Source organism: Pongo pygmaeus, chromosome 2 (genome assembly GCF_028885625.2).
Source record: "Pongo pygmaeus isolate AG05252 chromosome 2, NHGRI_mPonPyg2-v2.0_pri, whole genome shotgun sequence".
Classification (NCBI taxonomy): domain Eukaryota; kingdom Metazoa; phylum Chordata; class Mammalia; order Primates; family Hominidae; genus Pongo; species Pongo pygmaeus.
In genome coordinates this window covers 190,785,006-191,073,363 of record NC_085930.1, presented here as the reverse complement: position 1 = coordinate 191,073,363, position 288,358 = coordinate 190,785,006, and the positions used below count along the sequence as shown (strand labels likewise).

At 39.8% G+C, this 288,358-nt stretch overlaps 1 protein-coding gene, 1 long non-coding RNA gene and 1 other non-coding gene across 4 annotated transcripts; 1 reads left to right on the top strand and 2 right to left on the bottom strand.

Moving 5' to 3' along the window:
* The first annotated feature begins 29,713 nt into the window (after positions 1 to 29,713).
* On the top strand, positions 29,714 to 29,832 carry LOC129034287 (5S ribosomal RNA). The gene has a single exon (XR_008501795.1). It is a non-coding gene; the product is annotated as a 5S ribosomal RNA (ribosomal RNA).
* An 83,830-nt stretch (positions 29,833 to 113,662) lies between these two features.
* On the bottom strand, positions 113,663 to 243,432 carry LOC134739205 (uncharacterized). Of its 2 annotated transcripts, XR_010125793.1 has the most exons (5): positions 243,180 to 243,432; positions 242,997 to 243,065; positions 154,565 to 154,850; positions 139,138 to 139,245; positions 113,663 to 114,899 (listed from the first exon to the last, which is right to left on the bottom strand). It is a non-coding gene; the product is annotated as an uncharacterized LOC134739205 (long non-coding RNA). The 2 variants fall into 2 exon arrangements; XR_010125794.1 differs by lacking the exon at positions 139,138 to 139,245.
* On the bottom strand, positions 139,994 to 142,568 carry SOX2 (SRY-box transcription factor 2). Its single transcript, XM_054481213.2, has one exon. It carries the CDS (start codon positions 142,069 to 142,071, stop codon positions 141,112 to 141,114), a length of 960 nt encoding a protein of 319 aa, XP_054337188.1. The 5' UTR covers positions 142,072 to 142,568; the 3' UTR covers positions 139,994 to 141,111.
* Positions 243,433 to 288,358: the final 44,926 nt, after the last annotated feature.

Genomic DNA, 288,358 nt, shown 5'->3' with positions numbered 1-288,358 from the left:
CCTCGGCCTCCCAAAGTGCTGGGATTACAGGCGTGAGCTACCATGTCCAGCCAATCATTTGATGTTTTAAGCATGTATACACATTTCTTTGGTTGAAAAGAACAGATTTGAAAACACGTATGTTTTTTGAAAGGTAAGTGAAAAAGCAGCTTAGAATTAAGTAAAATAAAATACATGCATTTAGGCCGGGCGTGGTAGCTCACGCCTGTAGTCCAGCAGAATGGGAGGCCGAGACGGGTGGATCACGAGGTCAGGAGTTCAAGACCAGTCTGGCCAAGATGGTGAAGCCCCGTCTCTACTAAAACTACAAAAATTAGCCAGGCATGGTGGTCAGAGGCTGTAATCCCCACTACTCGGGAGGCTGAGGCAGGAGAATCGCTTGAACCCAGGCGGCAGAGGTTGCAGTGAGCTGAGATCGCACTGCTGCACTCCAGCCTGGGAGGCAAAGTGAAACTCCATCTCAAAACACAACAACAAAAATACATGTATTTTAAAAAGACTGGGAAGGTTCATTATGTCTGGATAAATAAGGTTTTTATTTAAAAAAGTGAAGTTATTAATTTAAATACAGACAGGGTTTCACCGTGTTGCCCAGGCTGGTTTTGAACTGCTGAGCTCAAGCAATCTGCCCACCTCAGCCCCCCAGAGTGCTGGGATTACAGACATGAGCCACTTTGTCCATCCAATAAATTAGTTAATGGCCGATTTTTATGTTCTTTTCTTATCCACACTTTCTGAATTTTCTTTTTTTCTCTTTTTTTTTTTTTTTTTTTTTGAGACGGAGTCTCGCTCTGTCGCCCAGGCTGGAGTGCAGTGGTGTGATCTTGGCTCACTGCAAGCTCTGCCTCCTGTGTTCACGCCATTCTCCTGCCTCAGCCTCCCGCGTAGCTGGGACTACAGGCACCCACCACCACGCCCGGCTAATTTTTGTATTTTTAGTAGAGACGGGGTTTCACCGTGTTAACCAGGATGGTCTTGAGCTCCTGACCTCGTGATCTGCCCGTCTTGGCCTCCCAAAGTGCTGGGATTACAGGCGTGAGCCACCGCGCCCGGCCCCTGAATTTTCTATACTACACATTCATGGCTTTTAGAATAAGGAGAAAAGAGTGAATACAAAAGAAAAATATATAGAAGGAAATATATTAAATACATAGAAGGAAATACATTAAAATTCAAACAATAATTTAATGGAGTGGTGAGGACATGGATTATAATTTTAAAAAGTATTGTCTATTTTTAAATGTTCTTGAATTATTTGCATTACTTATTATATGAAAAATTTAACATTGGAAACTTGCAAGAATCTAATTTGCTGTGCAGTCTGAGTTACACTCTACAAAGTCAAATATTTGTGAGTAACTTGAAGCACACACCAAGTGTCAAGTTTTGAAAAGGGAAATTTTCACAGGTTATCAGCCAAAAACGTAAGTTGTGACTTCCCAGAAAATCTCAGGAACTTTTACCTATAGGCACCAAAATATGCCCCAGAGGCCTCCTAAAGGAGTAGGGAGTGGGGGTGGAGGCCCAGTGGGGGAGCTGCTGTGGATTCCTTAATATACACCTAGAACTTCTTTGGCAGCAATGATTGATGGATGATATATAATTAATTTCACTTGACAAGCATAAAGGAAAAATTTCCCTGAGCCACTGTAACCTGAGCTAATGAAACCCTATTTAACCAAGGGTGTGTATTTAGACTGGATCTTACCTTAGTGACTTAGCCATTAGTAGGAATTCATTGTTTACTTTTAGGATTCTTATCAGTACTTAGACTCTGTTTGCATGTGATTTTCACCTGATTGCTCAACATACTCAGCGTTATACGATTTGGAAATAAGTGAAAACATTGCAAGATCACAAAAAGCTAATCTCAACTATCTAATCTCCTTAAAACTTTATGATTTTCTCTTCTCTTTCAGGATGTATTATGGTATTCTCTGGAAAGATTCCGTGAACAAGCAAGACACCTGTTTCAGGTCTTGTAAAATACCAGGTCTTTCCATTTCCTTTAAGCCTTTCAGAGATTCAGACCATGTCATCATACCTGATCACTTCATACCTGAACCCCACAAGGGCAGCAGCATCCTCTGGTGTCTACTACCCATGAGACCCCCTCTAGAGAAAGTTCCAGAAAACAAGATGAGTTCGAAGAGTTCATAAGGAAATTTTGGGGAACCTACAACTATTATTAGTTAACACTGGACAGGGAGCCAGGAGGTTTAGATTCGGGTTGTACTTTGCCCTGTTCATATGACTTTGGACAAACCACTCATCTTTTAGGAACCTTCATTTCCTCATTTATATTGAAGACAATTGAAGTAAAGGACCTCTAAAGTCTGTTTCAGTTTGAAAATTCTCTGGCTCAGAAGAAATCCCTCACGAAGATCAGCAGCAGGAGGGCCTGGGGTGGATGGGTGGGACCTTCCTTCACAGTAAGAGAAATAGGAACTCAGGCAGGGTCTAAGTCTCTCTGGAATTTTGAGTTATTCTCATCCAGTTCTGCACTTGAAAAACTGAGAAGTGAGACTGTGGATTCAACACTCCTGATACCCTTTTGAAATCAAAGGCCTGGCTGCATCAGGTGAGTTGGCATTTGTCTCTCTCCTGGATGATTGGAGCTATGTTTTTATTTCCATGGGAAAAAAAAAAAACAAAAAAACAAAAAAACAAAACTCACAGCCATAGCCTTGCCATGCAGAAGTGTTCATGAATAACTAGGGGACAGTGATAGCTGAACAACAAGAGTTGGTTCTGTGAGCCCTCAAATTTTGGCAGCCTTGGGAACACTCCAAATGGAGGCCTAGTCTAGGACTGCTGTAATGTCATCCAGGGCCTGGGGTGTGCTACACCCCATCACCGCCTTCATTTACCCCCACCCAGATGACCCTGCCATCTGCCAGGTGTGCTCACGAGAGGTGGTGCAGATCTGTGGATGGGGAGGAGGGAGCACTCTGGCATCAGCCTCCTCCTGCCTCCCTGCCTGGGAGCCACGTGACAGTTTGCTTCTCTTTGACTTCCAGGCTGAAGAAGGTTTTAGCCTTCATTTCTACACATCTACCATTGACGGACAGCTTACCTCCCTCCCTCAGCCTTTCTTGGGACCCCTGGCTCCCTGCCTTCTGCACTCTGCCACTATTTTGGGTACCTCAGAGGCACATGCTGGAGTCAGGCCCTGTTTCCCTTTTCTGCCTCCTCCAAAAGGATAGTGCTATGTTATTTTTCAGCTCAAAATTCCACACTCACTCTATTTTCTAGTAAACAAAAATTTGAAATTTTTAGCCCAATTGTCAATGTTCCTTGTTACGAACATTGCCTTTTGCCCACTCTACACACACACACACACACACACACACACTAACATTCACACATAAACACATTGTCTACCTTTGCAGAGCTCATTTATGTTGCAAAGTTCAGCTTTAATGACTCTTTCCCTGGGAAATCTACCCAATATCTTTCAGCCTAAAATATTCTCTCCTCTGAACTCTTATAGCTTTCTGGTTCCTCCATTGGAGATATTCAGCACTTTCTTTCTGTTTTGTTGTTGTTGTTGTTGTTGTTTGTTTGTTTTTTTGAGACAGAGTCTTGCTCTGTCGCCCAGGCTAGAGTGCAGTGGCCTGATCTCAGTTCACTGCACCTCCACCTCCTGGGTTCAAGCGATTCTCCTGCCTCAGCCTCCTGAGTAGCTGGGATTACAGGCGCCCACCACCAAGTCCAGCTAATTTTTGTATTTTTAGTAGAGACAAGGTTTCACCATGTTGGCCAGGCTGGTCTTGAACTCCTGACCTCAAGTGGTCCACCTGACTTGGCCTCCCAAAGGATTTATAGGTGTGAGCCACCACACCTGGCCTGATATTCAGCACTATCTAACTAAAATCACAGTTTTTTTTCCATAGGTTTCTTCTCTACTAGGTTGTAGGTTTCTCAAAAGACAAATTACACAAAGATAAAACCATTACCTATGTTTTATCTTTGTGTATCTGTAGCAGAGTATACACTACTGGCTGGGTGCGGTGGCTCACACCTCTAATCCCAGCACTTGGGGAGGCTGAGATAGGAGGATCACTTGAGGCCAGGAGTTCAAAACCAGCCTGATCAACATAGCAAAGCCATGTCTCTACAAAAAAATAAAAATATAAAATAAAAAAAGCTAGGTATAGTAGCATGTGCCTGTAGTCCCAGCTACTGGGGAGGCTGAGGCAGGAGGATCCCTTGAGCCCAAGAGGTTGAGGCTGCAGTATGCCATGATTGTGCACTGTACTTCAGCTTTGGTGACAGAGGGAGACCGTGTCTCTAAAATACATGTGTGTGTGTGTGTGTGTGTGTGTGTGTCTGTGTATGTGTGTGTGTGTGCTACATAGTAGGTTCTTAAAGACTGCTCAATGAATGAAGAACAGAGGTCAACCAGATACTACAGACTAGTTTTTACATACCTCTGGGTTGCTAAGGTGAAATGCAGATTTGAGTACCAGAAATTGGAATCCACAACTTAAAAATAATATAGTTCTCCTTTTTAAAGTGCAAATTTCTTTCCAATAAAGGATAAACCGTTCTTTTTTTTTTTTTTTTTATGACAGAGTTTTACTCTTGTAGCCCAGGCTGGAGTGCAGTGGCACCATCTGGACTCCCTGCAACCTCTGCCTCCCAGGCTGTAGCGATTCTCATGCCTCAGCCTCTGGAGTAGCTGGGACTACAGGCTATTCCTGACCTCAGGTGTTTAGCCCACCTTGGCCTCCCAAAGTGCTGAGATTACAGGCATGAGCCACCGTGCCTAGCCAGATAAACTGTTCTTCACAAATCAAGATGCCACATCTGAGTCACTTACTTCTGTTATACTCTCATGGTAACCTAAGAACACCCATGGACCGACCCTCTCCCCAGAAAAATGCACATGTACACATCCAGACAAATGCGTACAATTTTGTATTTTTATTGAGTAACAATTTCAAACTTACAAAAAGTTGCAAAAATAAAAATAGCACTAGGAACATCCACAGACTGGTATGGTATGGGTGCAGTTGCCATTAAAGAGACTCAGCCATGGAAGGCAAACCATTGGTGAAACAGGTAAAGTAGTGGGTGGGGTCCCACCAATGTGCTGTGCACAGCCTTCAGCAGTCACATCCTGGAGATGGTGACCCAGTTCAGGAAGGTGGGTACCCTGATCTCCCTGGAGCCCAGAAATGCAGCCTCAGTGACATCAACAAACCAGTACTCACCACAAAAGTCCCTTCTCAGCCAGGATAAGCCTCTCATCCATGTCTTTGCAAAGAAACTGGTAGCATTTGTGTCTCAAGAAGCCAGAAACAAAGTGATCCTCCCAGCTATGGCCATGAATAACAAAAACATGGAGTGAGTGAAGGTCTTGAAGGAGGTGATCCGGGTGTGCCAGATGTGGTGACCTGGAGGGAGTAGTCACACGCTGTCAGCAGGCTGCGTGGAGACTCAGACATCCACTCAGTGACTCAAAGACCCTGCTTCCCACACAGTCAGAGGGAGGCACTTTCTCTGGCTCTAGCCTTTGAAGGCAGAAAATATATTCATGTCTCAGGCAGACTCTTGTTCTCTTTAGTTGCTAATATAATCTACGAATAGAGGAAGAAGTGGAACATGTCTCAGGGGAATGAATAGTAACTGGTTCTCACTGGGATTCAAATAGCTGCTTATATTTAAGAATTGGGCCAGGCGCAGTGGCTCACACATGTAATCCCTGAACTTTGGGGTGCCAAGGCAGGCGGATCACCTGAGGTCAGGAGTTCAAGACCAGCCTGGCCAACATGATGAAACCCCGTCTCTACTAAAAATACAACAATTAGCTGGGCATGGTGGTGGGAGCCTGTAATCCCAGCTACTCCGGAGGCCGAGGCAGGAGAATCACTTGAACCAGGGAGGCAAAGTTTCCTGTGAGCCAAGATCACACCATCGCACTTCAGCCTGGGTGAAAAGAGTGAAACTCCATCTCAATAAAAAAGAATTGAAACAATGAACCAGCAGGCATGACGCATGACCCTCAATGTCAATTGTAGGAGGACTTTTTTTTTTTATTAAACATAAATATGTGTTCCCCTTCCCCAAAAAATAAAGAAACATCTGCTGGGCATGGTAGCTTGTGCCTGTAGTCCTAGCTACTTGAGAGGCTGAGGCAGGAGGATCTCTAGAGCCCAGGAGCCCGAGGCTGGAGTGACTACAAAGCCAGACCCTGTCTCTTAAAAAAAAAAAAAAAAGAAAAGAAAAGAAAGAAACTTTCATATATCCTTTACCAGATTCACCTACTAACATCATTTGTTTTATGATTTTATTCCTCTGGCTTGCCCATTCTCACCCTGTGTGTGTGTGCGTGTATGTGTAGATGAGTGTGTATCTGTGTATATAAAATTTTTTCCTGGAAGAATTTGAGGGTAGTTGCATGTATTAGCTATTTACTCCTAAATATTTTGATGACTATTTCCCAAGAATAGGATATTCTCTTATGTCATCATAGTACAGTTATCACTTCATAAATTTATATGCTTTTTTTTTTTTTTTTTTTTTTTGAGACAGAGTTTCACTCTTGTTGCCCAGGCTGGAGTGCAATGGCGTGATCTTGGCTCACTGCAACCTCCACTTCCCAGGTTCAAGCGATTCTTCTGCTTCAGCCTCCCAAGTAGCTGGGATTACAGGTGCGCACTACCAAACCTGGCTAATTTTTTTGTATTTTTAGTAGAAACGCGGTTTCACCATTTTAGCCAGGCTGGTCTTGAACTCCTGACCTCAGGTGATCTGCCTGCCTTGGCCTCCCAAAGTGCTGGGATTACAGGCGTGAGCCACCACACATGGCCTATATGCTTTTATCTAATTTGCCATCTCTATTCCAATTTTGTCAGTTGGTCTAATGACATCTTTCATAGCACTGATTTTTCCTCCCGTACAGGATCCAGTTATAAGGACGGAGTCCCCATGATGGGATTAGTGTCTTTATAAGAAGAGGAAGAGAGCCAGCCTCCTTTCCTTCCACCAAGTCAGAATCCAATGAGAAGATGGCTACCTATAACCCAGGAGGAGGGCTTTCACCACAACCTGGTTATCCTGGCACCCCGATCTTGGTCTTCTATGCCCCAGATTGTGAGAAATCAGTGTTTATTGTTTATTGTTAGAGTCGCTTCAGTCTGGTATTTCATTACAGCAGCCTAAGTGACTAAGACAGTCCTCTTCCCCCCTTATGAATAATGTAATAAAACCAGTCACAGTGGCTCTCTACCTATAAATCAGCACTTCAGGGGCCAAGGCAGGAGGATCACTTGAGCCCAGGAGTTCATGACCAGCCTGAGCAACAAAGTGAGACCCCCATCTTCACTAAAAAAAAAAAAAATAGCCTGACGTGGTGGTGGCTACCTGTAGTCCCAGGTACTTGGGAGGCTGAGGTGGGAGGATTGCTTGAGCCCTGGAGATCAAGGCTGCAGTGAGCCATGATTATGCCACTGCACTCTAGCCTAGATGACAGTGTGGCACCCTGTCTCAATAATAATAATAATAATAATAATAATAATAATAATAATGTAATACTGATGAGGTAGGGCAATTTTTGCCCCAGGATCTAAAAGGAAGTAATGCCCTGTGGGAGTGCTCAACCATAGTTTTTGGTTTAGATTGGGTTGCATGCGACCTTAGGCAAACATCTTAATCTCTCTGTACATCAGTATCAGCATCTTTAAATAAGGATAATAATGCCACCTAACTTATAATGTTGTGAAGATTAAAGAATCAATACAAGTAAAGTGCTTAGAAAAGTGCCAGCACATAGTAAGCACTATATATAGATAGAATATAAGCTCCATGAGGCCAAGGATTTTACTTCCTGATATATTCGCACTGCCTGGAAGAGCGTCCTGCACAGAGTAAGCATAATATCCCACAAAATGACTGAAAAATGCAAAGACCTCTTATGCCTGTAGTCCCAGCTCCTCAGGAGACTGAGACAGGCAGATGGCTTAAGGCCAGGAGTTTGAGACTGCACTGGACTATGATCGCACCTGGAAACAGCCACTGCGTTCCAGTCTGGGCAACATGGAGGGACCCCCATCTCTAAAACAAAGTAAAATTTAAAAAGGAAAGAACCAGCTTGGGAAACATGGTGAAGCCCTGTCCCTACGAAGAATACAAAAAATTTAAAAATTAGCAGGGCGTGGTGGCGCATACTTGCAGTCCCAACTACATGGGAGGCTGAGATGTGAGGATTGCCTGAGCCCAGGAAGTCAAGGCTGCAGTGGGCCACGATTGCACTACTGCACTCTAGCCTGGGTGACAGAGTGAGAGCCTGTCTCTGGAAAAAAAAAAAAAAAAAAAGAAAGAAAAGAAAAACAAAAAAATTCAAGAAAGACCCTGGAATTCTCCAGCTGATGTACACTTTCCTGCTTGGCTTGACGTTGACCGCAGCTGGCTGAGAACTCCTCAGCCCCTGATTAGGGCTGAAGTCTTCGAGGAATACTTTGCTCCTACTGGCTCAGGCAACCAGTTCCTCAGCTGGTGCTTTGTTCTCTTATCACAGAACAGAAAAGCAAAGGCCAGAAGGCAGGTGCAGCTAACCAAGACACGCTGAACAGTCTGGTTGATGGAAAAGTTTTCCCAGGCCTCACTTCCAGCAGGTAGAGGGGAATAATCATACTGTGGCTCTGCCTAGCCTGCTGCCTTTTTTCAAAACAGTTTCACCTCTGTGTTTAATGACTTTAATTGCAAAGTAGGGGTTCCTGAGCAGCAGGTTGCTTCAGGAGGTTGTGGGTTAGCAAATGGATATTCAAAGCAAGCTGTCTGTGGACTGAATAAACAGTGTGTCTGCTTCATATATGAGCTATGTCCTCAGCAGGCTGGAGGGTAGAGACCAAGATTTCTGAAAATGTTGTCTTCTACCCCTCATCAGAATTGTTAGCATCCTTGCTAAAAATGCAGATTTCAGGGCCTCACTTCAGTACAGCTAAATCAGCATTGGCATTGGTAGGGGGTGGAGGTGGGATGAGGATGACATGTGAGGTGAAGCAGAGCAGGAATCTTTTTTTTTTTAATTAATAAAATTTGGTCGGGCGCGGTGGCCGACACCTGTAATCCCAGCACTTTGGGAGGCCGAGGCGGGCAGATCACGAGGTCAGGGGTTCAAGACCAGCCTGATTAACATGATGAAACTCCATCTCTACTAAAAATACAAAAATTAGCCGGGCATGGTGGTGCATGCCTGAAATCCCAGCTACTTGGGAGGCTGAGGCAGGAGAATTGCTTGAACCTCGGAGGTGGAGGTTGCAGTGAACCAAGATCGGGCCTCTGCACTCCAGCCTGGGTGACAGAGCAAGACTTTGTCTCAAAATAAATAAATAAATTAATTAATTAATTAAATTTATTTTTTAGGGCTGTTCTGCATTCATAGCAAAATTGAGCAGAAAGTGTAGAGACTTCCCATATACCCTTTGTTGCCACAACACATGACCTCCTCCACTATCAATATCTGTGCCACTACGTTTGTTTTATTATTATTATTTTTTTTTTTTTGAGACGGAGTCTCACTCTGTCACGGAGTCTCACGTGTCACATTGCTAGAGTGCAATGGCACGATCTCAGCTCACTCTGCCTCCTGAGTTCAAGTCAGTCTCCTACCCCAGCCTCCCGAGTAACTGGGACTACAGGCATGCACTACCAGGCCTGGCTAATTTTTATATTTTTAGTAGAGATGGGGTTTCACTATGTTGGCCAGCCTGGTCTTGAACTCCTGACCTCAGGTGATCTGCCCACCTCGGACTCCCAAAGTGCTGGGATTACAGGCCTGAGCCACTGCACCCGGCCTACACTTGTTATAATTGACAAACCTATATCAACACATCATTGTCATCCAAAGACCATAGCTTATATTAGGGTTCACTCTTGGTGTTGTACATTCCATGGGCTTTGACAGATGTATAATGACATGATTAATAATCATAGTGTCATACAGAATACTTTCACTGTTCTGAAAATCCTTTGTTCTGTGCCTATTTATCCCTCCCTTCCCCTTTCAACCCCTGGCAACCACTGATCTTACTGTCTCCATAGTTTTGCCTTTTCCAGAACATACAGTATATAACCTTTTCGGACTGGCTTCTCCCATTTCATAATATGTGTTTGAGGTTTCTCCATGTCTTTTCATGGCTTGATAGCTCATTTCTTTTTAGAACTGAATAATATTTCATTGCCTGCCTGTACCATTGTTTATCCATTCACCTACTGAAGAACATCTTAGTTGCTTCCAAGTTTTGGCAATTATAAATAAAGATGGCATGAACACAGGTGTAGTGGCTCACGCCTGTAATCCCAGCACTCTGGGAGGCCGAGGTAGGCCGATCACGAGGTCAGGAGTTCAAGACCAGCCTGACCAAGTTGGTGAAACCCTGTCTCTATTAAAAATACAAAAATTAGCTAGGTATGGTGGCACATGCCTGTAATCCCAGCTACTCAGGAAGCTGAGGCAGGAGAATGGCTTGAACCCAGGAGACGGAGGTTGCAGTGAGCCAAGATCGCACCACTGCATTCCAGCCTGGGTGCCAGAGCGAGACTCCATCTCAAAAAAAAAAAAAAAAAAAGGATGAGATAAACATCCATGGGCAACTTTTTGTATGGACATAAATTTTTGTGGAGTTTGTTTTGTTTTGTATTTTGAGACAGGGTCTTGCTTTGTCGCCCGAGCTGGAGTGCAGTGGCACTACCATGGCCCACTGCAGCCTCATCTTCCCAGACTCAAGCAGTCCTCCCACCTCAGCCTGAATAGCTGGGACTACAGGCATGGACTTTCATGCCTAGGTAATTTTTTAAATACTTCTTTGTAGAGACGGAGTCATGCTATGTTGCCAGGGCTGGTCTCAAACTCGTAGGTTCAAAATCCCACTTCAGCCTCAGCTGGGGTTAGAAGTGTGAGCTACCACACCCAGCTCTTATTAAAATCTTTCTTTTTGTTTTTTTTTTTTTTGAGACAGAGTTTTGCTCTGTTGCCCAGGCTGGAGTGCAGTGGCACAATCTCGGCTCACTGCAAGCTCCACCTCCCGGGTTCACACCATTCTCCTGCCTCAGCCTCCCGAGTAGCTGGGACTACAGGCACCCGCCACAATGGCCAGCTAATTTTTTTTGTATTTTTAGTAGAGACAGGGTTTCACCATGGTAACCAGGATGGTCTCAATCTCCTCACCTCATGATCCGCCCACCTCGGCCTCCCGAAGTGCTGGGATTACAGGTGTGAGCCACCGCGCCTGGCCACCTGGGGACTTTTAAAAAACAATTCTGATGGCTGGGTCTCACCTGCAGAGGTTCTGTCACTAGCCTGGGATATGGCTTGGGTCTCAGTATTTTTAAAAATCAGCAAAGCTTGAGGATCATTGTTTTAAAGCATGCACCCGTGCCACCTCGCCCAGCTAATTTTTTGTATTTTTAGTAGAGACGGGGTTTCACCGTGTTAGCCAGGTTGGTCTTGATCTCCTGACCTCGTGATCTGCCTGCCTCAGCCTCCCAAAGTGCTGGGATTACAGGCGTGAGCCAGCGCCCCCGGCCTTTGCAATTATTTTCTCCCAGTCTGTGGCTTGTCTTTCCATTCTCTTGAGGAATCTGCCTTTTTAACCAGCTTATTCATGCATGCAATAAAGTTTGAGGGTCACTGACACCTGAGAGGTGAGGAAATACTATTTTCAACCATCAAAACATAACAATGCACTTCAGTTTTGCTTGTAAACACAATCCTATAAATAACACAGGTTATAAACATATGATTAATGTAATTAAAGTATACATTGGTGAACTTCACAAAAAAATCCTTATTAGCTCTTATGTAGTTTATGAAAATGGATAGAGCATTAGAAAAAGTCAGGAGACCTGTATACTAAAGGGAATTTTACTACTAATTAGCCATGTGACCTTAAACTGATCTTTCTCTACATCTCTAGACCCTAGTTTCCTCGGGTGTAAAATGATGGCGATTCATGAGATGAGCTTTAAAGTTCCCTGTGGTCTTGTGGCTTCATCAAAGCCAAGACAAGGAGCCTATTTCTGTTAATGAAAATCCTGAGTAAACATGGGTGGTATATATTAATAAGAAATGCCTTTGATTTGGCATCTTTTAGACTTTAGGTAATAATCCTCAGAGTTAGGATTTAATGCAGACTTGACTAATGCATAAATTAAGCAAGGTTAGCGTCCCCACCAAAGTGCCACTGTGGTCGGTAAAACAAACCCAGATTGATAATGGCTAAATTTAAATGAGAAAGTGTGTGTGTGTATACACAATTACATATAGGGCAGAACATAGAGAATTTCAGACTCAACAGACTTTGTGAATGCAAAAAGAAACAAAAATAGAAACCATCCAATAGCCAGATGGCTGAGCCTTCTATTTTTAAATATATCATGAGTTCTGTGGGAGTATGTCAATGAGTAGAACTAAGAAAAATGTGGTAACCTTTAGCGTTTCTGTGTTTTAAACAAAACAATATCACACAAGGTGTCAAATAGCAAGGAAACTACATAATGAAATGAAAGAAGTGAGTGCTTTTCAAGTCCATCAAGCCCAGCCTCTAATATTACACCATGATTCAAAGCACTAATCAAACGTTCTTCATGCTTGAAGCTGCAAGTTGTTTACAATGACTGTAATATTTCCAAGAAATACCGAAATTAGTAGGTGAAGTTTCCTTTTTCCCCCTTCTCATATTTCTACACTTAACTTCTTTTCAAATGCCCTAATATAGTCATGGCGTAGCCACAAAACGTGACAGAATAAACACATCCGTGGGTCATCGATGAGCCAAACTTTGCGAAACATCTAAGAAAATGTGTTTGAAAAAGAACTGCACGGTTTAGAATTTTAGAGTAACTCACGAATCAGCTAACCCAGTCAGAAGATTACTCACTTAAGAATGATATAATTACTTTCAGTTTGCTTAAAGCCAGGGAAAAGTTGACACAGCAATTAAAGGAAAATGGGTGAAAAAAATAGAGTTACATTATACCGACTAAATTCAGGCTGTTCCAAGGAATAGGCCCAAAGCTTATTTGAGGAAAGATTATCTTGACAAATTGGATAAACATTTTCTGCATGACAGGACGCTGATGGAGAGTCTGTTCTGCAAGCACACCTGGTGGTGGTTTGCTTCGTGTTTGACCAAGGTGTTCAGCTTGCCCGAGTTCTCCCAGGGGCTTTGTTTAACGTTTGGCAGGTAGGGGCAGAGCCAGGGTAGGCCTTGGTAACGGTTGTTGGGCTCTGCAGATGTCTTACCCCACCCTAGCCCCACCCCCATCTCCCCATTTGGGTTAAAACAACTCTTGGCTAGACCAGTCCACAAAAGGCAACACCAGACTTTAACAAACAGTTCATGCTTAAGGAGGCCTGCGGTCTAAAGTTCCTAAGGCAAATAAAAATGGCAAATGCAAATAAATGCATCAACACCCCCCTCTTTTTTGGCTTCCTTCCATAGTCAACTGGGATGGAGAGGTCATGTCCAACACAGGGAATTACTATGGATGCGAACTTTCCAGCACACAAAGCATCCTGGTGCCAGAGTAGAGAAAGTACAAATTTGGTGCATTTCTGCTCAAGGCCATGCTTACCTGAGCCCAAATGACTATAGATATGGAGAATCAGTGGCCTCCTGTAAAGTTTTTGTAGCAACTCTGGTGTTCTCAAATTGTCTAGAAGTCTTGGGCATCCTGAAAGTGTGTCTTTGCTATAACTTGGCATCCTTGAAATGCAATCACCCTAGAGGCAGTAATATGAGAATGGCTTCTTAGTGTTGGCCATTTGATATTTTCTAGTGCTGCCTTATCATTCAGGAAAGCACTAATTTGGGGAGCAGTATACCTAGAAATGTCATTAGACAGTGTGGGGATTTCCACTGCATTCAGGACCCACAGAGTGAAATGAACAATCCCGCTGTTAGAAGAATTTTGCATTTTGTTAGGTCAATTTGGTTCAACCAAAATTGCTTTGTGTCAACTAGTTTTAAGCCTGAGTTAACTTTTAGCCTATCCAGTGGTTCCAAACATAAACACCTCACATTACTGTGTTGGATACACTGGTTAGAAATTGAGTTAGGAATAACAGTGGTTTTAATCTGTTAATTTTTTAAGTTCTTGGGAAGTTATTCCCAGGTGCCAGGATGTGAAGCACCATGGAGCTCCACCCTCTACAAAGTCCACTTTGCAATTTTCAAAGGAAAACTTCAGTTTTATAGATTATAAATCCATACTCTCATCTTCAATGTGAACACACCTCCTTTCTCTCTCCAACCATTGCTTCATTTCTCTGCCCTCCCCCCTTAATTTTTCTCAACAAGTAAACAAAACGAATACTGTAAAAATCAAATCCTAGGAAAAACCAGAACAATGACACTGCTTGATTCAAAGTCAGCTGACATTGAATGTATGTCTCCTGCATCCCTAGACATATCTTGTATAATCCTCACCCAGGGAAATAAGTATTATTTATCTTCACCTTAAGTATGTGAAATCTGAAGTTTAGAGTACATTAAATTACAAGTCCATGTTCACACAGCTAGTATGTCAAGAAGCCAGGAGTTATTTTCAGTGACTTTGTCCTTGATTCAGTCCCAGGGCTCATTTTCCAAGACTACATTTCTATGTCTTTTAAATATTGATAGAGTCAGCAAGGCATGGTAGCTCACGCCTGTAATCCCAGCACTTTGGGAGGCCAAGGTGGGCAGATCATTTGAGATCAGGAGTTCAAGACCAGCCTGGCCAATATGGTGAAACCCCATCTCTACTAAAAATACAAAAAAATTAGCCAGGCATGGTGGCATACACCTGTAGTCCCAGCTACTTGGGAGGCTGAGGCAGGAGAATCGCTTGAACCGGGAAGCAGAGGTTGCAGTGAGCCAAGATCATGCAATTGCACTCCAGCCTGGGCAACAGAGCAAGACTCTGTCTCAAAAAAAAAAAAAATAGTGAGGCATGGTGGTGCATGCCTGTAATCCCAGCTACTCGGGAGGCTGAGGCAGGAGAATTGCTTGAACCCAGGAGGTGGAGGTTGCAGTAAGCCGAGATTGTGCCATTGCATGCCAGCCTGGGCAACAGAGTGAGACTCCATCTCAAAAAAAAAAAAGATAGAATCAAAGTTGATGACTTTTCTTGGTAATATTTCAGAGCATTAAAAAAAGTTTTAGTGATATATGTTAATTATATCTTATCTTTTAAGCTTGATATTCAAAATAAAATTTTAAATGTAGTTTACTGGCAGTTTTTTTTTCCCAATGGGAGGTGTTCTGGCGTTATTTGAATCTTAGTTGAAATCCTGTGTCTGGCTTTGTGGTCGTGAATTCGTCACTTAACCTTTAGTGGCCTGTTTCTGAATCTGTAAAATAAGAATAAAAATAGTTATCTCCCAGGGTTGAATTTATTTATGCTGCAATTTATCCTTAGACATTATCTGTCTCTCTCTCTCAGTAGACTAGGAGCTTCTTTTAAGCATGAACTTTGTCCTCATCATCTATGTATCCTTCATTTATTTCATTGGGCTGTGCATATACTATTTGTTGAATGAATAAATTATTTATATGATTGCATTTGTCACATGTTAGGATCTCAATAAAAGTTTTATTTTCCTTTTTTCTTTTCTTTTTAAGGACTAATAAGGTGTTTATCAGAGAAGAGGTGAAAAACTGCTCAAATAATTTTAGGCACTGTAAACAAAAATGAAAGAGATACACAACTGTATCCTTTTTGATGGAGGCAAAGGAGTCTCTTCAAGTGATCCATATTGGTACAGGGAGATGTCTGAACAGGTACATTACGACATGATGCCCACAAGCCCAGGTCATATAATGGAAAGGTCAATGTCCAGATTATCAAAGAATTAAGAGAGCACTATGGGCCATCTTCCAACTGTTTCAGAAATGCTGAAGAAGTAGTTGAAGAATTGGTCTTGCCATTCTCTAGGAATCATGTTGCTGTCTAAGTCATTTGGTTGCTAGTTCTTCACATCTGTGAAGGTATTGAGACTGCATAGGAGACAAAAGAAGCCAAAGAAAAATGATTAAATACAAAAGAAGGCAAAATATTTGCTCATATTTTATACATAAGTAATATTGGAGGTCACACCTTTCCTGAGATCAGTCTGGATTCCAGGTGTGATTTTAGAAAGTACTAAAACATTTGCCTATAGGTATTAAATTATTCAAATAGAGGGTGCAAGAGGAGGCTGACAAATGAAGGAAAGGGTACTAATTTGAGGGAACGAAACACTGAAGGACCTGGTTATGCCAGGTAGTAGTCACCTTGGGCCAGTAACTTCAGTTATGTATTTTCATGGCCATCTGTTTCCTCCCTGGAAAACTAGAGAAGAATGGGGATTGGTTCAACTCTGGTGTCAAAATGTATATGTGGCGAGGGGGAGGGTTTTGTTTTGTTTTGTTTTGTTTTTTTTGAGATAGTCTCACTCTGTCACCCAGGCTGCAGTGCAGTGGCTGATCTCAACTTACTGCAACCTCTGCCTCTGAGGCTCAAGCGATCCTCCCACCTTAGCTTCCTAAGAAGCTGGGACTAGAAGTGCGCATGCAGCTAATTTTTGTATTTTTTGTAGAGACAGGGTCTCGAACTCCTGGGCTCAAGCAATCTACCTGCCTCAGCCTCCCAAAGTGCTGGGATGACAGGCATGAACCACCACACCCAGCCAATGTTTTTATAATATGATTTTTCTGCAACTGTATTTGCTGGAGAAAATCACACCTCTGTGTTGACCAGTCATGATCACACATCAAGAGGACTGTCTTACATCTTTTCATCTCTTCTGTAACTTCCAACTTATCCCTACATTCTCACCTCTCAGCTTCACTTTCAACCAATGAATCTACCTCATCTTTCACCTAGAGCTATACTGTCCAATGGTAGCTACTAGCCACATGTAGCTATTTAAATTTAAATTAATTTAAATTAAAAACTCAGTGCCTGAGTTGCACTAACCGCATTGCAAATGTTAAACAGCCACGTCTCCCCTTACTATCATACTGGACTGTGTAGATATGGAACATTTTCACCATCTCAGAAATTTCTATTGAAAAGCACTGGTCTAATGTAGAGGAATCCCCTCATCTACTCAACCCTGACTCTCTAGACCTGTCTGCAATATATGTCCATCTACCTTCCCTTTTGTGTCAGTGAAAGAGGTGTCCCTGATTCTGTCAGAGAACCAGCCCCTCCATGTGTCATCTCACCAACTCAAGGACCTTGCTTTCTGTCTCACCATTCTGTATTGTAATGTTTCCCCTTTATACTGAATTATTTTTATTGATAAAATGTCAAATCTTTTAAAAAATAATATTTCCCACTTCTGAGAAATGAAATAGACTTACTTTTTCTTATTACTCCTGCTAAGTACAATGAAAAACTTTGGACATTTTATATATAAATATATCTGTATATAATTTATAGATATATTTAATGTATAGATATATGTAGGTATTACATATATCTAATATATAGAGATATAGATATATGTAGATATTACATATATATTTACATTGATATATATAAAATATATTGATAAGAAATATATATATATACACACACACACACACACACATACACACACATATCAAGGCTCAGCTCAGAAAGATGAAGAGAAAAGCCATGCTGGCTAGAAAACTTGGGGCCCGCTGGGTGCGGTGGCTCACGCCTGTAATCCCAGCACTTTGGGAGGCCAAGGCGGGTGGATCACGAAGTCAGGAGATGGAGACCATCCTGGTTAACATGGTGAAACCCTGTCTCTACTAAAAATACAAAAAATTAGCCAGGCATGGTGGCGGGCGCCTGCGGTCCCAGCTACTCGGGAGGCGGAGGCAGGAGAATGGCTTGACCCCAGGAGGAGCAGCTTTGCAGTGAGTCAAGATCTCGCCACTGCACTCCAGCCTGGGCGACAGACCCAGACTCCGTCTCAAAAAAAAGAAAAGAAAACTTGGGGCCCAAAGGAAAACACAGTAGTGAATTTCCTGGGTTTTCTTTTTGCCTCGTATATCTCAGACTCAGAGCTGAACGAGCTGGCAACCCAGAAATGCTAATAAGTGCAGACAAAACCACCCCAACAAAAACCTGCTCTCTCACCGAAGAACCAGGAAAGGGGCAGCCTAGGAAAACAGAGAAGTTTTAGATAATAACTGCTTCACTGCAGCCAAACACCACAGAAAAACTATGGCACCACCTCCACACAGGCCAGCAAAGGCCAAGTAGGGACCGAGAATTTCACCCTTGTGAGACTGTGGGAAGTGACACAGCACCCACACTGGGATGGTGTCAGAGAAGGCCAAACAGAGAGTTAGGATTGTCATCCCTCCTGGCCAGTAACGTGACTCTACTCCCACCCCAGTTTTCACTAGAGATATCTAAGGATTCTAGACTTTTACCCCCTCTTGGCAGTAATATGCATTCCTTCCCATCGCCACTGAATAGGGTCAAGGGGAGCCTAGTGGACAGTCACGATGCTCACCAGCAACAGTGGTAACAAGGCCACTGCAGTGTCAGTGGAGACCATGCTGGGAGCTGGAACTTCCTGTGTATTAGTAACAAGGAGCACCCCCATCTCAGGCACAAACAGAAGCTTAATAATTAAGCTGGATTTCTGTGACAAGATGGCAATGATGAGGTGGCGCTCTTCCTTCCCTAGCAAGAGAGATGTCAGAGAAAGCCAACTACAACAGAATTTTTAAATAAGATGCAGAGTTTCAAAACATAATATGAAAATATCTGATTTTCAATGAAAAATCACTCATCTCCTCAGGAACCAGGAAGATTTCAAAAGAAAAAAGACAATCCGTAGATTCCAATTCCAAGATAACAGAGGCATTAGAATTATCTCACAAAGATTTTAAAGCAGCCACGGTAAAAATGCTTCAGTAAGGCCGGGCACAGTGGCTCACCCCTGTAATCCCAGCACTTTGGGACGCCTAGGTGGGCAGATCACCTGAGCTCAGGAATTTGAGACCAGCCTGGCCAACATGCCGAAACCCAGTCTCTACTAAAAATACAAAAATTAGCTGGGCGTGGTGGTGCACACCTGTAATCCCAGCTACTCAGGAAGCTGAGGCAGGAGAATCGCTTGAACCCAAGAGGCGGAGGTTGTAGTGAACCGAGATCGCACCATTGCATTCCAGCCTGGGCAACAGAGTGAGACTCAATCTCAAACTAAATAAATAAATAAATAAATAAATAAATAAATAAATAATAAATAAAAGCTTCAGTGAGCAACAACTACAAACATGCTTCAAACAAAAACAAATAAAAGAAAGCAAGCCTGAGCAAAAAAAAAAAAACAAACAAAAAACAAACAAAAAAACAGAAGACACGATAAAAGAGTGAAAGGAACATTTTAGTACTTTAAAATACAAAAACCAAAGTAAAAAACTTAGAGAATGGACATAACAGCAGAATGAGAGGGACAGGTGAAATCATCACTAAGCTGAAAGATAGACCAACAGGAATTACCCAGTCTGAACAGTAAAGAGAAAAAAAAAAATAGACCAAAAAAAAGAGACAGACCCTCAGGGATCTTTGGTACTACACCAAAATGTCTACTATTTGTGTCACTGAAATCTCAGAAGGCGGGGAGAAACAGGGCAGGGCTAAAAAGTCCCAAATTTGAAAGCAGACATAAACGTAAGGGCTCAACAAGCTGAGCAAACCGTAAGCATCAATCTCCCGGCTCAAGTGATCCTCCCACCTCAGCCTCTTGAGTAGCTGGGATTACAGGCATGCACCACCATGTCCAGCTACTTTTTAAATTTTTTGTAGAGACAGGGTCTCACTATGTTGCCCAGGCTAGTGTCAAACTACTGAATTCAAGTGACCCTTTTGCCTCAGCCTCCCAAAATACTGGGGTTATAGGTGTAAGCCCAGCTGAAAAACACCTTTATAGCATCTAGGGAAAAAATAATACCTTACTTATAAATAAAAAGCATCAGAATGACAGCAGATTTCTCATTAGAAACCATGCAGACTAGAAAAAAGTGACTCAATATTTTTTAGGTACCAAGAGAAAATAATTGTCAATATAGAACCCTATACTATTTAATTTTATCATTTAAAATAGTAAATAAAGCTGACTGTCTTTGAGCAAGGAAGGATTTTTTCCTGCCTTGAGACTGGAAAAAAAAAAAAAGAACCCTATACCTGGTGAAAAATATTCTTCAGAAATGAAGAAGAAATCAAAATATTCTCAGAAGAAGGTAAACTATGAGAATTTGTTGTTAGCAGATCTACTTTAAAGAAGATCTGGCTAGTTTTGGTGGCTCCTGCCTGTAATCCCAACACTTTGAGAGGTTGAGATGGGAGGATCACTTGAGCTCAGGAATTCAAGACCAGCCTGGGTGACATAGCGAGACTCCATCTCTACAAAAAATAAATGAATACATATATGGACACATAAATATATACATATGTATTTATATATACATATTTTTGAGACAGATACTCTGTCACCCAGGCTGGAGTACAGTGGTGTGACCTTGGCTCACTGCAACCTCCATCTCCTGGCTTCAAGTGATCCTCCTGCCTCAGCCTCCCGAGGAGCTGGGATTACAGGCATCTGCCACCACACCCAGCTAATTTTTGTGTATTTTTAGTAGAAACGGGGTTTCGCCATGTTTGCCAGGCTGGTCTCAATCTCCTGACCTCAAGTGATCCACCTGCCTCAGCCTCCCAAAGTGCTGGGATTACAGGCGTGAGCCACCATGCCCAGCCTTACAAAAAAAATTTAAAAATTATCTGGGCATGGCAGGGTGCTGTAGCTCACGCCTATAATCCCAGGACTTTGGGAGGCTGAGGAGGACGGATCACCAGATCAGGAGATCAAGACCATCCTGGCTAACACGGTGAAATCCCGTCTCTACTAAAAATACAAAAAATTAGCTGGGCGTGGTGGTGGGCGCCTGTAGTCCCAGCTACTCGGGAGGCTGAGGCAGGAGAATGGCATGAACGTGGGAGGCAGAGCTTGCAGTGAACTGAGATTGCGCCACTGCACTCTGGCCTGGGTGACAAAGCAAGACTCTGTCACCAAAAAAAAAAAAAAAAAAAAAAATTATCTGGACGTGGTGTTGTGCACCTGTAGTTCCAGCTACTTTGGAGGCTGTGACAGGAAAATCACTTGAGCCCAGGAGGCTGAGGCTATGGGGAGCCATGATTGTGCCACTGTACTCCAGCCTGGGCAGCAGAGCAAGACCCTGTCTCCAAAAAAATATAAAGGTATCTAATGAAAGTTCTCCAAACAGAAAGGAAGGTTGGGCATGGTGGCTCACACTTGTAATCCCAGTGCTTTGGAAGGCCAAGGTGAAAGATTGCTTGAAGCTAGGAGTTTGAGACTAGCCTTTATCTACAATAAATAAGTAAACAGAAAAAGCATCAAAAAAGAAGAAATCTTGGGATATCAAGAAGGAAGAAAGACCATAATAACCAAAAATATGGGTAAAATAAATAGGCTTTTATTTTCCTCTTGAATTTTCTAAATTATGTTATATATGGCCAGCATTTTAAAAAGCTATAGAAACAGATACACTCAGAAACACTATAGCGAAATCAAAATGGAATTCTAAAAATATTCAAATAATCCACAGGAAGGCAGAAAACAGAAAGCAGAGTAATGAAAAACAGGAAAAAAAACATAGTGGAAGATTTAAGTCACATTATATATTAACAAATACATTAAATGTAAATGCTTTAAATACACCTATTAGAAAACAGAGATTGGGGCCAGGCATAGTGGCTCATGCCTGTAATCCGAGCACTTTGGGAGGCCAAAGTGGGAGGACTGCTTGAGGCCAGGAGTTCAAGACCACCCTGGCCAACATAGAGAGATTCAGCATCTATTTTCTGTTGTTGTTTAAAAAAAAATGTTTTTAAGGAAAATAAAATGGGGATTGGCAGGGTGGATTGAAAGCAAAATCTAACTATATGCTGTCTACAAGAAACTCACTTCAAGTCTAATGATACAGTCAGATTGAAAGTAAAAGGGTGGAAAAGATATACCATGCAAACGTCAAGCAAAGGAAAGCCAGAATAGTTATATTAATATCAGATAAAGTAGACTTCAGAGCAAAGAGGATACTAGAGACAGAGAAGTACAATATAATAATAAAAGGGTCAAACAATCAAGAAGAGATAGCAATTCTAACTATTAATATTATGCACCAAACAACAAAGCTGCAAAATATGTAAAGCAAAACTGATAGAACTGAAAAGAGCAATAGACAAATTCACAATTATAATAGGAGATTTCAACACCACTCTCTCAATGAATGAGAGAACAATAGACTGAAAATCAGCATGCATATAGAAGACCTCACCAATACCATTAGCCAGCAAGATCTAATTGACATAGACCACTTCACCCAACAATAGCAGAATACATTTTCTTCTTTTTTCTTTTATTTATTTATATTTTTTATTTTTATTTATTACTTTTTTGAGAGGGAATCTCACTCTGTCACCAGGCTGGAATGCAGTGGCGCAATCTTGGCTCACTGCAACCTCCACCTCCTGGATTCAAGCGATTCTCCTGCCTCAGCCTCCCGAGTAGCTGGGATTACAGGTGTGCACCACCACGGCCAGCTAACTTTTTGTATTTTTAGTAGAGACGGGGCTTCATCATGTTGGCCAAGATGGTCTTGATCTCCTGACCTCGTGATCTGCCCACTTCAGCCTCCCAAAGTGCTGGGATTACAGGTGTGAGCAACCACACCAGACCTCTCTCTCTGTGTATATATATATGTATATAAAATATATATATTTACATATTATATGTATTTATATATATCTATATATAAATATTTATATATGTCTATATATAAATATTTATATATGTCTATATATAAATATATATTTTTATATATCTATATATAAATATTTTTATATATCTATATATAAATACTTATATATATTTATTTATATCTATACTTGTATATAAATATATTATATACATATTTATATACAGCTATATATGTAAATAAATATATTATATACATATTTATATACATCTATATATGTAAATAAATATATATATTATATATATATATATTTTTAATAGAAGTAGAGACATAGTCCCCACTATGTTGCCCAGGCTAACCTCAAACTCCTAGACTCAAGCAATCCTCCCACCTTGGTCTCCCAAAGTGCTGGGATAAAAGGTGTGAGCCATCATGCCTGGCAAGAATACAAATTATTTTTACATGCCCATAAAACATATACCAAGGTAAACCATATCCTGGGCCTTGAAACAAACCCCAACACATTTAAGAGAATTGAAATCATACAAAGTATGTTCTCCAACCAAAACATAATCAAATTACAAATCAATAACAAAAGGATCACAAGAAAATCTTCAAACACTTGGAAACTACACAATACACTTCTAAGAAATCCATGAGTCAAAGATAAAGTCTCAAAGGAAACCAAAAAATAAATTGAACTGGATGAAAATGAAAAATATACTAAGATCTGTGGGACCTACCTAAAGCAATACTAAAAGGGAAATTTATAGCATTAAATGCATACATTAGAAAAGAGGGAGTCTCAAATACAGATCTAAGCTCCCCACTAAAAATAAAAAACAACCTAAGCTACCACTTTAAAACCTAGGAAAAGAAGAGCATAATAAACACAAAGCAATCAGAAAGAGCAAAATAATGAGGTAAGAGGAGAAATCAGTAAAATTGAAAAGAAAAAATGATAGAGAAAATCAATGAAACAAAAAGATGGTTCTTTGAAGAGATCAACAAAATTGACAAACCTCTGCCAAGACTGACAAAGAAGCCTGGGCAATATACCCAGACCCCATTTCTAAAAAAATTTTTAAATTTTAAATAACTTATCTGGGCATAGTGGAACATGCCTGTATTCCCAGCTACTCAGGAGGCTTAGGTGGGAGGATTGCTTGAGCCCAGGAGTTCAAGGCTGCCGTGAGCTATAATTGTGCCACTGCCCTCCAGCCTCAGTGACAAAGCAAGATTCAAATTACCAATATTAGAAATGAAACACTATCACTCTAGACCCCACAGACAACAAAAGGATAATAGAATACTAAAACAACTACACATGCATAAATTTAACAACTTAAACGTAATGTGCCAGGCCCTCAAATAACACAAAGTACTCACCAAAAATGAATAGATAATTTAAATGGTCCCAAAGCTATTAACAAATTGAATTTATAATTTTAAAACTTCTCAAAAAGAAATCACCATGCCCAGAAGTTTTCACTGGAGAATTCTCCCAAATGCTTAAAGGAGAATTAACATAAATTTTGCACAATTTCTTCCAAAATATAGAAGGGGTGTGTCAGGGTGGGGGAGAAATTTCCAATTCATTTCATGACGTAAAATAATACCAAAACCAGACAAAACTGTACAAAAAATCCCCACTACAGATCCAGATTCTTTTTTTTCTTTTTTTTTTTTTGAGACAGAGTTTTGCTCTTGTTGCCCAGGCTGAAGTGCAATGGAGCGATCTTGGCTCACCACAACCTCTGCCTCCTGAGTTCAAGCGATTCTCCTGCCTCAGCCTCCTGAGTAGCTGGGATTACAGACATGCATAACCACGACTGGCTAATTTTCTATTTTAATTAGAGATGGGGTTTTTCCATGTTGGTCAGGCTGGTTTCAAACTCCCGACCTCAGGTGATCCACCTGCCTTGGCCTCCCAAAGTGCTAGGATTACAGGCATGAGCCACCGTGCCAGGCCAGATCCAGATTCTTTATGAAGGTAGACATAGAAATTTTAAAACAAGTAAATTATTTAATTAATTATATTAGCAAATAGAATTGACAAATTTTGTTAACAAACAGAATTCAGTAATATATAAAAGTAATATAGGCCTGGCACAGTGGCTCATGCCTGTAATCCGAGAACTTTGAGAAGCCGAGGCAGGTGGGTCACCTGAGGTCAGGAGTTCGAGCCCAGCCTGGCCAACACGGTGAAACCCTGTCTCTACTAAAAATATAAAAATTAGCTGAGTGTGGTGATATGTGCCTGTAATCCCAGCTACTTGGGATCCTGAGGTAGGAGAATGCTTGAACCAAGGAGCGGAGGTTGCAGTGAGCCAAGATTGCACCACTGCACTCCAGCCTGAGAGACAGAGCAAGACTCCATCTCAAAAAAAAAAAAAAGTAACATAATGTAAATGTAATATATAAAAAGAATTACACAAATGACCCATGACCAAGTGAGATTTATTTCAGATATGCAAGGCTGATACAGAATTTAAAAATTGCCTGGGCACAGAGGCTCACACCTGTAATCCCAACATTTTGCGAGGCTGAGGCATAAGGATCACTTGAGCTCAAGAGTTCAACACCAGCCTAAGCAACATAGTGAGACTCTGTCTTTACTAGAAATCGAAAAAATTGGCTGGGCATGATGGCATGTGCCTGTAGTCCTAGCTAATCAAGAGACTGAGGTGGGAGGATAACTTTAGCCCTGGAGATCAAGCTGGCAGTGACTTATGATTGTGTCACTGCACTGCAGCCTGGACAACAGAGAGAGACCCTATCTCAAAAAAATTTAAAAATATAAAAATTTGGAAACTAATTAATATAACCCACTGTATTAATAGGCTAAAAAATTACATGATTATATCAATGGATACAGAAAAATCTTATGACAAAATTCAACACCAATTTATTATTTCAAAAACTTTTGGAGGCCAGGCACAGTGGCTCACGCCTGTAATTCCAGCACTTTGGGAGGCCGAGGTGGGTGGATCACTTGAGTTCAGAAGTTCGAGATTACCTTGGCCAACATGGTGAAACCCCGTCTACTAAAAATACAAAAAAATTAGCCAGGTATGGTGACTCATGCCTGTAATCCCAGCTACTCAGGAGGCTGAGGAGGAGAATCGCTTGAACCTGAGAGCTGGAGGTTGCAGTGAGCCAAGATTGCGCCATTGCACTCCAGCCTGGGCGACAGAAAAAAAAAAAAAATCTTGGAAAAATAGGTATAGAAAAGAACTGTGAGATGGATGGGGACAGGAAGTGTCCCTGCAAGAGATAATGAGGGAAAGAAATCAGGCAGTGACAGTAGAAAATATTTAAAGGCTAAAATTGATAAGACTATGATTGATTGAACATGGGGATGGAGGCAGAAATGAAAAAAAAAGCAAGGTCGGGTGCAGTGGCTCACGCCTGTAATCCCAACACTTTGGCAGGCCGAGGCGAGCAGATCACGAGGTCAGGAGATCAAGACCATCCTGGCTAACATGGTGAAACCCCATCTCTACTAAAAATACAAAAAAATTAGCCGGGCATGGTGGCAGGCGCCTGTAGTCCCATCTGCTCGGGAGGCTGAGGCAGGAGAACGGCGAGAACCCAGGAGGCGGAGGTTGCAGTGAGCCGAGATCGTGCCACTGTGCTCCAGCCTGGGTGACAGAGCAAGATTCCATCTCATTAAAAAAAAAAAAAAAGAAAGAAAAAAAGGAAGTAGTCCACACTGTCTTTTACGTTTCTGTCTTCAATAACCAGGGAGGTGGTGTGGGGGAAAGGAGCGTGTTTACGAGAGAGATCTTGCATTAGAAGGAGTAGATTGTGGAGGATCAAGAAACTTAAGGTGATTCATTCCAGTATGCCTGGGAGTGGTGAAGGCAAAGACAAGCAAACGAGAAGAGCCCCTTTGAGAGCAAACGAGAAGAGCCCCTTTGAGAGTTCTTCCAGTCAAAATAGTTGGTGAATCACCGCTACCTTGGGTTTAAACAAGAAGCACTCAAATACTGGAACTCAAATGAACACGGATGGTGATACCAAGCAAAAAGCCCCACTGGGCACAGTGGTTCAGGCCTGTAATCCTAGCACTTTGGGAGGCCACGGTGGGTGGATCACTTGAAGTCAGGAGTTCAAGACCAGCCTGGCTAACATGGTGAAACTTTGTCTCTACTAAAATACAAAAATTAGCCGGGTGTGGTGGCAGGTGCCTGTAATTTCAGGTACTCAGGAGGCTGAGGCAGGAGAACCACTTGAACCTGGGAAGTGGCAGTTGCAGTGAGCCAAGATCGCGCCACTGCACTCCAACCTGGGCGACAGAGTGAGACTCAGTCTCAAAAAAAAAAAAAAAAAAAAGCCCCAATATTAATCCTTGCCCCCAGAATGTTATCAATCTATCATTAAAACATACTGGTTTTTGGCCAGGAGCAGTGACTCATGCCTGTAATCCCAGCATTATGGGAGGCCGAGGCAGGTGGATCACTTGAAGTCAGGAGTTCAAGACCAGCCTGGCCAACATGGTGAAACCCCATCTCCACTAAAGACACAAAAATTAACTGGGTGTGGTGGTGGGTGCCTGTAATCCCAGCTACTCAGGAGGCTGAGGCAGGAGAATCACTTGAACCCTGGAGGCAGAGCTTGCAGTGAGCCAAGATTGTGCCACTGCACTCCAGCCTGGGCGACAGAGCAAGACTCCATCTCAAAAAAAAAAAAAAAAAACTGGTTTTCAAGAGATCAGCAAAGAGAAGACAGCAGCAGTTCAGACTTGAAGTGGCCAAAGGCAGAGTAGGGACACCACTCCGGTGAGTTGCTGCGCTTACGTCTGCTTTTCAAAAAGCCACTGTCCTCCCCCTTTTACATCTGAATAAGGAACAAGGAAATACCATATATGTGATGTGACAGGATGCCAGCAGAGAAGCCTCGGTCACTTGTGTAAAATAAGCACAACCCTATTCTGCCATGTCCACTTGGTCTCAGCCTGTGTAACTTTCTGCCCCCCAACTCTCTTCTCTTTTGCCTCTCATTATCCTACATCTCCCTTAGAGCATGTGGCTCTATTCCTCACATCCCAGCTTTGTCATTAATTAGGTTGTTCATTGCGTTTCCATTTGAGGATTACAGAGCTCAAAGGTCCTTAAAAAAAAAAAAAAAAAAAAAGCAGGCCAGGCACGGTGGCTCATGCCTGTAATCCCAGCACTTTGGGAGGCCCAGGCAGGTGGATCACCTGAGGTCAAGAGGTCCAGACCAGCCTGACCAAACTGGTGAAACCCCGTCTCTACTAAAAAATACAAAAATTAGCTGGGCATGGTGGCGGGCACCTGTAAGCCCAGCCACTCGGGAAGCTAAGGCAGGAGAATCACTTAAACCTGGGAAGCGGAGGTTGCAGTGAGCTGAGATCGTGCCACTGCACTCCAGCCTGGGCGACAGAGCGAGGCTCCATCTCAAAAAAAAAAAAAAAAAAAAAAAAAAAATACTAAAACATATTCCTCCTCCTATTACAGGTACCCCTTTTCTGATCAAGAAACTTTCATTTGCCTCCACGTACCAGGCAACTGTGTGCTTTCCTTCTGCTGTTTGCAGTCTTAGTCACAACCCCATGGAAGGATTAGGCGCAAATGTCACTCTGCTGTTTCCTTCAGTAGATTATGTGAGTATAAATTGGATTGTGTAAGTGCATATTAGCTCTTTCCCTTCAATGCTAATACAGCAAGCTGTATTTGAGATCTTTTTTACTTCCTTGCAGAAGGATAGAATGAGAAAGCAAGGGGTCACAACTTTCTTTCTCTTGGCAAGCAGCAATATTGAACTGAGAAGGCTGCCAAACTGCCAGTTTCTGTATGAAATGTATCCAATAACCTAGGGATTAAAATTCAGGATGGCCACTAACTGTTCTCGTGGAGCTTATTGGAAATGATTTCTTTATGAAGATTTCTAAGGAGCCCCTTCCAGCACAGTCACAACAGTAAGGCCTCCCATGCGATAGAGAGAGCAGAGCAAATAACACCTTTATGAGAGATTAAAATAGTAACAGGTAAACTGCACAGGCTGCACCATTCTCTGTGGTAGTCCAACAAAGCTAATCTCAACATTGTTTACTCTCAACACTCCTGTAAACTCAGGTCCCACTTGTCTTTCACAGTTGTGTGTATCAGAGCACCTCAAAGTGAGATCTGGGAGCAGTGTTGCTTTGTGAACTGATTGTTTCTGGTTAGCCATAGGTGTAGAAATTGAGAGTAAGTCTTTAGAGTCATTTATAGCAACCCAACAGAATATTTTTGTATATCATAATTTAAAAGTTAGATGTCTTTTCAAAATATCACATTTCTAATAATGTACTTCTTTCTTTGTTTTTACAAAAGTATAGATCAGTTGAGGATTAGGAAATTTTTTACTTTTATTCTTATTTATTTATTTTATTTTATTTTTTTAAGAGACAGGGTTCTCACTCTGTTGCTCAGACTAGAGTGTAGTGATGTGATCATAGTTCACCATGACTTCCCCAGCTTTGGGGCTCAAGCAATCTTCCTGCCTCAGCCTCTGAGTAGCTGGCACTACAGGCAGAAGCTACCACACCTGGCTAGAAAGTTTTTTTAAAGATCTGGATGGCTGGGGATGGTGGCTTACACCTGTAATCCCAGCACTTTTGGAGGCCAAAGCAGGAGGGTCACTTTAGCCCAGGTTTAGGCCAGCTTAGGCAACATAGTAAGACACCCCCTGTCCCCAACCTATACAGAAAAATTTTTAAATTAGCAGGGTGTGGTGGTACACACCTATAGTCCCAGCTACTCTAAAGGCTGAGGCAGGAGGATTGCTTGAGCCCAGGAACTAGAGGTTACAGTGATCTATGATTACACCATTGCACTCCAGTCTGGGCAACAGAGTGAGACCTTGTTTCAAAATCGTCATCAACATCATCATCATCATCATCATTTATTGCATCTTTCAAAATAGCTAGAAGAGAAAATTTGCAATGTTCCCAACACATAGAAAAGATAGTCTATGGCCATACCACCCTGAACGTGCCCGATCTCGTCTGATCTCAGAAGCTAAGCAGGGTCGGGCCTGGTTAGTACTTGGATGGGAGACCGCCTGGGAGTATCGGGTGCTGTAGGCTTGGCCAGGCGCGGTGGCTCACGCCTGTAATCCCAGCACTTTGGGAGGCCGAGGCGGGTGGATCACAAGGTCAGGAGATCGAGACCATCCTGACTAACATGGTAAAACCCCGCCTCTACTAAAAACAGAAAAATTAGCCAGGCATGGTGGTGGGCGCCTGTAATCCCAACTACTCAGGAGGCTGAGGCAGGAGAATGGCATGAACCTGGGAGGTGGAGCTTGCAGTGAGCCGAGATCCTGCCACTGTACTCCAGCCTGGGCAACGGAGTGAGACTCCGTCTCAAAAAAAAAAAAAGAAAAAATAAATGTTTGAGTTGGTGGATATCCCAAGTGTTCTGATTTGTATACAGGTATCAAAGTATCATAGGTACCCCCAAAATATGTACAACTGTATCAGTTAAAAAACACACAAAAAAAACTTAAAAACGCTACAGACATACCCTTTTTTAATTTTTCTTTTTCCCTCACTAAATATATCCAATAGGACAAGGTCCTGTGGATTCTATCCCTGAAATTTACCTCATATCTCCTCACCCTGCGTTTTGTCATATTTCCTAACTGAACTTCTCCTAATTGAAATTCCTGTCTCCAGGCACGGCCATCACTTTAACCCTAATCCCATCCCTAACCCTAACTCTGCTGTTAGGCCATCACTGTGCTGTTAGAGAGATCTTTCTTTTTTTTATCTTTTTTTTGAGATGGAGTCTCATTCTGTCACCCAGGCTAGAGTGCAGTGGCATGACCTTGGCTCACTGCAACCTCCGCCTCCTACGATTCTCCTGCCTCAGCCTCCCGAGTAGCCGGGATTACAGGCACACACCACCACGCCGGGCTAATTTTTTGTGTATTTTTAGTAGAGATGGGGTTTCACTATGTTGGCCAGATTGGTCTCGGACTCCTGACCTCTTGATCCGCCTGCCTCGGCCTCCCAAAGTGCTGAGATTACAGGAGTGAGCCACCGCGCCTGGCAGAGAGATCTTTCTAAAATGAAGATGTCCCTCTTCTGCCTAAAAACTCTCACCTTATACAACAAATTCCAAACTCTTTGCTGAACTTTTAAAGCCCTTTGTAACTGAGTCCAGCCTACACTCCTGGCCTCATCTTCAGCCCCACTCTCCAAGTCACCCTAAGCCCCAGCCACACTCAACTGCTTGCTACTCTTCAGACACATTATGAAACTTGTTACTCCATGAATAATACTCCATGGTGTGGTTCACTCTGTCACCTCTGCCCTGGAATGCTTCTTCCTCCGTGTGTAACTGGCACTTTCATCCTTCAAAGCTCAGCTCAGGTCATTTCGTTTTTGTATTTTCTCTGACATTCCTCCTTTTTTTTTTTTTTCCAGATATAATTACTCTCTTATCTATATATCTCTCTTACTTTATATCTATACTTATATACATATTTCACAGGGTTTCACCATCTTGGCCAGGCTGGTCTCGAACTCCTGACCTCGTGATTCACCCGCCTCAGCCTCCCAAAGTGCTAGGATTACAGGCGTGAGCCACCGCGCCTGGCTATGTCAGTATTATGAGTTAAGACATTCTTTTGTTTATTCATTTATTTATTCATTCATTTCTTGGGAACCACATGCTCCAAGCTCTCATTATCTAGTTAGTGGTGACTAAGATAAAGAAGATCACAGCCATCATAGAACTTACATTACAATGTAGGAGACATAAAACAGAGTAATAAACCAAAGCAAGCGAGTAAACAAACAAGAAAATTACATGTGTAGATTATTGCTAGGAAAAAAATCTGAACAGACCGATGAGGAAGAGTCTGTCTGCAGAGACCAGCCTAGACAGGGGTGTCAGGAAGATTCCCTGAGAAGCTGACACTTGAGCTGAGATTTGAAAGATGAGAAGTGCAGAATGGGACTGACTTGTTCAAGGAAAAGAAAAAAAGACCAATATGGCTGGAGCAGAGTGAGCAGGGCTGAGCAGTATAAATCAAGTTGGGAAAATGGGCCCCAGGCTATAGGACCTCACTAGGATACAGTAAGGAGTTTAGCTTTTACTCTGAGCAGTATCAGCCCTTCAAGAGTTTTAAATAAGGGAGTGGATTGGATCCAATTACAATGTTAAGAAATGTGCATTTGTCCTTGTAGAGAGTGGATTAAAGAAGAGCAAGAGAGAAGATCAGCGAACAGATGAAGGGATTATTCTAGAATTGTAAGCCAGAGGTAATGATTGCTTGCAGGTAGGAGGGCAAAGGTGAGGACAGAGAGAAGTAGATAGATCAGAGATGTCATCTGAAGGTCAAATTAAAAGGCCTGGCTGATGGATTAAATGTGTGTGGAGCTAGGGGGAGATAAGGGAAATGAAGTAGTAAGAACTACCCTGAGCCAGGCGTGGTGGCTCACTCCTGTAATCCCAGCATTTTGGGAGGCCAAGGCAGGAGGATCACTTGAGCCCAGAAGTTTGAGACCAGACTGAGCAACATGGCAAGACCTTGTCTCTACAAAAATTAAAACCCATGCACCTGCAGTCCCAGCTACTTAGGAGGCTGAGGTGGGAGGTTTGCTTGAGCCCAGGAGTTTGACACTGCAGTGAGCTATGACTGTACGACTGTACTCCAGCCTGGGTGACAGAGCAGGACCCTGTCTCAAAAAAAAAAAAAAAAAAGAAAAAGAAAGAAAGAATAACCCCTGATGTTTTGGGTTGAGGGTGGACATTGGTGGTATGAATTAAATTGGTGAGGGACCCTTTGGGACCAGGTTTTGTGTAGTGGGCTGGAGGAGAGGTAGCAACTAGAATTAAGAGCTCTGGGCCGGGCGTGGTGGCTCATGCCTGTAATCCCAGCACTTTGGGAGGCTAAGGAGGTGGATCACCTGAGGTCAGGAGTTTGAGGCCAGACTGGTCAACATGGTGAAATCCCATGTCTACTAAAAATACAAAAATTAGCTGGGTGTGGTGGTGGGTGCCTATAATCCCAGCTACTGGGGAGGCTGAGGCAGGAGAATTGCTTGAACCCAGGAGGCAGAGGTTGCAGTGAGCTGAGATGGCGCCACTGTACTCCAGCCTGGGCAAAGAGCAACACTCTGTCTCAAAAAAAAAAAAAAACAAAAAACTCTGTTTTGGATGGAGATGCATATTAGACATCCAAGAGAAGCTGTCGAGAATTAGTAAATAACTAAAAAGTAGAAAAAGAAACTGAGGCTAGAAACAGTTATACAGGTACCAAGTTTTAGGATCACCCAAGTCTGCCCGACTCATAAACACTAAGCTAAGCATATGCAAATTGGCAATTTTTTCTTTCAGGTATAATTAGAAAATAAGTACAAAACATTTGGGAATAGAAAGGTAAAATACATGGTTAAAAAAAAACTTTTTTTTTTTTTTTTTTTTTTTTTTTTTTTACTGTTTTGAGCTTTTTTTCCCCCGGCACAATCTTAAATGAAAGAAATGAAAATAAAACAAAATAACCTCTGTCCTGGGATGGAGTTAAGAATACGCAACTCTGGAGTAGGCTGGGTTCAGTTGATGTCTCTACCACTTACCCTTGTGTGACCTTGAATAGGTTCTCTCAAAGCTTTGTACCTCAGATTCTGATCAATAAAACATTTTAAAATACCAGCCGGGCGCAGCAGCTCACGCCTGTAATCCCAGCACTTTGGGAGGCTGAGGCAGGTGGATCACAAGGTCAGGGATTGAGGTCAGGAGATCGTGTGACTAACATGGAGAAACCCCGTCTCTACTAAAAATACAAAAAAAATTAGCCGGGCATGGTGGCACGCGTCTGTAATCTCAGCTACTCGGGAGGTTGAGGCAGGAGATTCGCTTGAATCCGGGAGGCAGAGGTTGCAGTGAGCCAAGATCGCACCACTGCACTCCAGCCTGGGTGACAGAGTGAGACTCCGTCACAAAAAAATATGTAAAATGATGCAACCAATGTGAGAAATAGTTTGATGGTTCCTCAATAAGTTAAACATAGATTTACTATATGATCCAGAAATTCTACTCCTAAGTATATATCCAAAATAATTGAAAACAAAAACTTGTATACCAATGTTCATAGCAACTCTATTTTGAAAATAGCGACATGGTGGAAACAACCCAAATGTCCATCAGTTGATGAATATGTAAACAAAATGTGATATATCCATATCGTAGAATATTATTCAACCATAAAAGGGGATGAAGTACTGATACATGCTATAACATGGATGAACCTGGAAAACATTATGCTAAGTGAAACAAGTCAGATACAGAAGGCCATGTATTGTATAATTCCATTTATAGCAAATATCCAGAATAATCAATAGAAGAAGAAAAGCTAAATATTGAGCTCTTGCCACATGCCGGGTACTGTCAGAAATTTTTTAGATATATAAACTCATTTAACCTTTGTAAAAACTGTTATTACTCCCTCCCATTTCATAGACTTCAAAATTGAAGTACAAACCTGGGACTTTAAATAGTCTGGTTATACAGCTTATGTTTATAATGACTATATAACCCTGAGTAAAGACATTCAGATTTCAACTTCTTCTTCTTTTTCTTTTTTTTTTTTTCGAGAGGGTCTCACTCTGTTGCCCAGGCTGGAGTGCAGTGGGGTGATCTCAACTCACTGCAACCTCTGCCTCCAGGATTCAAGCGATTCTCCTGCCTCAGCCTCCCAAGTAGCTGGGACTACAGGCATGAGCCACCATGCTGGCTAATTTTCATATTTTCAGTAGAGACAGGGTTTCACCATGTTGGCCAGGCTGGTCTCAAACTCCTGGCCTCAAGTGATCCGCCCACCTCGGCCTCCCAAAGTGCTGGGATTACAGGCATGAGCCACAGCACCCGGCCTGAAGCTGCAGTGAACCGAGATTGTGCCACTGCACTCCAGCCTGGGAGACAGGGCAAGACCCTGTGAAAGAAACAAAGGAAGGGGAGAGGAGGGGAGGGGAGGAAAGAGAAAAATATAGGACTTTGGGAAATGAGCCATACAAAAATTAGAGTGACCATATTTTGAATCTTTTCATAGGAATACAACTTGGAATCCAGCAGGCAACTTAGTTTCCCCAAGACTAATAAAATAACATTTTGCTCCTTACTTTACCTCACAAATTGAATTTATAAGGAGATAATATTTCCTGTGAGATCACATATAACACTCACAAGGCAAGACATGTATGCATTGGAATTTAATATAACTAAATTTCAGAGATATTTGTAAATGTGGGCTCAACATGTAAAAATTGATTCACTTGCAAATGGGCCAGTCTATCTGTAAGGAAAGACTGGAAGAATTTTGTAAATCTGTGGGATGTGGTTGGGGACCATAGAGAAAAAATCAGAACTACAAAATGGCAAAGTTGATTTCTAACATTCATTTTTAGTTGGAAATGTATGATTTCAGAAGCAAAATAATAAAATAACTTCACTGCTGCATTAAATCAGTGAAAGCATCATTTCATTAATTTGTTTCTTTGTTTACTATTTTGTCAACTTATAGGTGTCAGATGTATTTAATTTTAATTCAAAAAGTATTCTTAAAATAATTTTATTCTTCTTCAGATTCCGAGTCACCATTTTTCTATACTGCAATATCTGTGTTAATCCATAGAGCCCTTACTCTTTGTGAAGTACTATTTCCATGCCTACATACTATACATATAACACAATTTAATGAAGAAATCAGGATTTGTAATCATAATAATAATAGTTTTTCTTATGTCACGACCAGGACTTGATATAGGTCATAACCAGGAGATATTTCCACTACTTTAAACATATTAACTCAATTAATTGTTGAGACACTCTATTGAGGTAGATACTATTGTCATCTCTATTTCATGGATGAGGAAACTGAGGCAGACAAGGTCACCTAGCTCAAGTAAAGGATGAAGCTGAAGTTGGAATGAAGGCAGGTGGCTCTGAGGACCATGCTCATACCCAAGGTCTAGAAAGACCTGACTTAGATTCTGGCTCTCAATATACAGCTGAATGGCTTGAAGAAGTCCCTTAACTTCCTGGAGCATTGTTTCTCCATTTCTGAAAAGGTAATTCTAATAAACACCTCACAACTTTTTTGTAAGAGTAAAATTAAATTGTGTGTGAGAGCACTTTTACAAACAGTAATGGGATACCCAATTATGGCATCTATTGTTTTGTTAACATGTAAAGCTAAAAACTGGATGAGCTGTTTACAAGAGGAAAAAATTGAAAATAAAGAACAAAGGCAACCCTGATAATATCTAGACTCTCTATTTGATTAAAACATACGTATTCCTTGTTAGATACTTTGTCTGCATCAGACATTAAACAAGTAATTAGATCATATTTTCACTCTTCGCTCCTGTATTACAAGAGGAGAAAACTTAAAATAACACTTTCAGAGACCTATTTTAGCTGAAACAATAATTGATTTTAAAGTCTAGGAGAAAAGGCTCTGGCCAGGTCAAGGAGGGTTTAGAACATGCCATTTGTCAACTGCTGTTGACAGAGTGCCCCATGGGAGAATGCAGCCAGAGACTCAGCCCAAGCAAGTACCCCAGAAAAGTCTCCTAGAAATTTAAGCAAGAGACTCTGAGCTAGAAACTTACCATTGTTTTGTTACATCTTTCCAAATCAAGAATTCTTGAGCACTTTCCATTATTGTCCTTCGTCTTAAGGGAGACAATATATTGTTATTGTTGTTTTTCGTTTTGCTTTTTTTTTTTTTTTTTTTGAGATGGAGTCTCACCCTTGTCACCCAGGCTGGAGTGCAATGGCACAATCTCGGCTCACTGCAACCTCCACTTCCCCGGTTCAAGCAATTCTCCTGCCTCAGCCTCCTGAGTAGCTGTGATTACAGGTGCCTGCCACCACGCCCGGCTAATTTTTTTATTTTTAGTAGAGACAGGGTTTCACCATGTTGGCCAGGCTGGTCCCAAACTTCTGACATAAGGGGATCCCCCTACCTCTGCCTCCCAAAGTGCTGAGATTACAAGCGTGAGCCACAGCGCCCAGCCAATATATTGTTGTTTACAAAAAAATAACAACTTTGAAATCAGATACTAATTTAAATTCTAGCAGCTTGGCTTTATTAGCTGGTGGTTCTGGGTCATTATCTCCTTTCCAGAGTCTCTATTTTTTCCTACTTAAAAGGAAGTAATATACTGTTTACCTCAAGAGGTGGTTAGTATAGGGATTAAGTAGGAATAATAATAATAGCAATAGCTAAGAAGTGTTGAATACTTCTAATGTGCTGAGCGCTATGCAAAGTTTTTGTTTTTTGGTTTTTTTTTTGAGATGGAATTTTGCTCTTGTTGCCCAGGCTGGAGTGCGATGGCACAATCTCGGCTCACTGCAACCTCCGTCTCCCGTGTTCAAGCCATTCTCCCGCCTCAGCCTCCGGAGTAGATGGGATTACAGGCATACGCCACCACACCTGGCTAATTTTGTATTTTTAGTAGAGACGGGGTTTCTCCATGTTGGTCAGGCTGGTCTCGAACTCCCAACCTCAGGAGATCTGCCCGCCTTGGCTTCCCAGAGTGCTGGGATTACAGGTGTGAGCCACCACGCCCGGCCACAAAGTTCTTTACATATGCTTCACCTAGTTAATCCTCACACTACCCTATGAGAAAGGTGGCATTGACTCTATTTTATAGGTGAATACACGGATGCTTCATGATGATAAGCAGCTAACAAGTAGTGGATCCAAGATCAATGAAACAACCACAATGACACATAATAGCTATTTGTAAAATTTAGCTCCTTTTCCTTAGTAGCCTTAAAGGAAGATTTCAGGAAGAGGGGACAGTCTTTACTCATTCTTTGGCACAGAACTCAGGGGTCCAACCTCCTTTGGGAACCTGCAATGGCTCCACAGAGAACTTTCTGCCTCTGACTTATTGCCAAGATAAACCTATTTATACCTTGAGATTTCAGACAGAAAAGGTGAAGCAAGATGCGAATATTGAAAAACTTTAAGATAGCAATCCTCCAAGCATGTTCATCAAGTGAAGTAAAACATCCTTGTCTGTTTTCATCTCTGAATCACTGAAGAAATTTAGTGCTAGAAGCCAGCTGTGACTTGCCTGGCAAAGTCCTGATCAATTTAGTTTATGTCCCTAGTCTGCCACTGAACCTATTCTCATTTCTACAAAGGGTGAGAGGCAGGCTGGTGAGGTAGGATGATGGACTTGAGGATTCCTGACTCCAATTACTTTCTAGCTGGATGTCTTTGAACCAGTTGCTTAATTTCTCTGAGGTCCATTTTCTTATCAGTAAAATAAAGATAGGAAAACTACCTACCTCATCAAGTTGTTAAAAGGAGTAAGAAGCCAGGTGCAGTGGCTCACGCCTGTGATCTCAGCACTTTGGGAGCCCGAGGCGGGCAGATCACTTGAGGTCAGGAGTTCAAGACCAGTCTGGCCAATATGGTGAAACCCTGTCTCTGCTAAAAATACAAAAATTAGCCGGGTGTGGTGACGCGTGCTTGTAGTCCCAGCTACTTGGAGGCTGAGGCAGGAGAATCTCTTGAACCTGGGAATCAAAGGTTGCAGTGAGCAGAGATCACACCATTGCACTCCAGCAGCCTGGGCGTCGCAGCAAGACTCCAACAGAAAAAAAAAAAAAAAAAAAAAAAAAAAAAAGAAGAGTAAGTGAGGTCTTTCTGAATGTTGAATCCAACAGAAAGCTGACTTTTTCTTTTTTAGGCAAGGATTTGTTCTGTCACCCAGGTGCAGTGGCCCAATCACAGCTCATTGCAGCCTCAACCTCCTGGGCTTAGATAATCCTCCTGCCTCATTTTTTTGATACTTTTTTGTAGAGATGAGGTCTCACTATGTTGCCCAGGCTGGCCTTGAACTCCTGGAGTGAAGTGATCCTGCGGCCTCGGCCTCCCAAAGTGCTGGGATTACAGGCATGAACCACGACACTCAGCCGAAAGTTGACTTTTTCTACAGTCTAAAGTTTCCCAAGGACTATTCTGGGCTTTCACCATAAAATCTAATGCCCCTGGGAAGTCTATGCATGCACACGTCTCAAATGCCCCCTCACTGTCTAGGCTCCAATACTTCCCAGAATACAGTTGTCTTTTCTTGTGTATCATCAATCATTCATTCATCCAGCAATTTTTTTTTTTTTTCAGGGATGGGGTCTCATTATGTTGTCCAGGCTGGAAAGCAGTGGCTATTCACAGGCACAATCACGCTACTGATCAGCACAGAAGTTTTGACCTACTTCATTTCCAAACTGGGCTGGTTCACCCCTCCTTAGGCAACCTAGTGGTCCTTTACTCTCAGAAGGTCACCATACTGATGTCAAACTTAGTGCAGACACCCAACAGGTATAGTGCACTACAGCTCAGAACTTGTAGGCTCAAGTGATCCTCCTGCCTTAGCCTCCCAAGTAGCTTGGATTACAAGCATCCATCACTACACGATCCAGCAAACATGTTATGAGCCCTTGTTATGAGTGGGGACCTGGAATGAATGCTGGGAGTACAACTATAGAACTAGACTGACACCGTCCTTGCTGCCAAAGACCCAGAGGTCTAGTGAGGGAAAGGACATGATAATTCTTGGTGTCCATGTGAGAGGGAAGGGCAAGGTGTAGAAATGCATATAATGGGGACTTTACCTAGACTTGGATGGTCACAGAAACCTGTTTGAAGAAGTTAAATTGTATTTAGAGAGTAGCTCTAAAGGGATGTGGTATGTAACATTGTGCAAATGACATCTCTCTATCTCTCCTTTTTTTTTTTTTTTAAATAGATGTGGCAGAAGGCTATAAGGGTCATATTATTTGCCACAAAAAAAAAAAAAATAGTCCCACTGGAGATACTCTCAAAAGATTTAGAAAATCTCACTCCAACAGATTCTCTTTTCCCTACAACCTTCTGAAGAAAGAGCCTTTTTGTTTTCCAGGGCCCAAGGAGTGAAATATCCCAGCAATCGGTTTGTAGAACAGGGAGGTGCCCATGAAACAATTCCCTGAGAGTAATATAGAAATTTAAAGAAAGGGTAAAGAGGCTGGGCATGGTGGCTCACGCCTGTAATCTCAGCACTTTGAGAAGCCAAGACCGGCCGGTCATTCGAGGCCAGAAGCTCCAGACCAGTCTCGCCAACATAGTGAAACCCCGTTTCTACTAAAAAATACAAAAATTAGCTGGTGTGGTGGCACACGCCTATAATCCTAGCTACTCAGGAGGCTAAGGCACGAGAATCGCTTGAACCCAGGAGGTGGAGGTTGCAGTGAGCCAAGATCAAACCACTGCACTCCAGCCTGGGCGACAGATCAAGAATCCATCTCCAATAAATAAATAAATAGGTCAGGCACAGTGGCTCACACCTATAATCCCAGCTCTTTGGGAGGCTGAGGAGGGTGGATCACCTGAGGTCAGGAGTTCGAGACCAGCCTGGTGAATATAGTGAAACCCCATCTTTACTAAAAACACAAAAATGAGCTGGGGTTGGTGGCAGGTGCCTGTAATCCCAGCTACTTGGGAGGCTGAGGCAGGAAAATCGCTTGACCTGGGAAGCAAACGTTACAGTGAGCCAAGATCATACCACTGCACTCCAGCCTGGGTGACAGAGTGAGACTCAGTCTCTAAATAAATGAATAAAATAAAAATAAATAAATTAATGATGGAGAAATTCTTCCTAAAGAAAGGGTGGAATTTAAAAATTACCAGTCTGGCTGGGTGCGATGGCTCACACCTGTAATCCCATCACTTTGGGAGGCCAAGGCAGGCATATCACCAGGTCAGGAGTTCGAGACCAGCCTGACCAACATGGTGAAATCCCGTCTCTACTAAAAATACAAAAATTAGCTGGGTGTGGTGGCGCGTGCCTGTAATCTCAGCTACTCAGAAGGCTGAGGCAGGAGAATCGCTTGAACCCGGGAGGCGGAGTTTACAGGGAGCTGAGATTGTACCACTGCACTCTAGTCTGGGCAACAGAGCAAGACTCCGTCTCAAAAAATATTTTTTTTAATTAAAAAATTAAAAAATAGTGGCGCGGTGGCTCACGCCTGTAATCCCAGCACTTTGGGAGGCCGAGGCGGGCAGATCACGAGGTCAGGAGATCGAGACCTTCCTGGCTAACACGGTGAAATCCCATTTCTACTAAAAATACAGAAAAATTAGCCGGGCATTGTGGCAGGTGCCTGTAGTCCCAGCTACTCTGGAGGCTGAGGCAGGAGAATGGCATGAACCCAGGAGGTGGAGTTTGCAGTGAGCCGAGATCGCGCCACTGCACTCCAGCCTGGGTGATAGAGCAAGACTCCGTCTCAAAAAAAAAAAAAAAAAATTAAAAAATACCATTCAGTGGACGGGCACAGTGGCTCACACCTGTAATCCCAGCATTTTGGGAGGCCGAGGCTGGCAGATTACCTGAGGTCAGGAGTTCCAGACCAGCCTGGCCAACATAGTGAAACCCCATCTCCACTAAAAATACAAAAATTAGCTGGGCATGGTGGCATGCACCTGTAGTCTCAGATACTTGGAAGGCTGAGGCAGGAGAATCACTTGAACCCAGGAGGCGGAGATTGCAGTGAGCCGAGACCATGCCATTGCACTCCAGCCTGGGTGACAGGGTAAGACTCTGTCTAAAAAAAAATAACCATTCAGTAATCCCCAGTAAAATAGCTGATTCAGCCAATGATCACCAATAGATGCTAAAACCATTAGGTGAAAAGTTGTTGTTCAAAAACAGGTACAAAAGTTTCTTAGAATGGAAAGGTCTGATAATTATAAACTTGTCCAAATGATCAAACTTGAAGTTGCTGAGGCAAAATCTTATTTATATTTTAAAATCTTGTGTTCTAAAAAAAATTTTAAAAATTAAAATAACAACAAACTCTGTGTTCTTCCTGTAGACATTTAGTAAGAACTCCATATCACCTATGAAGCATTTTTTTCAAAAAATTTTAAGCTGGCCGGGCGCGGTGGCTCATGCCTGTAATCCCAGCAGTTTGGGAGGCCAAGGCAGGCAGATCACCTGAGGTCCGGAGTTGGAAACCAGCCTGACCAACATGGAGAAATCCAGTCTCTACTAAAAATACAAAATTAGCTGGGCGTGGTGGTGCATGCCTGTAATCCCATCTACTCTGGAGGCTGAGGCAGGAGAATGGCTTGAACCCGGAAGGCAGAGGTTGCTGTGAGCCGAGATCGCTCCATTGCACTCCAGCCTGAGCAACAAGAGCGAAACTCTGTCTCAAAAAAAAAAAAAAAATTAAGCCAACATAATCAAACTTTAGAGCTAACAGTTTATAAGAAATACAGGTGATAAGGAAGCAAAGTACAATTATCATAAGAAAACAGACAAATCCTGAATATGAGGGATTCAGCAAGGCTGAGTCTCTTCAAAAAGCCAAGTGTCATTAAGACGAATAAGCACAACAAAAAGGAAAAGGCAGGGGACAGTTTTAGACTAAAGGGACATAAGCAAATGCAGTAAGTGAAATTTCATTGAATTCTCCTTCAACTTTTTTTTTTTGAGATGGAGTCTCATGTTGTCAATGAAGATTTATTTATCACCTATTAAATGCTTAGGTAAATGTGTTCATTCTTAAGTATGCAATAGGGACAAAACCAGTTTCAACACTTATTTACATGGCGAAATAGGCATTGATTAAATGATCATATAAACGCACATATTAAACTGAGATACATGTTTTGAGAGAAAGACATATGGGGCTAAGAAAGAATGAAAGGCCGGGCGCGGTGGCTCACACCTGTAATCCCAGGACTTTGGGAGGCCGAAGCAGGTGGATCACCTGAGGTCAGGAGTTTGAGACCAGCCTGGCCAACGTGATGAAACCCCGTCTTTACTAAAAATTAAAAAATCAGCCAGGTGTCATGTAATCCCAGCTACTCAGGAGGCTGAGGCAGGAGAATTGATAGAACACTGGAGGCGGAGGTTGCAGTGAGCTGGAATCACACCACTGCACTCCAGCCTGGGCAACAAGAGTGAAACTCTGTCTAAAAAAGAAAAAAGAAAGAATGAAAGAGGAACCTAACCTAGGTGGGGGTTGGGAGTTGAGGGGGAAGCAGGAAATGCTTTCAGAAAAGACTTCTCTGAGAAAATGTTTGAATTCAGATAGGAAGGATACATTAGAATTAACCAAGTTTGGCAGGGGAGTGATGGCATCTAGGAAGAGGGAAGAACACATGCAAAGACGTTGAAAAAATGAGAGAATGAGAGAAGAAATGAGAGAATGATGGTATGAATGGAACAGAGAACAGGGGGTAAAATAATATAAGACTAGACTGGGGCAGTCATTGGAGCTAAAACTTGCAGTGGACTGTAGAGTTTGGAACATTAGCTTGTTTATTTATTTATTTATTTATTTGAGATGGAGTCTTGCTCTGTCACCCAAGCTGGAGTGCAGTGGCACCACCTCAGTTCACTGCAACCTCCGTCTCCCAGGTTCAGGTGATTCTCCTGCCTCAGCCACCCGAGTAGCTGGAATTATAGTCACCCGCCACCACACTCAGCTAATTTTTGTATTTTTAGTAGAGACAGGGTTTCACATGTTGGCCAGGCTGGTCTTGAACCCTTGAGCTCAAGTGATCTGCCTTCCTCGGCCTCTCAAAGTGCTGGGATTACAGGCATGAGCCACCGCACCCAGCCTGGAACATTAGTTTAAAAACAATGGGAAGGCATTGGAAGATTGGAAATGTGGGGAAGGGGCTGCCATATCATATCTTATAAAAATATCGCTCAGGCTGATACATGGAAGTTTATTGAAAGGAGTGAGTGGGGATATGGGGATGCCAGTCAGGAGGCTGTTGCAGATATTGAGATAAAAGATGACAGCAGCTCATCCTAAGGCAATGGCAATGGAGATGGAGAAAAGTGGATACATTCAAGTACATGAAATAGATAGTATATACTATAGGTCAGTAAAGAAAGGGGGTTGGAATGGCTCCTAGAATTCTATAATTCTGCACTTGGGATTCAGCAATCTGTGTTTCCTAAGGAAAAAAAAATGGAAGGCCAAGGTAGGTGGATCATGAAGTCAGGAGTTCAAGATCAGCCTGGCCAACATGGTGAAACCCCGTCTCTACTAAAAATACAAAAATTAGCCAGGCATTGTGGCACACACCTGTAATCCCAGCTACTCAGGAAGCTGAGGCAGGATAATTGCTTGAACCCGGGAGGCGGAGGTTGCAGTGAGCCGAGGTCCTGCCACTGCATTCCAGCCTGGGTGACAGAGAGACTCTGTCTCAAAAAGAAAAGAAAAGAAAAGAAAAAACATGGAAAGAGGATCAGATTGAAGGGGGAAGAATGAGTTTAGGTTGGACATAGAAAGACTAAGATATGCAACTAAACATATCAAGTAGACATTTGGATATGTAGGTCTGAATTCAGAAGAGATCTAAACTGGAGATTTGGCAGCCATTGACACAGACATGGTAACCGTGGCCACGGAAAGGGATATGGTCACCTAGGTAAGCTTTCAGAATGAGAAGAGAAAAGAGAGATTACTGAATGAGAAGAGAAAGGAGAACCATGCATGGTGGCACACACCTGTAGTCCCAGCGGGAGGACCGCTTGAGCCCAGGAGTTTAAGGTTGTAGTGTGCAATGATCACACCTGTGAATAGCCACTGTAGAGTGATACTCTGCCTTTTCAGAAGAGAGAGAGAAGAGTCTATTACAAAGACTTGAAGAATGCCAACATTTAATGGCCAGATATAGGAGAAGGGGCTCACGAAGGACATTGAGAAGGAACTCTTAAGTAAGAAGGAAGAATACTAGAAGTATGTAGCATCATGAAAGTCAAGGTAAGAACATGTTTCAAGTGTGAAGGAATGACTAGTAGACTCAAATGTTGCTGTAAGATCAGCTTAGAAAGTGACTAGATACATACCCAAGATAAATAAAAACATACATCTGGGCCAGGCGCGGTAGTTCATGCTTGTAATCCAGCACTTTGGGAGGCCGAGGCAGGTGGATCACTTGAGTCCAGAAGTTCGAGACAAGCCTGGGCAACATGATGAGACCCTCTCTCTACAAAAATTAGCTGGGCGTGGTGGCATATCCCTGTAGTCCCAGCTACTCAGGAGGCTGAGGTAGGAAGATTATTTGAGCCCGGGAGGTGGAGGTTGCAGTGTGCCAAGATTGCGCCACTGCGCTCAAAAAAAACAAAAAAGAAAAAGAGAGAAAAGAAAACATACATCCATTAAAAACATGTACATGAATGTTCATAGCAGTATTATTCATTATAGTATTATTTGTAATAGCCAAAAACACTACTGCATGAATGAACTTTGAAAACATTATGCTCAGTGAAAGAAATGAGTCACAAAAAATATATATACTGTAAATTTTCATTTACATGAGATATCCAGAATAGACAAATCTATACAGACAGAGAGTAGATTACTGTTTCCCTGGGCCTGGGGAGGCTAGAGGGGGATAGAGTGACAACTAATGGGCACAGAGTTTCTTTTGGAGATGAGGAAAAGTTCTAAAATTAGATTGTGATAATTGTCCAACTCTGTCATTATACTGAAGACCATTGAAATGTATAATTAAAATGGGTGAATTGTATGGTATGTAAATTTTATTTCAATGAAACTGCTTTTTAAAAAAATAAATCTAGGCTGGGTGCAATGGCTTACACCTATGATCACAGCACTTTGGGAGGCCAAGGCGGGTGGATCACCTGAGGTCAGGAGTTCGAAACCAGCCTGGCCAACATGGCAAAACTCCATCTCTACTAAAAATACAAAAATTAGCCGGGCATGGTGGCAGGCACCTGTAATCCCAACTACTCAAGAGGCTAAGGCAGGGGAATCACTTGAACCCAGGAGGCGGAAGTTGCAGTGAGCCGAGATCGTGCCACTGGGCAATAGGGCAAGACTCCATCTCAAAAAAAAATCTAATATTTAAGCCAGATGACAGCAAACTATTTTAAAATGGATATTATTCATTTTCCCTGCTTCCAGCACCCTCTTATTCTAAAAGCAAGAAAACTAGGAAATTGAATTTGTCATTATAAATTCGTTTAGTGCTGATGGAACGAAACAAAAGGAATTTAGAAATGTTGATGGATATCTCAAACCAACTAAATACTAACCCAATCAACTAATAATGAAGTGTTTACATATCTTGGATCCTTAGAAAACTATAGACAATCTGATAAAATTCTGAGTATTCAACGTGATTCAATTCATTTATTTATTCAGCATCTTTTTATTGAGTACCAATATATGGCACTTTATAATAGATGCTTTAAACAGTGGTCATCTTTTTAATTTTAATTTTGCTTATTTATTTATTTATTTATTTATTTTGAGGCAGGGGTTCACGTTGTCACCCAGGCTGAAGTGCAGTGGTGTGATCTCGGCTCACCGAAGCCTCGATCTCACAGGCTCAGGCAATCCTCCCACCCCAGCCCCACAAGTAGCTGGGACTACCAGCATGAGCCACCACACCCAGCTAACTTTTCTTTTTTTTAATTTTTCATAGAGATGGGGTTTTGCCATGTTGCCCAGGCTGGTCTCAAACTCCTGAGCTCCAGTGATTCTCCTGCCTCAGCCTCCCAAAGTGCTGGGATTACAGGCATAAGTCACCATGCCTGGCCTTAGTAGTCATCTTTTAAAAATAATGAATTTAAAACCATGGTCTGACTGTAGGACTGAATATTAGAAATGAAGGCTATCTCTTACAATCTGGACATAAACTCTCCTAATGCATATTTTAATACTGGATAGTGGGAAGGAGGCAATGAGAAACTCACCTTTGTTGAATGTCTATAATTTGTCAGGTAATGTGCTAAGCAATTCAAAAGTATGATCTCATTTAGTTCTCAAAATAACACATTAAGGTGAGTATTATCATCATATGAGTAAATTATTCAAAGAGGTTATGTAACTTATTCAGTCACATGTCTGTAAGCTGGAGGGAAAAGTTTTGAAACAAGGTCCTCTGATTCTAAAATCAGATTCTGGTTTCTGGTTTCTTCTTTTTTTTTTTTTTTTGTCGATGCTACCTCCTGAGAGAACACTTATTAATTAATTCACTTCACTTATTCAGCAGAGATGTATTTAGCATTATCATATGCCAGCCATTTTGCTGGCCCCTAGGGATATAAAGATGATCTTGATGGAGAACAACCCCTGACCTCACAGGGCTCACAGTATAGCTAGGAAGACAATAAACAGAGGTATTGTCAACATGGCCAGGCAGAGTGACTTGCACCTGTAATCCCAGTACTCTGGGAGGCTGAGGCAGGAGGATCACTTGAGGCCAGGAGTTAAAGAACAACCTGGGCAACACAGCAAGACCTCTTGTCTTAAACAAACAAATAAATAAATAAACCTTCAACATGTTATAAGATTAACTCCCTTTATTGAATTTCACTGTATTCCAAGTGCTCTTCTATGTACTTCTGCATTCATTAAGACTACAGTCCCAACCTTCCTTCCCTATGGCATCTCCTACCACTTTATCTGGGACCCTCTATGCCAGAAACACTGAACCCTTCCCAGCAATCCCCTAAATTATATTCTTTCTTCTTTCTCACTTTTCCATTTTCCCTCCACCTTTGCACATTCTTCCTGTTTTGCCTTTCCCTCTCTTTTAGGAAAAATAGATTTAAACCGAAGTGGGGGTGAGTGATTTCTAATAAGAAAGACCTCATTTTTGGATTTTCTTGTTGTTATTGTTTTGTTTTGTTTTGTTTGTTTGTTTTTGAGAGAGTCTTGCTCTATCGCCCAGGTTGGAGTGCAGTGGCATGATCTCAGCTCACTGCAACCTCCGCCTCCTGGGTTCAAGGGATTCTCGTGCCCCAGCCTCCCAAGTTGCTGGGATTACAGGCACCTACCATCATGCGTGGCTAATTTTTGTATTTTTAGTAGAGACGGGGTTTCACCACGTTGGCCAGGCTGGTCTCGAACTCCTGACCTCAAATGATCTGCCTGCCTTGGCCTCCCAAAGTGCTGGGATTATAGGCATGAGTCACCGTGCCCGGTCGAAAGACCTCATTTTTTTATGTAGGTTAGCCTCTTCCTTGTACCACAGTGGCAAGTTATTTAATCTACACCAACTCTGGTACCCCATCTGTAAAATGAGAATGATAATAACCACCTCACTATTTGTGAAGATTCATGCAATAAAAATGCATAGTGCCCGGCACATAGTATTTTCGAAAATGATTGCTGTGTGTATGTAATAGCAAGGAGAAATAGACCAATCAAAAGTGATTATTGAATGTGGAAATGAAGGCAAGAACTGCTATGCATAAAGAGAAAGAAGACCCCCCAAATCCTTGAGGGCCAAATAATATTTTATGAAGAAGCTAAGGTTTAAATTACTGCTTGAAAGATGAGTAGATTCCAAACAGTCACAACTGCAGGAGAAAAGCTGAAAGAAAACTTGCTCTTTTTCTGGTTTTAAATATTCTTTTACATGATACACTGTAGAGCAGAACCAGGAGCTGGCTGTAATAAGAAGGTTAGCTCTCCTTTCTTTGCAAGTCAGGGCACTGTATTCATAAGAGTGTGAAGATTCTTCCACCCTCTTTACTCTCCCGACCCAAAAATGTCTTAGGAACTTCCCTAGTTATCCCATCCAGCAACTCAACTACTGAGCCTGAACTGCAGATGCCTCCTCCCCAGAGGTTTCCTCTTTACTAGAAGCTTGTGATCATTTATTGATTCTTTTCAACAATTATTGAAATATATCAAAATCCTAAATTATTGTTTGCACTTTGACTCAGCATTTACACCTTTAGGAATTTATCCCAAGGATATAGTCACAGTGATGAGCAAATATCCAGCTGTAAGGATCTTTACCACAATGTGTTTGTTTGTTTGTTTGGAGACAGAGTTTTGCTCTTTTTGTCCAGGCTGGAGTGCAATGGCGCAATCTAGGCTCATTGCAACCTCCACCTCCTGGGTTCAAGTGATTCTCCTACCTCAGCCTCCCGAGTAGCTGGGATTACAGGAATGCATCGCCACACCCAGCTAATTTTTTGTATTTTTAGTAGAGATGGGGTTTCACCATGTTGGTCAGCTGGTTTCGAACTCCAGACCTCAGGTGATCCACCCGCTTTGGCCTCCAAAAGTCCTGGAATTACAGGCATGAGCCACCACACCTGGCCCACAATGTGTTTATTATAACAAAAAGTTGGAAACAATCTACATGTTTAGCAATAAGAGATTTGTTATGTAAATCCTAGTCAGTTTATAAAATGTAAAACTATACAAAAAGAAGACGCGTAAAGGAATATAGTATACATATAAAAATACTGATGTGATTTCACACCGATACATTAACAGTGATTTTCAATGGGATGGCATTATAGATGTTTTCTTTTTTTTTTTTAGACGGAGTTTCGCTCTCGTTGCCCAGGCTAGAGTGCAATGGCACGATCTCGGCTCACCGCAACCTCCGCCTCCTGGGTTCAAGCAATTCTCCTGCCTCAGCCTCCCGAGTAGCTGGGATTACAGGCATGTGCCACCATACCAGGCTAATTTTGTATTTTTAGCAGAGACGGCATTTCTCCATGTTGGTCAGGCTGGTCTCAAACTCCTGACCTCAGGTGATCCTCCTGCCTTGGCCTCCCAAAGTGCTGGGATTACAGGCATGAGCCACTGCGCCCAGCCTCTTTTTTCTGTTTTCTTTTTTATAATGAGCAACATATCACTCCTGTATTAAGGAAAAATAGTGTTTTAAAGTTCTTTGAGTTTGTATAAAATGTTACATTGAGGAAAAAAGTAGACAATTATGACAAGAGGCCAAAGAGACATGAGTGGAGTGCCATATTTATTTTTCTGTAGTGCTGTTCAATATAATAAAATGGTGAAAGATTAACTCTTTTCTAATAAAATTATTCTTACTCATCTTTCTTGCTTTTATCTTAATAAATGTTCAATAAATATTGATAGTATTTTAGTTGAGAAAATAAGAAATTACATACAGTGGCAGAATTGTCACAGTCTTCAACTGAATTAGAAAGTCGCCAATATTGAAATTTCAGAATCCTCCTTATGCCTTTGAAAATGATATTTCTTCAGATTGGGCAAAGGTAGAAGTAAGTGAAAGGCAATTTATTTTTCTTTCTCTTTCCAGGTCTTACAGGACTTATTTAATAATAAAAATTTTTTTTTAATATGAGAAAATCACAGAAAAACTTAGTATCAAAAAGCATGAACGAAAAAAGCTTTTTTTTTTTTTGCTGCCCCTTGCTAGATCATCCAGAGTTACTTCTCAAAGATAACTTTATATTTCTTTACCAAAAAAAGATAGTTGAACACAAATAGGATGACATTAACTATACTGCTCTGCAATGTAGTATCTTGGCATATTTCTACATTAGTACGTACAGGGTTTGCTCACTTTTTTAGTTTTATATTCACATAACTTTTTTGGATTTTTTTTCATATTTAAGAAGTCATTGATCCATTTAATTAAATAATAACACAAATTCAACCATGATTTTACAACCCAGAGACAATCGCTTTCAACAGATTGGTAAATATCATTCTTCTTTCCATGCCCATTCATACTCGTCTTAGAAAAACAACCACCAGTAATTAAACACTACATATGCACCAATTGTTTTACATACATTACTTCAACATCAACCCCCAGATGTAAATTTATCATCTAATTTTAGCAATGAGGAAACCAAAATTCAGAAAGGTTAGCGATATATCCAAAATCACGTAGATGTTACGTGGCAGGGCCTAGATTCGAACCCAGATCAGTCTGACTCAAAAGTTTATGTTCTCAACCAGGTATACTGACTCACCACTAAACAAAAATTTATATATGCACATATATGTTTATGAAAAAAGATCCATATTATGCATATTATTTAGTAACTTTTTTCATCTTTTTAACTTCTATTTTTGGTTTGGGGGTACATATGGAGGTTTGTTACATTGGTAAACACATGTCCCGGGTTTGCTGTACATATTATTTCATCACCCAGGTATTAAATCCAGTATCCAATAGTTATCCTTTCTGCTCCTCTCCTTCCTCCCTCCCTCCCCACTCAAATAGACCCTAGGGTCTTAAGTTCTCTTTTTTTGAGACCGAGTCTCGCTCTGTTGCCCAGGCTGGCATGCAATGGCACAATCTCGGCTCACTGCAACATCCACCTCCCAGGTTCAAGTGGTTCTCCTCCCTCAGCCTCCCGGGTAGCTGGGATTACAGGTGCCTGTTACCTCGCCCAGCTAGTTTTTGCATTTTTAATAGAGATGGGTTTCACCATGTTGGCCAGGAGGGTCTTGAACTTCTGACCTCAAGTGATCCACCCGCCTCTGTGTTCATAAGTTCTTTCATTTAGCTCCCACTTATAAGTGAGAACGTGAGGTGTTTGGTTTTCTGTTCCTGTGTTAGTTTCCTGAGGCTAATAGCCTCCAGCTCCATCCACATTCCCACAAAAGATATGATCTCATTTTTTTAATGGCTGCATAGTTTTTCATGGTGTATATATACCACATTTTCTTTTTCCAATCTGCCATTGATGGGCATTTAGGTAGATTCCATGTCTTTGCCTTTGTGAATAGTGCTATAATGAACACTTGTGTGCATGTATCTTCATGCTAGAATGATTTTTTTTTTTTTTAAACAGTCTTGCTCTGTCACTCAGGCTGGAGTGCAGTGGCGCAATCTCGGCTCACTGCGACCTCCACCTCCCAAGATTAAGTGATTCTCCTGCCTCAGCCTCTCAAGTAGTTAGGATTACAGGCATGCGCCACCACGCCCGCCTAATTTTATATTTTTAGTAGAAATGGGGTTTCACCATGTTGGCCAGCCTGGTCTCGAACTCTTGACCTCAGATGATCCACCCACCTCAGCCTTCCAAAGTGCTGGGATTATAGGTGTGAGCCACCGCGCCCAGCCTGATTTCAGTTGTTTTAATTTGCTGAGGGTTGTTTATGTCCAATTATATGGTCGATATTAAAGCATGTGCCACGTGGTGAAGAGAAGAATGTATATTCTGTTGTTTTTAGGTGGAGAGTTCTGTAAAAGTCTATCAGATCCACTTGGCCAAATGTTGAGTTTAGGTCCTCAATGTCTGTTAATTTTCTGCCTCAATGATTTGTCTAATACTGTCAGTGAAGTGTTGAAGTCTCCTACTATTATTATGTGAGAATCTGTGTCTCTTTGTAGGTCTTTAAGAATTTGCTTTATGAATCTGGGTGCTCCTGTATTGGGTGCATATATATTTAGGACAGTTAGGTCTTCTTGTTGAATTGAACCCTTTACCATTATGGGATGCCCTTCTTTGCCTTTTTTGATCTTTTTGGCTTGAAATCTGTTTTGTATTTTGCTTTGTTTTGTTTTTTTGAGACAGAATCTTGCTCTGTCACCCAGGCTGTGCAGTGGTACAATCTCAGATCACTGCAACCTCCGCCTCCCAGGTTCAAGCCATTCTCCTGCCTCAGCCTCCCACCTAGCTGGGACTACAGGCACACCACCATGCCTGACTGATTTTTATACTTTTAGTAGAGATGGGCTTTCACCTTGTTGCCCAGGCTGGTCCCGAACTCCTGACCTCAAGTGATCCACCTGCCTCAGCCTCCTAAAGTGCTCGGATTACAGGCATGAGCCACCACACCCAGCCTGTTTTGCATTTTTTTTCACTTGAAAATATATCATAGACTTGTTTTCATGTTAATAAATTACAATCATTGTCATTTCCAATGACAATATTGCCCTCCATTGTGTGAAGGATCATGAAATATTGGACCAGCCTGCACAATATGAGAAAACCTTGTCTTTACAAAATGTACAAAAAAAATAGCCAAGTGTGGTGGTGTCTGCCTGTGATCCCAGATACTTGAGAGGCTGAGGTGGGAGGATCACCTGAGCCTGGGGAGGTCGAGGCTGCAGTGTGTTGTCATTGCACCATTGCACTCCAGCCTGGGGAACAGAGTGAGACCCTGTCTCAAAAAAATTATATAATAAAATATTGGAACCAACTCTCCATGGTTAGATATTCCATTGATTCCAATATTTTACTGCTGTAATCAATGCTGGCATTAGATATTTTTTCCTGTAATCCCAACACTTTGGGAGGCCCGAGGTGGGCAGATCACTTGAGGCCAGGAGTTAGAGACCAGCCTGGCCAACATGGCAAAACTTCAGCTCTACTAAAAATACAAAAATTAGCCAGGTGTGATTGTGCACATTTGTAATCCCAGCTACTCAGGAGGTGAGGCAGAAGAATCACTTGAACTGCTTGAGGTGGAGGTTGCAGTGAGCTGAGATCATGCCACTGTACTCCAGCCTTGGTGATAGAGTGAGACTCTGTCTCAAAAAAAAATTATTGCATCTTTTCCTTTTTTGAAAAATATTTTTATTTGCTGCACATTTTAAATCATTCTTTCATATAGGAAATACCTTTACTATAAGTGTCCTTTTACCTACCTGATTCAGTAAGTTCATGTAGAACTTCAAAGGGGGCAGCATTAGAATGAATACAGGCTTCTAGAGAGTTAATATATACAAGAAGGGATAAAGAATTCCTTTTTGTTCTTATGGTTTACTTTACTAGGTAACACTTAGTTTGCTTGTACTGAGTGTAGAGCGGGAGAGGGGATTGGAAACAATCTAAATGACTATCAGTGGATTAAAGTATAAATCTGCTGTACCACATGGTAACCACAAGCCATGCCACATTTGACTATTTAAATTTAAATTCAATAAAATCAAAAATTTAGTTCTTCGTTTGTACTATCCACATTTCAAGTGCCACCTGAGGCTGGTGATGGCCATAGTGGAAAGTACAGATATGGAACATTTCCATTATCACAGAAAGCTCTACTGAACAGTGTGGGTATACAACACTCATAGTGTGAAATGCTATTCATATATGGTATTTTAAAGTGATCTGGAAGATCTGTATATGCTGACATATTTGACATTCATGTTTGTTTTTAACTTTTTATTTTGGAGTGATTATTGACTCACAAGCCTAAGAGATTATTATAGTAATTTTATAAGAATATGCTATGTTGGGCTGTTGGGCTGGGCGCAGTGGTTCACATTTGTAATCCCAGCACTTTGGGAGACCGAAGCAGGTGGATCACGAGGTCAGGAGTTCGAGACCAGCCTGGCCAATGTGGTGAAACTTCATCTCTACTAAAAGTACAAAAATTAGCTGGGTGTGGTGGTGGGTATCTGTAGTCCTGGGCATCTGTAGTCCCAGCTGCTCGGGAGGTTGAGGCAGGAGAATCGCTTGAACCCGGGAGGCAGAGGTTGCAGTCAGCCGAGATCACACCACTGCACTCCAGCCTGGGTCACACAGCAAGACTCAGCCTCAAAAATAAATAAATAAATAAATAAATAGATAAATAAATAAATAAATAGATAGAATATGCTATGTGAATTTTAAAAATAACTAGATTTTTAAAAACCTTTCCTTAAAAGCATTATCTATAGAGTAGTGAAGGGATACAGTGAGAGAGGAGGTCACTTATTTTATTGGGGAAAGGCTTCATAGAGGAGGTGACCATGAGCTAAGTCTCTAAAGATAAGCAAGTAAAGGATATACACCAGAGGGAAGAGGAAACTTACGGGGCTGGATAGAAGCATAACACCACAGACAAGGATTTAAAGCCCAAAGTACTTTGACTAGTTTTACATTGGGGGAGTATTATGAGAATTAAGTAGCATAATGTATACGAAACCACTTTCTAAACTGTAAAGTACTGTCTTGAACAACTAAAGGAAATGCAGGAATCAGGCAGCACAATGTGTGTGCCTAGAAAATTTGTGTGGTTTGAAAACAAAATGTATGTAAGACAGCATTCTTCTTTACATAAAAATAAATAATATTATTGATTATTGATAAAGGCAATTATATGAAAAACAAATACATATATAGCATTACATATACATTAAGATTGAATTAACAGAATATTTACTTGTTTCATATCTCTAAAGAGCCACAATTTTAAATTGTGTTCTCATATTGTGTTAAAAAAGAAAAAGAAAAAAAAGCAAGTCAGAAATATCATTCTACCTCACGATGATTTCGTTTTTCTTTTGCATAAGCCTGTGTCTTTCAAATAATCCACAAGCAAATAGCTTCATTCTGTAGATGAGAAATTATAAAAGACCATGTAATCAGCTGACAAAGGAACTGAAAACAAGCCCAGAGGAAATGCATGGCTGTTCTTACAAAGTCACAATGTACTGTTCTGTTTGCCTCCCACTCTCAAAGTGTATATTCCTGACATTTCTTGTCTTATAATTGGACTTTATGAATGAGAGCTGTAGGATGCTGTCTGGTGAATAATCTGAAAAGGATATGCTGAAACAGTGGAGGTGCTGCAAAAACTGGATGTGAGGCTTTGTGTGGGAACTTAAATAAAAGACAAGAATTAGAAATTTAGAACCCCAAATTTTATTGTACATAAAATAAGGGCTATTTTCTCAGTCCTTAATAGAGAATTTGAGTAGGTTTAGGTGACATATAATGTGGAAACCAAATGCATAAGCTTGGTTTTCAGAATAGTTTGGGGTCCCATGGCCTTCCAGAGCTGATCCTTTACAACTGTACTGGCAAGAAAGAGAGGTGAGTTCAGTAACTTTCATCTCCTTTACATTAGCTTCTTCATCCTTAGCGCTGAGTAACTGTTAAAGCCATATTTACCAACATTTTCATAATGTGGTGGACTTTCTAAAGTGCATTTAATTTCATATCTCATGTGATTTAGCTGATGAATAGGGCCAGTTAGGCAAGAATGAATTCACTAGGTCCCTGGAAATAATCAGTCATATTTAATAAACAAACTTTTCCTGTGCACCTACTATAGAGTCACCTGTAGTTCCAAGCACTCGAGAGGCTGAGGCTGGAGAATTGCTTGAGTCTGGGAAGCAGGGGTTGTAGAGATGTGGTTTCACTATGTTCATGTTCTTGAACTCAGGGCCTCAAGTGATCATCCAGCCTCTGCCTCCCAGGGTGCTGGGATTACATGACAGCCAGCAGCTGGGAGGTTTTATTCACATTCAGAAGGGTCACAACAAGGATTCTCTTTTGTTAGCAAAAATACTGAAGGAAAAAACAAAAAGCGTCTAAGCAGGGCAGGCAGAAATAAAAAAGTAGTCTTGAAAAATTTCTCCAGGCTGGGCACAGTGGCTCATGCCTGTAATCCCAGCATTTTGGGAAGCCAAGGCGGGTGGATTGCTTTGAACTCAGGAGTTTGAGACCAGCCTGGCCAATGTGGTGAAACCTTGTCTCTCCAAAAATACAAAAATTAGGTGGGTGTTGGTGGCTCCCACCTGTAGTCCCAACCACTCGAGAGGCTGAGAGTGGAGAATCGTTTGAGTCTGGGAAGCAGAGGTTGTAGTGAGCCAAAATCATGCCACTGCACTCCAACCTGGGCGACAGAGTGAAATTCTGTCTTAAAAAAAATAAAAAATAAAAAAATTATCCGAGGAAACAGGCCATTGTGTTAATGGTCTCTGTATGTCTCTGGGTAGTAACACTGTGGAGTTTTTGTCTTTGTTATGTTTTTCATATTTCTCACTTTTTGTTACAGTAGGTATATATAACTTGTATAAACAAAATAATAAAGAAACAAAATTGTAAGAGATGAAGTCTCACTCTGTCACCCAGGCTGGAGTGCGGTGGCATGACCTTGGTTCACTGCAGCCTCAACCTCCTCAACTCAAATGATCCTCCTACCTCGGCCTCCGGAGTAGCTGGAACTACACGTGCAAACCACTAAAATTAGCCACCTGGCTAATTTTTGTACTTTCTGTAGAGACAGGGTCTTACTTTGTTCCCAGGCTGGTCTCAAACTCCTGGGCTCAAGCAATCCTCCTGCCTCAGCCTCCCAAAGTGCTGGGATTACAGGCATGAGCCACTGTGTCGAGCAGAGAAAAATCTTAAAGGAAAAAGTCCCCAAAAGACTATATAAAATAAGGAAGAGAGGCCAGGTGCAGTGACTCACATCTGTAATCCCAGCCCTTTGGGAGGCAGAGGCGGGCAGATCACCTGAGGTCAGGAGTTTGAGACCAGCCTCACCAAGATGGTGAAACCCCGTCTCTACTAAAAATACAAAAATTAGCCAGGCGTGGTGGCAGGCACCTGTAATCCCAGCTACTCGGGAGGCTGAGGCAGGAGAATCGCTTGAACCTGGGAGGTGGAGGTTGCAGTGAGCCGAGATCACGCCATTGCACTCTAGCCTGGGAGACAAGAGCGAGACTTCGTCTAAAAAAAAAAAAAAAAGGGAAAAAAAGGAAGAGAAATTCAAATGTAAATAAGCCCATTGATTAGTATAGCGGACTGCCAATCATATTGATGGATAACATGGTTCTAACTATTTTTTTTCTTCTTTTTTTTCTTTTTGTAAGAAGCCTCTTCCCAGAACCACCTATTTAATTGTTTTTATTTTTGTTTGTTTGTTTCTGTTTTTGTTTTTGATACAGGGTCTCTCTCTGTCACCCAGGCTGGAGTGCAGGGGCCCAATTATGTCTCACTACAACCTCAAACTCCTGGGCTGATCCTTTTGCCTCAGCCTCCCAAGTAGCTAGGACTATGCATGCATGCCACTACACCAGGCTAATTTTGTAATTTTTTGGTAGAGATGTGGTTTCACTATGTTGCCCAGGATGTTCTTGAACTCAGAGCCTCAAGTGATCATCCAGCCTCTGCCTCCCAAGGTGTTGGGATTTCAGGCATGAGCCACCATGCCCAGCCTAGGTTTTGTTTTTGTTTTTTGTTTTTTCAAATCAAACATTTGGCCTTAGCCTTTGAAAAGAGGGAGATATACCATTCACTTTACTAATTCTTCCTAGACTCTAGGACTTCACAACCACTGAAAGAATTAATCCAATCCCTTCTCCTCAATCCCAAAAATCCTAAAACAGTTTGAATGTTTACTCTTCCTTTGTCAAAGGTAATCATGAGATCCTGAAGACAACAGTATTGTGTTTTGGATTAATATATGCCATTTTAGGGTTAAGAAACAACCCCCACTACCACAACAACAAGAAAATCGCCCATTGCTTTTTGTTTTTACATTTGTGTGAACCTTTTTGCTGTTACAGATTTCTACACCCCACTAAGGTCTGGTTTAGTCAGAAAATCAGAGGGAGCGCACAGTGTATGAAAGGGTTATTCATCTCGAGGGCTGAGCATGAAGGTCCTCAGTCCTCAGTGAGTGATCCTGTGCACATACCCTCAAAGTACAGATGGCTCCTCAGGGCAGGAATTAAAGATGAAGAGAGAAATGATTCTCAAATGGAACACAGTACATTAATTCACTTAGAGGGCACAGGGTGTGTCTGCTTCACTGACTTTTCCAAAGACAGAATTTGGCCCTATGTCCAGTTATAGTACATGAGTTTACTCCTTCAAATGTGCCTCTAAATTTCCCCAAATGAGGGCCATGGCTTATCCCCAAATTCTAAATGAGCTGCTTGCTGGTTTGAAAGCACTTGAGGCAATTTGAGTCTCAGAGACACTGGAGGCTGAGACTTCACCTTTGTCTTCACCCTCCCGCAGAATGTCCGAAGAGCAGGCAACCCCTTTCACTCAGGAGTAGTGGCAGTTGGCTGAGGCCTCCCTGAGGAGAAAAGAAAGGGGGGAAACTGTGCTGGGTGAGGTTGGCCTCTCCCAACTCTTATTAATAGAGAACATGTGGGCTGAGGCAAAAGCAGGGGCTGGGCTTGCTGAGTAAACAGGATGGGATGAGAAAGAGAATGATGCTTTTATATTCTTGTCTATTATGGATCCAGGGAGTCTCTTTAATGGAGATGAAAGGGAGAGATAGATTTAAAGGAAATCGTTTCCAAAGCTAAATGTGCAGGCCGCTGATGTGTCTTCATTCCCTTTCCCATGGATGGGGGCTAGACCGTCAATTGGCATCGCTGGCCAGATTTCACACATGCTTTTTTTGTTTGTTTGTTTTGAGACAGAGTTTCGCTCTTGTCGCCCAGGCTGGAGTGCAATGGCGCGATCTCAGCTCACTGCAACCTCTGCCTCCTGGGTTCAGGCGATTCTCCTGCCTCAGCCTCCTGAAGTAGCTGAGATTATAGGCACCTGCCACCATGCCGAGTTAATTTTTTTTGTATTTTTAGTTGACACGGGGTTTTACTGTGTTGGCCAGGCTGGTCTTGAAATGCTGACCTCAGGTGATCCACCTGCCTCAGCCTCCCAAAGTGTTGGGATTACTGGCGTGAGCCACCACGCCCAGCTTCACTCTTGTTTTTAAACGGATGGCTCTGGTATACCTCTATCATCTAAGAATTTGTTTTTTAGGCTCTTCATTTATTTATTCATTTTACTAATATTAATTGAGTGTTACTAATGCCAGGCACTTTTTGGGGCACTGTGAATATGACCGTGAACAAGACAGCCTTTATCAAAATAAAGCGAATTACAATAGGCAAGTGCAGAACATGCACAAAGTAGACCCAGGTGCTATGAAAATACCAGAGAGGGAGTACTCATCCAGGCGTCTCTCAGGGAGGGGTGGTCAGGGAGGGCTCCCCTGAAAAGCAGTTTATGACACCTAAATTGAGCCTGGAGTTAGCCAGATGGAGAAAAGAGAAAGAGGGTTTTCTAGTGAAGTGATTCCACGTAGGCAAAAAAAAGCGTAGAGTCTTGACATGACAAGAACATTGCATAATAGGGGCAACAGTATCATTCCTTAAAAAGTGCATAGTGCTCTCAGGGAGAAGAGAGAAGACAAAGGTATCCCCAGGACATTTAAGGAAGGCTGCCATAGAAATGACACAAAAATTATCCAGGTGTTTCAGAGAACATCCAGATGAGATTCCACACCTAGAGTAGGAATAAAAAAGTGCTGTTTGCATTTGAAACTTTCTTTCACGTACGAAATCATTTTTGACTTGAGCCCATGAATACCTTTTTTAAAAAAGAGCAATTTAAGACTATAAGGCAGGCAAGATTTGCGAAGGAGTTTTCCCTTACCTTATCAAAAATGCTAACATATTTACATATGTAAATGTCTTAAGTGACTTCTTAAGTAGTTTGCCTCTGTAGTCTTAGAAGCAGCATTGCTAAAATAAACTATGGTGCTTATTACATTTCAGATTTTGTATTGACACCTGAATATCAGAAAATTTTATCATTGAAATTTAATATTAATACCATATATGCATACATCAGTGAGTATTTAGAAGATTGCTATAAAACCTTGCACCTTCCTATATATATAAAATACATATAAACATGTTTATGACAAAGTTTTTTGTATTTTTTTGTTTTTTGTTTTTTGAGACAGAGTCTTGCTCTGTCACCCAGGCTGGAGTGCAGTGGTGCGATCTTGGCTCACTGCAACCTCCACCTCCCGAGTTCAAGTGATTTTCCTGCCTCAGCCTCCTGAGTAGCTGGGATTACAGGTGTGCACCACCACACCTGGCTAATTTTTGTATTTTTAGTAGAGACAGACTTTCACCATGTTGGTCAGGCTGGTCTCGAACTCCTGACCTGGTGATCCGCCCACCTCGGCCTCCCAAAGTGCTGGGATTACAAGCGTGAGCCACTGTGCCTGGCCTTATGACAAAGTTTTAACCAAAAAAAATGGCTAGTATTGGAGAACCAAACTGTTACAGATTTTTTTCATTTATCAATTTTATTCCAGACAATAAAAAAGAAATAAGAACTCTGTCAGCATTAAAAAAAAAAAAAAAAACTTTATTTCATGCCATTATTTCCTTTCAATCTGCTAGCTAAAAACATGTCCATATCAAGCTTTGTTTCCTGATCCTTATTATAGTCTCCATAAAAATCATTAGAAATATACTGCCTCAAAAAGAGAAGCTGATTCCTCTTCTGCCCAAATTGTTAGTTTTCTGATTGACTTTGAAAACCAAAACTTTACTGTCTTTGAGGGAAAATAATCTATTTTTCTAGAAAATTTCAATCTGTCAGTCACTCTGATAGACGCATAGCTCCTACTGTATTATTTTTTGCTTCAGCTAACATATGTTAAAACAAAATCATTTTTAAAGCTAAAGGCAAGCCAACATTCTGATTAGCTTCAAAAGTTCTTTAGTTAACCAATGACTGCCAAGTTTCCCCAATGTAAAACATGTTCTTGACTCATTTTCTTCAAGTATCAAAGTGTGTGATCTGCCCCAGAATAAGAGCTGCATCCAAATATTATGTCTTAGCAAAAAAGTTACAGTTGCTAAATTTGTAACTCATATATTTTTAGTTTTAAATCTCACAGAAAGAAACTTTAGCTCTAAGACATGAAATGACTAAGAAAGGGAAAAAAAAGTTCAGGAAGTCTTCACTGTTCCTTATTTTTAGTCAATGATCCATTTGTGTGATGGCCAAAAGTATTGTTACAATGAATTACTATAAGCAGACAGAGGCTACAATTTTCACTGATATTTCCTCTTAGGGACTAGAGAATTCAGCGTTCTTGGTTAAAAGTACAGATTGAGTTTAGGTAGTCGGGATATTTTTCAGCAATTCTTTTTCAAAGAAATACTTGTATGAAAAATTGTTTTGGTCTATGCTGAAACAACACATTATTGTGCACAGTAACTGAAAGTTTTATGTAAGTCAGTCAGCCAAAAGAACCCAGACATCTGAAAACGTGCCATATTCACTAAATTGCTACTCCAAAGGAAGAAACTTGATTAAAATGTTAAATAAGTCAGTGGAATAAAATCAGAGAGCTAGTTGCTCGCCTGCCTGCTTTCCCCTCTTTTCCTCTTCCTTCCCTCCCTCCCTCCTTTCCTTCCTTCCTTCCTTCCTTTCTTTTTCTTCCTTTCTCCCTCCCTCTCTCTCTCTTCTCCCACCTCTTCTTTTTTCTTTTTCTTTTTTAATCCAGATATTTTTAGCCTGGAGCATGTTTGTCACATGTTTTTACAACTCATCTACATTAAACCACATTTCTGTCAGCCAGAATAGTTATAGCATACCAATTATTTAAATAATCAGAACCCTCAGGTAAAAATGTTTCAGGTGCCAAAAAACAGCAAGTCTCTTCAGCATGCCGAGAAATTGTTTCTTCCAAGAGTTTAGAACTGGAATTTCCTCTGAAACACAGACAAATGCACGTGGACGTCAAGCTAGAATTTCTTCCCTGTACTCTAGAAATGGACATTCTGAGACAGCATTGCCACGACCTTCCAAGTAGCTAGAGCTGAGCCAACGCTGTAGGGAGGCCTAGAGGAAAAGGCAGACGTATTAGACTTCTGGTTCTCAGAAATTAGCTGCTCATTAGAGTCACCTGGGGACTTTTTGTTTTTGAGATGGAGTCTCGCTCTGTTCCCCAGGCTGGAGTGCAGTGGCACGATCTTGGCTCACTGCAACCTCTGCCTCCTGGGTTCACGCCATTCTCCTGCCTCAGCCTCTCGAGTAGCTGGGACTACAGGCGCCAGCCACCACGCCCGGCTAACATTTTGTATTTTCAGTAGAGACGGGGTTTCACCATGTTAGCCAGGATGGTCTCGATCTCCTGACCTCGTGATCCGCCCACCTCACCCTCCCAAAGTGCTGGGATTACAGGTGTGAGCCACCACGCCTGGCCACCTGGGGACTTTTAAAAAACAATTCTGATGGCTGGGTCTCACCTGCAGAGGTTCTATCGCTAGCCTGGGATATGGCTTGGGTCTCAGTATTTTTAAAAATCAGCAAAGCTTGAGGATCATTGTTTTAAAGCATGCAAATTTCAAATTTAGGCCTTAGACAGATTATGATAAAAGAAATTGCCCTTTGGCCTGGCACAGTGGCTCACACCTTTAATCCCAACACTTTGGGAGGCTGAAGCAGGAGGATCACTTAAGGTCAGGAGTTTGATACCAGCCTGGCCAACATAGTGAGACCCCTGTTTCTACAAAAATAAAATTTTATTGTTTTTTTTTTTGGAGACAGAGTCTCGCTCTGTAGCCCAGGCTGGAGTGCAGTGGCGCGATCTTGGCTCACTGCAAGCTCTGCCTCCTGGGTTCACACCATTCTCCTGCCTCAGCCTCCCGAGTAGCTGGGACTGCAGGCGCCCACCACCATGCCTGCCTAATTTTTGTATTTTCAGTAGAGACGGGGTTTCACTGTGTTAGCCAGGATGGTCTTGAGCTCCTGACCTCATGATCCACCCACCTTGGCCTCCCAAAAAAAATTTTTTTTAAATTGCTAGTCATGGTAGTTGTTCACCTGTAGTCTTAGCTCCTCAGAAGGCTGAGGCTGGAGAATTGCCTAAGACCAGTAATTTAAGGCTGCAATGAGCTATGATTGTGCCACCACACTCCAGCCTGGTTGATAGTGTAAGGTCCTGTCTAGAAAAACAACAACAACAACACCTCATCTGAGCTGAAAAATTAATTGAAAAAAGGGAAGAGTTCTTCCTGATGATCCTGATTATTCTGCTGTCATTTAAAACAATTAATTAGCCATTTATTTATTTCATGATTTATTTTTTCGTGTGTGTGATGGAGTTTCACTCTTCTTGCCCAGGCTGGAGTGCAATGGCACAATCTCAGCTCACTGTAACCTCTGCCTCCTGGGTTCAAGTGATTCTCCACCCTCAGTGTCACAAGTAGCTGGGATCACAGGTGTGTGCCACCACGCCCAGCTAATTTTGTATTTTTAGTAGAGACGGAGTTTCTCCATGTTGGTCAGGCTGGTCTCTAATGCCTGACCTCAGGTGATCCACCTGCCTCGGCCTCCCAAAGTGCTGGGATTACAGGTGTGAGTCACCGCATCCCATGTGCTTCATGATGATTTTTAATCACTTTTTTTTCTGCCTTTCAGATGGTAGACATCAGAAACTTTACATCCGAGCAACACCAAACAGGTGTGGGAATAAATGTCATGCTGTTTCTTTGCCTCTTAGGCCTGCTACCGAAGAGGAGTGGAAAACTCAGTTTTCTGGTTTGACTCTAGTGAGATGGCCCATTCAAAGACAATAACCCATACACAGTACCAGCGATTGTGGCCAGGCAGGAATGTGGGCCCAGAGTCTTCAGATCTTCCCATTTTTTCAAGAGAAACCAGAAATCATCATCTTTATGCAAAATTTCCAGTTTCTTAATGTTGGCAAGTAATTAAATTGTGGGTAATCAAAACACATCTGCCAACCAAATGGAGGCTAACACTCTGCAACTTCTGGCCTAGAAGGCACTTCATCTTATCTTCATTCAGCCAATGACTACTCAGCTTTCAACACTCAGTTCTGGAGACAGTTCCTTTGAAAAAACTTCCCTAGCCACCCCTCCTCGACCCTACCCCTTTACCCCCAGCCTGCTGCTCCAACTCTGAGCACTCAAGTATATCTCCTAAGCTTACTTCCCTCCAATGTGATGCGTGTCTGTCTCCCCTAAGAGACTGCCTGATAGTGGAGGGCTGAGATGGTGTCTTAGCACATTTATTTTTGGAATGTATGTCAGTTCCAAACCGGATTCTAACTCAGCAAACAAATGTTCATTAAATACTTACTATGGGCTGGGCACGGTGGCTCACACCTGTAATCCCAGCACTTAGGGAGGCCAAGGCGGGCGGATCACCTGAGGTCAAGAGTTCAAGACCAGCCTGACCAACATAGAGAAATCCTGTCTCTACTAAAAATACAAAATTAGCCAAGCGTGGTGGCACACACCTGTGATCTCAGCTACTCGGGAGGCTGAGGTAGGCGAATTGCTTGAACCCGGGAGGCAGAGGTTATGGTGAGCCGAGATGGCAGCATTGCACTCCAGCCTGGGCAACAAGAGCAAGACTCTGTCTCAATAAATAAATAAATAAATACTTACTATGTGTATATATAAAAATTCAACAGCACTTTGGGAGGCTAAGGTGGATCACCTGAGGTCAGGAGTTCGAGACCAGCCTAGTTAATGTGATGAAACCCCATCTCTACTAAAAATATAAAAAGCCTGGTGTGGTGGCTCATGCCTGTAATCTCAGCACTTTGGGAGGCCGAGGCGGGTGGATCACCTGAGGTCAGGAGTTTGAGACCAGCCTGGCCAATATGGTGAAACCCCGTCTTTACTAAAAATACAAAAAATTAGCCAGGCGTCATGGCGGGCACTTGTAATCCCAGCTAATCGGGAAGCTGAAGCAGGAGAATCACTTGAACCTGGGAGGCAGAGGTTGCAATGAGCCAGGATCACGCCATTGCACTCCAGCCTGGGCGACAAGAGTGAGACTCCGTCTCAAAAAAAAAAAAAAAAAAAAAATTAGCTGGGTGTGGTGGTGGGCATCTGTAATCCCAGCTACTTGGGAGGCTGCGGCAAGAGAATTGCTTGAACCCGGGAGGCAGAGGTTGCAGTGAGCCAAGACTGCACCATTGCACTCCAGCCTGGGCAACAAGAGCAAAACTCTGTCTCAAAAAAAAGAAAAAACAATTCAACAAATTCAAATTGTGGCCTGTTAGGAACACAAATTAAGAATGTAAACACTAGGAAAAAGTTTTCCATCTCCAAATAGATGCCATTATCTTTGCACATTGTATCTCCTCCAAGATCTAATTCACTTATGAGCATCATCAGAATGTCTCCTTAAGAGGTCCAGGCCAGGCGTGGTGGCTCACTCCTGTAATCCCAGCATTTTGGGAGGCCGAGGTGGGTGGATCACGAGGTCCACCTGGGAGGCCGAGGTTGCAGTGAGCCAAGATCGGGCCACTGCACTACAGCCTGGCGACAGAGCAAGACTCCATCTCAAAAAAAAAAAAAAAAAAGAATGTCTCCATAAGAGGATCGTTATCCCTCAAAGAGAGTCAAGTAGCTTCAAAGGCCACTCTCTCAACTAAGCTTATCTTTGATCATTTTATATTTAACTGGGAATAATAATATTAATAGAACCTGCCTTAAAGGGTTGTTGTAAGGATTAATTATGCCAACAACTCTACACTGTGCTGGGTCATTACTGTTACTCATGACTTAACATAGTACCTCTAAAGAACCCTGTGTATCTTTCAAATGAGGGTCCAAAGTCAACTGTCAAGGTCACTATGCTAGGAGGTTGCAGAGCTGAGATTTAAACATGAATCTGCCACCAAGTCCATCACTTTGCCAGTTACACTAGAGAAAAATCAACCCAGTCCCCCTAAATGTTTGCCAAATTGCCAATGCCTAAAACTCACTCCCACACATTAGGCTTTTACTACTCACCTTAACTGGTACCCAAATACAAATAAATTCCTTTTATCTTTATATTAATAAAAATAAAAGCTAATGTTATTGAATTCTGTGTTCTTAACCTTCTACTAAGCATGTGCCTTTCATTATCTTCTTTAATCTCTATGAGGCATGCATTATTATTTTCAGATGAGGAAATTAAGGCCCAGAAGTTTAAGTAACTTGCCCAAAGACACAAAGTAGTGTTTAAGCCTAGACTCTGACTCCAAAGCCAATAAGGGTTCTTAACCTCTCAGGCAGCCATTGAGATTTCCCAGACCACTACAATGTCATTAAAACTGATGATAATAACATTACAAACCAACTTACTAACTCTTTATTGTATTACCATCAACTCATAAAAGAAAGAACATGCTAACACAAAAACTGTTGAGAGGCCATAATCTCAGAGTAAAATAATTAAATACATTTTATGAAAAGTTTCAGACTCTTTAACTTTTCCATATGTACTGGTAGAAGCTTTGTCTTCACCACTGCCTCTCTGCTACTGTCTTTTTCTTGTCCTTTCCTGCTTAGTCACTGCCAGTGCCACCACTCCACCATTTCTTCTCCTTAACATTCTTTCTATTTATTCTTTCATTTAGAACTGGGATAATTGTCCCACAATTAGCACTGGAATCATCTGGCCTGGGAGAAGAAAGCCCTGGGAGAGAAAGTGGGGGTGGTCCAAACTAGGCAATGGGGAAAAGGCTCGGTAGCCAAGGACAGGGGTGGCTGTCCATGCTGCATACACAGTCAGAAAGGGAGGTGCCGGCTGGGCGCAGTGGCTCGCGCCTGTAATCCCAGCACTTTGGGAGGCCGAGGCAGGCAGATCACCTGAGGTCAGGAGTTCGAAATCAGCCTGGCCAACATGGTGAAACCCTGTCTCTACTAAAAATGTAAAAATCAGCTGAGCATAGTAGCAGATGCCTGTAATCCCAGCTACAGCTACTTGGGAGGCTGAGGCGGGAGAATCGCTTGAACTCAGGAGACAGATGTTGCAGTGAGCTGAGATCGCACCGTTGCACTCCAGCCTGGGCAACAAGAGCGAGACTCCATTTAAAAAAAAAAAAAAAGAAAAGGGAGATGCCATGGAGCACTGTGGTATGTGATGCAGAGTTTAGGAAAAAGAAGGATGAAAAAGGACAGGCAAAAGGACAAAGTGCTTCTCTAACTCTACCTTCTTAACACTCAGACAGAGAGAAAAAGTAGGCCGATGGCAAGAAGAAGGCATGTTGACCAAGCAAAGGATGTTTTCATTGTACTGACAACTCTCCACAGGTACCACTCAGGTAGAAAGTATGGCCTAGGATCCAAATTCAGTCTATCTGACTGCAAAATCTGGACATGTTTCCCCATGCCACAAGAGACATGCCCAAATTGAAAAGGATAAGAAATGTTAAGGCCAGAATTAGAACCCAGGGCCTTTGACTTCTTATCACTCTGTTTCCATGATACAAACTTTAATTCCCACAGCTGAGTCAGGTCACACTTCAAAACAATGCTAGATTTAGTATCAGCAATTGTCGTATCCCTGATGACTTCTCATTTTGCCTGATCAAGAGCATAGGTAATCAAGAAGGAAAAGGCAAGAGAAAGAAAAATGTGGAAAAGAAGAAAGTTGGAGGCCCAAAGAATGTTCTAAGATGAGGAGACTGACAAATTCCCTCGCCAGTTGTCTCCAGAAAATAACACGCTGTGGTATTCACGCCATACATGACACTGTGCTAACCACCATCACAGTAGTTTTAAACAGTTTGCATTTTGAACAGTGTGCTTTTGAGACTCTTAGTAAATGCAACCATTGCCTTATTCCTTGAGATTAATAAACCTATTTATGGCTGGGCGCCGTGGCTCACGCCTGTAATCCCAGCACTTTGGGAGGCCAAGGCGGGCGGATCACGAGGTCAGGAGACGAAGACCATCCTGGCTAACATGGTGAAACCCCGTCTCTACTAAAAAATACAAAAAAAATTAGCCAGGCATGGTGGTGGGCGCCTGTAGTCCCAGCTACTCCGGAGGCTGAGGCAGGAGAATGGCGTGAACCCGGGAGGCAGAGCTTGCAGTGAGCTGAGATCGCGCCACTGCACTCCAGCCTGGGGGACAGAGCAAGCCTCCATCTCAAAAAAAAATAAAAATAAAAAATAAAAAATAAGCTTATTTATGATGAACCTCATTCTCAATGGGGGACATACCTGACAAATCTAATTATCTATAAAAAGAAGGCAGTACACAATTGCTTAAAGAATAAATAACTCTTGGCCGGGCACAGTGGCTCATGCCTGTAGTCCCAGCACTTTGGGAGGCTGAGGCGGGCGGATCACGAGGTCAGGAGATCGAGACCATCCTGGATAACACGGTGAAACCCCGTCTCTACTAAAAATACAAAAAATTAGCTGGGCGTGGTGGCACGCACCTGTAGTCCCAGCTACTCGGGAGGCTGAGGCAGAATGGCGTGAACCCGGGAGGCGGAGTTTGCAGTGAGCCGAGATTGTGCAACTGCACTCCAGCCTGGGCGACAGAGCGACACTCCATCTCAAATAAATAAATAAATAAATAAATAATAACTCTTTAGTGAAGAGCAGAAGCAAAGCATGAGGAGGAACAGGTCCCAGTAGCCCTGGTTGAAACACATAATTTGCCAAAATCTCCAAAATGGGTAGTCATGCTTCGTGCAACTAATACATAGAAGGATATTTAACCTGGAGTATCTGTTTTAGTGAGTTTTTCTACTAGCACATTAGCAAGACAGGTGTTTGGTGGGTCTTTTTGGAGGGGAGTGGACAAATGTAGAGAAAAAGAAAAGCTAAAAAAGGAAGTCGAAACCTGCATTCTCTTGTATCAGGAAATGTTCATGTATTTTACGCCCAATCTGTGTTGATCCTATGTGGTTTGTAGTGAATGCAAGCAGCATCTGACCTGCGGAAGTTAATTCTACAGAGCAATGGAATTGAGTTAGCAAGGTTTCATCCTATTACCTTCTGATAAAAAATTAATTCTTTTTTTTCTCTCTCTCACAGTGAGTCCCTGACACTTTTAACTATTCGTGTTGCTAGTGAAAATAAGTGGATTTAAAATTCAACTAACTACTTTTCCTGAAACTCTTTAGTGGGTTTAAGGGTATTTTACTTCTTTTCACTGAACATTTTATTTTCCCTGCTAACTAAAATAATAAAATGTATACATGGGGACATGGGCAGGAGTTGACGTGTTTTTTTTTTTTTTTTTTTTTTGAGATGGAGTCTCGTTCTGTTGCCCAGGCTGGAGTGCGGTGGTGCGGTGTTTTCTCACTGCAACCTCCGCCTCCCGGGTTCAAGCGATTCTCCTGCCTCAGCCTCCCAAGTAGCTGGTATTACATGTGCCCACCACCACACCAGCTAGAAGTCTTAAAAGTCATTTCTGAAAAGTCTCCTACGATATATTGGTAAGTAGAAAACAACTAAAAAATAGTATTAATTATATCATCACAGTTTTGAAGAAATAAAACACACACATGTAAATACAAACACATGTGAAAAGATGAATAGGAAGTACACTAAAAGATTAGCAGTAGTTTCTTTGGATATTGAGAATAGGGGTGGTCTTTTATTTCCTTCATTTTTCCTTGGTCTACTTTACAATTTCTCTCTCTCTTTTTAAATTATTATTATTATTTACTATTTTTTTTTTTTTTGAGATCGTCTCAGTCACCCAGGCTGGAGTGCAGTGGCACGAGCTTGGCTCACTGTAACCTCCGCCTCTCGGGTTCAAGAGTTTCTTGTGCCTCAACCTCCCGTGTAGCTGGAATTACAGGTATGTGCTCCCATGCCTGGCTAACTACAACCTCTGCCTCCCAGGTTCAAGAAATTCTCCTGCCTCAGCTTCCCGAGTAGCTGGGACTACAGGCATGCGCCACCATGCCCGGCTAATTTTGTATTTTTAGTAGAGATGAGGTTTCACCATGTTGGTCAGGCTGTTCTTGAACTCCTGACCTCAGGTGATCCACCCGCCTCTGCCTCCCAAAGTGCTAGGATTACAGGCGTGAGCCATGGCACCCTGCCTACTTTATAGTTTTTCTACTTTTAACAAATATTTACCTTTTAATAAAAAACAAATCTACCAAGTGTTATTTTTAGCACTTTTACTATTTAAACTATTTATTTTAACATTTAAACAAATGCTTAAACCTACTTTGTTTCTCCTAGGGAACTCCCATATCCCTTTCCCCACTCTGTACAGCTGGGTACTCCCCTCCGCATCCCTGCAAGAGGCTGAAGATTTATTCTCTGGAGTCAGTGAAACAGTCTCTGGACTAGGAAAACCAGGCACAGCTGAAGACAAAAGTACTGTATTAAGTCAAAGGGTAACTGAGTGAAGACTCTGAGACTGAGACTACCCTGACACACACACACTCACATGCCAGTTTACACATCACCAGCCCTCTTTCTTTCTTTCTTTTTTTTTTTTTTTTTTTTTTTTGAGATGGAATCTCTCTCTGTTGCCCAGACTGGAGTACAATGGTGTGGTTTCAGCTCACCACAACCTTCGTCTCCCGGGTTCAAGGGATTCTCCTGCCTCAGCCTCCCGTGTAGCTGGGACTACAGACGTGTGCCACCACACCCGGCTAATTTTTGTATTTTTCATAGAGAAGCGGTTTCACTATGTTGACCACGCTGGTCTTGAATTCCTGACCTTGTGATCCGCCCGCCTTGGCCTCCCAAAGTGCTGGGATTACAGGCATGAGCCACCGCGCCTGGCCACCAGCCCTCTTTCTACACTCAGTTCCCATCATACCTTTACCCTCTGGCTGAAAAATAGAAATGCCTTCTGTGATAACACAAGAGAAAAAAAACCGAAGATACTGACTCTAGAGTTTCCCCAACTAAAAGTTCTAGGTCTATGGCCCCACAATGAGCTTCAATATATAAGCCCTAGTCTCTTAGATTAAGCTTGTCCAACCTGTGGTCCAGGACACCGTTGAATGCGGCCCAACACAAATTCATAAACTTTCTTAAAACATTATAAGATTTGTTCTGAGCCTGTAAACTTCTTGGAAGTAATAAACATTATGAGTTTTTTTTGCAATTTTTAAACTTTTATTTTTATTTATTATTATTATTATTATTATTATCATTATTATTTGAGACGTAGTCTCGCTCTGTTGCCCAGGCTGGAGTGCAGTGGCACGATCTTGGCTCACTGCAAGCTCCGCCTCCCAGATTCATGCCATTCTCCTGCCTCAGCCTCCTGAGTAGCTGGGACTACAGGTACCTGCCACCACGCCCAGCTAATTTTATTTATTAATTTATTTTGTATTTTTAGTAGAGACGGGGTTTCACCGTGTTAGCCAGGATGGTCTCGATCTCCTGACCTTGTGATCCACCCGCCTTGGCCTCCCAAAGTGCTGGGATTACAGGTGTGAGCCACCGTGCCTGGCATATTTTTATTTTTATTTTTTAGCTCATCAGCTATTGTTAGCATTAGTGTATTTTATGTGTGGCCCAAGACTATTCTTCTTCCATTGTGGCCCAGGGAAGCCAAAATATTGGACACCTCTGTCTTAGATACAAGTAAACAACCAAGGCTGAACAAAAAAAAAAAGGCCTTTAACATTAAAACAGTAAGTGAAGCAAATGAATAGAAGAAAGTAACTTGAGTGAAACAAAGACTATACAATAAAAATAAAAACCCAAAAGATTTGAATACCATCAGGTAAAATATTGCAGTTGTGAAACAAGGACAAAATATTATTTTTAATGAACATTTAGAAAACAAAAAGGAATTATTGGAAATTAAAAAATATGGAAAAGGCAATAGAAGATTGGACAATAAAACTAGTCCTGAAAGTAAAGCAAAAAGACAAAGAGTTAGAAAATAGAAAAGCAAAGGTAAAATTAAAAGACAGCCCTGAAGATATGATATCCAAAGAACAGGAGTTCCAAAAACTCAATAAATATAAATAAAATAGAAACTTACAATGAAATAATTTTAAAATTGTACCTAGTCCAGAGGATATGAGTTTTCAGATTCAAAAGGATTTACTGGGCATCCAACAAAAAGGATGAAAACAAACCCAGACTAAGGCGTATCATAGAAAAATATAATATCATGGAGATGAAAAGGTCTTAAAGCTTCCGGAGAAAGAAAAAAAAAAAAGTCACAACAAAAGATATCCAGACTTTTTAATAACAACACTGAAAGTTAGAAAGCAAAAGAATAATGTCCTCAAAATTCTAAAGGAAAATGATTACTAACATGGAAGTTTATACCTAACTAAACTTTTATCATGTATGATGGTAGGGAAAAAAAAAAAAAAGACATTTTGGGAATTACAAGTTTTCAAAACATTTACTTGTCTTCTTCACTTTCTCAGAAAGCTATTAGAATGTTGTCAGTAAACCAGAAAGAGGAAGCAATGGATACAGGAAGCAGAATTCACACAGGGACTGTTAAAGGGAAATTCCAGAGTGATAGTGAAGGGAATCTCTGAGAGCAGCTAGTCCAAGGTGGGACACATCATAAAGCTCCAGGAAAGAATCTTCAGGGAGATAAAATTGGGAGACTATGTGATGCGTCTGAACATCCTAAGAGAATGCAAATACCAAAGAGCACACATTGAACTAATGATTAAAATAAAACCCAGAAAAGAAGAAAGAAGCAAAAGGAAAAAATAAAATAATTGTCAGGGAAACAAAAGTTGTATAAGAAAGAAAAAGCAATGTCATGGTTTACAGTATGCCTCAGCTGTGAAGAATCACTGTGATGTAAACCTTAATGCTGACCAGGCAAAAATTATGACATAAGAACGTTGGAAGGAGAGGGGGACAGGGAGTGTGGTATGGACAGGGGTGTGGTAGAGGCAGGGAGAAAGAGAATTAACCTCCTCCTCTGTAATGGGAAGTTATTTTTTGGCACCTAAAACTGAAAAATGAAGAAGTTAGCAATATAAACATGTTATACAGAAACATAAAAGCAAACATGAAAAGCACACACAGATACATGACAGCAATTGCCTCTGGAGATGGGGATGTGGGAGACAGGGAGGTAGAGAATCACTGCTTTTCCTCATCAACCTTGTGGAACCTTATTTTATTTTTTATTTTTTGAGACCACCGCTCTGTCGCCCAGGCTGGAGTGCAGTGGCGCCATCTCAGCTCACTGCAACCCCCGCCTCCCGGATTCAAGCAATTCTCTGCCTCAGCCTCTGGGATTATAGGTGCCCGCCACCATGCGCAGCTAATTTTTATATTTTTGGTAGTGACAGGGTTTCACCATCTTGGCTAGGCTGGTCTCCAACTCCTGACCTCGTGATCCACCCGCCTCAGCCTCCCAAAGTGCTGGGATTACAGGCATGAGCCACCGCACCTGACCCCTTTTTGTACTTTAAACTGCAGCCATATATTACTTTGATGCAAGCATAAAACAAAAAAATCTAAAAATTTTAAAAAGGAGTGAGTGGCTGGCTTTTGGAGCTCTACATACTTAGGTTAGAATCTCACTGCAGCAGTAACCTAGATCTGACCTTTTGTAACTTCCTTAACCTCTCTGAGCCTGTTTGTTTCCATCTGTTAAATTGGGACAATGGCAGTTGTGAGGATTAAATGAGGTTTAATGTGTAAGGCCTTTTGCCAATATTGGACAATTAATGTCAGTTTCCATTTCAAATGGCCAAGGCTTACCTGGCCATTGTGGGATCCTAGAAGCCAAAGTGTTTCTGCTGTTGCAGCAGAGTTCTAATTACACCAACTGCCCAATTGTTTGAGGAGGGAGGCTTTAGATCAATGCTTCTCAATCTTGAACAAGGTATAGACTCCTTTTAAAGGAGAAATAACAACAAAAAACCCCACCAGACTCTTAGAGGTCTAATGTTGACTTAGATAATTTTTATTATAATGTTATTTAATTATTTATTCATTTCTTATATACATAGAATTTGGAAAAACCTAAATTAATAAATACAGTCAAAATAAATATAAATGCAAAACAAATAACAAGACCAGTAAAATTCAAATGAACACTAATTTAATGTGACAGTTGGTAACATTTCACTGAAACCAAATTACAGCTCTTCAAGAGCGCATGCTCCAGCACGTTCTTATGGGTCTCTGTGCCCAGGTTACTTGGTGCTGGTTGATGACCCAATTTCTCACTGATTTTCTGTAAAGCCTTCTTTCACAGATAGCTGCATATCTCCCTGGCCTTTGCATGGTTCTAGCGTGTCTCTTATATGTCAGATCTACCAATAATCTTTTCTTGTTAGTCCAATAAAATGAAATAACACAACTTGGCACTAACTCTATCAGAAACAGAAACTCAGGCTCAAAAATTGAGAAGAATCCCAAATTAAAAATCTTTATATAGAAAACAAGAGAATCCCCTTTTTAAATATTGTAAATAAATTATATTTAATGAAAGAGCTGCATTTTCTAAAACAAAATATATAGTGAGAAGAATGGCATTGTTTTGCATTTTTTTCAAATATCTCTAATGTCTGGTATAATAGCTGGATTCTCATATTTGCTTTTGTATTTAATTTGTTGTTCTGTGTTGTGGCTAGGTATATGGAGAAAATCCATTCTTACACAGATGCATATTTGGAAAGAAAACAAGGAACAGGTTATTCACACTTAAGTATTAAGCATATCTGTTGCCAGTGATATAATCCACGCTTTTTTTTTTTTTTGAGACGGAGTCTTGCTCTGTCACCCAGGCTGGAGTGCAGTGGCGTAATCTCGGCTCACTCCAAGTTCCACCTCCCAGGTTCACGCCATTCTCCTGCCTCAGCCTCCCAAGTAGCTGGGACTACAGGTGCCTGCCACCACGCCCGGCTAATTTTTTGTATTTTTAGTAGAGACGGGGTTTCACCGTGTTAGCCAGGATGGTCTTGATCTCCTGACCTTGTGATCCACCCGCCTCGGTGGATCACAATCCCAAAGTGCTGGGATTACAGGCATGAGCCACCGCGCCCGGCCTAATCTAAGCTTTTAAGTAAAAAGTAGAATGCTAGAGATTTTTGTCTGCTGTGGTGAGACTGATAGATTCACAATACTTAATGATTTTTTTCAAGAGATCAGTGGTGATACTGATGTACGTGATTTTTTTATATTAGGTCAATGATGACAAGATCATCAGAAATCATTGAACCCACATTTTCTTTTTTTTATTATTATTATACTTTAAGTTTTAGGGTGCATGTGCACAACGTGCAGGTTTCTTACATATGTATACATGCGCCATGTTGGTGTGCTGCACCCATTAACTCGTCATTTAGCATTAGGTATATCTCCTAATGCTATCCCTCCCCCCTCCCCCTACCCCACAACAGTCCCCAGTGTGTGATGTTCCCCTTCCTGTGTCCATGTGTTTTCTTTGTTCAATTCTCATCTATGAGTGAGAACATGTGAACCCACATTTTCTAAACTAAATATATAATGTACAAAATCATGTATGGGCAGACTCATTCAACATGCAAGACAGGCCATCGAATTTTGATATTACAGTATGTGAAAAGTTCATTAAAATGATTTGCAATGCTGTTTTGCAACTAACCTTTAAGAAACAATTACATATTTGTATTGTATTGTATATGTACAGTTTTGGCATATGTACTTATATTTCAAGAAAGAAATCCACAGTTGTCTTAAAAGAGAATCCCATAATGAAACTTTTTGGAGGTTAACTAAGCCCTCCTGAGGAGCCATAACCAAGAGTCAAGAGTGAGGCCTGGGACCGGGTGTGGTGGCTCACGCCTGTAATCCCAACACTTTGGGAGGCCAAGGTGGAGGTTGGTTGCAGTGAGCGGAGATCGCGCCATTGCACTCCAGCCTGGGTGACAGAGCAAGACACTGTCTTCAAAAAAAAAAAAAAAAAAAAAGAGTGAGGCCTTTCCAGTCAGCAGATGCCATTCTTGCTTTCCTTTTCTCTCCTCATCCCTTCCAAATGTGAAGATACATGTCCAGTCAAAATTGCTAGTTTCATTCTGCTTTTGACCATACCCATGGGACATCTAATGATGATTTCCTTCTTTCTACACACAATCATTCCTCTTTTTATTGTATTGGTTGTGATGGGTCCTTGTTTGCTTTATTTGTTTTTTAAAATTTTGTCTTCTTTTTCAAAATATATATTAAGATATTTTGGCTGGGCACAGTAATCCCAGCAGTTTTGGGAGGTTTTTTAGTATATATGCTGCCGAAGCGAGAACTATTCAAGGTTTTTTAAGCCTCTCCTAGGAAGAGGTAGTGTCATGAAAAGAATAAAAGGAGCCAGGCTCAATGGCTCATGCCTATAATCCTAGCTCTTTGGGAAGCCAAGGCAAGCAGCTTCTCAAGCTCAGTAGTTTGAGACCAGCCCGGGCAACATGGCAAAATCCTGTCTCTACAAAAAATAAAAATAAATAAATAGATAAATATCAGCCAAAAGTAAAAAAATAAAAAAAAAGTATAGTATATTAAACTTCCCCAACCCAGCTTCAGCTCTTCCCCTGTAACCCAGGCTGCTAGTCCAGGAGCATAGCCTCAGACATGGCAGGCTGTTTTCTGGCAACACACATGCAACCACACATGTACCATGTACCAAAGGTCAGGGAGTAAAATGTCCCTCACAGTCCAGGTTTTCTCTTTTCTGCAACCACAGAAGTTATGAAAGTTCAGGCAATCATGGTCATTTCCGCGACTCCAGGTGACTGCAATGACTAAAAGGAAAGTAAAAGAAGTTGCATCTGCTCATACCCAAAATACCTCCAGCTATATATACATGTTTTCAACAAATATTTATTAAACAACTACTATGTGAGGTTCCACGTTTTCTATTAGGTGATACGAGGGATACAAATTTGAAGAACGCGTATGTCCTACTTAGAAAAGTACGCAATCTAGAGGAGGGGGTGGACACATAAACAAATAACTGCAAAGATTGATATGCAGTGTGCTATGGGAACATAGAGGAAGGAGCAACTCCAGCTTGCCTGGACTGACTCTGAGTTGGTCTTCTGGCTGAGTAGAGTTTCTCAGCTTAATAAAAGGTGAATAGGAGAAGGAGTCCAGGCAGGAGATAGAGCACAGAAATATTAAAAAAAAAAAAAAAAAAACTTAGTGCATGCAAGGAAAAGTAAGTAGGTCTGGGGTTACATAATGTGTAGTAGATAAAAATAAACCAGAAAAAACATGGTACAGATGTTTAAGTTTGAATTTTTCCCCATAGTTTCAATTTGATGTATGTGTATGTAGCTGTATATACAAATATATGACAATATTTATGTAAACAAAGCACTGTTCCAGATATTGCAAATCTAGAAATACTTTTTTGCAGTGTTTCTCAGAAGGAAAACTTGGACATGACATATAAAGCAAGTAATAACTCATGGAAAGCAAGTCTACAGAGAACCACAATAACATTGACCAAGTATTTGGTATGATTTTTCAATGAGTAAAAACCTAGAATAGTTAGGCAAATGGACAACCTGCATGTCCTTCAAACAATTCTTCATAAATAACAATTCTTCATAAATAACATTTCTTTTTTTTTGAGACAGAGTCTTGCTCTGTCACCCAGGCTGGAGTGCAGTGGTGCAATCTCGGCTCACTGCAAGCTCCGCCTCCCGGGTTCACGCCATTCTCCTGCCTCAGCCTCCCGAGTAGCTGGGACAACAGGCGCCCGCCACCACACCTGGCTAATATTTTGTATTTTTAGTAGAGACGGGGTTTCACCGTGTTAGCCAATCTCCTGACCTCGTGATCCGCCTGCCTCGGCCTCCCAAAGTGCTGGGATTACAGGCGTGAGCCACTGCACCCAGCCTCATAAATAACATTTCTATCAAACAAGAGTTTGATAAGAATTAGGCAATAGGTAGTTGAGTTTATAATCTTTGCAGATACTTTAAAGTTGATTCTAATGGCAGTTGGTATTCATTGGAGAGTTGTAATCAATGAGCTGATATAATTATATATAATTCATATGTGCGAATTTTAGGAAGGAGTGGGAGGAAGAGCAGGGAGACCCATGCAGGGGGTTATTACATTGTCTGAAACGAAGAAAAAAAATAGGCCGGACGCAGTGGCTCACGCCTGTAATCCCAACGCTTTGGGAGGCCAAGGCAGGCAGATCACGAGGCCAGGAGTTCGAGACCAGCCTGGCCAACATAGTGAAACCCCATCTCTACTAAAAATACCAAAATTAGCTGGGTGTGGTGGCGTGTGCCTATAGTCCCAGCTACTCGGGAGGCTGAGGCAGGAGAATCACTTGAACCCGGGAGGCAGAGGTTGCAGTGAGCCAAGACCATGCCATTGCACTCCAGCCTGGGTGACAGAGTGAGACTCCATCTAAAAAAAAAAAAAAAAAAAAAATTAAAAATTTAAAAAAGAAAAAAGAATTGAGTTAGGTAGTAACGATACATGCAGGAGTCATTAAGTAGTATAATTGCTCAAGTTTGCCATCAATTAGTGCTGGGGAGTGAGAAGTAAGAAGAGTCTTGGAAGCCTCTTAGATTTCTGGCATGAATTTCTGGGTGAGTTTTAATTCCCTTAACTAGAATAATAAAGACTAGCTTGGGAAAGGCAGGGTGTAATTATGAGTTCTGGTAAAACTTGATGTTAGGAAGTGATGAAAGAGTGGACATGATTTATCTTTTTAATATAAGAAGAACAAATGTTGGTGAGACAGTGATGGTCCCACACATTGGCACATCCACATCAGGAGGCAATTTTTCAGTATTAATATAATATTAAATGCACACACCAATCAATTCTATTTGTTGGCATCGACCTCGATGTGCACTAGGAAGAATCTACAAGGATACGTATTTTAGCAATGTTTGTAATATAAAAAATTTAAACTACTTAAATTATCTTTAATATGGAAATAATTCATAAACCATGATAATGTTTCCAGACTTGCTGAATAATAAAAATCACCCAGGATATTGATAGAAAGTAATTTCTTGGCCAGGCTCTGTGGCTCACACCTGTAATCCCAGCACTTTGGGAGGCCGAGGTGGGCGGATCACCTGAGATCAGGAGTTCGAGACCAGCCTGGCCAACATGGTGAAACCCCGTCTCTACTAAAAATACAAAAAAAAAAAAAAAGTAGCCAAGCATGGTGGCGGGTGCCTGTAATCCCAGCTACTCGGGGGGCTGAGACAGGAGAATCACTTGAACCTGGGAGACGGAGGTTGCAGTGAGCTGAGATCATGCCACTGCACTCCAGCCTGGGCAACAGAGTAAGACTCCATCTCAAAAACAAACAAACAAACAAACACAAAACAAAAAAAAAAAGAAAAAGAAAAAGAAAAAGAAAAGAATTTCTCCAACCCTCTTCCCAGTCCCATGGAACAAGGCTCTCTTAGGGGTGAGAGCTGAATATTTCTAGGTGACTCTTGCCATTAGGAAACTTTCAGAAACAGTTAAGGAAAGTGTTTCCAAAACTATCTCCACAAATACTAGACAAGAATTTAAGACAATGCGGGTACATTTGTGTGAAGCAACTCAAAATGAGCCCCAAAATATATTGAGTGATCAACAGAGACTGCAGATGAACCCACAATATGATACCATTATGTAGCCACAGGCTCACACACAGAACAATGTATTTTGAGAGGCAAATATGGGCTTGGGGATGGTGATTTCAAAGGGAACTTCTGTTACGCCTATAAAATTTGATTTTTCAGCCAGGTGCAGTGGCTCAAGCTTGTAATCCCAGCACTATGGGAGGCCTAGACAGGCAGATCACGAGGTCAGGAGACTGAGACCATCTTGGCCAACATGGTGAAACTCCGTCTCTACCAAAAAAAAAAAAAAAAAAAAAAAAAATTAGCTGGGTGTGGTGGCGCCTGTAATCCTAGCTATTCAGGAGGCTGAGGCACGAGAATAGCTTGAACCCAAGAGGCGGAGGTTGCAGTGAGCCGAGATCATGCCACTGCACTCCAGCCTTGCGACAGAGCGAGACTCCATCTCAAAAAATAAAAATAAAAATAAAGTTTTGATTTTTCTTTTTACAACCAAAATGTAGTCATGTATTAATTCTTTAATTAAAAGTAAATATTTATGTACTGCTGGTGTGGTTGAGGTGATGAAGGTAGCCTTTGCAAAATTTATGATTTGTCTCAGATCCCACATACACTCTGAGAAATGCCCTTGTTATATTGTATCTACTTATTTATCAAATATTTGACATTGTTCTCTACACACAATGAAGCAGGTTCATTGCTTTGGAAAGGCAGGGCAAGAGAGGCAGTAAAGATGGGGAATAGGACCAAGAAATCCCCTGCCATTTCCATGTCTACCCATCTTTCAAGACCCAATTCAAATTCTGTCTCAAAGGGTCAGTTCCCACAACATGATCTCATCTCTTTGTCTTCTACACTCCCATGCCACTTCCTTCATCTACTCACATATTTGTCTACGGGTCTCACCCCTCTTCCCACACTATCCCCCCTCCATTTCACTTTATATTTACCCAAATCCCAGCAGTGCCCTGCATATACAGCTCTCAATACTAAATGATTATTGAATGAAATGCTTCCAGCTATGCCTCTGAGGTCTGAGAATGGTCTTCTACTGTCCACTGTAATTACTGCTCAGTGGAAGTCACTTAGTCCTCTCTCCCCTTACATCCTCATCCCATCTCTCCCTCCTCTACACTGCTGTCTGAAACTCCTGCAATAAGAAACATGTGTTTTCATTATATAATTAAAGCTAAGGCTCAATAGCCAAGCCCCCTGAGGACAACCATAAAAAATAAATGGTTACATCTCATTCTTTTAGAGCCCACGATGGACAGGAGTGAAAGAAGAGAGAGTAACCAGTTCCCACATACCTCCGGTAAGGTGAAGAGCAGAGTTGGAGAACAGAAACTCTGTTGGCTCTTTGGGGAGGAAAAACAAGCATGGAAAAAGAGGCTTTTCTTCATAAGTGTGCCACATCAGTCACCCATCGCCACTTCTGCCTTTCATCTATTCCCTGGCAGCCATCCTAAGAAGAATAACTGTCTTGACATGAGACAGATTATTTCAAGGCCTTCTCCTTGAGGCCAATCTACCCATGAAGATGGGGAACAGCATTTCACAGTGTTGCCCTTCAATCCTCTCATGAGTGACTCATTCTGAGACCAAACTGAGGACACTCTCCAAGAAGCCATGCCAGGTCTCCAGCTGGTTTCAGACTAACAGCCACAAAGCAATCAACAGACCATTGTTTTTTATATAAACTGTATGCCCTGGAACTTCGTGTCTTATGCCACTTGTGCTAAGGTCTCTTTGCCTTAGCCCTCCCCACAGTCACATTTACTTTATTATTTATTTAAGTTATGCGTCAATCAGGGGGCTGGCACGTAACATTTGGCACCTCAAATTGGGTAGTTTGGAGAAAGTTCATAAAAGGAATATATGTAAACAGCAAGAAGACGGTTCTATCCCTTGGTGCTGGTATTGGTGAGGCACATTTGCCACCTCTCTGTCAGAAGCTGCAAGGAGCAAGAGTGAGTCCCAATCCCAGGGAGTCAGAGCTACATGGGAAGGGCTGCCTGACAGGTGCTGTCAAGAGAATATATATCCTAATTTCAGTCTCCCTCCTTTTGATTTCTTCCCTGTGTCTTCATTGGCCAAACCCTGCTGGAAGCCAAAGGCCAAAGAAGCTCATTGATGTTGTCTACAACAGTTCGTCCCTCTAGGTCACAAGCAGGTAAAGGTGAATGAATAGTGACTCTGAGAGGACAATGGAAGATGTACAGGACAACTGCACTGTCTGTCTTTGGCTCAAAAACCACCACCAGTGGCATTTGTGTGTACAAGGCCATTTATAATCTGAAGCGCACTACCTTTCCACCCCGTCTCCCACCATCCTCACCATGTGACAGTGCTATGCTCAAGACATAAGGCAGTGTCCCTGCCCAAGCCTCACACTCCCACACCTGTGTGCCTGCCCTGTGCTTCCTCCTCTGCCTGAACCATTCCTCTCCCTTTCCCTCTTGGAGAATTTCTACCCATCTTTCAAGATGAGACTCAACCATTTCTCTTTGAAGACTTCCCTGATCTTATTCTCTTCATATTGGCTTCATCAATTTTGCCTTTTTAATACTGAAACACAGCAAAAGTATGTGAGCACAAACTTTATTCCTGTACATTTTTTCATGCTGCTATACTGAGCACTCCTCAAAGACGAAGACTTCATATCGTTATTATTAGTAATGACCACAACTGTCATTTTCTAAGTACTATTATGTGCCGGACCTGGCTCCATTAATTTATTTTCTCAATTAATTCTATGAAGCACTTTGTTTTTATCCAAAGTACATGCATGAAAACTGATTTTCAGAAAGACTGGTCAGTTTGCACAAGGTCACTCAGCTAGTTAGCAGTGGAGCTACGATTCAAACCTATGTCCATCCAACTCCCAAGTCCCTGAAGGTAACTGCAGTGGACACTGCCTCTCAGCTCCATGTCCCAAGAGATGGCCCCACTCTGGGTAATGCATAACTGGTGCCTGAGACATGTTTCTGAATAAACAACCAGAAGAATGATGTGCTGACAAAAATCTGTTGACTATGCATACGTTGTTCTGGTATGGGTTGGCACGTGGCCTTGATTTTCTGTAGCCTTATCTTCAGGCTGATAGTTTACGGCCACATTCCATGATGCTGGTAAAACTAAACTTTGTCTTGACTGTGTTTGTTAAGTGGCTTCTCAGAAAAGACTCATCAGCAAACAGAATCCCTTAGAAGACTATGGTATTGTCCTTGATCCTAGAGCAGGATTAGAAAATTTTCCCAAGGAATGGAAGAACAGTGTGTCAGGAGTGGCTAAGCAGTATGTCCTTGTGGGTTTACATACACAAACTGGGAGCTGAGAAAAAAGGGGAAGTAGATTTTTTAAATGAATCCTTTTATAACAATAACAGCCACCATAGATTGAAAGCTTATTGTGTGGCTAACTCTGTGCTTGGTGCTTTACATGCATTATTTCTAATTTTTTAGCAGCCCTGAAAAGTAGATCTTACTTATCTTTCTTATTCCCATTTTATAGAACAGGAAACTGAGGCTCAGAGAGCCTAAGTAACTTGTCCCAGGCCTCCCAAACACACGTAATACCTGATAAAGGCCATGCTTAAATTTCCCTGGCTCTCCCTGACTCCCTGAAAGATGCAAGTTAAACACTATAAGCTATAACAGAACCAACATTATCATAAGGGAAATCCCTTTTGAACCTTTGGAAATTCTATGGCAAGTCAAGGTAATTCTGATTATCAAATGCAATTGTAAAACTCAGTTTTAGAATTCTAAAACAACATTTGTTTTTACATAATTACCTCATTTAAACCTTCCTTTTACATCTTTGTAAAACAAGTAAAAGCAGTGTTATGATTCCATTTATGATGAGGAGATTGAAGTTCAGGGAAACTAAGCAGCTGATAACCATAGCATTGGAACCCAGGACGCTCATAAACTTATATGCAAAAGCATTTGTGTTGTGAGTATTTTGAATCTATAAAGCTGAAAGTCTGCTTGTTTCTAAAGAGTTGGCTCCTGCCACTTCCTCTTCCTCATCTACCTTTCTCCACTGACACATTTTTTTCTTATTATGTTCATTCATTGCACAAATATTGTTAACAACACATTTTTAAATTAGAAGTCATTTCATTCATAATTCCAGTACCCTGACTCATCAATTATTTTTAGGTTTCTATTATTTTCTTCCAGTCCTTATCCATATACCACCAAAAAGCACATACACACAGACATTTACACATATAAACACACACCAATAAATATTAAAACTTCCCTGGGAAGTTATTTGAAACTCAGTGCTGATCAAAAGGTGGTGGTCACAGGCACCTGATTCACAGAATCCAAACAGATTCTTATACATATGTTGTTTCCCCTGGAACAACACAGATCTTTTTGTTGTTGTTGTTGTTGCTGTTTTTGAGATGGAGTCTCACTCTGCCACTCAGGTTGGAGTGCAGTGGTGCGATCTCAGCTCACTACAACCTCTGCCTCCTGGGTTCAAGCGATTCTCCTGCCTCAGCCTCCAGAAGTAGCTGGGATTACAAGTGTACACCACCACACCCGGCTAATTGTTGTGTTTTTAGTAGAGATGGGGTTTCACCATGTTGGCCAGGCTGGTCTCGAACTCCTGACCTCAGGTGATCCACCTGCCTCGGCCTCCCAAAGTGCTGGGATTATAGGCGTGAGACACTGCAACTGGCCTGGTTTTTGTTTTTGTACCCATCACCCAGCTTTAACAGTTATCAACATGTATCAAATCTTGTATCACTTGTACCACTGTTTATTCTCTCCCAGCTAGATTATTCAGAAGCAAATCCCAGGCATCATAATATCGTTGCATCTATAAATAACCTTTTATTTCTTTTCATCTTCTTCTTTTTTATTACTATTAATTTATTTATTATTTATTTATTTTGAGATGGAGTTTCTCTCTTGTTGCTCACACTGGAGTGCAATGGCACGATCTCGGCTCCCTACAACCTCCGCCTCCCGGGTTCAAGGGATTCTCCTGCCTCAGCCCCCTGAGTAGCTGGGATTACAGGCATATGCCACAAAACCCGGCTAATTTTGTATTTTTTTAGTAGAGACAAGGTTTCTCCATGTTGGTCAGGCTGGTCTCAAACTCCCAACCTCAGGTGATCTGCCCACCTCGGCCTCCCAAGGTGCTGAGATTACAGGCGTGAGCCACTGCACCCAGCCCTTTTCTTATTGTTTATATTTAATTATGGATGCATAATATGCATATATTTATGGAGTACATGTGATGTTCAGATACAGGTATACAATTTGTAATGATCAAATCAGGGTAATTAGGGTATCCATAACATTTAGCATTGATCATTTCCTCATTTTAAAATAAATGATCAATTTCTTAAAATATGCAATAAATTATTGTGAGTTATAATCACCTTATTGTGCTACCGAATACTAGATCTTATTCCTTGTATCTTTTTTTTTTTTTTTTTTCAGAGACAGGGTCTTGATCTTTCCCCCAGGCTGGAGTGCAGTGGCATGATCAAAGCTCACTAGAATCTCAAAACCTCAAACCTCAAACTCCTGGGCTCAAGTGATCCTCCCGCCTCAACCTCCCGAGTAGCTGTGACTACAGACGTGCCCATCATGCCCAGCTAATTTTTAAAGTTTTTCGTAGAGATGGAATTTCACTATGTTGTCCATGCTGGTCTTGAACTTCTGGCCTCAAGCAATCCTCCCACCTTATGCTCCCGAAGTGCTGACATTACAGGTGTAAGCCACCATGCCTGACCCTATTCCTTCTTTCTACCTGAATTTTTGTACCCACTAACCATCTCCGCTTTATTCCTGCCTCCCTGCTATCCTTCCCAGCCTCTGGTAACCACCATTCTCTCTCCATGAGTTCAATTATTTTTAGGCTCCCACATATGAGTAAGAACATGCAATAATGAAACAGCATGATCCTGATACCATGAACTAGGCAAATAGAAAGAAGAGAGAGCAACAAGGGAAAGACTTACTCAAAGTTAGTGATCATTTCTGTAAAGATTTGTTTTTAAGGCGTCACCGCTGCTATATCCAAATTCTGAATATGGCAATTATTCCTCAATAGGATGCAATGCCTGCTTTTCTGAGGCAAACTTTCCTGGTCTTTCAAATGTTATCTTAATAAGAGTGACATTGACCAAAATGTTAACTTTAGTTATAACTCTGGGTGGTGAGATTTACAGGTGATGTTCATATTCTTGTTGATTCTTTTTTGCCTTTTCTGAATTTTCTACAATGAACATATGTTTGTAATAAGATTAGAATTAATAATAATGGTATTGAATACGATATGAAAATGATCTAAAGAAAAGATCCTGTAAACATTGGAGTCACACGGACAGATCATGTAGTCCATACCACTGGAAGGACAGCCAGCCCCTTTCTTAGGTCAGGAAGCCTAGAACCTAGGAGGTACAAGTTCTAGCCCAATTCTCTTTCTTGTGTAACACCTGCTAAGAAGCTGCTGCTCCTTTTTTTTTTTTTTTAACTTGGAAATATTGTTCCAAAACCATTTGTCAACAGAGAAGATTTAATTCTGAGAACATGTTAAGGATTTTCTGTAGCAATGGTCAAATATAATCTAGTAGAGAGTAACACCCATAGAAATGTGTGGGAGCTTTGCTGTCAAGTCCTGTAGCACTTTAATAAAGGAACATGTCATTTTTCTTCAGCTAAATTTTAGCTAGAAATAATATTAGATGAGTTTTTATTGCCGTTCATTCCATAGCATTTCTGCAATTTGGAAACCTTAATGATTTCATGCAAAATTCACTGTCTGAAGAGTCTTGGTGGCTTCTGTCTGATCTTGGTTTTTCCTTTTGATGCGGATTACTTATGTGCATCTATCATGGTAAAAACAGCAGAGTTTGGGCAAACACTGCTCTCTCAGACCCCCGCTCCCTTTCAGACCTAGAGATCCTTCATCTAACCCAGTTCCATTCTTGTGTCTCTTCCCGCTGGCTTCCCCGGTGCCATTTTTATTAAAGCCCCAGCTCATCCCACATTCAGCTGCATGACTTCTTACAGGCTTCAGAATAAATCACCACATTGCTCCGATCTTGGCTTCTCTGCCCTCGGCTTTCAATTAAATTTAGAATTGACTTTAAAGATACAACCTCAATGTACATGGTTGAAAATGACCTTGTTTCCCCTTTCCCACCACCTGCGACTTCCTGCGCGGGGCTCTTATACTCCAGCTCCTGGTTCAAAAAGTAGAAACAGGAATTTGCTACATGCTCCTGTGGCAAACTATAAGTCTCAAGCTGTTTAAAGTCTTTAAAGTCCCTTCCAAAAGGTAAAGTACACTCTGCAGAGAAAAATCTGGGGGCCTGAATCTCTGGCTGCCTGTGTTCAGGAAGAGACATAGAAGGAGAGGAGGAAGGAGAAGAAGAGGAGAAGAAGTGAAAAAAAAAAAAAAAAACACAGAACCTTTGAGCTAAACACTTTTAATTTGTTTAATTTCTACAGTTTGCATTCAGAATGATTAGCCTATTTATAATATGCATCCACTATTAAAATAAGTATATTAAGTTAATATAAATGATCTATGACAAGATTAAGAGAACACCAAAGCAGATTTTAACATCAAAACTGACTTTCATCTTTTGTCTTGTCATTTGGCTTTTTACTCTTAGCAAGGAACATGGCATAGTAAGCAGCAGGTTTGGGCTATTTAGAATTGGGCCTGCTCCTGCCAGTCTCTCCCTCCTACCCTTGGAAGGCTTTACCCACCAGGATGACTGAACCAGAAAACACTTCTTCCTCCCTTCAAAAGCCATGACTATTTTAAGGCACATAGTTCTATCTAACTAAAGGCAATGAGGTCCCTTTCAATTTGGAAGAGAAGAAGGAAAGAATGATGTGCTCACCTAAAGAAAGGATCAAACAAGATTTAATATGTGAAAAGGATGTGTAAGTTGAACATGATTTACAAATGTAACAGACCAATTTATTCATTAATTCATCAATCAGTTATTGAGAATTTACTATGTATCAGGTTCCAAGGAGGTTGTACAATACTTAGGAGCTTGAGCCTTAATTTTCTCCCCTCTAGAATGGGACTAGAGACCCTTCTTTTTACAGTATGTGAGAATTATGTAAAAGAATAAATGTAAATTACTTAAAACCAGTTATTGGCACATAATAAATACTGAATGAATAGCTTTCTCTATATATGTGAAAAAAAGTATCTTCAACTATAAAGGGTCTACAGCCTGATGAATTATTATTTTGAAACTTCTACCCTTTGTACTGAAAACACCCTGAAATTTGGGAAGCTTCAAATATTTGAGATGGAAATCTCAAATCAAAATACTTTCCTAGTGATTGTCTCTTAGAAATAGTTACTAGGAACGGCCAGGCACGGTGGCTCACACCTGTAATCCCAGCACTTTGAGAGGCTGAGGCGGGCAGATCACGAGGTCAGGAGATCGAGACCATCCTGGCTAACACGGTGAAACCCCATCTCTACTAAAAATACAAAAAATTAGCCGGGCATGGTGGCTGGCACCTGTAGTCCCAGCTACTCAGGAGGCTGAGGCAGGAGAACGGTGTGAACCCGGGAGGTGGAGCTTGCAGTGAGCCGAGATCGAGCCACTGCACTCCAGCGTGGGCAACAGAGCGAGACTCCATGTCAAAACAAAACAAAACAAAACAAAAAACAAAGAAAAATAGTTACTAGGAACATGGGGGTGCTTTGCCAAATAAGGAAGAAATGAAGAGAGGGAAAAGAAATTTATACTTAGTAACTCCCTAAACATAAAATCTCAATGATTTTACATCATTTTTTCTAATTGGAATCTCATCAAATTCTAATTAATAGAAAGGCATTAATAGTCTCATATCCCAGATGGACATGCTGAGGCTCCTCCCTATGGCCACAGGGCTAGGAAGTGGAGACGATGGAATTTAAACCAGGTAATATTATTTCAGAGCCCATACTCTCTTCCTGGTCACCAACTTGCCCCATCCATCCTGTGAGGTCCCATGGGGAGAGATCCTAAAACCTCATTGGAAAATACAAAAGATGTTTGAGATCTTCTAAATGTAAAGGGAAAGTTTTTAAGATAAAAACTTTCTTCAATAATTAATTTCTCACTCAATTTTGTGAATAGCAGTAGTATATAGTAGTGAGATTTTTTTTTCCTTTCCATTTAAACTCTTCCACGAAAAACCTTTCTTTTTCAGTTCTAAAAGATTACTATTGATGGGGATGTTTTTGATGACTTTGAATTTCTTTTCCTTTCTTTCCATAACACTTATACTTTTTTGGGAAGGAAGTCATACAAGAGTTTAAAACTGTGCATTGAAAAGTTAGGAAAGAAGGTTACACCATACTGACCCTGTTTTGAAAGGCTACAGCCACCCCCTAGGTTAACTGATTTTTTTTCCGCACCAGTTCTACATGTTATAGCCTTCCTGGAACGACAGTCTTCCTAAGTGGACTCTTCCTGCTCTCGGTTCAGCCTCCCTCCCTGGACTGCAGGAACAATGATGATCACACGTGAAGGTTCAACCCAGGAGCCCAAATGCCTACAGAGAGGAAAGACTTCTTTGCTGGAGAGGCCTAAAAAGACAGCTCCTTAGCATTTTTAGGGTGTTAAGGAGAATTCTACTGCGCTAACAGTTTCCTGCCAAGGACTCTCATTGCCACGTGGAGCCCAGTTGAGTTCTATGCAGTGCCTAGCCCCTGTCTATAGCATAGCTAGGTCACAGCTGGCCCAAACTAGCTGATTAAAATTAAGTCACTCCACAGAAGACCAAATGGTCATATATAAGTAGAAAATTTTCTCTTACCTTCCCTCTATCTTTCTTCCTTTCCTTCTCTCTGGCCCTTTAATATCCAGAAATAATTGTCTTTTTTTCTGGTGACTAAAAAGAAGATCCCCCACAGTTCATCTCACTTGACAGTAGTCTTAACAGCTCTTTAGGCTAACTTCTCTCAGGATTGTCTTTAAAGTTCAAGGACGAAAAGTTCTCAGGGATAAAAAGATCCCATTTAGCTAACAGAGAGAAGTTTACAGTTACTTATCACTCCAATAGTTGTGTGTATTGTAAGACTTTGAACCTCAAAAATGGAGCCCATCATTCACCAGGGCATTTTGTTACTGGCCAAATATATTTGCAAGAAGTTCTGGGAACTTAATCTTTTCCTTTGTGTGTATATAATTTTACTTATAAAGCACTTTCACTTGTACATTTTTAGGCCTGAGTGATAACACCCATTTTGCGGATAGGGAAACTTGCCTCAGAGATTATGGGGCATGCTAAGAGCATGAGACTGATTAATTGCAGCATCAAAATTAGAATACTGCCTTTTTTACTCATCATAGGCTTTTTTTTTTTTTTTTTTTTTTTTGGTACTATACTATATATAAGGTTTATATCCTAGTCTTTGAGATATCTCCATGGAAAAAAAAATGGGCTATTTTACAAATTGTGCCTTGAAGCTGCTGTCACAGGAGCTGACGTTTAGGTAGAATGTACTATTTGCATACCCTGTTTAATGTGACTTATGGCTATAGGCATTGAAAGATATTTTGTGATGAAAAGACCTGAAACGAGGCTGGGCATGGTGACTCACATCTGTAATCCCAGCACTTTGGGAGGCCGAGGTGGGAGCATCACCTGAGCCCAGGAGTTTGAGGCCAGCCTGGGCAGCATAGTAAGACCCCATCTCTACAAAAAAAAATTAAAATTATCCGGGCATGGTGGCACATGTCTGTAGTCCCAGCCATGTTCATGCCACTACACTCCAGCCTGGGCAACAGAGTAAGACCATCTCAAAAAAATTTAAAAAACCAGCCAGGCTTGGTGGCTCACGCCTGTAATCCCAGCACTTTAGGAGGCTGAGGCGGCTGGATCACCTGAGGTTGGGAGTTCGACACCAGCCTGACCAACATGGAGAAATCCCGTCTCTACTAAAAATACAGAAATTAGCCAGGCATGGTGGTGCATGCCTGTAATCCCAGCTACTCGGGAGGGGAGGCTGAGGCAGGAGAATCCCTTGAACCCGGGAGGCGGAGGTTGCAGTGAGCTGATATCGTGCCATTGCACTCAAGCCTGGGCGACAATAGCAAAACTCCATCTAAAAAATAAATAAATAAATAAATAAATAAATAAACCTGAAATAACTTTTTAATAGAATATAATCATTGAAAAATTATTTAACCCCTTTGAGTCTGTTTCCTCACTTGCAAAATGGTAATGATATGGCCAATCTCATAGAACTGGTATAAGAATTAAATAAATATTTGTAAAGCACTCTGCCAGTATTTTGTAGATGCTCAAAGTGTTGAGTTCTTTCTTCTTGAAAAAATTGCTGTTAGAATCACAGAGTTAGGAGACAAAGGTGAAGAAAAGCTGAGGTACTAGGATTCCCTCATCCCCCACAAGGATACCCTACTTGCGGACCATAGCTCCCTCCCAAAGTGTAGGATTCAGACAGGAAGTAGGATAGATGAGTACTGGCCAGATCATGTGGAGTTAAGAGCAGCCTGCTCAGTAAAGGAATTCCATTTTTTTTTTTCTGTTTCTCCAACTCATCAGGCTTGTACCTACTACAGAGCCTTTGCACTTTCTGTTTACTTTGCTTGGAACACTTGACCTTCAGATGGTTACTTGGCTCACTTTCTCCCTTTTTTCAGGTCTCTGAAGGCTATCTCTATCTTAATTAATTAAAATACAATTTCTTTAACTACTAGTCACCTCCTACTCCTCAAATCCTCAACCCTTTATCTTGATTAGACGTTTTTCTTTCTGCTTTTTTTTGTTTTTGTTTTTGTCTTGTTGTTGTTGTTTTGTTTTGTTTTTTTTTGGTTTTTTGAGATGAGGTCTTGTTCTGTTGCCCAGGCTGGAGTGCAGTGGTGCAATCACAGCTCACTGCAGCCTACCTCCAGGGTTCAAGTGATTCTCCCTCCTCAGACTCCCAAGTAGTTGGAAATACAGGCGCCTGCCACAACACCCAACTAATTTTTTTTTCTTTTTTTTTTTTTGTAGAGACAAGATCTTCCTGTGTTGTCCAGGCTGGTCTCAAACTCCTGGGCTCAAGCAATCCTCTTGCTTAAGCCTCCCAAAACACTCAGATTACAGGCATGAGCCACTATGTCCGTCTTGATTTTTTTTCTTTTTTTAATATTTAAAAAACTTTGTGGGTACATAGTAGGTGTATACATCTATGGGGTTCATGAAATGTTTCAATACAGGCACGCAATATGAAATAAGTACATCATGGAGAATGGGGTATCCATCCCTTCAAGCATTTATCCTTTGAGTTAGAAACAATCCAATTACACTCTGTAAGTTAACACTTATCAATACCTGAATTTATATTACATATGATTGTCTATCTCTTCCGCTAGAACATAAGCTCCATAAAGACAGGGATCTGGCCAGGTGCAGTAGCTCCGCCTGTAATCCCAACACTTTGGGAGGCCAAGACAAGCAGATCACTTGAGTTCAGGGGTTCAAGGCCAGCCTGGGCTACATAGCAAGACTGTCTCAATAATTTTTTAAAAGAACAAAAATGGAAGAAAAAAAAAGAGAGACAAGGGTCTCATCTACTTTGTTCACTGTTTCACCAATACCTAGAGGAGTGAATACCAAATATTAGGTATTTAATAAATAATGAATAAATGAATTAATGTGGATATTGTTATGTAAATGAATGATGCTATTCTAAGATCAGTTGTTAGCACTGTGGATTCCTCAGACTGCTCTCTTTATGTATTTTTTTTTTTTTTTTTAGACAGAGTTTCGCTTTTGTTACCCAGGCTAGAGTGCAATGGTGCCATCTTGGCTCACTGCAACCTCCGCCTCCCGAGTTCAAGCGATTCTCCTGCCTCAGCCTCCCGAGTAACTGGGATTATAAGCATGCGCCATCATGCCTGACTAATTTTGTATTTTTAGTAGAGATAGGGTTTCTCCACGTTGGTCAGGCTGGTTGCGAACTCCCAACCTCAGGTGATCCACCCGCCTCAGCCTCCCAAAGTGCTGGGATTACAGGCGTGAGCCACCACACCCGGCCTTTACGTCTTATTTTAATTGCTAAGTGTACTTTTGGCATTGCATTAGGATGCTTATAAAGCATGAAACTAAATGACATATTCAAACAAACTGCAGAAATATGAACTATTCTCTAAAATTGTCACATTTCACTTACAAAGACGAATGTTCACGTCAGGACAGCAGGGAGAACTTTAAAACACAAATCTGATTTTGTCATGGGTCTGTCCCTTTCTTTAGTGGCTGCCATTGCCTTGGGCAATTCTCAAAGAGCTCCACCCTGAAAGTTCCTTGCAGGCTCCTATCATCATCTCCTACAGAGAGTGCCTGTTTCTCCACATAATTTTTTTTTTTTTTTTTTCCGAGACAGTCTTGCTCTGTTGCCCAGGCTGGAGTGCAGTGGTGCGATCTTGACTCACTGCAACCTCCACCTCCTGGGTTCAAGTGATTCTCCTGCCTCAGCCTCCTGAGTATCTGGGGTCACAGGCATGCACCACCACACCCAACTAATGATTTTTTTGTTTTGTTTTTTGTTTTTTTTTTTGTATTTTTGTGTTTTTAGTATTTTCACCACGTTGACCAGGCTGGTCTCGAACTCCTGACCGCAGATGATCTGTCCACCTCGGTCTTCCACAGAGCTGGGATTACAGGCATAAGCCACCACGCCCGGCCTCCACATAATTATGAATAGCCTTCCCTTTTACTCTCAAAAGTGTCCTGGTTTGAGAAATGGTGTATATGGTCGCCCCACCTGTATGTCCCTTTTCCAGAAAACCTTCATTCTAGGCAAACCCATGCCTTGGCAGCTCTCCAGAATGAAGAGGCTCTCTTACACCTTTCTTTGAGCAATTTTCCCTCAACCTAGGATAACCTTCCTTCTTCCAGATTCCAACTCTAACATCAACTCCTCTAGAAAGGCTTTCCCAGAACTTTCACCATGTAATTCAGATTAGGCAAACACCCCAGGGCTACTTTGGAATTGCCTGAGGAGCTTTTTAAAAATACAGGTTCCTGGGTGAGGTGGCTCAGGACTCTAATCCCAGCACTTTGGGAGGCTGAGGCAGGAGGATTGCTTGGGGCCAGGAGTTTAAGACCACCCTGGGCAACATAGCAAAACCCCATCTCTACAAAAATAAATAAATAATTAAACAAACAAAATTTTAAAATAAAAAAGAAAGGCTGGCATGGTAGCTCATGCCTGTAATCCTTGCACTTTGGGAGGTTGAAGAGGAAGGCTCAGTTGAGGCTAGGAGTTCTAGACCAACCTGGTCAACATAGTAAGATCCCATCTCTATAGAAAAAAAGAAAAAGAAAAAAAAATACAGATTCCTGGCTGGGTGCAGTGGCTCACACCTGTATTCCCAGCACTTTGGGAGGCCAAGGTGGGTGAATTGCTTGAGCTCAGAAGTTTGAGACCAGCCTGGGCAACATAGCAAAACCCTACAAAAAACAAAAATTAGCTGAGCGTGGTGGTATGTGCCTTGTAGTCCCAGCTACTCGAGAGGGTGAGGTAGGAGGATGGCTTGAGCCTGGGAGGCAGAAGTTGCTGTGAGCCAAGATCCCATCACTGCACTCTAGCCTGGGTGACAGAGCCAGACCCTGCCTGTCTTGGAAACAAAACAAAACAAAACAAAACAAAACAAAACAACAACAAAAACAAAACAGATTCCTGGGCCCTATCACCCAACCTTTGGGACGTAGAAAATCTAGGGTGTGTCCCAGGAAATCTGTTTGCCCCTCCTAATTGTTCTCACAACATCTTCTGCATATTTTGACAAGTAACTATCTCTCTATTATGCCCAATTTGCCCATCTGTTTCCTTCAGGTGACTTTAAATTCCTTGGGAGCAGGACCCATGACCCTCATCTTTAGCCTGTGTCCAGTACCTACAATGGTGCTCAACAAAAGATTCATGATCAAATAAATAAAAATGGCAAACATTTACAGAGCACTTACTATGTTCCCAGAACTTTACATATGTTTTTTGTGTATTCAGCTCCTTATTTCAGAAAACTTTTTTTTTTTTTTTTTTTTGAGACGGATTCTCACTCTGTCACCTAGGCTGGAGTGTAGTGGTGCAATCTTGGCTCACTGTAACCTCCACCTCCCAGGTTCAAGTGATTCTCCTGTCTCAGCCTGCCAAGTGGCTGGGACTACAGGCACCCGCCACCATGTCTGGCTTATTTTTGTATTTTTAGTAGAGACGGGGTTTCCCCATGTTAGCCAGGCTGGTCTCGAACTCCTGACCTTGTGATCCGCCCACCTCGGCCTCCCAAAATGCTGGAATTACGGGTGTGAGCTACCGTACCTGGCCTATTTCAGAAAAGTTTTTAACCCTCAGGAGCACAGCAGCCCAAAAGAAAAATGATATTAGGGATATTATATCTTGAAAGTCTTTCACAGTTTCATGAATTATTGAATCATTTCTTGGATGGGCACCCAGTGTGCCTTACAGGGGAACTTTGTAAGCATAACTGGCAACACAAATGGTATCATTCCTACTTGCAACTCTTTCTGAGTGTTTTGTGCTTGGCCATCACATTGCACCTTCCAGTGCTTTATTTCCAACTCAGACCTCTTTAACAAGACAGCTTCTATAATGCCTGGGGATGAGAACAAGAGTGGAACTGCTTCATTCTTTTAACCCATACCTTCCAACTCCAAAATGTAGTGCTCTCTGTGAACTTCCTATAAAATTAAAGAAAGCTTATGAAAGGGCTCATGACCTACAAAGAGCTTAATGCATTTTTAATGTACAATTCTGGTAACAGTGTCAGCTTATAGTTGTCCAAATGACAGTCACAATTGTGATTTAGAACAGATGGTCAAACCACAGAACAGAGTCAACAATATTTTCTCCCATCCCAAGAGGCCAACAGAATCCAAGGGAAGTATCTGACATCACCTAAATTGGTAAACAGCTCAAAACAATCTTAATTAACAGTTTGCTGGAACACTTAATGACAGAAAGCATGCCTCAGTAGAAACTGGTATTCATAGGCTGCTCTCAAATTATTAACCAGTTAAGAAGACGGTTTAATGCCCTGGAAAACAAAGTAGTCAGAATTAGTAATTAGAAAATCTTGCTTTTGTTCAAACTCTGACACTGGGTGAACTTGGGTAGTAATTTGAAATCTCTGAATCTATTTCCTGCTCTCCAAAATGATGTCTAAGTTACCTTTTTTTTTTTTTTTTTTTTTTTTGAGACTTGAGTTTTGCTCTTGTTGCCCAGGGTAGAGTGCAATGGCGCCATCTCGGCTTACCGCAACCTCCACCTCCCGGGTTTAAGCGATTCTCCTGCCTCAGCCTCCCAAGTAGCTGGGGTTATAGCATGTGCCACTACGGCCAGCTACTTTTGTATTTTTAGTAGAGACTGGGCTTCTTCATGTTAGTCAGGCTGGTCTCGAACTCCCGACCTCAGATGATCTGTCCGCCTCGGCCTCCCAAAGTGCTGGGATTACAGGCATGAGCCACCACGCCCAGCCAGTTACCTTCTTTTAGCTTAAGTGTATACTGAATGCAATGGGATGGGGGTCGGGGGTCTTAATTATAAATGACCAAACATTTTGGATTATGATGAAATAAAAATCATCTTTCAATATATATCAAGAGATTCAGCTGGTGAAAGTTAACAACTATCATGTATTTTGTTACCAGAGTTAATATGGCAGGTGATTTTTTTTTTTTTCTACTAGAAATATTAGTGCTTACAACACAGCAAATCATAGTGCCGCTGGGTAGGAAGGCTTTCTTAAATCAACAGAAACATGCAACATTGTGAGTTCAAAAATGTTGAACTATTTTTTACGTGGCCATCTTTTGTCCTTAGTGTTGTCAGTCTTCTGGAATAGACTTCGAAAAGAATGGGCAATGTTTTAACCATTGCATATCATCTAGTATAAGCAACTCCAGTAAGGAAAGGCTCCATAACTGAGCCTCATAAAGCAAGCTAAAATGAGATCACCAAAGTTTCAGCCTGAACTAACCCAGGTTAGGTCTAGATGCCAACAGGTACATTTATTCTGTATTTTTTTTTTTTTTTTGGATCTTCTATGTGTTTCTTTGATAGAATTTATTTAAGGACTATGTTCATTTTTTCGAGAAAAGTTTTATAGTATGTGTGTATTTTTTGGAGGTGCTGGAAGAAGACAGGGGAGAGTTTGAAGAGGAGGAGACAGTATTAAGCTTCTGGGAAGGAAGCCCACTGCTTCTCAAGTTACCATTTGTAAACCCTTTACCCAGTTCTGTTTGGGCTATTGTCCTGAGTAAATCATCCATTGAAAATCAAGCTCTTCAGCTCATTATATATTCTTCATTTGAGGTGACCAGAACTATTTCCTGAAACCTGGTTTGGGTGCTAATTACCTGCTCAAACACCTAGTAAATACCTCTGTGGATTTGTCATAGGAAAATTTCACTTTTTTATTTTCCTTAAATTGAGCACATTTATCACAAGTTCCCTTTCAACTTCCTAATCGTGACAATAAACGCCTTCTAAGTAGAGGAGCCCTTGCTCCTCTGGTCACTGGGAAGTGCTTCTCATTCTTCCTCAGCTACCCTAAGTCATAGCTTACAGGCTCAGCTGTAGAGAAAAGTTTACCAAAGTGAGCCACATATTTCTATAGAGAAGTAAGTTGCTTTTTCTTCCTCCAGGTCTCTTTCTCTCTCTCTCTATCTTTTCCTCTTTCCCCAATGGGGCAGGAACTTATTTTTACAAATATCCTAAGAAACTTATACAAAATAGACCTTACACTTACAGATATTCTGTCCCTTCAGATTTTAAAATAAATATTTCTGTTAGCCATCCTTCTATCCTAACTTCCCAAAGGAAAATCTCAAAGTTATAGCATATGATTTGTCACAGTGATAAGATGATATTTCTATCAATTTTGAAAAGAATTATTTTACTGGGGAAAAATGCTTATGCGTGTGTGTGTGTGTGTGTGTGTGTGTTTGTATAGTTGGTTCAAACACAAGTTACGTTGCCTTTTCTTTCCTTCCCACATCTAAATAAATTTAAGTTCAAAGGAATTAATGTAGGTGTCATCTTTAAGAAAAATAATCATATAAAACCAAAACAAAACCAAGACAAAAATGTAAAACAAAACCACTAATAGAAGCCATATTTCAATCTTGTATCCCTGGGAAATAACTGTAAGACTAGAAATTCATCTATTTCATTCTATGTCTATTGCAACCTGACTAGGCAAGATTTTTTCCCCCTTTCCTTAAGAAAGCTGAAGGTGAAGACTGTCTCTATGTGGCACTGTGGTATAAGTGACCGCTGTTGTGGAGGAGAAAAGCCCATGAAGCTTAAAAATTTTGCAAAGAGAAAACAATCCTCCTGCAGACCACAGTAAATAAAATAACAGCAGTGGGGTGATTTGCAACCATGTAACGGGGCTTTTGTCTGGGTCTATTTCTCTGTGCCTTGAGGGTTTCTGTGTTCCTTCTCTGCAGGATCTCAGTGTTTCGCCCCTCCATTACAAAGGCCCAGGGCTTGAGCCCCTCCTCCAGCTGTTCACCCCCAATCTTGCCCATGCTGAGGCTTACTTACAGCAGACTGAAGAGTTTCAGTGGGGTGCAGGGCACTGCAATTTAGGATTTCTGCAGTACAGGGTGAATTTTCAAGAGTGTATCAGAGAGGGGAGCCAGACTTAAAAATAGCCTTTACTCATCCTATTAACCATTTCATTGCTGAACTGGCTTGTAAGGCAGGACCAGCAGGTTTTTTTCCTCTAGCAAACTCCAAAATTGCTACAGCTGCCTCTGACAGTATATATAAGGCAACACTTCACTGTGTCTTGGATAACAGCTGAATAAATGTTATGATTCACTACAGAAAGAACTACGGTATTTAAAAAATTATTGTATTCTTCTTTACGTGGGGTTTGAGGGTGGAAATGAGGGAAGGGATTAGAGAAGCAGGGGGAGAGGGAGAGTGAAAGAGAGAAGGAAGAGAGAAAACTTGGTGAATAGAGAAGTAAGGAAGCCTCTTGTTCTGGTTCGTATTGATCTTATTTAAGCATGGGGAGAACTGATGAGTCTGTGATTATTTTAATGACCATGAAACCTATGCATTCAGAGAAATAAATGAAGCTATGTAATCACCTTCTAAGTAATATCAAAGAACTATGGAAAGGACTTGGGGGAGGGCCATCATTGTATAATAACATTTACATCATACAGGGCTCTGCAGGCAAAGGTAAACTAGGGCTGAAGTACTGTATTTCCAGGGAGACAAGAGCCTACAATTCAATACTCTGTGGCTGTGACCTATCTAACGCAAGGAATGGTAAGGCATTGAGCAGTAATTGTTTCTATTTTGGTATTTCGGCAAGGGAAACACTGATGTTGGAGGTTTCTGAGTGGTTTATAAAGCAAGCAAAACTTTGGAAGTGCAACAACACAGACTATATAAACAGTGGGCAAATAGAGTCAGATGCTGTCTTTCAATAGGCTTTAATTTTTAAATGATAATGAAAACATACTTGTTTCAGTCAAAAGACAAACTTCTGATTATCTTAAATAATGTGGCATTATTTTAAAGTGACATTGTAAAATAATGTGATTGCTTGCCTAAAGGGAGGTATTAAGAAATATGAGACACTGACACTGCCCTCAAGACTAGCAAGAAAGACAGGACAGGTGCACATAAAAAGATGACTAGTGCTATGATGTTGTTTAATTGATGTTGTTTAATATGAATTCTAATCAGTTGATTACAAACATTTGTGATTTTAGTGAACTTTCATGTTTAACAGGCTATGCAGCTAAGAGGAAAGATCCTCAACTCTGGAATCTGACAGAGGTCGTTTCCAATTCTAGTTCTTCCACTTGTTAGTTATGTAATGCAATAAAAATTGCTTTAAAATTGCTTAATGTTTCTGGGTCTCAGTTTTCTTCTCTGTAAAATGGGATACCATCACCTGCCTCCTCAGGTAGCTGTGAGGATTAGAGAAAATAATAAATGGAAACCACCTGGGTGTATTTGGGCATGTAATCATAATAGCTGTTATCACTAATCCCGTTACTCTAAATAGGCAACAGAAATTCTTAAAATATGAACCACAGAAAAATAAAGCCTAATTTAAAACTTTAAGCCCTTCAAACCTTAAGGCTCCTGATCATGAGTTTGTTATTATTAAAACGCTGCTACAAATAGGTTTGCCGGAAAAAGAACAGGACATTCAGTTAAATTTGAATTTCAGATGAAAAACAAGTACTTTTTAGTATATGGCCCATGCACTATTATATGAAAAAAATTGTTTGCTCTTTATCTGAAATTGCATAACCAGACATTTTGCTTTTTATTTGTTAAATCTGGCAACTTAAGTATAAACAGTAAAGACCTGAGTGTATTTAATTCCTGTCTTCTTTAGCCCAAGCCCCTACAGAGTGAGGTAACAGGAAAGGAATCCTTATTTCAGAAAGTGAAAAAAAAAATGAAATTAATATCATTGAAACTTTTTACATATCCAGAACATAATTTGTCAATATAAGAGATAAAAACAACTGCCATTTTCCATGTGACAGTTTAAAAAGCGACTTTTGGTTGTTTTATCATCTCTCACCCAAACCCCAGCCATGTGCTGTTTGTAGGTTCATTTGGCCGGTTCTGAATCTGACTACTACCAGGTCTTGAAATGAGTTTTGTTTTGTTTTGCCTTTCCTTCCTCCAGTGCAGAGCTCCACAGAAAACATTATTACACAGAGAGACCTGTGGAGCTGATTGTATACTGACAAATAAGACACCCAAATTGAGATACTTTATCAAAAAGAAAGGTTCTTTCCAGCGAAGTAGTTTTATGTAGGTAAGGGAACATGTCTGCTCAGAAAATGTTTAGGTCAATGGAGTAAATGTAAAATGATATTACAAATATGTGTATGACATTTGCATTTGTTTAACACTTGATATTCCTTTGTTATTTTGTGTTTTCCAGATAGGGTGACAGAGTGAAGGCCTTATCACTTCAATATTGAATGTAGAAATTTCAGTATAATAAAATTCAGAAAATTTCATCAACATAAAGTTAATACTTTGTACCATGAGCTTTGAGCTTTTAATCCATGAGTTGCTACTTATGTACAGAGGATGTTAATAAGTATTTCTGACTTAACTTTATCAACAAAAGACAGCATACTAAAGTTTGCTTTCACACATATTTACTTGGCTTTGTAGTAACATGGTTCATAATTGACATGCTTACATATAAATTCATAAATGCTATTAACTGATAAGAAATAAAAAGGCTTCAGAATAAAATGAAAATTTTATTTTAGTCTTTAAAAATGGCAAAAGTTTAAAAGTTGACATTTTTGCCTCTATTCTATTAAGTTCCTTTATTCATCACTGACACAGATGTATTCTCTTCATTTTTAAATTTTTCTGATACCCCAATATTTATTTAAATGCTACAAGTATCTTTATTTCTAAGTAAATTGTAAATACTGGTTTTGAAAATTTTTTTATATGTTATCCTACCAAAGTTCTTATTTCATCTTAACTTAGAGCTTAAAACAATGTAATCCCACCAAAATCATGAAAGCAAACAAAAATCAGAACATTAGAACAACACATTTTCCTTTTTGAAGGGCAGAGAAAAATCATGGGTAATTCAGGCCAGTTGATTTCTAGAGAACTCCAGCTATCAGAATGACTTTGTTGGGAGCGGCCACCCAACAGTCCTGGCCATTACATGTCAATCTGTCAAACCAACAAACAAAAACACCACAGGCTTTAGCACAAATGGCATATGACAGATGCAGATGTGGCTCTGAAAAGAATCCTTTGCTTTTGAAACACCTGCAAGAATTCCAAAACAATGGGCATACCTTCCACTCTGCCATAGCCACTTTCCTGACCCTGAGTTCGGAGTGGTAAAGGAAAAATGCCTAGCATGTACAGTATTCCACTCCAATTGGGAGAGCAGTGGGGGGCTGATGAGGAGCAAGTACAGTGTTGATATCACAATGCCATGCACCTGCTTTGGATGTAAAAAGAAGGAGTTTATTACAGAAACTGCAGCATTTTTCAGCTTCTCATTAAGCAGTCGTGGGCAAATTCAAGTGTATTTTCTTTTTATTAGGTTAACCCATCCTGAATTAAAAGGGCCTATTGAGAGGTGTTTTTTCTTTTCTTTTTTTTTTTTTTGTCCCTCCCTTTCCCAACAGGTATATTGTCTTCCTTTCAAAATTGAATTGCTTCCCACATTTTGGTTTAGGGAGATGAGCAATTTGCAGTACTGTTGCAAAGCAGTGTTTCCTAGATAATAGCCAAAAAGTAAAATTTATTTTACACTTTAACAGACATTTTTTAATTTTAAAAAGGCAAGCATCCCCCAAATACCTTTCTGTTCTATGACTATTTTTATGTTTGAAAAATATATTACCAAAGAGACCTAATTCATCCCTAGGGAATATTCCCACTGTATGCATTTTAGCTGATACCTTTTGAAGGATCATCCTCATACGACCAGTACTATTAAACAATAACTAACATAATTTTTTAAGGTTATCAGTTGGTAGAGGAAAGTGCCCCTGTAACCCAGCAATTTTGGTTGTCAGGGTCAGTTGTTTGATAGTATTTTTCACCTCTTCCTTAATAACATTGTTATACTATACATACATGCTTACAAAATAGCATTTCTTGGGTTAGCAGTCAAACTCTGAATATAGATAGGACACTACTATGTTATCAGAAAGAATGTTAGAGAGAGCAGGCTGCCCAGTAGCAAATTACAAAGTTTTGGCTCCCAAGAATGAGATGCGTTGTTTGTTCTTGCACACTGCAGCTGCCTCCCCACCCCGCCCCCCCTTTTTTGGTGGTTTATTACACACAAGCTACTAATGAATGGGAGCCGCTGTTTTACAGTACACCACACTTACAGGACTTATCTCTAGGCCTACCACAGATTTGACTGATCAACAGCAGGGCACCGCCATCATAATTCTTCCTAGAAACAGGAGTATAAAAAGGGGTTTGTTGGAGGTTGGCTGGGTCTGCAGAGAATCCTGCCCGCAGGGCTTGCTGATGCCATCACTAGCTGTTATGGTCTTTGGCCTAATAAGGTACAGAAACAAAGATTGTTCACTTATTCAAGAAGACTAAAGCACCAGAATGATGGAAAGTAGAGGCAGTAGGGCACATATCCAAGTGGGATTAAGGCCACAGTGCAACTTTATAGGGCTGTCTGGGTGGCAGAATAAGGATCTGCAGCTGAGAATCCAGTTCAAACATAATTTATTATATGTCATTCATAGTTAGAGGTAGCTGACATTAGGAGTTAAATTGTTGCATTGTGTGCAACTGATTTTGATAAGTATTTTTGTAAGCTTCTGACATATTATTATAATTCAGAAACAGAAGCAGAAGGTAAACAACAGACTGATTAAAAAAGCGGTGATATCTAAGGAATATCTCTAGAAAAAGCCATGGTGGTTCTTTTTTTTTTTTTTTTTTTTGTCCTCTGCCTTCAAGTTGTAATATGTCCTTCACATTTCTAATTGTTAGCATTTTTCTCATTGCAGTAAAATAGAACAACTTGCATCTTCTAGGCTTTTTCAAACTTTCAGATAAACATCAACAAGATAAATTCACCTTTTTTCCCAACAAAGCAAACACACAATCCTGTTTTATACAAGAAGAAATGTTAACTTGGAGAAGTCATTTGCCTCAGTCCTAAAGTCATTGAATAATCTAGAAGAAAACAAATTTCTGAATTTCAGCCTTCTAGTCTTTTCATTATACTTTCCCAGTCAATAATGGGAGTGTAGCAAGACCAGCAATAAAAATAATAATAATAATAATAAGGGATTTAAGAAAAATGATTTCCTCTGTTTTTGGATTCCAAATACTGCTAGAATTAGAAATATAAATTATTAAAAGGGTATTCTCACAATGAGCCCTGTGCATTTTGAAGTAGTAATACAGTAGTCATACAGTAGTCATTGTCCAGAGAAAAGACTACACTTGGCTGAAACCACATCATATTGTAAATTGACTGTATGTTCTTAGAGCACAACATTTTATTTATCCTGATTTCAAACCATTTAAGCATTTAAAATTGGTGTCTTAATTTAATTTTTAAATTTTTTTTTAACTTTTACTTTAGGTTTGGGGGACCATATGAAGGTTTGTTACATAGGTTACGTAGGTAAACTCATGTCATGGGAGTTTGTTGTACAGATTATTTCATCACCCAGGAATTAAGTAAGCCCAGTATCTTTTCTGCTCCTCTCCCTCCTCTCACCCTCCCCATCAAGTAGCCACCAGTGTCTGTTGTTTCTTTCTTTGTGTTCATAAGTTCTCATCATTTAGCTCCCACTTATAAGTGAGAACATGCAGTGTTTGGTTTTCTGTTCCTGTGTTAGTTTGCTGAAAATAGTGGCCTCCAGCTCCATCCATGTTCCTGCAAAAGACATGATCTCATTCTTTTTTGTGGCTGCATGGTGTCTTAATTTTATGATTATCTTTAGCACTTAAGACATTGCCAGGCTTACTGTTTTATTCCATCTTTTATTATGTTCCTTTATATCTCTTCACTCATGCCCGCTTTGGCAGCACATTAACTTGTAGTTGCCTGGTGCTTATTTCAGAAAGCAGAAGAATGTCTTGTTGTGACATAAGGACCACAGTATTTGTGAAGCTATTCTACATCAAATGGGAAAATTTGAGGTGAGATAGCATGGAACTGTGTTAAACTGGTTCTTTTCTGAAACTCTAGGAGTTAAAAAAATTTTTTTTCTTCCCTTAGCCTGAAGATGTATTTTCATATCCTTGGCCTGTAAGGCGGGGGGTGGGGAAATACATTTTAAGATGCAGTGCTTATTTGTAACTCTTTAAGGGGAGTCTGGGAGCATATGGCACATAAGCATCTCTTACTTACTGGCTATATGAACTTAGGCAATTTAGTAAACCTCTCTGAGCCTCATTTTGATCATTTATAAAATGTGAATATATTATACCCCTTTCTGCATCCCTTATTTTATATTCCAAGACAAAATAAGATATTAGCAATTGCTTTAAAGTGGAAGCACCTGGAAACGACCTACATGACCACCAACAGGAGAAAAAGGTTAAATAAATTCTCATCCAACCCCACTGCGGGATGTTACATAGCTGTTACGAAAACGAAAATAGATCTATTGATGTATTCCCTCTGACGTATTGTGAAATGATAAAACACATACAGTAAAATCTCATTGCCTAAAAGAAAACCCTGAGTATACATGAATATTCACAATAATAAGAGTAGTTGGCTGGGTGTGGTGTCTCACACCTGTAATACCAGCACTTTGGGAGGCCGAGGTGGGCGGATCACCTGAGGTCAGGAGTTGGAGACCAGCCTGACCAACATGGAGAAACCCCATTTCTACCAAAAGTACAGAATTTGCTGGGCATAGTGGCGCATGCCTGTAATCCCAGCTACTCGGGAGGCTGAGACAGGAGAATTGCTTGAACCTGGGAGGCATTGCAGTGAGCTGAGATCCCGCCATTGTACTCCATCGTGGGCAACAAGAGCGAAACTCTGTCTCAAAAAAAAAGAAAAAAAAAGTCGTTAACCCCTATAAAATGCTTACTGTGTGACAAGCACTGCTCTAAGTAGCTCACATATAAACTTAGCTAATCCTTACAATAACCTAATGAGATACTATAGGTTGAGGATACCTTACCTGAAATGCCTGAGAGCAGAAGTGTTCTGAATTTCAGACCTTTTCGGATTTTGAAATATTTGCATATATATAATGAGATATCTTGTGGATGGGGCCCATGTTCTGAAACATGAAATTTATTTACTTATACACGTAGCCTGAAGGTAACTTTTTACAATATTTTAAATAAGTTTGTGAATGAAACAAAGTTTTGACTGTGACACATCACAAGATCAGGTATGAAACGTTTCACTTGTGGTGTCATGTTGGTGCTCAAAAAGTTTCAAATTTTGGATCATTTTGGATTTTGGAGTTTCGGATTAGGGATATGTCCTGCATGCTGTTGTCATTCTCACTTTTATAGATGAGAAAACTGAGGTCGTACATGTAGAAGTATTAATGGTAGAGCTGGGACTCAAACCTTGAGAGTCTAGATTAAAATCTATGCTCTTAACTACTATCTGTCTATCATCTTTCTATCTTTCAATTCATAATATTCATATTTCTATCTTAAATCTGGAAGGATACACACTTCTGGGAAGGGCACTTTCACTTTTTATTCTACATATCATTTTCACTTCTGTTTGTATACACTTTTGTATTGTTTGAAGTGCTATAGTCAAGTCTAGAGTTATGGTACTGCAGATATCTGATATACAGCTGTAGTAATTATAAAGAAAAAGCTTTAGAAACAAGTGGTCCTTAAGTGGGTACTGAAGGCAATGTCAATAACTTATTTTGGGTAGAGTCTTTTTTTTTTTTTTTTTTTGAGATGGAGTCTCGCTCTGTCGCCCAGGCTGGAGTGCAGTGGTGCGATCTCTGCTCACTGCAAGGTCCGCCTCCTGGGTTCACACCATTCTCCTGCCTCAGCCTCCCAAGTAGCTGGAACTACAGGTGCCCGCCACCATGCCCAGGTAATTTTTTGTATTTTTTAGTAGAGACGGGGTTTCACTGTGTTAGCCAGGATGGTCTCGATCTCCTGACCTCGTGATCTGCCCGCCTCAGCCTCCCAAAGTGCTGGGATTACAGGCATGAGCCGCCGCGCCCGGCCAGGTAGAGTCTTAAATATGCATATTGTTGTATCTTTGAGGGCAAGAGATGTGACACCTTTGACACCTTTTTCTTTTAATTGCAACACCTATTTCTTTCAATAGAAGCCACCCCATGTGAGTGTTCAAAAGTTTTGTTTACCGACTGAAAGAAGCCTATAAGTAAAAGACTTCTGTTAGGGCAGAGCTATAGTTTGAGGATACATAGCAGAGCAAAGTTAAATTGAAATTGAATATACGATTCCAAACAACTAGCCAGTGCTTTTCCCAACTTGATTAACCAGCCACAGATAAAAACAAGTGTTTCTAGATGGGAACAGTGGCTTATAGCTGTAATCCCAGCACTTTGGGAGGCTGAGGTGGGAGGATTGCTTGAGCCTGGAAGTTCAAGACCAGCCTAGGTGATAGAGTGAGACTCCGTCTCTATTAAAAAAAAAAAAAAAAAGCTATGCAGGGTGGCACACGCCTGTGGTCCCAGCTACTGAGGAGGCTGATGTGGAGGATCTTTTGAGCCCTGGAGTATGAGGCTGCAGTGAGCTGTGATCGTGCCACTACAATTCAGCCTGAGTGGCAGAGTGAGACCTCATCTCAAAAAAATAAAATAAAATAAAAATGAGTTTATTTTACTCTCCTAAACCTTTGGGTTCATCCCCATTATTCGCCTCAAATTTTATTCTAATTTGATGTTCAGTATATTTCAACCTATTTCCCCTATAAAATATTACTTAGGCCTGGTTTTCCAAGCTTTAGGCCTAGGATTTAGTTTCCACTTGATTTAAGATTTCATATTAAGAAGAGTGGCATTTATAACAATCATCCTTTTTCTGGGCTCTTGTGCTTTACATCACCAGAAACTTTTGTATTAGTTTACTATTTTGATTATTACAGGATGACTCTGATGTCGCTAGAATGTATTTAGTGTGTCTTTATTTCCTGCTTCTCTGCTTCTTTGCCTTTTACTATCTTTTTATCAAAGATTCTGAGGTTCTTTGTATAATTGGCTGATACTTCCGGATTGCAAGATATCTCTGTGGGCTTTAAACATATTTAAATGTATTTCTAAACTTTTCATTCACTTGCATAAGTATTAATGTAGGGCTTCTGAAGGAATGGCAGAGTTAAAATATTTTTTTCTTCACTTAGACTGAAGATTTATTTCCATATCCTTGGCCTGTAAGGGGGGAAGTAAGGAAGTACATGTTTAAGATGCAGTGCTTATTTGTAACTCTTTAAGGGGGCTCTGGCAACATATGGCACATAAGAAGTGACTCATGCAATATCTTTGAAAAAGAGTGATTGCTTTTTCATAAGAGTCTTCATTTTAATATGTTTAAAATGTTAAACATATTGCAAATGTTATTTCACAAATAAGAGAATATATATCCAGAGGAGGATATGGAGGCACACAGAGGCAGCCAGATCTAGGAACAAAATACTAGATTTCTAAAACTTGCTTCTCTTCACTGAATTTTAACTCTTTAAATGTTTTTATCACTAGTAAAACGTTTTCATGGCACTTATGATGATAGTATTTCCTTAGTGAATAAAGCTATAGGATAACCTATTAAAGTAGATAATATTCAGACTCGTATTGCCCTAGAAACTTTATTTTGAATCCATTAAATAATTCTTTTTTTTTTTTTTTTTTTTTGAGACAGAGTCTCACTCTGTCACCTAGGCTGGAGTGCAGTGGCGCCATCTTGGTTCACTGCAAGCTCCACCTCCCGGGTTCACACCATTCCCCTGCCTCAGGCTCCTGAGTAGCTGGGACTACAGGCGTGTGCCACCACGCCTGGCTAATTTTTGTATTTTTAGTAGAGATGGGGTTTCACCATATTGGCCAGGCTGGTCTTGAACTCCTGACCTCAGGTAATCCACCTTGGCCTCCCAAAGTGCTGGGATTACAGGTGTGACCCACCACGCCCAGCCTCATTAAATAATTTTCTAAGAAATATTCTGCATAATCTCACATTTCTGCCTTTCTCTTCCACCTGGAATAAGGTCCCGTAACTGTCTATCACAGCCCTACCAATTCTTCAAGCCCCACTTTCTCCAACTCTCTTTAGACCTCTCCATATTTTTACAGCTGCTTGTTCACACCTTTACCATAGCTCATTCTGAAGAGAAACTTGTATACATGCCAATTTCTCTTTCTTGGAGAGCTGGTACCAAATCTTGAGCTTTTTCTTTTCTGTTTTGTTTTGATTTTAAAATTCCAATCCACACTTCCTCCCAGAACCTAGCACATCATTCCATGATGGCAGGGAGTTGGTTTTATTCATCTGTGAACAACTTAGAGAAATGCATCATGCCTATTATAGAGGGCTGTCAATTATGCTTATTCTATGAATGGCAGACACCTGACAATACTCACCAGAAACAGAACAGCTCTAGGTTTTGCTGATAAATTAAGTCCTATAACCACAAATTGTATTTGTCAGCACTCAGATATACTATAGTCACAATAGCAAAAGACAGAGAAAAATCTGGTATAATAAAAACCAATACCCAAGTAGTTGACCAAATGTTTTACTATCCATTGCTATTTTCTTTCTTTCTTTTCTTTTCTTTTTTTTTTTTTGAGATGGAGTTTCGCTCTTGTTGCCCAGGCTGGAGTGCAATGGCACCATCTCAACTCACCGCAACCTCCGCCTCCCGGGTACAAGTGATTCTCCTGCCTCAGCCTCCCAAGTAGCTGGGATTACAGGCATGTGCCACCACGCCCGGCTAGTTTTTATATTTTTAGTAGAGAGGGAGTTTCTCCATGTTGGTCAGGCTGGTCTTGAACTCCTGACCTCAGGTGATCCACCTGCCTCGGCCTCCCAAAGTGCTGGGATTACAGGCGTGAGCCACCACGCCCGGCCCTGCATTATGATTTTCTAAATAGACATGGATACATACTTTTACTTTTAGAAGAATACAGAACATTTTTATGCCTTATTGACTTGCTTAGAAACTTTATTAGGAAGAATTCTTACCATTCTAAACAAATCTTATTTTGCCAAAATTTATTCATCTGTACAGATTGATAACAGCTTTGTGGGGGTTGGGGGGAGAAAGAGAAAGAATGAACATATATTAAATATTTAATACCACAGTATGTTGGACAGGAGTGGGAAAAAAGTGAATCTTTATTCAAATTTTTCAATGCTAGCTATTATTGTGCTTTTATGTACTTATACACAAATTATGTGTAGCAATTTGACAAAATTTCTTGTCAGATTTCTAAAAATGCTCTTTTTCTTTGCAACACAAGAAGCTAACGTAACTAACCAATAGTTTAGATGACTTAGAAAGACTACAAAGATAGCAAGAGGGAAACTGCCAGAATCTGTAACATTTTAAAAGTTGATCATTCAGTATTGGATTTTTGTTGTCAGAAAAGTCTTGATCCTATACTTGAGGGTTTTCTGACTTGATGCAAGTTTAAACTGAAATGTTTCATTGTTCAGCACCTCAGTTTGGCAAAATATATTGCATTAGATAACCCCTTAACCCAAGCTGCCCTGCATTTTAAAACAAAAACACCTACAAACTAATGAGTAACATAGGAAAGAAGAAGGGAAGAAAAGAGAGGAGAAAGAAAAAAAGGAAAGATAGGGAAGAGGGACAAGAAAGAAAGAAGGAGAAAGAGAAGGGGAAGAGAGAGAAGGAAGGGAAGGAAGGGAAGGAAGGACAGAAGGAAGGAAGGAGGAAGGGAAGAAAACCTGTTTTGAACAGCTGTTAAAGACACACATGAACAAAATGAGTGAGATTGGCAATATAAGAAATTATAAAATTTTGAAGAATATCTAAACAAACAAAGCTGTCAATTTAAGAGACCTTATTTTTGCATTTCCTAATTTGCACACAAGTGGAGGAGACACTAGGAGTTTGTATTTGGAGACTTGAACATTAACCTGCACATCAAAATGAACAATCCTCAGTCTAATGTCATGTTTTTGTAGAAAAACTTTAGTACAAAAAAAGGTTATAATATGTCATTATTGATACCAGAACAGTTGCTTTTCTTTTTCTCTACACTTTTTCATTGTGTCTAATGCTAACAAGCTTAACTAGATTTTTCTGGCTGCTAGAATATTTCAAGGGCAAAAGCATTAATTTAAGTAGATATAAAATGACTAATTTAATTTTATATAATTTAAGAAATAAAAAATAAGAATTTCCATATTAACATCTACACTGCCCACATTACATGTTTAAAGCAATATAATTAAAAACCTAAGAAGAATAAAATAATGTCATCTATTTGTATTTCTTGATTTCTATAATGTGTTAGATAGGTTACATTAATGTCAAGTTAATAATCCTTTTATTATTATTCCTAGAGTATTTTGCAAACCTTTTTTTTAAACACAAAAAGTAAAAGCCTAAGAGAATAAAAGTAGTTCTATATGACTTTGTTTATCCAGACTTGCTAAGATGTTAAAAGATTTAAAAAGTTTTTTAAAATTGAAGGGAAACCTCACCTCTGACACTCAAGAGCTTTATCAATGGCATATTCTCAAATAATTACTTAATATGCAGAACCTGCTTCTAAAGTCTTATGCTATATTTTATTTTGAAATATAGAATCTATGTTTCTTATATACGTGGTTTAAATTCCAGGTAGTTATTTAATTTATATAGAGATTCCCATGTTTAACTTTTGGAAATTAAAACCATCAGTTCCGAAAGACCATTTAAGCATATATATAGAAAGAAAAATAATAACTGGTAAAATTCACTTTGAAGTAAACAGAATTCTTTTCAGTCATATCTTTTAAGTTTTTAATTTGTGAAATATAAAATCTTGGCTCTTTAATACAAAATCTTGATCTTCAGGGATATAGAACACAAAAATAATTCAAAAGCCTGTTGCTACAGGTTAATCACTTGAAACAGAAGCTACAAAATCTGAGTTGGTATCTCAATTCTTCCATTTATTAGCTCAATCACAGTGTGCAATCACAGGTAAAATGGGATTGATGAGTTTTGTTTATCTTATAACATTATTCTAGGATTAAACAAAATTATGATTTAAAAAGTGCTTTGTAAGCTATAGGGCATTAAGCAAATTAAAAATTTTTAAATAAGAATTTTATCTAAGTGAGAAGCTATGATTTATGCAAGATATTCTTATCATTGACTTTTGTATCTAAGCCTAGTACCACTTTGGAATCATCAATTTAACCAACAGGAAGTAGAGTGTCTTTCTGGTCACCTCTCTGACAAATTAACAACCTGGAAAAAAAATGATCTACAGTTTGAGCTGTATTAGGGGGAGAGTGTAATCACTAGGACAATTCTTAATACAAAGAGAGTGGAAACGTGATTCTGAAGAGGGGAAATATCAAAGGTACTCTTTATCAAGAGTGAAACTTTGAAATCCATCTATTTAAGATTAATCACTATTCTTTTAGTTAAGCTGTTGTCATCTCTAACTTGCCCTGAGTAGAAAATAATCTACACTTCCAACTAAGTTATTCATGGTCCAATTTGTTCTCAGAATACTATAATAGGCTTTGTGAAGATAAGTTTTATAATAGGGATTTAACATAGTGAGAAGCCAAGACACAGAGGCCTTCAAACCCAAAGAGTATATATATGTATATATAAACTGCTCTGTCATTTCCCCCTTTCTTCTACCTTCCCATTCCCTCTCCCAAAAGGATATTCACCCCTACTTAAAAATCTAATTTTTACAAAGGATTCAGATGAAATGGCATCTCAACAACTTCACAGTACAATTGGTTTAGCCACTGCAGTGTTGCTTTTGAAGCCATTTTCAACAGAGGTGGGAAAAGGGGAGAACTCTGAGTAAAGCACTGGAAGAAGAAATGCTGTGAATGGTTTTAAGGAAGAAAAACATTCATAATCTTTCCTCTTGGCAGTTCTGTCTTCTTGATAGCCACATTTACATACTGAGTTTACAGGCTAGAACTCTCAAAGAGAACTCTACTTTCCTAGAGAAAATAAAACATTCACCATGGCATCCTGGGGGCGGGGGGGGGATGAAAAGGAAATAACCACTGATGATTTATATACATCATATTTATTTTCCAAGTTTCTGATATCTTAAACTGTTGAAAATACATAAAGTTATTCAGAGACACTATTTTTTTGTTTTATTCCTCTTTGGCTCTCTATAAGATGTAACTCTCTATATTTACAATTTTTCTCTCATTTTTATCCAGCTGAGTGTATTGGCTTCTTGCTTTACAAAGTAGAAATGTACCTTGAGTGCAACAAGTTTAGCTTCATTCCACACTGTTGGGTTTTTTAAAGGTTCTTTATTTTTCCATTTTAAACACTTCAAAATATACACGTAAAATTTTAGTATTTAAAATATTAGAAACTCCTTACCTGTTAATGTGTTTTAATAACCAGTTTGCCTTTTCTGAACATATTACATTCCTGCTGCACCTATTTTGTAGCAAGTATGCCTATCTTATTTGCATATTTGTAACAAAGTATGCCAAAAGATAAAGATATGTGACCTATTTATATTCAAAACTGACTGGAAAACTCTACAAATCACAGGAATTCTGTAACAGATATGCATTTAAAACTTTTTCTAATAAAGATTTTTAAAAATTGTTTTTTAATGTGCTTTTAATGACTGCTAGCACTCACACCTCCTTACTTGCTTTCCAAACTGTTTATACTGTCCCCAATAACACTCAGTGGAAAGCTGTCATTCCTGGCTAAATCCTTACTTAGGGTGGATGCTATGCCTCCGTGAGACAGGGTCAGGGGGTCAAAATCGATTTTGGAGGCCACCTGGAGAGTCCAGGCCATGAACTGACTCGAAAAATTTATATCAGAGCCAGAATGGTCCACCTCCCAGGGTCAGATCTGGCCTGACACTCCAACCGCAGGCTGGGGCATGCTAGACCGAGCTCAGAGAGAGGCCAGGGTTGTTGACCCTGCTAGCTGACCTCTTCAAACTTCAGGAGAATTTTTTTGGCAGTTACCACGGTGACTGGGTACTCTAAAAGCTTATCCTTCTTACTGAATGGAGGGAAAAAAATTAGGAAAAAAATATGTTAAAACCTACCTTGCAGAGATGCCTATCATGGTTAAAGTTAAAAAAAAAAAAAAAAAGGTGGTGGGGGGGAAGGGAGGTTATGGCCCTAAATTGTCTGTGCCTTTGGTATTAATTACTACTGCTTTCCAAACAAGAAAAAAACAATTATAATGTACAAGTCTTTCAAACTGCAAAACTTGATGTTTGGAGCAGATACTGCTTTTTTTGTTTCTTTTTTCTTCTTCTCTTTTTTGGTCAATAGCTGGCAACAATGTCAACAATGCATTAAAGTACTTTTTAAAACAATGCAATTTACTTGGAAATCCTAATATCTCCACTTTTCTTTGAGAATAATCAACTTTGAAATAAGATCCATCATAAACGTTAGTCTATTAGAGAAAAGATGCTGTAAATAATCAGTTTTGCCTCAAAATCATGCTCAATATTTTTTTTTTCCTGAAAGAGAAGTGCCCAATTTTGCTTGACTTGAAATAATTAAATTAGGAGAAAAGTAAGGGTCTATTAGTATATATCTTATCTTTTACCAAATGACTTAATAAAAATAATGTATACATTAAAAATAACAACCGAAAATACTCTACATATAATAAGAGAACACTAGGAAGAAAAAAATACCACGTGTACTTTATTTTAGAGTAATGAACTTTAAAGCTAAAAAAGCCATAGAATATTCTATGTTAATACCAAATGTTGTCTTGTCCTAAAGTCTCACAACAATAGAAATACTTGCAGATAAAAATTTTAATACCCCATGGGGTAAACCTTTTCACATTATAAAACTATTAGTTGATTTTTGTTGATAGGTTGTAATACAAAATGCTTTCAAATGGCTCCTATGTGTGGCTTGAAATTAGATGAGAATCATAATAATTTAGAAGTATAATATACTTTAGTCATAATAATACTTGCTTTTAAAAATATCTGAGTACTACACAATAACTTTTTCTGTAAAATGAAATCATTGACTTTTATTGTTATTGCTCTATACCTCTTACTTCATTTTCTCATCTACTGCTTACATGATCCACGTCCTAGAAGTCTCAAAAGGACCTCCTCTACCATTTGGGTGCTGGTTCTGTGTATGTCTGTGTGTGTGTGTGTGTGTGCACAAATAATAAAGCATTGGTGAGGGGAGGGTGGGTTTGCATTTTAGAAAGGAGTGGCTATATAACAAAACAATGTCTTTGATTCAAATATCATTTTTCATCTTGACTCTAAGCCAAGAAAAAAAGATACAGAAATATAGTAATTGACACTTCAAAAGTGAATACTAAAATTTCAGAGGAATGTTTTAACCTAATCTTAAACGTTCATTTTGCTATGACCTATTTTGACTGTTTTGTAATAATCATGAAGTTCCTACAATGGAATGAACATAAAACCAAGTATTAATTAATCTTAATTTTTAAAAACAAGATATAATTCAGGAATCATTTCCTTTCTCCTCTTGTGCTCAAAACAGCCACTGAAAGGCAAGGTCAGAGACACAGTTTGAGATGATCTTGCCAGGTGATCCAATTACACTTTGCTAAAACACAGTTCTTTCAATTAGATAGTGTGGTTCTTGACATTTTGAAGTGGGCAACCAGGTTGGTGAGTCACTTAAAATGTGGTGCCAGCTCATTGTCTATGATGAACTCGAACTGTCCTTCCCAGCCAGGAACTCTTGGCAAGCTTCCTTAAAGACACAGTGGCTGGCAAAGCATGAGGAACTATCACACAGAAAATGAGGTCCTCCTTGGGTTTTGAAAACAGATGATAGAAGTCTTAGAATGATGCAAGCCAGGTCACAATCTCCTAAATCACGAGCCTTATCTTGAATGAAACATTATTTCTAAGTTGGATCTGAAAAGGAAAAAAAGTTAAAGTATAAGGCAATGGTTCATTTGTACAAAAGAAAACAATGCCAAGTCTCTTAGCTTGGTTTCCTCCAGTCCAGTTCAGAATCTCTCCCAGAGAAGACCAAAAATCATTTTTTCAGTCTTTTGCATAAATTTTTACTAAAAGGACTATGAAATAAATAGGTATTTTATTCAGAAATTTATGAATCTGGATCTTCTCTTAGGTTGAAAATTCACAAATATGTTACAAAAGTACAGAATGAAGTATCTAAGAGATTATCTATTCTCATGTTTTTGCTTCACATATGCAAAATCTGAAGGCCAGAAGCATGAACTGCCTTACATACAAAATACTAGTTAGACGCCTGAACTAGAACCTAGATCCTGGTTGGCATTTCTAACCTAGTATCTTCTCTACTATAATATGTAGCCTTTTCACTAGGGTAGAGAATATTAAAAGCCCATACTAGTAGACATATTCAAAGCCTTAGAGACAGAGTCATTCTGCGGCAAGGATATAAAATGATTGCAAATGACTCAAATTTCACTTCCAGGAAACAACTTTAGGTACCACATAAGCAGAAATGTGCTATTGGAAGATTCAAATTTCTCAGGAACTTATGTCTTATGGTAACAAGGGTGTGTTGTTAATATTATTTCTCCAGCTAATTGTTTTTATTGATCTGTTGTGGTTAACAAGCACTGACTAGTTTTTGTAGGTATGGAGTCACCATTCTGCCAGGTTTGTGATTAAGTAACAAGAAGTGGGGCTTTGGTGTTGGTCTGTCTCTGCTACCAGTATTATGAAAGAGTCTATCCAAATAACCATGAGCTACGCAAGATAGGAGGGCTGCCAGTCCAGGAGGGGCTTGATCTAGTTTTTCTTTAACGTTGTTCCAATTTACTTCAGGTTTAACTTGTATCTATTAGGATCAACGGATCTTAAAAATGAAGTTAAAAAAAAAAAGACTGTATAAAAATGTGCAATTAATTGCTGATACCTCAAACCGTGACTTGTCTACTGCATTCAGTTGTAATGGTACTTTTTTTTTTTTTTTAGTCAGAGTCTAGCTCTGTTGCCCAGGCTGGAGTGTAGTGGCATGATCTTGGCTCACTGCAGCCTCTGCTTCCTGGGTTCAAGCAATTCTCCTCCCTCAGCCTCCCAAGTAGCTAGGATTACAGGTACGTGCCACCATGCCCAACTAGTTTTTGTATTTGTAGTAGAGACGAGGTTTCTCCATGTTGGCCAGGCTGGTCTTAAACTCTTGTCCTCGGGTGATCCACCTGCCTCGGCCTCCCAAAGTGCTGGGATTATAGGCGTGAGCCACCACATTCAGCCTTGTAATAGTACTCTCTATTAGTGTATTTCTAGTGCTGTCTCAAAGTTCCCTTTCTAACTTGTCATGGCATTTCGAAAAAAATCATGATTTAATTCTGAAAATTTGCTGGGGGCCTCCAAAGGAGAAAAGGGTAAGGGGTGAGAATTTGAGAAGAGAAGGAAAAGTACTAGGTATGCTGAGGGGCCAAACAGTGGCTCTCTAGGGAAGGAGGGGGGTGTTTAATGAGATAGTTACATGTGATTATGAGGTGAAGGCAAGAGTAGTCAGGCAGTCCTTAACTCCCATCTAGAATTTCAAAGAAATGCTGTTTCCTTTCCATAGATTCAAGAGGGTATTAGTTAAGGGAGGCATGTTTTGGTACTAATCATATGTTAAATTTTGGGAGCAGGGAATGAGAAACTCCTCTGAGGGTGAGTCTGAATAGCATTTGCTGGGCAACCTTCACTCAAAATGTGCGAATGAGGCTCAGCTACCTAGGCTGTACATTTACATGTATTGTTCCATTTCTCAAAATATTTTAGTTGTCTTGCCTTGGCCCAATAGAAGACTTCCCCAACCAAAGGAAAAAGAGGTGTTAAGGAAAGCTTCTTGATAGAAGGGAACTTTCAGATAGACAAATCGTTTTTTATTTTTCTTTTTGTTTAGACCAAGTCTCATTCTGCAGCTCAGGCTGGAGTGCAGTGGCGCAATCTCGGCTCACTGCAACTCCGCCTCCTGAGTTCAAGCGATTCTCCTGCCTCAGCCTCCTGAGTAGCTCAGACTACAGGCATGCACCACCACACCCGGCTAATTTTTGTATTTTTAGTACAGACGGGGTTTCGCCATGTTGGCCAGGCTGGTCTCGAACTCCTGACCTCAAGTGATCCGCCCGCCTCAGCCTCCCAAAGTGCTGGGATTACAGGCGTGAGCCACTGCGCCTGGTCTATTTTTCTTTTTAGAATCAAGGTTTGAGAAGTTGGTGAGCTGAGCAGAAAAGAAAATGAGGAATTATGAGATTAAAGTATGAGAACTTTCCCCTAGGTTTGTACTTGAGCTCCACCCTAGGACCAGGAAGGCTGTAGTTTAGGAGCAATGCTGATTAAGGGAAGAGGTGCTGGTCTTGTCCACTTCTTGGCCCATCTTAAAACTTTCCCAGAGCTGTTCCTGCAGTGTTCTATTCTAGGCACTCTCCACAAGACTATTGTGAGAAGGTCACAGCCTCGGGCAACCTGACCAGAGTCTACTTGCTACCAAAGCACTGCCACTGGAAAGGAGGCCCACCCTTTTGGCAACCTTCATAGGCCCCTTAGGAAATTGTTAAAGACAGAAACTTTGAAATTGAATTTTAATGATTGTCAGGAAATAAGGGTGAGGTACAGCAGCTGCTCCGGAGCAGCTGTCCCAGCTGCCCTATCCAAGGGATGGCCTGCTTTTTGGCCACCATCTTCCCCCGCCCCCGATGAGAGGAAGGGAAGAGGTTGGACAAAAAGGTAAAGGTTTCAACTTTGAGGGCGCTGATTCAGGACCCACATCCACAAACAGAAAACTAAAAGCAAACAAAACAAAAGACGTACAACTTCAGAGTCTCAGTTCCAGGCTGCCCAAGTGAATTGTAGGCCCGAGACATTAACTTTTGTGAAGGATGAGGGGGTGGTTGGGCAGAATACGGAGGATCCCCTACTTCTTATACATAATTGCTCACCAGGGAAAGCACAGCCACAACGTAGACAAGGGGGCTGTGAAGGGCCCCAGGGAGAACGGGAGAGCTTGTAGAAAGAACCAGTTTCTCTTCTGGATCCAAATGGCCTGTACTTTGGGGTGACTGCTGTTGGATTAATGCTCCGTTTCCTTCTGTCTGCCTGGGCTGTGTCTAAATGAAAAGCAGACCGCAGGATAATGCTCTCCCATCACCAGTTTTCTAATCCCAAAACTCAAGTGCCTGAGAGTGAAACTTCACAGAAAAGTTATTGCCAGCAACAAATTCAGACTGACAAATTGTCGATAATCGCACCTTCAACATGCTGAATGACTTTCAGGCAATAAATAAGCAGATGCAAGAAGAGCTGCTGGCTGGGTGGGCAAGGTGCAGGCCACAGCCTAGGCTGCAGTTTTCCCATTGTGTCCCTCTACAACAAGGGAATGCGTTCAGTGTGAGGACTGCAGGGTGCCTGCTTGCCTGCTCTAGCTCTTGCTCCCTTTCTTCCTGTCACTCACATAAACTGCGCAGAGGAGCTTCTCTCTTCCCTCTCCTCCAGTTAACCCTTCTGGGTGTGTGTGTCTATGGTCTCAAGCACCCTTGATTTACAGTCACATTACCCAGGTTTGCTTTTGATTGAAATCCTGGGCCCCTGGAATGTATTGGACATCTAGTTACTTCTGTATACCTGTACATATTCTGTGACGGATGAAGAATTAACAATATAAAAAATAATGTTTTTACCTGTGAATGCATTTGAAAAATGCGTGCATATTATATCATTTAAGAACTTAAGACACATCTGAAAGATATCTTTCAAGGTGTTTGCAGGTTAGTGCTTCTATAATCACGTGCCTCTGTCTGTCCTCCAACACACACACAGTCACAAGAGTGCTTTTTGATTTGTCTTTCCTGTTTTAGACTCACTCCATGCTTTAAATTTAGGAGCAATTTTAAACACATATATGGATCTAAATATGCGTTTATTATATAAGATATGATTTCTTGCCTAGTTTACAAATCCAGTTACCCAATCGTAATGCTTCAAATTAAATTATTAGTCACAGCCCTCCTAGGAGGTTGATTTAGCTACAGAAGTTTGGGTTCAAAATTTAATTCACTATTCCATTTTCTCTAAGTTGAATTTTGATTTCTGCATTTAAATACAACACAGCACTTGAATTAAGGGTCTTCTTGTTAAACTGGAGGCTTTTCTAATTTCTCTGAACTCTATAGATGAACTACATTGTCACATAATCGATAGGAAAATCTCAGCTGTCACAGATCCTAAGCAACCCTCTGCCACAGAAATAACACGATCTGGCATTTCTGAGTTTGAAAATGTGCTGTTTGGATGACATGAGACCAGAACTACCCAGATGGGATATTGTGGTCTCTAAGAACTGCTGAGGACTGACCTGCTGAGAATGACTGAAATACCTCGAATAGGTTTTTCTCCTGGTTAGAGACCAGGTGTTGCCTCTTTTTTCTTCCATAAATAAGTAATGCAAGAGCCAGTGTATTGGTATCTGAGATTCAAAGCTGTTTCTAAGCTCAACTAAGTTTGCTGCCATACAGTTCGTATCAGAATTTCAAATTGTTTTCTTCCCCAAACCAATAAGAAATTCAGGCTTGGATTTTAGAGTCCAAATCTGAAACTAAATGCCCAACAATCTCAAAACCTGTCCTTTGAAGCTGTAGATCATTCCCATCAACATGAGCAGAGTTTCTGCAGTAGATAAATCCTTCAGCTCAGAAGAAACTGAATGGCATCTGATCATAAATAACATGAACCCATAAAATGACAGCAAGCCATTTCTCTGCCTCAATGCCACTGTTGCTTGCTGAACTCTCAGCATTGTCTCTACAATCTGCCACACACAAATGCTGCCATATCACATGAGAGCATGAGGAAGATGTATCCATATCTGTATCCTCTCCACTTTTATCTATAATACACTACTCTGCTACTCTTAAACTAATGACTCGTTTCACCGAGGGCATTTTTTAAGGTGTCACTGAATGGCCCTACCCTAAAATCTACCCCACTTGGTAGATTAGATTATGTAGTAACTACCTTAATTTATTTCAGAAGAGCCTTGCTAAAAATGCTTATGACCTTGTCATACTATGAATCATGTACACACCAAATGTAAAAATATTCTGATTTATCAATTTGCTCTGTCAGAGAGTTTGTGTGTTAAATATTACAGTTAGTTACACTTTGCCTTCATGGGCTCATCTATACAAAGAAATGCACTAGAGGGGAATCAGACGATAGCAACCTAAGTGACACAGATTCAGTTTATAACTTCAAAGCATGGATGTGTAAAACTTTTTTTTTTTTTTTTGAGGCGGAGTTTTGCTTTTTCACCCAGGCTACAGTGCAGTGGCACGATCTCGGCTCACTGCAACCTCCGCCTTCTGGTTTCAAGTGATTCTTCTGCCTCAGCCTCCAGAGTAGCTGGGATTATGGGCATCCACCAACACGCCCGGCTAATTTTTTTATTTTTTAGTAGAGACGGGGTTTCACCACATTGGCCAGGCTGATCTTGAACTCCTGACCTCGTGATCCACCCGCCTAGGCCTCCCAAAGTGCTGGAATTACAGGCGTGAGCCACCGCGCTTGGCCTGTGTAAAACTTGTCTAAAACTAAAGCTGTTGGAGGCTGCATCTCCTACTTCTACCATCAGTAGGTTCTTTGGGCTGAACCAAGAAACACCACCTCTAATTAGTTCAACTGTCATCAGGGAACCACTGCATCAGGCCAGGTATTTTGCTTTTATTCAACTCTAGAAGAAAATGGGCCAACTTGGACTAATATAAAAAGCCAACATTTCAAATTGGCTTCATTTCTCAAGATCTTAGAAGCTCCCAACCCACTGAGGCTATTTTTTGGCAATCTTGTTCTAGCTCCAAACTCTCCTGTTAACACAGGAGAGTTTATCCATTATCGTAGTCCACAGGCTTCTCCATAGCTGTAAGTTGACATTTGGAAATTATGTCATGCCAAAGAGCCCCAAACCTATCCAGGAACCAAGTTATTTATTTCTGAAGCAGCTGTCATTTGTGGAGGTGGAACAGAGAAGGTAAGAACTAGGCACATAATATCCAGGCTGGGAGTGGCTGACCTCTCATTATCCATCAAGGAGAGGTGACTGACGAAAACACGTTCACTGCTTGGATGCTTGATCAGTGTGTGAATTTGCCTTGTTTACAATTAAGGGAAATGATTAAACCCCAGCCCAGTCTTATACACTGAAGAGTTGTATTTAATTTTTGTAAATGTGCTATATTAAGCTATCTTGTCCTCGATTTCCAACATATAAATCACATAAGGTCAATACTGCAAGTTTGATGATTTGCCTGCATTCTTAATCACATAGCACAGAGACATGAAGCACTGAATATAAGGGATGTACTGACAACCCCAGCATATATGGCTCTAATATTTTAGGGTCAGGCCGGGCGTGGTGGCTCACGCCTGTAATCCCAGCACTTTGGGAGGCCAAGGTGGGTGGATCACGAAGTCAGGAGTTCGAGACCAGCCTAGCCAACATAGTGAAACCCCGTTTCTACTAAAAATACAAAAAAAATTAGGCCAGGTGCAGTGGCTCACGCCTGTAATCCCAGCACTTTGGGAGGCCGAGGCAGGTGGATTACCTGAAGTCAGGAGTTCGAGACCAGCCTGGCCATCATGGTGAAACCCCGTCTCTACTAAAAATACAAAAATTAGCTGGGTGTGGTGTCACATGCCTGTAATCCCAGCTACTCAGGAGGCTGAGGCAGGAGAATTGCGTGAGCCCGGGAAACGGAGGTTGCAGTGAGCCGAGATCATGCCACTGTACTCTAGCCTGGCCGGCAGAACGAGACTCTGTCTCAAAAAATAATAATAATAATAAAAATAAAAATACAAAATACAAACAGATTAGCTGAGCATGGTGGTGGGAGCCTGTAATCTCAGCTACTCAGGAGCCTGAGGCAGGAGAATCCCTTGAACTCAGGAGGTGGAGGTTGTGGTGAGCCAAGATTGTGCTACTGCACTCCAGCCTGGGCAGCAGAGCAAGACTCCGCCTCAAAAAAAAAAAAAAAAAAAAAGATTTATTTCTTTACATACTTCATACTTGCACACACTTTCTCTCTCCTCTACCCCCAACAGGAAATATTGCTTTCTCTGACCCTCTGCAATCTAACCTTAACACTACAGAAACCATGAGCTGGAGATAACTGCTTGCTTGCAGTACTATTTATGAAACAGTCTCTTTTTCTTTCCCTAGGAATCTATCCCAAAGGATTGAGCAATGTGCTATACTGCTACTCCACTAAATCTGAGCGAAAAGGTGGGCGCTGCAAGACCATCTTAACCCTTGCAATGGTCTGGCCAGCAGCATCTGCTTTGTTACCTAGTTCTGTGAGCTCATTCTTAGCTTAATTTTAGAAACATATCTAGGTCTACATTTATCTATTTAAATGTCCTCCAGTGTTTGTCAGTACTGTGCCACTGGCCAGGTGCGGTGGCTCATGCCTGTAATCCCAGCATTTTGGGAGGCCGAGGCTGGCGAATCACCTGAGGTCAGGAGTCCAAGACCAGCCTGGCCAACATGGTGAAACCCCGTCTCTACTAAAAATACAAAAAAATTAGCCAGGTATGGTGGCAGGTGCCTGTAATCCCAGCTACTTGGGAGGATTAGGCAGGAGAATCACTTGTACCCAGGAGGCAGAGGTTGCAGTGAGCCGAGACCACACCATTGCACTCCAGTCTGGGCAACAAGAGCAAAACTCCATCTCAAAAAAAAAAAAAAGTACTATGCCACCAATCCTGGCACATGTGTCTCTTCTATGTAACGTCTGTCATTACACAAAGCATTATAAAAACGTAATTTCCAACCTTACAATATACCCTTACTACAGAAATCATTACATTGGCATAACAAGTACAAAGTTCCAAGGTAGTAATTTGGTTATAGGTCTAAAATCCTTCCAGTTCCATCAGATCTCTGTGGACGTATGGTGTTGCCCTTCTGCAACTAAGGGCTGGGTCAGTGGATCTCTTGCATGAAGGAAGTTCTGCTGGGTGAACAGTTTGTCCTCAGGGACTCAAAGTCAGAGTTGGAACATTTCTTAAAGAATCAAGATACCTTCATCTCTTTTTTTTTCTTCCTCTTTCTATTTCTTCTTAACCACCAAGGAAACAAGTCTTGCAAGGTATTCTTCCACAGGTGTTTCATTAGACATGTGCAAATATCAGGATTTATCTCATAGGCAATACAAGCACTTTTTGGTCTTCCTGCTGGGGGATGGAGTTTGGGAAATTTGACTTCTATCTACTCTGCCATTTGTGGAGGTACAGATTAGCCACAACTCTGCTGAGGCAGGATTGGTGGTGGTGGTAGGGGTCAGTAAGGTTGAGATGTATTCAGATGTTAATTTACACCTGAAAAGACAAAATGTAGCCACCCACTTAGGGGGGACTTGAGTTTCTGTTGAATACCAGCCATGAGTGCTTCCTTGTGAAAGATGAAAGTTGAAATTGAGGGGGCAAGTAGTCTAAAAGTTATGGGAACAGGAAGAGAAGGAGCAGGGACAGCCTTGATGAGTAAAACAAAATGAATTTAGCCATCAGTTGTAAATCTATTTTCAACTCTTCCTTCTCAGTGAAGTTTTAAGATATAACGGAAGATGGTAATTTCCACTTTACTAAATATTTGGAGATTGTCTATGGAATCCAAAAGTGTTGGTGTGAAATAAGAACGAAGAATTAGCCTCACTTTTCTGCCATTTGGATGGGTTTTCTTGTTTCACATAGTCTGTTTAACAACTGCTATCCACCTTGCTTAATGGAATCCCTAAGTACCCTGGGAGTAACTAAGGAAAAAAAAAAATCCTTCTACATTCCAACACTGCCTTTAACCTCAAACGATAGTAAAGGGTTCATTCAGACCCCAGGACCACACTGAGGCATTAATTAGGCTGATGAAATCCATCGAAATGTATGGATTCAGCATAATCAAGTTTCTACCACAGACTATCGTTAAGGAATACGTGAGCAGCTGGGAGAATAGAAAGTACTGTTAGAGTTAAGTCATGCATGTAATTGAGTATATTTAACATAACCATTTTAATGATCAGTGATTAAAAGTGCATCTTACTTAAATGGTATATCCTCTGTAATTTGTTCATATCAACTTGATAATGTTCTCAAGAGGAAAAAGTAGGGATACAAATTTCTAAACAAGATCTTGTTTGAGTTTGGGGGAAAAAAGCAGGAAAGTGAACTAGAAAGAAAAATGTGACTTTTGCATGCAGACAGCTACATGAGTGTGATATAAATTAATCACTGTTGTGGACACTTTCTGTGCTCAGTTCATACAAAGTATTAGGAATATATAATAAGTGATTTTGTTATTCCTCAAAAAGAATATATTTTTCCTTAAAGATGCTTTCTCTGTTTGACTTTTTTTTTTAAGGGGGCAGGGGTATGCTGCTCAAATCCTGTTAATTTTAAGAGCTTCCCTTAAGATCCTGGGAAGTTCATATTTCCAATTCTTCTTCCAACCTGTTGGGTTGGCTTGTCTTAGTGGAACTTGCCTCTGTGAAGATAACAGTGGGAAGAAGAGCAGGCGTCACACGGAGAAAGATGCACCCACATATGACGGACCAAGAGCACAAACAGTTCAGAAACCTGCAAAGGGGAAATTAGCTGTTCAAATCAGTGAGGGGCCTGAACCAAAAGCCCACGCGTTTAGAGGCAGACTCTGCTCTCCTCTATTCACTCAGATCTGGCCAGTTAAATGGAGTCATTGTGGAGCCATGCACAAGCCAGCCCCACTCCTTTCATCGTATTTTCTCAGCTTTTGTGCTCAAAACACGCAAATCACCAATTACTTTGCCCAGGAAAGAATCGAAGGAGAGAGGTGGATCTAGATCTACAACCAGAAGTGTGTAAATCATACAACACCTACACATCTATGCAGGCACTACTAAAAGTGAGGGTTTAGAAGGGATGCCCAGCTCCCAAAAGTTGCTTCACAGGGCTCTTTTTATCTCCCTTCACCCCTGCCCCCACTCCTATAGAGAAACAAATCTATTCTCCCACTCAAAATAGGGTTGAAGAGTGGCACATCTTGAATGTCTGGGAGTTGCACCGAAACTTTTACAAACCTGTGAGAGAAAGGAAGCCACAAGCACGTAAAAGTATGTTGGCACATACTATTCTGCTTGCTGCAAACAAAACAAAAATGTTTTCAGGGAAAATTCATTTGATGCCTTTCTTTTCACCCAAAAGCATGTCTTCTTTGGCTTGGAGGGACAGCTCTTGGGAAATCAGGTCTCTCAAGGAGCACTCCCACCCCCAACGTATAGTCTATAAATATAGTGGAACAGCCATGCCAGGGTTAGTAAGTGCAAGAGAATCTGGAGTCTTGAAAGCATCTTTTTCTTCTGGCTATGGTGGCACTTAAATGATAATGCGGGCAATGGAGCTGGGAGATTTATATCTTTTGGAAAGTAGGGCGAGCCAGATGGTAATAGCGTCATTAACACACAAACTTGGGATGTGCAAGTGAAGCTTGAAATTGGGAAAGAGATCAGAAGAACAAAGGGGGCTGCTGTTGAAAGGCTACCCCTCTTCTGCCGGCCAAAGCTAAGAGCCCCTTGGTACTGGGGTCTGCTCCTGCCCAGAACTGGATAATAAACGACAGCTTTCCCCCTCCCCTGTTGTGACTTAGAAAGCACCAAGAAAACTTTTGCAATAGGCAAATTCGGCACTTATTATGTGTAACCCTTTGTCGTCTGAAGTGGCAGGAATGGGCCTTTAATCCAACTGCACTTCTACCCCCACTCCCTACCCCAGTTTGATAAGTCCTGGCAATTGTTGACATTTATTTTATAAAATCAAAGTGCCGCTTGTTGTATGTTTCAGACAAAAGTTCATTTTCCTCCCCTTATGTAAATACTCTAAGTAAATATTAAAGGTTGAACAGCACTACATTTTCGTTTTGGTGACGGGGGTTGGTGTGAAGGTGCTGAGAGGGGTTAAACTCTAGTTTTACTTTGTAAAGCTTTAACCTTTACATTAACTCCCACTGAATAGGTATAACTCAGAGAGAACAGAGAAGGCATTAAGACAAGATTAACAACGGCATTAATAATAATAATGCATGTATAATAAACACCCACACACACCTCTATAAACAGGCAAGGAGGTATGAAACTAAAGAAAATGAAATTAATAACATTGTTCTCCTTTTTATAAACACAAAGTATGTATGTAGGTACATATACACACACACATGCATATATACACACATATGTATATGGTTTCTAGGAAGACAGCAAGGGTAACTAACGGTCATTAAGTATTGACTGGCTTGAGTGATGCCTGTTAGCGACTAAAAGTTGACGAGGTCTAAACTAAAATCGAACGTTTTTCTTTTTATTAAAAAAAAAAAAAATACTAGAGCTCTTTAAAAGCCCGGAGGACTTACCCTCAGGGATTATTCAGAGAAAAATTGAGACTGGCCGTTCGTCACAGGCAATTGTAAAGGGTTTCAAAGGGCCGATCAAACGATCGCCAGAGTAATCTACATTCAAGTCCGGATGATGGTGTTACGGCACACACCTGCGGGGTGTTTGCTGTCCATGCCCCTCGCCGAGCTACAAATCTTCATTAAAGCGAGCTGCTTAAGCTTCTTCCCAGCTTCTAGACCAGAGTTACTTGGGACAGTTCACTTTGATATTGCTACAGCTCGCAATTGACAAGCAAGCTATTTTGGAGCTCAAACCAGAGCCCACATCCTAATGCGCTTCGCGAAGTAAGCAGGGTGGTGGGGGCAGGGAGCGGTGAGCAATTGTAAAGGTCTGTCTCTTTTGCCAATTTCCAGAGCAGAATCACCGCAAAAATGTGTAGGAAACCAGGTTAAATCAGCTGAAACCCGCCTTGAGTTTCTAGTGAGGGCCCTCCCAAAACTTCTTTACTACAACTTTTAACCGACCCATACTGTGGACATAATCTCACCACGTCAGTTTCCCTCCTTCCTTCTCTTAAGGACCCACACTCGGGTCAGCACCCTCTTCTTCATCAGGGTTGGTATCTAGTTTGAAACTTTCACTTTTGGTTCGTTCGTTTGCGATTATTTTCCCCCTTTTTGTGCGGACTGTGCCCTCGCTGCTCTCACTGCCCTCACCTTGAGGGGGAAAATAATCCGGAGTTGGGTAAAAAAGAAAAAGAAAGAGACTTGAGGGTCGGACAGCTGGAGGCGGGGAAAGGCGGGGGTCGATGTGGGTTTCTGTCTGCGTCTGCCTGAGTGCCTGCAAGCCCTCGGCAATCCGCGTGCGACCCACTGGCGGGGGCGGGGTGGGGGAATTAACCGGCTACCGGTGATGCCAAGATCAACACTCGGAGCGAATGTATCAATAGACCAATTTTCTGCTCTTACCGCGAGCTTTTTCGTTTCAATCCAGAGTGGAGGTGTCTGCGCTGCGCAAGACGCAACAGCACAGTGGCGTCAGGAAAGAAAAAAAAAAAAAAAAAAAAAAAAAGAGGGCGCTAGATGCGGGAGGCGCAAATATGGAAATTAACTCATTAGGAAGGGGTGTGGTTACCGCGAAGCCCCCTCCTCCATCCCGTCCTTTCTCCCTTGCTGCCACCGTCCCGGCTTGCTAAATATGAGATTACAAACAAACAAATAAAGCAGAAGCTGACTACGCAGTCCCAGATCAAACACGCTCCAGATAATTCGCTTCACTCAGCGCTGCGGCCAGATCTGCAGCTCAGCGCTGGCCCCTGAAGCCCGCCGGTGGTTTCAGCGCCCCCTCCACGCCAGCCCCGGCTGCCGCAGCTCTGAAAGGCAGGGCCCGCGGCGGCTTTTCGAAGGCACAGCACGTGGCCCTGACGCCCCGTTTGGTATACGTTTTAAAACATCAGACAAACGCTTCCACCAATATGGTAACCCTCTGAGGTCTTCTGCTGATCTCAGAGGTCCTCTCCTAAATGCTGCCTGAAGAGGATGAGGGTGGTGGTGGTCTCTGGGAGAAAAACAAAAAACAAACAAAACAAACTAGAAAGTAATGTCCCAGAGTCCCTGGCCAAGAGGCTTTTCCTGGAGCGCCGCACTCTGTGAGAGGTATCAGTAGTGGAGGGCTCCGAGAATACGGAGGCTGGGGCCTGGAGGGGGTCTGAGCGTTAAAGTCTCGAGTTGTGATATTATTAACCAAAGACCAGGTTACCAAGATTGAGGGCGAGGAGGTTGGAGAATCTAGAGTGCATAATTATGTGCCGAAAGAAAATGTTTCAGTGGGGGGAAAGGGGATAAAAGAACACGCAAAACCTCTCAACACCCCCACCCCACCCCGCCCCAGCTGCCCTGCCCCCAGGTCCTCAAAGCCTGCCTCTGTGCAGGGCTGAGGGAAAAAAATGGCACTTTCATGGTTTTCCTTCCTGCGTGGCTCGCCTCCCTGTCCCTGCTCCCTGCCTGGCGCTCCCCCAGCTGCGGGCCCCTTGGAGGAAGGCTGCCCAGTCCCCTCGTCTCCCGCTGCCTGCAGGCCACCGAGTCTCAAAGCACGCATTGTCCAGCGGGGGCGGGGAGGCCAGCAGACCCATGGAGAAGAATAACACTGCGCCCAGCTCCTGTTAGGGAAAGTTTCCCAAATGCACTCCTTGTGGTAACATACTACTTTAAAAGATGGGGGGGCAGGGGGGATACGTTTTGAAAATCCGCTGCTTTCTCCAATTCTTCACCCTCTCCCCGTCACTTTTTAGGTCCTGAGAAAGAGAAAGAGTGGACCGGGAAGAAAGTGGAAGGTGGCATGGAGGGCCGAAAATGTGAACCTGACCCTAGAGCAGGCAGTGTGATGGTTTTTAAATGCAGGTGGGAAGAGTGAAGGGGGGATGTCTTCTCCCACGTCTGGTTGGGAGACAGCTGCATGGCCGGTGCGCTGGGGGTTGCAGGAAGACTGGGCCACGAGGGCGCGTGTGCAGGCAAAGCATTTTGCACCTCCTGTTTATCTTAGAAACGGGGCGGAGGGGGGTGGGTGGGGAGCGATTGTTCTGCTTCCCGACAGGCAGAAGAAGTTGAATAAAATGGAGAGGCGGGCACACGCAAAAACAAAAACTGCTGCAGGCTCAGAGTCTTTCTCCTTGACCCGAATTCCAAATGGTGGGGGCTCTTCATTTGCAAAGGACTCCGATGTCTGAAGACCCCAGAGACAGCGGTCCTCCAGTGACGGCAAAAGCCGCGATAGAGACCGTTAGAATTGGGGCTTTTGGGGCAAATGTAATTAATCTTTCATTCGAGCAGCGGGGACCCATTCCTTCTAGGCGTTGTCGTCTGCATTGTAGTTCTCTGAGTTTCATGTGCTCTTCCAGGCGTTTGCAAAATAATGGCTCGGGTCCCTTGCAAAACTCTGCCTGAAACAAGTATATTCTAAGACAGTGCGATAGCGAATAGGTTTTAAAAATCAAATCAAAACAAAGTAAAACCAAAAAAAAAAAAAAAAAGTCCCAGGCCCATGCTCTTGGTGTCCAACCACCAAAATGAGGGAAGGGGAGAATAAGTGGTTGTGGCTATTTGGGAGTCGCGCTAATTTGGTGTGTGGACTTAATGCCTTAACGCTAAATCGGCAATATAAAGGGCTGAAGAGCAAGCCCGATAAAAGCTCTAATTACTACTGGAAACTTTAGGTGGTTGCTAGGATCTGAGGACCACCACCACCACCACCACCACCACAAAAAAAAAAAAAAAAAAAAAAAAAAAAAACCCTCCAATAGAGTGTTTGGACTGCGTATATGGGGGTAGGGGGTAGAGCTTGTAGAGGCGAATAGTACCCACATCTGCTGGAACTTCCATATCTAAGCTGTTCATTTACGGGAGCCAACTTATGAAATCTCCACAATTAGATCTTCATTGTTCTTCCTCCACAACACTGTCTAGAAAGAAAAGGTCTTCTCGGTCGGGGCCAATCCAACGAAGCGTTTGACGTTATTAAATAATAAAGCGATTGTGATTTACATTGTTGTTCAGAAAAAAAGGCCAATTATCCACTGTTATGTTGCCATAAAGATCATATTAACTCGAATTAGTAATCAAACAATATGCGAGCGTTTAAAAAAGTACAGCCGAACTGGGTGACAGCTACCGCGACGTCTTCACTTTTACCAGTATACCCGCGCCGGCAGCGGGAGCGAAAAAGGCAGACGTCGCAGACCCGAAAGGAGGGAGAGAGCAGCAAAGTGGTGATTAACGGTCTCCAGTGTTAATTATTCTCAATTAATCCCAAACAGTGCAAACCTTCCCTGGTTCCCTGCAAGTTCCCTGGTTCCGATGCTCTGAGAATTCTGCCTGTCTGGGAGGAGTTTATAAGAACTCCGGAAGAGGCAATTTCCACACAAGTGTACCTGTGAGCAAAGGGGGTAGGGGTGCAAGTGTGTGTAAGCATGTTGTGTGTGGTGAGTGTGAGTGTGAGATTCACTACCTTTCTCAGAGACTGGCATGCACCCCGAGGTAGATGCCGCGGTGGGCAAGGCCCGCAGCATCTTCACGACCCTAGTGAATCTTGCGTCTTCTCTACTCAAATCACCCTCTCTCGTCCTCTGTTATTAGGTTTATAACTCGTTGCCCACTTAAATTTGTGCAGCCAACCAAGGAAATCTAAATAGGTTTGAGTCGCCCCATGGGTACAGAATGGAAGCTTCAATAAGAAAGATTAATTGTGGGTGTGTACCGGCCGGGAGACGCGTTAGCTATCAAGTGGCGGCTGGCTGTGGGTCGAGGGGCGGGAGACGCCTCTCCTAGGTCTAGACGTTAGTAGGCGCCGTAGGCATACCCTAACGCGGGCCACCTAGCGACTCGCAGTCACAAGCAAGCAAAGGGCTCCACAGCACTCTTACCATCTTTTCCTGTGTTGAGGTTTTAAATAACTTGTCCTTTACTTACCCTGCACATCAAATCTCGCCCTGCGCCCCGCACCGCCAGACCCCGCATTCCTGGTGTCCATGCGGAGGAGAGGGGACTTGTGACCGCTGTCCTAGGAGGTCTACCTATTCCCGCCCCCATCTACTGAACAATATTTAGGCGAATGATTGATACGTTTTGCTCCTGGGGCTAGAATGTTGACATTTTTTATTGCCGTGATGAAACATGTGTATGGCTACATGTGTTTTTTAATACACACATGTAAGCAAGTAAGGAGTAATTTTCCCCAGCGAGATGTTTCAGCAAGTCAAGGCACAGGGGAGAATCAGCCAGCAGCAGGGCCGCGGGTATCTCTCCAGGCGCAGTGGTGGCACTGAGGGAACTGTCCTCGACCGCAGTGGTGGCACTGAAGGAACTGTCCTGGCCCTTTCCTCACCCCTCCCTCTTTCAGCTAAAATGTTCAGATCCGGGACTAAGAAGGGGCAAAGTGGGCGGGGGCCGAGAGGAGTAGGGACTGGGTCGGGGATGAAGGAATTGACTAGAATAGTTTGTCTAGTAGTGTGCCCTCCTTGAGTAATTCCATTTAAAACTTGAGGCACCAAGGCCTGGGCTTCAACAAATGTAAAACGAACTCTTGGAAGGTCCAGTCCTTGCAGCAGCAGGACAGCCAAACGGTGGTCGCATCTTTGTTCAGAGTTTTAAAACAGTTGCTGCCTTTCCTAACCCTGTTTTTCTCCACACCGCTCTTCCCAGTAAAACCAATTAAAAAGAGGGCAGAACTCCACTCCACAAGATTAATGTTCGTTAATTTGTAGGATTAACCCTCTTATGAAGCATAATAAAATACTAGAGGTGCTCTTACATTTAAATAAATACATAAAATTTGTGCCTTCTCTCCTCTCCTGTTTGATCTCTCTCAGGACATGGAAAACAGTGTCTTGGAACCTAAGAAGTCTTAGAAGAACTTTTAACTCAGAGTTTTCAGATCATCTGGGGTTGCTGTGGGCATTGGCATTGGGAGAGGATGTATAGACCAGCTTACTTTTAATATCTATAGCTATACATTCTGGTTTGGAACTCACGATTAAAAATCTATTTGTTCCTCCCAGGGCTCCGCGGATTTCAATGTTGGTCATAGGAGCCACAAAATGTTCATTAAAGGAACCTAACCAAGGCTACTGTATGGCCACTTTGTGAACTCAGAACTATGGATGGGGGGAAAAGTATGAAAGTGTGAGTTGATGTCACGCTGGCTGTCAGTGTGTGGTCTATTGTGGAGAATGGTGCTTTTTGACTGAACAGAGGGAGCCCCCCTCCCCCCTTCCCCAGCTCTACTGCACCTGCACTGGATGAGGGAGTCCCTGCCATTCAGCCCATCGCAGATTGTTCAAACAGAAGACATCTCTGACAGCACTCAATTCATTACATTTCTTCCTGCTTTTCAAACCAACACACACACACACACACAAAATGAGTATTGCCAGCCAGTGACAGCCAAAAAAAAAAAAAAATCTTAAAATACTTTATATGCAGCTAATTTGGAAGCTCATACAACTAACCATGAAATATTTTGTATCCTTAACTTGTAAGGCTTCCTTGGGGGAGGGGGGTGGAATTACCTGATTTTTCCAATTGAGAACATATCTCCATAGTTTATACGGGGATAGTAAGTTTGTAGAAAGGCACTGCTAGCATGGGGCAGAAAGACATTTCGATGAGAATAAAAGCAGAAATGTGCAAAAGAGAAAAGCCTCTGATTTATCACAGCAGATGAGCCTGTTGATATGCATTCATAATTTATGCTGGGGGAACCAGCTTGCTAATAGAGGTGGGGTACCCAAGAACCAGGAGTGGGCAGTGAGGGAAGTAAGAGTGGGTAGTAAGGGAAGCATTGAGGCTGAAGTGTAAGCTAAACATTTAAATCAATTTCTTAACAAGGCAGTCTTCCCCCCATATGCTCAAGTTTATTTTGCCATCTTGGATTCCAAGATGTTTTTGCACCATTTCACAAAGCTGATGAGACAGTGTTTAGAAAGCTGATGAGAGCGTGTTAGTCTAGTTTAACAGAAGTTGGGGTAAACAAACTCTCAAAGGGAAACTTGATTTTAAGATAGTTTTCTTGGAGGTGGGAGGAAGGAGAAATAGAGAAAGGGAGGAGGGCCTTGAGAAGGAGAAGACAGGTTTGTCATTTAGTATTCCAGACTGATTAAACTCTAATGTTATGCAATAACCCAGATTTGAGCTGTTAAGTGTGAAAAAATCGACCTGGATGTGAGCTGATACTAAACTGACTGCATGCAAAATATTGGCTAATCGTTACTCTGTGAGATCCTGGACCAATATCAGAACATAAGGCCTATTTTCCAGGATCCTTTCCATTGGAAGGGCATTCAATAAATCAAATTGATTTGAGAGTTGGAAAGAAAACTTGAGAAGTGCATCTCCCAGAAATCCAGAAATGCCCAGGTGCTTTTCCCTAACAAATACTTCTATTCCACTTACACACATTCCACTGACCAGATAATCTTTCCTCTTATCTACAATTTAAATCACAGTTCTAAGAAATTCTCTCAGCAATACATGACTTTGAAAAGATTTTTAAAAGCTATACAAATTCTTAGGAATGGAGGGGAGAGAGAAAATACAACTGGTGCAGCAATGGTAAGCCTGGAGCAATTGTCCTAACCATGGCTGGATATGAGAGCCAGAAAACTCTTCTAAGTCCATTTCTTAAATCGCCGCTGAAACTTGCACCGGGTTAAATAAAGCTATGGTGTGCTTTGTAAAGGCATTTGTTGTAATTTGTCGACCGTCTAAAAACAAAAACATACAAACACAACAGAAACAACTCATTCAGATCCCACAACAAATTGTGGCTAACAAACTAAATAACATATATATATTTGGAAGAAGGGCGCTCCTGTGACGAGAGTTGTGCGCGTGACTGTATACGTACTGAGGATTATGGTTATTTGTATATGTGGTTATGTTCTGGAGACGGGGTTTGGGGGACGGCCAGGGGCCTCGGGAGCCTCCCAAACTGGGGCTTGGTAGTGGTGATGGAGCTGGGCTGCACTGGCCTCGCCCTGTAAGCGTTCGGATTGCCCTTTCTGGAATACTCAAACGAATCATTTCATCCCCGGAGCCCTGCAGGCCCTGACGTCACGAGGTGGGGGTGGGGGCGCAGTCCCGCTTCTGGCCTGGCCGCCAGCGATAAGAACCCTCGGGAAGAATTCACCGCTCCTTATTTAATACAGTAATTATTTTTCTGCCTTCTGCGGGTGGGGGCGGGTCCTGCCCGGAATGCCGGGACCCCTCCTTTCAGGACGATGCCCAGGGATGGCAAGTTTGCAAGATAACTTCCTAGCAAATCTTAAGCCAGAGAGAGCACTGGAAAAGTAAGAAGGGTGGTATGAACAAGACTAATTTCACTGTCCAGAGCCAGAAGGGCCAGAAAGGACCGGGGTTTCTGTATTGTTCTCTGTAGTCTAACGTGAGAACTGCTTCCCTTCCCTAATTCTGCTGGGCAGTAAGTAAAGTCATACTTACCAATTAAGCCTATTTTGTCAGGCACTCTGTATTCATCTTCTTCGAGGTAACTATATATTATCCCTATCTCACAAATGGGAAAGTGAAGGGTCTGTATCTTCCCATCCCTACCTGCTCTAATCCAGAGGGGCCCAATATTCCAGGGATCCCAGATTGCTCCGGGGGCTTCCCCCAGCCCTGCCAATCCTCGGCCTCTAATCGGGAAGAACCGAGCGAGATCACTAATACTGAGATTTGGCCACAAACAGGGACAAAGATCCCCTTGGGTAGACAATCTCTGATGTGGGTGGGAATCTGGGGCCTAGACACCGTCTCCCGTGTCACGAGGTCAACATGAAGAGGGCTTGGGCTGGGGCGCACGAGGCAGAGGACTCTGGAGTGGTGAGGGCCCCAACGCCTCGGGAGACTTTCTAGACTTGTCTGACGCGGGTCGGTGCCTGAGGGAGAGGGAATGCGGCCGTTTGAGCAGAGCCCGGGCAGAGAGAACTCAAGCCCCACACAGCACCTTCTTAAGGAGCCCCATGGGTGCCGTGGCCCGGGCCGCGGTGACGTCAGGTCCACCCGCCGGAGCTTGTCAGCTCGGCCTCAATTTGCCCGCGCGTCGGCTCTCAGCACTGGGCACTATGCGCTCCCCAGGGCAGCCGGCGGGAGGCCGGCGCGCTCACAGCCCGGAGCCGTGGCCCGCGCGGAAGCTGGGAGAGGGAGGCAAATGATAGTTCAAAGCGCCGAACTCTATATAAAACAGTGCACCCTTCATTCTGTACACGCAGGCAGACTAGGGTAATAAAACGAAGGACACCTCCAGCTTTCAAATCACCTGACACTTCTTTGCAAAGTAGAACAAGCATCTCAAGTTCAAACGCCTAGGTGAAGCAAATATCTTTGCATCGCGAAATGAGAAGACATTCTATTTGCTTTAGGAGAGAAACTGAGCAAAGTGCTCAAGGAATCAGAAATATCACCATTATACCAAAGTATAAAATAAAATCCACTGAACTCCGAATAGAGAAAGAGAGCTTTCTGCCACAGACAAGAATCTTAGACTTATCTTAATAATCCACCCTTCCAAAGAGAAATCCCCTTAGTCAAAATAAGAAAGTCAAGTCCATTATTTTCTAAAGGCCACAGAAGCAAAACAGACAAACTGAAAACAAGAATCATAAAACTGGACAGCACTGCTAGCAGGGAGAGAGGAGGTTACAAGTGTCTTGGTGGTAACAGATGTCGGGTTTCCAGAAAAGTTTTAATAGAAAATAACTATGAAAGACACTAAACTAATTATCTGGTTTGGGCAACTTTCCTGTCTTTGGGAAGCTCCTTCCACAGCTTTTCTTACTCTAGAACTCCGGAAGCTATGTCCTTTTGGACTGTATCCATATTTTCACAGTAAAGGTCAGAGTTTCTCCCCTTCTTCCTTCTTTGAGGGATTCACCTCATAGGTGAAGTCCTTAGGAAATCCATCCAGCTCTCTTCCAATTTAGGTCAAAAAAAGAAAGCAAAGCAAAAAAATAAATTAACCCCTATCTCCAACCCTACTTGCTGCCCGAAAAGCAACCTTAGCTTGGAGAGCAAGAAAATGCAGCAGAAAAAAACAGAGAATGAGATGCAAATTATTTTAAGGCAATAATGTGGGTGTGTGGGGTGGGGGGTTGTCCGTTGGAGAATGTGAACTGAAGTCTCTGCTAAAGCTCATGGCAAAGGAAACTCCTTCCACAAAGAAAAATATGAGGATCTGTTTTTCAAAATTCTCCAAGATTAATAAATAAAACGGGTGGGGTGATGAAAAGTTCTCTTAATTATAAGAGATAAATAAATAAATAAGCAGTGTCAATCAGCAGGCGATCAAACCATAGTCAAACTTCAATCTCAGAGCAGTTAGCTATAAACTGTTAGCAGTTGAAAAGTAAACCTCATGCACACAAAGGCACTGTTTAATTTTCGTCTTGTAATGGTTCTAAATGAAGACCCCATCACTATGCAGTTAAGCGGTATTTCTTGTCCCCCTGAGGCGCTGATCAGTTCTTTCTAATGTGAGAAAACTGGCAGCTCAAAACCCGTCAATGGAGCTCCCACAACAAAAGTTCTGAAAAGCTGAATGAATTGGGTTTGTAATTACTGTTCCCACCGCCACCAACCCCCCCCCCACCCTTCCAGCTTATCTCTTATTCATTCAATTTATATTATTGTCGAGGAATCTTACCCTCAAAATCATTCCCTTACCATTTTACCTAGGGCCACGGAGGAACCTATGACATGGCAGAAATGAAACACTGGCCCCCCTACTGCACCTTGCAGTGTTCAGACCAATAGGTGGGGAGAGAAGGAGGGACTATCTTGTACCCCAATTTACTCGAGACTACTAGAACTAAGGGTACTCAGCTTATGGAACCTTCCACTTTCAAACTTGCATTTTATTGGCAAACAGGAATGTGTATCCTGTCTAAATTCAGGGCCTCCCCGAGTCTCTGAAATCCTGTGACATCTCTACTTAGAAAAGGCAAAAGTTGTAAATGAGCACCCTCCCCTTTTGCCCCATATTGCAAATCCCTAAAAGACCCTGCCACACATGATGTGGATATTAAGATAAATTACGGTGTTCTGTTTTTTTTTTCTTTTAAACCAAAAAAACCAGCCAGTGAAACAGAAAAAGAGACTATAATTTTCTGCCCCCCAGCCCCCACCAGCCCAGGGAAAGGTTTGATGAAAAAGTCAGCTTTAGAATGCCAGGGCTCCATGTGTATTTCAATCCAAGGTGTTGCTGATGGAGAAGATTCTCCTGAGATTTTCCTACTGTAAGAATGTGTCAATTTCTAGAAATAAGTACAGCTATTACCACCAAATCTACTAGCAGTCTAAATAATTAATTGAAGCATTGCTCTTTGACCCTTGAAAAGTCCAGTAGGGACACATTTATAGTAATAATACCTCCGAATGAGCCCTTGTCAAATATTCATTTAGTGGTTAATGTGAGCTATTTTCCCCTGGGATGGTCTGTAATACCAGCTTCCCAGCATTGGCAAGAAACCTTGCTAATCTACTACAGCTCAGCAAAATATTTTAACGCTCTTTATTTAAAGTATGCGGGGAGGGGGGGCGGGTGGTTTGGGGAGAGAAAAAATTGCAGAAAGAACAGACCATACTCTCATCCTTTTGCACATTTCTATTCTGTGTGTATAGTTAACAAAACATTTAAATTCACCCTATTTGACTGGAAATTGAGTGGTTTCATTGAGCAGAATAATATCCCGAGGAAAAGAACTGAACAACAACTGTCTTCAGCACCATGAGATAACCATCTCTGGGCAAGTTTATGGGTTTACTCTCCTTGAAAATCACATTATTATTAAAATATTATATGTTCGATATTAATCTAGCCATGAAATAACATATCTCAGGTAACTATTTAATTGAATCAAATGAATGATCGTACAAGATATGTATCATTTCCCTCAGATGTAGTTATCAAAAGCATTCATATTTGCAAACAAAATATTTTGACTTTCATTTTTCAACTATTTGGCTTGGAGATATGAAGGGATAGAAGGGGGAACGAGAGTTCTCTTGTTTTATGCAGATAGTGACAATTATTCAAAGCTAGTTCTACTTCCCAAAATATTGTGCTCCTTTCCTTTTGCTAAATGTTTGAACCTGATCATTTTGCCACAAAGTTGCTGACCCCGTGGGCTTTTTTAAAAAAATGAGAGTGCAGTGCAATTACTGTAAACCTCTATACATATTTCTAATATATTTCTATTTTAAAAATATATATAATCTATATAGTTGACTGCCTCAAATTCCGGGAATATCCTCCCCACTCCCCCAGCATGATCATTTGGATCTTTATTCAAAGTTTCTTTTATTCGTATGTGTGAGCAAGAACTGGCGAATGTGCTCATTACCACGTGAATAATCCGTATATGCATTACAATGGCTGGCCAGGCTAGGGGAAATTCTTTTAGAGTCTCTGCATTAATTAGGGGGGAAAATGCCTTGCTTAGAATTGGGAACTGGAATAATAATTGTCCCTTCCCAGTACAATGTTATCCTAAAAATGAGGATTAAAAAAGTAATATATAAAAACCAGTACATATCTAAAACAAAGCAATCTAGAAAAAAATAGAAAGTACAGAAAATATGATATATCCTCAGTTCAGCCCAGAACTAACATTAGCAACACCATGAGAAAGAAATACTTTCTTGGAAATGAGAAGATGCAAACCAACGGGATGAGCTAACTTAGTGGCTGCAGCGGGTACTTTACTCAAGGGTGGAAGACGCTGCCGGATTCTAACTTCTCCAAAGTTGTAGCAAGTTGACACGACAAGCTCTTGAAATTATGGGAAGCAAACCCGTGCTCTTAAAAGTGCCCGACTGTTGGTTCCTGGTCCCCGTGGGTGGGGGAAGGTGAGCGAATCAAGTAGTAAATAAAGTAGAAAAGTCCCTGACTAGGTAACAGATTATCCGGCTGCCCCAAAGCAAGGGTGGGTGGTGATGCAGAAGCATCGCTAATTCAAAGACCATGGCGATGTCTCAACTTTTCCACTCCCACTGAGGACAACTATAGCCTTTCTTTACCTTTCCTAGGGCCAAAAAAAAAAAAAAAAAAAAAAAAAAAACCGAAAAAAAAAAACACCACACAAATCCAATCTTGTTTCCCCACCCCTTTCCCCTCCCCCACTTCTCTACTACAGTAGTAAAACATTGTTAACAGATCAAAAGCATAATCATCTCCAAATGTGATTAGACCGGACAAAGTAAAATATCTACCTCAGAGTTGATTGTTTTCTTCTTTAATATGGCTGTTGCCTGGCTTCTCTTTTGCTTGTTATCAGCTGCAGAGATTATCCGATTTGGGGCTACAGGCTTGGACCCGCGCTGCCAATTTAAGAAATGGAATTCAGGGAGAGAGGGAGAGAGAGGGGAAAAAAGAAAATAAATAATAACAAAAACTATGTTTATGATAAGCCGGGGAGTTTTGCAAGATGTTCTTTTCTTTCCCTCTCCCCGAACAGGAAAATGTAGAGGAGAAAGTTTATGAAGTCAAGGAACAAAGAAAGCAAACCACTTGTTTCCTCTCAGACAATAGCAGGGCCAGAGTAATCCAAACACCCACCCAGCAGATGAACACTTTGCATGTCTAGTTTGCAATTATTCTGATACAAGAAGCATCATTTTTCTCTATAGCCAGGTTTCAAAGGGCCATTGTGCTGTGAAGAAAATGAAAACAAAACCAGCCAACCTGGTTCTGATTTGGCTCAATACCCCATCTGCTAAACTACATGAAAAATTTCAGAATTGAATCCTTTCTGGCAACAAGTGGCATAAATCAGTTTTAAGTATAAGTCCCCATCATGCTTATTCATGCTGCTTAGAAAAGGAGGGGGCGGATTTACAATATATGTCTCTAGTTTCTATTTTAGAAATGACAGAAATTTCTATTTTTCCAGTACTTATTAATCATCCAGCCGTTTCTTTTTTGCAGTTAACATTAGCACATGATGCTGGACTAGTAATACCAAGGTTTTTGGTATTTTGCTTTCTTGGCTGAGCACAGTATTATAATTCCCCGAGAAGTTATGTATAATCACAGTGTTATCCAAATAAATGAAAGACTCAAGAATAATTTCAGTGTCCATATTTCAAAAATTTATTTATCTCAAACTGTGCATAATGGAGTAAAAACTTAAGTTGAAAATGTACCTGTTATAAGGATGATATTAGTTCAAATATATACATGGATTCTCGGCAGACTGATTCAAATAATACAGAGCCGAATCTTTTAAAATACAACTACGGAAAATAAAGGGGGGAAAACCTTAAAATATCACAATAAATTTACAGAAATATTACAAACCATAAGAAAATATTTCAAACACAGTAATTTCATGGTTTTTTTTATCTGAACAAAATGGAAAGTTGGGATCGAACAAAAGCTATTATAAATTACCAACGATGTCAACCTGCATGGCCATTTTTGCTTTTAACAGTAAGTTATAAAATTTAGTACAATCTAAAACTTTTGCCCTTTTAAACAAGACCACAGAGATGGTTCGCCAGTACTTATTCTAATTTTTTCCTTTTGTACAATTTTTAAACAATTAAAATGTCCAAATTTGAATAATTTTCTTCTTTCCACGTTTGCAACTGTCCTAAATTTCAGCTGCAGAATCAAAATTCAGCAAGAAGCCTCTCCTTGAAAAATATTGGCAAATTCTCAGCTTATAAACAATGGACATTTTGATTGCCATGTTTATCTCGATAAATACTGTACAAAAGTTGCTTGCAAATATTAAAACATTTTTTTCGTCGCTTGGAGACTAGCTCTAAATATTATTGGTAAAGACTTTTGCAAACTTCCTGCAAAGCTCCTACCGTACCACTAGAACTTTTAAAAAGTTTTTCGTAGCTTTCTTTCCTCCAGATCTATACAAGGTCCATTCCCCCGCCCTCCCCACCCTCCCCTGGTTTTCTCTGTACAAAAATAGTCCCCCAAAAAGAAGTCCAGGATCTCTCTCATAAAAGTTTTCTTGTCGGCATCGCGGTTTTTGCGTGAGTGTGGATGGGATTGGTGTTCTCTTTTGCAGCTGTCATTTGCTGTGGGTGATGGGATTTCTTTTCCTTTTTCTTTTTGAGCGTACCGGGTTTTCTCCATGCTGTTTCTTACTCTCCTCTTTTGCACCCCTCCCATTTCCCTCGTTTTTCTTTGAAAATTTCTCCCCCCTCCAGTTCGCTGTCCGGCCCTCACATGTGTGAGAGGGGCAGTGTGCCGTTAATGGCCGTGCCGGGCACCGGGCCGCTCTGGTAGTGCTGGGACATGTGAAGTCTGCTGGGGGCGGCGGGTTCCGGCACCTCGGCGCCGGGGAGATACATGCTGATCATGTCCCGGAGGTCCCCGGCCTGGCAGGGCGCCCTGGAGTGGGAGGAAGAGGTAACCACAGGGGGGCTGGAGCTGGCCTCGGACTTGACCACCGAACCCATGGAGCCAAGAGCCATGCCAGGGGTGCCCTGCTGCGAGTAGGACATGCTGTAGGTTGGCGAGCCGTTCATGTAGGTCTGCGAGCTGGTCATGGAGTTGTACTGCAGGGCGCTCACGTCGTAGCGGTGCATGGGCTGCATCTGCGCTGCGCCGTGCGCATTGAGGCCCGGGTGCTGCGGGTAGCCCAGCTGGTCCTGCATCATGCTGTAGCTGCCGTTGCTCCAGCCGTTCATGTGCGCGTAACTGTCCATGCGCTGGTTCACGCCCGCGCCCAGGCCGGCGCCCACCCCGACCCCGCTCGCCATGCTGTTGCCGCCGGGGGCCAGCAGCCCGCCGGGCAGCGTGTACTTATCCTTCTTCATGAGCGTCTTGGTTTTCCGCCGCGGCCGGTATTTATAATCCGGGTGCTCCTTCATGTGCAGCGCTCGCAGCCGCTTAGCCTCGTCGATGAACGGCCTCTTCTCCGTCTCCGACAAAAGTTTCCACTCCGCGCCCAGGCGCTTGCTGATCTCCGAGTTGTGCATCTTGGGGTTCTCCTGGGCCATCTTGCGCCGCTGCCCGCGGGACCACACCATGAAGGCATTCATGGGCCGCTTGACGCGGTCCGGGCTGTTCTTCTGGTTGCCGCCGGCCGCCGCCGCGGTGGAGTTACCGCCGCCGCCGCCGCCCCCCGAAGTTTGCTGCGGGCCCGGCGGCTTCAGCTCCGTCTCCATCATGTTGTACATGCGGGCGCTGTGCGCGGGCCCGGCCCGCCGGCGGCCGCCGACCCTCGGCCCGGCCGGGACTTTGGGGGGCCCGCGGGCGGGGGGAGAGGAGGAGGGGAGGCGGGCGGGGGTGTCGGGAGCGCAGGGCTCCGCGAGGAAAATCAGGCGAAGAATAATTTGGGGGAAAAAAAGAGAGAGGCAAACTGGAATCAGGATCAAAAAAAGCGCTTCCCTCCTCCTCTGGCCGATCCTGCCGCCGCCGATGATTGTTATTATTATTTTTTGGAAAGGCTTAAGCCTGGGGCTCAAACTTCTCTCCCTTTCTTTCTCTCTCCTCTTCTTTCTCTCAGTCCTAGTCTTAAAGAGGCAGCAAACTACTTTCCCCCTTTTGCAAACACTCTCTTCTCTGCCTTGACAACTCCTGATACTTTTTTGAACAAGTTAATAGACAACCATCCATGTGACGGGGGCTGTCAGGGAATAAATGGGTTTCTAGCGACCAATCAGCGCGCGGTGGCTCCTCCACTCGAGCCCAGCCTCGCTGCCGGGTTTTGCATGAAAGGGGGCGGGGCCTCCCGCGCCGCCGGCAGCGCGGGGGAGGCCGGGGGAGGAGGGGGCAGGCGAGGAGGGGGAGGAGGCTCCCAGAGCCAGCCTGCCAGCCACTGAGAAACCTTTGTATCCCCTGTCGCAGCAACAGGTCACACCACACGCCTTTTCGAAGGAAGTGGGTAAACAGCACTAAGACTACGTGGGTTTTTTTTTTTCTTTAAACTTAATATTGATTTACTTTTTGGTGCAGGGTACTTAAATGAGGATGGGACGCGGGAAGCAGCTAAGGTGCGGGGGTGGGGCACGGCACAGTGGGTGGCTCAGGGCGGCTGTCCAACTTGTATTTCTGGAAACAGCCAGTGCAGGAGTTGGTGTGTCATTGTTCTCCCGCTCATCCACAGCACTACCCCCCCCAACTCCAGCCCCTCTGGTGCGGCTCCGGTACTGCGCTCTTCCACTCTCCTCTCTTATCTTACAGGTGCCAACACTCTCTCACGCCCTTCTCACAGTCCCGACTAGAAGTTAGGAGACCCAAACCTCTGTCCTCAAAACCTTCCTTGCTTCCACGTAACTTGCTCTGTTCTTAAAAATAAATCCTGCTCGGACCATAAGGCAGACTCTAGAGCTGAGAACCGGCAGGCCTGGGTAAGCTGCCATCTCCCTGTCCAACTCAGCTCTTTGGCCCAGGAAACTGCAGCTCTTCCTCTTAGCCCCAGCCACATCTCCCACTAGACTGTCTTCATTCAACCGTAGCAAAGGGGATGCCCCTACTGTCTCCCCCCACTCCCCATTCCCATCCCATGCCTCCCCGAAAGAAGGGTTTCGGTCGTGCGGGTTTCAAATGGGGGCTGGGGAAAGAGACAGACGGAAGGGCGCTCAAAAGTGCAGGCGATGGGGGAGGGTGATTTCAACTTCCTGGCATCCCACGGCACTGTACGGAGGTGGCTTTTGGGCCGCAGTCACAAACTCCCTCCCACGCAGAGTTCCCAGGACTCGAGCAGAACCAGCCCTGGCATTTCCCCCGTCGATTTCCACTGTGGTGGCCGCAAAGCCCAGGCCGCGCAAGGCTGGGGCTGCGCCGCAAAGGGGCTCAAGGCCTGGGAGGCGGGGTCGATGCTCTCCAGGCACAGGTGCAGGCAGCGCACACTGGGAGAAGGCAGCCGGGACTGGAGAAGGGGGAGCCCAGCAAGGCCCGGTTAGAGGAGGATGAGATGGGGGCGGGGGTAGGGGCTCAGGAATCTTGCCCGCCCAGGACCCAAGAGGGTAATTTTAGCCGCTCTCCCATTGTCCCGACGTAAAGATTTCAATAGGTAGGCGCTCAATGCGGAGGGCAATGGCAGCACGTCCGTTACAAATAGGTAGTTTTGTTTCTCTTGTTGTCGCTACACGGAGTCAAACAAAGCCTCGTCTAAGTTTCCTTCCACTCTCTTGTTGGGATCTTTGTGGCTAAAATGCACTTGACTACAAAGGGTGGGGTGGGGGGGAATAAAGAAAAAAAAAAACCTGATGCCATTTCTTTTTTATAAAGGGCTTAAACCATCAGGGTTACTTATTTTCTTTCTTCTGTAACACTCTCTCCGCCCCCTCCTCCCCTGGTCTACCCTTACTCACCCTAAGAAAATGTACTGAATAGTATCTACCAGCCACGTTCCATTTATTATCTTTACAAAACGGTGCATTGTTTTGTTCCTTACTAACCTTCTTCCCATAATCACTCCCCCGACCCCCAATTTCTCCAATCTCTGCCCTCCCTAGCCTGTTACTGTCAAACTCACACTAAATATACCCACTGGAAACTCAGAAAAGTTGTAAAAAAAAGAATTCTGCAGACTTTCCATAAGTTATTTCCAATCAACCTTCCTGCCCCCCGAAGGTTCTTTTTCTCTCAAGTTATGGCTTGTTTTAGCTCTTGGGAACCCGGAAAGGGTGAGATTGGGTTTCTCAAAATGCATACATATTTGGCGCTCTTCAAAATACAGCACTGTTTTCTGTTTAATCGAGGTGTAATATTAAGGTAAACACGGACCTGGAGATTAGGAAAGAGAAAAGGTTGAGAAGATCTGGAGAAGAGAAGGCGGCCACCGGCTTTTCAGCGCGGCTGGTTTCAGGGATGTGGCTGGTGCGCCCCCTGCTGGTAGATTCGCTTTTCCAAGACTATTGCTTTTACCTTTAAAAGAAGGAGTTTGAAAATAATTAAAGTAAAAAAAAAAAAAAAAAAAAAAGAGGGGGATGGAAAATCAGACTAATTATACATAATCTAAACAAAAGAAAAGTTAACATATCTTATAAGCTGCGGAACCAAATCATAAGCATCAGATTTAATTTGCCTAACTTAGAAATATACATACAACCTCGAGATAAGTGGGAGGTTAGACCATAGGAAAAATAGGTACAAATTATGAGATTCAACATGTGAATGAATTATGATTGTCCAGACGCCACAAAGGGCAGACCAAGCATTCACTTTATGATTGTGTATGCATCGGTCTGCTTAATAGCATTATTCTAGAAACTTTAAAAAGCTTGTGGATAATTGTTTGAAGAAACAACCAGGGAATTGGTGTGGATAAGGGTAGTGTATGTTTGTTAACATAAATACTAATAACAGATGGTTATAGACACAAATCTTTTAAATCTCGCTGCCTTTCTCTCAAGGCACAATTTTTTTCCTTGGGAGGATATATAACAGATTTTACACATTCTCAGATGCATGTGTTTGTGCATGAACTCTATAATAATGTATTTAAGAGGTTAAAGGGGTTGGCTAGGTCTTTTATTAATTGCTTTTATCACATAAATAAGCTATGGAAATACATTACAATTGTGTTATCATTGGTTGCATTTATTTACAGCTTTATTTTAATTAAGCCTGCTGTACTTATCGAGACAATAAACTAACTGTGGCTGGCGATTATGCATAATAATGTGCTATGAAAATAAGATTAAAGAAAATGGTGATAGCAGGAACATTTTCTCATTAGATTTTTTAGAACATATGCATTTAAAAAAATCAGATCACTGCCCACTCTATTTCAATCCAGCACCATCACTGATCCCTAAATATAATAACTATAACAATTCCAATAGATGACAGAAGCGACACTGTTTTAGGTTTGTAAGAGACGCTACAGTACTAACAACAATATACCATTGACTGCTAGACAATCAAAAAAGACTTGGAACAGGATGCTTCATCCTCTGAGAATCTAAAATGTTGCCATTGGCACAATTTAGGAAAATTGAAAGTGCTTAATCTAAAGGGAGTGTAACACTTCCCTTCCATGGCCAACAAAAAGCTACATACTTTTAGAGCAAGATTAGTAGTTAGTAACAAAAATGCATGACTCCTGGAATATTCTGATTTTATTTTGTTCTATTATAGGCCCTAGCCAAAAGGCCTTAACTGTTAAGTGTAACTCAATTTTATTTCAAAATCTTTCACATTGATTTTTCTCTCCTAAAGTCTCCTCAGCACTCCTCAAGTATTATATCTGAAACCAACTAACAATTTTGTGGAGATAGGGGACTGTAGACTTATTTTTTCTTCTTAGTGTCAAATAGAGGTTTAACTTGCAGTAATTAGGTGAGAACTAGCCAAGCATCTTACTATTATGATGCTTGTTAAAAAACGCTTCTTTTCTGCATCTGCATTTGAGTGTGTTCCCCTCCTCTCTTAATCTTCTTATGGAAATGAAGGCAAACGGCAGGGAACCTGCAGAGTCTTGGAGAATGTCCTTGTTAACTGGAATTTCTCAGCATTGCTAATTAGCAGAGTTTGACGACCACCAGTATTGGGGGAAAGCTCTGTTTAACCACTCACAAACCATTCTGAGGAAGAGCAGACTAATTTTATTTTGTAATTAAAATCTGAAAAGGGCCCTATTTGACAGTTAGGGCTATGAGAGTTTTATCTCCCCGTGAAATAATTACTGCCTTGATAACTCAATTTTCTGAAAAATGTCAACTGTGGGCTCCAAAAGTTTTAATTTCATTATGTAAGGAAAAAAGTGAGAAAAATAGAAGAAAATGTACAGAAAGGTTTTCTAATTCTAGAACTGGTTAAATATACAAGCAGCCAGATGTGGTCAAATGAAGGTTTTTTTTCCTTCCCTTTTTTGTCATGTTTCCTTCGAATCCTAACCTTCCAACAATCTCCTCTAAAAGTGACCATAGCAGCAATCATACTGCAGTGAAAGAGATCATACCAGTAGTCTGGTAAGTGAGAAGAAAACAAAACTACAAAGCTAAGTACAGCAACTGGAGAAAAGTTTCTAATTTTAAAGGCCAAAAATAAAGGAAAATTTAAATGTTTAGGACAATGCTGGTACAATTTGGTGAGATGATATTTATATTTATCCTGTAATACAAGAAAATCGAGAATTGCAGAGTAAGGAGACTGGCATAAGCCAATTTTTAAAACATTTCCTTCTCCTCTGTAAGTCACAAAAGATCTCAGTCACTTCAAATTGGAGCATGCTACACGACTTCCAGAATGACCAAAGCTTGATTCTTCATTTCAGAAACAAATACATATAAATGAAGGTAAATAAGTGCATTAGAAGATTTTTTTCCCTTCAAAGTGCATTGCATACTTTCCAAAAATAATCAACATGAAATAAGCTGGAAAAGGTTAGGATATAGAAAGTAAGAGCAAAAATTCAAAATTGAATTGTACCATTGTCAAACTTCATTTCCTTTAGACTGTGATGGATCCCTCATAGGAATTCCTAGAGGGGATAGACACCTTAATTTTTACAATACAATTTTCAAAATGATAGAAACTCTTTCATCTAGATTTCCCCCATTTTTTTCCTATGTCAAACTTGTCAGATTTTGGAAGTGTGAAGGATTAGTGACAGTAACTATAATGAATGTTTCTAGATGATAAAAAGAATAAACATATATCTCCATCCCTTTCTATTTACTAAGATAGAGATATGCATATGGTTGCATGGTACACTGGCAATTTCAAATTGCTTAATCATATTTTTTTCTTCTTGTCTGTCCCTCCAGCACCTTGCCTTTAATTTCCAGAAGTGGTATTACACTTAACAAATGAACAAGGGATAACAATTGCTGTTTCAGTCCAGACCCAATTTCACCAAATAATTTCGCTCAAGAGCTGTAAGTACCCTTGAAACCTAAGGAATGCAGAACAGCTTTGCATTCAGCTCCCCTTTTTACTCATTCTCTTTCATCTAATTCTCATTGATGAAATAAATACATTTTGAAAAGAATTCAATAGTTATAAAACTAAATATATTTCCCCTTACTTTAAATTATAGCAACAAAAGTAGTATATAATCATTTGTGTAGGTCTTTCAAGCTGCATATAATAATCATCATGTTACTTACAGTATTATATATGAACATCCTTCTTATATTCTAGCTCAAATATTTCCTGGAGAAATTAATTCACAATTTCATTTCCATTTCTGAATTATCAAGCAATTTTAACGTAAGTTAAGATTCTCTCCCTGCACTACAGCTGTTGTCCAGGAGAAAATGTAGTGTGACCATTAAATGATTTAATTATTTTAAATATAAATTCCCTTTTAAAAACATAAACTGAAAACCTAAAGAGCTGCCACCAGTGGTTTTCAGTTGCATTAAATCTATGACTTTTATTTTTAAAATTAGAAGAAAATTTTTTAAAAGGCAAAATGATCAGTAGGAACTGCAGGTAGCCCAAAAAGCCACTGGACCTTTTACACCTGTAAATCATTGCTTGAGTCTAAATACATATCTCTCTGATTGACCACACTATCTTATGCAATTAATCATACCAAAGGAAAAGGTCTTCCTTGGAATCCCACTTTTCCAGTGGCTAGGGTTATTACCCTCATTTTAGAGAAAAAACAGTTGTTTTAAATTCTCCAACTGTGATTACTTCGTTTAGTTGTGACCACAACTTTTGTGGGAAAAACAAACCTACACTTTCCTTAACCTTTCTCTATCCAGTATTAAATGACACTCCAGTGCAGGCTGGGCTACCCTTTCACTGCAAGGACAATTTACCAAGCAGGGAAAACGTCTTTCCCTTAGCCTGGCCCCTGCCACACCGCATAAATGGAATTTAGTCTTCTTTCTTCTGGAATCTTATGGAACATACTGCTACTGTGTTATCCACAAGTTCCCTTTCCAGAAGTACAGTTGGACTCAATACAAACCACAAAAGTGATAAAATCTCAGAGGGCTGATGTGTTTGGCACCCAAAAAAACAAGTTGGGGAAAGAAATTAGATCTACGTAACATGTGAGGGACAGACAGGAATACTATCAGAGGAAAAGGAAGAAAGCTTTCACCTGTGGCATGAAAAGAAGTTAAAACAAACCACTGGAAAAAAAAAAGTCATCCTACAATCACCATCATCCCTAAACGAAACTATTACCACTTTTTTCAAAGATCTGCAGCTGCGGCTTGCCCTGGAAAGTGCTCTAAATCAAAGTGTACACCCATCCTGGGCGGGCTGGCATCCTCAAGGCCTCCCATTGACATCTGGAACCCTCTCCCAAAAGCTATTCCGGCCTCAAAAGAAATGCCTGAGAAGTCGGCCTTCCCAGGGGCCCACTTCTGCTTGCCCCCAAGCGCCCCTCTTCCAGTCCTGGCTCAGATGGAGTTGGGTTTCCAAACCCATCCCAGTGGAATTCTCGGATCGCTGGCCTGATAATCTTTAAAGGCTCCTTCGGAGCTGGGGCTCTGACTTTTATCTTCCCTCCCACCCTTCTTCCCATTTTGCTGGCTCTCCCCACTCCTTTTTCGTCTCGCCCCACCCCCCCTCCTTAATTTGAAGATCATTGACACGATAGGCTGTAATGAGTCCTTCAGAAACTGTTATGATCTACAGTGACAATCTCTGCACCTAATTCACAGATTATTGACAAGCACCGTGGGCTCAATGGTGTCAAGTTGTACTTGTGGTTTCAACACCCTGCAGCAACCCACGTAGCCGCTGGGCCCTGGATTAGGACCCCCAGTCTGGCAGTGCTTATCTGCCCGTCTGAGTGATGGAGAGATGAGTATCAGTCTATACCTCAACTGCTTCAAGCCCGCCTGGGCTTTTTCCCTGGCGCCTTTGTCTGTGTCAGGGCTGGAGCAACGAAACTGAAAGATCTCCAGAGTTTAAAAGCAGAGTGAAAGAGCAAATTTAATAAATGAGAGCTCAGCCTTGAATCTTAGTTTTTATTAATAGAGTCATGTCCCCCACACCCAAATAACTATCAAACTTCAAACCACATGTACTGTTTTTCAGAGTTCAGGTTCTCTCCTGGGTTCATCATGAAAGGTGTGAGAGGGATGAAGGGGAAAAGGGTCTGAGGAGTTGGCAGGGTCTCAGTGGGCCTAAGCTAAGTGGGCCCATCCGCCTGGATAGTCCTCAGAATCCAGCAAGATTGGTTACTTACAAAGCAGGGCGCCCAGCCAACCCGCGCGGGCTCAGGCCTGGAGGCTGGGACAGGAGACCAAAAATGCCCGCCCCGCCCCTAAAGGGCGCTTTGCCGCCGCGGAGAAACGCGGCCCGTTGCCAGCCGCTGCGGTTTTCCCTGCTACTAAGGAATCAGTCACTCGCTGCCCCCTCCTCAGCTCTCAAAGATGGAGGGGCTGCCTTCCTGCTGGCGGCCTTGGGGCGTGGGATTCGGGCAGGTGCTGCGGCCCCCTGGGACCACAGAAATAACACTGCATCGGGAGAGCTGGGTGGCATTCCCAGGCCTGGGCCACCCACTAGTTTAGCTCTCTTTCCTCAACTAGGGGTTATGCTTTCTCCATGGGCCCTAGAAAGTTGGGCACTCGCTCCCGGCACGCCCACCCGTCCGCAGCCAGGTGCGGCTTCTCCCTCCTGCCTTCACCCAACAGCCTGCTACCCCACAGGCTGGGACCCCTGGGTGCGGAACGGGGTGGAAATCTCCAGGACTCTGCTATTGCACGTTCGACATCACTTCTGAATAGCAGGCATATACTCTCTTTCTGGCGTCGCCTCCAACATTTTGCTGGCTTTGGCCTCCCTACCCCACGGGCTGCGGGAACCACTGAGCAGCATTCGGACCTCGGCTGTCAGCGCACCGTTTCTTACCTTACCGGTTGGCGCGGTTTCACAAAACTAGCACCGACTATATTATTTCTGTAATGGGGACAAGCCTTTTGGTAGAGCAAAAGGTGGGGGTGCTGTGGCTGGAATCCTGCTTGCCTGTCTTTTCGATAGAATTCGGGGTAGAGATTTTATCAAAAGGCTTGATTCTTCTCTCCTGCCATGGCATCTGAACCTACTTACTAAAAAACCTAAGCCGAGATCTAATTCTGGAACCAGATGGAGAAGTCATCTCTCATCGCACTGAATAGCAATTCCCCTTGAAATGTTACCTCGAATTCGCTAATTTTGGGAGGTGGGAAGAATAAACATAAAGGTATCATAAACCTTGCATAGCCATAGTATTCAATATTTTAAAAAGCCATTCTTTTATGAAAAATTAAGCCGATTTCCGTCAATAAGCAAACTTTAAAAAAAGCGATCTCTAAACTTCTTAAGGGTAAAGTTAAAATCAATAACCATAACCCTGAAGATGTAAATCTTAAAACATCTTGTTCATTTAGCACAGTAATTATTTCTATTTGATTTTAAACAATTAAGCAAACCCACATTTCCCTATTGTTTTAAATTCAGAGGATGTGCCATTTGTACAGTTTCTCTTTCTGAAATAATGCAAAGGCTACTTTTGCCCTCACTTGCTGACCAAAAAGAAGAAGAAGAAATAATAATAATAATAAAGGCAAAGCTCTTTATTATGTAGACAGGTAGTTTTTCGGAAGTGTAAAAATACTCCCCCTTCCCTAGGATAATTTGGATTCCTGGTCAACGAAATGCTGAATTTCAAAGAAAACCTTCCTTACCATTGGCACACCTTCCCCGAAATCCTGCGGCTAAGATAAAAGAAAAAAGATACCAGGCACCTGTTTCTTAGCCAGTATGTGTTTCTTAGCCAGTATCTGGGAAGGGAAAACTTTGACCAGGATTGGTTTGGGGGATGGGAAACACTCAAAGAAGAGACTGGTCTTTTAATTATACTCTGGAAATAAATACATAAAAGCAAGTTATTTCGTTTACTCGAAGGCTCAGTTACAATACTTGCAGGACCTCTGAGGGCATGCAAGACGCTGCTGATAACGTCAAAACAGCAAGCAGCAGCATCTTCCGTTTAATTTTTTGAAATGTGGACAAAACGGAGGAAGTATACTTTGCTTGATTCTCCACGGCTACAGAAAAAATGCTTTGTTTTTCCTCACTTTTCTTTACCTGTTTTACCATCGCAGAACCTTTCAAAAGAGTTACAAAACCAAACCGGGTGGGGGATGGCTGGGATGTGAGGAGGAGGAATAGGACAGTCTTTATTTTTTATTGAATTAAAATTGTAGTATCGCCTCTTTAGTTTTTTATTGAGTTAATATTATATTATCTTTCAAGGATGTAAAAATTTGTTTCCGCGTCCCGTTTCTTTTTTGGAGGGCAATAAAGAGTTTTCTCTAACCCCAGAGCAGGATTCCAGCGATTTCCGGGACTGGCGCTGCGCAGCTCCTACTGTGTCCAACAGGGGGCGCTGGGCACGAACCTGCGCAGCGGCTCAGTGCCGCTTCACATCTGAGTCGGGTTCCAGCCCCGGAAGGCGAGAGCCGCTCGCGGGGTCGAGTACAGAGCTTTAGTCTTCGTGGATAAAAAGAGATTAAAGGCTAAATTCTTTTTTGGGTATACGTGTGTGTATGTGTGTGTGTGTGTGGGTGTGTGTGTATATGTGTGTGTATATGTGTGTGTGTGCGCGCGCGCGCATGGGGGGGTGGTTATCAATTTTAACCAACTACGAAAATGTAGAGCTTTTTATCCTTTGATGTTCTTATAAAGAAACTCCTATCGGATGAGAAATTACACGGTTTCTGAGCCAACACTGCAGCTATAGTGTGGGGGAAATTATTTAATTAAAAATATATTTTTCCATCTGTTCACATGATCTTTTTAGAAGTACTTAAAAAGCTGACACTGATCCCTTTGGCCTGTTAACCTTGCCCCCAGTTTCAAATACTTTTAACTATATCGAAGGCCTTTCTATTAATTTGAAGGAGAAAAAAAGGAGACCTAAATATTTAAATCACCCCTAAATAGTTACTCCTCTGCACTCCCCCGCCCCACCCTTTCTTTAAACAGGGGCTTTTATGTGAGTGACACATTTCACGCTTCCGATTCTGCAAAGCCAGGTATAAATGACAAGGAGCGGCTCTAAATAATAATAATAATAAAATCTAATTTGGGACTACATAACACCCAAGTAGAGTATAAGAAAAGATCTAAATAAAATTGTAATCCACCCACCCCCCCCCCCCCACCCAACTAAAAAAAAAAAAATCCTTCACCTGTATTTAAATAGCGTGTCTTTAATTACAGCAGTTGGGGATGCATGAGGCTGAAATGAAATTAGCAGTCATTACCAGTCCTTTAACTCTGTGGTGCTTTTGATCAGCACTAAATTAGCTTTCCAGTCCTAACAAAGACTCTACAGCAAGCAGTGGGCTGTAAATAAGACAGCGCGACCTGCCCTCAACACCTTTTCTCTTGTCAATCATAGCTCTATCATTCAGCCCAAGATTAACCTTTATCTATCAAATTAAAAAAAAAGAAAAGAAAAAAGAAGGAAAGAAAGAAGAAAAAGAAAGAAGAAAAAGAAAAAAGAAAAAGAAGGCGGGAAGGAAAGCCCCCTGACCACCACATGTCGCAATAACAGAGGTTCCCAAGAGCCCCCTTAAAATTGTATTATAATGAGCCCGTGTCAGAATCTGCAATTTCCAAATCATCCCTTCCTACTCCACCCCCCTACACCTCTCGAGTATGTTAGAAGAGTCAGAATGCTGTTCAGGTAGGAAACGATTCCTACTCCTTCTCCCCCGCCCGCAATGGCTAATTGGGCGTGGACCACCCTCCATAAGTCAATTTGCCATTAGCCTGTCCTCCTCTATTAGTCTAACAAGATTTAGGGAGAGGAGGGGATGTTTGAGGAGGAAACACTGGTGAGTTTAAGACATATATATATAAGTTCCTAGGCTGAAAACAATCAATTTACTCCACTAATAGTCTCTAGTTTCTAAGTCTGCGGAGGAAAAAAACCAACGGCAATAACAAAAACCCAGCTGCTTTTCCCAGTACTGCATTACGAAAGTAAAACATTGGTTCAAGTTGCCATTAGAGGGCGCCAAAGAGCAAGCCCCCATCACCCCTCGCTCGACTTCCCGCAGAAACCCTCCCACCTTCCAGCTTCGCCATGCTCTGTAATTCCTTCTCTCAGGTAATATTTCCTGCTTATCCTGCCCTCTTGCATTTCTGTCTTCCTCTATGTCAATCTCTTATAAAAAAACGAGGTATCGCCATGTCCCCTTCCTCTTGTTTTGCAACTTCCCCCCACCCCTAACCACCACCAAATAGTTAAGACGCCGATTGAAGTAGTAGCAACCCCTTAATGATATGTACCTTTTGAATCAAATCACTCTTTCCATTTAGTAACATTGGTCTGGAAGAGGTTCTTTGTGGGGGTGAAATGCTAGAGTTTAACATTTTTAAGATGGAAGCCTGAATTTTTCATTAGTGGGTTTCTTTCTGGGGGCTCACAGATTTCTTCAGTTTCATAGTAAAAGAAACACACCCTTGTAAGACAACCGATTAAGTTCAGTACCAAAACCTCCAAAATAGAATGAAATAATGTCATTTCATTTCTGCATTTGTTAAATCTAAATTAGAATTTAATTCCAAAAGTTAACGCTTTCAGACTTAAATCTACCAGTGTTAAATGACTGCCACACAGGGTGTATTTCCAGATCTCTTAAAGGTCAAAAGAAAAAAAAAAAGAAAGAAAAACAGAATGAGTGGGGAAGAAAGTGAGGTGGGGGGAGGAGTGAGCTAGCAGTGAATGTCAAAGTTGGGTTGCAAGCTACTTACATGTCCATGCCAGATCAGGGTGTTGTCTTGTAGCAGTTTGATTGGCAGGTAAAAAAGCGAAAGAACGTGAGGGCTCCCTGAGCCTCTTGTCAGCCCAAGCTTGATCACTTCTCACCGGACAGAACCAGTTGAAGGAGCTTGCAGTTCCCCTCTCGTCCTTCATCCAAGGCACCGTGAATCCATTTCGGCTTTTCTTCCCCCCAGTCTTTCCATCAGCCTCCTGCCTTCACCCGCATCGCCTTACACCAGCCTCCAAGACCTAGCCTAGCTTTGCCACTGCAATCCCCTGCAACAAGAAAAATCGTTTATGGCTTAAAACCCCAAATGGCTGATTTTTTAAAAGAGAGAGAGAGGGAGAGGGAGAGAGAGAAGAGAGAGAGGGTGAGGGGGAGAGAGAGGGGGAGCGAGAAGAATGCACCCAGAGAACAACAAAAAAGTCAGTTATCCTAACACTGCTCTATCCCCCCACCGTACAGAAGAAGAATAAAAAAAAAAGCTTTATGTTTTTTCAGTGGGTATTCAAAGATAATTTGATGCCATTGTTTCTGCTACAGATGGTTCTTTTAAATACAATAACACGGCTCTTTGTGCAGGCTACCCACAATAAAAATCGAAAGCGTTCCCCTGAATAACCATTTTGTTCTCTCTTGTATGGGGCCAACAAAAGATGCCGTGAGGTAATGGGTTCTGTTTATTGAAGCCATAGAATAGGGGTTTGATAAAGATTTTTTTAAAGCAGAAGACCTTGCAAGGTCGGGCTGATCTCTTCATATTTTTTTATTAAAATATTTGTCCAATAGATTATTCCTTGGTGCAGCTGCAGGTTTCCTCCTCAATTCTTAATCAGCCCAAACATCTGTCTCTTTGAGGAGGCTTTTAAAAATCTACAGTTGTATCATTGGTGCAGTAACCTTATCAAACCCTGAGTTTTTAGGCTCAGTACAGGCAAAGGCAATGAAGTTTCAATTCTATTTGGTCCTGATGGGGTGAGGCAGAGGGTTGGGGGAAGAGGAGATAAGCAACCCCAGATAGAGTGACTGAAAAAAAAAATGAGACTTTCCTCTCCCCCACTCTCTGGTTGGCCGTGCACAACTGTATGAGCCAGACACACAGATCACTGAGGGCTTCTTTCATCCCAAGGTGTTTCTCCCCATCTCTGCAAGACCCCGCCAGTACGCGCATGCTAGACAGGGGCTGGGCATGTTTTCTTAACATACTTGCCCTTTCCTCCAGTAAGGTCTCCAATCCTGGAAAACCTAGGATGGGAGCCCAGTGGGAGGAGTGGAACAAGCTAAAGGTTAGTCTTTAGCACCCAGAAGGTCCTACTTTTGGCTCTTTTTGATTCATCATTAGCTAGCTTTGACTCACTAATTGCAGCCATGCGAGGGACTGGTGGCCACAGCCTTCCTATTACAGCACCCTATCCCCTCAGGCTTGCTCTTACAGCCACCTGGCTTCCTCCCTCTCAGTTCCACAGAGAGCATCCGCTTCCTCTCACAAGGGAAGCCCTGCCACCTAGACCCCCCCTAAGGTCTGTATCAACTCTGAGAGAGCCTGAACACTTGGCAGTGAGGGCGCTGTGGGGGATGGTGTTCGTTACCAACTAGGTTTGTCTACCTTTCTATAGGAACTAATGCCAGGGCTCTCTGGGCCTCCAATAGCCCAGAGTGACAGGAATCCACTTTCATGACTCCTGCTCTGTGTTGTCACTTGTGGCAAGACAATAGTGTGGAAAAATGGCTTTAATCTTAAAAACATGTTTTCACTGGATTCTCTACCTCTGTCCTCCACCCAGTTCATTTCTCCCTTTCTTCTCATAAACCATTTTAAAGATAAACACTCAAATGAATCCCTCGACGTAACTGATCTCAACTTCCACTTTCCCTTTTGGAAACAATTATGTTATTGGTTTACAATTGGTCTGGAGTCATCTAATAAGGAATTTTCACGGACTGTCATTTAAACACCAACTAAAGCCTTTCCTATGAAGCTTGAAAAACAAATACATCAAAACAGAAAATTAAGTAATTTTTCGCATGGTTGTTTCTCAAAAATTCATTTTGTATCACAGGATAAAGAGTCCAATCTCAGTTAGAAAAGAATGAAAGTCAAGACAATACTAAAAAAGTTATGCACCTCCCAATACTCTCTGGATCAAGAAAAATGTGTCTGTAAAAGTGTGAGTGCATTGGGGGTAGAAGGGAAGTGAAGAGAGTAAATCAAGAGTGACTTTCAACAGAACAGGCTAAGGTGTGTGAATTTGTTACTTATGGTATTGTAGGAGAGGGTAGGGGCATTATACAAAATTAAATGAATACTAGAAACTTCTTCCAACTAAAGGTGGAATGAGGAAGGGTGAATGTAAAATGTTTTAGCCAGTGTTTTCATAAAAAATAATCCACTGGAATAACTGAAGATCTCTTCCTGCTTCTTGTGTCATATATATTTTTTGGATATCAAAACTTACAAAGGATGCTCCTAACTGAAAAAAAAAACATTTCCTTTCTTTACAACAACCTGAAAGAATAATCTGAACTGCTGTCTTCTTTCCACTGAGGGGTTTTGGGCTGAATCTAAGACTGTAAGATAGGAGTGCATCCGTGAGTAGCCCAAGGTGACTAAAGGTGAGGAAACCTGATATATCTTATTACTTGGATCTATTCAATCCTAGCCATAAGAAAGTTGAAAAATCCCTCAGTTGACCTCGCTCTCCTGTGGGAGATCAGGACGACATATTTTTTAGGCAAGTCAGCAAAAGTTGTCTCAAAAACTGTAATGCAATGACATCCCATCTGACATACGGAAAGGCTTCAACGTTTAACTAAAAAATGTGGAATGTGAAATGCAAGGTGCAGGGCCAAACTGACAAACTGTCTTGATAGATGAGGGAATCAGGAACCAGTAGTCTACAACTGGAAAACTGCTTTTAAAAAAACAAACAATAAACAAACCAAAAAACACAAACAAAAGCACTTTCTGTATCCAGAGGGCAGACACTGAGGTGACTGACCAGTGCCTCTCTGGTTGGAGCAAACACACATCACCCAGACGATGCTGGGTTGTAGAAATGGCTTTCTCACGGGCTTGGGAAATTTATGGGCATTTATTTAGAGGTGGCTCTGAATTGGAAACTTTACTGTTCAAAAGCGCTCTGGAGCCAAAGCTGAACCCCATATTTTACAAGCGCAAGCCTAGCTAGGGAGATGTGGAGGGTGGGGTTTTCCCCTCACCCTCAGACTGGGACGTCGGTGAATAAATATCATTCAGCACAAACCACCTAGATTGAGGAAGAAAAAGAGAAAGGTGAAAAGGAGAGGAGGAAAGAAGAAAGAGAGGGAGGGAGGGAGGAAAGAAAGGTAAAGAGGGGAATTTACAAAAAGGGAATTAAGCGGGCTAATGGCAGACAGGATCAGCAAGAGGGGCACCCGGGACCTGTTTTTAAATAGCGAGTGCTGCTTATAAGGAAACACGATACGCACGATCAGGGTCTGGATGTTCCAGTGAACCAATGATCATATACATCACGGGTTTCACACAGATGGCAGCATGTCATTCTTTAGTTATCAACTACCGTGAAAGCTGTGGCTTCTCTCTCCTTAAGCAATCAATCACGCCCTGACTGGCCACTTTCCACCCTCTGCACGTGGAAAGAAATCGGACTCAGACGGCTCGAGTCCCGAGCCCTCGGCCTCCCGGTGCGGGCTCTGGGAGGCCGGGGCCGCCTCTCGTGACGCGCGCGCTCCTCGCCCTCCACTGGCCGCCCGACTGTGGGGAAGCGCGGCTCCAGCTGGCGCAGCGGCGCCAGGTCCGAGGGGGCGATTGCTTCCCACTTTCTGCGGGAGGTTTAGAAACGCGGGTGCTTTTAAATACACCTGGGTATTATGAGCATGTAACCTGGCCTAATACGATTGAATTATTCCCTTAGAGAAAAAACAAAACGACCCGACACCCCACTTGACGCGCACTTCAAAGAGGCCGGGGGCCGCGGCGGGGCCGACGCCCACGCTGAACGCGACCTGTCCCAGGACGTGGCTTAAATTCAAACTCTAGCTTCGAACCTGTAGCCCGAGAACGCGCGCGCGCGTGCGAAGAGACCTGGAAACCTCATTTTTCAAAGCCTCTAGAATAAACTTCTAGTCAGCCTGCTCGCCGCCTCCGTCCTTTCCTGGGTCTGTGGAAACCCGAGGAGAAACGGGGGCTGAGGCCGAAAGTGTCTTGAGGGATCGGGCCCGGCTGGGTGGGTCGGCCTTGTCCAGTTTCGCTGGAGTGGGGAAGCGGAGGCGCGGGCCGGCGGGCTGGGCTGCCCTGTGCCCCCAGGAACTGCGCCACCACCCGGCTGTGTCCGCCAGCCCCCTTCCGTGCGCGTCTGGACCCCTGGCCTAGCGCGGCTCGGGTGCGGCCCTGGCCCCGAAGGAGGCTGAGGCCCCTCCTCGGAGCTGTACTGGCTGAGTGAGTCGAAGCCCGGGCTTTCCAGGCCCCCGTTCCCCACGCGCCTTCACCGGCTCGTGGGCTGCTCCGAGGCGCAGGCGGGCGGCCAAGATCTTGCTGACTTTAGACTCAAATGCGGAAATGAATTTGGAACCGTCTGTTCCTCCGGGTGCACAGTGTGTCCAGTTGGGTTCGTTCCCCATACCCCGTGGGCGAAACGGCGAGCCCAGGAGAACCTCTCTGGGGGGCTGGATCGTGGTTCCCTGGAGACCGGGGAGGGTTCGGGAGTGGAAAGTCAGGTACCGAGACTGGGCCAGCAAGGGACTGGGAGACACTCTCAGAGGAGAGCGGCTCTCAGGTCAGGAGCCACGGACCTGGAAACCTGAGGTGGGGAAGGTGACAGTGCAGGCTCGCTGGCGGCCTGTCTGCTAAGTGGCCATGTACCTAGCCAGCATGGCCTGCCTTCTCACCCTTCTCACACTTCTGGAGCTCTGAGGCTCCCTCAGTCTGTTTTATGCTCTGGGACCTGACAACAGGGACTAGAGAAGGGTGTAACTAAGTGGAAATTTAGAGGTAGAAGCAAGGCCTGTGGAGAGCCTTTAAATCCATTTAAATGCCTTTGTTATATACAAAATGAAGTTATACGTACAATCGTGTTTTGTCTTCATGTGTTAAAAGTATTAATTTTAAAATGCTAAACACTTAAAATATGCCACAAATTTTGTGACCCTTTTTTTCAGTTTCTTAATTTAACGATATATCCAGTGTTTCGATAAATGGAAATATCTCTGATCTCTCAACCTCTGAATAACAGGTTACTGGAGAGAGGAGAAGGGACCATGGATATTTGTCTGGTGTTTCTCTGGCATATCCTTACCAGGACCATGCTTTGAAAATCGCTTCTTGCATCAATCTGAGATAAATTTACTCGATTTTTGGGTAAAATATTAATATCATCTGTTGGACTTCAAGAACAATTGAAACTAAGGCCATTTTCCAAGTGTACACCTTATGCATATTGTAATTACCAGTACGTAGTTGGATCTCCTAGACTTCTATTCTCTGAATCAAAAATCACATGAGGCAACCCCATGAACACAATTGTAGACTCAGTGCAAAATCTGTACGTAAAAGTTGGAAAAGATATCTCTAAGTGTAATGGTTATTTTTTATTTTTCTAATTCATATGCCCAACAATAGGGAGCTGGTTTGGGTGGCTTACCGATACAGTCTTAAAGAGAGTAAGTATTATGGTGAATTTTGAGAGAAAAGGAGAATGCCATTTTGAGTTTTGGCGGTGGAAAGGAATTAATGATCCAAAGAAACTGATTTCACGAATTTTTGTTCATATCTCCCCCTCCAGCTCCTCCTCCTAACACTCTCCCTTCACCTTTGAAGAAAGAGCAACATTTCTATTTGCTTGAGAGTAAAAGAGGAAAGGAACCAATCTTTAATGAGTATCTATTATGTACCAGATACTTTCTCTTATTTACTTCTCATAATAATACCATAAAATTGGAATTATTATACTTCCCCTCACCCCAATGTCCCCTCATTACAGAATAAAGGAAGATCCAGCTAGGTTAAATATCTGTGGTTTCACAGCTGAGAAATAGTAGATATGGGTTTCAAATCTAGCTCTATAACTTTAAAACCCAGTCTGGTCTTTAGAATCTGGTAGACTGAGTCCCCACAGACTCAAGCAAGCATCACTGGTTGCCGACTGTTGTGGGTACAAGAGAAAAATTTGTTATGAACAAATTTGTTGTGGGTTTGTCTTTTTCTTCTCTCCTTTCTCTGGAAGGAAGCCTCTTAATTCTGGCTCCCCTTAGGATCTTTTGGCTATGGAGAAATTGACTAACAGCAGTAATATAAAAGTCTGTGCCTTTTTCCATACCAAAGTTGGGCCTAGAGTTTAAACTCAGTTTTCAGATTATAGGTCTCAACTGGCGTTAGTTCTAAGGCTACCCATAGGCTGGCTTGATCCAGGTAATGATTTCATGAGGACAGACTCACATAGGTCAAACTAAATATCACTCTTAAAACTCTAGCCTCAGAAACCCAAAGGATGGGAGGGAAATATAGTAGTAGCAGAACACATGACTGCTAATTAACCTTATTAACATCCGCAAACCAGTGAACATTTATACTTTTATTTTTTCAGGAAGGCAATTACAATTTTTTGCCTTTTATTAACTACCTCCCTCCACCCCTGATAGTCACCTATATCAAAACTGCCCTTTAAAAGGTCAGTAGAAATTATTTTAAAACATTCAAATATAAAAAAGTATTGTTATTTTAATAGGCACTGTGAATAGTTTAATTTGTATCTTGTATTAAATTAAACATATGGTGAACAGGGTATAATAGATTTTCTATAATTTTGCTGCCAATGTGGCAACAGCAGCCAGTTACTCTCACCAGCAGACTTGTCAGTGGTTTGTTTACTAGCTTATTTGAATTAAAATAAAGCTTCGCTTCTGCTGACTGCACATCATTATCTATGAGACCATAATCCTGCTAGCAAATCCTATATCTTCCAGAACTGGCTCTTTTGTTTGGGATTACTGAGAGCTTAGCCTATAACAAAGAGGAATAAGGCATCCCTCTCATCCTCATAATTAAGTGTGGGGACTAATTTAGAAACAAACCCAGAAAGATGTACTATTTGGAGTTATATTTCTTTACAGAATAGACGAGAAACAGGATAGGCCAAACACCTGATTGTTAACAGAATGTTTAAACTATTAAGCAAGTGTACTACAGGAATCCAGCTTGTTAAAATTAAGAGCAACAGCAAATAAGGCATTGATGGCCTTTGCACGGGGCAGTAATTCTGTATGAGGGATCTGAAGGTATGTTTGGGAAGAGGAAGTATTAGGGTGTCAAGCTGGAGAAGATGTGCTGTGTACTTTCTCAATGCCATTTATTGTCTTCTTTCATTTTTCTAACAGGCTGCACAATTAAGAGTTATTGTTATGAGCAGAACTGTTGACATGCTGAATAAAAATTAAAAAAAAATTTTTATTCACTAGAACAAATATAACTTTGGAAAATTGTCATTGGAAATGGTTAACATTTTACTTCCAAGGTGCATAAAATTTAGCAGAAAGAAAAGAATAGGTGATTTCCTGGCCCTTTCCATGGCTCAAAACAAACCTCCATGTATTCTTATAGCCCAATTCTATCTGTGTTTAAGGAGATAATTTTACAAATAGGATGTATATAAAAACAGCCTTCACAATCTACCATCCATGTATAAACTGATGTCTGTTTGTTAAAGAAGAGAGAAAACACAAGAGTTGATTTATCAATGTCTTCAGCATTAATTGTCACAGATGGGAATTCTGAGAACCTCTGTGAAACCAAACCAGACTCCGGCGAATTATAAAGCAGGTCCTTAGACTTTAAAAACATTTAGGCAAAGTGACAGTTCAGAACATCTGTTAGCCTTCTGTCTGAGTATAAACTAGATGTCATGGAGTGCACAGCTGTAGGCATTTTAGGCTTTTTTGCCAACATCTGTCACAGCAGTACAATAATATAGGTAATTATCAACACCTTATATAAACTGTTTGCTATTTTAATTTTTAGAAAGAGTAAAATTAGTGTTACAGTCCTTGGCAAAAATAATTGAGATGAATATAATCATCTTTATCTAAAGATGAATAAATGATCTGATCATTCTTTGAAAGGCACACATTTTAAATATTTTCTGCAGCCAATATGGGTATTATATCATTTTTAAAAGCAAAAATTGTAAGCAATCTTGTTTTTGAAAAATAAAAGAAAAAAAAGACAAACCACAAGCCAAAGTAATTTAAGGGAAAAAGAAGAAAGAGGCCAATAATTTGCTATCCAGAGTAACCAAAGTTGATATGATTTGTGGTAAAAAGATAGCATTTGTTAATACCACACATTGTGGCATTGATTTCATCTTCATAAAATTTAAAAATTCCTTTTATAATGTCATTATAGCACAATCTATAGTGGTGAATTATTTTAAAAATTGCCTTCCTCCTCTATCTCCTCCTGGTCCTAGAATTTTTGCAAAGAAATGGCAAATAAACCTGTAACTCATATTCTGCCACCTTAGTTAATTTGAAAAGCACTAGCTCCCCATATAAGTCTAAGGACCCTTTATTCCATTAATACCACCTGGATATGAATCATCTGCAGTGCATGTCCTAAGGTACTGGGCATTATTGTCTCATACCTGATCCTCTTGACCTATACCATAGTTGTTTTCCAGTCTAAAGGACTCAAAGCAGCAAGACTATATTCCTAAGCACCTGTTTGGGGAAGATGCCAGTCAATAATGTCTTATTGAAAGACCAGGTCCAGCTAGAGGAAATAAAGGAATTGAGCTGCAGTTGGATTTCATCATCTAAACATGCAATGTAATCTTAACCAATTCATTACACACCCTTTTTGTTTCCACTACAAAAGGGATGTTACCTTTGTCAGAGGTTGTAATTCCAGTATGTTCAAGCAAAGACAAGGGAGAAATTGAAAAAGTGCTATCAATTCTATCCACAGCCAGGAAGAGCCATAGGGTCAGAAGGCCATTGTCACTGCCCCATGTACAGTTCAGGCTAGACCACAGATAGCTAAAGTTTCCATTGCACTAGAAAGGTATAATAAAGGAGAGTCACAGAAAATACTGAATAAGAATCGGAGTAGGAAATCATTTTTGAATACATTTGGCTTAACACGTATGAAGTTGAACCAAATGGTTGTCTCTATTTGGCCAATAGTTCTGGATGCTTAGAAGTATGCTTTCTTAGAATAATCTTGTGGAGGAGGCAAATTTTATTAATAGGAGGTCACTGTGGCAAAAACAATGAATCACAAATTTCAGCATTTATAATCTAAAGGTCTAGAAAGAGTTAAAGGGGAAAGAGAAGGAGGAAGTAAATATAGCTATAAAGGGCAGACAGCTTGGCCAAAAGGAAGGATTAAGAATGAAGAAGGTGATAAAAAAAGAAAAAAGAAAATGTGATAGATACTGACAGAGAATAAGGCTATCTGAGAGCGTGGGGGAGGAGCAAAGGAGGATATTGATTACCAAATGGAATATTAGGGACCAATTTAAAATTTAGGGACTGTGAGTGTTAATGCTTCCTAAAGAGTGTTCCCTTGTAAGAAATGCGCCTTAGAGAAACATTTTAAAATAATACGTTAGTGGTATGGTTTTGAAGCCTATTCAGGTGGGTTCACTTGATACTTCTCAATGTTGTATTTCTTTACCAGTGAGGAAAACTCAATGTATTTTGAGGTCTAGTAAAGGGGGAAAAAAAGAAAGTAAACCATTTTCCAAACAACTTGGAAAATATCTTATTTTAATAATTAATTTGACTCCTTTAGGACATTACTTTTTTTTATCTGGTTTTAAATATTTGGAGCAAAGTAACGAAATAAGGATATCTGCAAATATTAGATATTTGAGTGAACTTCAAAAATCATTCTTTACTAAAGTTAAGCTTATAAGAAAATACATATTACTTTAGAGTTTACATTGTGAATTTGAAAGCACATTGTCTGTAAATATCTCTCCTTGATTGCTTGGCACTCTTGGATTGATAAGAATAGTACTTTGTTAGGGTCCACTTTACATTTTGAAAATTATTTGCTAGAAGTCAGAGCTAGCAAATCCACCCTCTGAAACACACACAGTTTGCAGTCAGCGTGCTCTCATCTTCTACCCTCTTTTGTGCTATCGCCTCCCCCGGCTTGTGCCCACTTCCCTCATCTTCTTTCATTAAGTGTCTTAATCCAGGCTGATCTTTCCTAGGTAGTATCCTAGGCTTGCCCCATCCTTCAGCTTTTCAAAATCTGAAACAAATGGCTAATAGATGGATTCACCAAAATATACTGATGACTGATAACAATGTGCTTTTTCTTCAAAGTTACTAGCCTTATGCCATAAGCTTTTGAAGGAGGGGGGTTGCAGATCTTGGTCATTTTGTATCCACTGTATCACTCAACAAAATGCCTTCTCCATAGCAAATATTCATTAACTTTTAAGTGAATATTTGTTGAGTTTTGTTTTTTTCTCCCTAAATCTAGTCATAAATCACTAAGTGAGCGTATTCTTTAAATTTTTTATTTTAAAATTTTGGTGACTTATATTTTAGGTTCCACTAGCTAGAGATACAGTGGTCAGGTAGAATTGAGCCTTTAAAAGTAATATTATTTTTTTCCCTATTGATGTTTATTATCAGCATAGTAAAGAGAAATTTTAAAATGCAGATGTAATCTGTAATACTACTACCTTTGCGCCATAAATAACATTTCTATATTCCCTTCTGATCTTTGGCCCACAAATACTTAAAAATTATATTTACGTGATACATTTATTTTTATGTTTATTTAATTTTACTGTGTTTTGAAATTGAATTTATCAGTACGGGATACAGCATTACTCTAAATATTAAAATTTCTAGTGGTGGAATTTTGGTCCCCACAAAAAGTCTGAGAAAGACATTTTTGGAATGGGGAGACCTTTTCAGAATTTTCTATCAAACTAATACAAGGCCAGTGTCCAAAAGTAGCTAATCTTTTATGATTTAAATCATAGGATATTCAGTTGTAGAAGGGGAAATTGGAAGCATGGAATTTTGGGAACTTAAAGTAGTCCTGAGAGAAAGAGAAGATCCAAACCGGGAATTAATAGTTGGTATTAGCTCCCATTTTAACCGTTGCTAACTGGAGGTATTTATCTGTCCTTCCTGGAGTCCATTTAGGTAAAAAAAAAATCCCAGATCTCCAAGTTTTTCTGTCCTTATTACAAATATATTCCTCATAATAGAGTTTTGTCAAAAGGGTTTGGATGTGTAGGCCATATTCACCAGCATGGAAAAAAATTAATTTTCCTATTATCAATTCAATCAGCCACTCCTACCATCACCCTTGCGGGCAGCCCAGAGTCCTTCACAGAAGAAACACTGGAATGTTTTGTTAATCAAGGGATCATATTGGACATTTTCAAGTGTAATGGAATTAATATTTTTGCCACTATAGAGCCAAAAAGATTTGGAAGAACTGCCACAATGCAGAGTTTAGCCTTGACTGTCCATTACTATCAAATACAATGATTAGAAGAATACAAAAAAGTAGTTGATTAGAAATATGCACTTGAATGCAGCCCATTTCTCTCCTTTCCCATACCCTATTATGACCTTAATATTCACTGTGGTACTTATATATTTAATAAGTAGTGATTCCCTTTAACATATACAACACACACACACACACACACACACACACACACACTACACATTCCTAGACACCCAATTGCAGGAGGCTAATTTGTTATGCAGTGCAGTTTAATCAACCATTTTTTCTTTAAGTAGGATGGCATTTAGAGCATTTTTCTTTCTTAACGTGAAACCAAAATCTTACAAGGCTGCCACCAATATGTAATATTGTCAGTCTAAACATAGAAGGAGATTGCTTCCTTTTGAAGCGCTAGAGTTCATAGGATCACAGAGCAAGATCTTCTGGAATTCTCTGTCTTATAATTCAGCTTATCCCAAAGAGGCCAGGAAATCAGGCCACAGGCCAGGCAGAGAAAACTGTGCTACATAGAAAATGCAGAGCTGATTCCCATCTTGCACCTGCAGAATCTGCTGTCAGCTGTTCAATTCTAAGTTCTGTGGCTTTTCCCGATTCCTGCTTGTTGGCTGTCTAATTTATTAACTCCTTAATATCTGCAGCAAAGACAGCACAGGCAAATATTTATGAGACCGAGAAAAACACACAAAAATGAAAGGGTGATTGAAGAGGCCGACTGAATTTTACGTTTACTTCAAAGTCTAAGTGGTCATTGCTGAGAATTGTTTCAACAGCTGCACATAGTCCAGAGTAGCATCTCAAAATTCAGCCTTGACTTCCTAGCCCAGGCCATTCATTCTACCTTCACCAGCCAGCTAGCCATTCAGTACATCATCCTCATTTTATGTTGCAGGCAAAAAGCCAACAAAAATATGGTCACCTTTAAAAGGCTTTTAAACAGTGAGCACCTCCCTCTTTTCCCAATTGTTCCTTGCCTTTCACATTCCTAGTTAATAGGTTTTTAAAGCAGTTTCCCCAACTCTTTTCCTGCCACATACTGTCTTGCCTAGCATCTATGCAGCAAAAGGCTGTTCTTCAAGAGGCTTTTATATCCATTGTACTTCTTTGTGCCTTTCAACGGCTAACTCTTCAGGTAGGGGCTAGGTTTCTTGTTTAGCATATTTCGCATGTTCCAAGCCATTTACAGCAACTACTGCAAAAGTGAAGATAAAAATAAAAATAATAAATACAGTCATTTTACATGAAGCTTAGGGGTCATGTCTGCAGTTTTCTATTTGCAAAGGTATCTCATAAATATCCAACAAGAGGAATACTTTCAGGGAGTGCACCATTTTGAGTTTACATGTAAAGGTTAATATAAGTTTATTTTCTTTTTATGAGAATTAAAGTTCCCTGGTAAGTCTTGGGGCTTTAACTTGTTGAAGCACTGATACACTATCAGGCTATTTGGAAATCCTTCTCCTTTGCCTGATCTTATCAAGAGAAAAAAAATAAGAAAAGGTTGCAAATCATGGGCACTAGAAAACTTGAATATCGACAGTTGGTAATGAGCTAAAGGTCTACATTTACATTTTTCTTTCAACAACTATTTAACAAGTATTTCTATTAACAAGTATTGTCTGCTGTGTGCCAGGAATTATGCTTAGGCATGAGATGTAAAGATCAATAAGAAATAATTTCTGTCCTAGATGAAACTCACAGTCAAGTGAGAAGAAAGCAGAGTAAATAAGCTATTAATTAAATGTATATTTTGAGAAATAATGCTTTGTGGCTTTGCTTGAAATTAAAATGGTTTGTTTAGCTCAGAGATAAGAAATCTACGGTAGGTAAATATGCTGCTAAAACTTGAAGTAAACAAGCATTTTCACTCCTGACCACTGAAAATAATAATGACTAGCATTCCCTTTTAAAATACTATAATTACAATTGGATATTCTTTTTCAGGCCCTGCAGTGTTGTATGCTTTATCTTCCACATTGAGACCAGTGATCTCATATGTTGCCAAAATGAAGTTTTCCAAGCAATGAAACCATTATAAATTATTCAAATACTTAAGTCTTATAATATGTTCTTTCTGCCTGGCTTTGTCCAGTGGGTGATATTTTACAGTAAGTTATAGAAAGCTAGATTAGTGAAGCCATTCAAGGATGAAACTGTCACAAGTTTTTTTGTCCTCTGTGCTACTGCTATGCCTGGAACAAACTTTACATTTGAATTATTTTCCTATCATTTGTTTGTAGTTCTTTCTTCTCTTTAAAGAAGGGATCCTACATTTATTCTTTATGATATTCCTCATGCCTAACACAGTGCTTGGCACATAGTATAGGATTATGAATGAATGAAGGAATAAATAAACAAACATGTTTAAGCTTTTCTTCATATGGAAGTAGAAAACAGATCTACTCAGCCACCTATGTCACTCTATCTCTATCTTTAACAACATATCTTTTTTGTTTTATACATAATACTTCACAGATTAGCTTCTAAGATGAGCTGGTTACTCAATATGTTCAACTTCTGATAGCCAGAAGTATCATATTTATTTTTTATTTTCACTGATTATTTATAAAAATACAATTAACATAGTTTTGTTAAGATAGATTCGGATGGTGTATTTAAGGAGGAAGTAACCACAAGAAGTACTTCAGTAAAAGGCCCAATAGACTGAGAATTTTTTTTTTTTTTTTTTTGAGACGGAGTTTTGCTCTGTTGCCCAGGCTGGAGCACAGTGGTGCTATCTCCGCTCACTGCAACCTCCACCTCCCGGATTCATGCCATTCTCCTGCCTCAGCCTCCTGAGTAGCTGGGACCACAGGTGCCCGCCACCAAGCCTGGCTAATTTTTTTGTATTTTTAGTAGAAACGGGGTTTCACTGTGTTAGCCAGGATGGTCTCGATCTCCTGACCTCGTGATCCGCCCGCCTCGGCCTCCCAAAGTGCTGGGATTACAAGCATGAGCCACCGGGCCCGGCCGAGAATTTCTATTCTACTCTTACTTCCTCTTAAAGTTTGGCTTATGCCAAAGTCACACTTACTTTTGATTAGAAATTATACAATTATAGGTCATGCTGTCATCAATCTCACACCCTATGTTGAACGGAATATTCTGTTCATAGTTTACAGAATCTAAAACCTTTAAAAAGTCTAAAAATGAACAGATGCTACAGAATATAGCTATGCATGCATCTAAAAAGAAAAAAAACCTAAGAAACGAAGGAAATGTCTTCCAAATCTTTATTAAAAATGAGTTATTTCTGATGATTTTTCATTTATTAATTTATTCAATGAATATTTATTGATCACTGATTATGTGAAGGGGGCTTATATAGGTGCTGTGAGGAAAAAAAAAATGAGTAAGAAATAGTTCCTGCCCTCAAAGAACTTTGAATCTGGTATATAAGATGACAATACAAAAATAATATATTGTAAAGCAGAATATAATTAAAATCTTATGAAAAGCACATTAGGGAGGTAAGATTTGAGTTGGACCTTGAAGAATGTAAATCTGCGGAGATGTGTGGAAGGTTTGATAAGCAGAGAAAACAGTATGATGTGCTAGTTAAGTTTTCTTGACTGGAACCTGGGGGACATACTGGGATGGGGGCTTGCATAGGTTAAGGTCACATAGTAGAGACATTTATATACAGACCATGAAGTCTAGACTTAAATTCAGGGAACACTGGGCAGTTATTTTTTAAATCAGAGAATAGAAATACTGTATTTTGGGGGAAGATTAGGCTGTCAATCTGTTAGATGGCTGGGTGTGAGGGGAGGAAAAACTAGCTCTGGGAAGCTGAGTTGGGAGGGTGTTGTGAAATTCTGGGATGGGAATATTATATTGGATTTTGGCTGTGGCAATTGAAAGAAGAAGATGAATACTGGATGAATAGTGTAGCTATTGGAGTATCCTAAATAGGAGTGATGAAAAGCAACAAACAGGAGTCCAGTATGGCACCAAAATTTTGGGCTGAGAAGAGAAGATTGGGGGTGTTGGGAATAGAAAGGGGAAAGTCAGGTGGAAGAACTAATTTAGTGGGAAATACATGAATTTGGTTTTGATCCTGTTGTATTTGAATTACTGTTAGAATGTTCAAGTTGGGGATAGCCTTCAGAGAGTAATGAAAATTGATGAATTTGGGAGATAGGCCAGGGCTGGAGGTAGAGATTTTGGAATCTTTGGCATAGTGATGATAATTTAAGCTATTCAAGGAAATAAAATCTCAAAGAGAGAGAGAAGGGGGGTGGTGAGAGAAGAGAAAAATGGAGAACCCAGACACCTACATTTAAGAAGATAAGCCCATAAGGGGAGACAGTGAGTCATCAAAAAGATAAAAGGAATACTAAAATTCCTTTAAAATTCCATCAAAAAGATAAAAGGAATACTAAAATAGGGATCAGGAAAGGAGTTCACAAAATGAGGCATGGTCAGTAGCAACCAGAAATTTTCACTTTTTCAAAAAAGTTCTCATGTTAAAAACATTGTCTATGTTTCTTCCATATGTCTTTGGTGTTATATGTCTCACAAATAATGTTCTGTGTTTGAAGGCATTCACACACAAAACTATTAGTAATCATTAAACTGGAAGCGTGTGTGTGGTGGGGAAGTGGCAGTGTCAGATTTTCTCTCTACTAGTCAGGTATGTTAGTCAAGGTCCCAGGAAGAAACAGATGGCATATTCAAGCTGAGATAATTCTAGGTTTTACTAAACCTAACAAGGGCTTAGTAAAGAAACTATTTACGAACATGTAGGCAAAGTGCAGGGAAACCACAAAAGATAATGTAATATCCCAGTGCCAGGAACAGCAGAAGTTAACATCCCTAGGTCCAAATAGATGAGCAGAGGAAACAATATTTGGAACTCAGAGAGAATGAGTGGTAGAGGGAGGACCACATGTACCCCACAGATAAGCACAACTATTATATAGCCAAGTGGTAGAGGTTGCTTCCTTGGCCAGGCTTCTGACTCTGGTCAAGGAAACAACAAGCCTGAAGGGACTTCCAGGAAGGGAACTAGGGAAGTACATATCCTGACCACACTCCCCTGTTTCTTGGATTTCTTGTTGGAGATTGGTCTAACACAGCTGAAAGCTAGCTCTCAAGGGAATACGTATATACATATATACAAGACTTCTGAGGCAGAACAGGGAGGGCAAGGGTCTGGATTGGTAAATGGAAGATATGTGGCACAAACTGGATTATGTGAATCTAAAAACAAAGCCATAGTAACCAACATAGCTTGGTACTGGCATGAAAACCGACACATGGACCATTGGAACATAATAAAGAACCCAGAAATAAATCTACACATTTATGGCAAACTCATTTTCAACAAAGGCACCAAGGAATGTACGTTGTGGAAAGGACAGTCTGCAATAAATGGTACTGGGAAAACTGTATGTCCACATGCAAATAAATGAAATGAGACCTCTCTCTCACCATCCACAAAAGTCAAATCAAAATGGATTAAATATTTAAATGTAAGACCTGAAACTATAAAACTATTAGAGGAAATTATTGGGGAAATTCTGCAGAACATTGGTCTGGGCAAAGATATCTTGAGTAAAAAAGCTCCTGCCTTACAAGACCTAAAAATCACAGGCAACCAAAGCAAAAATTGACAAATGAGATTATATCAGACTGAAAAACTTCTACACAGTAAAGAAAACAATCAACGAAGTATCAAGACAACCTAAGGAATGGAAGAAAATATTTGCAAACTATTTATCCAACAAGGGATTAATAATCAGAATATATAAGAAACTCAACTCAATAGTAAAAACCAAATAATCCAATTTAAAAAATGGACAAAAGATCTGAATAGACATTTCTGAAAATAAGACTTACAAATGGCCAATGCGTATATGAAAAAATGCTTAACAACCCTAATGATCAGGGAAATGCAGATCAGAACCACAATGAGATATTATCTCACCCCAGTTAAAATGACTATTAGCAAAAATAAAATAATAAATGCTGACGACTATGCAGAGAAAGGAGAACCCTCATACACTGTTGGTGGAAATGTAAATTAGTATAGCCACTATGGAAAACGGTATAGAGGTTCCTCAAAAAACTAAAAAATAAAACCTACCACACAATCTAGCAATCCCACTGCTGAATACATATTCAAAAGAAATAAATCAACATATCAAAAAGATGTCTATACTCCCATGTTTATTACAGCTCTAGTCACAATAACAAAGATATGGAATCAAGCTGAATGCCTATGAACAGATGAATGGATAAATAAAATATGGCGTGTATATACACAATGGAATATTATTTAGCTAAAAAAATGATGAAATACTGTCATTTGTAGCAACATGTATGGAGCTGGAGGACATTATGTTAAGTAAAATATGCCTGGCACAGAAAGACAAATATTGCATGTCCTTACTCACATGTAGGAGCTAACAAAATTGATCTTGTGGAGGTAGTGAGTAGAATGGTGGTTATCAGAGGTTGGGAAAGGTAGTGGGGAGGGAGGAGGTTACAGAGGGGTTGGTCAACAGGTACAACAAAATACAGTTTGATAGAAGGAATAAGATTTCACGTTTGATAGCACAGTAGGGCAATTATAGTTAACAGTAATTTGTTATATATTTCAAAATAGCTAGAAGAGAAGATCTGGCATGTTTCTAACACAAAGATATAATAAACCTTTGAGGTGATTAATATTCCAATTATCCCGATTTTATCATTACATATTGTATGCTTGCATCAAAATTTCACATGTACCCCGTAGAAATGTAAAACTATTATACAGCCATAAAAATTAAAAAAAAAGCAACAAAATAAATAATTATGTATTACTTCTCTGATTTTTAATTATTTTAATATTTTATTTTATTTTATTTATTTTTGAGACAGAGTCTTGCTGTGTCACCCAGGCTGGAATGCAGTGGCACAATCTTGGCTCACTGCAACCTCTGCCTCTTGGGTTCAAGCAACTCTCATGCCTCAGCCTCCCGAGTAGCTGGCATTTCAGGCACCCACTACCATGCCTGGCTAATTTTTGTATTTTTATTAGGGATAGGGTTTTACCTCGTTGGCCAGGCTGGTCTCGAACTCCTGACCTCAGGTGATCTGCCCACCTCAACCTCCCAAAGTGCTGGGATTACAGGCATGAGCCACCACACCTGGCCTCTTCTCTGGTTTCTAAAAGGGGTGTGTGTAGGTGTGTATGTATGTGTATGTAACTTTCTGCATGGTTTATGCATTCACATCATCCTAATTTTGTAAGGTATATCAGTATATAAAATAATAACTAAAGAAAAAGAAGCCATAACCTCCCCACCAAAAAGCCCCTAGCTTACAGAGTTTTCCAGTGGAGTTTTACAAAACTTTCAAGAGTTTGATGATATGTGTCTTATTTTATTTCTTTATTAAAATTGGCAAATAAAATTATATATAATTATGTACAACATGTTTTAAAATATGTTTACATTGTGAAATAGTTAAATCATGCCAATTAACATATGTATTACCTCACATACCATTTTTTGTGAGATAATACCTATTTTGTATTAATTGCTTCAGAAAATGAAAAAAAAGAACAAAAGAAAAGCTGCCCAGTTGCCTAGCTAATTTTATAAGGCTATATAATCTTGATTCTCAAACTAGATAAGAAAGCCATAAACCCATTTCACTTATACATGTAAGTGCAATAGTCCTAAATAAAATATTAGCTAGCCAAAGTTAACAGTTCACGAAAAGATAACACATATTGATCAAGTAGTATTTATTTAACCCCGGCTGGGCGCGGTGGCTCACGCCTGTAATCCCAGCACTTTGGGAGGCCGAGGCGGGTGGATCATGAGGTCAGGAGATCGAGACCATCCTGGCTAACACGGTGAAACTCCATCTCTACTAAAAAATTTTAAAAAAAGTTAGCCAGGCCTGGTGGCGGGTGCCTGTAGTCCCAGCTACTCGGAAAGCTGAGGCAGAAGAATGGTGTGGACCCAGGAGGCGGAGCTTGCAGTGAGCCGAGATTGCACCACTGCATTCCAGCCTGGGCAACAAAGCAAGACTCTGTCTCAAAAAAAAAAAAAAAAAAAAAAAAAAAAGGTATTTATTTATCCCAAGATTGAAAGGATAGTACATCAGAAAAATGTATCAATATATTTCACTTTAATACTAGGCCAAAGAAGACATAACATATGATGATTTCATTAGACACAGAAAAAGCATTTTATTTATGATAAAAAGGCAAAATAAAATATAAAAGTACTTATGATAAAATTTACAGAATATTAAGAGTATCAGGGAAATTCCTGGACTATTTACAAAAAAACTTATGAGAAAATAAACTGACAAGAATAAATTTAGAAGCATTTCCTTTAAAACAAAGAAGAAAATAATGTTTACAATTTCCAGTTACAATCCATTTACATATTTACCATCTCAACATAGTATTAGAGGCCCTGTCTATCTTTAAAGACAGGATAAAGGCATAAGTCATGTTAGGATTGAATAAGAAGATATAAAAAATTATTGGTAGATGACATGTTTACCTATATAGAAAATTCTATTGAATCAACATTCTATGAGCACTAACAAAAGTTCAGCAAGATTGATAAAAATATACAAAGCACCCAAGAAAGCACTTTAAAAAGGAATAGCCAATTTAGTCATAAAATAAAAATAAGATACAGTATTATTATAAGAAATATAAATCTGGCCAGGAGCAGTGGCTCACACATGTAATTCCAGCACTTTGGGAGGCTGAGGTGGGTGGTCACTTGAAGTCAGGAGTTTGAGACCAGCCTGGTCAACAAGGTGAAACCTCATCTCTACTAAAAATACAAAAATTAGCCGGCTGTGGTGGCAGGCACCTGTAATGCCCACTACTTGGGAGGCTGAAGCATGAGAATTTCTTGAACCCCAGAGATGGAGGTTGCAGTGAGCTGAAATCATGCCACTGCACTCCAGCCTAGGCAACAGAGCAAGACTCCGTCAAAAAACAAACAAACGAATATATATATATATATCTCCATACTCAAAGCAATCTTCAGATTCAATGGCAACTCTATCAAATTCCCAGTGGCAATTTTTACTGAAATGGAAAAAAAATTCCAAAATTTATATGTAACCCCAAAGACAATGAATAGCCAAATCAATCTGAGAAAGAACAGACCTGGAGGCATCACACAGCCTGATTTTAAAATATATTGCAAGGCAATGGTAAACAAAACAGTATGGTACTGGCATAAAGACAGGCAAATAGACAAATGGAACATAATAGAGAGCCCAGAAATAAATTCATGCAGATACAGTCAATTGATCTTTGATGAGGGTGCCAAGAATACATAATGGGGAAAAGGATAGTCTCCAATAAGTGAGGCTTGGAGAACTGAATATCCACATGCAAAAGAATGAAATCAAACCCTTATCTTACATCACACACAAAAATCAACTCCAAACAGATTAAGGACAAATCTAAGTCCCCGAACTATATAACTCCTAGAGGAAATTGTAGGTAAAAAGCTCATGACATTGGTCTTGGCAATCATTTTATGAATATGACACCAAATGCACAGGCAACAACCACCACAACAAAAACCTAAAGCAAAAACCAACCAAACAAATGGGACTGTATCAAACTAAAAAAGTTTCTGCACAGTAAAGGAAACAATAGAATTAAAAGGCAACCTGTGGAATGGGAGAATATTTGCAAACCATATATCTGATAAGGGGTTAACCTCCAAAATATGAGGGAACTTCTACAACTCAATGCTAGAAAAAAACTAATAACCCCATTAGAAAATGGGCAAAAGACTTGAATGGACATTTCTCCAAGGACATACAAATGGACAATGGACATAGAAAAAAAAATCCTCAACAGCACTAATCATCAGGGAAATGCAAATCAAAACCACAATAAGATATTACTTCACACCTGTCAGGATGGCTATTATCAAAAAAACGAGTATTGCCAAGGATGTGGAGAAATTAGAACTCTTACATACTGTTGGTGGGAATGCAAAATGGTGCAGCTGCTGTGGAAGACAGCATGGAAGTTCCTTAAAATAAAGAACTACCATACAATCTAGCAATCCCACTCTGGGAATTCATCCAAAAGAATTGAAGTCAGGGTCTCAAAGAGATATTAGCATCTCTATGTTCATTGCTGCACTATGCATATGAACCAGGATGTGGAAATAGCTGAAATGTCCATCACCAGATCGATGAATAAAGAAAATGTGGTATATACCTAAATGGAATACTATTCAGCCTTAAAAAAACAAACTCTACAATATGTAACAACATTGAGGACATTATTCTAAGTGAAATAAACCAATCACAGAAAGGCAAATACCATATTATTCCATTTATAAGAGGAATCTAAAATAGTTAAATTCATACACTGAAAGTGGAATGGTGGTTGCCAAGGGCTAGAGGAGGAGTAAATTGGAGTTACTAATCAATGGGCATCATGTTTCAGCTAAGCAAGATGAATAAGCTCGAGAGATCTACTGTAAAACACTATCTATAGTCAATAATAATGTATTGTACACTTAACATTTTGTTAAGGGGGTAGATCTCATGTTAAATGTTCTTACTCACCCCCCAATAAGAATTGTAATTACATTTCAGGCAAATCAAGAAGGATTATTTGTTGTTCCTTTATATTTCTTTCTTTATCCATTCAACAAACACTAAGTGCCTCCCACAAGCTTACTATCAGAAGTTTACCCAAGCTGACATTGCATTCTTTCTGTGGCTTCTACTAAGAGACATCTTTTCTTCTTTATACAAAGCATAGGTGTTTAAAAGACAAAAATAAAAGTAAACTGCAATCCCAGAACAAGTTTTGCTGATGCTCCTCCTCCTTTGCATTAGCTCCTTCTGGGTGATTTAATAATCACAGCTATATTTTTCCATTTCTTTCTTAAGTGTCTTACTAAGTGTCTTCCTTATTATATAATTCCTATTAGGCAGTATGTTACTCATTTTTGGGGGAAAAACCATTGCTGAGAGTGAAATTGGTGTCACCAGATTTGCTATCTACTAAACCTCTTTTATTTTATTTTATTTTATTTATTATTTTTTTTTGAGACGGAGTCTCGCTCTGTCACCCAGCCTGGAGTGCAGTGGCGCAATCTGGCTCACTGCAACCTCCGCCTCTTGGGTTCAAGAGATTCTCCTGCCTCAGCCCCCTGAGTAACTGGGACTACAGGCATGCACCACCACGCCCGGCTAATTTTTGTATTTTTAGTAGAGATGGGGTTTCACCATATTGGTCAGGCTGGTCTTGAACTCCTGACCTCGTGATCCGCCCACCTCAGCCTCCCAAAGGGCTGGGATTACAGGCATGAGCCACCGCACCTGGCTAAACCTCTTTTAAATAAAAATGTGCATTAAAATTAAAAAACAATCCTCATTCTACTGTTTCCTTTAGTAGAAAGACAGCAAAAGACATAAATAAGATTTGAATAAGTGATGAAATATACTATGTTTACAGTTGGTATGTCATAACCTAGTATAGTTACCAATTCTGTGTAAGTATACATACAAAGTAAATAAAATTCCAATACAAAATTTAATTGAATTTTTAAAGAACACAACAAATTCTGAAATTTATATGGATGGCTAGAAGCCCAAAATGTCTAAAGAATAGCATAAAAAACGATGGGCCAAATAGATGGTATTATCTCACTCATCAGATATTAACGCGTACTATAAATGATGATAATGATGATAAACGTTGTTAACCCAGCAATATATAAATAGATCAATAAAACAGAATAGAAAAAACAAAGCAAACAGACAAAGAAAACAGAATTGAGAACTCAGAAATAGATCTGAAGATCAAGTTAATGTGAGGACTTGTTATATGATAAACATCTAGTGGCTCATGCCTGTAATTCCAGCACTTTGAGAGGCTGAGGTGGGAGGATCACTTTAGGCCAGAACTTCGAGACCAGCTTAAGCAACACAGTAAGAGCTCATCTCTACAAAAGAAAAAAATTAACACTAAACATTTGTATCACAAAGGAATTAAAAATGGACAAATTGTTTAGCATAATAGATTATGTTAGGATACATGTCTCATCATGTGAAGAAAAATACAGATTTCTAACTTACACAAAGGTTGCCTGTTGATGGATGAAAGACCTAAATGTAACAGATAAATCTATAAAGATGATAGAACAAAATATGAAATAAAGTTTTTGTGACTAAGGAGTGGGGAAAAGTTTCTTAAACAAAATCTCAAAAGCACCAACTATAAGTCAAAAAGTGTGGTTGAATTTGACTGCACCAAAATTAAGGAATTTTGTTCAATGTAAGTGACATAGATAAAGTTAACAAACATGTTGTTATTTCCAATATTTAAAAACTAGCAGGGATAATATGCAAAACATGTGAGAACTTCTTAAATTAACAAGAAAAAGATAGGAAACAAAAATAAAAATTCCTAACAGGGTAAACAGTTCACAGAGGAGGTTCAAATAAATAACAAATATATCATGAGTTGCTAAAGTTTATTATAAAGAGGCAAAACGCAGATTAAAACAACAATGAGTTATCACTTTATATGTATTTGAATGGCAGCAATTAGAAAGGTGGATAATACCAAGTATTGGAGAGGAATTACAGGTATGTGCCACCACGCCCGGCTAATTTTTGTATTTTTAGTAAAGATGGGGTTCCGCCATGTTGGCCAGGCTGGTCTTGAACTGCTGGTCTCAAGTGATCCACCTACCTTGGCCTCCCAAAGTGTTGGGATTACAGGGGTGAGCCACTGGGTCTGGCCACAAGTGCTATTTATTTAAATAGAAAACACATCATTCTTTACAAAACAACCATAACTATCTTTTAATTCTGTACACATTAAAAGATACACATCAATCTCTTTAAAATGGGCAAGTCTTTGATGGAGGAAAATAAAAGTGAGAATTGAAGAAAGGGCAAAATAAAGTGAAGGAGAAGCATCTTGCATGGGCCAATGACAGTATACTAAGAAATTAAGGCCATAATTTAATCAACCTGCTGCCTCTGGGAATCTGAGGTTCAAAAACTAATAAGGCTGGGTGTGGTGACTCACAGCTGTAATCCCAGTGCTATCGGGGACTGAGGCAGGAGGATCACTTGAGGCCAGGAGTTTGAGACCAGGCTGGGCAAAATAGCAAGACTCCATCTCAACAAAAAGTAAAAAAAATTAGCGGCTGGGTGTGGTGGCTCATGCCTGTAATCCCAGCACTTTGGGAAACCGAGGTGGGCAGATCACGAGGTCAGGAGTTCGAGACCAGCCCAGCCAACATGGTGAAACTGCATCTCTACTAAAAATACAAAAAGTAGCCAGGCGTGGTGGTGGGTGCCTGGTAATGCCAGCTACTTGAGAGGCTGAGACAGGAGAATCACTTGAACTAGGGAGGCAGATGTTGCAGTGAGCCAAGATCATGCCACTGAACTCCAGCCTGGGTGACAAACAGCAAAACTTCATCTCAAAAAAAAAAAAAAAGATTAGCCAAGCACAGTGGTGTGCACTTGTGGTGCCAGTTACTCTGGAGGCTGACGTGGGAGGATTGCTTGAGCCCGGGAGGTAGAGGCTACAGTGAACTATGATCACACCACTGCACTCCAACCTGGGTGACAGAGCAAGACCTTGTCTCAAAAATAAACAAAAAACTAACAACAACAACAAACCAAACCAAACCGGATTTAGGTGTTTTACAATTTCAGTCTTTTGCTATTTCAAATTATGCTGCAATGGCTGTCACATACCATTTTGTAATTTCATTTTTATTTATGTATTTTATTTATTTATTTATTTTGAGACAGAGTTTCACTCTTGTTGCCCAGGCTGGAGTGCAATGGCACGATCTTGGCTCACCACAACCTCCGCCTCCCGGGTTCAAGCGATTCTCCTGCCTCAGCCTCCCAAGTAGCTGATATAACAGGCATGCACCACCACGCCCGGCTAATTTTGTATTTTTAGTAGAGATGGGGTTTCTCCATGTTGGCCAAGCTGGTCTTGAACTCCCAACCTCAGGTGACCCACCTGCCTTGGCCTCCCAAAGTGCTGGGATTACAGGCGTGAGCCACCGCACCCAGCCTATTTATTTATTTATTGAGACGGAGTCTCACTGTGTCACTCAAGCTGGAGTGCAGTGGCCTGATCTCAGCTCACTGCAACCTCTCCCTCCCGGGTTAAAGTGATTCTCCTGCCTCAGTGTAAGTAGCTGGGATTACAGGTGCCCACCACCATGCCTAGCTAATTTTTGTATTTTTAGTAGAGATGGGGTTTCACCATGTTGGCCAGGCTGGTCTTGAACTCTTGACCTCAAGTGATCCACCCGTCTTGGCCTCCCAAAGTGCTGGAATTACAGGTGTGAGCCACCGTGCCAGGCTTTTTCTTTCTTTCTTTCTTTTTTTTTTGAGATGGAGTCTCACTTTGTCACCCAGGCTGGAGTGTAGTGGCATGATATGGGCTGTCTGCAACCTCCGCCTCCTGGGTTCAAGCAATTCTTCTGCCTCAGCCTCAGCCTCTTGAGTAGCTGGGATTATGATCAGCTAATTTTTGTATTTTTTAGTAGAGACGGGGTTTCACTACGTTGACCAGGCTGGCCTCAAACTCCTGACCTCAAGTGATCCGCTCGCCTCAGCCTCCGAAAGTGCATGGATTACAGGTGTGAGCCATCATGCCTGGAACCATTTTGTAATTTAAAAAAATAAAACATTTTTCTTGTACTATGCATTTTTGGGGGTGTCTCCTGTACTCCTATTTTTTCCTAAGAGAGGATCAGGGTATTTTAGCCAAAGGTCAAATTATAGTTATATGCCTGGCAAATATAGAGGGTGTTTTCATGGCCTTTATGATTATTCTGTAGTTTCAGTGATCTGAGAAATAAACTCTATTTCAGCGGCTCTCAAACATTTTTGTTTCAGGACCCTTTTATACTCTTAAAATTATTGAGGATCTTGGAGCCAGGCCAAGTGGCTCACATCTGTAATCCCAGCACTTTGGGAGGCTGAGGCAGGTGGACCACTTGAGCCCAGGAGTTCAAGACCAGCCTGGACAACATGGCAAAACCCTATCTCTACAAAAAAAATTCAAAAATTAGCCGGGCGTGGTGGCACACACCTGTGGTCCTGGCTCCTGAGGAGGCTGAGGTGGGAGGATCACTTGAGCACATGAGGTTGAGGCTGCAGTGAGCCAAGATTGCACTGCTGCACTCCAGCCTGGGTAACAGAGTGAGAGCTTGTCTCAAAAAAAAAAAAAAAAATTATTGAGGATCTCAAAAGCTTTTGTTATTTACCATATTAGAAATTAAAACAGAAAACTGTAATATTTAATAATTAAAAATAAATATAAAACCATAAAATATTAACATTTTTAAATGAAAAATAATGCTTTTACAACATAAACATTGAGTGAGAAGAGCATCATCATTTTACATATGTACAAATCTCTTTAATGTCTGGCTTAATAGAAGACAGCTGGATTCTCATATTTGCTTCAGCATTCAATCTCATGTGAAATGTTGTTTTGATTGAAGTATATCTAGAAAATCCAGCTTCACACAGACATATAGTTGGAAAAGTGAGGAGTATTTTAACAGCCTTTTCAGATACCTGTGGATATTTTTCTTTGATACTGCACCAAAGATTGACAAGTGGTAGTTTCTTAAAGGTTATTTGCAACATAGAATCTGCAACAATTGTCAGTGAACTTTTTGAAGTTTATTATATTAAAATTAATTGGCATGTCTTGTACTTGGATGAATCTTTTACCCATTTATAATTTTATAATTTTACGCATTTGTCATTTAGAAAATATTGGTTCGCTGAGTAATGCATATTGCATACAATATTTAAAAATCATGTTTGTTAACAATAACACTGATCTCATCAGAAAAGTGCTTAAGTATTGGGAAGATGTGAAACTCACAGTGGTGGATATAAGTTTTCCAAAATCCTAATTTCTATTCAAAAGCTTAAAATTTATTACTGTCAATAATGCTGTCATTTTTTTCTCCTTAAGATTACATACTCATTTTGTTTCTAATTAAATTTTTTTTAAAAAATGCAAGTCTGAACAACCATAGTTTGTTTGCCAATTATTCTTTCAAATAAAAATGGTATTTCACGAGAAAAGGTGCCAGTGGTTTGGTATGCAACTCAATTGCTACTGAAAGTGTGATGGGATTACTTGTGGTTCTTTGTTCAATATGCAGAAGTGCTTTATGCATACTTCCTATTTTATAAAACAGAATATTACAAAGACTTGTTCTCAAGGACTGGGATTTAATAAAATTAATAATTTCTACAGATTAATTGAGGACATTCTGAAATGAAATTGGCTTTCCCTCCTGCATAGTGGTGAATGACAACACTACGATGCTTTTGTGTCACCGTCTTAAATGTGCTGAGGTCTTGATATGTGCTGAGGTCTTGATTTATGCTGTTTTGAGAACTGCTGCTTGATTCCACACACCCTTCCATGGCTTCCATCTCTTCTCATTTTCTACATTTGAAGAACGATTTGTGAATTAGGATAGCTCAACTTCTCCCAGGAACTCAGAACAATACTTAGGAAGAGGATCAAGAAATTACCTGAGAAAGAGGGGAAGAAATAAGAAATAGTGAAGAGGGACCGGGCGCGGTGGCTTGCGCCTGTAATCCCAGCACTTTGGGAGGCAGAGACGGGTGGATCACCTAAGGTCAGGAGTTTGAGACCAGCCTGGCCAACGTGGTGAAACCCTGTCTCCACTAAAAGTACAAAAATTAGTCAGGCGTGGTGGCAGGCGCCTGTATTCCTAGCTACTGGGGAGGCTGAGGCAGGAGAATTGCTGGAACCCAGGAGGCGGAGGTTGCAGTAAGCTGAGATCACACCACTGCACTCCAGCCTGGGTGACAGAGTGAGACTCCATCTCAAAAAAAAAAAAAAAAAAAAAAAAAGAAAAAGAAAAAAGAAAGTGAAGAGATAGAAGGAGGGTAGATTTGCTTTGGATTATATTCTCTACTCTGTATCACAGCTTTAGAAATCTCTATATTCAAATTTAAGTACATACATACTTATATACATAAATGATGTTGGAGTGTTACAATGGGGAAAGTATTTCTAATAAGAAGTTCAGAAATTACAGAAGAAAAAATATATTGCATTTTTTTAACGAAAGTACTTCTGCATGACAAAAACATTCTATAACATCAAGAGACAAATATTTGTAACTTGTGTCAAACAAAATACTAACCTCCTTAATATATAAAGAATTCCTAGATTATAAGAGAATAATGGAAAAACATATAAACAGATATTTCACAGAAAAGGAACTTTGAATGTCTCCTTAACGTATTAAAAGATGCTTGACCCTACTCTTCATAAATGCAAATTACAGATACAATAAAATGCCTTTTCCCACTTATCAACTCACAAAATCTTTAAATTAGGCGATATATTGCCAAGACTGTAGGAAAAAGAATATTGTTGTACACTGCTTGTAGGAGTATCAATTAGCATATTCCCTGTGAAAGGGGATATACTATTTAGAAATTAGAAGTACTATTTAGAATTTAGAAACATCTATTGAATTTGCAAGTTGCTCTTTGCCCTGCAATTCTTCTAGAAAATTTTCCTAGAGATGAACTTGCAGATGCATATATGTGCACTGACATTTAAATGAAGTATTTTTTGTATGTATTGGTTGTATTTGCAAAAGTTTAGAAACAATTAGCTGTCTATCAGTAAGGGACTAATAACAGTGATTACATGTTGAAGGAAAAAGTGATAATGGGGCACATTGGGGGCAGGAATAGGAGGGAGAATTTTTACCCATATATTTTATTTAAAAAATTAAATATATTATCCATTAACTTTTTTAAAAAACAAAAAAACTCTGTACTCCCTGGCAAATACCAAATTTCCTCTTTATAGTTACTAGACAGATAGGAAATAAGATTTTAAAAAGTCTTTTTATCTGAATTGAATAACTGAAATTATGTGCCTAATTATCTTAAGTAGTCACTTAATATATTGATAAAAATAAATGAAATAAATGAACAATGACATTGCATAGCTGTAAGGTAGTTGTTTTTTTTTTTCTGAGTTGGAGTTTTGCTCTCGTCGCCCAGACTGGAGTGCAATGGCGCAGTCTTGGTTCACTGCAACCTCCGCCTCCCGGGTTCAAGCAATTCTCCTGCCTCAGCCTCCAAGTAGCTTGGATTACAGGTGCCTGCCACCACGCCGGGCTAATTTTTGTGTTTTTAGTAGAGACGGGGTTTCACCATGTTGGGCAGGCTGGTCCCAAACTCCTGACCTCAGGCAATTCACCCGCCTCAGCCTCCCAAAGTGGTGGGATTACAGGCGTGAGCCACTGCGCCCAGCCTGTAAGGTAGATTTTAAGATAATGGAACACACAAGAGATAAAATTCACTTTTAGTTCACTGTCCTTTCTCCTTGGGACATTATCTTTCTCATCTTCCCTCCCTCCTTTCTTCCTTCTTTTTGTTTTTGTAAACATGAGCTTCTACTCATCTTCCACTACCCAGACCAAGATAAAAATATGTTTTAACGGAAGAACTACTCCATGTGAATGGATGTCTGTATGACATCCTAGTAGTTCAGAATTATGCCCGTTATCTTTTACAAATAATAAAGTAAACAGATTGAATATTGAAATTTTACTCAAAACTTTTGTGTACATTATGAGCTGAGTTTGAAGTTTCATAATTAATCTGTTGTTTCCTGAGTAAGCCTACTTTACCCATACTAGTGAATTCTTTCCTCAGATATGAAATGTCCCATGAGAACTTACAGTCTGGTAAATCAAAATATATACTTAATGTAATGTAATATAAATATATATTTAATGTACGTGACTAATAACAGAAAAAGATGCTTCATTGTTTTCTCAGTTAAACTCTCATGAACTGTAATGCATAATACAAGTTATTATAAACTCCTTTTATGATACACTGTAATTACCATTAGTTTTTCCTTTTTTGTTTTTTATTATACTTTAAGTTCTAGGGTACATGGGGACAACGTGCAGGTTTGTTACATAGGTATGCCATATTGATTTGCTGCACCCATCAACTCGTCATTTACATTAGGTATTTCTGCTAATGCTATCCCTCCCCCAGGTCCCACCCCCCGACAGACCCTGGTGTGATGTTCCCTGCCCTGTGTCCATGTGTTCTCATTGTTCAACTCCCACCTATGAGTGAGAACATGCGGTGTTTGGTTTTCTGTCCTTGTGATAATTTGCTGAGGATGATGGTTTCCAGCTTCATCCATGTCCCTGCAAAGGACATGGATGAAACCTTTTTTATGGCTGCACAGTATTCCATGGTGTATATGTGCCACATTTTCTTAATCCACTCTACCATTGATGGACATTTGAGTTGGTTCCAAGTCTTTGCTATAGTGAATAGTACTGCAATAAACATACGTGTGCATGTAGTTTTTCCTTTTTATTTTTACTATCAGCAATAGAGCTTCAGAACACATTACATGGTGTCAAATTTCTGACATATAATTGGAAAACAGAGCAAAGATGCAATTTAGCTTGTTTGATGAAGCATTTTGTGATTTTGCATATGTGTTCATGGGCATATACATATGTTGACACAAAATAATCTACCACTTTTTAAAAAGCTTTTTTAAAAAGGGGTCTTGATAAAAATGCATATTTATGAATGACATAATTGTAAGAATTTATTTTTGATGTAACACTTTCATTATTAAATTATTCTTTATTTTTATAAATAAAAATACAGACTCTAAACTTTGAGAACAAAATCAAGGTCAATATTCTCCTAAATTTATCCCATATGATGAGATCAAATTACTTCACTTTTATTTCAAATTAAATTTAATGTTTGGGAAAGTAGGAGGTAAACTGTTATATCTAGAAGAAAAATCGGAAGTAATTTAAAAGGGTACATAATCCATTTTTATCTTTATTGTGTCACACAGACTTTTCTGAGAATGGCATAATTTCAAACTTAGAGGCGTCTCTGCTCTATTTGCACATATGGTTGGAATGAGAATTCCTTTGCAGTAACTGCCTCCCATTCATACATGGGAGGAGCAGGAACACAGCTACGGAGTAGCCTGTCAAAGGTTTTTTTCATTATTAACAGAAACGTTATATTGTCTGTCTGCTTGAAAATATTTATGGAAAGCTTGTGATTTCTGCATCTGGAATTAATTTTTTGAAAGTGAATACAAATCCAACTACTGAATAGGTAACAGACATTTTACTCCCCTACAGACCCAACTTGAGGTCTTAGATACAACTGCATCAGATCTTCAACGTTCTCCAACACAGCTGAAAAATCCCCAAAATAATTTATCCTGAGAAGTAATGGAAGCTCTTAGAAGTTATTTTAAAAAAGGATAGATTCCCTGATTTCTAAAATTGCTTTACTGAAACGCCAGCAATAAGATTTTTTTTAAAAGTTTTAACTTACTTTAGTTGGCAAAGCGTAATACTCATTTATTTTCTGCAAAATTTAAAATAAAGGCAGTGAACTTTTCGCAAATATCTTTTAAATGAAATTCTTAAAATAGCTGAGATGTCTAGACTTGTTATTACCTATGTATACTAGTGGTTCCTGTGAACAAATGTAAACCTGAAAGAGCCAATTGTTCAAGATGGATTCAAAGTGGCTAACTGGGCCTAAATTTAAAATAGAACCAAGCAGCCATTTGCTGCCTAGAAGTCACACATGGTATTCTGCATTTCTCCAAAACACAAACCTGTGTTCAACTTTGGGACTTTCAGAGCTCACCAGAACCAACCAATTAGAGCTCACCTGCATTGACCAATCAGAATTTAGCTACATCAACCCATCAAACAGCTGTGTTGACCAATCAGAACCTAAGCAAGTTTGAATTGTTTATTTGTATGAACGGACCTGATTGTGAACCTAGGTGGGAACTTTCTCTGTAAACCACCACCCCCGCTTTGCTCTCTGGAATGCATCTTTGTTTTAAACTGAAAACTGCATCTCCTTGGTTTGCAAACTGTTCACTGGGATAAAGAGTCTTTTCTGGGAGGCTGAGGTAGGAGAATGGCTTGAACCAGGAAGGAGAAGGTTGCAGTGAGATGAAATCGCGCCACCCCACCACTCCAGCCTGGAAGACAGAGCGAGACTCCATCTCAAAAACAACAACAACAACAAAAAAAAAAAAAAAAAAAGAAGAAATCTCTTTTCTCCAAATTCCTTTTCAGATAACCTTTGCTCACATTCTTAAGTAGTAATTCATGATTTTTGCCCATCTGCATGAAATAGGAATATTAGGACAACATAGTGAGTTTGCTCAATTGAGTAAAATTGCCCCAGTTTAAATTAAGACCATCCTTTACACTGAGACTATGTTATTTTACACTTTTAGGTATTTGTTCTTTTGTTATATGACAAAGGGGCTGGATAATAGTTTGTTTTAAACATCTTTTTGGTGGCAGCTTTCTACAGATCTCTCTAGTTTTTTGGAAGTTTTATCGATTTTGAAATCCAGAAATGAGGTTATCACATATACAATATTAAGATAGCTACGTAAAAAGTGAGAATTCAGGCTGGGCGCGGTGGCTCACGCCTGTAATCCCAGCACTCCGGGAGGCCGAGGCGGGTGGATTACCTGAGGTCAGGGGTTCGAGACCAGCCTGGCCAAAATGGTGAAACCCTGTCTCTACTAAAAGTACAAAAATTAGCTGGGCGTAGTGGCAGACCTATAATCCCAGCTACTCGGGAGGCTGAGGCAGGAGAATTGCTTGAACCCGGGAGGCGGAGGTTGCAGTGAGCTAAGATTGCACCATTGCACTCCAGCCTGGGTGACAAGAGCAAAATTCCGTCTCAAAAAAAAAAAAAAAAAAAAGTGAGAATTCAGAAATTAGTAAAAAAAAAAAAAAAGCATTTAATTTACCTATATTTTGCTTTTCATCAGGAGAGTGAGGCATATGCTTTAAATTAACTGTTAAAAAGTCTATTATGTATATAAAATTAACTAATTAATAAATTCACTCAAAGCAGTAAACATATAAGATGGGATAAAGTCAGAAGAGTGTAAAAAAGGTGTGAAAAATGGCCATGACCTAGGATGGATGGGCTAATGAAGAAGCTAATAGGCTGAGAGGTCACACTTGCCATGACTCTGAAATTATTTTCTGGGCTTGACTTTAAGAAATGGGATTTTACGTTCAGTCAAATAAATCTAGGATTAAAAGATTATCATTTTTGCATCCTTGATAAATTAGAAATGGTACAGGCACCTAGTGATTAATGAAGGCCCAAAGGTAACTATACCTGGGCTACAAAAGCTGTGTCTTGTTTGCTACTCTGGTCCTAGTGCCCAGCAGGTGCTCCATAAGTATTTGATGAATAAAGAACATGAAAGAAAAAAAAGAAGGTAGCTGATGGGAGAGCAGCAGTGAACTGTGCAGAAAACAAATAATTTTAGGAATAGCTAATAGATTAAAAGTTTTTGGAAAGCCTCTTTAAATCCAGGCAACATAATCTGTTTGCTATCATTTGCTCTACCAATATAATATAGATGATGACACTCAAAATTATTCATTTGAAAATATTTTGTATTTGTCCTTAGCTGCTACCACTATAATTTTCATCATAACTAGAAGACTATAGAATTTGAGATTTAAGATAGTACTCAATCCCTTAGAAATTCTAAAACTTTAGTGAATTCTTCACACAAACAATTGCACTTATAGTTACATATTTATACCTAAAATGACTGTCAACTCTTTAATATTAGCAAGTATTCAAAAGATAATCTATATCCTTTTTTCTATCTACAAAGAATAAATTTCAAAGATCTTATTGACACACTAGGCTATATTGCATCTGGCCTATTTTTAGATTGTTCATAAATATCAAAACTAAACTGCTTGTTATTATTTCTTAGCAGTTCTTTGGCCAGACTGTAAAAATTTGGTAATGAATAAGTGTGAATGAGATTCCTAAGATTAGCCATTTTGTAAGATTAGCCTTTTGAAGTATGACTAAAACAAGATCTAGGTTTCATTTGTCTTCAAAGAATTTAACTACCTCATCTACTAAAAGAGATGTCATTTCATGAGCAATTGCCATAAGATAAATACATTGGCATCTTGGTGATTTAATCCTTAAGTGTACAAAAGCTTATATGTTTCTAATAAATAAAAATTTTTGGTGTACAATTTATATGTGATAAGCAGACAACACAGGACTATTTCTGTAGAATTTTATAATTTTCAACAGTAAATTTGCTCTCACTAGTTCATTTTATGTTAACATATTTAAGTTCCTCCCACCACCCTAGTCTCAATGTATGAGGTAAAGCACTCACCAATTTTTTCTATTGTGTATGGTAGACATTTGAAAGTGTGTGGTCTTGCAAACTATGAGGCAAATTGGAATTCTTTGTATGTAAAGTTAGTGACATATGGTTACTTCAAAATTATATCTACTACTCTGGTAGCCAAAAGAAATGCAATAGAAATCAAGGCTGTTTCCTTTTCTATGTATAATTAAAGTTCCCTGAAAAACATATAAAAATGATCTATTTGATTCAGTGATGAACTCAGGTTTGCAAAGTATATCTTGTTCTTCTGAAGGCATATTGCTTCCTGAAACTTGTGCATACCTGTATGTCCAATAGTTGTTAAAAAAAAAAGAGCAAGGAAGCAAAGACAGGAGTTCACTTTATCAGATTGTCAGTGATGAGACCAATCTAGCTATTCCAAATCTTTCTGATATTCTATTTGTGATTATGCTGTTCTTCCAGTTTTGCAGTCCAGGTATTCCTCAGGTGGTGGGCCTCTCTGTTTCCTTCCTGTGACTTACCCAGACTTGCATGGAATATACATCAGTTAATAATTGATTTCTCCTGTTCATTCACTCATTTGCAGACTATTCTCTACCCTTGACTCTGGTTGTCTCATGTGGGAAAGCATCTTATTTCTGAAGTATAATGTCTCATGTGTGAAGGAGGCACTCGAGGATGGAGTTACTCTTACTACATTCTCCCTGTTCTGTCTTCACTTCCCCTGCTTTTTGAAAACACCATCCCCTGTCCCACCTTTCACTAAAGTATGCTTTGCTAGTTTGGGAGATTTACAATTGTAAGTCTACACTCAAATAAATGGAGCAAGTATGCTAATGAGATTCTAATAGAGACTGTGCAATCATTTTCTCACAAGTGTTAAGCAACATGTTTCTAAACTCCCTAAAAATAGAGCACACATCATGCAAACAGCTTATATCAACTGCAAATTATGGAATCTTGTTAAAATCACTCCTCCTGTGTTTCCTTCTTTCTGGGCTGAGGAAGGTGTTCATATAGAGGAAGATGGAGATGTGAGGAAAGAGGAGAGCTTTTCCTGACTCTATCCTTACACATTGAGCCTCCTGACCCAGAACAGAAGTTACTCAAGTGTATGGAGAGAATAAGTAATCTATGTCTGAGGACTTTTTCATATAAAGTTAAATTGTACCCAGCTGCTCCAGCTGTTTTCATTTCACATTTGAATGTTTACTATTTTACTTAGCTGGGAAAGCAGCTATTGAGGGTTGCATGTATCATTCTAAAAAAGGAAATTTTTCTGTCTTTAGTAGCTGAAGTACCAGAACTGTCCAGGAGATCAGAGACCATGTCTGTCTTATTCGACACAGGAATTTCCAGAATCAACCTGGTACTTACATATCATAGGTGCGCAAAAAATATTTAAGATAATAAAGAATAACCATTGATCTCTTAATTGATCAGATAAATAATGGTGCCTACATGATATGATTGTAACATGTGAAAACCAAAAAATTAAATTGCCATTCACTGTGTGTATATATGTATATTGTATATTATATAATTAAAGCCTTTTTTATTGTTGATTTGATTTTTTTCCTTTTTGCTAAATTGGTTATCTTGGTGTCTGAAAGCATTTACAAGACAACTATTTATAGCAGTTTTTCTGTTACAAGCCAGTTTGAAGGATACATGGATTGTAATGTTTTACTTTTTTTTTTGAGATGGAGTCTCGTTCTGTCGCCAGGCTGGAGTGTAGTGGCACTATCTCGGCTCACTGCAACCTCCGCCTCCTGGATTCAAGTGATTCTCCTGCCTCAGCCTCCCGAGTAGCTGGGATTACAGGCACGTGCCACCACACCCAGCTAATTTTTGTATTTTTAGTAGAGACAGGGTTTTGCCATGTTGACCAGGATGGTCTCGATCTCCTGACCTCGTGATCCACCCACCTCAGCCTTCCAAAGTGCTGGGATTACAGGCATGAGCCACCGTGCCCAGCCATGTTTTACTTTTTAAGGCATTTTCTACATCATTTTTTTGATCTAGCTGACCAGACTCTTCCCTATCACTCAAAATTCAAAACATATAAAAAGTTTTCTCTCTCATTTTTGACTCCACCCCTAGACACCTAGTTTCCCTACTTACAGACTATGTTAGTAACTTCTTGTGTAGTTTTCCAGAGATAATTTGTGTTTTTTAAATTTAACACTGTATCTTACACAGCTTTCTAAATGAATTAATACATATAGAACATCTTCATTCTTTTTTATTGCTTCAGATTCAATTGCATGGTTCTATCATAATGTACTTAAACTATTTCTTAATAATGGAAATTAAAATCATTTTCAATAGTTACTATTACAAGCAATAATGTCATATTTTGTATGTATGAGTAATTTTGTATATAAGTCATTCTGTACATGTGTACTTCATTAGAATAAATTCCTAGATGTAGAATTGCTGTAATAAAGGTATATGCATTTATAATTTTGATAAATACCCTCCGATAGATTTAATTACTTTTTTTCTGAGCAATTTGTTTGACTCAAAGTATTCTATAAGCTGATTTTTAGATATTCTATAGTCATGCCCTGGAAAATGCAATCTTACAGACCATAATAAGCAATCATCTTGGTGGAATGATTTATGGAGTATTGAGTGTTCTACTAGCACAAATATCTGGAAATCACCAGCTTGTCATAATGTCCTTAAAAGCAATCCTTAGAGGATTTTTATATGATAACCATACCCAATGCATTGTTTTTTGGTTACAATAGTTACTAGTATTTATTAGTATTTATTACTTGAGAAATTATAAAATGCCACTCCAACACTTTCTTTTTTCTTGTGTACACTTCCTCCTTATCTGTTTAAAGACTAAACTGACATATCTTTACTGTTATAAGCTGTGGAACATCCAAGTTACATAAGGTACTGATATCATTGTGGGGGCTGGGGGAAAGAGAGAGAAAGGAAAAAAGCAAGTTAACTTTTTACAGTTTTCCTGTAAAATGCTCTGGAAGATTCTAGAGTTTAATAAAGATTTCATTGTGAATTTGCACAGCCACTTTTGTGAACTTGATTCTGCTGATGGAGTTAAATTTGTCTGAGTAGATGAATGTCACTCTGAAAAAAGAGTATTGTGCTCTACGGGCACATGCTCCTATCCCACCAAAGCACTGAGCTAGATACAGGACTGGGGAATTCTGGCCCCACTTAAAAGTTGAAGATTGACTTAAAATTGGTCACTGCTCTTTAGACTAAATGGCAGGGTTGTCAATTGTGGCCATTTAGGAAGGAAGTTTTTTTCCCCCTCTTCTAAGGTTTACAGTATTTGCTAGCTCTTTTTCTTTTACTTTGAAGAAGGTCAGTAATGTTTCAGGAATACCACACACTGCCTCAGATGGTAGTGGTATGGGTGAAATGGGAGGGAGAGGTGCAAAGAAAGTAAAGCAAGAACAAGTGAAGCAGAAATGGGCCTCTTCATAAAAAAGTAACAGAGAAGTAGAGTGGTAGGAATATACAACCTACTTAATAGGCAACATATTCAAAATTTTAATGGCTTCTAATACAAGTGAATTACAGGACATTCCTGCAATCCAGCTGTATTAGTGTCAGAGAAGTTGAATTCAGCAACCACAACAGACTAATCCATTCAGGGCTGGTTGGATGAGGGAGCCACGTTCATACTGGTTTCTACTTAGTATTAGCATTTTGTTTTTATTATGCTCAGTGCAGTACTAGGTGTTCCATATATGTGTGCATGTCTTTCTAAAAACACTTTTTATATGAAAGCATTTGATGAATATAATTTTACATGTCCCAAAGCTACAAGTTTTAATTATTCCTGTGTTGCAAATGAAAAATTGAGCCTTACAGAAAACTCAAGGACATGAGCAAATAAAAAACAAGGCTTTGGACAAGATGAGATTATGAACACAAGACTCCATTTCCCACTGCTAATTTCTATCAGTAAATTCTGGTGATTCTTCCAGTGAAAAACATTTTTTCCCTCTCTTCTTGATTATCTGTGTGTTTGTTGTCAAATATGAAAAAAAAAATAACTGATAGAAGAAGAGTGAAAGCTTTTTGAGATCTGTGATTTTGGTTTATGTAAAGCAGCTCTACAACCAATTTCTTGTTGGGTCAACAAGCCTTTGTGTGTTTTGACATGGAACTGAGCGCTAGTGCCTAACACATTCAGGATAACCCCTTCAGGGATGTTGACACATCTGGGCGATAAATGGACAGAAATAGAGGATGCAATATTAGAAGGACTATCTCAACTACTAAGGAAAGCTGCAAAAACTGGATTCCCTAGTTAGCGGACTTGAGATTTTCTATCTAGATGGTTATTGAAGTTTCTGTTGTAACTTTCAGAGAATCTCTTTCTTTTAGGATAATATTACATGCTTATTTCATCTCCCTACTTTCCTCCCTTCCTCCCTTCCTCCCTTCGTCCTGTCCCGTCCCATCCCGTCTCCCGTCCCGTCTCGTCTCATCTTGTCTTGTCTTTGTCTTTTCTTTTCTTTGACAGGGTCACCCAGGCTGGAGTGCACTGGCATGATCACAGCTCACTGCAGACTCGATCTCCCAGGCTCAGGTGATCCTCCCACCTCAGTTTCCCAAGTAGCTGCGACTACAGGCACATGCCACCACACCTGGCTAATTTTTTGATTTTTTGTAGAGATGGGGTCTCATTTGTTGCCTAGGCTAGTCTCAAACTCCTGGGCTCAAGTGATCCTCCTGTCCCAGCCTACCAAAGTGCTGGAATTACAAGCATGAGTCACCACTCTGGGCTGTACATTCTTGTTTCAACAAGGCAGTGGTATATGGAAAGAGCATGGACCTGAGGAATCAGGTAGGTCTGAGTTGAGTCCTGTCTCTGTTACTTCTTAGCTGTGTGCATTTAGACAAATTATGTCACATTCTCCAAACTTCAGTTTCTTCATCTGTAATCTGAAGGACAATTGCTATAACTCATCATCTTTATAAGGACTAAATAGGGTCATTTATGTTAACCACCTTCCACAATATCCAAACTCCTTAAAGACTCCTTAAATGTTAATTCTTTTTCTTCTGTCATCTTTCTGACTGAACAGATTATGGAAGTAAAGTTTTAAGGATGCATGTATCTTCCAGAAAATATTTAAAGTGGCTATAACTTGGTGCTTGGACCTAATGGTTTCTTAATGAAATCTGAAAACAAGGAAATATTGTTTCCTTGTTCATAAAAGACATTTTGAGGCTAATAAGGTTTGCTTCTTCTTGCTTCCTTACCATGCATTTTATTTGACCATCTTTGAGATCAGTGGCCTGAAAACATATTGGCAAATTGTACAACATTGGGAACACACTAAATGTCACTTATGGTAAAATTCGTGTGTATTATACCATAATTTTGTAAAAAAGGAAGACAGAAAACAATACAAATACATTATTATTCTTTCTTTAAAAACATATTGACAAAGCTACTGGTTTCAAATAAATAGTATCTGTTCATCCAATGTTTCATGCTTAAAAACAAACAGCTGAAACAAAAAAAAAATGGCTGAAGAGTTTGGATTGTGAAGAATATCTTTCAAAACCCATTTACTACAAAGATGTTTATCAGAATTATTTGTAATGGTTAAAAATGAAAAGTAATCTAAGTGCCTCATGTTAGGGAAATGAATAGAACAAAAATAATTAAGATTTATTGAATATTTGCTACGTGTCAGATACTAAGTATTTTACATGTATTAACTCATTACATCTCCATAATAAAGCTATGAGATAGGTAGTGCTATTATTCACATTGTACAGATGATGAAATAGGCACAGAGGTGTTAGTAAATTGCGCAAATGACATAGCTGGTAAGTGCAGAGCAGGATTTCCACTGAGGCATGTAGATTTGGAGCCCAAATTTGATGTGTTGAGATAACATAATATTTGTAAACCTTAAAATAATGCCCAAAACTTTTTTTTTTTTTGAGACAAGGTCTCGCTTTGTCACCCATGCTAGAGTACTGTGGCTGGAACACAGCTCACTGTAACCTTGACCTCCTGGGCTCAAGCAGTCTTCCTATCTCAGCCTCCCAGGTAGCTAAGACTAGAGGCACACGCCACCATGCCTGGCTAATTTTCTTCCTTTTTAAAAATGTTTATTTAATTTTAATTTTTAATTTTTGTGGGTACATAGTAGGTGTATATATTTATGGGGTAGATGAGACTTTTGATACAGGCATGCAATGCATAATAATCACATCACGGAGACCTGGATAATTAAAAAAAAATTTTGTAGAGACAGGGTCTCCCTATGTTGCCCAGGCTCATCTTGAACACCTGGGCTCAAACAGTCCTCCCATGTTGGCCTCCGAAAGTGCTGGGAATATATGTGTGAGTCACTGTGGCTGGCCCCCCCAAAACATTTTTTGATGACACAAAAATGATTATAACAAAGCAAAAAACTGTAAGATAAAAATTGCCTGTATAATACAGTCTCAACTTTGGAAAAACTTGTGGAAAAATGATGGAAAGAAAATGTTTATGACAGATGAGCAGGATCATGATTGTTTATTTTCTCTTATATATGTATTTGATACCTTATGAATTTCTTCAATTAACATATTCATTTATATTCAGAACAATAAATGATTTACAATAGCACTTCATTTACTTAGCATTTTTAATGAATCTATAAATTATTCCACATAAGTGAAATATTGTTTTAGTTTTGGAAAGGACCATGATAAAGTAATTTAATTTAGCTTTCCAAACAATGCTTAAATCCTTTAATAACGGTCATTTCAAGAGATTTTAAAGTTATGTTTGAACACACTTTTCTGTTGATGAAAAACTCACTAATTTCTCAAGGCAGTGCAATCCACTTATAAACAATTTTTACTTTGGGAACTTCTGAAGGCTAATCTTTTATGGGAAAAAAAAGAAAACCTTTTAATTTTTTTCCAAATTTTATTCATGTTGGTCAAATGGTCTGCCACAGGATCCTAGGCCCCAACTTTGGAAGAGGACCTGGGTATCTGGGAGTACTGTACTCCTCCCTAAATTGAGCCCCTGAGATATCACTTTCTATCCTGACCCCAAAAGAACATGACACTTTCTGTTCTGCTAGTCTGTGATAATCTACTTCTCAAATTCTTCTTCTTGCTTATGTAATCATGCATGGCTATTTGATTTTCATGCCTACCATTCCAAACAAGCCATAACATCTGCTGTCATAAACTGACCCAATTAGCACCTCATTGGTAAAAACCCTAATAGTGATAATCTTGTAATGTTTCTTGCCATGCAGGGTAACATTCTTGTTATGTAGAACACACAGGACTTCCTATTATGATGAATGACAACTGCCATTGATTGAGCAGCTCCCATACACCGAACACAGTGCTAGGCCTTTAGAAGCATGATCACATTTCATCATTATCATCATCCTCAGGTAAGTATTCTTCCCATTTTGCAGATGATGCTAATGCTAATAAGGGTTAAATCCCTCGAACCGAGGGGTTAAATAATTTACTCAAGGTCAAACCTAGTGAATGGCAGTGTTAGAACTACAATCCAGTCTTTCTAACTCCATGACTTCTCATTTAAATTATAACTTTCTCATTGATGACTCAAGATTGTAATGATGAACATCAGTTAGTGTGCTGTGTTGTAGAACAGTGGGATTTTCAGGGGCTATAGGTTTATAGGCCACAGAGAATGTGCTTTGGAGCTCTTCTGTCTGGCTTTTCGTAATGAGGCTATCAAGTGTTCCTCTGCTGCTTTTGCGTGTGCCAGGCTCATTATATTTTCTTATATATGACTTCTTATTTCTAGGACTATGGGTTGGAATTCGTTAACCAAATGTGTTAACAAGCTGTGTTTCAAGGAGGATTCAATAAGCTTTGAGGGAAGGGCTAAGGGGCTTCTTTTCGTGTTCTTTGAGGCACGTAAATGTTAATGGGTGTGCTTTGCCACTCAGAGATTTAATTCTACGTTATGTTTCATAGAGCTGAACTTGCTTAATAAATAAGGTGAGGTATGTTTTTAAGCATTCATAGCTATCAAGCTATATAGCCTAGTGGACAGATTTTACAAATACACTTATCACATCAAACATTGTCTTTTAAATGAAGAAAAATTATATTTTTCTTATCTCTTTACCATTACCTCTGCTCCAAATCATATTCCTATTCTTGCATGCCTTTAGGAAGGATAGCTATACATCCCTGTTTCCCAGGACTATTTTACATTAATAATTATTATAAGTATGTATGATTATAATTAATAGTTATTAATAGCACCCTTTAATTGTTAAATGAGTTAGAAGTGATAAAGTATATGATCACTCTAGCTTTATGGCAATACTGATTTTGTGGAGCTCCTTCTTGTATGGATCTGTCCATTGGATAATCAGGCACTTTGAGCTTTAAGCCCTTAGTAGTCAAGAGTAATTTCTAAGATTTTTTTTCTTGCCTTCTGTTTTATAGAATCTATTGGGCTATGAGACACTTTCTTTTTTCCTTCAGAGAAATAGGAGGGTACAATATCTACTGTTTTCTGAGTCATTAACATTGAAAAAATATTTTCAGGTTTCTCTTACAGATTATAATGACCTCTTAAAGACTATGAGAGGCATTAGACAACTACTATTTTGGACTACTATTTTGACATCTTATCATTTACGTAAGATTCAAGCTGATCTAGTCATTTACTCGGCAGTACAGAGCTGTATCAAGGCTCAGTTCCTAAGAGAAGCAAATAAAAAATTTAATAGCCTTGAGAGGGAGGGATAGAAAAAGGAGAAGGAAAAAAAGGAGTTGAAGGAGGAAGAAGGGCAGAGGAGAGGAGAGGAGAGGAGAGTTAAGATTCATTCTTTATTCTGGATCCTGATGGCTCCTGACATTACCAGACACAAGATAAACTCAGGTTCAAATTGGTCTAGATTGAATGAGAGGAATAAAGGCCTTATCTACACAATACCAATTATTCAAAGGAAAACTCACTTATTCAGTCTAGACTCAAAATATTTCAAAATAATTTGATCTACATTATTGCATAAACATAAATCAACTTAATAATATCCTCTCGGTCTTGGGCAGATCAATAAGTGATTTTCATAGAAACACACATAATTTTCAGGTTTCATGTACCACTCAAGACTGAAGTATGAAGAAAGTGCTACAATTCAGAGCAATGACTAGGAACTAGTGGCTAGAACCTTTCTAGGCCAGATCCAACCACTCCCAAGTGTGGACACTTTCAAGCAGCTCCTGCCACGTGCCTGAGATAAAGGGAGACAGGGTATAGGTCACACAGAACCTCAGGAACAAGAACAGAACAGTCATACCACTTGTTGAGTGCCTACTGTATGCCAGACACTATACACACACTCTCACTAATCCTATGAACAACTCTGAAACTTTGGTATTATGTTTTTATAGATGAGGAAGTTAGTTTCAGAGAGTCTAAGTAACATTCCCAAGATTAACCAGTTGGACTTGAACTCAGGTCTTTCTGTTTTCAAAGCGGAAGCTCTTTTCACTATATTCTGCTATGTCTTTAGATGAGGGACCTTCTAAAGTCATTTCTGATACTCTGAACTTCTTATGTTTATACTATAATAGAATTTGCTAATTTTATGACTTTTAAAATCCTCTTCTACATGTAAAAGCAATCATTGTCATCACTCCAGTAGGAAGTATTCTCTGTCCTCTCTGAATAGCAATGCCTTAGGCCACTCAGAAGCCCTTACCACGCCCTGCTTGGTATCCCAGGTATTGGTGGCCACAGTCTATCTCTTCTGTAAACTATACATTCCTCAAGGAGTCTGAGACCATGTCTTGTTCAATGTTGTTTCCATATCACCAATCTTTGCACATAGTAGGTACTCGGGAAATACTTGTTGAATAAGTTAGTGCCACATAGTGTAATTATTAAAATTTACTTATTATGAGGCCAGACGCGGTGGCTCATGCTTGTAATCCCAGCACTTTGGGAGGCCAAGGCAGGCGTATCACCTGAGGTCGGGAGTTTGAGATCAGCCTGACCAACATGGAGAAACCCTGTCTCTACTAAAAATACAAAATTAGCCAGGCATGGTAGGGCATGCCTGTAATTCCAGCTACTCAGGAGGCTGAGACAGGAGACTCACTTGAACCCGGGAGGTTCAAGTTGTGGTGAGCCAAGATCGTGTCATTGCACTCCAGCCTGGGCAACAAGAGCAAAACTCCGTCAAAAAAAAAAAAAAAATGAAATTTACTTATTATGAAACTCACTTGAGCAGGAACATGAGCAGCAACTGGCTTTCTAGAACTTTGCTTCTCAAATGTTGCTGTGTGAATGCATCACCTAGGGGTCTTGCTAAAATTCAGGCTCTGATTCAGTAAGTCTGAGATTCTACATTTCTAACAAGCTGCCAGGTGATGCCCTGCTGCTGGTCTGCTGCCTACACTTTGAGTAGCAAGGGCCTGCAACCAGGAAAGATAAGAAGAAAATTCTGTGGTATTTAGTTTTTTCTTTAGAGGAGGTCAAAGGAAAGTCTGGGAAAAATAAAAGGTTTTCTTCAAGGGCAAATTTAGGTGGCATCTGTTCAGAAGGGCATGGGAAATGGTTTACAGATTTGGGGAAATTTAGGAGAGCGTTCTTTTAGTCAACATGCTTTATTTTATTTTATTTTATGATTTTATTTTATTTTATTTTTTGAGACAGAGTCTCTGTTGCCCAGGCTGGAGTGCAATGGCATGATCATGGCTCACTGAACCCTCCAGAGCTCCAGAGCTCAAGCGATCCTCCATCTCATTCTCCGGAGTAGCTGGAACTACAGGTATGGGCCACCATGCCCTGCTAACTTTTTGTATTTTTGTAGAGAGAGGTTTCACCGTGTTGCCCAGGCTGGTCTCGACCTCCTGGACTCAAGGGATTTGCTCTCCTCAGCCTCCCAAAGTGCTGGGATTACAGGTGTGAGCCACCACACCCGGCCAACAAGCTTTAAGTACTTACTCTTTGCAAGTCACTGTGTGAGTGAGAGGAGGCACCATGGAACACGTTATTCCTAGGGCTTGCTGTGGATTTGTGATGATTACTAGCTTGTTGTGTGTTCTCTGGGATTTGTCCTCAAACTTGAACATGCACAAGAATTACCTGGAGAGCTTGTTAAAACACTCTTTTCTGGTCAGGTCAGGTGGCTCATGCCTGTAATCCCAGCACTTTGGGAGGTTGAGGTGGGTGGATTACCTGAGGTCAGGAGTTCGAAACCAGCCTGGGCAACATGGTGAAACCCCATCTCTACTAAAAATACAAAAATTAGCTGGGCGTGGTGGCAGGTGCCTATAATCTCAGCTACTCGGGAGGCTGAGGCATGAGAATTGCTTGAACCTGGAAGGCGGAGGTTGCAGTGAGCCAAGATCACGCCATTGCACTCCAGCCTGGGCAACAAGAGGGAAACTCTGTCTCAAAAACCAAAACAAAACAAAACACCCCACCCCTACCCAAGACCCCAGTCTTTTCTGGGCACTATCCCCAGAGCTTCATATGCAGCAAGTTGGGAGGAACCCTTGGTTTTGCATTTCCAACCACCTCACAGGTAAAGTCACAGCTGCATGTCTGAGGCCTACACTTTGAGAGCCACTGTTCTAGGGCAATTACCTTAATCCCTTAGGTTCCTTTCAGCTCAAAACCTAAAATCTGTGTTACCCAGAACGTTAACACAGGACTTTAGGTTAGCAGGCCAGAAACCTGGGTCAGTGAACAGAGTCCTCTGGCCTTTGTGATCAGAGGGGAAACCTGAACGTATCTATCAATAAATAAAAAGCTCAGCTTCAATGAGATAACTGGCTAAAATATATAGAATTGAAAGAAATTACATTTAAATGTTAGCTGTGGTCAACTATGAATAATTTTTCATTTATATTTTTCTATACATTACAAATTCAATATAATAAATAGATAATGATTTAAATAAATGTAATATAACAAATAGATAACGATTTCTTATGTAGAAAGCAAACCCTTTAAGTCAAGGTTTAGGATGCCTGTTATGACTTTCACAACTACATTTGCCATAACAAACATCCTTCAACTAAATGACACACGAACCAAAGGAATCTTTTTTCAAACTTCTTTGTTCGTAACAAAGGAGGGCTCTCATTTTGATTATTTCTTAGCAATAAGGTCTTTGGAAGGCAACTCTAGCTAAAATACAAACACATTGTAACGAAGCATTCTATAGGCTGTTTTTCCATCTAAGGACAATCTATGTATACTTCTAGGGTACACTGCAGTCAGTAAGCATTAAGTGTGTGTGTGTGTGTACGTGTGTATGCACGTGTGTGTGTATCTTTGTCAGTAGGACAAATACTGTGAAGTGATCAAGTTTGCTTCAGAGTTCTGATTGGTCTCTACTCTCTCAGAATCCTCAAGTTGCACCCTGGTCATGCGGGTCCCTTTCCTCCCAGTCCCAGCCCCCACCCCCTACCCTGAGGAGATTCCCTTACTCTGAACCACCCTACAACAAAGCTTCTATTCCATTCAAAACAGTATCTTCTCTTTTCCTACCAGATAACTAAACTGAAGGTCTTTGGAGACAAGTCATTTCCACCTATTTTTACTGTATACATCAAAACCATCTGGTCCAGGGCTCAGTTAAGGTTTCAAGAATGAATGTCAAGGCTGGGTGTGGTGGCTTATGCCTGAAATTCCAGCACTTTGGAAGGCTGAGACAGGAGGATTGCTTGAGCCCAGGAGTTTGAGACCAGCCTGGGCAACATAGTGAGACCCTGTCTCTCCAAAAAAAAAAAGCCAGGTGTGGTGGCGTATGTATCTATAGTCCCAGCTACTCTGGAGGCTGAGGTGGGAGGATCATTTGAGCCTGGGAGGTTAAGGCTGCAATGAGCTGTGATTGCACCACTGTACTCCAGCCTGGGCAACACGTGAGACCCTGTCTCAAACAAACAAAAACAAACAAACAAACAAACAACAAATGTCACAAGCCTTTGGTTTTGAACACAAATTCCATCTACCCCGCCCCACCCTCCCAAGAGGGTCCTCACTATCTCTCCTCAGAAAGTCTTCTTTCCTCTCCTCCATGAGGCCTTTGGAGGCTGCTTTAATTTTTTCTGGAACGTGCCCTTTCCTAAGCCGCTGCTACATAGAAATCCCCACCCCATAGGTTAATAGGTGCACTTTATTTTTTTGTGTGTACAGGAGTTTTGACTTCTCAAATAGATACATATTCTGTCAAGAGTTTGTATCTCTGGGTTTTCCACAGTTTTGGAGCAAGAATGTAATTTTGAGATGAATTTCTGAATGCTTCCCTCTGCCAATTGTTTTTTTAAAACAAATTCTTCAAGTATGTTTATGACTGTTAATGGCTTGATGCATTTTTCTCTCCATTATTATATAAGCATAAATATAATATATTCATATATCACATTTCTTCTCATCCCTACTCACTCCACCCTTCCTCACCAGCTTAAACCCTTCAAAGGCTCTCCTCCTTCTCCTCAGGATAAAAAGGGCGCTTTGTGTTAGCCCTTACTCTCTGCTATTTACTTTCTAGCCTCTTGCCACTTCTTCCAGTTCTGGGTTCCACCATATCTATGCTCATCGATTGGTATGTCTTATCTTCCTTTCTCCTGAGTGATAAATATCCTCACCTTGTGCTAACACCTCCCTCCCTCCCTCCCCTTCTCCCTTCCTTCCTCCTTTCCTCCCTCTATCCTTCCCTCCCTTCTTCTCTCTCTCTTTCTTCTTTTTCCCTTTATTCCCCTCCCCCTCTTCCTTTCCTTTCTTTCTTTCGCTTTTGAGACGAGGTCCTACTCTGTCACCGAGGCTGGAGTGATGTGATCACAGCTCACTGCAGCCTCGACCTCTTGGGATTGAGCAATCCTCCTGCCTCAGCCTCCTGAGTATCTGGGACTACAGGTGTATGCCACCATGCCTAGCTCATTTTAAAAATTTTTCGTAGAGTTGAGGGTCTTACTATGTTGCCCAGGGTGGTCTCGAACTCCTGGGCTCAAGCAATCCTCCTGCCTTGGCCTCTCAAAATGCTGGGATTATAGATATGAGCCACTGCATCTGGCCCACATCACTCTTTATTTAAATTGTCTTATTTCTTGTCTGACTCCTATCTAGATTTTAAGTTTCTTTGGGATAGAGACTCTACTATTCAGTCATCACTTTTTTTTTGCGGGGGGGCATGAAGAACAGGTTTGGTAAATGCATTCTTAATATTTTTTCAATGTTGAATACGTAGATAATTCTTCACCTCCAACAAATGATTCTTCACTATGGGCATATCAAGTATGCCAGAAAGTCACTAGAGGACGTATTTCTGAGGCAAGAGGACTGTTTTCCTCAAATCACATGTGTAGGTGCCTGTTTATCCTCAATTCACTATCTTTTTAGTCAAAGTGCAAATGAAAATAAAAAAAAATCAAGCACTCTTTCTTTCCCAGCCCTTGGCTTTCCATGAATAGAAACTTTCCTTAGGGTGTGGCATTTCAGAGTCTATAACACTGGAACCATTGGCTTGTCATTCTCAGGAAAATGCGGTTAAGGGAAAAGAAAGTGACTCCGATTGCTGTCGTTAAAGCTTACATGTCTGTAGTTAGTCCTTATCCCCGTCTCTTCACCCCACCCTCACTTCCACTGCCATTATCCACAAAAGCAAAACATCTGTGTTATTACCGACACAAGCCCCCTCAGACTGAATGTTAAGTTTTGTCCCGTCAAAGAACTCTGTGCCAGCAGGAATCAGGCAACCCAGGTTGCAGTGCTAGCTTTTATTCTAACTATAGGAAAGAAGGTATTCAGCCGGGCGCCATGGCTCACGCCTGTAATCCCAGCACTTTGGGAGCTGAGGTGGGCGGATCACCTGAGGTCGGGAGTTTGAGACCAGCCTGACCAACATGCAGAAACCCCATCTCTACTACAAATTCAAAATTAGCCTGGCATGGTGGCGCATGCCTGTAATTTCAGCTACTGAGGCTGAGGCAGGAGAATCGCTTGAACGCGGGAGGCGGAAGTTGCGGTGAGGAGAGATCGCGCCGTTGTACTCCAGCCTGGGCAACAAGAGCGAAAAAAGGTATTCAGTACTTTGGGTCCCATTTAATATTTCTGCCATAGAAAGTATAGGATTACATTTTCTTGCTACAGCCTTCAAGTTTTCTTGATACCCATTTTAACCTGACTTCACTAAGATTAAAAAAAAAGGAAAGAAAGAAAAGAATAAGAAAGAGCAAAGAAAAAGCAAGAGTGTTTGATATGATTATAGTTGAGTTAGAGGTTGGTGCTTGACAGTTATTTTGCCTCAGGTAGCACATCCCTGCAAGTGACAAGTTCAAATTCCATTGTATTGATCTGACAGGCTCAGCCCACTGGACTAGGCATTTCCCACTTAGCATATTGCCTGGAAACAAAATGTGTCTGATCTCAAAGGATGGCTTTTGAAAAATAGAGACAACAGGTTTAGGGTAACTTGCTTCGTTCATCCTTTTTGTTAAGAAACACACAATTCATGTTAGTCTGCTCATAAACTGTTATTTTACAGTACTTAAAAACAGGCTGGGTGTGGTGGCTCAGACCTGTAATCCCAGCACTTTGTGAGGCCAAGGTGGGCAGATCACTGGAGTCCAGGAGTTTGAGACCAGCCTGGGCAACATGGTGAAACTCCAGGTAAAAAAGTACCTGGGCATGGTGGTGCATGCCTGTAGTCCCAGCTATTTGGGAGGTGGAGGTAGGAGGTTCACCTGAGCCAGGGAGGTTGAGGCTGCTGTATTAGTGCTACTGCAATCCAGCCTGGGTGACAGAGTGAGACCCTATCTCCAAATAAATAAATAAACAGAAACACCAAAGTACTTAAAATAGTACCTGAACTTCTAGGTAATTAGAACATAGGAAGAAATAATTTTTGTATCTTAATTGATATACTAATTTTTTTATCATTAAAAAAGGCCAGCTGCCTTTTCATATTCTAACCTCTACAGATAGGAATGTGTTCTCCAGGCAATATCATTAGAAGTCTCAAAACACTGGATTTTAAATACCTATCTTTGCTACAATAATAATAATATTCATTGCTCTACATTTCAACATTACTGGTTTTATCCTAGAATTATCTACTTTAATTATTTTTAAAAGTACAACGTGTGTACCTTGCTGAAAAAAAATTTAGAAAATATAGTTGAGTAAAAAGAAGATAGGGAATCCCCATCACTCCCTCATCCATCTACAGACAACCACACTAACATGTTTATTCCTTCCCATTGCACTTTTACCTTGTCTTACATAAATGTCATTACCGTATACATACTATAACTTCCTTTTTCTTCTTTTATAATTTCTTTTTCTTTATATCAGTGTTTCACTAACATCTTTCTATGTTAGTACATACAAATCTTCCAAGAATTTCTGTTTTGGATTGAGACAGTTGTATGTTTTGGGGGCACTTAACCTCTCTGAGTCTCAGCCCTATCATCTTTAAAATGAAAATTCTGATGATACCTACCTCAAAGCATTATTGAAAGGATTGAATGAGATAATGTATTTAACTCAGAAATGGACCTTTGCTCATGGAACTTAGTAAAAGTTAATACAGTTGTCTCTTGGAATCTGCTGGAGATTGGGTCCAGGAAAGCCTCCATTCTTCAGGATGTTAAGCAGTTCTATAAAATGGGGAAGTATTTGCATATAACTTATGCACATCCTCCCATATATATTAAATCATCTTTAGATTACTTATACTACCTAACACAATATCATTGTTATACTATATTTTAAGAGATATAGGTATATATTTTGTTTGTTTGTTTTTGTTTTTTTGAGATGGAGTCTCGCTGTGTTCGCCCCAGTTTTTGTCTTCATTGCATTAGTCATAGTTCTGGTAGCTGTGCCTTAAAATAGTTAACAATGTTCCTCCAAAGAATTAAAACTCTAACACCTTTGTAATTCTCTATATCTCGCTGTGAGATATAGAGAAGTGGAATTATTGGATCAATGCATTGGAGTGCAGTGGCATAATCTCAGCTCACTGCAGCCTCTGCCTCCCAGGTTCAAGTGATTCTCCTGCCTCAGCCTCCTGAGTAGCTGGGATTACAGGCGTCCACAACCATGCCTGGCTAGTTTTTATATTTTTAGTAGAGACAGGGTTTCACCATGTTGGCCAGGCTGGTCTCAAACTCCTGACTTCAAGTGATCCATCCGCCTCAGCCTCCCAAAGTGCTGGGATTATAGGCATAAACCACCGCGTCCAGCCAAGATTTATATTTTTAATTGCAGTATTGTTATTTTCAGTGTGTTTCCTTAATATTTTTGATCTGCAGTTGGATGAACTCACAGATGTGGAACTGGATGCAAAGGGTTGACTATACTATTATCTATCTTAATGGCTGTATTGTATTCTAGCATATGGAAGTACCATAATCTATTTAGCCATTTTCTTCTTGGTGGGCATTTAATCCTCCCCCTTTTATATGCAACTATAAACACAAAATACTGTGCTAAACATCCTTTTACACGCACAATTGGCAACGTGTACAATTTTTTTTGGCATAAACCCCTGTAAGTCAAATTGCTAGGGTACAAGGTATGTGCATTTTAAATATACATACTGATAAATTTTTTTTGAAGAGATACTGTAGCCACTTAAACTCCCTCCAACAATTTTTTTTAATTTTTGCTGTGGCATTATTTGATATACAGAAGTTTGTTATTGTTGTTATTTTGTCATAAAGTTAATGCTGCCAGAAATTTTCTTTATTGTTTCTGGCCTTGGTGTCATGCTAAAGTTAAATACATATTTTTGTATATTTATTTTTAGTAATTTTTATAGTTTTAAAAATGTCATTAAATTCTTAATTCATAAAAATATATTTTCATGTATGATTTGGGGTAGACAAAGATTAGTGAGAGTTGATTTTTTTAATGGTTTTGATGTAGTTGTTATACATGTGCATATGAGGTGTATTTACCTCAGCATATGATACCTTGTGTAGTAATATTCTGAAGTTTGCTTTTTTTTCCCACTCATTGATATGGTTTGGAAGTTTTTTTGTGCCAGTGCAGACAGCCCTATCTTATCTTTTTCTACTTATGCATCATATTCATAGTATGGTTCTGGCATAGTTTATTAAGCCAGTCCCCTGTTGGTAGTCATTTGGAGTTTCCAATTTTTTACTATTTCAACTACTGCTACATCACTGTACTGTCTTATTATGAACATGTGCCGGTGTTTCTCTGGGAGATATAGAGAAGTGGAATTATTGGATCAATGCATTGTTGGGTCAATGCATGTCTTTTAATAGGCACTGCAAAATTGCCTTCTAAATTGGCTCACCAATTTTACATTCATACTGGTAGTATATGAAAGCAACCTTGCTTATTTAAGATCTCTCTTTTACCAATACCAAATTCCCAGAGTCTTTTTCCAAACTCTATTCTATTCTACTGATTTGTCTGTTTCACTGTTTTGGTAGAATTTGGAAAATTCATGAACAAGGGTCAGGCCTAAAAGCCATGTAATAATTCCCACTCCTTTATATATAAACATATAAGGCAATTATTTTTCTATAATCAGTTCCTAAAATGCTTGAGTGAGCCTTTTGTGTAGAGTTGTCTTCCTCTCTTTTCTGCAAAGGTGTTTGAGTTTTAAAAGAACTACAGCCAGGTGCAGTGGCTCATGCCTGTAGTCCCAGAACTTTGGGAGGCCAAGGCAGGTGGATCACCTGAGGTCGGGAGTTCGAGACCAGCCTGACCAACATGGAGAAACCCTATCACTACTAAAAACAAAATTAGCCGGGCATAGTGGCTCATGCCTGTAATCCCAGCTACTCGGGAGGCTGAGGCAGGAGAACTGCTTGAACCCAGGAGGCGGAGGTTGCAGTGAGCAGAGGTTGCGCCATTACACTCCAGCCTGGGCAACAAGAGCAAAACTCCATCTCAAAAAAAAAAAAAAAAGAATTACAAAGGTGTTAGAGTTTTAATTCTTTGGAGGAACATTGTTTACTATTTTAAGGCACAGCTACCAGAACTATGACTAATACAATAGAGAAAAAAACTGGGGAGAACATAACAAAATTTCTCTATATGCCCTTTTGAAATGAATTCTATCAGTTCTGTAAGATGGGACAAAAGATGGGTATCAAGGTTTCTTGGCCAGACACGGTGACTCATACCTGTAATCACAGCACTTCGGGAGGTTGAGGCAGGAAGATCATTTGAGCCCAGGAGTTTGAGACCTGCTTGGGCAACATAGTAAGACCCTGTCTCTACAAAAATTAAAAAAGTAGACAGGCGTAGTAGCACATGCCTGTAGTCCCAGCTACTTGGGAGGCTGAGGTGGGAGGATTGCTTGAGCCCAGGAGGTCGCGGCTATAGTGAGCTGTGATTGTACCACTGCACTTTAGCCTGGGTGGCAGAGTGAGACCCTGTGTCAAAAAAAAAAAAAAAAAAGAAAGAAAGAAAAAATTTCTCAGTTCTTTATGTGATCCTATGGAGGCTGTCATTTCCCTTTGGTTCTCTGCCGGGGGAATATCCGAGGTATGCTAGTAGAAAAAAAAGGTCTCTTTTCATTGCTGCTATTGCTTTGCCTATTTTCTTCATCTTAAGGTTTGGAGAGTGCTTTAGGGTATAGAACATTACAATTTAAGAGTGAACATTATCAGAACTGGGGACACAAATTCCTAGAACACAAACTGTTTAATTACTGAAGCTTTACAATATACTTGCCACCTGGTACCAGTCCTTTCCCATTTTTCTTCTTTTTAAACACTTTTTGGGCTTTGATCACACATTTATTCTTCCAAATAAACATTACAATTAGTCTATAAAGTTTAAATATGGGATTAGAGTTTTTGTTTTACATCTATACATTTACTTGGAAAAATTAATCTGTTTATCATATGGAGTCTTATCAAATGATTTTTCTTTAATCAGAGAATGTTTGGAATAGAATTATTAATGTGGAATTGGCCATAATTAAAATATTCCTATGAAACATGAAATCAATTATTTGTCTCTCAATATTACACTGTATCACATATCATATGTTATAAAAGAGCAACAAATGCCACTTGAGGGTGATGGCACTATGAATGATTTTCTTTTCTTTTTTTTTTGAGATGGAGTTTCACTCTTGTTGCCCAGGCCAGAGTGCAATGGTGCGATCTCGGCTAACTGCAACCTCCACCTCCTGGGTTCAAGAGAGTCTCTTGCCTCAGCCTCCCAAGTAGCTGGGATTACAGCCATGCACCACCATACCTGGCTAATTTTGTATTTTTAGTAGAGACAGGGTTTTATCATGTTGGCCAGGCTGGTCTCGAGCTCTTGACCTCAGGTGATCCACCCGCCTTGGCCTCCCAAAGTGCTGGGATTACGGGCATAAGCCACCATGCCCGGCCTGATTTTCTTTTCTTTTTCTTTTCTTTTTTTTTTTTTTATTTTTTGAGATGTAGTCTCGCTCTGTTACCCAGGCTGGAGTGCAGTGGTGCGATCTCAACTCACTGCAACCTCTGCCTCCCAGGTTCAAGTGATTCTCCTGCCTTAGCCTCCTGAGTAACTGGGACTACAGGTGCCCACCACCATGCCTGGCTAATTTTTTGTATTTTTAGTTGAGACGGGGTTTCACCATATTGGCCAGGCTGGTCTCGAACTCCTGACCTTGTGATCCGCCCACCTCGGCCTCCCAAAGTGCTGAGATTACAGGTGTGAGTCACCGTGCCCAGTCAATTTTATTTTCTTTATAATATTTTACATTTTCTAAACTATTTCAATAATAGTTTCAGAATGCCATAAGAACATGAATCTCTTTCATCCCACATTTTATCCTTCTTCCCAAGGCATTTCTGGATGAGAGGAGTCCCAACATTGCCATATCTCAAGTTTCTTGAATTCTTGATGTTGCTGCAGTTTCTCATCATTCTGGGTGAAATCACAAAGTCCACATTCCCCCTGGGCACCCAATCTGGAGCTGCCACCCCAAATTCAGTAAAACCTTGTTCTCAGGGTATGTAGAAGCTGCATTACATTTCTGTCTAGAGCCGAACACCTGGATATGCAGAGTTGATGGAGCAATTTTCTAGTATTTTTCTGAGTAGGGGCTGACTCGCTTCTTTTCCAACTAGGATTGTTTGGGGTCTCTACAGGTAAGGTCAGGGTGAGAAAGGTTGTCCTTGGGATAACCAAGGACTCCTTGAACTCTTGCTCAAACCCTTATGGTGGCATCAGAGACTTTATTTAAACAGGATCAGACTTCACAGTAATGCGAAAAATCACTGGAAAGTGAGGCAAAACTAGAGCAAGCTAGGAACCCAAAAGGATGTCAACAGAAAGATCAATGTTTGCTACTCCTGCAATTCTCGAAGGTTCAACTGTCTCTTATTTGCTGGTTCATGGGCCCTCCTGGAAAGTCTTTAAGAATTAACATGTTTTTAAAGAGGTGGGGAAGTTAAGATGAAATGTAAATAACTGAAACAAAAACAGAAAAACAGAAGGTGAGGAGAATTAGAAACCAAATTTGATGGATTTATTTATTTATTTATTTATTTTTTGCCTCTCACCATGACTTCAAAACTGGGAGCTTTTACTTAATTAATTTCAAAAATAATTCAAGTATTAGGAATGTGAGGGAGATATCATTTCTCTTCTTGCTTTACTATGGAGTTCAATTGAAATTCTGTTAAAAGTATAAAAATCAATGTGAAGTATATGCATTATGTGACAGTTCCATCTACAGTTATCTTGTGTAGAATATAGGGCAGATACAATGGAGCAGCCAAGCACATGTAATTTACCCAACAAATCTAAAGCATTCCCACATTGATTTTTTTTTTTTTTTTTTTTTTTGCAGTTGTCTAGCCCCCAGTCACTGAACAGAGAGAAAAATAGCTTACTTTCATAACATGGGATACTTAAGGCTACAAAACATTCATCTTCACGCCCTCTAATTCAAGGCTGTCTTTTTGTTGTTTTTCTTGATGGGCTTTTTTTAGGTCATTTAAAAAATACTTGTCTTCTCTAACATGTTATGACAAGAAAATAAACTAGTTTTTAAAAATGTTCTGATTTGTTGATTAATTTTGCCCCTAAAATTGTATTATACTGGTGTTGTTTTTAATGTTTTTGCTATTTCTAAATGAAATTATCTTGAAATAATTATGAGTAGAAAAATTTATTTAATTGAAAAGACAAGCTTTCATAATTAAAATATTAATTTTAGTTATGTTATATTAAAATACCTAATTTAGTAACTAGAATAAAAGGGACACCAGAAACCATTTTTGTTACTGTAATTATAAGTTAATTCACTATTGAAATTACATGCATATATATTCCCAGTTTAAAATAATTAAAGCTTATTCCCCCCCCGCCAAATGCTTTCACTTGCAAGATGAGACAGTTGTGAACGTATGAGTTCATACATACACAAAAATATGCCATGGGATTACCTACTGTACATAACAACAAAGGATCTGTCTGTAATGTCCAGATCCATGTAAACAAGTGATATTCGATTCCCTGAACCACACCACCTTCACCAACTGCAGATTGACTTGCATTTTAACCAGAGTTGTCGACTGTGAAATATGGTCAGATTAATATTCAAAAATCCACATAATAGTAGAGCGACAATACTTAAACATCACCAAGCCTTAGGGATGTTGTATGTCTCTAGCTATAGCTGCCCCCTCCTGTTTTATTTACTCATAAGTATCATTAATACCAAAGATATATAACCTTTGGTGCCAATATGTCATTCTCTCTCTTCAAGTCTTTAGTAGTTGCATGCTTATCTATTTCAGTCAAATGTATTTCTTATCAAAAAAAGAGTGAGAGACCTGACAATACAGTTATCGAATTTTTTCAGCTGAGACCCCCATGCCATTCAGCATTCAGACATGCTTGCGCTTGATTGATGGATGGGTTTGTGACAAATAAAACTAGGATCAACAGCTTTGCACCTTTTCCCCCATCAGAGACCAGAGGAAAGCATAACTCTACAACAATAGTGGGATTAGGGATGCATTAGCTCTCCATCGACCAAAACCATCCATTCCCATCAATACTTTGCACGTAATAACCTGAAGCTATGATAAGGAAACAAAAGAAGGAGAAAAGGGACAGGAGAAAACAAATCAATAAAAGAAGGGAATGTCTGAAAGATGCAATGTCCAAATGAAGATTTTTTTTTTTCTGCATTACTGGGCTAACATCCCTGAATGCGGAAACAATACCTCACCCAGAGTTTTGTCAGGGGAAGCAGATTAACACATTGTTTAAACACAGGTTTGGCATCTGCAGATTGATATTTAGACAAGTTTGGTTTTTTTTTTGCAGGCAAAAAGCTGTGTTATAGTATTTATTGTTAACCTGTGTCTCTAAATTGCTCTTAAATAAAAAGAATGTTTTCACCTGAATGATTCAGATTCTGTGGGGCCAATTCTGTGATAATTAGAACATTCTCCTGTATAGACAGTTTTAATGTACAAATCTTTAGCACAGTCACAAACATTCTCTTAAATATGGGTTAGGATGAAGAATCATAATTGACTAGTTTACTAAGATTCATATACAGTATATTTGTTTCTATTATTGGAAAGAGACTGATACCCCTTTAATGAAAACTAATACCTGTCCTAGAAGAGTCTTACTTTTCTGGGTAGAATTTTTTATTTTTATTTTTTTGTAAAAATCTTTCTACATAAAAATGTATCTTCATTCTCAATTCATAGGATATTTTGATGATAATTTCATCATTTTCCCCACAAACAATGGACTGTTAAGCTTATGTATTCAGGTTTTTTGTTCCTTTTCTTTGGAGAGCTTTTGATTTTTGTACTACCTATCATATTTTTCTTAATATACAATTTATTCTAATTGGCCATTGAATGGGCCAGTATGGTTTTCTCCTGGTGCGGATGAACATTAGTGATATTTGTTCTCCTCTGAAGAAGATGTGTGAGGGAGGACAAGCCCAAGTTCTCATTGTGGAGCCGCTGATCTTGGGAAAGGCACTTCATCATTTTGCTTCAGTTTTCAGACTTAGAATAAGAAGAGAATTATACTGTCTAATTCATCATTATCATCATCATCACCATCATTATTAATATTATCATTATTCTTCATTGACACACTGTAGTGCTTCATTTCCTAGTCAAAGTTTACAAAGTGTTGAGAAGAAAAAAGCCATTTAGTTTCATTTTCTTTTTTAGTTCTATGGGAAGATGGAAGCCCCTTTCCTTTATTTAAGTAAACGCAGAAAGAAATGACAGAAATTGCCCCATCTCCAAACAAATGTGTGGAAGATTCTTAGGATAGGACGATGGCTTCTAAACTACAGACCAGAGAATCCAAGAGATTCACAGAGTTTCTAGGTTAAAAATAATGTAGGAATGCTTTATTGTTTTATTTGTAAGATAAATTCTAGTTTCATTACCAATGTTCAAATCTTAATTTGAGCAATATAAAGTCAACCCACATGTGGTTATGGAATCAACCGTATGTGTAAAGGCAGATGTTGGCTTGTGTTATTGGAAGTCATGGGTCTTTAGTCAGGAAATGTGATAGTGTTTTTATACTCCCAAAGAGAATACTCTATGAATTATGATTTTAGAAGTATTCTTTGGACCTAAAATGGTTAAAATTATTAAAGCCATATACATCTGACATTTCCGGTCATACAGCATTTCATATATGTCAGCACAGTTGGTACTTGCTCTGAATATCTGTCTGAACTGAAAACCTTTAAGGTAAAAACCTAATTAAAAGCACATAATCTACTCATTTGATCTCCCAATTTGACCTATTTTATAATTTGTATAATCTAGCGGGTATTTTCTTTCAGCTTCTAAATACAGGGCACAATCTTGGGGCACTCCAGATAAGTGATTTTATGGGGCACCTTTCAGCTGAAGCTGAACGAGCCCCCAATATCCAATACTGATACCTGTGAGTGGGTTCATTTCATCCTCAGTAACACCAGTCACTACTTGCACATATGTTACTTTAAAATTTCAAGCAGATGCTGGCCCCTGACTCTAGCTATCTTTATAACCATGTGGAGGAAGAGTTCCAGAGGCCTAACATTTTAATATAAAATAAGCTGGATCTAAGTTTTAATATAATGGTAGCATGACCTTTGTTACTATTGCAAAACATACAGTATGTGCCTGATTGAGTCTTTTCTTCACGACATAGTCAATCTTCAAGTTTTCCATGAAAGCCTTTTAAAGTGCTCTTACATCTATGACCCTATACAGAACTCTCTAATTTGGTTCCATGAAGGTTCCAAGTGAAGATGTATTATAAATGGAGATGTGAGATTTACATATATGCATTTATATGGACTCAAGCAGAACAAAGCAATGTCCTCTACATGGCAGTTGTGTATGTAAATCTTTGGATGATGCTTGAACATATGTCATATGCTGTCTGTTTTCTTTGTGTATATATCTTCCAGAGGGTATACGTCTTTGGAAACAATGTGTCTTGTGCAGGATTCATTGTTTACAGCCTAATACACTGCCTGTAGGTACTCTAGAAATATTAATTAAAGGGAAAGGAATATACACATGTATTCACAGAGGATAAACATGGATACATTGCTAAAGAAATTCCAAATCATAAGCAATTGTTGATGTTTCAGACATATTTATACAAAAAAAAATCAAAGCATACAGGTATAATGTTAAATGGAAAAGCCTGTTTTGCTGTCATTCTAGAACTTAGTAGCAGTCTGAAGACAAAGTATATCATGTTTACTAGAGTCACCATTATAAAATTTATATCAGTTTGCTTAACTGAAACTGTGTACACAAATCCAGAGTATATTTGAATGTAGAGATAAGATATTAAAGCTAAATGTAAAGCATTATGACTAAAATTCCAAATATAAAATAGGCATTTTGAAGACTTGCAAAGTTTTTTCTCTTCTTCTATGCCAAGTGCCAAATCACCTCATGTGTTTTTTTTTCTTTTTCATACTCACAAAGAATCAGAGATACTCTAAGGCAAGTGTTCACAAACTACTGCCTACAGGCTTGCCATCTATTAAAAAATATGTAAGTATAGCTTTATTGTAACACAGCCATGCCCATTGGTTTATGTATTTTTCCATGGATGCTTTTGCACTTCAAGGGCAGAGTTGAACAGCTGAGACAAATACCATATGTTATTGACAGATACTGTTATGGGTTGAATTGTGTCCTTCCCAAACCCCACCCAAATCCATATGTTGAAGTCCTAGCCCCCGATACCTTTGAATGTGACTTTATTTGGAAATAGGGTCTTTGCAGATGTAATTAGTTAAGTTAGGATGAGGTCATACTGGAGTAGTGTGGGCCCCTAATTCAACGTGACTGGTATGCTTCTAAAAAGGGTGAATTTGGACACAGATATGCACCCGGGGATAACGTCACGTGAATAGAAAGACAGAGATTGAAGTGAGGCAGCCGAGGAATGTCAAAGATTACCAGCAAACCACCACAAGCTAGAAGAGAAGCATGGAACAGATTCTGGCAGCCCTCAGAAAGAACCAACCCTGCCAATACCTTGATCTCAGATATCTGGCCTCCAGAACTGTAAGACAACCCATTTTTATTCTTTTAACCACCCAGTTTGTGGTACTTTATTACAGCTGCCTTAGCAAACTAGTATACTGAATGAGCAACAAAATCTATAATATTTACTATCTGGCCATTTACATAAAAAGTTTGCCAACTCTTACTGTAAGGCACTGTTTTATGATCTTGGTGGAATTAGTAAGTAAGAATCTGTCACAAGTAACTTGGTGGGATATGGAGGTCTCTCTGCTGTTCAAGAACAGGAATGATACTTGATTTCGCTTGTAGACATTTTAAAACACACACACACACACACACACACACAGTGTTCAAGTCTTTGCATATCTTGAATTTCTATGAAGAAGTGTCTATAGGAGATAGCAAGGAAATCATCTGACTAAACTTAAGCTTTTCAAACCTGAATGCTGTTCCACTTAGCTGTTTGCTCAGGCCCGTCTTTGGTTTAAGCAAAACACTGCCTGGCAGTTTGAAGCTTTTTAACAATCAAAAGAATTTATGAGAAATTTCTGTGATTTATGTATCAGTGGAACACAACCATCTGCTTTACATTTCTCTTGAAATGTGCATGAGGTTAGAATTAAAGGACTGGTTGTTTGGGAAGGGGACAGTCATCATATGACAAGAAGATGTTTGCTTTTGCTGATTCCATCCCTATTTGGAAAGCAAATGGAGACATTCTGCCTACCTTAAAAAAACCTCAATCTTTTATTTTGTAATTAATGATCTGAAAGGGAAAAATCAATTTTGGATCCTGAGTGGGGAAAATGACCAAATGCTTAAGAATTCAAAATATTTCATGTAATGCAATATCGAATACCTATGCCATTTTCCTTGAAGCGACATCTATTTTCAAATGTTTTCTTGACTCATGACCCATGACCAAAAATAACAAAAGGGTTTCCTAAGTAGATCCTTGGAGAGCTCAACCTTAAGAAAGAGACCATGTGGCATTTAGGAACAGGTGTTCTCTAAACTCTTGCTCCTCAAAGGGTGATCTTCAGACCAGTGGCATCAGCATCACCTGAGAGCCTATTAGAAATGCAGAACCTCAGCCAGGCGCGGTGGCTCACGTCTATGATTCTAGCACTTTGGGAGGCTGAGGCGGGCAGATCACGAGGTCAGGAGATCGACACCATCCTGGCTAACATGGTGAAATCCCGTCTCTACTAAAACTACATAAAAATTAGCTGGGCTTGGTGGCGGGTGCCTGTAGTCCTAGCTACTCTGGAGGCTGAGGCAGGAGAATGGCGTGAACCCGGGAGGTGGAGCTTGCAGTGAGCCGCGATCATGACACTGCACTCCAGCCTGGGTTACAGAGTGACACTCCATCTCGAAAAAAAGAAAAAGACATTTAGAACCTCCAGCTGCACCTTGGGCCTCATGGATAAAAATCCACATTTTAACAAGTTCGCTAGGTGACATAAGCACATTCAAATTTGAGAAGCACTGATCTCTGTTTCTCAACTGTTGAGACATGAACTGGTGAGACAAATATTAGCTAGTTCTCCTCCATTCCGCTGCATGGTAACAGTGACTGTGGTGGTTTCTTGGCTCTTGTCTCCTTCTTGCCCTTTTCTCTTATTCTTGAGGTCCTTGCTAGAGAATGAAGCCCTTACCATGTCAGTCACTTTTCTACGTGCTATATATAGAATAAATTATTTAATCTTTGAAACAAGCTTACAAGGCAGCACTAGTAACCTCTTTGTTTGACAGATAAGGAAGCTGAGGCACACAGAAATAACTTGCCCAAAGTTAGAGAGCTTGTACATTATGAAGCCTGGGTTCAAACAAAGTTACTCTGGCTGCAGAGCCCATACTCTCAACTAGTAACCACTCCACTGTATTGCCTTTCAGATTATGAAAACACTGTTCTAAGTATTCTTCATGAAAATTAATGTAAAGAAGTCACCACCTTATAGAACTGACAAAGGAGTCCCAAATACATTGAAAGTAAGAGGCATGTGGCATCATAAACTACTTCTTACACATGCCCGAATCATTGGGTAGAATCCTAACATGTATTAGAAATAGAGTCAGAGACTGGAACTTACAGCATTTATATTGCTCACAATTCCAAATAAATTTATTTTGACAGATTGGAAGAAACTAATCTTATATTCATTTCAGTCCTGCTGCTGCAGATGTAGTTTTGTTTTAATACTGTTCCTGTAAAATGCTAAGCTCCAAATCCCTTGGTTTGTTTGGATATATTTGGATGCCCTGAGGGCACTTTATGGCATGGTACTCAGAGTTCAGTTCATGGGACTGTTCCATGGGACCAGTTCCCACCATATTCTAAGCCTGCGTGGCTACAGAGGACTCCAGACTACATCTGGACCATTTTTTGGTTGCACAGGGGAAGGCAGCTGTCAGACTGAAGCCAGGAAGCTGTGGCCCTGGTTTGAAAGCTTTCTTCATCCAAATTCTTGCTTTACTCAGTAAAATCTTTCCATCTTCTATATGCCCCAAATGAGACGTATGGTCTTACATGTATGTTAATGGAAATCCATCCACATACACATAACCTCCCTCAGCGAAATGAATTTCAAACATTAGCAAACAGATAAGGGTGTACTTGTCTGTGCTTGGGAGAGGTTAACTAAAATATATTGTGCCCTATGCTGATTCTGAGTTTCGCTTTCGGTCTTGTGGGTAGTAGGAGAAGGAGAATTGCTTGAAGATAATGGGTCTACTTCCCTTTCCCCTGGGCAAGAAACACTTCCGGTATATTCCTTGAGATCTATTGGTCCTTAGCACGATTCAGCATGACTAAGAGGTGTGAAGTGCTGTTATGGAACAAAGAACATTAGGACTCTGAAGACTCCATTTTAAATATGTCACTTGTTAGCTATGTAAGCCCGGGTGTGTTACTTTAATCCTACTGGAAACTGGGGTTAATGAATCTTACCTAAGGATCGTTGTGATAATTAAAGGAGGCCATTTGTGTGAAAGCCTTGGCATGATGATGCCTGCCAAATTTGAAATATCAATATGTGTTCATTTTATTCCTTTCTTTTAGTTGCCTTTTTTTTTTTTTTTTATGAAGTCTCACTCTGTCGCCCAGGCTGGAGTGCAGTGGTGCAATCACTACTCACTGCAAACTTCGCCTCCCGGGTTCAAACGATTCTCATGCCTCAGCCTCCTGAGTAGCTGGGATTACAGGCATGCACCACCACACCTGGCTAGTATTTTTAGTAGAGATGGGGTTTTGCCATGTTGGCCAGGCTGGTCTCAAACTCTTGACCTCAAGTGATCCACACATCTTGGCCTCCTAAAGTGCTCGGATTACAGGTGTGTACCTATACATCCGGCTCAGCTGCTATCTTAAGACTTGGTCTCTTTTAAGCATAATTTTATGCAACTGATGATTCTCCTCTCTGTCTTCTACCACGTTAATGTATTTACAGTCCTTCCCCCAAGACTCCTGAAGGAACTAGGGTTCATTTTCAGCATCCTTGGCTTTGATTTCCCATATCCTAGCTCCTGGAGTATGATGCTAGTCACAGTCACATCTCATGGGCAAGAGTCTTGCCTGCCTTAAGTCCTGCACCCCGGCTGGATAGGAACCAAAGGGTCAGCAGAAGGTCAGACTAAAGAGGACCAGAGGTTCAGGTGCTAATGACTTGGGTCCTGTGTATGTTTGTGTGTTTAGGGAGAAACTATTAATAATTAGTAATAATATACAACAAGTTAATAAAGTACTTACTGCATGCTAAGTGCTTTTCCCCATTTAACCCTCACAGCAGCTTTGCAAGGTAAGTATTATTATCTAAGCTGAGGCTCAGGGAGATTAAGTAACCCAAGTTACACAGCTGTGTGGCTATGGTGGAGAAAATGCTCTTCACTACATGATTTTCTCTTCCTAGACACTAGGGAAGATATTTCCTAGCCTCCCTTGTAATTTGATTGGGCCTTGTGACTGGATGTTTGCCAAAGGAATTGGGGCACAGAAGTCTTGTAAGCCATTTCTGGGAGTGGCTCCCAAAAGGGTTGCTTCAGGTCTTGCTCTTCCTGTGAAGGAGGTCTTGGAAAACATGTATTCTGTGGCGGAGCCACAGGATACAGAGGGCTACCCAGCCCTTATCACATGAGCTATTATTCACTTATCACATAAGTTATTATTATTTTTAAGTGATTATTATTATCACATAAGCTATTATTAACCTTGTCACATAAGTTATTATTAACTCATTGGATATTTGGGGGTGAGCTGAGCAACAGAACTGAACTTTAGAGTCAAGTTGTCTGGATATCAATGTTTCAACACACTGGACACACAGGTTTTTATTTAATTTTAATTTTTTTTTTTTTTTTTTTTTTTTTTTTTTTTTTTTTTTTTTTGAGTTGAGGCCTTACTCTGCCACCCAGGCTGTAATGGAGTGGTGGCACATGACTCACTGCAACCTTGAACTCCTGGGCTCAAGTGATCCTCCTGCCTCAGCCGCCTGACTAGCTAGGACTACAGACTCATGCCACCGCACCCAGCTAATTTTTTACTTTTTTGTAGAGATAAGATCTTGCTATGTTGTCAAGGCTGGTTTTAAACTCCTGGACTAAGTAATCCTCCTGCTTTGGCGCCCCCAACCCCGCACCAAACGCTAGAATTATAGGCATGAGCCACCATGCCCAGCCTATAGTTTCTTGATATTGACATTAGAGAGTGAATAAAATGCAAACAAAGGGAGAAAAGAAAAGTAAAAAATGTGTCTTGGTTACAAAGAAATAATACTAATTGCAATTGTTCAGGTGAACTAACACATAATTACCACTCAAAAATAATGAAAAACTATAGATAAGCTTTATTTCATTTTGAAGTTCTCTATATGTAAAAGGTGTGATCAATAAGTTAAAAGCCAACTAAGCACCAGTGTTGATGCTTAGAGATACATGCTTGATGGCCATAGTTATTCCAGCATAGTAGCCAGTTTGCAACCTTAAAAAATTAGAACAATATGGGTTACCAGTGAATAAATGCTAGAAGGAAGCCCTTCTGAAAATCCTAGGCATAATGACCCTTTCTTGGAGTATAGGCTGACCTATACTAACCGGATTTTAAGCCATACAAGATAATATTATACAGACACTCTAGAGGTTGTTAGAAGCAATCTCAGTCTTACCTGATATTTTGTTTTCAGTCATATGTTTACTGCTAGATAGACCAGTTTTAACAGCTGTGCCACATGATCACAAATATCTCAATGGCATGTTTATAGGTTATGTGTTTTATACACTACAAGCCTCTTACAGTCAGAATTAGAACAATCACCTGCTTGACAAGTAAATTTATTGGCTGGGCACGGTGGCTCACACCTGTAATCCCAGCACTTCGGGAGGCTGAGACGTGCAGATCACCTGAGGTCAGGCTTTCACGACCAGCCTGGTGAACATGGTGAACCCTCATCTCTACTAAAAATAGAAAAATTAGCCAGGCATGGTGGCTCATGCCTGTAATCCTAGCTACTCAGGAGGCTGAGGCAGCAGAATTGCTTGAACTGGGGAAGTGGGGGTTGCAGTGAGCGGAGACTGTGCCACTGCACTCCAGCCTGGGTGACAGAGATTCTGTCTCAAAAAGGAAAAAAAAAGTAAACTTACTGGAATATTCCTTTTCAGTATTAAAAACCTCAGACCTTTTAAAGCTCCTTAAATAAAAGAAAGGTGTATTTCCTCCAATAGCAGAAAACTTATCTAGCACCTTTTTTGTACAATTGCTTTCAGTATATTAGCTCATTTAATTCTCACAACTGTATGAGAACATGGAGGCCACAGAGAGGTTATTTGTCCAAAGTTACACTGCTTGTAAGGGGAGAAGCCAGGATCTGATCGCAGCCAATTTGGCTCGAGAGCCTGTCCCTTTAACCTTCCTGCATGCTGCTGCCTCTCAACACCACTTCTATAGTGCTTCCTGTGGGCCAGGCACTGTTGAAGCATGCACACTACATACTCTTCTTTTTGTCCACAAACAACTCATCAGACAAGTCAATATGGACTTTCATAAAACCTTTATTTTGACCATATTTCATATTTAAACCCGTAGGGTCAATGTCATGCTGCCAGAACAATTAGAGGAAATTTGATGAGCTACTCAGTAGGCAGACTGTTCCAACAAAAAGATTTCTGCAAAGAAATTAACTTTTAGAGTTGGCAAACAGAAATTATGACTAACAAGACAGGAAAATGCCAGACTTTACAAACATCACACTGTACAACATTAACTGGTATTATTTACTAGAAGTCTTCTGTGGGGCAGGTTTTATAGGACATAAGGTTCTACATCATTATTTTATTTATATCTCAGAACAACTCTATGAGGTATATGTTAACTAATTGAATCTCAAATGTCATAGGTTGTAATTACACAGTTATGTACTAGCAAGAAAAGAAAAAGTGTTGGCAATTGAATGAAGACACACCATCAATTGTAACATGCATTCTAACATCAGAGATGTTAAAATGTGAAAAAAAATGCATCTTACTCTCATGAAATATGGCCTCATTCCTATAATACAGATGAAGAAATAGACTTCATGAAGTTAAATTGCCTGAGATCACATGGTTAGCAAGTGCTAGACCCAGAGCTCACATCCAGGTGGATCTGACTTGAAGCCCATGCTCTTAACCATTTGATAGAGTGTCTCAGTCTGCATTTGTGCTGCATAAAGTGAAACTAAATATTGTTTTGTTGTTGTTCAGTGGATCGTCAGTATATTGTGGGCTGGTAACTTAAATCCTGAGATAACACTTCAGGGTTTGATCACCCATTAATACGGTTTAAATTGACCAAAGAGGCCTAGAAAAGAAAATCAGTCTACTCTATTTTAGCTATGTAGCCAGCTTCAACATTACAGCTTTCAAGAGGTAGTTTCTGTCTCATTGTCCTGAAATCATTCTTCATTCTAGCTTATAACAAAAAGGAACTTCTTTATATAAAATAAGATCTTTGTTTCTGAAGACATTGCTTGGCCTGCTCTTCAGCTCACAAACAAAATACAATTTCTTTAACTTTTAACAACTCAAGATGTTTCCTAACTATGGCATGGTTTGAGATTTGAGAACAAACAAACAAGACCACACGGAGCTTAAAGAAGCAGAGAGCAATTTCATAAAAATATTTTTAGTCATAAAGACCCACAAGACAGGAAAACAGAAAATGCATACATACTTGACTCAGAATTCCAGTTTTTTCCCTAAGAGGTGACAGCAGCTTTAAACATTGCCTTCCTCTTGTGTAGGATTATACATGCACAGTACACAACTTCAGTTTCTGTTCTAAAAGCATTATGAGCCATTGTTTTTTGATGGTCTCTTGAGGCTAAGGAAAAATGTTATTGGTAGTCTGAAAGAATAGGTTTTAATATAGGCATTTAATTTTCTTTCCATATACTCCCTGATTAAAACAAGGTTTGCCCCATTTTCTATTTTTTTTTTTTGAAAACCCTCTTTACCCACATCAACAAAACAACATACTGACTATAGCTGTGACTTTGGTTCTGTTGCCCTAAGTTCAGATGCAACTTTGATTCATCTCTTACACTGTGTCCAAGCATTGAGTCAACTTTGATTACGCTGGCATCATTTAACTTCTACTTTTAAAATCATTTAGTTTTGTTCTCCAAAAAGTTAAAATAAATGATGATATAGCTTATTAAATATAGTTCTTTTTGAAATTAGCTGATAAGAAGTTTAAAAAAATGTACTGCTCCTTACCAATTACTGAAATAAACAGAATACTTAAATTCTCTAGGATAAATATACGTAAATTCAACTTACAAAAGGGGGGCTATTTGGGGTGTTTAGAGTTATCCCCCTCATCCATGATAATATTATAATATTATTAGTGTTTTGGGCTGTAGAACTAATATGCTACTTATTTCTATAAATATTTTTCTATTTCATATATTCTTCCTCTAATTATTTTTAAAAGTAAAAAAAGTTTAAAAAAATCCCAAATTCAACTTAGATATTACCATAGCTTGGAGAGGTTAAGGCAACCACTACAGAGTGACAGTTTAGATTCAAACCCAGGTTTAACTATAAACTACATGCTTTAAAATAAAAGCACACTATGTTACTTTTTCATTATCACATTTAAGTTATACCTATTGGAGCTAGATCAACAAATGTGCTTTGATTTCAAGAGGCAGAATATGGAATAGTCTGATAAGACTTAATACTGACATAAACATAACCGGAAAAGAAAATGTTAAAATACTCATACAAATTGGAAGTCTGGGCTTGAATCCAGTGTTAACACAACTAGAATGAATGTCTGAGTTGTGTTGGGATTAAACAGTCAGTTCTAATTCATTCAGTTTCACTGACAGGAGCCCTTCCTGTGCATTGGATACCATGTAAAGTATTTTTAATACAAAATTTCTTCCTAGTAACTGCAAGTTAGGTATTACTGGCACCTACTTTTTGCTCAGATGGTTTAGGAGACCTGTCTAAGGCAAACAAGCTGGCAAATGGTAGAGCTGACCTGAGGTACATGCTCAGGTCTGTGGGCCTCAGGGCTGAGTTCTTGCCACTGTGCTATCTGAATGATATCAGATCCACATCCTCATGGAACCTAGACACCATTATAGAAATACTAGAATATAAGATAAAAATGTAAAGAAACTGTCCAGAGATATAAACACACTGTTAGAAAAATTCAAGTACCAGTGAGACCTAACTAGATATGTGTGGGAGTTTTGGGGAGCGATAGAGGGTAGATAATAGGGAGAATGCTTCCAGCTAGAGCCTGGATGAAAGAAGGGACTTAATGGAAGGCTGAGATTTTTATGGATATGGTGAAGGGTTGGGTAGGACAAAAGTGAACCAGAGAGATGAAACAGGAAATCTCTGTGTTAGTAACACATGAGTGTCAGAAGGAAGCAGGAAGAGATCAAGCTAGAAATATGACTTGTGACTATGACATCAGACATTTGAGGCTCAAGGGGAGGAGGAGTGTGTATGTAATTCACCAGGCCATGGGGCTCACTGGAAAGTTCTGAGTGAAAGAGGCTTTAGGAAGATTAATCTGGTAGTAGTGTGTAGTGGAAGCAGGCCAAGTCACTAAAAGTCAATTCCCTGCAAGCCAGCTTGGCTTTCAGCGAGTAAGATATATATTATTATTCTCATTTTAAGAATGAAGAAACAGGCTCAGAGAGGTGAAGGAGCTTTCCCAAGATCATGGTTAGTAAACAGAAGAGCTAGGATGTGAATCAAGCATCTCTGGCTCTCAAGCCCTACTCTGTGCATTCGACCTAACTACTCCAAGTAAGGTCTGTGTACTGGCGGCTTTGGCTCCCTGGGGAGCTTGTGAGGACTACAGACCTACTGAATCAAAATCTGCATTTTCACAGGATCCTATATGCACATTAAAGTTTGAGAAGCACTAGACTAGGCTACATTTTCTTTTTATAATGATCTAGATAATTACTGGAAAAATATTCACCTGGCTACAAATGTAGCTTTTGGGGGTCTACATTAGGTATTTTCCTCACATGAAAGAAAAGACTTAACTAAGAAAAGGAATTCTTCTGTGTTTCATTTTCATAAGGAGGCAAACAAGTTAAAAATGTAAAAACTGAAATTGTAACCTAGCTGTGTGACCTTGGGCAAGTCACTTAACCTCTCTGAATTTTAGTTTCCTCATCTGCATAGAACTTGGCCTGTAAGAATCAAGCGAGAAGTTATCTGTGACAAAAGCACAGGGAACTCATTATAAACATATAAAGCACTGCTATTAGGAGACATGGCTATAAAATATATTATTTTAAAAAACAAATAGGAAGAAAGAAAAGAGACAGAAAGAAGAAAGGAAGAAAGAAAAAGGAAGCAAAAAGAAAGAAAGGCAGGGATAATATACAAAAGTTAGCTGAAGGAAAACCAGCCTCACTGAAGCAGGAGCATGAAGAGCTGGTGGGTAAAAGCCCTAAGGAGTGAAGGAGTCCAGGAAAGCTAATTTCCGATTCTCATAGGTGTTTCTGAAAATACAGAGACTGTGCCACACATGGAAGTGGGAAGAGTAACAAGGGCCTGTGTGGTCTTGGCCCAAAGTCACAGACGTGAGGTCGGTAAAGCCATAAAAAATTAAAAATATAGTTATATAGTAATTAAAGAAATGAAAAACAGCTCATCTGAGGAAAAATTAGTACAGATTTTAAATCTTGGAGCAAAGAAGCCTACATAATGAATTAATAATGGAACATCTGTTACCAATGTATTGCAGTTACCACAGAAAATTAAGATACATTAACTGATTTCAAGCAAGAGATTCTTTAGTTAGCCAAAGTAGTGAGGGAGGTTAGACGCTGAAGTTAAAGAGAGATTAGGACTCCTCATCCCTAATTCATTTGACATATGCTGATTGAGAGCTTACTATTTGCAGGCATTGGGCTAAAATTCTGGGGCTACAAAGTACATAAAACACTGTTACTGCCTTCAATTTGCTAATAATTCAGCAGAGAAACAGTTACTATAATGCATAGTAGAAAGTGAAAAGTTCTATAAAATAAATAAGAGAGCATGAGAATTCTGGGGCAAGAAAGTGTTTACGTTGCTATAAGACGTATTAAGAACGGCTTCCTGTATTAGGTAGACAACTATTTTTCCATTAGTTTTCCAAGAATCAAGGACATTATCAAATATTGATATTATTATCAAATAATCTGGTGAGACTTTTCTTGCTCGATGATGCTGTGATTGTCATTATTATGAAATGAAATAACTAATTAAATTTTAATATACCTAGGACTGAGGAAAAAACTAAAAGTTAGATAATAGTAACTGTGACATTACTTTGGCATCACTGTACTATGATAACCCAAATCCATATCATATTTCAAAAGTTTAAAAAAAAACTCAAATTGGTTTTAATTCAAACAACCAATTAATTTATTGAAACATTAGCATCAAGTGACTCTTCATTGATTTGTGGCCTCATGCTGACATCAACATATGGAGACAGTATCGATGGATAGAAAACTGGTTAATTATCCACCCCCTTTCTTCGTAACCCCTGTGAAATTAACAAAATATTTGTGAGGCAGGGAAGGAGAAGTAATAGTTGTAGTATGTATTGGGCAGGTAGTTTGTGTGCATGAGACAATTAAAATTTTTTATACTGGTCACGAAGAAAAATATAAAAAAAGCTTCTTTTCCACATGTTGTAAATCTTTGGTATATTCAATAAAAAAAGTAAAACATATGTCAAGTGATTACAGTTGTGAGATCTGCTAATGAATTGTCCCATTTCAAGAATTAAAACCTTAATAGTTTAGACAAGGAGAATAATGAAAATCAGAAAATATGCCAAATTTCTTTTATTTCTGTAATTGCTCTAAGGCTAAGCAGTACTCCCTAGAAAGATTTTAGGAGGATGTAGTAACATTAGATATATTTATGATATCTAGATGGCAGAAAAAAACCTCTAAAATTTATTAATGGAAGGGATAGAATAGAGTGTTAACTAACAATTTTTTAAAAAGAAATTTCACACATATGATATACAAACTGAATTTTTTGAAGTGATGTCAATAAATGCATAAGCTCTGGGTTTGCTGAACTTCTGAAGGACATGAGCCTGTAATTGGCCTTTCTTATTTCTGTCTTGTTAACAAGTATATAAATAAGAGAAGGCTTCAGTAATTGGCTCAGAGTTACTAATGAATTAATTAACTTCAGTCTATTTTACCTAACCTTTAATAATAAGAGCCTTTTTTTGAGGGGGGAGTCTAGCAATAGGTTTGACAGACTGAAAAAACAGACATGCAGCAAAGCTCTTGAAAATTAATGAGAAACGAGGAAAGAATCAATGTACATTCTGCTTGCAGAGAACTGACACAAAAAAGACACAATAAACCATGAACAAACACAGTCAGTTTAAAAAATAGGTTAGAAAAAGTGGGCAAATTCAATTATAGAAGTAATTAGAAGATATAGGGCAAGCTGCCTTTTGGGACTGTGCCAGAAAACATGAATTAATATGAGTGAATAGAAAAAGCCCATGTAGTAATTAAGAAGCAATCACCTATGGCAATGAGTACCTGAAAACAGGCTGCAAACTATTAATTCAGTGATCAAAAATATTTTTAGATGATTAATATGGCAAATTTATTTTAAAAGACTAATTTCTGGAAAGATATCAAGACAATAGCACATTATTTGTTCCTCTGGCATTTATATAGCTAATTAAATTTTATAATTTGCAACAACAGTCACTATTATGTGAAAACAGTAAAAGCAATATTTCACCTCTTTTTTAAAAAAACAGTGGTTCTAAAATCAATAAGTTAAATCCAGCTCCTGCTGTCCTCCTGTAAGTGCCTAAACCTTGAGTATTACATTTTTTTAATGTGTATTTTTCTTATACATCTGTTTCAGTAATATTGAACGTTTGAAAGAATGTACATATTCTCATGCCTGGGCATGGGTTCCACACACTGTCTAATTTCAACACTATCAAATAAAAGCAATTTAATTTACTATTTGTGCATCAAAGACTTTCTTACTTGGTCAACAGAGGTCTGTTACTTCAGTACACACCATTCCTCCCCTTAGAATACAAAGGCATAGATATGTTATAGTGAAGAGTGCTTTACAACACACAGAAGGCTAATGGCTTCTGAAATAGGTGATTATCAGAGCCCCGTAGAGCGAGATGAGGGTCTGGCTGGTAATAAATAACCTCACAATATGAATTATTCTATTTCCACAGCCTTAAGAAAAAGTATTTTTCATTGTGGATCAGAAAAGTCTGAAAAATGTTGTCTTTTTGGAAATAACAGGCAGCTACTAAAACTAATCAGTCTGTCAGCAGAAAGTTATTGAGCACCTACTAAGGGCAAGATGCAAAGGTAAATTTGTAACCTTGTAACATAATTTTTTCTGTGTGGTATTTCCTCTCAGAAACCAATAAACAACAACCCTTGTATGCCATGCTTTAGAGAGACTAGATTTTTAATTACTAAATTTGCTCATGGATTAATGATATTTTAAATTTAAAAACTTTTTTTTTTTTTTGGTATGGATGGGGTCTTACTATGTTGCACAGGCTGGTCTCAAACTCCAGGCTTCAAGTGATCCTCTCACTTTGGCTTCCCAAAGTGTTGGGACTATAGGCATGAGCCACCACACCTAGCCTAGGATTAATACTATTTTTTAGGTTAAGGTACAAATTGATGACCTACAAAACAGAGCAAACTAGAAACTCATTGAGAGTCACTATTGCAGATGGCATGGAAGTAATAGATGTATAGGTATTGGAGAAAAATTTAAAAGGAAGGATTTTGACAAGATATCAAATTAAACAGATTTTAGATCTATCTAGTGTTTTCATTATCCATATTTTTCTCTTTTTCTTAAAAACAAACTGGGAGCTTTTGAAAAGAACACATAAGAAAAGAGAGCTGCTAACAGAGGTCTCTCATTCTCTGAGTTTGTTTCATGTTAATTATCAAAACATAGGTATAGCAACAGCAAACAAACAATTCTTCTGCTGCCAGTTGATGATGATGACAGAGAGCTCCCAGAGAGACAGGCAATTGGGAACTAGCGAAGTGAGGACAGCTTAGAGGTGTTGGGGCTGAGAGGGGCTGCCAGCTGAACAGGACCCACTCACCATGAAATGTTAATGTGTCAATAAAGGAGAAAAGCATGAATGAACCACAAAAAAACTGAAAATGACTCAGCTGGTTGGAGATGGAATGTTGGCTTTTTGCCAAAGTAAGGTATTCAAGGGCACACACCCTAATACCTAGGGGAAAAACAAAGGCTGCTCCCTGATTTTAGAAAAAGAAAATACTTTGGAGAAGGGAGACAAACGGCATTTTCTTCAGAAATAAACTTTGTTCCTTTTTTGTCTTTCCCCCTTCCTTCCATCCCACAAACATTTTCTGAGTTCTTACTTTTGCCAGGCACTGCGATAGGAATGGAGAAGGAAGAGAGGGAGAGTGGAATATACAGATAAATGAGACATAGCCCCTTATCCAAAGCACCTATGATAGAGGAAGGAAAGATGTACGCAGCTAACTCTAATAAAAGATAGTGACGTAAGTGTAAAAGAGGGATGAGGTAAGCTGTAGTGGTAGTGCAGAGGAAAGGAGCAATTAGCTGGGGGCTACAGTAAATCAAAAACAGGTTTTCAGAGAGGAGGTAGCATTTATGCTTATCTTGAAGAATGACAGGCAGGAATAGAAGGAGGAAATTTCAGTGGGAAGGAACTTTCTCTTACCCTAACTTCCTCTTTTTCAAATCATGGTTATTTCAGGAAAAGCAAGTAGACAACTATGACTTGTGTGTATATATACCACAATGGTGTGTGTGTGTGTAGTGGTGGGTGTGAGAGGAAAGATTGGGTGGGAAGAGGATTTTTCTGGAATTTATAATACTTCCTCCTCATGTCTCAAACTTTTGTCTCTATACACTAGTATTTTTAAAAAACATATTCTTTTGTTTTTAGCTATTTGAATAATATCTGGGTCCTGTTTGACTGGAAAATGTGATCTTCCAATAGCTTTTATTTTTTGTTTGATGGCTTTGTCGTTTTTGTCAATGATAAGGTCTTATTCTAGCTTATGGCTTGATGATTCTTTTGGGTTGTACTGTGTTTATCCATGCATTCAATTATTCCTTCATTAATGTATCCTTTCCTTTTCTCATCTTACTAGTTGACAAATATTCTGCTAGACATAGTTTATTCCTTTCTTTCTAACATGAAACATGGAAATTATTCTAAATACACTGACTAAAAGATCACACTTAAGTATATGGTTGTGTCCTATACCGAATAGAACATCAAAACCCATATTGTTTTTTGTTTTAATTTAATTTTTTTTTTTTTAGAGACGGACTAAAGGAGTCCTCCTGCCTCAGTCTCCTTAGTAGCTGGAACTATAGGCACGCATCACCACGCCCAGCTCAATTTTGTTCCTGACAAATGTATTGGTCAGTGGGATCATGTAGACTGGTCTGTTTTTTATGAAGAGGTTTTTCAAAGGAAGACTAGAGCAATACCTTAGTCAAGGTAACTAAAATAGGCTTATCTGTAAATGGAGAAGAATTTCAGACTGGGATGGGTCAAAAGTTTCCTACCTACAAAACCAGCCTTGTTTACTGGATAAACAAAATCTAATTTTCCATGTCTCTCTAGAGGCTAAGGAAGGAAAAGTAACTATCATGCATGAATATGAAGTCATTGAAAGGATTCTTTTTAAGTACTCCGCTAGAAATGAGGGGTACGAAAATGATTAAAACATGAGCCTTGCCCTCAAGGAACTACTTCTCTCACGAAGAAGATAAGTTAGATAAGTAAATCAATTATTATTATACAGCCATGATAAGATATAAAAGTGTAGCAAGCTATGAGAGCACAAAGGAGGTGTATCTAAATTAGACTGGGACAGTGGGGTGAGAGGATAACATGCCAGAACTGAGTTTTTAGGAATGAGAATTTAATTAGCTGAAGAAGCAGGCCAAAGGAAGGTGCTGCATAAAATAGCATGATGAACTTGGTAATGTCTTTTTGTGAACGTACAAAGTACTGAGTTAACAGGGTGGGGATGGTTAAAATATCCCTTACACAGACCAGGCTCCCTCTGGTGTTTTCAGTTCCCTGACTCATTTCCTTTTCCTAGCTCCTTTTCTTTTACTCAAGTTTTCTGGACAGAGTGAAATAGAAAGTCTAGTCTGTGGACATTTCAGAATTTGAAAGCTTCTGGCCTAGAGTGTAGTGATGGGGTATGTCAAATGGGTATTCATGCTAACGACCTAGGTGAAACAGTAATGGATGAGATCATAATACACTTGTGTGTGTCTCACAAAGATGTTGACATCTATGGAAATGATTTCTTTCTCTATGCCAATGTTTTATTTGAATTTAGAGCCCAGAATAAGCAGCTTGTCACAAAGACCTCAAAATGTTTCTTACATGAACAACCTCAAGAAAAGAACCAAGACAATTGTTAGCAAGAAGATTGATCTGAGAATTAGCTCTAGCGTATTGAATGTTAAAGGTGTTTATTAGAAATGTCCACTCCATTTATAAATTCTCTGCTTAGCTAACTCCCACTCATCTTTTAGGTATCAACTCTCTTGCTCTCTCTCTCTCTAAAGATATGTCTCATTTATCTTTATATTCCTCTCTCTCTCTCTCTCTCTATATATATATATATATAATTTTTATTTCTGAGAAGGTTTGCCTGATATTCTATATTAGAGCACATCCTTCTGTTGTGTGTTTTTTCAGTTCTTTGCATTTTTCCTTTGTAGCATTTAATATGACTCCAATTAAATACTGAATTATGTAATTAATGGTTTCACATCAGTTTCTTTAAGTAGAATGTTAACTTCAAGAGGGCAGGAACTGGGGTTTATACAGCAATATCCACAATGCCTAGCCACATTTCTGGTATATAGTAGGTGCTCAATAAATATTTTTTGAATGTTTTATTTACTTTTTATACCAATTTCAGTGAAACTCAAATGTAACAAATTAAAATGGACCAGAACTGCTAAGTAAAACCAGATCTACAGCTTCTAAAGCTAACTGGATCCTCCAGAAGTTTCTCAAATCTGACCCTGGCTCCTAGGAGAATTCAATTGATGGGACTAGGTTATCTCCTCTTAATGCTTTTAGCTGACCTCCTCATACCAGTTTGGCTCAAAATGAATCCAACATCTTCCCATTCATCTGTGTGAGGACATCTTTATTATTGCAACTTGCTTTCCTCAGGCCAGAGCTTCCTTCATTATTGAGTTCCAACTGGAAAAGTCACTGTGCCAAGCATTTGGGATAAGAACATGAATCATACCTGTAACCCCAGCATTTTGGGAGGCCGAGGCAGGTGGGTCACGAGGTCAGGAGTCCAAGACCAGCCTGGCCAAGATGGTGAAACCCTGTCTCTACTAAAAATACAAAAAAAAATTAGCCAGGCGTGCTGGCGGGCACCTGTAATCCCAGCTACTCAGAAGGCTGAGGCAGGAGAATTGCTTGAACCTGGGAGGCAGCGGTTGCAGTGAGCCAAGATCCCGCCACTGCACTCCAGCCTGGGCAACACAGCGAGACTCCATCTCAATATATAAATAAATAAATAAATAAATAAATAAATACAAAAATAAAAACATGAAAAGTCATGGCCCTGACCTCAGGAGAGTCGCAGGCTGCCACCTGAGTTGCAAGACTGGAGAAGGTTTCAACTGTCTTCAGGAAACCCCTGCCTATAATTACACCACAAGAACATCACCCTTTTAGATTAAATGATCTGGTCCCTGTTATAATACATATCATCCTGGAAATAATAACTTGTTAAAGCTGTTATTAACCACATTTACCTTCATGGGAGTGAGGTATCTCAGAGTGGGTTTTGACCCAGAGGGTACAGGGACAGGGAATACGGATGTTGGGAGCATGAGAGGAAGAGGGACAAGAAATGTCAGTAAGTTGGGAAAGATCTGGAAGAATAGTGCCTAGCACATAATAGACACAAGACAACGCTTGGTTGAGTAAATAAAAGATAAACTGCTTTCTTCACATTGGTTGAGGGTTGGCCCTACCTTAGGCTGTTTCCTTAGGTAACTAGCAATTTCTGGTTCAGAAAAAGTTTACAAAATATGAAACAGATAACTGCAGCTGTTTGGGGTTGATGCCAAATCCCAATTACACTATCACATTCTAAGACTTTAGAGGGAGAACATACAAAATTTTTTTTTTCTTTTTTACTACCACTAAATCAAGAGGATTTCCATTTTCAGAAATATTATAAGAAGGAGTTGTATCCTGTTTTCAAGGTTTGATGTAAGCTTCAGCTTAGATGCATATGCTGGGTTATCTTAGCTATTCCAACTTTTTTTTTTTTTTTTAATTGAAGAAACTCCAATAGACTCAAATTGGTCATGAGAACTAGTGGTGATGTTTCAAAAGACAACAAATGCCATACTGATGTCTGAATACTAAGGTTCTTTTCCATGTCTGTGAGTATAATGCTTGCTTACACATACTAGCAAAGAACACAATTAGCATACTAATTTGATTCTTTATCTAAAGAAAGGAAGATTCTTTTGACACAGACAGCTGTCCATGAATAGCTAGGGTGACCTTTGGTCAGTTTTCCATCTGTCTTAGAGTAAAAAGTCCAGACTTAGGCACACATTATCTGTATGACCTTGGGCAGCTTTCTTGTTACTGTTTCTCAGTGTCTTCCTCTGTAAAATGGGAGCACATCTAATACCTGCCTCACAGAGTTGTAGTAAGGATTAGGTTAGCACTTTGCTCACAATAGACACTGTAATATTTTTTAACTCTTGTCTGAATGTTTTTTATTCTTAGGAAATTTGCAGTAATCCTAGGGCTCTTTATTTGTACCTGCCTTTGAAGCAAGGGATAGAGAGAGGTTTTCCTGCATCCATTTTGAGCCTCCCTGTGAACTATGTGGGATTAAGCTTGCCCTGACTTTATTAAAGAGCGAAGAATCCTGCAGCTATAGAGATGTCACAGTTTCCTTCTTGCCCTTGGTTCCCAGGATTATAAATCTCCACAGGATTAGATGCACAGAAGCAGGGAGTGATAACTGGGGATGTCTCAGGTTCATCTAGTGGTCACTGGACGCTCTCAGACTATCAGGTTAACAAATCAAAATAGCACCAATTATAACTGCATGACTAAATTCGTTTCCTAATATCTCCCTATACTGATTCCCCCTTCTCCCACCTTTTTCCCTTCTTTAAACCAGTGGTTCTTAACCTTGGCTGCACTTTGGAATAATCTGTGGAGCTTTAAAAAATACTGATGTCTGGGTCCCATCCTCAGAAGCTCTTATTTAACTTGTCTGGAGCATAGTCTCAGTACTGGGCTTTGAAAAAATTCCCCAGAAAATCATCACACTTTGAACACTAAAAACTTCAAAAATAATTTAGTTTTCAATGTAAAGCCTAAGCTAACACATGCCAATAATGCAATTAGTAAAAAGACGGAAATTTAGTTATGACACATAAAATTAGTTTTATGCTATTAATCATATTTTGGCATTTTATGATTATTTAGATCCTAGTTTAAGGTAAACAATAACTCTGTCCTGTCTTGCTCCATAAACATAAGGCTGTTGAGTCAACCTGGTGTGAGGAGACATCAGGTTGGAAGGAGAAAAGCAGTATGATATGCTCCAATCATTTGTTGAAATAGTCCCAAGAGCCAATGGTTGGTCAGAGTACCTTCTCAAGTGTCAGCTCCACAGATCTAAGAATCTCTCATTTCTTAGTAGCTCTGCCAATTTAGTTGCCAATTTCACTAAAAGGATATGTTTTAATCCCAGTTTCATGAGATTAATGTGCCACGATCAGCTGTGATTGAGATGTGTTGTAAGAAATATGAAATAACAATAAAGTTCTGGTGTTTGCAGACAATGTATTTAAGAATTAATTACAGCAAATTCAAGATTATCCTTGCAATAGTATTGCTTTCACTCATACCCCAGTACACTGTTTTGAATGGGAGAATATGATGGAGTTACAATTACTATGGGGGACTGCTATTTGACATGAGTGTCCCTGTGGAACAAAGCTTGGAGTTTTATAAAAACCACCCTCCCAAGTCAAAGAAGTTCTTCACTGGGCCTCAAGTTTGCAGCAGTGCATACTAATGGAGGGTGAAGGGGAGACCCGGACAAAGGAGCTTCTCTGTGTTCCAGTACCCAGTCTCTTTTTGGGGGACAGAGAGAACCTTGTTTTCTTACATTGGAGATGAAAGCTTGTTTATAAAGTCACACCTGAAGCTAGCTCTGCACTAAAAATGAAAAAAAAAAGTCCTAAGTAATTCTATCAACCTTTTCTCATCACTAAAAATCAGTTTATAAATGTGTGAAGTGTAAATACAAAATTTTTAGGAAAAAATAAAGCCAAATCATTATATATACGTGTGGGGTGGGAATTCTCCTGATATATGAAGTACTTGTGATCTGACTGGTAATTTTAATGTCTTCTGCTGAAGATGAAGGAATGAATACTTCATTTAGCTTTTTCATTTGCTAACTGAACTTGCTAGTTGCATGAAAAGAGAAATTATCAGTTAAGTAATTTAACCCAACACTGATTTTTTTTTTTTTTTTTTAAGGTTCTGAGCAGAAGGGAAAACGAGGCTTGAAGATGAGGCCTGGAGAAAGGAGAAATATGGTAAGCACTCAATAAATGATTGTCGGTAGGTAGTTGTCAGGGTAGTGATGATGATAATAAATTTCCCTGAGAAGTGTTTTCAAAGTAGTAATGTGCAGAAGGGAATATACTACTCTGCCTTTTAAGAGCAATGAGCTATTTTGAATATTACTTATGACTTTTTTGTGCTGACAGTCATTTTTTTCTAGTAAGAAATTTAGAATACAAAATAAAGGATTTTTGAAGAATTTAGTATATGCAAATTGAAATCACCTGGATGCCGTTTTTCATTCTGCCACTAATTGCCATTGTTTAAGACAAATTATATAATTGTTCTATCCTTTAGTGCCTCAATTTTCATTTCAACATTTAACTTATTAGTGAGTAATCTTATATGCAGTCCTTTGAGTTAAATGAATTAAGATCTTACTTTTTAATTTTTAAAGTAAAATGGATCAAAATGAGCAAACACATTTAAAATATACAGTTTGTGAATTAGATTCCTCATTTTCATATGGCCAGTGAAGCGAGAGCCCACATTCAGACGTCAAGCAAAAGTGTGATGGGGGTCCTATTACTATCTGTTAGTACCAATTCTATTAGCAACAGTAAGTTTCAGAAAATTAATGGGTGGTAGCCCAAGAATGAATTGCTTATCAAGAGAAAATCAGGAAGGTTTGGGGGTACTTCTCTAAACTTTTGAAGCAGACAACTATCCTGACTTCCCATAATACATTTCACTGGGTCACCTCCTGAGACAGAATTCTACAAGGGCCAGTCTGATACATGTGGTGTTTGTTGCACTATTGATGTTGAAACACTACATTTCCTTTTCCTTCTATCTTTTGCTCCTTATTTTAAACTGCTATTTATTTTATATTGCCCCTTATTTTACACTGACCCTAGCCTACAGTATATGAAATCTCAGTTTTTTTCATTCTGCAGATAATTTCTGGCTCTGTGATTTTAGATCCATTACCCTTTACTGAGCTTTTATGTCACTAGAGACAGCTTTGCATTTTAATAAAGTTTCCAATCCTCTAGGGCCCTCTCCCCTGAAACAGCCCCAGCTCCCCAGGGCTGCTGAAGAGTTGAGCAGAGAGAGTAGAAGCTTTTGTGGACAGTGATGCTGATGGCAGATAACTCCAGCTGTCATTACAAGATCATCCAGATAAGGGGGAACAATCAAGTAGGGGCTTACGGTCCACTTGAGTTTTTCTGATTGTAAAACCAGCCATTTTTCAATTTAAATAATTTAAGGATTCCAGCTTCTCTATACTCTAAGGCTCATTTAGCCTCTTATTAGCTAACTGTTTCTCCAGTTCAAGAGGTGGAAGGGAAGAGTGCAGATTTTTTGTTATTGTTAATTCACAGCAGTGGGTAGTGGCATGTAAATAAAAAATAAGCCAAACAAATTTGATGAGAAGAGAGAATAGGAATCCATACAAATAATCATAATTGAAATTAAAAAGTTAATTAAAAGGAATAAAAAGAGGCAAGTACTGCATGGCCTATCATATATCAATAGACAAATGACAGAGAGGAGAGACTGAATTAGAAAATTGATTCCCAGCTAACTAGAAGAAGGAAGCCGACTAACACAGCTCTTAATTTTAACTTGAAAATTCCAAATTATTTTCTAAGTTCTTTTCCTCACAGTATTCTGATAATAATTTTATGTCATATTGTTCCCATTGAAGGAAATGCTGGGATAAGAAAGAAAGAAAAAGCAAAACAAAGTTGCAATATCCCAGAGAATTCAGCTTAGCACTGATTCACAGAACTCACCTGTGACACATCCATGATGAAAAATGCAGGTAAGAAACCAGAGTTGGCATAAGGCCCACCTTCTTTTTCTCTTAGTTATAAGCCTTTTTTTTTTCTTTTAGATTTTGTAATCTTTCCTGCTTCCCTAATCTCTGTGATCAAAGGGCAGTCACCTACAATATTTATTTTCAAGTGGTATACGCAGGAGTTAGGATGCAAGGCATTCAGTTTCATACAAGAAAGTGGAACACTGGACAACAGTCCAACAAGAAGATGAGGCCCTTCTTCAGCCTTTCAAGTGCTCCTTTTTGGCAGGATCATGATTTGTATTTTTGTGTAGGAGCTCTAAGGATGAGTAAGATGCTGGAGAACAATGATATGCCCATGGGCCTATCCTTTTCCTTTGCTTAGGAGACACATTCCACTCCCATGAAGAAAGGTTCCCAGCATGAAGGTCAGAGCCTGAGAGAGAAGGTTGGATAGATAGTCAGAGACAATATGTCCTGACAAAGGTAGGACCCATGGTTACCATCAAATAAGGTCTTCTGCTGACACTTGAAAGGAATCTTCTTACATGGAAGGTAACATCAACTAGGAGGGAAGACCAGAAAATGCGTTTTCTTTTCTTTTTTCCTTCCTCCTTTCCTCCCTTCCTCTCCTTTTCTTCTCTCCTTCTCTTCCTATCTCCTTCCCTTCTAAGCAATAGAAGCCCATCTTTGAATTGCTAGAGAACTATCATAGACTCAATTGGTGATACATACGTAGCTTTCAAAGAAATATTATTTCTATCTTTATTCAAAGACCAGACCACTGAACTGGTGGGGTTTTTCCCCCTTTCCCTCTTCTCTCATTTCAGAATGAGGAAAAACAACAACAAAAAATAGCCAGATAAGCTATGAGTGTCAGAAACAGCTAATATTACTTGTGCTTCCTGTATTCATTCATTCTTTTCTTTCCTTTTCCCTCCCTCCCTGCCTTCCTTCCTTCTCTCCACCCCTCCCTCCCTCCTTCCTTCCCTCCTTTTTTGTTTCCTCCCTTTCTTGCTTTCTTCCTTTCTTTCTTCCCTTCTTCTGACTTTCACATTAGAGCACTTGCAGTGACTTCTTTCCCAGACTGTAAGCTCTGCAAGGTCAGGGGTTCTGACCGATTTACTCATTACTGTATTCCCAGCACTTAGCCCATGCCTAAATATTTGTTGAGTGATTGAATTAATGAGATTTACTACCATAAGATAAAGATAAAAGATTTGTAAACACAGAGCCAGTGAACATAAATAGTATAAACATCACTTTATAGATCTTTTTTAATCTGCAAAGGTTTGATTAGAGGAAAATTTCCTAAAATGTGTTAAAAATATTAGCTCTGAAGAATAAAAATAGACTTTTTGGCAAAATAGGTTGGGGGAAACCTATGGAAAAATAGTTTGGGATTCTCTATATTATACAAGGTTCAAAGAGATCTTTATGATTTACCAGAGTTTTTCAAGTACAAATTTTCATCGTGAATTTCTTAGAGAAGGGCATAAATTATTTGACCGTGTTATTTTTTTTTTACCTGGCATAGCTTATGGGGATGGTATTCCATAAAACATGTTTTGAAAAATTAGCATCTTAATTCAGTTTTTTAAAAAAATTTTCTTTCTTTTGGATTTAAGTACTAATTATTTATTTTTCTACTGTAAAAAATACCACTTAAGTTAACATTACTGAACTATACAGTTAAAAATGGTGAGGGTAGTAAATTTTATTTTTTTACCACAATTAGAAATACCATTAAGAAATCTCCGAAATATTACTTTACTAAGTAGTAAGAGGAATCAATCTTTTCCCTAACGACTACAACAATGCAGCCAGAATGAATAATATTGCCAAATAAAGGGCTTGATTTTGGTCTATAATGTTATAAAATTCCATTTACCACCTAGATACTATATCTTCAGGAAGCATCATGATTTTGAACATATGGCTGTGAATCTCTTGGTGTGAGCTTTTAGCAATATAGTTTAGGAGGCCTGCACATACAGAGCCATGACTGTGTCTGGTTAGGAGAGTAAGCCTGGGACCAGGAGACAAGAAACTGGGTGATAAAACTGACACTGTCACTCACTCAGTGTACAACCTGGAGTAAACCCTGCTTTCCTTTTCTATAAGATAGACTCAGTCAGTAATGTTTCACCTTTTCCTCTCCAGCATGGGATTTTCATGAGTAAATCTTAATGGAACTCTAATACACACAGCAGATAATAGCAGAGGTACTCTGGTCTCAACGGGGCAGGAGGCTGCTTGGTTCTTTCCAAGTTACTCCTGCTTCTAGGAGTTAAGACCAAAATAGAAAAGAATGTTTGTGTCCGTTATAATGCTTGTGAGCCCCTGTAACTTCATACAGACCCACAGAGTATACAGCTGTTAAAGAATATTGAACGCTGCCACACTGCATGTGGTGAGCACCTTTTGAATTTCAACATATATTTTAGATTAAAAAATAAGAAAAATGTCACCAGAAAGTACCCTTCCCTCAGTCACTTTATGTATACATTTTAATATATAAGCTTGATGGCAAATTAAAATCGAATGCAAATATTTTTCCTGAAAAGTTGCCCATTTATATAGTTTTCTTAGACTGTCTTAGTTTTTAATGGGAAGGCTTTCCTAATAACAAAAAGTGTTAATTACATAAATATGCGTGTTCTTTTCAAAGCCTTACACCATATTATGGATAATAAACAATAGAGAAATAAATACAAAACTGTTTCAACAGAAACCCTGCTTCTCGAACAGCCTTTAACATTATGACATGTTTACTGGGAAAATGCATTACTCATGACAGGGTTACAAAAGCAATATTAACCTTCTTGAAATGTAACAGCAAAGTCAGATGTAAAAATCAGTACCAGACATGGTAATGTAACTACTTTTGTTAAGATTATACATAGAAATAAAGCAGATATTTAAAGTTACATTAAGGTATAGATAAATAAAGGATCCTTTAGAAGATTCACAACACACATCACAACTAAAATCATGTTGCAGATTGTCCTAAAGATAGCATTCTTGGAGATGAAAACCGTGTGCTTTCTTTTGATTGTTTTTCATTTGGGCACTGCTGCTTTTGCAATTTTGTGCAGGGTGTCAGACATTAAACTTGTCCTTAAAGCAAATTTAAAAAAATAAGATAGACATAATCTATCTTTTGGGATAGGCATTTGTTATATTGACAAATTACCAAACACTTTCACTATATCTGATATGACTAATGAGATGTAATCTATAATCAAAAAGAATGTTTGCTTCTGTAAAAAATAAGAATTTACCCCAAACTAGCTTTCATAATAAGCAAAGAACTCCAAAGTAGTGGTTTAAAATGTCTGATGAAATACACACTATAAAATCGCACTTACCATCAAATTCAAGTTAGATTTACAAAATAATTTTTCATCAAATTTATTTTGTTGCTATTGTTTTATTATAAGACCCATTACTTGTCTAGTCATGTAGTGTTGATGTTTAAAAGGGATTCATGTTTTCAAATAATCCTAAAATATTTCATTAAAATCTGTTAGGGAATTTTTCTTTTTCTAGAGAATGTTAGCTTGAGGCTTATTTAAAAAATAGAGGTCAAAAGTCAGAAAGGATAATAGCTGATGGTTTTGATAATGCTAATTATATATTATTGAGAATAAAGGTAGAAAGGGAAATATGAATACTAAAGAAAGATAAACATCCCAATGCTGGATTTTAAAAAAATAATGAAAAACCCTTAAAATGTCTTTGTACGTCACTGTCATAATTCAAAGACATAATGAAGCCTGAATTAAAAATGTCAGTTTCTGTGAGTGTTGATAACTTGGTTCTTTGTTGGGCAAGTCAAAATGTGTCTGTTTGATAGGCAAAAATGACAGACTAAAAATGGGAGAAGTTGAATCTAAAAAAAGAAACACACACACACACACACACACACACACACGCACGCACGACTTTTAAAAAAGGCCCATAATGTACTTGAAGGAGAAGACCTGTAGGGTAGGAGGCAATATCTTTAGGAAGTCACCAAGCAGCACTAAAAGGCAATGTCCATGGCCAATCAAAACGATTTCTGTGACTGCTGGGGCTCTTGCATCTCTGTCTTTACACTAGACTGGAAACCCTTTGTACTAATTACCAGACTGTACCAGATTTTCTGGTTCAGTTCAATCTTATAATTGACTGACAGTGATGGGCCAGGAGGGGGAAAAATTCAGGCTTACCACTGCAAGCAGAGAGTCAGAAATGGTTTCACAGAAAGCTAGTTACAGCCTGGTACTAAAAGCAGGGTTAAGCAAGCATCATCAGCAAGTTCTCCTAATTCCCAGGTTAGAAAGAAAGTTAGGAGGAAAAAACAACAATCCATGGGTGCTCTCATCTTACAGATCAATCCTTAGCATGCAACCATTTTACAAAAAATGAATGGAGAATAGCCTTAAGTGTAAATTGTAATTTTAGATGTCACTAAATTTTAGATGATTTTTATTTTGCTTTTGGGAAAAGATAAAGGTTTGTCTCCCAAACTCAAATACAGTCGTCTTGCTTAAGTTAAGGAGACTTTTGTTCTATTTATACTAAGGAAGAAAGACAATGCTGCTATTTCATTCCTAGGGCTCAAAAATAATTGAAGGGCAAGACATATTTAGCCTATGATATGTTACATAATCAAAATTAATTTGAAAGCACTTAACATCAAAATTCTCACATCCTTTACTTATTTGTAATTCACTGATTTGGATTTACTGTGTATCCATAGTTAGTAAATTGTTACCCATAAATCCATACTGTTTAAAAAGAAAAGATTGAATAATAATTTACATGAACTTAGAGTTAATGCATTAAAAAAATAGAACATGTTGCGCACTGTATTAAAGACTCATTCGGCTGGCTACCATTTGTTATTTACTTAGAACTGTTCTCTACCCACTTTATTTCTAAACAAAAGAGCAACCATAGCTTTAGCTACACCAAACATTAAAAACGCAGGTGTCAGAATCAGGGTCAAAATGAGAACTCAGGCTATTCGGTAGGCAAGTAAGAATTATGTACTATCATGTTGAGGTCAATTGACTTGAAATTTAATCACAGTTTAAGCCCCTTTTCTTTCCAGGCTAAAGAGTAAGCAACACCTGTGCCAGCAGCAGCTCACATTGCAGCTGACATAGCAGCTAGTTCAATTTTTAGTTACAAGTCAATTACTTACTGGAATAGAAAGAGAACATTTCATTCATTCCATGGATGGCCACTTTTCCGAAGAAACCTGTCAGGCTTTCTTTCTCCAAAAGAAGAAAAGAGAAAAAAGTGAAAGTTAAAAATAAGTGATGTACTGCAAAGTTTTAGAGCTAGGCCAGTACACTACAGCAGAGAAGTTGTGCAAATAGCTTACCTTCCAAATACTGAACAGAGCTGTCTTGTAAGTGAGGCCTATCCCAGCTGATAAGTCCTGGGACTTTCCTTATCAGAGTATCAAAATTAGGTAAAATTATAATAGGTGATCTACACCTGAGAAGAGGGACCAGCTGACTGTATGAAAGGAAAGAGCAAATGAGTAAAATGTCTTCCCCCAGCTACAGTCAGCCCTGGTGCAAGGGGAGTTTCAAATGCACTGGCTATAGACTTTTGTCCAAAGCTGTGGTTCTTTTTTTTTCTTTTCTTTTTTTTTCTTTCTTTCTTTCTTTTCTTTCTTTCTTTTCTTTTTTTTTTTTTTTTTTTTTTTTTTAGGGAAGCTAGATTAGTTCATACAAAACTCAACAATACAGCACTGAAACCCATTGTTGATATTCAACATTTTTCACATAGCGGAACAGAATAGACAATACGGTATCTAGGAAACCATGGGCTGGATTACAAACTGATGATATCTCATCCTTCTGGGGGCCTGTAATCCTTTTTATTACCTACCACAGTAAAAAAAAAAAAAAAAAAAAAAAAAAAAAAAAAAAAAATCACTATGTGTGTGGGGAACTCTCTCAGACTAAATCAATAACATTGCCATTCTTAGGAAAATAGGATAAATCAAAATGAAATCTTGCTTACAGCACTAAGTCCCTAAGTGCCATTTGCCTTTTATGCAAGTTAATTATTTTTTAAATTCCTCTTATCTTAACCTTTATATAAACTTCCATAGGTTCAAAAAAATTAAATTATCTGTAAATATTTGCTTAAAAACAGTGTTCACAATTAGCTTGTATGTTCTATTTCTCATAATAAATACTTGGAAAGTTATTTATTTCAAAGTGTCCAAGATTAGAACCTAAGGCATGAGTACAAAGTAATTTTCATTAATTTGTTTTAAATGCATGTGTTGGGTTATTAGTAAACTATATTTATTCCTCCATTAGGAACACACTGAAATTCAAGGTCTTCTGGGCTTATTTACCTTATTTAGTTAAATAAATAATTTTTACTTTTAAACTTTTCATTGTCTTTAAAATTTTTCATTTTTAAAATGCATTTCCTGATTATGCATAACTGCAAAGCCATCCTTTACAAGGAAGTTATGCCGATTAACCTTTTTGAAAATCTGGTCCAATCCCTTTTTAAAATGCAATCCAGTTCCCATACTTTTCTTATGCCTCCAAATGGTCTAGGTAGCCACAGAAGTGATTGTTCCTACCAGTTTCTTTTCATCACTTCTGCAATTGACCAATTGACAACTGATTGATGGTTATCTTTTCACTTCAACAATGAAAGAAATTACCATCACTATAGCTATGTACAGTAAATGCCTCCAGAGTAAATTGCATGATTCTAAAATTCTCCTTAGCTCACTTAGTAAAACATCAACACAAAAAAGTTTCTTTTTTTGTGCCTCCTTTCCTGTACCACAGATTTGGCCTTTCCTGTCAACTGCAAAAAAAGAACTTGACAGCTTCTTTAAAAAGAGGAGTATAAAGGAACTTGAATAAAGGATGGCACTGGGCCTGTCTCAAGCAAGTGGCCATTCTTTTGCACTTGGAAAAAAATTAGGCATGTGAGCACAGATAAGCCCTATAAGAATACTCTAAGGACTATTCCTGGTGACCTTGAGATTCTCTTTCCTGCCTTAACCATTCCTGAACATTAGAGAAACAACATAGATTCTGAACATGGAGTTGCCAACTTATTTCGACTAGGATTTTTTTTATTGAAAGTGAAACATCCTTAAATTTTTTAACTTCCTTTTTTCTTTAGCATTGCAAAGACTCCCTTGCTCTTTCTAACAGTGCTCCAAAAAATGCTATTATGCAAGTGTCACATTCATTCATTACATGTTGATGGACAAGAGCTTTAAATTCTACCCCAAATCTAAATTTACTGTAAATGTATATTTTATTCTTACATGAAAGCTCTGAATCTTGTCAAGGAAAGGTATTCAAATATCTTTTTTTCTATCCCTGTGCAATTAAAGTCATTTTTTCTAAGTGAAGTGAATATGCTGCTATAAAAGATTGGGCTGATTTACTGTCTTATTCTCCCACCCCAACTTTAAGATCACATTTTTTTTTTTTTTTTTTTTTTTTTGAGATGGATTTTTCACCCTGTAGCCCAGGCTGAAATGCAATGGTGTGATCTCGGCTCACTGCAACCTCCGCCTCCCAGGTTCAAGCAATTCTCTGCCTCAGCCTCCCGAGTAGCTGGGATTATAGGTGCCCGCCACCACGCATAGCTAATTTTTGTATTTTTAGTAGAGACAGGGTTTCACTATCTTGGTCAGGCTGGTCTCGAACTCCTGACCTCGTGATCTGCCCACCTTGGCCTCCCAAAGTGCTGGGATTGCAGGCATGAGGCACCAGGCCCAGCCTAAGATCACATTTTTAAAGTGAAAAAAGAAAAAAAATAAACCTACACACACCTGAGTAGATGAGAAGGATGATTTTTCACTATTTCCCTTGACATTTCAGGTCCATAAAATTTGTTCTACTGAATATTAAAAAAAAAACGAACTATAGTTTCATTGTCTAGAATTACTTGGCACAGTTAAACTTTTCCCGCTTCATCAATATCATTAGGAATAAATAATTCTTATTCACTAATGACTCCATCTAAGATGTGCTAGTTTTCTGCTATTTCTGACCTCAGTTATTTAATCAAATAAGTTTTTATTAAGTACCAACTTTATGTTTTTTACATGGTAAGCTCTATAGAATGCATGAGAAATATGAGATGAGATTCTGCCCAGCAGAAGTAGATAATTTATTTGTGGAAACAAGATATAATGTGGGAAATAGATACTGAATGAAGATGTACATATTATGTAGATACATATACATGAAATATTATATATTTTCACATACTTGGCATAAAGATGACGCTAAATTTTATTCACTTAAAGATGATTCATAATCTTTCACCTTACCTTTGCAGTATTTGTCAGTGATATTATTATTCAAATATCCCAGGTGACATTCATGAAATATCACATTTATATCTATAGTTGATCTCTAAACACATACTTGTACTCATCTAGACCTACCACGGGTCATAGCTGCATTAACAAAATTGATTCAAGATGCTCTAGTCTACCATCTTTAGCCTTGATCCTTTACCCACAACATGATTGCTGGAATAACCTTACTACAACTCAGCTTTCATCATGTTACGTATACCTTGGTTCTAGAATCTATAATGCCTTTTTTTTTCTTTCTTTTGCTTATTGCATGAGGTCTAAACTTCCCTGCTCAGTTCCCAGGGCTCTACAAAATACAGTTTCTTGGTGGCACCTCTCTAACATTATTTTCCATCAACGAGCTTGCTATTTATTAATAATATTTCTTACTATTACATACATGCCTAGATGCACACCATGAAATTTCATCTTTTATCTTTATCCTATATATTCAAGGTCCAAATATACCATAGTACACTTATGAATCTTGTCCTGCAGTAGCATCCATGCAGATCTCTCTATTCCTACGTATGTTTTACACTTATTATTAGTGTTATTATTATTATTATTTGATACAAGGTCTTGCTCTGTCACCCAGGCTGGAGTGCAATGGCATGATCATAACTCATTGTAACCCCAAACTCCTGTGCTCAAGTGATTACCCTGCCTCAGCCTCCTGAATAGCTAGGACTACAAAGATGTGCCACCATGCCTGGCTAATGTTATTTTTATTTATTTATTTTGGCAGAGACAGGGGTCTTGCTGTGTTTCCCAGGCTTGTCTCAAACTCCTAGCTTCAAGTGATCCTTCCATCTCTGTCTTCCAAAGTGCTGGAATTACTTCATTTATTATTGAGTTTGATATACATTTGGCTCAGTTCTAACGCCACCTCTCTTACGAAGATTTCCTTATCAAATGAGATAAAATAAATCTGTTCTTCCAGTAGACTCAATAGTTCTTGGCACACATCTTTATTATAACAGTCATAATCTTGAATTGTATTTGCATATTATTTTTCCCAGGTAGAAGTTAAGCCCCATGAAGAAAGGAACTAATCGTATGTATCTTTTTATGTCCCGTTATTGACATATAGATGCTCAATTAATGGTTATTTGATAAAGACATGATTCTTGTTCCTAAGAAACTCTCATTTCGGGGAGAAGTGTCTATTAGCTGTGAGATTAAGATGGTAACTGAGTAGCTAAACAAAAAGTATTGGCAGTTGGAACAACAAGTAGTTCGTTTAAAAAGTAAATTGAAAATGTAAAGTGAGTATTTGAATGTTTTCATAGTGAAGACTATCTCAAAGCCAATCACTTGGAACATAGACAATAGCAATTGATACATAGTTGCATTTTTAGGCTAGTCCAAAAAATGCCTATTTGATTATAACCTAGCTAAGTTGTAGTAACACAGCCATTTATTGAACACTTGGTAGTTTGAAGCACTGTAATAAGTACTAAAAATCATTTCATTTACTTTTCAAGATAACCTCATGAGGTGGGTATTATCATTGCTATTTTACAGATACGAAACTTGGACTTAGAGAGGTTAACAGTTGCTCGAGGCCACCTAGACAGTGAATGGCAGAGCTGGGATTGGCTCTAAGGCTCCCATGCTTTACATTACTCAAAACTGACCCCACTAGTAGAGATCATGTTAGTCCTTAGTTAATGATTCTGAGGAATCTGTATGTGATGAATATAGGGGAAGAAAAGAAGAGGAAGATGATTTTCTGTTCATTTCTTCATCGTACAATGAGTTTCAGGTACCATAGTTAAAAATTACTCTTTGTGTATTCTGATTTTTCTTTCTTCACACATATCTTAGTGACTCAGATACCCTTCTCAATCTTTCAGGTTCCCATTGTCCTGGTTTTTTTGAAAACTTCTCTGTGGGCCTCTACTTAGACTGTCAATGTTCTTCATACTCCCTTCTTTGCTCATTAAAAATACCTATTACTTTAGGCCATAAGGTAATATAAAACTAACCTAGATAAAGTGATTCTTGCCAATATGTCAATGATGGATGGATGTTGGATTCTTCTTCTTAATAAGCACTTTGAAACAAATGCTTATTAACCTGAGTAAATATGCAAGGATAAACATTTCAAGCCTTGAAGCTATGCAAAGTAAAGTAGGTATTTCCCACAGAAGCCTTAATGTATGAACAGAATGGAGTTTGAAACATATATGATGGTGATATGTGTGAATGTAAGAAATTGTGTAAGCAGGCCAGGCCTCCCTAAGAATCAGCTTCCTTAGTGATTTTTAATTTGGGTGGTGCAGTCACAGATCCTTTGGAGAATATGTTGAAGGCTATGCACTCCCTCCCTGGCTACACACGACCTTTTTGCTTATTATTTTATGGAATTAACGGACTTTGGAGGAAACCATGGGGCAAACCCCTACCCAAGGCTATTGCTTTTCTGAGTGGTATTTCCTTTCCTCTGCTTCTAAACATATGTATCTTAACTATGATTACATGTTAGAGTTAACTGGGGAGCCCATTACCAGATATTTTGATGTAATAGGCCAGTAGTGGGTCCTGAGTAGCAGTAATTTTCTCCTTTTTTTTTTTTTTGAGACAGAGTCTCGCTCTTTCGCCGAGGCTGGAGTACAGTGGCACTATCTCGGCTCACTGCAAGCTCTGCTTCCTGGGTTCACGCCATTCTCCTGCCTCAGCCTCCTGAGTAGCTGGGACTACAGGTGCCCGCCACCACACCTGGCTAATTTTTTTTTGTATTTTCAGTTGAGACGGAATTTCACCGTGTTAGCCAGGATGGTCTCGATCTCCTGACCTTGTGATCCGCCTGCCTCGGCCTCCCAAAGTGCTGGGATTACAGGCGTGAGCCACCGCACCCGACCAGAGTAGCAGTAATTTTCAAAAGGCTATCCTAGTGATTCTGTTGTGCAGTTATGTTTAAAAACCGTTTTCTAAGCCAGCGATGCTCAAAGCACTGTGCCTGAAACAGCAGCATCAGCATCACTTGGAAATTTGTTAGAAATACAAATTCTTGGACCCACCACAGACCTACCAAATCAGAAAACTTTGGGTATAGAGTCAAGCAACTTGTCTTTTAACAACCCTTCCAGGTAAATTCTGATGAAATCTTAAGTTTGAGAACTGCTGTTCTAAGCGGAGACCTTAGGAACTCTGAGAAACAACTCAATGGCAATGGCCTCATACTTGACTGGTTCTCAAGGTTGTGATCACTTTGTGAATTAGTGGTTGTTTTAATGTATGGATGGCATAAGAGGGATGGCAGCACAGAGGTAATCATTCTGTCAACAGGAGATATAAACATGAGCGACATTGTAATAGAAAGGGCAATTTAAGCTAGCAGAGTGGATGAATTATCTGAAAGTATGCAGCATGTACAGTGAGAAATGAGCCCAAGTGCTACAATACAGGGAATACTTACAGTTGGAGACAAGATGGGGAAGAAACACTAGCAGAAAAGAGAGAGAAAACTGGCAGAGAGATGGGAAGGAAATCTGAATGAGGCAGTGACACAGAAACCTAAAGACAGGCTGGTCAATCTGCAGTTTAAAATGGGGCCTGAAATTGATTCACTTGATCTTAGAAATTGAAAAAGGATTTGGCTAGAACAGGGGTCCCCAGCCCCTGGGTCACAGTCTAGTACCAGTCAGCCACACAGCAGGAGGTGAGTGGCAGGTAAGTGAAGATCTGTATTTACAGCCGATCTTCATTGCTCACATTACTGCCTGAGCTCTGCCTCCTGTCAAATCAGCGGCTGCATTAGGTTCTCACAGGAGCGTGAACAGTATTGTGAACTGCACATGTGAGGGATCTAGGTTGTGTGCTCCTTATGAGAATCTAATGCCTGATGATCTGTCACTGTCTCCCATCACCTCCAGGTGGGACTGTCTAATTGCAGGAAAACAAGCTCAGGGCTCCTATTGATTCTACATTATGGCATGTTGTGTAATAATAAAGTGCACAATAAATGTAATGCTCTTGGATCATCCCAAAACTATCCCCCCTACCCCTGGTTTGTGGAAAAATTATCTTCCACAATACTGGTCCCTGGTGCCAAAAAGGTTGGGACCACTGGGCTAGAAGGAAGTCATTGATAGCTTTTGAGGAATTTAATAGTGGGATAGAGGTAAAGTCAGATTGCAGGGATTCAGAAGAGAATGGGAGGAGATAGATGAGACTTAGTGGGTATAAACAATGTCTTTTAAGGAGTTGGCTCAGAAAGAAGAAAGGAGGACAGTTACTGGGAGCAGCAGGCTCAAGGAAGCCAGTGCAAGTTGGGAGAAGTGTACATATTTTAAGAAATAAAGGACGAGGCCTTCAGGAGATTGTATTTGTTAAAGAATGTGGAAGAGGAGCTATCATGAGAACAAAGTCAGGAGTAGAAAAGAAGTGAAAGGACTCAGAGATGCCTTAGGAATAGAAAAAGAAAGGGAAGGATTCATGCAGAAGGGTTGTGAAGGCAAAGATGATGGGTATGAAATAGGTCATGCCTGATGGCATCCAACTTATTTGTGAAGTAGGAGTAAAATCATTTACTGAGGCATTATTATTATTATTATTATTATTAATTATTGGATAAAGGATGGCAGAAAGTAGAGGTGCATAGGGATTAACAAGAGGAAAAAAACTACAATGAGCCAAAATTGCATTTCTCTATGGCCTGACACTGGCTACTTCTTTCTACTTACAAGTCTCTCTTTTGCATACTTCTATAAAGTTAACTGTCTCCTGCTTAACTTAGCTTTCCTGACTCTTTTGGTGGCTCTTTTTCTACATGCTCCATAACAGGTCATGATCCCCAGGGTTTGTTTGCCCTTAGCCCTCTTCTCTTTTCCGTCTGCACTTCTTTCCTGGCTCTGCTTCTGTAGCTTTGTCAATTTGGTTATCAAATTCATACGCAGCCCCAATCTTTCTTTTGAATTGTAGATCTGCACTTAGCTGTTTTTAGTATCTCAGTTTCACTATGTGTAAAATCAAACTCTTCATCCACTTTACTGTAAACTAACTTAAACATGTACCTCTGACTTCAGCATGCTTGTCTATCTCAACAGCTTCACCATTAATTGCTTGAGTTTCCAAAGCAAAAAGCCATCAACGATCTCTTCTTACTCATCAGTCCTGACAACTAACAATTGTCTAATTTTAAAAATCAATTTTATTTATCAAATGTTGCATTTTTTTCCTGATTCATATATCAAAGTGGTTTTTTTTCCAACTTTTTTTTTTAAGTTCAGGGGTACATGTGCAGGACATACATCAAAGTTTAATTTTCCATCCTCTTACATAATAACCTTCTTGCAAATCTCTTTGGTTCTAACATTTCCCTTCTTTAACTAACCCATCCTCCATTTTATGACAGGAGATTTCATTCTACAATGCAGATCTGTGTATGCCTCTCACTTTTCCATGTCCTACAGCTGTGGTTTCCATAGTGTTCTGAAGAACTCAGGGTTTGCTAGAGATGTTTTAAGGACCTCAAATTAAAAATCTGATCATGAAAATGAACTTATATCATTAATCACAGTCTTTTACTATATCATACCTGATAGAGATGCACTTATCAGTGGAGAGAAGTACAGATGTTTCTTGATTCATGATGGGGTTACATCCTGATAAACCCATTGTAAGTTGAAAATACCATAAGTCGGGCCAGGCGCGGTGGTTCATGCCTGTAATCCCAGCATTTTGGGAGGCTGAGGCGGGCAGATCACTTGAGGTCAGGAGTTCAAGACCAGCCTGGCCAACGTGGCAAAATCCCAACTCTACTAAAAATACAAAAATTATGCCAAGTGTGGTGGCTCATGCCTGTAATCCCAGCACTTTGGGAGACCGAGGCAGGTGGATCACAAGGTCAGGAGATTGAGACCATCCTGGCCAACATGATGAAACCCCGTCTCTACTAAAAATACAAAAACTAGCCAGGCATGGTGGTGTGTGCCTGTAATCCCTGCTACTCGAGAGACTAAGGCAGGAGAATCACTGAACCCAGGAGGTGGAGGTTGCAGCAGTGGGCTGAGATCACACCACTGCACTCCAGCCTGGGTGAGTAAGACTCTACAAAAAAAAAAAAAAAAATTAGCCAGGCGTGGTGGTGGGTGCCTGTAATTGCAGCTACTCGGGAGGCTGAGGCAGGAGAATCGCTTGAACCCAGGAGATGGAGGTTGCAGGGAGCCCATATCAAGCCACTGCACTCCAGCCTGGGTGACAGAGTGAAACTCTGTCTCAAAAAAAGAAGAAAAAATGAAAGAAAGAAAGAAAATACCATAAGTCAAAAATACATTTAATACCTGATCTACTGAACATTATGGCTTAGCCTAGCCTACTATCTTATATGTGCTCAGAACATTTATATTAGCCTATAGTTGGGGAAAACCATCTGACAACACAGTACATTGGAGACTATTGGTTGCTTACCATTGTGATCATGTGGCAGACTAGAAGCTGCACCTCCCTGCCACTGCCCAGAATCTTGGGAGTCTTGTACTGCATATCACTAGCCAAGGAAAAAAATCAAAATTCAAAATTTAAAGTGTGGTTTCTACTGAATACACATGCTTTCTCACCGTTGTAAAGTCAAAAACTCTAAGTTAAACAATTGTAAGTCAGAGACTGTCTGTACATCAAGTCACGAGATAAATAGACTATTAGAGAAAAATAGTTGATACCATTATCTTACAATGCATCCAGAGAAAAATTTTAAAAATGCATCCATGATGCTTAAAGAATAAGCATGAAGGCACAAAAACTTTCCAAACCAACTGGACCAAAATCCAATATTGCCAATTACTCTATTTTGCATATCTTTGCATGCAAAAAGAGATGTATTATAAATAAAATATATAACATATTTGTAACAGGAGAAGGTACTTAGATCAGCTTTGATACATTAAATCAGGTGGAAAGAATGTAGAAAGCTGTATATGTACTTTTGGCACAAAAACAATAGTAGAGAAAATAGCAGGAGTAGTGATTTTTATAAAAGTTATTACTGATAATGTGTTTGATTAATCATTTAATTTGCATAGGCAAGCATTAGCCCTTAAGAAAAGTGCTGCCTTCTTTTCAAGCCAGTTTGTTTATTCTGTGCAGATCAACAATTTTACTAAGACATAGTCTTTAATACTCCAGGACCTTGGTCTGAGCAAAAATTTCTTGAGTGAGACCTCAAAAGTACAGGCAACCAAAACAAAAATGTGCAAATGGGATCACGTCAACTTAAAAAGCTTTTGCACAGCAAAGGAAACAATCAACAAATTGAAGAGACAATCCACAGAATGGGAGAAAATATTTCCAAATTGCCCATCCAACAAGGGATTAATAAACAGAATATAGAAGAAACTCAAACTTAATAAGAAAAAACAACCTGATTAAAAATGGGCAAAAGATCTGAATAAGCATTTCTCAAAAGAAGATAGACAAATGGTCAACAGGTATATGTAAAAGTTCTCAGCATCACTAATCACCACAGTAATGCAAATTAAACTACAATAAGATATTATCTCACCCCAGTTAAAATGGCTTTTATTCAAAAGACAGGTAATAACAAATGCTGGTGAGGATGTAGAGAAAGGGGAATGCTTATATTCTGTTGGTAAGAATGTTAATTAGTGCAACCACTATGGAGAATAGTATGGAGGTTCCTCAAAAAACTAAAAAAAAATAACTACCATATGATCCAGCAATCCTACTGCTGGGTATATATCCAAAAGAAAAAAAATCTATGTATCAAAGACATATTTATACTACCATATTTATTACAGCACTATTCACTATAGTCAAGATATGGAAACAATCTATCAGAGGCTGGGAAGGCAAGTGGGAAGGAGGAAGTAGAGATGGTTAATGGGTACAAAAACATTCTATTTTTAACAATAGAATGAATAAGATCTAGTATTTGGTAGCACAATAGGGTGACTATAGTTTATCACAATTTATTGGATATTTAAAAATAACTAAAAGAGTAGAGTTGAAATGTTTTTAACAAAAAGGAAGAATAAATGCTTGAGGTGATGGATACCCCAATTACCCTGATTCAACTGTTATACATCGTATGCCTGTTTCAAAACATCACATGTCCTATCAATGAGATGTATCTCAAAATAATAAGAGCTATCTATGACAAACCCACAGCCAATATCATACTGAATGGGCAAAAACTGGAAGCATTCCCTTTGAAAACTGGCACAAGACAGGGATGCCCTCTCACCACTCCTATTCAACATAGTGTTGGAAGTTTTGGCCAGGGCAATCAGGCAGGAGAAAGAAATAAAGAGTATTCAATTAGGAAAAGAGGAAGTCAAATTGTCCCTGTTTGCAGATGACACGATTGTATATTTAGAAAATCCCATCATCTCAGCCCAAAATCTCCTTAAGCTGATAAGCAACTTCATCAAAGTCTCAGGATACAAAATCAATGTACAAAAATCACAAGCATTCTTATACACCACTAACAGACAATCAGAGAGCCAAATCATGAGTGAACTCCCATTCACAATTGCTTCAAAGAGAATAAAATACCTAGGAATACAACTTACAAGGGATGTGAAGGACCTCTTCAAGGAGAACTATAAACCACTGCTCAACGAAATAAAAGAGGACACAAACAAATGGAAGAATATTCCATGCTCATGGATAGGAAGAATCAATATCCTGAAAATGGCCATACTGCCCAAGGTAATTTAGAGATTCAATGCCATCCCCATCAAGCTACCAATGACTTTCTTCACAGAATTGGAAAAAGCTATTTTAAAGTTCATATGGAACCAAAAAAGAGCCCACATTGCCAAGACAATCCTAAGCCAAAAGAACAAAGCTGGAGGCATCACGCTACCTGACTTCAAACTATACTACAAGGCTACAGTAACAAAAACAGCATGGTACTGGTACCAAAACAGAGACATAGACCAATGGAACAGAACAGAGGCCTCAGAAATAATACCACACATCTACAACTATCTTATCTTTGACAAACTGAAAAAAACAAGCAATGGGGAAAGGATTCCCTATTTAATAAATGGTGCTGGGAAAACTGGCTAGCCATATGTAGAAAGCTGAAACTGGATCCCTTCCTTACACCTTATACAAAAATTAAGTCAAGATGGATTAAAGACTTAAATGTTAGACTTAAAACCATAAAAACCCTAGAAGAAAACCTAGGCAATATCATTCAGGACATAGGCATGGGCAAGGACTTCATGTCTAAAACACCGAAAGCAATGGCAACAAAAGCCAAAATTGACAAATGGGATCTAATCAAACTAAAGAGCTTCTGCACAGCCAAAGAAACTACCATCAGAGTGAACAGGCAACCTACAGAATGGGAGAAAATTTTTGCAATATACTCATCTGACAAAGGGCTAATATCCAGAATCTACAAAGAACTCAAACAAATTTACAAGAAAAAAACAAACGGCCCCATCAAAAAGTGGGCAAAGGATATGAACAGACACTTCTCAAAAGAAGACATTTATGCAGCCAAAAGACACATGAAAAAATGCTCATCATCACTGGCTATCGGAGAAATGCAAATCAAAACCACAATGAGATACCATCTCACACCAGTTAGAATGGCGATCATTAAGAAGTCAGGAAACAACAGGTGCTGGAGAGGATGTGGAGAAATAGGAACACTTTTACACTGTTGGTGGGACTGTAAACTAGTTCAGCCATTGTGGAAGACAGTGTGGTGATTCCTCAAGGATCTAGAACTAGAAATACCATTTGACCCAGCCATCCCATTACTGGGTATATACCCAAAGGATTATAAATCATGCTGCTATAAAGACACATGCACACATATGTTTATTGTGGCACTATTCACAATAGCAAAGACTTGGAACCAACCCAAATGTCCAACAATGATAGACTGGATTAAGAAAATGTGGCACATATACACCATGGAATACTATGCAGCCATAAAAAATGATGAATTCATGTCCTTTGTAGGGACATGGATGAAACTGGAAACCATCATTCTCAGCAAACTATCGCAAGGACAAAAAACCAAACGCCGCATGTTCTCATTTATAGGTGGGAATTGAACAATGAGAACACTTGGACACAGGAAGGGGAACATTACACACCGGGGCCTGTCATGGGGTAGGGGGAGCGGGGAGGAATAGCATTAGGAGATATGCCTAATGTAAATGACGAGTTAATGGGTGCAGCACACCAATATGGTACATGCATACATATATAACAAACCTGCACGTTGTGTACAAGTACCCTAGAACTTAAAGTATAATTTTAAAAAATTAACAAAAGAAAAAAAATGTATCCCTAATTTAATAGGTGAAAAATTCGACTTCATTGTTGCTTTAATTTGCATTACTTTAATTATGAGTATGGACAATTTTTCCACATTTGTTTACTGATGATGTTGCTGTTTGTGAATAAGATGTGTTTGTTCCTACCCCTTCCTACCCCTAATCTTTCTGGCAGAAAATAAAAAGATTGAAGTCGGAAAAAAAAAATCACGTGTCCCATAAATGTATACAACCATTATGTACTCGTAATAATTTTTTAAAAGGTGGAGTCATTAAATAAAAGACTCTTTATTTTTCACACAGTTTTTCAACATTTATCAACTACCTACTATGTGTACTAGATAATGTAGTCTGTTTCAAAATTCACATTTTGGTAAATGAAATTTGCTGGCCCTCTCCCAACAAGGTATTGATATGAATATTTCAAATAAACAATAATCCACATTTAGCTACATCTTTCTCAGTGGTACAATAATTGTGCCAGCTTTGATATCTTTCTGATAATTTTTCACCAGCTGAAAAAAGCCCAATTTTATAATGTTTACAACAAAAGATGAAATACTAGAAGGGAAACAGAACACTATTGAGACTCGATGCATGAAACAAAATAAATGAGAGCCTTTAAAAAGTTGAATATCTGGCCCTATTATAACTTACTAGTATCAATATCTGTTACAACATCTTCCTTACCTCACCCCATCTAGTTTTAATTGAAGAAGCTGTATACATCTGCTTGCTTAAGGTCATACCTCTGTGATGGTGTTCATGCTTTGCGTCTGTGTGTGTGTGTGTGTGTGAGCACGCACGCACGTGCGCGTAGTTGCATGTGTGTGTATTTTCCAAGTAGTGATTAAAATTATTTCTAAAATTAGACCTAGGTTTAAATAAAAATTCCGTCATTTACTAACTACATAACTCCAATATTAAACTGTGGATGACTTAGTTTTCTCCTATGTGGAAGAGAATAATAATAGTAGCTTCCTTATTCAGTTGTTAGGAGCAAAAATTAGATAATGTATGGGAAATACTTAGCCTGGCATACAATAAACTCTAATTTTCAATTAGTTACTGTTGTCACTGTGGTTGTTACTCAGTTAGTTGCTGTTGTTGCCATTGTTGTTACCTAATTTTACTTTAAAAGCCAGTTTAAACAACTACCTTCATCCTGGATCTGACCATAGGAGGGATGGAATTTGGATTAGGCTTTGATGAGGAGACATGACCCAAACTGCATACCTTAGCCTGTGCATCAAAGGGAGAGAGAAGGATTGAGGCTAGAAGGCCTTGAATGGGTTTAGGCAGTTTAGTTAATCCCTTTAAATCTGATTTGTACAATGAGGTTAATGCTTACAAATTTCTACCTGGTTGTTTTCCGGAAGAAAAAAAAAAAAGCCTATGTGAAAGCTCCTAACCCAGAGGCTAGCACTTAGTAGGAGCACCAGTTTCCTCACCTGCTGTCAGTCAAACCATCTGCTTCTCTTTTTTCTTCCTTTCTTTCTCTGCTTGAACACTAGTTGAGGCCCCTTCCTTAGGCTGTGGCCACATATAATCTCCATGCAGTGCTTCAAGGGACTTGCTATAAAGGAATTACTTCCCCGTCATGAAAGTAGACACTTCTACTGAAAACCAACTCTATTCCTCAGTAGAATAAGAAAGAAACCAGCATTATCATGATGATGATCATCATCATCGTCATCATTTTTTGTATCTTTCTGATAATTTTTCACTAGCTGAATCATCATCATCATCGTTTTGAAACATCTATGTAAAAGGTGTTGTAGATTCCCTGAAAAAGCATCTTCTTTTTATTCACCTTATTGTTTTCATCGCTTCTCTCCTTGAAGCATATTAGACAATTAAAGCAAGTTGGATTCCAGCCTTTTCAATATTTTGATTAAGATTTTATGTTCAGCAGCCAGTGGTATGTAATTTTGGAAGTATAATAACAATTTTAATTAATTTTCATAGGTTTGCTAATTAAAACAATTAAGAGGTGGAACTTACTCACTGGAAAAATAATTGGAGGATCTCTAGTGAACATTATCCTTGAGGTTTCACACAAGCACAAAATGGTGTAAATTTGTTTTAAAAATAGCTAGAAATCCAAAAGAAGTAATTATAACATCAAGCCAAAGTTGTGTCTGCATTTATCCTTTTTAAAAATAGGAGATAACATTTTCGTTAAGCTTCTGGAAGCTGCTTCTGCCTGCCTCTGTGTTCATGGCAGTAGCAATAATTAGAAGCACCACCAGACTACTTTTTAAAATAACAGCATGATATGTAAACTTTAAACTTTGGAGATAAGTTTTGACAACACAAAGTACTGAGAGGTGAGAAAATGAGGAAAACAAACACTGAGAAAGCCCAAGAAAGTAAAAGAAATATAAAATGTGAATTAAACTACTCTCTGCTGACAGGATGGAGTCCATAAAGTGAAAGCGTTTCTAACTTTTTAGAAGTCACAGAACCTTTAGGGTGGAAACATATTTTCTAGAAACCTAACACAGGACACAATCCTTGATAGTAGTAGAATCACAGAGTGAATATGAAAAGAAAAAGGAACACGTACAGAAATATTCAAGCAGTTAAGCACAGTGGTTAAATGCAAGAGCTTCAGAGTCACTCTAAGTTTTAATCCTTACTTCACTGTTAAAATAGGGTAACGAGACCTATCCCAAAAGATTGTTGTAAGGATTAAATGATTTAATATATGTTAATCACTTAGAACAATGCTCTATCCAAACTAAAGTTTAGTTATTTTTATAATTATCCTCATTTGCATTTAAAGTATGAGAAAATAGTAATTTCTTCAAGTCCAAAGCCAGCTCCACTGTGGTAGCTTATTCAAATGATGTTATACAACCTTGCAAGAGGCCCAGAGTTTTCTGGAAATGGCGTTTTAAAACCTCAGCATGTTCATCCAAAGCCTTACAAATGTCGATACCCTTTAATTCCATAATTACACTTAACATTCTCTAGTCTAAGGAAATGATAAAAATGTAAGCAGTTGTATACAAAGATATTCACCACAGTATTATTTATTAAAAAAACTTAGAGGCCAGGCACGGTGGCTCAAGCTTGTAATCTCAGCACTTTGGGAGGCTGAGGTGGGTGGATCACAAGGTCAAGAGATCGAGACCATCCTGGCCAACATGATGAGACCCTATCTCTACTAAAAATACAAAAATTAGCTGGGTGTGGTGGCACGCACCTGTAATCCCAGCTACTTGGGAGGCTGAGGCAGGAGAATCGCTTGAACCCGGGAGGCAGAGTTTGCAGTGAGCTGAGATCATGCCACTGCACTCCAGCCTGGTGACAGAGTGAGACTCCATCTCAAAAAAAAAAAAAAAAACAACAAAAAACAAAATACCAAAAACTTAGAAAGTCTAAATGTCAGAAAAAAGAGGAAAAAATAGTAAATTATTTAAATGGATGATAATATTTTTATAAGATGAAATATTATACAATGATTAAAAATGTTGGCCTCTGGCTATCTTTCATAATTATATGTAACATGCTGATGGTATGGAGGTAAGTGAAATCAGCAAAAGATATATAACTTTATTTATAATGTGATCATAATTTACAATATGACTATTTAAAAATATGTCTAGAATACCCGTTTGAAAAGTATAGTAATAACAGATTATTTCAGAAGGCTAAAACAGGGACCAGCAAACTTTTTCTATAAAGGGCCAGGTGGTAAATATTTTAGGTTTTGTGGGGCATGTAGTCTCTGTCTCAACTAAACAACTCTGTTATTGTTGTGTGGAAAGTAGACATGGATAATAGTAAACAAAGGGGTGTGGCTCTCTTCCAATAACATTTGATTCATAAAAAACAGTTGGTCAAACTGCTGGCCATAATTTGTCAACCCCTGGGTTAAATTTGTGGTGTATTTATTTTCATTTAAATATTTTTCTATATTTTCTAAATTTTTTTTCAGTGAGAAAAGCAAAAATTACCCTCATAATTTAAAATAAAACAATAAGTACTATTGTTTGTTATTTTAAAATAGAAAATACCATGGATATTTAGAAAATGGCCAAGTAGACTTTTGTAACTTAAACATTTATATCAGGTGCTATGGTCTGAATGTTTCTGTATCTTCAAAGTACATATGTTAAAATCTAAACCCCAAGGTGATGATATTAGGGGGCAGGGCCTTTTGGGAGTTGATTAGGTCATAAGGGCAGAGCCCTTACAAATGGGATTAGTGCCCTTATAAAAAGGCCCCTAGAGAGCTGTCTTACCCCTTTCCACCATGTGAAGACACAAGAAGGCGCCATCTATGATTAGGAAATGGGCACTTACCAAACATCGACTCTATTGGTGCCTTGATCTTGGACTGCCCAGCATCTAGAACTGTGAGAAATAAATTTCTGTTGTTTACAAGCTAGCCAGTGTATGGTAGTTTGTAATAGCAGCCCAAATGAACTAAGATATCAAGTCACATTAAGACTTGCTCAAAAACACACACCTCAAAATAATAAGCACTATCTATGACAAACCCACAGCCATCATACTGCCTGGGCAAAAGCTTGAACTATTCCCTTTGAGAACTGGAACAAGACAAGGAGGCCTACTCTCACCATTCCTATTCAACATAGTACCAGAAGTCCTAGCCAGAGTAATCAGGCAAGAGAAAAAAATAAAAGGCATTCAAATAGGCAAAGAAGTCGAACTCTCTCTCTTCACTGAAGATATGATTCTATATCTAGGATATCCTAAAGACTCTGTCAAAAGGATCCCAGAATTGGTAAACAACTTTAGTAAAATTTCAGGATATAAAATCAATGTACAAAAATCAGTAGCATTTCTATACACCAATAACATCTAGTCTGAGAGTGAAATAAACAACACAATCACACTTACCATAGCCACAAAGAAAATGAAATACCCAGGAATAGAGCTAAGCAAGGAGGTGAAAGATCTCTGCAAGGAGAACTACAAAATACTATTGAAACAAATCAAAATCAGAGACAACACAAATAAATGCAAAAAAATCTGTGCTCATGAATTAAAAGAATCAATGACATAAAAATGGCCATACTGACCAAAGCAACTTACAGATTCAATGCTATTCCTATCAAACTACTAATGTCATTTTTCACAGAATTAGAAAAAAACTATTGTGAAATTCATATGGCACCAAAAAGAGCCCGAATAGCTAAAGCAATCCTAAGCAAAAATAACAAAGCCAGATGTGTCATACTACCCAACTTCAAACTATACTATATAGCCACAGTCATCAAAACAGTTTGGTACTGGTACAAAAACAGACACATAGAACAATGGAACAGAATAGAAAACTCAAAAATAAAGCCACACACCTACAACCATCTGATCTTTGACAAGGCTGACAAAAACAAGCAATGGGGAAAGGACTCATTCAATAAATGGTTCTGAGATAACTGTCTAGCCATATGTACAAGATTGAAGCTGGACCACTACCTTTCACAATATACAAAAATTAACTCAAGATAGATTAAAGGCTTAAATGTAAGACCTCAAACTATAAAAATTCTGGAAGACAACCTACAAAATACTCTTCTCAACATTGGCCTTGGCCAAGAATTTTTGGCTAAGTCCCCAAAAGCAATTGCAACAAAAACAAAAATAAACAAGTGGGACCTAATTAAACTAAAGAACACTCTGCACAGCAAAAGAAACTATCAACAGAGCAAACAGGCAACCTACAGAATGGGAGAAGGTATTTGCAAGTTATGCATCCAACAAAGACTTAATATTTAGAATCCTTAGGGAATTTAAAACAAATCAACAAGCAAAAAACAAATAAACTCATTAAATAATGAACAGAGGACATGAACAGACTTTGCTTAAAAGAAGACATACAAGTGGTCAACAAACATATGAAAAAATGCTCAGCATCACTAATCATCAGACAAATGCAAATAAGAACCACAATGAGATAACATCTCACACCAGTCAGAATAGCTATTATTAAAAAGTCAAAAAAACAATACAGGGTAGGTTCCAAGATGGCCAAATAGGAACAACTCCAGTCTGCAGCTCCCAGTGTGATCAACACAGAAGATGGGTGATTTCTGCATTTCCAGCTGAGGTACCTGGTTCATCTCATTGGGACTGGCTGGACAGTAGGTGCAGCCCACGGAGGGCGAGCGAAAGCATTTCCTAGCCAAGGGAAGCCATGACAGACTACCTGGAAAAACAGGACACTCCCTGCCCAAATACCGTGCTGTTCCCAAGGTCTTAGCAACTGGCACACAAGGTGATTATCTCCCATGCCTGGCTCTGTGGCTGCCACACCCATGGAGCCTTGCTCACTGCTAGCGCAGCAGTCTGAGATGGATCTGCGAGATGGCAGCCTGGCTGGGGGAGGGGCATCCGCCATTGCTGAGGCTTGAGTAGGTAAAAAAAGTGGCCGGGAAGCTCGAACTGGGTGGAGCCCACCACAGTTCAAGAAGGCCTATTGACTCTAGACTGCACCTCTGTGGGCAGGGCATAGCTGAACAAAAGGCAGCAGACAACTTCTGCAGACTTAAACGTCCCTGTCTGACAGCTCTGAAGAGAGCAGTGATTCTCCCAGCATGGCGTTTGAGCTCTGAGAACAGACTGCCTCCTCAAGTGGGTCCCTGACCCCCGTGTAGCCTAACTGGGAGACACCTCCCAGTAGGGGCTGACAGACACCTCACATAAGCCACTGCCCCTCTGGAACGAAGCTTCCAGAGGAAGGATCAGGCAGCAATATTTGCTGTTCTGATATATTTGCTGTTCTGCAGCCTCTGCTGGTGATACCCAGGCAAACAGGGTCTGGAGTGGAACTCCAGCAAACTCTAACACACCTGCAGCTGAGGGCCCTGACTGTTAGAAGGAAAACTAACAAATGGAAAGGAATAGCATCAACATCAACAAAAATCTCATCTACACCAAAACCCCATCTGTAGGTCACCAACATCAAAGACCAAAGATAGATAAAACCACAAAGATGGGGAGAAACCAGAGCAGAAAAGCTGAAAATTCTAAAAATCAGAGCGCCTCTTCTCCTCCAAAGGATCACAGCTCCTCGCCAGCAATGGAACAAAGCTGGATGGAGAATGACTTTGACGAGTTGACAGAAGTAGGCTTCAGAAAGTCAGTAATAACAAACTTCTCCGACCTAAAGGAGGATGTTCGAACCCATTGCAAGGAAGCTAAAAACCTGGAAAAAAGATTAGATGAGTGGCTAACTAGAATAAACAGTGTAGAGAAGACCTTAAATTACCTGATGGAGCTGAAAACCATGGCACGAGAACTTCGTGACAAATGTACAAGCTTCAGTAGCTGATTCGATCAAGTGGAAGAAAGGGTATCTATCAGTGATTGAAGATCAAATTAATGAAATAAAGTGAGAAAACAAGGTTAGAGAAAAAGGAGTAAAAAGAAATGAACGAAACCTCCGAGAAATATGGGACTACGTGAATAGACCAAATCTACATTTGATTGGTGTACCTGAAAGTGATGGGGAGAATGGAACCACATTGGAAAACATTCTTCAGAATATTATCCAGGAGAACTTCCCTAACATAGCAAGGCAGGCCAACATTCAAATTCAGGAAATACAGAGAACACCACAAAGATACTCCTCGAGAAGAGCAACCCCAAGACACATAATTGTCAGATTCACCAAGGTTGAAATGAAGGAAAAAATGTTAAGGGCAGCCAGGGAGAAAGGTCAAGTTACCCACAAAGGGAAGCCCATCAGACTAACAGCGGATTTCTCTGCAGAAACCCTACAAGCCAGAAGAGAGTGGGGCCAATATTCAACATTCTTTTTTTTTTTTTTTTTTTTTTCATGTAGTTTCTTTTTTTTTTTTTTTTTTTTCTTTTATTGTAATTATTATTATTATTATTATTATTATACTTTAGGTTTTATGGTACATGTGCCCAATGTGCAGGTAAGTTACATATGTATACATGTGCCATGCTGGTGCACTGCACCCACCAACTCGTCATCTAGCATTAGGTATATCTCCCAATGTTATCCCTCCCCCCTCCCCCCAACCCACAACAGTCCCTGAAGTGTGATGTTCCCCTTCCTGTGTCCATGTGTTCTCATTGTTCAATTCCCACCTATGAGTGAGAATATGCGGTGTTTGGTTTTTTGTTCTTGCGATAGTTTACTGAGAATGATGATTTCCAATTTCATCCATGTCCCTACAAAGGACATGAACTCATCATTTCTTATGGCTGCATAGTATTCCATGGTGTAGATGTGCCACATTTTCTTAATCCAGTCTATCATTGTTGGACATTTGGGTTGGTTCCAAGTCTTTGCTATTGTGAATAATGCGGCAATAAACATACGCGTGCATGTGTCTTTATAGCAGCATGATTTATAGTCCTTTGGGTATATACCCAGTAATGGGATGGCTGGGTCGAATGGAATTTCTAGTTCTAGATCCCTGAGGAATCGCCACACTGACTTCCACAAGGGTTGAACTAGTTTACAGTCCCACCAACAGTGTAAAAGTGTTCCTATTTCTCCACATCCTCTCCAGCACCTGTTGTTTCCTGACTTTTTAATGATCGCCATTCTAACTGGTGTGAGATGGTATCTCATTGTGGTTTTGATTTGCATTTCTCTGATGGCCAGTGATGGTGAGCATTTTTTCATGTGTCTTTTGGCTGCATAAATGTCTTCTTTTGAGAAGTGTCTGTTCATGTCCTTCGCCCACTTTTTGATGGGGTTGTTTGTTTTTTTCTTGTAAATTTGTTGGAGTTCATTGTAGATTCTGGATATCAGCCCTTTGTCAGATGAGTAGGTTGCAAAAATTTTCTCCCATTTTGTAGGTTGCCTGTTCACTCTGATGGTAGTTTCCTTTGCTGTGCAGAAGCTCTTTAGTTTAATTAGATCCCATTTGTCAATTTTGGCTTTTGTTGCCATTGCTTTTGGTGTTTTAGACATGAAGTCCTTGCCCATGCCTATGTCCTGAATGGTATTGCCTAGGTTTTCTTCTAGGGTTTTTATGGTTTTAGGTCTAACATTTAAGTCTTTAATCCATCTTGAATTGATTTTTGTATAAGGTGTAAGGAAGGGATCCAGTTTCAGCTTTCTACATATGGCTAGCCAGTTTTCCCAGCACCATTTATTAAATAGGGAATCCTTTCCCCATTTCTTGTTTTTCTCAGGTTTGTCAAAGATCAGATGGTTGTAGATATGTGGCATTATTTCTGACGGCTCTGTTCTGTTCCATTGATCTATATCTCTGTTTTGGTACCAGTACCATGCTGTTTTGGTTACTGTAGCCTTGTAGTATAGTTTGAAGTCAGGTAGCGTGATGCCTCCAGCTTTGTTCTTTTGGCTTAGGATTGACTTGGCGATGCGGGCTCTTTTTTGGTTCCATATGAACTTTAAAGTAGTTTTTTCCAATTCTGTGAAGAAAGTCATTGGTAGCTTGATGGGGATGGCATTGAATCTGTAAATTACCTTGGGAAGGATGGCCATTTTCATGATATTGATTCTTCCTACCCATGAGCATGGAATGTTCTTCCATTTGTTTGTATCCTCTTTTATTTCCTTGAGCAGTGGTTTGTAGTTCTCCTTGAAGAGGTCTTTCACATCCCTTGTAAGTTGGATTCCTAGGTATTTTATTCTCTTTGAAGCAATTGTGAATGGGAGTTCACTCATGATTTGGCTCTCTGTTTGTCTGTTATTGATGTATAAGAATGCTTGTGATTTTTGCACATTGATTTTGTATCCTGAGACTTTGCTGAAGTTGCTTATCAGCTTAAGGAGATTTTGGGCTGAGACAATGGGGTTTTCTAGATATACTATCATGTCATCTGCAAACAGGGACAATTTGACTTCCTCTTTTCCTAATTGAATACCCTTGATTTCCTTCTCCTGCCTAATTGCCCTGGCCAGAACTTCCAACACTATGTTGAATAGAAGTGGCGAGAGAGGGCATCCCTGTCTTGTGCCAGTTTTCAAAGGGAATGCTTTCAGTTTTTGCCCATTCAGTATGATATTGGCTGTGGGTTTGTCATAAATAGCTCTTATTATTTTGAGATACGTCCCATCAATTCCTAATTTATTGAGAGTTTTTAGCATGAAGGGTTGTTGAATTTTGTCAAAGGCCTTTTCTGCATCTATTGAGATAATCATGTGGTTTTTGTCTTTGGTTCTGTTTATATGCTGGATTACATTTATTGATTTGCGTATATTGAACCAGCCTTGCATCCCAGGGATGAAGCCCACTTGATCATGGTGGATAAGCTTTTTGATGTGCTGCTGGATTCTGTTTGCCAGTATTTTATTGAGGATTTTTGCATCAATGTTCATCAAGGATATTGGTCTAAAATTCTCTTTTTTTGTTGTGTCTCTGCCAGGCTTTGGTATCAGGATGATGCTGGCCTCATAAAATGAGTTAGGGAGGATTCCCTCTTTTTCTATTGATTGGAATAGTTTCAGAAGGAATGGTACCAGCTCCTCCTTGTACCTCTGGTAGAATTCGGCTGTGAACCCATCTGGTCCTGGACTTTTTTTGGTTGGTAAGCTATTGATTATTGCCATAATTTCAGCTCCTGTTATTGGTCTATTCAGAGATTGAACTTCTTCCTGGTTTAGTCTTGGGAGGGTGTATGTGTTGAGGAATTTATCCATTTCTTCTAGATTTTCTAGTTTATTTGCATAGAGGTGTTTGTAATATTCTCTGATGGTAGTTTGTATTTCTGTGGGATCGGTGGTGATATCCCCTTTATCATTTTTTATTGCATCTATTTGATTCTTCTCTCTTTTTCTCTTTATTAATCTTGCTAGCGGTCTATCAATTTTGTTGATCCTTTCAAAAAACCAGCTCCTGGATTCATTTATTTTTTGAAGGGTTTTTTGTGTCTCTATTTCCTTCAGTTCTGCTCTGATTTTAGTTATTTCTTGCCTTCTGCTAGCTTTTGAATGTGTTTGCTCTTGCTTTTCTAGTTCTTTTAATTGTGATGTTAGGGTGTCAATTTTGGATCTTTCCTGCTTTCTCTTGTGGGCATTTAGTGCTATAAATTTCCCTCTACACACTGCTTTGAATGCATCCCAGAGATTCTGGTATGTTGTGTCTTGGTTCTCGTTGGTTTCAAAGAACATCTTTATTTCTGCCTTCATTTCGTTATGTACCCAGTAGTCATTCAGGAGCAGGTTGTTCAGTTTCCACGTAGTTGAGCGGTTTTGAGTGAGATTCTTAATCCTGAGTTCTAGCTTGATTGCACTGTGATCTGAGAGACAGTTTGTTACAATTTCTGTTCTTTTACATTTATTGAGGAGAGCTTTACTTCCAAGGATATGGTCAATTTTGGAATAGGTGTGGTGTGGTGCTGAAAAAAATGTATATTCTGTTGATTTGGGGTGGAGAGTTCTGTAGATGTCTATTAGGTCTGCTTGGTGCAGAGCTGAGTTCAATTCCTGGGTATCCTTGTTGACTTTCTGTCTCGTTGATCTGTCTAATGTTGACAGTGGGGTGTTAAAGTCTCCCATTATTAATGTGTGGGAGTCTAAGTCTCTTTGTAGGTCACTCAGGACTTGCTTTATGAATCTGGGTGCTCCTGTATTGGGTGCATATATATTTAGGATAGTTAGCTCTACTTGTTGAATTAATCCCTTTACCATTATGTAATGGCCTTCTTTGTCTCTTTTGATCTTTGTTGGTTTAAAGTCTGTTTTATCAGAGACTAGGATTGCAACCCCTGCCTTTTTTTGTTTTCCATTTGCTTGGTAGATCTTCCTCCATCCTTTTATTTTGAACCTATGTGTGTCTCTGCACGTGAGATGGGTTTCCTGAATACAGCACACTGATGGGTCTTGAGTCTTTATCCAGTTTGCCAGTCTGTGTCTTTTAATTGGACCATTTAGTCCATTTACATTTAAAGTTAATATTGTTATGTGTGAATTTGATCCTGTCATTATGATGTTAGCTCGATGTTTTGCTCATTAGTTGATGCAGTCTCTTCCTAGTCTCAATGGTCTTTACATTTCGGTATGATTTTGCAGTGGCTGGTACCGGTTGTGCCTTTCCATGTTTAGCGCTTCCTTCAAGAGCTCTTTTAGGGCAGGCCTGGTGGTGACAAAATCTCTCAGCATTTGCTTGTCTGTAAAGTATTTTATTTCTCCTTCACTTATGAAGCTTAGTTTGGCAGGATATGAAATTCTGGGTTGAAAATTCTTTTCTTTAAGAATGTTGAATATTGGCCCCCACTCTCTTCTGGCTTGTAGGGTTTCTGCCGAGAGATCTGCTGTTAGTCTGATGGGCTTCCCTTTGATGGTAACCCGTCCTTTCTCTCTGGCTGCCCTTAACATTTTTTCCTTCATTTCAACTTTGGTGAATCTGACAATTATGTGTCTTGGAGTTGCTCTTCTCGAAGAGTATCTTTGTGGCGTTCTCTGTATTTCCTGAATCTGAATGTTGGCCTGCCTTGCTAGATTGGGGAAGTTCTCCTGGATAATATCCTGCAGAGTGTTTTCCAACTTGTTTCCATTCTCCCCATCACTTTCAGGTACACCAATCAGACGTAGATTTGGTCTTTTCACATAGTCCCACATTTCTTGGAGGCTTTGCTCGTTTCTTTTTATTCTTTTTTCTCTAAACTTCCCTTCTCGCTTCATTTCATTCATTTCATCTTCCAGGGCTGATACCCTTTCTTCCATTTGATCGCATCGGCTCCTGAGGCTTCTGCATTCTTCACGTAGTTCTCGAGCCTTGGTTTTCAGCTCCATCAGCTCCTTTAAGCACTTCTCTGTATTGGTTATTCTAGTTATACATTCTTCTAAATTTTTTTCAAAGTTTTCAACTTCTTTGCCTTTGGATTGAATATCCTCCCGTAGCTCGGAGTAATTTGATCTTCTGAAGCCTTCTTCTCTCAGCTCGTCAAAGTCATTCTCCGTCCAGCTTTGTTCCGTTGCTGGTGAGGAACTGCGTTCCTTTGGAGGAGGAGAGGTACTCTGGTTTTTAGAGTTTCCAGTTTTTCTGCTCTGTTTTTTCCCCATCTTTGTGGTTTTATCTACTTTTGGTCTTTGAGGATGGTGATGTACAGATGGGTTTTTGGTGTGGATGTCCTTTCTGTTAGTTTTCCTTCTAACAGACAGAACCCTCAGCTGCAGGTCTGTTGGAGTACCTGGCCGGCCCTGTGAGGTGTCAGTCTGCCCCTGCTGGGGGGTGCCTCCCAGTTAGGCTGCTCGGGGGTCAGGGGTCAGGGACCCACTTGAGGAGGCAGTCAGCCCGTTCTCAGATCTCCAGCTGCGTGCTGGGAGAACCACTGCTCTCCTCACAGCTGTCAGACAGGGACATTTAAGTCTGCAGAGGTTACTGCTGTCTTTTTGTTTGTCTGTGCCCTGCCCCCAGAGGTGGAGCCTACAGAGGCAGGCAGGCCTCCTTGAGCTGTGGTGGGCTCCACCCAGTTCAAGCTTCCAGGCTGCTTTGTTTACCTAAGCGAGCCTGGGCAATGGCGGGCGCCCCTCCCCCAGCCTCGCTGCCGACTTGCTGCTTGATCTCAGACTGCTGTGCTAGCAATCAGCGAGACTCCGTGGGCGTAGGACCCTCTGAGCCAGGTGCGGGCTATACTCTCCTGGGGCACCGTTTCCTAAGCCCGTCGGAAAAGCACGGTATTCGGGAGGGAGTGGCCCGATTTTCCAGGTGCCGTCTGTCACCTCTGGAAGGGGAACTCCCTGACCCCTTGCGCTTCCCGAGTGAGGCAATGCCTCGCCCCTGCTTCGGCTGGCGCACGGTGCGCTCACCCACTGACCTGCGCCCACTGTCTGGCACTCCCTAGTGAGATGAACACGGTACCTCAGATGGAAATGCAGAAATCACCCGTCTTCTGCGTCGCTCGCGCTGGGAGCTGTAGACCGGAGCTGTTCCTATTCGGCCATCTTGGCTCCTCCCCCTCAACATTCTTAAAGAAAAGAATTTTCAACCCAGAATTTCATATCCAGACAAACTAAGATTCATAAGTGAAGGAGAAATAAAATACTTTACAGACAAACAAATGCTGAATGATTTTGTCACCACCAGGGCTGCCTTGCAAGAGCTCCTGAAGGAAGCACTAAACATGGAAAGAAACAACTGGTACCAGCCACTGCAAAAACAGGCCAAATTGTAAAGACCATTGATGCTATGAAGAAACTGCATCAATTAATGGGCAAGATAACCAGCGAACACTATAATGACAGGATCAAATTCACACATAACACTATTAACCTTAAATGTAAATGGGCTAAATGTCCCAATTAAAAGACACAGACTGGCAAATTGGATAAAGAGTCAAGACCTATCAGTGTGCTGTATTCAGGAGATCCATCTCACGTGCAAAGACGCACATAGGCTCCAAATAAAGGGTTGGAGAAAGATCTACCAAGCAAATGGAAAGCAAAAAAAGGCAGGGGTTGCAATCCTACTCCCTGATAAAACAGACTTTAAACCAACAAAGATCAAAAGAGACAAAGAAGGGCATTACATAATGGTAAAGGGATCAATTGAACAAGAAGAGCTAACTATCCTAAATATATATACACCCAATACAGGGGCACCCAGATTCATAAAGCAAGTCCTTAGTGACCTACAAAGAGACTTAGACTCACACACGATAATAATGGGAGACTTTAACACCCCACTGTCAATATTAGACAGATCAATGAGACAGAAGGTTAACAAGGATATCCAGGACCTTAACTCAGCTCTGCAACAAGCAGACCTAATAGACATCTACAGAATTCTTCACCCCAAATCAACAGAATATACATTCTTCTCAGCACCACATTGCATTTATTCTAAAATTGACCACATAATTGGAAGTAAAGCACTCCTCAGCAAATGCAAAGGAACAGAAATCACAACAAACTTCTGTCAAACCACAGTGCAATCAAATTAGAACTCAGGATTAAGAAGCTCACTCAAAACCACTCAACTACATGGAAACTGAATAACTTGCTCCTGAATGACTCATGGGTAAATAACGAAATGAAGGCAGACGTAAAGATGTTCTTTGAAATCAATGAGAACAAAGACACAATGTACCAGAATCTCTGGGACACATTCAAAGCAGTGTGTAGAGGGAAATTTATAGCACTAAATGCCCACAAGAGAAAGCAGGAAAGATCTAAAATCAACACCCTAACATCACAATTAAAAGAACTAGAGAAGCCAGAGCAAACAAATTCAAAAGCTAGCAGAAGGCAAGAAATAACTAAGATCAGAGCAGAACTGAAAGACATAGAGACACAAAAAATCCTTCAGAAAAATCAATGAATCTAGGAACTGGTTTTTTGAAAAGATCAACAAAATTGATAGACTGCTAGCAAGACTAATAAAGAAGAAAAAACAGAAGAATTAAACAAATGCAATAATAAAAAAATGATAAAGGGGATATCACCACTGATCCCACAGAAATACAAACTACCACCAGAGAATACTATAAATACCTCTATGCAAATGTACTAGAAAATCTAGAAGAAATGGATAAATTCCTGGACACATACACCCTGCCAACACTAAACCAGGAAGAAGTTGAATCTCTGAATAGACCAGTAACAGGCTCTGAAATTGAGGCAATAATTAATAGCCTACCAATCAAAAAGAGTCCAAGACCAGAAGGATTCACAGCCAAATTCTACCAGAGGTACAAAGAGGAGCTGGTACCATTCCTTCTGAAACTATTCCAATCAATAGAAAAAGAGGGAATCCTCCCTAACTCATTTTATGAGGCCAGCATCATTCTGATACCAAAGCCTGGCAGAGACACAACAAAAAAGATAATTTTAGACCAATAACCCTGATGAAAATTGGGTTTTTATGCGAAAATCCTCAATAAAATACTGGCAAACCAAATCCAGCAGCACATCAAAAAGCTTATCCACCACAATCAAGTCAGCTTCATCCCTGGGATGCAAGGCTGGTTCAACATACGCAAATCAATAAATGTAATCCATCACATAAAGAGAACCACCCACAAAAACTACATGATTATCTCAATAGATGCAGAAAAGGCCTTTGACAAAATTCAACAGCACATCATGCTAAAAACTCTCAGTGGTGAGATAGGGATGCCCTCTCTCACCACTCCTGTTCAATATAGTGTTGGAAGTTCTGGCCAGGGCAATCAGGCAAGAGAAAGAAATAAAGGGAATGAGGAAGGTCAAATTGTCTGTTTGCAGATGACATGACTGTGTATTTAGAAAACCCCATCATCTCAGCCCAAAATCTCCTTAAGCTGATAAGCAAATTCAGCAAAGTCTCAGGATACAAAATCAGTGTGCAAAAATCACAAGCATTCTTATACACCACTAACGGAGAAACAGAGAGCCAAATCACGAGTGAACTCCCATTCACAATTGCTTCAAAGAGAATAAAATACCTAGGAATCCAACTTACAAGGGATGTGAGGGATCCCTTCAAGGAGACCTACAAACCACTGCTCAACGAAATAAAAGAGGACACAAACAAATGGAAGAATATTCCATGCTCATGGATAGGAAGAATCAATATCCTGAAAATGGCCATACTGCCCAAAGTAATTTATAGATTCAATGCCATCCCCATCAAGCTACCAATGACTTTCTTCACAGAATTGGAAAAAACTACTTTAAAGTTCATATGGAACCAAAAGAGAGCCTGCATTGCCAGGTCGATTCTAAGCCAAAAAGCTGGAGACATCACGCTATCTGATTTCACATATACACCATGGAATACTATGCAGCCATAAAAAGGATGAGTTCGTGTCCTTTGCAGGTACATGGATGAAGCTGGAAACCATCATTCTCAGCAAACTATCACAAGGACAGAAAACCAAACACTGCATGTTCACACTCTTAGGTGGGAATTGAACAATGAGATCACTTGGACACAGGGCAGGGAACATCACACACTGGGGCCTGTTGGTGGGTGGGGGGCTGGGGAAGGTATAGCATTAGGAGAAATACCAAATGGAAATGATGAGTTTATGGGTGCAGCAAACCAACATGACACATGTATACCTATGTATCAAACCTGCATGCTGTGCACATGTACCCTAGAACTTAAAGTATTAAAAAAAAACAACAAAAAAAGAAACAGTAGACGCTGGTGAGGCTGTGGAGAAAAGGAAATGCTTATATACTGTGGTGGGAATGTAAATTAGTTCAGCTACTGTGGAAAGCAGTTTAGAGATTTCTCGAAGAACTTAAAACAGAGCTACGATTCAAACCAGCAATTCCATTACTGGGTATATACCCAAAGTAAATCATTCTACCAAAAAGACACATGCATTTCTATGTTCATTGCTGCACTATTCACAATAACAAAGACATGGACTCAATCCAGGTGCTTATCAATGGAAGATTAGACAAAGAAAATGTGGCACATATACTCCATGGAATACTACACAGCCATAAAAAGAATGAAATCACGTCCTTTGCTGCAACATGGATGGAGATGGAGGACATAATCCTAAACAAATTAATCCAGGAACAAGAACCAAATACCGCATGGTCTCACTTATAAGTGAGAACTAAGCACTGAGCACATATGGACATAGATATGGGAACAGTAGACACTGTGGACTACTAGAGGGTGGAGGGAGTGGATGGGCTAAAAAGCTACCTATTGGTTACTGTGCTTACTACTAAGATGTAGGAATCCATATTCCAAACTTTAGCATTATGCAATACTCCCATGTTACAAATCTGCACATATATCCCCGTATCTAAAATAAAAGTTGAAATTTTAAAAAATGACATGCTCAAAAATAAAAGTCTTTAGTGGCTCCATATAATACAAGTCCAAATTATTTTATATAGCTTGTAAGGACTAAAAGGTCTGACCTCTGGCTCTATCTAAAAACTCGTTTCCTACCACTCTCTTCCTTGATCATCTGCTCCAGCCATATTTGCATTGGCATGAGGCGCTGAGATTGAGATTTAATGCAGACATGTGTAAACATATAGTGGTGTCATTAGCTTCCTCATCTCATATGAAGGCTCTACCTTCAAATTGAAGGCTCCTGGAAATAACCTTAAAAAATTATTCAATCTAGCCAGGCGTGGTGGCTCACACCGGTAATTCCAGCACTTTGGGAGGCCGAGGAGGGTGGATCACCCGAGGCCAGGAGTTTGAGACCAACTTGGCCAACATGGCAAAATCCCATCTCTTCTAAAAATACAAAAAAATTAGCCGGGCACGGTGGCAGACACCTGTAATCCCACCTACTTGGGAGGCTGAGGCAGGATAATTGCTTGAACCCGAGAGGCAGAGGTTGCAGTGAGCCAAGATTGCGCCATTGCACTCCAGCCTGGGCGACACAGAGAGATTCTGTCTCAAAAAAAAAAAAAAAAGTTATTCACTCTTCAGAAGACTTTTTAAAATGTAGGTATTTCTATAGTGTATAAAAACAACCCTAGTATTTGATCCAGTTTTCTGTATTTTGTATCCAGCTTTTTATTATTAGAGTGGCAACAGGATGCAAATCCAGACTATTGCAGATAGAAGATTATTGTCTTCTATCTCTGTTGAGAAGAGGGAAGAAAAATACTACTATATATCCACTCTTGATCTTGGGCTCATCTGAAGGTATATTAAAATAAATTTTAAATATATTTTAAAATAAATTTTCACCTGTACACTGCTAATATCATCTCATTTATGTTTATAAAAGTAGATAATTTGACAAATTCATATGAAGACAGCAGGATTTCAGTTATTAGTAAGATAATCTGTGGCACTGTACTACACAGCCCCTAGGAGAGTATGTGAGTTTTCATTCAAATGATTGGTATGCGCAGCCACTAAGTGAAAAGGGAACACTACCCGGTTGCTTTCAATATCTAAAGTAAAAAAAAAATGGTCTTTGTTTAAGCAGCAAACAATTATGTAAAACCTCTCAGACATCTAACAGTATGTATTTAGAACATAATGGGAATTTTGTGTCACTGCCTCATCAATGATGAAAACATTTTTCTAATTATCATTAATATTTTACTAATTATCATTAATATTTTAGATACTAATGATAATTAGTACCCAGTATTTTAGAAATACCATCTCGTTTACTCCTTACAATATTATGTCTCCCATATTAGAGATGAGCAAATGGAGTCTCTGAGAAGTAACCTTGCCCAAGTCACACAATTAGAAAGCAGAGGAGCTGCCACTAACACTCAGGCTCTTAAAATATCAAGGTTTTTCTATGAAACCATGATGCTTCCCAATCAACCGAGCTCCTTCCACCTCCTGAGACTATGCCTTCTTCTTCTGTCATGGAAAGAGAACCCGAGCAGAACAAAACAATCAGCACCTCACAAGCAGCCTGTCTCCTGGCTGTAGGGAGATGGGCACGTCAAAGAGTCAAGTATGGCTTTGCCTTAAGAAGGAAGATAATGAAGATTGGAGTAATTGCTCAAAAAATTTCAGGAGCCACATAAAACCAGTATCTCAAAACAAAAAGTTACAGACTTTCGCAATAAGTAGTCCATCATTTAGACCACTTATTCAGCACCAATAGGGGTGCTGGTTTCTCTATTAGCTTCCTGCACCCCTTCATCTACCCTCCCGATTCAGTTGAAATAATTCATGCAGCTTGGGCTGAAAAGAAACAAACAACATTTGCAGGATACCATTTCATAAATCCCCCTGCAGGGCACTGACTGGCAGCTCACTGCATTTCTCATGGCACATTTCACATCCCTGGGGTGTGCAAAACACTTGCAGTAATGTAAAATATGAGAATATCAAATGAAATGTTTATGGAGATTTTTCTACAGCTGCTAGCTAGGAACCCCTCCTTTGTAGAAATGTTGCCAGGATTCCCAAAAATTACACAGAACTGTCCTTCTAATTAGAGTCAGCAAGTAAGAAAATTTTGTTAGCATTTATCATAAGGTCATGATGTCATATTCTAAAGACGACTATCAGATAATTTTGGGAATATGTTATTATGCAGTATATAAGAGTAATCAGTCAAAAGTAGTTGCTCAAAATAAACATAGTCTACAGAGAACAGGCTTGAGAGACAGATTGATCTAGGTCCTAGATCCTGATCCACTCCCTCTTAGCTGACTAATCCTATCAAATAAAGAACTCTCTGAGAAAATATTTCCTCATTTGTAAACCAGGGAATAGTATCTCAGGGGACAGTTATGAGGACCAAATAAAATAATGATCACCTATAAAGCACTTACAAAACTTTCTGACACTTAGAAGGTATTCAATAAATGTTAGATTTTTTCTCCTTTAGTATCCCAAATAGTTTCAATATACTGATTACTTACCTATTTACTTGATTTCTAATTGACACAAAAGCTACAGGGGAAAATATAGTCCTAAAGACAGCAAGGTATTCAGTTGTTTCCTGTAATGAAGAACTTTGCATTATAGGCATATTTGATCTACAGTTGAAGTTTCTTTGCAGAACACACTTATGATGTCATGTAATCCAGTCTGCAGGAAAATAAAGGACATTTTGATAGGGTCTCAATTTTATAATTTTAATGAGTATTATCACTATGGTGATCTTTGGATATACACTAATTCTCATTTAATTGTGTTTCTACTTTTTTTTTTTATTTTCATAGAGGTATCCAAAATGTTGTCAATTTATTATTTTAAAAGCTACTATAAGATAAAGCATGATATGTAACTTAGTCATGGAATATTAACGATGAAACAGCAATTATAAATAATAATAATGTGAACTAAAATGTAGCATTTACTACACTCCAAGTATCTGATGTGTGCATTTTAACTGTATTAATTTATCTAATCCACCCAACAACCAAAGAGAGGGTATTATTATTATCCTATTTTATAGATGAGGAAACTGAGGCAGAGAGGGGTTAATGATGTGTCCAAGAGCTAAGTAGAGTAGGAGACACAAAGGGGAGAAAAAGGAAGATAAATTATCAGTTACTCTTTATAAAATGTTAGCCCTTTTGAATTGAAAAGTAAAATCTGAGGCTATTTATTGTTTTTGTTGGTTCCTTGAAGTTGCTTGGCTGTTGGCCTATTAAGAATCTTCTATCTGTAATAGTCTGGATTTGCATCCTGTTGCTATGGGCTGTACTTTTCTAACAATAAATATCTGGATATAAAATACAGAAAACTGAATTAAATACTGGGTTGTTTTTATGCACAATATAAACACCTACTTTTTTTTTTTTTTTTTTTTTTTTTTTTTTTTTTTTTTTGAGACAGTGTCTCGCTCTGTCGCCAGGCTGGAGTACAATGGTGATATCTCGGCTCACTGCAATCTCCGCCTCCAGGGTTCTAGGGATTCCCCTGCCTCAGCCTCCTGAGTAGCTAGTAGGTGGGTGCACCACCACGCCCAGCTAATTTTCTGTGTTTTAGTAGAGACGGGGTTTCATCATGTTGGCTAGGATGGTCTTGGTCTCCTGACCTCGTGATCCACCTGCCACGGCTTCCCAAAGTGCTGGGATTACAGGCATGAGCCACCACGCCCGGCCCAACACCGTTTTTAAAAGTCTTCTGAGGATTGAGTGATTTTTAAACAGTTATTTTCAAGACACCTGAATCTGTAGGCAGAGTCTTTGTATGAGAAGGTGAGGAAGCTAATGGCACTATAATACTACCTAATAGGTCATATGTGGTTCTGGGGTTGTGAGAGGTAAATAAGACATAATCCTGCCTGGAATGAATGGGGTAGTTGTACTGGCACTATCAGCTATTTGATTTCCTAAAATATTCTGCTGGACGAATAGAGTTATATCTGCACTATTTGGAAAATGACCCTTTCATAGGTTCCAAGTATTCCTTAACAGCAACTGCCAGTCAGTGTCAAATCTGGCTTGAACACACTATAATTTCAATTAAGTGGCACACCACTTAAATATGCACATAAATAAATTGCATAGAAAAATTATGGAGGGAGAGTAGAATGATCTAACAATAATGCATGTCAAACTTATGGTAAACACCTATCATGCCAAATCCCCCTGACATTTTTCCTTCTGGTGAAAATATATACAGTAATATTTCTATTAAGGATGCTTTTAACAATAAACTTTGATGTCAGAAGCCTAGTTATGAGAAGGAGAAAGAGGAACAGAGATAGTTTTAGGGTAGATTCTTGTCTCACCACACTTTGAGGGGGCACCGAATTCCTTAAGTGTTAAGTGTATATAACTGGGTTTTGGTTTTCTGGGCCACATGTGGAGATTCTTCTTACTCTTAAGAGGATCATAAAAGGTCTAAGAATGTGGGGCATTTTTGTCAGTGTCAGGCCACCCGAGTAAGGTCTACCCTTCAGCAAGGCTTCCTCGCTAGTTTGCCTTGGAAAAGTTTGTGCATAAGATGCATCCTTCTACCACAACAGTCACCACCAATACAGGTCTAAGGATACGGGATCTGATCCCGTCTCCCTCCCACTTATTTTCTCCCCAAGCCCAAGTCAAGTGTGTGACTAGGTAAGTTGACAATCTCTTCATGACTCAGTTTCCTCATCTGTAAATTTAGGAAGACAATAGAACCTACCTCAAAAGGTGGTTGTGAGGATCAGTTTTATCTGCCATTAGATGGTTTGTATGGTTGAGAGAAAACATGTCTTGGAATAGAATAGACCTGGGTTCAGATTCTGCCTTTGCCATACACTACCTTTGTGATCTTGGGCAAAATCTTGAATTTCTCTGAGCCATAGTTTCTGCTATTGAAAATGAAAAAAGTTTACCTACCTTTCAGGGTGGATGTGAAAATAAAAAATAATGTATGAGAATTATCTAGACCATGTTAAATATTCAGTTAATGGAAGTTATTTTGAAGTAAGCCCTCATTTATGTATCTACTACGTTTAATGCCCTGTGATATGTGCTGTAGGGAAGATGTGAATTTACAGTATGGCTGGAAAATATCTTGTATTATGATGAAGGAGGTTATTATATCACTGTACTAGCCACTGTTTTTTCATATTCTTAGCTTGTGGCACTAACAGCTGTCACAAATATATAATACCCCTAAAATGGTTTGAGGATAAAGTGCTTAATCACTTCTAAGCATTTACTACTTTCACCAATTATCACAGGGCTTATTCTGACATTGAGCCCATTAGTTACAGATGGACATGAAAGTTATTTTCTTACAAATTATCTTGCATTTGATTGATATGTAAATTATATTTTTGACTTTTCCAACAAGTTACCTATTTATAATTATGTTTTTAAAAACATGAAGTCCCTTATTTTATACATACAAAACTATATATACAGGACAAAAGTATATATTATATTGTTTTGTATGTATAATACAAATTGTATGTATGTATAATACAAATTGTTTTGTATGTATAATACAAATGTGCGTGTTATCATAAAGAGTTATAAAACAAGAACCCATGTTCCCTCCCCTCTACTTCAGAGGTAGAAGTGTCCTTCCCGATCATATTCTTTTCTCCCCTTAGACAAAAATACTCTTGAATTTCACATTTCTCATTTTCTTTCCTTTTTAAACATTTTTTAAGTTCAGGGGTCCATGTGCAGCTTTGTTACATAGGTAAACTCGTGTCATGGGGGTTTGAAATACATGGATGATAATTTTTATTTATTTTTATTTTATTATACTTTAAGTTTTAGGGTACATGTGCACAACGTGCAGGTTTGTTACATATGTATACATGTGCCATGTTGGTGTGCTGCACCCATTAACTAGTTATTTAACATTAGGTATATCTCCTAATGCTATCCCTCCCCACTCCCCCTACCCCACAACAGGTCCCGGTGTGTGATGTTCCCCTTCCTGTGTCCATGTGTTCTCATTGTTCAATTCCCACCTATGAGTGAGAACATGCAGTGTTTGGTTTTTTGTCCTTGCGATAGTTTGCTGAGAATGATGGTTTCCAGCTTCATCCACGTCCCTACAAAGGACATGAACTCATCCTTTTTTATGGCTGCATAGTATTCCATGGTGTATATGTGCCACATTTTCTTAATCTAGTCTATCATTGTTGGACATTTGGGTTGGTTCCAAGTCTTTGCTACTGTGAATAGTGCCTCAATAAACATACGTACACATGTGTCTTTATAGCAGCATGATTTATAATCCTTTGGGTATATACTCAGTAATGGGATGGCTGGGTCAAATTGTATTTCTAGTTCTAGATCCCTGAGGAATCGTCACACTGACTTCCACAATGGTTGAACTAGTTTACAGTCCCACCAACAGTGTAAAAGTGTTCCTATTTCTCCACATCCTCTCCAGCACCTGTTGTTTCCTGACTTTTTAATGATTGCCATTCTAACTGGTGTGAGATGGTATCTCATTGTGGTTTTGATTTGCATTTCTCTGATGGCCAGTGATGATGAGCATTTTTGCATGTGTCTTTTGGATGCATAAATGTCTTCTTTTGAGAAGTGTCTGTTCATATCCTTTGCCCACTTTTTGATGGGGTTGTTTGTTTTTTTCTTGTAAATTTGTTGGAGTTCATTGTAGATTCTGGGTATTAGCCCTTTGTCAGATGAGTAGATTGCAAAAATTTTCTCCCATTCTGTAGGTTGCCTGTTCACTCTGATGGTAGTTTCTTTGGCTGTGCAGAAGCTCTTTAGTTTAATTAGATCCCATTTATCAATTTTGGCTTTTGTTGCCATTGCTTTTGGTGTTTTAGACATGAAGTCCTTGCCCATGCCTATGTCCTGAATGATATTGCCTAGGTTTTCTTCTAGGGTTTTTATGGTTTTAAGTCTAACATTTAAGTCTTTAATCCATCTTGACTTAATTTTTGTATAAGGTGTAAGGAAGGGATCCAGTTTCAGCTTTCTACATATGGCTAGCCAGTTTTCCCAGCACTATTTATTAAATAGGGAATCCTTTTCCCATTTCTTGTTTTTGTCAGGTTTGTCAAAGATCAGATAGTTGTAGATATGTGGCATTATTTTTGAGGGCTCTTCTTTTCCATTGATCTATATCTCTGTTTTGGTATCAGTACCATGCTGTTTTTGTTACTGTAGCCTTGTAGTATAGTTTGAATCAGGTAGCGTGATGCCTCCAGCCTTGTTCTTTTTGCTTAGGATTGTGTTGCCAATGCGGGCTCTTTTTTGGTTCCATATGAACTTTAAAGTAGTTTTTTCCAATTCTGTGAAAAAAGTCATTGGTAGCTTGATGGGGATGGCATTGAATCTATAAATTACTTTGGGCAGTATGGCCATTTTCACGATATTGATTCTTCCTACCCATGAGCATGGAATGTTCTTCCATTTGTTTGTATCCTCTTTTATTTCGTTGAGCAGTGGTTTGTAGTTCTCCTTGAAGAGGTCCTTCACATCCCTTGTAAGTTGGATTCCTAGGTATTTTATTCTCTTTGAAGCAATTGTGAATGGGAGTTCACTCATGATTTGGCTCTCTGTTTGTCTGTTATTGGTGTATAAAAACATGGATGATAATTTAATGATCCAGGTATTAAGCCTAGTACCCATTAGCTACTTTTTCCTAATCCCTTTTTTAGCACAATTTTTATTACATTTATATACATGTCTATATATACCTCATCAACTTGAAAATTTTTTGGTGAGAGGGAAAAAGTTTTTATCCATCTCCATAGTTCTCTACAACTCCTAGGCTATATCAAATATAGCCAAAAGAACAAATCCTTTCTACATTCTGGTTATGCTTAAGAGAGTCACTTAGCCTGAGACTCAGTTTCTCATCTGAGAAATGGGAATAAACAATTTACTTTGCAATAAATATTTTAAGCATTCAGTGAATTCAAATTTTCAAAATATCTTCATAGTGCCTGCCTGTGCAGCTGTTCATCAAATGTTAGGTCCACTCATTCTCACTGCTTTGAGCTATGCCAGAAAACTTCAAAGATCCCCATTACACAGCTTAATTGAAATGACTGGCTGTTGCTATTGTATTCATGAAACTCTGCTCTTTCTGCATAGGTTTAATGTGTATCAATGTCTTTCTAACTTGTTGCTTCCATAGTATTCTCAGGAAAGTTTATTATTAAATGGCACAAGTATTAGAAAATATTTTGCATTGAGGTAGGTTTTTGGTTTCTCAATCTTTTAATGGCCAAACTATTCTCATTATGGTTTTGTTGTCGTTATTGTTGTCACTATTTTTAGAAATGGGGTCTTACTATGTTGCCCAGGCTGGCCTCCAACTCCTGGGCCCAAGGGATCCTCCTGCCTCAGCCTCCCAAGTAGTTGGGACTACAGGCGTGCACCACCACGTTGGGCTCTCATTCTGTTTTTATGATTCTATCTCTTAAACTTATCATTGAATGAATGTATTTTGCATGTATCTTACGTTTCCCCTATGAAAAATCATACCATGAAGACTTTTAACTAGAGCTATTGCCCATGTGGATTGCCAGAAGTTAGAGATTATTTTTAGAGATAATTTATTACTGTGAAAATAGCCCTGTCTTTATTTTCACATTCTTTTAGTGTCTAATGCCATCCTATATATCCTTGAGCCAAGATTATTTCATGTCCCATCTCTCAGAGAAAAAAAAACATACCCCATGTAATGTCAATGTGTGTATTAGCCTGTACATCCAGACTGATTCTGACAAATCTTTAGAATGATCATTAATGTCAGCTTTCAGAAGCCTTAATGCCAAATGGCTAGGATTGTTCCCATTTGTCAGAGAGAAAGCAGAGGCAAAATGCTTCATTTTAATCTGGTAGCAGAATGTATTCAGAGGAATGTTGGTAATTCACGGTGCTACCACTTGATTCTAGCTTTTTTTTTTAAAGAAGAATTAGTGCTTATGAAATTTTTACACAGAAAAATAAATCCTTTCCTGTAGACCATTCCTTTGTTTTTTTTTTTTTAGAATATACAGGTAAATTCCTTTAAAAATGAACTATCAATACTTATTCCTTACATAATTTTCAAAATACTATATGGGAAATTTTTGGGTTTTTTTTAGCTCATTTCAGAAAACAACAGAGAATTAAATTGTATTTGATGAGTTCAGTGCTGCTCTGAGGGGGAAGAAATGTAAAAATCGGCAGCCATGGAAATAACCAAAGCCTGGAGGGATCTTCATGAGTGATAATCTAAGTTAGCAAAACTCTGGCATGGTTCCTGAGGACCCTGGGAGGCCATTCATAAAAGAACAGTGTTGGACAGGCTCCTACAGAAGCACTCAGCAAGACAGATGATGTCTGTCCTACAAAGGCCTTGGAAAGAAATTAGTTTGAGGCTTTGGCCTCATCAAGAAAAGACCAAACTATACAAATAGGGTCACCTCCATGACCATCTGTTCATCCATCCATCTATCCATCCATTTATTCACCCATCTATCCATATCTGTCTGTCTGCCTATCAATATATTAAAAAATTACCAGCTCTTAAGTATCACAGGCCCTAAAGTGCTCAGCAAAATGGACTACATGAAGTGAGTGCCCTCTACAAGACTGCTGGTATATATCATCAGTTTCTATTTCATAAATGTTTCTGGAAATTCGAAGTAATACATGAGCATCCATCAGGAATCAAAGTAGATTCAGCTTTTTTAAACAATCATAGGTTCATGAAACTGAGAGGAACCTTGTGCAATCATTTAGAAAAAGAAAAAAATGGATTTTTTACTCAAATGGAAAAAAATTATTTATAGACTTAAGGTTTCTAAAAGAATAGAATACACACATAAAGAAATAAACACAATCTACAGAGTACTAGAGAGAGTACTTTTAGTACAATTGACTAATATATCTACAAATAACAGGGATGCCTTTGTCATAAGTAATAAAATTTTACTCAGACATTGCTTACTATTTGAAAATGTTGCCTCTGAACTTTCAGGTCAATAATACAAATTATATTAATATTTCTTATAGGTACAAAATTCGAACAAAATGCCATGAAATAATATAATGTAAAAAATCAACAACAAATAGCAGACTGGGGAAAGAGCAACATTTAAATAAAATACCTTCAATTTTCCCTGAACTCATGTAATAGCTTCCATTTTATCATATTTTTACAGTTTCCTTGACGAGATCAGGAGCAAGACCCTTATTTTAGAACATGTAGTCACTGGACAGTATTTTTCTCTTGAGATAAGCTTATCTCCTGACTTTTGAAAGATTATTTTGACCACCATCTTGCTGTTCTCATATAAATCTTACTCTCATCCTGCAATGAGACCAATTCCAATATCAACCCTCGGTTACAAATTAGCCAGGACCAAAATCATTACACTGGGAAAATGAAGTTCAGACTAGTGTGTTTGAATTAAGGTATGAAGAAAGTCATTGAAAAACTGTTCTTTGGGTTTCTATTATCTTAAATCCTGTTTTATTCAACTGCTCCAGTGGTGGAAATCATGGTATAACCCAAAAGCTAAAGGCATAAAGTTGTTTTCAGTTTTGGATTCTTGTTATTTTTATAGGAAAATATGGCCCAACCAAAACAAATACAACTTTAAGCTTTACAGATAAAAAGATGATGGATCAAAATATACTCCTTCAGAGGAAAAAATGTACCTTTAAAAAGGAAATGTGGCCAAATATTTTTAAATAGTGAATATTTGAATGAGTGAATGAATGAATGAATGACTCTATCAACTAACTAGCTTTGCAAAAAGTGCACTGCATACTCAATAGTATGGAAAACTTAGTGCTAGTTGTGAAGGAGACAAAGATGCATATGTTATAAAAACCATTAGAAATTAAAATCAATAAACACTAAACAAATGAGCAATATTTAGAATCTTCTCTTTGCAAAATTTTTGAGTTTTTTCCTTTTAGCTCTTCTCCTCAAAACATGCATACTTTATTTGTGCATGTAGTAACCATCTAGAGTAATGATTTTTCCAAATTCTTAGTTTATTTTCCATTCTTACTTGCTAAATAATCCTTCCTTTCCCTCATTGACTACTTATGTTATACATTATTATACATTAAATTGCATATGTAATATATAATATATACATAAGTATGATGTATACATACATAATATCTGAGCTATTATATACTAGGCTAAATTATTATTTCAGCATTATTCTTTTTTTTTCCTTTTTTTTTTCTTTTTTTTGGTAGAGATAGGGTTTCACTATGTTGCCCAAGCTGGTCTTGAACTCCTGAGTTGAGGTGATCCACCTGTCTCGGCCTCCCACAGTGCTAGAATTACAGGTGTGAGCCACCATGCCTGGCTTCAGCCTTACTCTCTTAATTATTGTAGCTGAAGTATGTTAAAAAAAAATGTGTATGGGGCCAGGTGCGGTTAGGCACGGTGGCTCATGCCTATAATCCCAGCACTTTGGGAGGGCAAGGTGGGAGAATCACTTGAGCCCAGTAGTTAGAGACCAGTCTGAGCAACATGGTAAAGCCTTGTTTCTACAAAAAGTGCAAAAATCAGCCTGGTGTGGTGGCATGCACCTGTAGTCCCAGCTACTAGGGAGGCTGAGATGGGAGGATCCATTGAGCCTGGGAGGTCATGATGGCATCACTGCACTCCAGCCGGGATGGCAGAGCGAGACCATGTCTAAAAACAAACAAACAAACAAACAAACAAAAAACCCCCAAAAATTTGTATGGTTTGGCCAGTCATAATGGCTCACGCCTGTAAGCCCAGCACTTTGGGAAGCCATGGAGGGAAGATTGCTTGAGGCCAGGATTTTGAGATCAGCTTGGGCAACATAGTGAGACCCTTGTCTCTAAAAAATTTTTAAAAATTTGCCAGGTGTGTTGGTGTGCACCTGTAGTCTCAGCTACTCTGGAGGCTGAGGCAGGAGGATCACTTGAGACCAGGAGGCTGAGGCTGCAGTGAGCCATGATTAGGGCACTGCACTCCAGTGTGGGCAACAGAGTTAGACCCTGTCGCTAAAGAAAAAAAAAATGTGTATGGTTACTTTACCTTTAGTACATTTCTTTTTCAAAAGTTTCTTTCCATTTTCCCACGTTTAGTACTCCAGTGCATTTTAGGACCCCCAGCTCTCAATTTGTTTAAGATATTTATTGTAATAACATTAGATGTGAATATATATCTATAATTTGGCAAAATTATTGTCTTTGTAGTGTTTAGTTTCCCTAATCATGCATATGATATAATTGTACATTTATTTATTTATTTTTGAGATGGAGTCTCGCTCTGTTGCCCAGGCTCGAGTGCAGTGTCGCAATCTCTGCTCACTGCAAGCTCCGCCTCCCGGGTTCATGCTATTCTCCTGCCTCAGCCTCCTGAGTAGCTGGGACTACAGGCACCCACCACCACGCCTGGCTAATTTTTTTGTATTTTTAGTAGAGACGGGGTTTCACCATGTTAGCCAGGATGGTCTGGATCTCATGACCTCATGATCCGCTTGCCTTGGCCTCCCAAGGTGCTGGGATTATAAGCCTGAGCCACCACGCCCGCCCTATTAGTTGTACATTTATTAAAATTTAAAAATTATCTTTTAACAATTTTTTTAGTTGTCTTCATATAAGTAATGCACTTTTCTTGTGAAAGTTTTATAGAGCTATTTAGAGTTTTGTTTGTTTGTTTGTTTGTTTTTTTAGACAGAGTCTGTCTCTGTGACCCAGGCTGGAGTGCAGTGGCGCGATCTCGGCTCACTGCAACCTCTGCCTCTTGGGTTCAAGCGATTCTCCTGCCTCAGCCTCCTGAATAGCTGGGACTACAGGAGTGTGCCACCACGCCAGCCTAATTTTTGTATTTTTAATAGAGATGGGGTTTCACTGTGTTGGCTGGGCTGGTCTTGAACTCCTGACCTCAGGTGATCAGCCCACCTCAGCCTCCCAAAGTGTTGGGATTACAGGCATGAGCCACTGCACCCAGCCTAGAGATTTAAAAGTATATTTGTGTGTGTGTGTGTGTGTTTCCAATAGGACTTCTTTAAAACTTCTATTTTCTAATGAGTTGTTGAGTTGTTGCTAGCATACACATATGCTATTGTTTTTTCTCTATTTAATGTATATTAAATTTTCATTTTTCTGGCCTTTCTAAGTTTTCTAATGATAACATTTATAAAAATGGAAGTGGTGTCTTCTAATATTTGTAATTCATATTTCTGTTAAAAGCTAATGATACAGTTAAGAAAACAGTAATGGCAGCCTAACTGAGGGCCATATTTCAACAGAAACAGATATTTTAAATACTTGTGACAGAGGTGAGTACAGAATTTTTTGTAGATCTCAAGCACATAGAGTTGGACTGAGCTGAGTTCCAATTTTACTTCTTTTCCAAACCTGTAAGTTTTGTGTTATGCCTCTTAATACATGGCCTTTTAAGAAAGCAAAGCAGACATTGTCTCTTTTCTTCTTTACTATGAATATTGCTTAGTCCATTACCAAATTATAGCAATCTTATAGCTAACATTTTACTCTTTCTTAAAAAAAAAAAAAAAAAAACAACCAACCAACCAACCAACCAACCAAAAAAAACCTTTACTCAACATTATTCAGTGCTTAGAGGGCAAAATAATTTATAATTTCCTTAGGGAAATTGTTTTTCTGAGTTTTAAACTGTTTCCATTTCTAATTTTGTGTTGATTTCCCAAAATCATGATACGTAGCAAATCACTTGTGAAAAGCATCCTTCTAACAAACTAACTTTCATTTGTTTCCTTCTAATAGTTTATACTTGATCATGACAATTTTTTCGGGGGTGCCTATTAAGAACTTAGCTCTATGGTAATGAGCTAGAAGAAATGCTGAAGAAACACAAGCAATTCCTCTAGACTGTAAATAAACAAGAAGCTAAGTATGGCACCTGTATCAGTAGGTTTTATTGAGGAGATCCTTGAAGAATGAGTAGCATTTAAAGGAAAAGATAAAGGAGGTTGAGGGGTACTGTTGTACTAGGAAAGAGTGAAACAGGCAAGCTCAAAGGTAGTCCCTGGTTAGCATGACCTTAGTACAGAAATGGCAGGTGATTTTTGAAAGGTCAAGGCAAATATACCACCTTCACTCTATCCCCACTCATACCACTCTCCTGTAATGAATATCTTAGTTTTATTTTTACCCCAAATAAAGTTATTTAAATAATATGAAGGAAATATGGTAAA

Coding starts and splice junctions, on each gene's coding strand:
- SOX2 (XM_054481213.2), bottom strand. CDS start 142,071: ATGTACAACATGATGGAGACGGAGCTGAAGCCGCCGGGCCCGCAGCAA.